Raw genomic sequence first — 288,358 nt, 5'->3', positions numbered from 1 at the left:
GCCAGGTGTTCGATTTAGATGTAGGTGAGCACTTTGGCGATAGTGATCACAATTCGGTTAGGTTTACCTTAGCGATGGGCAGGGACAGGTATATACCGCAGGGCAAGAATTATAGCTGGGGGAAAGGAAATTATGACGCGATTAGGCAAGATTTAGGATGTGTAGGATGTGGAAGGAAACTGCAGGGGATGGGCACAAACGAAATGTGGAGCTTATTCAAGGAGCAGCTAATGCGTGTCCTTGATAAGTATGTACCTGTCAGGCAGGGAGGAAGTTGTCGAGCGAGGGAGCCGTGGTTTACTCAAGAAGTTGAAGCGCTTGTCAAGAGGAAGAGGGCGGCTTATGTTAGGATGAGACATGAAGGCTCAGTTAGGGCGCTTGAGAGTTACAAGCTAGCCAGGAAGGATCTAAAGGGAGGGCTAAGAAGAGCAAGGAGAGGACACGAGAAGTCATTGGCGGATAGGATCAAAGAAAACCCTAAGGCTTTCTATAGGTATATCAGGAATAAAAGAATGATAAGAGTTAGAACAGGGCCAATCAAGGATAGTAGTGGGAAGTTGTGTGCGAAATCTGAGGAGATAGGGGAAGCGTTAAATGAATATTTTTCGTCAGTATTTACAGTAGAGAAAGAAAATGTTGTCGAGGAGATTACTGAGATACAGCCTACTAGGCTAGATGGGATTGAGATTCACAAGGAGGAGGTGTTAGCAATTTTGGAAAGAGTGAAAATAGATAAGTCCCCTGGGCCAGATGGGATTTAACCTAGGATTCTCTGGGAAGCCAGGGAGGAGATTGCAGAGCCGTTGTTGTTGATCTTTATGTCGTCATTGTCGACAGGAGTAGTGCCGGAAGACTGGAGGATAGCAAATGTTGTCCACTTGTTCAAGAAGGGGAGTAGAGACAGCCCTGGTAATTATAGACCTGTGAGCCTTACTTCGGTTGTGGGTAAAATGTTGGAAAAGGTTATAAGAGATAGGATTTATAATCATCTTGAAAAGAATAAGTTCATTTGCGATAGTCAGCACGGTTTTGTGAAAGGTAGGTCGTGCCTCACAAACCTTATTGAGTTTTTCGAGAAGGTGACCAAACAGGTGGATGAGGGTAAAGCCGTGGATGTGGTGTATATGGATTTCAGTAAGGCGTTTGATAAGGTTCCCCACGGTAGGCTATTGCAGAAAATACGGAAGTATGGGGTTGAAGGTGATTTAGAGCTTTGGATCAGAAATTGGCTAGCTGAAAGAAGACAGAGGGTGGTGGTTGATGGCAAATGTTCATCCTGGAGTTTAGTTACTAGTGGTGTACCACAAGGTTCTGTTTTGGGGCCACTGCTGTTTGTCATTTTATAAATGACCTGGATGAGGGTGTAGAAGGGTGGGTTAGTAAATTTGCGGATGACACGAAGGTCGGTGGAGTTGTGGATAGTGTCGAAGGGTGTTAGGGTACAGAGGGACATAGATAGGCTGCAGAGCTGGGCTGAGAGATGGCAAATGGAGTTTAATGCGGAGAAGTGTGAGGTGATTCACTTTGGAAGGAGTAACAGCAATGCAGAGTACTGGGCTAATGGGAAGATTCTTGGTAGTGTAGATGAGCAGAGAGATCTTGGTGTCCAGGTACATAAATCCCTGAAAGTTGCTACCCAGGTTAATAGGGCTGTTAAGAAGGCATATGGTGTGTTAGCTTTTATTAGTAGGGGGATCGAGTTTCGGAGCCACGAGGTCATGATGCAGCTGTACAAAACTCTGGTGAGGCCGCACCTTGAGTATTGCGTGCAGTTCTGGTCACCGCATTATAGGAAGGATGTGGAAGCTTTGGAAAGGGTGCAGAGGAGATTTACTAGGATGTTGCCTGGTATGGAGGGAAGGTCTTACGAGGAAAGGCTGAGGGACTTGGGGTTGTTTTCGTTAGAGAGAAGGAGGAGGAGAGGTGACTTAATAGAGACATACAAGATAATCAGAGGGTTAGATAGGGTGGATAGTGAGAGTCTTTTTCCTCGGATGATGATGGCAAACACGAGGGGACATAGCTTTAAGTTGAGGGGTGAAAGATATAGGACAGATGTCAGAGGTAGTTTCTTTAGGCAGAGAGTAGTAGGGGCGTGGAACGCCCTGCCTGCAACAGTAGTAGACTCGCCAACTTTAAGGGCATTTAAGTGGTCATTTGATAGACATATGGATGAAAATGGAATAGTGTAGGTCAGATGGTCGGCGCAACATCGAGGGCCGAAGGGCCTGTACTGCGCTGTAATGTTCTTAAAAAAAAAGTCCAAACCGGCCAATTACCGCCCCATCTGCCTACTCTCAATCATCAGCAAAGTGATGGAAGGTGTCATCAACAGTGCCATCAAGCGGCACTTGCTTAGCAATAAACTGCTCAGTGACACTCAGTTTGGGTTCTGCCAGAGCCACTCAGCTCCTGACCTCTTTACAGCCTTGGTTCAAACATGGACAAAAGAGCTGAACTCAAGAGGTGAGGTGAGAGTGACTGCCCTTGACATCAAGGCAGCATTTAACCGAGCTTTTGAGGAGTTCCGAAGAAGGGTCACTGACCCGAAACGTTAATTCTGCTTCTCTTTCCACAGATGCTGCCAGAAATGCTGGAAATACTCAGCAGGTCTGGCAGCATCTGTGGAGAGAGAGGCAGAGTTAATGTTTCAGGTCAGTGACCCTTCTTCAGAACTGGCAATTATTAGAAATGTAAAAGGTTATAAGCAAGTAAAGCGGGGGTGGGGCAAGAGATAACAAAGGAGAAGGTGTAGATAGGACAAGGTCACAGAATAGCTGACCAGAAGGTCGTGGAGCAAAAGCAAACAATATGTTAATGGTGTGTTGAAAGACAAAGCATTTGTACAGATAGGGTGTTAACGGACTGAAAATTGAAAAGCCGCAAGTACAAACATGAAAAAAAAACAGTGAGTAAGAAAACTGAACAAACTAAGATGAAATAAAATAAACACAAAAAAAAATTTAAAAAAGAAAAAATAACTAAAAATAATAGTAAAATGGGGGGCCCATCATGCTCTGAAATTATTGAACTCAATGTTCAGTCCGGCAGGCTATAGTGTGCCTAATCGGTAAATGAGATGCTGTTCCTTGAGCTTGCGTTGATGTTCACTGGAACACTGCAGCAATCCCAGGACAGAGATGTGAGCATGAGAGCAGGGGGGAGTGTTGAAATGGCAAGCAACCGGAAGCTCGGGGTCCTGCTTGTGGACTGAGCGGAGATGTTCCGCAAAACGGTCACCCAGTCTGCGTTTGGTCTCCCCAATGTAGAGGAGACCACAATACATGGATGAATCAGGCATTGGAACAAACAACATAAAGAATAAAGGAAGAGTTCCACCTCTTTGATGATATTAATAGGGGCGGCACAGTGGCGCAGTGGTTAGCACCGCAGCCTCACAGCGCCAGCGATCTGGGTTCGATTCTGGGTACTGCCTGTGCGGAGTTTGCAAGTTCTCCCTGTGACTGCGTGGGTTTTCTCCAGGTGCTCCGGTTTCCTCCCACAGCCAAAGACTTGCAGGTTGATAGGTAAATTGGCCATTATAAATTGCCCCTAGTATAGGTAGGTGGTAGGGGAATTGTGGGGATGTGGTAGTAATAGGGGATTAATGTAGGATTAGTATAAATGGGTGGTTGATGGTCGGCACAGATTCAGTGGGCCGAAGGGCCTGTTTCAGTGCTGTATCTCTAAATAAAATAATAATTGACTCATACTCGCTCAAACTGTGGTAAGACAATACCTGAAAGCAGTTTATGTAAAGATTCAAGAACTCTCAAATAGAAAATTCCTCTTCAAATTTATGTATAATTTTTAAATAAAAATTTGCAGGGCTATGGTGAAAAGACCAGGGAGTGGGACTAGTTGAGTTGCTCTTGCAGAGAGCCAGCACTATGATTCTATTTCTGAGGCCATGAGAGACTTTTCATCTGTGCTTCACTTATCTGGCCGACGGCAGAAAATACTTGCTTTCAGATGTAACTGCTTCATCAAGATGCAATTCTGGAGCAGTGCACTTTGGGTCTGTTGCTTCTGTCCGGTGTCAGGGCAGAGGTGAGACAGGAACAGTTGTAGTGTCAGCTGTGGCTCAATGATAACACTCTTGCTTCTTGTTCAAATCCCATTAAAGGATTTGAGCATTTAATCTCGGCTGATGTTTCAACGCAGCACTGCATTTGTGGAAATGCTGTCTTTCAAACAAAGGGAAAATCAGGTGAGGTATATAATGAGTAACTGGGTCTAATATTGCCAGTTCTTTATCCCCACTGAATTTAAAAGCTATTCCCATGGCCTGTTACTGAGAATGTGCAAACCTTGCAAAAATGCAGCCTGAAGATCATCATATGATTAGTTCACAATTATAAACAGTGAGGTAGAAATTGGATGCAACAAGGTACAGTTTTGGAGACTGACATCCTTCATGCCAAGGATGCCTCAAAGATGTTGAGTCTCAAATTAGGTTGGATGCATTTTTCAGACACCCCTGGTGGTCACCTAAAACAGGCATGAGGCCCTTTTCATTGTGTAAATGAGGTGCCTAACACATGTTTTAAGACCTCTCTGCCAAACTGAACATTACATTGTCGGGCCTAGGGTCACCTTTGCTGGGGATTCTTCATTGGCTACAGCGGCCTAAGCAATGACCACCACCAAAAGGCCAGTTTAAAGATATTTTTTTAAACTTCCTGTGACGCCAAGAGAAGGGGCAACAGTGCTCTCCTAACTCTACGATATCCAAATCAGTTCTAACCTCATCCCACTCCCTGAGCTATCTTTTAGGCCATTTCTGACAAGGCTAAAGGACCAAAACTCATCTATTTTAAATGGGCCAGCTGTCTGTGGAGGCACAACAACTGCCTGTAGCTTTGCCTAATAATATTAATGAGGCCCTTGGTTTAATATTCCTTGGGTCTCCCAATTTGGGAGCAGTTCCATACATGGTGCACATTTCAGACCTGAAAATGGGAAAAAGACAACTTCACCCGAGAATTTATTAAGAAATATTACAAACTTTTCATTGGATCTGCGTTGCATCAAGTTTACTGTGAGTGCTCTGTACTTCAAAGACTGCAATGTGTTTAGAAAGCTGTGATTAGTACAGTTTATGTTCTTTCTCTTTCCTCTGGCACTGGTGTTTTAAATAGGATGCTTCTAAATCATGTAGCTGCATTTAGAAAAATCTTCCTCATACCCATATTAGCCATTTGATCCAAGTGGACAAGTACAAAAGATATTTTAAAAGGCGTTGACCTTTATCTGAATGGAGCTACAATACATAGGGATGGTAGTTATGTTGCAGTTGTACAAAAGCTACAGCACTGCATTCAGTTCTGGGCACGGCACCATACCTACAACTTATATATAAAAAAGACTCTTTAACATTATAAAACGTCCCAAGGCTCTTCACAGGAGCATTATAAAACAAAATATGACACTGAGTCACATAAGGAGATGTGTCAGATAACCAAATGCTTGGTCAAAGAGGTAGGTTTCAAGGAGTATCTTACAGGAGAAAAGTGAGGTACAGAGTTTAAAGAGGTATAGGGAGGCAATTCCAGAACCTAGAGCCGAGGCAACTGAAAGCATGGCCAGCAGTGGTGGAGCAATTAAAATCGGGGAAGCTCAAGACCAGAATTGGATGAACGCAGATATCTCAGAGGGTTGTGGGGTTAGAGGAGATTATAGACATAGGGAGGGGCAAGGCCATGGAGGATGAGAATTTTAAAATCATGATTTTACTTGACTGGGAGTCAATGTAGGTCAGCAAGCATAGGGGTGATAGGGGAAGGAGACTTGTGCGAGTTAGGACACAGGCAGCCGAGTTTTGGATGACCTCATGTTTACAAAGGGTAGAATATGGGAGGCTGGCCAGGAGTGCATTGGAATAGTCAAGTCTCGAGGTAACAAATGTATGAATGAGGGTTTCAGCAGCACATGAGCTGAGGCGGGGCAAAGTCGGGCAATGTTACGGCACCTCAGGAAGGAAATATTGATCTTGCAATGCAGATTCACCAGAATAATACCAGGGCGAAAATGATTAAATTATGAGGACAGTTTGCATAGACTAAGCATGTATTCCCTTGTATGTAGAAGAGTAAGGGGTAATCTAACTGAGGTGTTTATGATGATTGAAGGATTTAATAGGGTAGAGAGAAATTATTTACACTGATGGGGGCATCAGAACAAGGGGGTAAAACCTAAAAATTAGAGCTAGGCAATTCAGGGGCAATGTCAGGAAGCACTTCTTCACACAAAAGGTAATGAAATCTTCAACTCTCTCCCCGAAAAAGCTGTTGAAGCTAGGCCAATTGAAAATTTCAATATTGGGATTGATGGATTTTTGTTAAGCAAGGGTATAAAGGGTTATGGAACAAAGGTGGGTAGATGAAGTTAAGATACCGATCGGTCATGATCTAACTGAATAGTGGAACAAGCTGGAGGGGCTGAATGGACTACTCCTGTTCCTATGTAGATCGCAGATTCCTTGATTACATGGTCAGTGAATGCATACATGTATTCTGTGAACTCACTGCAGAATTGGGTAAATAAGCCCAAGCACCTGATTCACTAGGTGAATTCCCCAGTTAAAACGTTACAGAATTATTTGGAAGCCAGGAAAATAGTGCAAGCAGGTCTCATTATTCCCCCTTAAGATCAGTCATTCTTATTTAAATAAATCCCTTGATATATTCCACAATGATTCTTGTCCCATCATTCCTATAGCTCTGCTCACCTGACTAAAGCAGGTGCTCTGCCCTTTCATGCTCTGGCCTTGAGACCTTACAGGGTGAATTTCTGTGGAAATTCTCCCACATCCACCCTAACAACATGTATCAAGGGTTTACAGCAGACGAGCAGGAGAATCCTTATTGAAATTGACCCCATGGATTTGTCACGGTATGATTCACAGATTGGGATAATGTTGCAAGTTTGGTTGTAACCCTTTTTGCTGCTGTAGGGTCCCTAGTCATAGTCCTGGCTTAACTGTCAGGATTGCGCACTAGAAGTTTTGCTGCCAAACCCATCAGTTTATCTAGGGACAAGGGGATGTTTATTCAGCTGTGTTAAACTGGTAGCTGACTGTGCCACTATTGGCACATCCTCAGTGCCTGCCAGGGTGAGGGGATGAAAGATCAGCAGTGGCCTGCTGCTCATTAATTCTGCAGCAGCCCACCCAGAAATGTTATTTTTAAGTGGTCTATTAAGACCTTTATAAAGGTCCAGGACATGTCCAAAATCTGGACTCCCCAGTTGTTCCTATATATAGTGGCCAGGCTGGTACCCCTGATTTCTCCTATCATTTCTGTCATATAGTGGAACCGAGGCAAAGTCCAAGGAAACTCCCTCTCCCCTTTTTCTAGATCAATCAGAAGATTCAATCACTGCTGCCAGACAGATTGATGATGAAAATCTTGATTATAATTCATCATTACTTAATTGTACCCTGTTAAGCACAGTCACAGAAATTAGCACCCTGTATGACTTAGTAAGTTTGAAAGGATTGCACTAGGGGATTCAGTGTGCACAAGTGAGCAGGAGCCGGTGGAGTTGCCAGGGCAAGAGCCATCTGAGGGTCTGCTCACATCCTAGTTCTGCTGAGCAGAAGAAAGATGCAGACTTCATGACCTACCTTTCTTTTAAAGGATGAATTCTGTTCATAATTGCTAAAGTTATTGAACTTATTGAAGTCTGTAGTGTTTGATCGATCAGGGTTTGATTGTATCAGTCTGTCCACTATCTGTGTTCACTGTGTATGATTGCTTAAGCCTCTGGGTAGAGCTGCAGAGTGAAAGTGAAACTAAGACAGACACAGCTAGACGCTTCCATAGAACACACTGCTCTGATTGTACTGAAATCCTGTAAGAATCTTTATAGCTAAAGTCTTGTGAATAAACCTGTTGGTTATTTAACACAAGTATGGTACCTGCATTGCTCTGACTTACCCAGTAACCCACCGTAAACTTAACAAAGTCTTCCCAGAACCAAGCTCCTTTTTGCCAACCACAAGCAACTGGAGAGTTCCCGAAGAGCCACAGCAGTATCTTTCCTCTCATGTTGCAGCACCAGCCTAGATTACGACCATACGAATTAGGAGCAGAAGTAGGCCATTCAGCCCATTGAGCCTGTTCCACCATTTAATAAGATCATGGCTGATCTGTTTCTGTCTCGAATTCCACATTCCCATCTACCCCTGAAAATCTTCGATTCCCTTGCCTAACAAGAATCTAACTACCTCCGCCTTAAAATATTCAATGACCCCGCCTCCACCGCCTTCTGAGGCAGAGAATTCCAAAGTCACACAACCCTCTGAGAGAAAAAATGTCTCCTCGTCTCTGTCCTAAAAGGGCGACCCCTAATTTTCAAACACTGCAAGCTGGCATTAGGAACTGACTATCGTGAGAAGTAAAGTGAACACCCTTCTGTAAGTCAGTAAAACCTCAAAGCTATTTGAAATCTCTTTAATGTGCAGAGACTGTTTGTGTAGTGACTGGTGATCTTGCAATGTTAGGTGACATAACAATAGTTTGATATTTGGTCAGATGCTGTTGATTGTAGGATGGAAGGACTGTGACATTACCGTTGATACAAAGAAGCAGAGATTATTCAGCTTAAGTTCTTTTCAGAATGAGCTACTTCTAAACAGCTCTGGCTCCAGGTAACTGTTGGACTCCTCCTGCTTCTTCACCATCCTCCATGTCATCAACGTCCTCTCCCTCATCATGCTGATGACCCTCTGCCAAGGGGGACCAAGTATTATCTCTATCATATAGCAAAGTCATGCAGCATATAGCAAACTACAATCACAGGAGACTCTCCTGAGCTGTATTGCAGGAATCTGCCAGACTTGTCCAGGTATATGAATCATTGTTTGAGATGTGCGATGGTCTGCATGATGAGGACTTTGGTTGACCCATGGATCTGATTGTAGTGGAGTTCAACAGCCAAGCATGTCTTCCGAAAATAGCAAAGAAAGCCTTTGTCTCCATCTCACTGTGCAGAGGCGAATGCTCGGGAGACGGAGAATTAATGCAATATAACAGCAGCTGCCAAAAGAGTGGGGACTGACGTGCATGATGCACTGCTGGTCATCACACACCAGATTCACATGAATAGAGTGGAACCCTTTGAGATTGATGAAGGCAGTCGCATTGCCTGAAGGTTACGTGGGTGCAGCCGATGATGATGTGGACTTGGGTGAATCTTGCAATCTGTGCAAACCCCAGAGCCCTATCTTGCTGCTCTGGATGTTCATGTGATGAATGTCTTTGCTGTAGTAAAAAAAAGGCATCAGTTCACAGCTTAATAGATGCATGATCTGAAGAATGATTGGTGTTGCTGATATCCTCTGTGGCAACCTGGAAGACACCTCAGGGAAAGATGTTCAAGGTTGCAGTGAAATTTACTGCAACAGGCAATATTGTAGCAGTTGGATGCAGGTCTTCTTGCAGGATGTCACACAACTCAATTACTAACACCATGGGGAATGGGATGTTCCTTAAACAATGTTCCTCAAGGGACTGCAGGTACATTGTTCTGGGCCTATAAATTCCTTCAAGCATACATCTTTCTATCTGTTCTTCCTCCAACTGCAGCTTTGTTAGCTTCTGCTTCTGCTTCACTTCTTCCCCCTCCTTCTCCCAGAGTGGGATTCCTAGAGGATCCCCATCAAGAAACAACTGCAATGTCAGAAGCCCCTTAACAATTTAGAACTCAAAATAGCAACTACACATACTTTAAATCCTTTAAGATCAGAAAACCTACAAGTTACTGCAAGAAAAATGTCTTCAACAGCTCTATACAGTTTTACCTGACAACAGCTGAAGATCCCTTTAATCATTACTTGAAATAGCCACCTAAATAGCTATAATACACGATGGCCGGAATTTTATGCCCCCCAAAGAACGGGAAGGTGGTGGGGTGGGGGGGGGGGGGGTCCATAAAATGGAGCAGGAGGCTAGGGCAGCCCTTCCGGTCCCACTTCTGCCTCTGCTGCCACTTTACACAGGGCAGCGGAAAACCACCCGCCCCAGGTCAATCAAGGCCCTTAAGTGGTCACTTAATAGTCGGGCGGCCCATGCCCAAGAGAAGCTGCCTAACAAAAGCAGGTGGCTCTCTGATAGCCTGGGGGGAGAGGACCCTCATGATCAGGCACCCTGTGCCCGACGGAGGGCCGCCCCCGCTACCCCAGTCACCCCCAGCGCCCAACACACCTCCCGTCCTCCCAATCGACCACACTTGCCTCACCGGGGCCCAACCGATCACCTTCAGCGAGGCACCAAAAACTTACCTTGGTTTCAGGGCTCCCCGACATCTTCTTTGCGATGGCTGGGTTGTAGTCCCAGCAGTGGCCACTGATCCTGGTGGCACTGCTGGGACAGAGAGCAGCCGGCCCTCTGTTTGGCTGGCAGCTCCATTGGGCGAGACTTCCTGCCTTAGACCAATTAAAGGCCTGTGGAATGCAAAATGCAGATCAGATCCCCAGGCCAGGCAGAGGCAGGTTCGCCACCGACTTTTCAGTCGGTGGATGGCTCCTGTCCGCCAAGGGTAAAATTCCGTCTGATGTGTGGGAGCAGAAAAAGGCATTAGTCAAAGGTAGGGGCAGAAAATAGCATCACATGGCATCACTTCACTCTGATTTCAGACAGGAGGTCCGGAGCCAGAAATGATCCCTTCAACAGAAAATCAGGCGAGATACAAAATCAGCGGTAACAAAGCAGTATGAATGAGCACATTGGGGGGGAAATTTTAGCATCAAAATGGGCAGGTTTGGGTTGGGTGGGAAATTAAAATGTTAAAAATTTGAATCCCCACCCCAACTTGAATGCAACCCAGCCACTTCTGAATTTGCAGAATCACAGAACTGTTACAGTGCAGAAGGAGGCCATTCAGCCCACCGTGTCCACACCAGCTCTCTTAACAGAAGTGGGATGAGTGACCGACCCGCTCCCAGGAGGTGGGCTGGCAATTTAAATATCTTAATGAGGCTGCATGCCTCATATTTATCAACCATTTCGAGTTTAACTCTGGCTGGCCTGGTTTCCTGGGTCTCTGGAAATCCAGCAGCTAATGGAAGGCTGGATCAGGAGATAAGCGCTTTTCCACTTACCTGCTAGAACTAGTGTACCTGCCTTACCAAACCCCTGCGATCGGATAACCACCCTAACACTTCCGATCTCCCCACCGACTTCATCCCACCCCAGGTCTCCGATCTCCCCTCCTCCCACCACCATGGCCTCCGACCTCCCACATGAGGACTCCAACTTCCGTCACCTCCTGCAGCCTCCAATCCCTCAAGCCTCTGATATCCAATTTTCACACCCCTGCACTGGGATTAGACGCCCCATCCTGGGATTAGAGCCCCCAGCTCAGGATCAGGCCCCCCCCAACCCCCTACCGTGTTGACACTTAGACCTCTGTGGTCCTGCGGGCTTTTTCCCAGCATTCGCCATCTGACTGTAAGCTATGCCTGTCAATTAGGCTGACTTCCAGGCAGGAAAGCTTTCAGTAACATCACGCGCATGCTGTGGAGTTAAAACTCACAGTATGCAGGAAAACCCCAACTTCCAGGTATCCCTTGTGGTACCGGCGCCCCGTCCCCACAGTCTCGGCAGGTCAAAAGTTTAAATTCCCCCCTTTATTTCCGACCCACTACTGCTTTGTCTTTGAGCTCAAACAGGCTGATAAAGGAAACTAAAATCATACTAATTATGTTCTATTATCTGCTGTACAATAAAAATAGTAATTTAACAACTAAAAGAAAATGCCTTTGCTTTGATCTGTTAATCTTATGACCTAGTATTCCACTGAACTTTAGCTTTAATGTCTTTTATAGCTTGCTATTCTTATCTTTCATCGGCAAGCAATCTTGGTGAATTCCTATCTTATTTTTCTTGGCTTTTTCTTATCCATGTCATCATGAGAAGTGACAAAAAATTTTTTTAACCAACAGAGAGTTACTGTGAAATTCCAGTAATGTTAGAATTGCACACAGTGGCCTGCACCATTATTAATGTGGCTAGAAGTTTCCGATATGCACGTGATCTTTGTGTTACAGCTGAAAGCCGAGCTTTTGATGGCATTGAAGTAACCCTGAGCGACGCCCTACCACACCTCCAATCAACTAAGGTCCAATCTGCTTTAAGAGTAAAGAACCTAAATGGTAATTATGTAATGGCCCAAATCTTGCTGGAACATTGCATTAGTTAGAATTTTTATGCACCTTTCAACTTGAAAATCTTTTGGCCCTTAATTGGATCTGTGCATTGATAATAGTGTGGTGAGGGCAATGAGACATCTAAGACCTCAATGAGACTTAAAGATTGAGAAAGAAACAGAGGAATGGTGAAGAAGAAAATAGGATGAATTAGAATCAAATCAGATATATGGAAAGAGAAATAAAGAGAGGGAAAGAAAGATTTGATAAAAAGAGAGAAAAACGAGACTGAAAGGAAAAGTAGGAATAAAGTTAAAGCATTTAAAATCAACAGTTTTAAAAATTTTTATGCAGAATTTACTTTGTGCAGAAATGAGACTGAACAATTTCCTACACTATAACAGTGACTACACTTCAAAAATACTTAGCTGGCTTTAAAGCACTTTGGGACGTCCTGAGGTTGTGAAAGGCGCTATATAAATGCAAATCCTTCTTTTAAATTGTTATCTTTCTGGACCAGAGAGATTGATTGGCATTGCATTAATAATTATCACATGGCTAAAAGGGTACTTACTCTCTCAATTACTAGCCATAACATTTTGTGGCAACCTTAATGGTCAATTCATGCGAAAATCCAGAAATTTCTTTAAAATAATGGAGAAGCTAAGGGTGAGATGCTGTTTGTGTGAAGCAAATAGAAGAGTAGTGTAGATTGACTAATAAGTTCTGGAGATTCGTAACTCAGTATATCTCTTAATCCACTGAAATTGTTGACCGATTTGTACAATACTAACAGCATGCCTTGTTAATATGCCATTATTTCTCCTACAAGATTTTGTCCATTGAGTAGTACAGGAAAAGACTTGATCATTGTTTCTACGCCTTGATACAACACTGGATTTTACTTTCAGTTACAAGGAACACATCATCAAGATCAAAGCTAAAGCTAGAGCTAGGAATAATATCCTACAAAATCTGGCTAACTCAAGGTGGGGCACTGATTCAAACACTATTAAGTCTAAAGCTCTGACACTGTTTTTCTGCTGCTGATTATGGTTGCCTAGTATGAGGTTATACTGTCCATGCAACGAAATTGAACTCCGTCCATAAAGTCATAGTCATGGAGAGATACAGCACTGAAACAGGCCCTTCAGCCCACCGAGTCTGTGCCGACCATCAACCACCCACTTATACTAATCCTACATTAATCCCTTTTTCCCTACCACATCCCCTCCTACATTAATCCCATATTCCCTACCATTCTCCTACCTACACTAAGGGCAATTTACAATGGCCAATTTACCTATCAACCTGCAAGTCTTTGGTGATGGGAGGAAACTGGAGCACCCAGCGGAAACCAGAGCACCCGGTGGAAACCCATGCGGTCACAGGGAGAACTTGCAAACTCCACACAGGCAGTACCCAGAACCGAGCCCAGGTCGCTGGAGCTGTGAGGCTGCGATGCCACCCACTGCGCCAAGTCTTCAGCTGTTGCATTGTTGGCTGCCTTAAACCTGCCAAGGTAGTTGAATTTTACTTCTGTCAGAAGTCGTAGTTGAAACCAAAAGAAATAGACAGTTTAATGATCCTTGCCATCCACTGTTCCAGCATCAACTCACTCAGAGTAGAATGAAGTCAAGATATAGCTTACTGCAATAAAAACAAGAAATGCTGGAAATACTCAGCAGGTCTGGCAGCATCTGTACAGAGAGAAGCAGAGTTAACGTTTCAGGGCAGACAGCCTTCTTCAGAACTGGCAAATATGAGAAATGTAAAAGGTTTTAAGCAAGTAAAGCGGGGGTGGGGCAAGAGATAACAAAGGTGAAGGTGTTGATAGGACAAGGTCACAGAGAATAACTGACCAGTAGGTCATGGAACAAAGGCAAATGGTATGTTAATGGTGTGCTGAAAGACAAAACGTTAGTACAGATAGGGTGTGAATGATTGTAAAGCACAGAGCACTCCAATCACAAACATTAAAAAACACATTAAAATAACCAAAATAGTGGTTAAGCACAGTGGAAACAAACTAAACAAACTGGAAAACCTAAAATAAAATAACCAAATAAAAAAGGAAAACGAGAAAAAGAAAAAAAAAAACAAAAAAAGTAAAATGGGGGGCCCGTCATGCTCTGAAATTATTGAACTCAATGTTCAGTCCGGCAGGCTGTAGTGTGCCTAATCGGTAAATGAGATGCTGTTCCTCGAGCTTGCGTTGATGTTCACTGGAACACTGCAGCAATCCCAGGACAGAGATGTGAGTATGAGAGCGGGGGGAATGTTGAAATGGCCAGCAACCGGAAGTTCAGGGTCATGCTTACGGACTGAGCGGAGGTGTTCCGCAAAGCAGTCACCCAGTCTGCATTTGGTCTCCCCAATGTAAAGGAGACCACATTATGAGCAGCGAATACAGTATACTACATTGAAAGAAGTACAACTAAATCACTGCTTCATCTGAAAGGAGTGTTTGGGGCCTGGGATAGTGAGGAGAGAGGAAGTAAATGGGCAGGTATTACACCTCCTGCGATTGCAGGGGAAGGTGCCGTGGGAAGGGGATGAGGTGGTGGGGGTAATGGAGGAGTGGACAAGGGTGTCGCAGAGGGAATGATCCCTTTGGAATACTGACAGGGGAAGGGAGGGGAAGATGCGTTTGGTAGTGGCATCCCGCTGGATGTGGCGGAAGTGACGGAGGATGATCCTTTGGATCTGGAGGCTGATGGGGTGGAAAGTGTGGACAAGGGGAACCCTGTCGCAGTTCTGGGAGGGAAGGGAAGGGGTGAGGGTAGAGGTGCGGAAATGGGCTGGACACGGTTGAGGGCCCTGTCAACCACAGTGGGGGGGAATCCTTGGTTGAGGAATAAGGAAGACATATCGGAAGCACTGTCGTGGAAGGTATCATCATCAGAGCAGATGCGTCGGAGATGGAGAAACTGGGAGAATGGAATGCAGTCCTTACAGGAGGCAGGGTGTGAAGAAGTGTAGTTGAGGTAGCTGTGGGAGTTGGTGGGCTTGTAATGAATATTCATAGACAGCCTAACCCCAGAGATGGAGACAGAGAAGTTGAGGAAATGAAGGGAAGTGTCGGAGATGGGCCATGTAAAGGTGAGAGAAGGGTGGAAATTAGAAGCAAAGTTAATAAAGTTTTCCAGTTCGGGGCAGGAGCAGGAAATGGCACCGATACAGTCATCAATGAAAACAGTTGGGGGAGGGGGCCTGAGTAGGACTGGAACAAGGAATGTTCGACATATCCACAAAAAGACAGGCATAACTGGGACCCATGCGGGTTCTCATTGCAACACCTTTTACTTGAAGGAAGTGAGTGGAGTTGAAGGAGAAGTTGTTTAATGTGAGAACAAGTTCAGCCAGGCGGAGGAGGGTGGTGGTGGATGGGGACTGGTTGGGTCTCTGTATAAGGAAGAAGCAGAGAGCCATCAAACTGTCCTGGTGGGGGATGGAGGTGTAGAGAGATTGGATGTCCATAGTGAAGAGGAGGTGGTTAGGGCCAGGAAACTGGAAATTGTCAAAATGACGTAGGGCATCAGCAGAGTCACGGATGTTGATGGGAAGAGACTGGACCAGGGGAGAAAAGATAGAGTCAAGATAAAAAGAAATAAGTTCAGTGGGGCAGGAACAGGCTGAAACAATGGGTCTGCCAGGTACAGTCCTGTTCGTGGATTTTGGGAAGGAGGTAGAAGCGGGCTGTCCGGGGTTGTGGGACTATGAGGTTGGAAGCTGTGGAGGGAAGATCTCCAGAGGAGATGAGATCAGTGACAGTCCTGTGGACAGTAGCTTGATGTTCGGTGGTGGGGTCATGGTCCAGAGGGAGGTAGGAAGAAGTGTCTGAGAGTTGGCACTGAGCCTCTGCAAGTAGAGGCCGATATGCCAGACAACAACAGCACCACCCTTATCGGCAGGTTTGATGACAATGTCGGGGTTAGACCTGAGAGAACGGAGTGCGGCAAGTTCAGAGGGGGGCAGGTTAGAGTGAGTGAGGGGGACAGAGAAATTGAGATGGCTGATGTCACGCCGACAGTTTTCAATAAAAAGATCAAGATCCCCTTATAGCTTACTGCACTCTGTCAATCCACTCGATTCCAGTGTGAAACACTAGAGAATAAATACCTGGAGAGCACATCTACAGAATAAGCCATATCAAACTAGATATTGAATCCAATGAACATCTCCCAGCTTAACATCAACGCAAGCTTGAGGAACAGCATCTAATTTATCGAAAAGGCACACTACAGCCTGCCAGACTGAACATTGAGTTCAATAATTTCAGAGCATGACAGGCCCCCCATTTAACTTTTTTTGGGGTTTTTTTCTTTTTCCTTTTTTAAATATTTTTTTTGTGTTTATTTTATTTTATTTCATCTTAGTTTGTTCAGTTTGCTTACCCACTGTTTTTTTCATGTTTGTACTTGTGGCTGTTCAATTTTCAGTCCGTTAACACCCTTTCTGTACTAATGCTTTGTCTTTCAAAACACCATGAACATATCTTTGCTCCACGACCTTCTGGTCAGCTATTATGTGACCTCGTCCTATCTACACCTTCTCCTTTGTTATCTCTTGCCCCACCCCCGCTTTACTTGCTTATAACCTTTTACATTTCTAATATTTGCCAGTTCTGATGAAGGGTCACTGACCTGAAACGTTAACTCTGCTTCTCTCTCCACAGATGCTGTCAGACATGCTGAGTATTTCCAGCATTTCTTGTTTTTATTCCAGCTTAAGTCTGTGAACCGTGGCCAATTTGCCAATGCCTCAATCACTTGCGCACCAGTACTGGCTGTTCAAAATTCATGATGCGGAAATGGGGTTACAATGACAGTCAGTCAATGATGTGTAGTTGTGGTGATGAGCCACAAATGATGGACCATCTGCTCCCGCTGCCAACTTCTGGCTCAATCCTGTAATGCTACTGACCTTGCTAAAGGCAATGATAATGGCAAGGTATGCGTAGTCTTGTGGCAGTGAAGAATGTGAAGATATAATGCAATCTCTACTATTACTGAAAATTGTTATCAAAGTTAAAGAGCACAATTTCCTCTTGACTTGAATGGACTTGAGGTTTTATGTGTCGAGGTTTTTTGAGGCGGTAGCCTTTAAGAATGTATTTTCCTCTGTTTACTACTCCAAATCCACCCCAAAATGTGTCGTAATTCAGAGAAGTAAGCAGGCCCTTATGACACAAGTCTTATATTTAAGTTGTTTAACATACCGAAGGGCCTGTTTCTGTGCTGTATAACTCTATGACTCTGTGGCTCTAAGTTGTCAGTTTTTTCAAATTGTGTCATCTTTTTGAAGTTATTGGTCAGCTATTTTCTATGTGGTATGTATAATTTAAACAGCTTGATATTTATACAAGTACATGCTTTCCAGTAAAGGCCATGGATAGTGATCAACAGCAGGAATGTATGTCAGAATTAATTGCACAAGGAAGTGAACCATCTATTTATTCCACATCTAGTGAAGCTATGAGACACTCTGACGTCCAGTACAGTCCATCAAACGCTGTCCTGGTGTTTCCTAGGCAACATGACTCAGTTCCAAATTCAGAAGGATCTCTCTCAGTTTGCTAGTGTTCGCATTTCCATTCTTAGTCTTTCTTTTCATAGGTTCAAACTGGCATTGCTGTTAAATTCCAGGACAAATATTTTGTTGTTGGCTCATGTTCATTGGCTCGAGACTGGGCTAAGATGTATTTTTCCTAGGATTCTTAACTACTACAAGGGAAAATCATTAGTACATCTGCATTTATCTACAATGGTGAAAAAATGTCAAGAGCACTAAGTTGTGGCTTTCATGGAAAATGTCTGGAATCACAAAACAAAATGCTAGTAAAAATCTTGGAATCTCATGTGATGAAATTAAAAATTGATTTATTCAGTAACCATTATGCAGAGGTTCTATTTTTAAACTTGGAGGAAGAAAATCACATCAGCAACGTTCCGAAATAGATAAAATAGTAGAAAGACAACATGAGTAACATTGCCAAGAAAACATACGGGCAGCTTTGCTTAGGTCTAATACTTTCATAAAATACACATTCTATTCCTTTGACTTATACATTTTGAAGACTTTGTTACTTTTGTAACTGAGATGAAAGTATTCTATTTTCTTAGTTACAAATGGAACTAAAATTTTGGGCTAACATTTTCAATCAGTAGGAATGTCCCCAGCAGCATGGACCAGATGTGCAATCACCTGGAAATGAGTCTTCATGGAATTCGCTGACACTCCATTGATTGTGTTTCATGCACTAGTTTAGAGTTGGTCACAAGCGAAAATTGTTGTTGAAATTCTAAGTCCTGCAATCTGCCACTTTAAAAATGTAATAAGGCAGAATCTCTGTGGCACTCTGGTGTAGGAGTTCCTTGAGAGAGGGTCACCTCCATTCAAAGAGGTTCATAGTCATGTACAAGTCCAAGGAAGTTCCCAGCCATGAAGTTGTATTGAAAGTGAGGTTGATGTTGGTGGCCTTGGGAGTGATGGGTGTGGCTCGCAAGAGTTCTGTTTTCAATGATAAATGGGATGTTCTCAAGAGTTATTCATGGAAATTATATGGAGCATGCTTGTTATTACTGATTCTGTTTAACAATAATTTGATTACAGAACACTGAAAATCTGTCCAATAAGTTTACCTTGCAACTTTTTCTCAGCAGTTCATCTCATGTGTGATTCCCTCTATCACTGGGGGATAGCAGTGGTGGTGGTGGTGGGGGCTTCAGTTTCTGATTCAGTCTCCACATTAGTAATGTCAATCTCCAGGTCTTTCTGCAAAACTGAAATAGTTAAGCACAATTTAATTTTTTTTTGTGGGACCAGGAAGTGCAATGTGATCTTCTTGGCTCTACAAAAATCTTATGTTCTGATGACTGCCAGCCCATCCACACACACCCCCATGGTTGCCTCTCTCCTTCTGCAGCTCATTATTTGCGGCTTGGCTCTGCAGCGGAGGTGCTGTATTTTCTATCCACCCCAATCAGCAGACTGCCTGTGAATGCTGGTTCAGTGCTCGCAGCTCTCAAAATTCAAAATGGCTCGGGCCTCAAGTGAAGGACATTGGCTGGGTGACTCAATGGTAACAATCATTGCCCAGCTAATGCCCACCCAGGGTTAAAATAAACCCCCATCACTGCCTGAGAGTGTGGTGGAGGCAGTTTCAATTGAGGACATCAGAAGAGAATTGGATAATTATCTGAAGAGAAAAAACTTACAGGGCTACAGGGAAAAGGCTTGGGAGTGGGACTAGGTGAGTTGCTCTTGCATAGATCTGGAACAGACATGACAGGCTGAATGGCCTCATTTTGTGCTGTAACCATTCTATAATTCAATGAAGACTATCATGCTCAGACAGCAGCCCTTTGAATAGCTGGCAACAATGGAAATTCTGCTCCACTGCCCCTGCAGGCTCCAGGCAGCAGGTGGATTGAATACTGGGAACTTGCACAGAATATGATAATAGCCTGGAGTTGAAAGTCCCAGCAAATACGGCCATGCTGTACATGAATAACAAATAGCCCAGTGCATACTGTTCCTGCATTTGAGTGCCCACATCAGGAAATGCATCCTTAGATTATTTAGCACTGCAAACCTCCTTTTTCCTGTTTAATGTTAACCATTTCTATTGCTACCACAAGTATTCTACTTTTTCCATCTTCAAGTACCAGCAATGGTGGAACACAGCAACTCTTCGGGAAATGTGGTTTGGTCAAATCAGAAGCTGTGGTCATTAACACAGGCAATATAGTTAAATAGACATTATCCCCATTAATTACTTCTGTTTGCCTGTTTATTAATCCATTAAAGCTAACAATCAGCCATAAGTAAAGAGAAATGAGTTTGCTCCCTTCTGAGTAACCTACCAAACATTACCACTGTAAAGCTACAGTCCCATGCTAATCCAGCACAGCAACACTTATATCAAGCAGTTACCAGATTAGCTTTGAAACAAGTATTAGCTACAGCACAATACAATCAGCCCTGCCTGGCTTTCTCACTGCACAATTCATTCTTTGTCCTCCTGTGATTAATCTTGGCTGAGGTTGGTTTAGCTATTAGGTTTCAGTTCCTAGCTCTGCCAATCTTATGCAATAGTGCTGGTTGCTCTGACAGGGAGAGAGAGCACTCAATAGTCAGCCACTTCTTATACCCCTATTATAGTCATTTTCTGCTGGGGTATGAGGCAAAGAACAAAGATAATTACAGCACAGGAACAGGCCCTTCGGCCCTCCAAGCCTGCGCCGATCCAGATCCTCTCTCTAAACATGTCGCCTATTTTCTAAGCTTCTGTATCTCTTTTCTTCCTGCCCATTCATGTATCTGTCTAGATACATCTTAAAAGACTCCATCGTGCCCGCATCTACCACCTCCGCTGGCAATGCGTTCCAGGTGCCCACCACCCTCTGCGTAAAGAACTTTCCACGCATATCCCCCCTAAACTTTTCCCCTTTCACTTTGAACTCGTGTCCTCTAGTAATTGAAACCCCCACTCTGGGAAAAAGCTTCTTGCTATCCACCCTGTCTATACCTCTCATGATTTTGTACACCTCAATCAGGTCCCCCCTCAACCTCCGTCTTTCTAATGAAAATAATCCTAATCTACTCAACCTCTCTTCATAGCTAGCGCCCTCCATACCAGGCAACATCCTGGTGAACCTCCTCTGCACCCTTTCCAAAGCATCCACATCCTTTTGATAATGTGGCGACCAGAACTGTACGCAGTATTCCAAATGTGGCCGAACCAAAGTCCTATACAACTGTAACATGACCTGCCAACTCTTGTACTCAATGCCCCGTCCGATGAAGGAAAGCATGCCGTATGCCTTCTTGACCACTCTATTTACCTGCGTTGCCACCTTCAGGGAACAGTGGACCTGAACACCCAAATCTCTCTGGACATCAATTTTCCCCAGGACTTTTCCATTTACTGTATAGTTCACTCTTGAATTGGATCTTCCAAAATGCATCACCTCGCATTTGCCCTGATTGAACTCCATCTGCCATTTCTCTGCCCAACTCTCCAATCTATCTATATTCTGCTGTATTCTCTGACAGTCCCCTTCACTATCTGCTACTCCACCAATCTTAGTGTCGTCTGCAAATTTGCTAATCAGTCCACCTATACTTTCCTCCAAATCATTAATGTATATCACAAACAACAGTGGTCCCAGCACGGATCCCTGTGGAACACCACTGGTCACACGTCTCCATTTTGAGAAACTCCCTTCCACTGCTACTCTCTGTCTCCTGTTGCCCAGCCAGTTCTTTATCCATCTAGCTAGTACACCTTGGACCCCAAGCGCCTTCACTTTCTCCATCAGCCTGCCATGGGGAACCTTATCAAACGCCTTACTGAAGTCCATGTATATGACATCGACAGCCCTTCCGTCATCAATCAACTTTGTCACTTCCTCCAAGAATTCTATTAAGTTGGTTAGACATGACCTTCCCTGCACAAAACCATGTTGCCTATCACTGATGAGCCCATTTTCTTCCAAATGGGAATAGATCCTATCCCTCAGTATCTTCTCCAGCAGCTTCCCTACCACTGACGTCAGGCTCACCGGTCTATAATTTCCTGGATTATCCCTGCTACCCTTCTTAAACAAGGGGACAACATTAGCAATTCTCCAGTCCTCCGGGACCTCACCCGTGTTTAAGGATGCTGCAAAGATATCTGTTAAGGCCCCAGCTATTTCCTCTCTCGCTTCCTTCAGTAACCTGGGATAGATCCCATCCGGACCTGGGGACTTGTCCACCTTAATGCCCTTTAGAATACCCAACACTTCCTCCCTCCTTATGCCGACTTGACCTAGAGTAATCAAACATCTGTTCCTAACCTCAACATCCGTCATGTCCCTCTCCTCGGTGAATACCGATGCAAAGTACTCGTTTAGAATCTCACCCATTTTCTCTGAGTCCAAGCTTAACATTCCTCCTTTGTCCTTTAGTGGGCCAATCCTTTCTCTAGTTACCCTCTTTCTCCTTATATATGAATAAAAGGCTTTGGGATTTTCCTTAACCCTGTTTGCTAAAGATATTTCATGACCCCTTTTAGCCCTCTTAATTCCTCGTTTCAGATTGGTCCTACATTCCCGATATTCTTTCAAAGCTTCGTCTTTCATCAGCCGCCTAGACCTTATGTATGCTTCCTTTTTCCTCTTAGCTAGTCTCACAATTTCACCTGTCATCCATGGTTCCCTAATCTTGCCATTTCTATCCCTCATTTTCACAGGAACATGTCTCTCCTGCACGCTAATCAACCTCTCTTTAAAAGCCTCCCACATATCACATGTGGATTTACCTTCAAACAGCTGCTCCCAATCTACATTTCCCAGCTCCTGCCGAATTTTGGTATAGTTGGCCTTCCCCCAATTTAGCACTCTTCCTTTAGGACCACTCTCGTCTTTGTCCATGAGTATTTTAAAGCTTACGGAATTGTGATCACTATTCCCAAAGTAGTCCCCTACTGAAACTTCAACAACCTGGCCGGGCTCATTCCCCAACACCAGGTCCAGTATGGCCCCTTCCCGAGTTGGACTATTTACATACTGCTCTAGAAAACCCTCCTGGATGCTCCTTACAAATTCTGCTCCATCTGGACCTCTAACATTAAGCGAATCCCAGTCAATGTTGGGAAAATTAAAATCTCCTATCACCACCACCCTGTTGCTCCTACATCTTTCCATAATCTGTTTACATATTTGTACCTCTATCTCACGCTCGCTGTTGGGAGGCCTGTAGTACAGCCCCAACATTGTTACCGCACCCTTCCTATTTCTGAGTTCTGTCCATATTGCCTCACTGCTCGAGTCCTCCATAGTGCCCTCCTTCAGCACAGCTGTGATATCCTCTTTGACCAGTAATGCAACTCCTCCACCCCTTTTACCTCCCTCTCTATCCCGCCTGAAGCATCGATATCCTGGGATATTTAGTTGCCAATCATGCCCTTCCCTCAACCAAGTCTCAGTAATAGCAATAACATCATACTCCCAGGTACTAATCCAAGCCCTAAGTTCATCTGCCTTACCAACTACACTTCTTGCATTAAAGCAAATGCACCTCAGACCACCAGTCCCTTTATATTCATCATCTGCTCCCTGCCTGCTCTTCCCCTTAGTCACACTGACTTCATTATCTAGTTTCTTACAGGCTTTTGTTACTACCTCCTCACTGTCAACTGACCTCAATTGGTTCCCATCCCCCTGCCACATTAGTTTAAACCCTCCCCAACAGCGTTAGCAAAAGCACCTCCAAGGACATTGGTTCCAGTCCGGCCCAGGTGTAGACCGTCCAATTTGTAATAGTCCCACCTCCCCCAGAACCGGTCCCAATGTCCCAAAAATCTGAACCCCTCCTTCCTGCACCATCTCTCAAGCCACGCATTCATCCTGACTATTCTTTCATTTTTACTCTGACTATCACGTGGCACTGGTAGTAATCCTGAGATTACTACCTCTGAGGTCCTACTTTTTAACTTGGCTCCTAACTCCCTAAACTCTGCTTGTAGGACCTCATCCCGTTTTTTACCTATATCATTGGTGCCTATGTGCACAATGACAACTGGCTGTTCACCCTCCCCCTTTAGAATGTTCTGCAGCCGATCTGAGACATCCCTGACCCGTGCACCTGGGAGGCAACATACCATTCGGGAGCCTCGTTTTCGACCACAGAACCGCCTGTCTACTCCCCTTACAATCGAATCCCATACGACTATAGCCCTTCCACTCTTTTTCCCGCCCTTCTGAGCAGCAGAGCCAGCCACGGTGCCATGGACCTGGCTACTGCTGCCTTCCCCTGGTGAGCCATCTCCCTCAACAGTATCCAAAACGGTATACTTGTTTTGGAGGGAGATGACCGCAGGGGACTCCTGCGCTGCCTTCCTGCTCTTTCTCTGCCTTTTGGTCACCCATTCCCTTTCTCCCTCAGCAATCCTAATCTGCGGTGTGACCAATTCACTAAACGTGCTATCCACGACCTCCTCAGCATCGCGCATGCTCCAAAGTGAGTCCATCCACAGCTCGAGAGCCGTCATGCGGTCTAACAAGAGCTGCAGCTGGACACACTTCCTGCACGTGAAGGAGACAGGGTCATCAGCCATGTCCCTGAGCTCCCACATTGAGCAAGAGGAGCATGATACGGGTCTGAGATCTCCTGCCATTTTTAATCTTAAGTTTAAACTTAGTTAAATGAAAAAGGAACGAAAAGTTTTTACCAATCACAATAAAACCAGAGAAATCGAAAAAGCCTTACCTTATAAACACCCCACCGAGTCCTTTTTTTTTTGGTTAGAGGAGGAGGGCGGGTGGGAGACACTACAAGTGTGGTGTCTCGGGTTCAGAAACCGCCCAAATATATAGTGTTTTACTTACCCAGCAGCCCCCTGGCCTCCGCCGAAAAACAAAAGGAAATTAAATTTACTTTCAAACTGACTTTCCCAGCTGCTCACTCGCTCACACGCTGCTCCCGAAAAAGCTGCTGCACTGAAAGGAAAGTTATTTTAAACCGCCCAAATATATAGTGTTTTACTTACCCAGCAGCCCCCTGGCCTCCGCCGAAAAACAAAAGGAAATTAAATTTACTTTCAAACTGACTTTCCCAGCTGCTCACTCGCTCACACGCTGCTCCCGAAAAAGCTGCTGCACTGAAAGGAAAGTTATTTTAAACCGCCCAAATATATAGTGTTTTACTTACCCAGCAGCCCCCTGGCCTCCGCCGAAAAACAAAAGGAAATTAAATTTACTTTCAAACTGACTTTCCCAGCTGCTCACTCGCTCACACGCTGCTCCCGAAAAAGCTGCTGCACTGAAAGGAAAGTTATTTTAAACCGCCCAAATATATAGTGTTTTACTTACCCAGCAGCCCCCTGGCCTCCGCCGAAAAACAAAAGGAAATTAAATTTACTTTCAAACTGACTTTCCCAGCTGCTCACTCGCTCACACGCTGCTCCCGAAAAAGCTGCTGCACTGAAAGGAAAGTTATTTTAAACCGCCCAAATATATAGTGTTTTACTTACCCAGCAGCCCCCTGGCCTCCGCCGAAAAACAAAAGGAAATTAAATTTACTTTCAAACTGACTTTCCCAGCTGCTCACTCGCTCACACGCTGCTCCCGAAAAAGCTGCTGCACTGAAAGGAAAGTTATTTTAAACCGCCCAAATATATAGTGTTTTACTTACCCAGCAGCCCCCTGGCCTCCGCCGAAAAACAAAAGGAAATTAAATTTACTTTCAAACTGACTTTCCCAGCTGCTCACTCGCTCACACGCTGCTCCCGAAAAAGCTGCTGCACTGAAAGGAAAGTTATTTTAAACCGCCCAAATATATAGTGTTTTACTTACCCAGCAGCCCCCTGGCCTCCGCCGAAAAACAAAAGGAAATTAAATTTACTTTCAAACTGACTTTCCCAGCTGCTCACTCGCTCACACGCTGCTCCCGAAAAAGCTGCTGCACTGAAAGGAAAGTTATTTTAAACCGCCCAAATATATAGTGTTTTACTTACCCAGCAGCCCCCTGGCCTCCGCCGAAAAACAAAAGGAAATTAAATTTACTTTCAAACTGACTTTCCCAGCTGCTCACTCGCTCACACGCTGCTCCCGAAAAAGCTGCTGCACTGAAAGGAAAGTTATTTTAAACCGCCCAAATATATAGTGTTTTACTTACCCAGCAGCCCCCTGGCCTCCGCCGAAAAACAAAAGGAAATTAAATTTACTTTCAAACTGACTTTCCCAGCTGCTCACTCGCTCACACGCTGCTCCCGAAAAAGCTGCTGCACTGAAAGGAAAGTTATTTTAAACCGCCCAAATATATAGTGTTTTACTTACCCAGCAGCCCCCTGGCCTCCGCCGAAAAACAAAAGGAAATTAAATTTACTTTCAAACTGACTTTCCCAGCTGCTCACTCGCTCACACGCTGCTCCCGAAAAAGCTGCTGCACTGAAAGGAAAGTTATTTTAAACCGCCCAAATATATAGTGTTTTACTTACCCAGCAGCCCCCTGGCCTCCGCCGAAAAACAAAAGGAAATTAAATTTACTTTCAAACTGACTTTCCCAGCTGCTCACTCGCTCACACGCTGCTCCCGAAAAAGCTGCTGCACTGAAAGGAAAGTTATTTTAAACCGCCCAAATATATAGTGTTTTACTTACCCAGCAGCCCCCTGGCCTCCGCCGAAAAACAAAAGGAAATTAAATTTACTTTCAAACTGACTTTCCCAGCTGCTCACTCGCTCACACGCTGCTCCCGAAAAAGCTGCTGCACTGAAAGGAAAGTTATTTTAAACCGCCCAAATATATAGTGTTTTACTTACCCAGCAGCCCCCTGGCCTCCGCCGAAAAACAAAAGGAAATTAAATTTACTTTCAAACTGACTTTCCCAGCTGCTCACTCGCTCACACGCTGCTCCCGAAAAAGCTGCTGCACTGAAAGGAAAGTTATTTTAAACCGCCCAAATATATAGTGTTTTACTTACCCAGCAGCCCCCTGGCCTCCGCCGAAAAACAAAAGGAAATTAAATTTACTTTCAAACTGACTTTCCCAGCTGCTCACTCGCTCACACGCTGCTCCCGAAAAAGCTGCTGCACTGAAAGGAAAGTTATTTTAAACCGCCCAAATATATAGTGTTTTACTTACCCAGCAGCCCCCTGGCCTCCGCCGAAAAACAAAAGGAAATTAAATTTACTTTCAAACTGACTTTCCCAGCTGCTCACTCGCTCACACGCTGCTCCCGAAAAAGCTGCTGCACTGAAAGGAAAGTTATTTTAAACCGCCCAAATATATAGTGTTTTACTTACCCAGCAGCCCCCTGGCCTCCGCCGAAAAACAAAAGGAAATTAAATTTACTTTCAAACTGACTTTCCCAGCTGCTCACTCGCTCACACGCTGCTCCCGAAAAAGCTGCTGCACTGAAAGGAAAGTTATTTTAAACCGCCCAAATATATAGTGTTTTACTTACCCAGCAGCCCCCTGGCCTCCGCCGAAAAACAAAAGGAAATTAAATTTACTTTCAAACTGACTTTCCCAGCTGCTCACTCGCTCACACGCTGCTCCCGAAAAAGCTGCTGCACTGAAAGGAAAGTTATTTTAAACCGCCCAAATATATAGTGTTTTACTTACCCAGCAGCCCCCTGGCCTCCGCCGAAAAACAAAAGAAAATTAAATTTACTTTCAAACTGACTTTCCCAGCTGCTCACTCGCTCACACGCTGCTCCCGAAAAAGCTGCTGCACTGAAAGGAAAGTTATTTTAAACCGCCCAAATATATAGTGTTTTACTTACCCAGCAGCCCCCTGGCCTCCGCCGAAAAACAAAAGGAAATTAAATTTACTTTCAAACTGACTTTCCCAGCTGCTCACTCGCTCACACGCTGCTCCCGAAAAAGCTGCTGCACTGAAAGGAAAGTTATTTTAAACCGCCCAAATATATAGTGTTTTACTTACCCAGCAGCCCCCTGGCCTCCGCCGAAAAACAAAAGGAAATTAAATTTACTTTCAAACTGACTTTCCCAGCTGCTCACTCGCTCACACGCTGCTCCCGAAAAAGCTGCTGCACTGAAAGGAAAGTTATTTTAAACCGCCCAAATATATAGTGTTTTACTTACCCAGCAGCCCCCTGGCCTCCGCCGAAAAACAAAAGGAAATTAAATTTACTTTCAAACTGACTTTCCCAGCTGCTCACTCGCTCACACGCTGCTCCCGAAAAAGCTGCTGCACTGAAAGGAAAGTTATTTTAAACCGCCCAAATATATAGTGTTTTACTTACCCAGCAGCCCCCTGGCCTCCGCCGAAAAACAAAAGGAAATTAAATTTACTTTCAAACTGACTTTCCCAGCTGCTCACTCGCTCACACGCTGCTCCCGAAAAAGCTGCTGCACTGAAAGGAAAGTTATTTTAAACCGCCCAAATATATAGTGTTTTACTTACCCAGCAGCCCCCTGGCCTCCGCCGAAAAACAAAAGGAAATTAAATTTACTTTCAAACTGACTTTCCCAGCTGCTCACTCGCTCACACGCTGCTCCCGAAAAAGCTGCTGCACTGAAAGGAAAGTTATTTTAAACCGCCCAAATATATAGTGTTTTACTTACCCAGCAGCCCCCTGGCCTCCGCCGAAAAACAAAAGGAAATTAAATTTACTTTCAAACTGACTTTCCCAGCTGCTCACTCGCTCACACGCTGCTCCCGAAAAAGCTGCTGCACTGAAAGGAAAGTTATTTTAAACCGCCCAAATATATAGTGTTTTACTTACCCAGCAGCCCCCTGGCCTCCGCCGAAAAACAAAAGGAAATTAAATTTACTTTCAAACTGACTTTCCCAGCTGCTCACTCGCTCACACGCTGCTCCCGAAAAAGCTGCTGCACTGAAAGGAAAGTTATTTTAAACCGCCCAAATATATAGTGTTTTACTTACCCAGCAGCCCCCTGGCCTCCGCCGAAAAACAAAAGAAAATTAAATTTACTTTCAAACTGACTTTCCCAGCTGCTCACTCGCTCACACGCTGCTCCCGAAAAAGCTGCTGCACTGAAAGGAAAGTTATTTTAAACCGCCCAAATATATAGTGTTTTACTTACCCAGCAGCCCCCTGGCCTCCGCCGAAAAACAAAAGGAAATTAAATTTACTTTCAAACTGACTTTCCCAGCTGCTCACTCGCTCACAGGCATTCCCTTTATTCCCAAATCGTCACTTGATTCTAATATGTGATCACATTTTGTTTTTCATTTATTTTTGAATTATTTGAGGAAGCTCATTAGACAACAACCATCTGCCATCTACCTTTTATGAAGAGAAGCACCATTGACCGACTCATTCCAGGGAACTTCCTACTATCTCACTAATGACCCATTCAGGACTTATTTGACCCGGGGCTAAGAATCCTGGAAGTTGATTTCAAACTCAATGCAATACTGTTGATTTAAATATCGTTTGTAAAAATAGAAGTATGATGCCACAAAATAGTAAGATACACACTCGTGTTTGTGATTTCCTAAATGAACTAAGAGGAATCTGTACTTTTATAAAAATGTAAGCAGGAATGCTTATATAATTCTGGTTTCTATTGGCACTTGAACTGAAATTATATAACTCGAAGGACTTCTCCCTCCATGCTCAGCTGGTCAAAAATAATTGCCTAATAAATCCTCAAGAACTTGACATAAATTGGTTACAGGTAAAATAAAGAACTTCTCATAAAGAGGCATTGTAATTAGCATTTCATAAATATTTATGGCCTGAAAATGAACCAGTGACTAATAGCAGATGAGTAGAGTACAGAGCATCACTTCATTCCTTGGAGTATATCTCTCTGATTGTTAATTATCACTCACTGAAGTCAGATGTTAACTGATATTTTGGTGGATGCCTTTGCCATGGCACAACAGTAACTTGTTCTCTCCCAGTGATTGGGAAGGTGTGCCACACCACAATGCCACATTATTGGGAACAGAATAGAAATTCTACTGCAAAAAAAGGCAATTTTCTGTCAAAAACGTTACGGGGAAAAGTTGGATTAGGCTGGTGGACACGGGAATCATGATGCATGATTAGCCCCTGCCCGTTTGTCGTGCTGCACGCAGCACAAAAAATTTGCGCAGCCTGTTGATATAAATGAGAGTGGTGTACAGCCCAGTGCAAGTGCACAGCTGAGTGGCTGCACGCCTTACCAGGGTGGCCAAGTTCATCCAAGACCTGCATTACTTAAAGCCAGCCCTATCAAAGGCGAGATGCAGTTAGGCTGGAACTGGTTCAAGAAGAGTCCCTGAGCAGAAAGAGGAGTGGAAGTGGTGTAATAGGCCAGATAGTGTGCATCTAGATTCTCTGATGCAGCATTAGAGATCTTGGTGCAAGAGGTGGACAGGAGCATAAAGGTCCTCTATCCATAGAGGGCCAGAAGGCCCTCCAGACAGGCATTACAAAGGCAATAGGAGCAGATAGTTGTCGCAGTCAATGTCAGCAGCCTAACTCTGAGATGCAGTGCTGAAAAAAGTTCAGTGGCCTCACACGAGTAGTCATAGTGAGTGAATGCATCATCAAATGCCATATCATTACATCTGAACCGCTAGCCTCACACACTGCTCCATTTACCACACCCTCTTCGCTCACCTACCAACAATCTCTATCAAGTATGTCTCATACCCAACATTCATTGCCTCACCACAACCTCACACACTTAACACTGCTGCAAGCTGCACACTCACATCTCATGGCTTGCACATACTGCAAGTTATTCAACTGTGGTAGACACATCACCCAAACACATTGCACCACACTCACTGGCACAGTTCTCTTTCTCTGGTGGACAAATTGGCCCATAGGCATCAGCGCCTAACCAGCGGGGGATGGATACAACTGTAAACCTTCATCCTTATGGAACTTTAGAGGGTATCAGAGAGGCAGGATTGACACATGGTGGCCTGAATTTTAAAAGCTCACTGCTAATCTCAGCGATGTGCAACTTGTGTGCCTCTTAGCTGTCGCAATATTTCATAAGGCGGCTCATTTACATGGAGGGAGCGGAACACCTGCCCACAATGATGTAGAGGGGGCAGTCACTCCATCCCTGGCAACAGTTGATAGGTAAATTGGCCATTGTAAATTGCCCCTAGTGTAGGTAGGTGGTAGGGAATATGAGATTAATGTAGGATTAGTATAAATGGGTGGTTAATGATCGGCACAGACTTGGTGGGCCGAAGGGCCTGTTTCAGTGCTGTATCTCCAAATAAAATAATAATTGACTCATACTCGCTCAAACTGTGGTAAGACAATACCTGAAAGCAGTTTATGTAAAGATTCAAGAACTGCCAGTAAAATGGGCGGGGGACCTTTCCGGATTTTTTGGGTTCCCCCCATCGGGGGGGGCCAGTAAAATTCAGCCCAGTGAGTCACCGGGCATGAGTGGGTTGCAGCCAGGGAAAGGGGAAAGGATAATGCAGGTGCCAGCTCATCAAAGAGTGAGGTTGCACACGAGTTCTGCTGCAGAGAACTTAGATGAGGACTTCAATGGGGCAGGCTACAGCAGAAGGTTGATGGGCATGCACACAGAACTGTTTGATGGCAGGCTTTCTGGCAGGCCTGTCAATGCACCAATGTCAAGGAGCATGGAGAAGTCCAGCACCAATTTGGAACAGGGATTTGCACACTGCTTGGAACCCATCCTTTCCAGTGTGGTAGTGGTGACCAACTCCATTTGTACGCTTGCGGACCCAACCATGATGCAGCATCCAATAGCCGATAGTTTGGCTTCTATTGCAGCACAAGCAGAAACCACCAAATGTCTGAGCGCTGCAGTAGAAGCTCAGACCGAGGTCATGAAATCTCAGCTTGTTGCCATGCAGGCTCAGACTGGATACCGGTGTTCAAAGGCGCTTTCGGGGTCCCACATCAGTCAAGCAATCTGTCTTCCAACAGATTACAAGGATTGCTGAGGCACTGGCCTGGGGAAATGGCAGTGGTTCCATGGAGCACAAATCTGCTGTCGTCTCTCAGGATGACAGCTTTCGTGCTCCCACCCTGCCACTCCACCAATGTCTCTGCTACTGCCTGTCAGCCAGCCAGCCCAGACTGCTGCAGCCCATGCTCAGGTGGTACAGTCCAAAGCTGGGCTTTCTATGCCCAGAACTATTCAAGGGCATTTCGCAAGGCCATCTGTAGAATCACCCACTGTTGATCAGCAGTCTTCCACCAGCCATGCTGCAAACATTGGGGTAGCATTGCATACCAGGCAAAGGCATCCTCAAGACAGGCACAAGGGTGATTGCTTGACTTTTATATGGAATATTGGATGGTTTCGATTGGTTTTATCTGGCTGGCTTTTATCTCAAAAATGTGGTGAAGAGGATGCCGTGATGATCCGTTAACAGAGGGATGCTAAGATGTGGGACTGTTGTACAATAGAGATTTGCCATTGTGTTCACGGGATCTGCAGTCAAATGAGGCAATCATGAATGGTCCGACCAGAACATGAATGAGTCGGCTGCATTCGCTCTTGCTCATCTGAAAGGTAAGGTGAAAAGTAAGGGAACCAAAGCCAGGGCTCATTGAATGACAAGGGAGATGGAGAATATAATGAAACAAAGAAAGATGCTGTATGATGCATGTCAGGTGAATTCTTCAAGCGAGACCCAGGCCAAATACAATAAGTTGAGAGGGGAAATGAAGAGGAAAATACAACTGGCAAAGAGAATATGAGAATTAAGTAGCAGTTAATATAAAAGGGAACCCAAAAGTCTTCTACCGGCATATGAGTAGTAAATGGGTAGTAAGAAGGGCAGTGGGATCTGTTGTACATTTGTTTGGTACACTTCCACCTTAATATGCTTAGTTAATCTATCTTAGAGAGATTCCTTAGTCTGGAGTAATTAAAACATGAACCTTTATTACATTATAACTATTTATAGCTTCACACCAGTCTGTGTGACTCCTCGAAAGCCATACTGCATCTACCTTCAAGTCTCTCTCACATGTGATCTCTAACATCATCATCATAGGAGGTATTCTTTACCCTCTCTCAAGATTAACCCTTTCAGATCCTTATACTACAGGAACTATTAGGGATAAAGAGTGTGATATTTCTTAGAGGCGCAGGGAAAGGCTAGAATACTGAATAAATATCTTATATTGGTATTTACTAAGGAAGAGGATGCTGGAAAAATATCAGTAGAAGTGGAAATGGTGGAGGTAATGGATGAGGTGAAAGTTGATAGGCAGGATGTACTGGAAAGGCTGGCTGTGCTTAGAGGGGATAAGCCACCTAGTCTGGATGGCTTGCATTCCAGGTTGTCAAAGGAAGTGCGAGTGGAGACAGCAGAAGGGCTTGCCACAATCTTCCATATATACGGGGGAGGTGTCAGAGGGTTGCAGAGTGGCAAATGTAACACCCTTATTCAAGAAAGGTGTGAGGACATTACTAGTAACTACATGCCAATCAGTTTAACATTTTTTGAAATTCTTTCTTGGGATGTGGGCATCACTGGCAAGGCCAGCATTTGTTGCCTATCCCTAATTGCCCTTGCCAACTGAGTGGCTTGCTAGGCCATTTCAGAGGGCAGTTAAGAGACAACCGCATTGCCGAGTCAGCTTGGATAATAAATTTGGCATAAGGACAGAAAACAGTGAGTCATGGTAAATGGTTGTTTTTCAGACTGTAGGATGATAAGCAGCAGTGTTCCCAAGAGTCAGTGCTAGGACCACTGCTTTTTTGATATACATAAATGACTTGGATATTGGACTACAGAGTCTCTTTGGCCTCCTTATCTCGAGAGACAATGGGTAAGCACCTGGAAGTGGTCAGTGGTGTGTGGAGCAGTGCCTGGAGTGGCTATAAAGGCCAATTCTAGAGTGACAGGCTCTTCCACAGGTGCTGCAGAAAAATTTGATTGTCGGGGCTGTTACACAGTTGGCTCTCCCCTTGCGCCTCTGTCTTTTTTCCTGCCAACTGCTAAGTCTCTTCGACTCGCCACACTTTAGCCCCGCCTTTATGGCTGTCCGCCAGCTCTGGCGAACGCTGGCAACTGACTCCCACGACTTGTGATCAATGTCACAGGATTTCATGTCGCGTTTGCAGATGTCTTTAAAGCGGAGACATGGACGGCCGATGGGTCTGATACCAGTGGCGTGCTTGCTGTATGTGTCTTTGGGGATCCTGCCATCTTCCATGCGGCTCACATGGCCAAGCCATCTCAAGCGCCGCTGACTCAGTAGTGTGTATAAGCTGGGGATGTTGGCCGCCTCGAGGACTTCTGTGTTGGAGATACGGTCCTGCCACCTGATGCCAAGTATTCTCCGGAGGCAGCGAAGATGGAATGAATTGAGACGTCGCTCTTGGCTGACATACGTTGTCCAGGCCTCACTGCCATAGAGCAAGGTACTGAGGACACAGGCTTGATACACTCGGACTTTTGTGTTCCGTGTCAGTGTGCCATTTTCCCACACTCTCTTGGCCAGTCTGGACATAGCAGTGGAAGCCTTTCCCATGCGCTTGTTGATTTCTGCATCTAGAGACAGGTTACTGGTGATAGTTGAGCCTAGGTAGGTGAACTCTTGAACCACTTCCAGAGCGTGGTCGCCAATATTGATGGATGGAGCATTTCTGATGTTTTGCCCCATGATGTTCATTTTCTTGAGGCTGATGGTTAGGCCAAATTCATTGCAGGCAGCTGCAAACCTGTCGATGAGACTCTGCAGGCACACTTCAGTGTGAGATGTTAAAGCAGCATCGTCAGCAAAGAGGAGTTCCCTGATGAGGACTTTCTGTACTTTGGACTTCGCTCTTAGACGGGCAAGGTTGAACAACCTGCCCCCTGATCTTGTGTGGAGGAAAATTCCTACTTCAGAAGACATGAACGCATGTGAAAGCAGCAGGGAGATGAAAATCCCAAAAAGTGTGGGTGCGAGAACACAGTCCTGTTTCACACCACTCAGGATAGGAAAGGGGTCTGATGAGGAGCCACCATCTTGAATTGTGCCTTTCATATTGTCATGGAATGAGGTGATGATACTTAGTAGCTTTGGTGGGCATCCAATCTTTTCTAGTAGTCTGAAGAGACCACGTCTGCTGACGAGGTCAAAGGCTTTGGTGAGATCAATGAAAGCAATGTAGAGGGGCATCTGTTGTTCGCGGCATTTCTCCTGTACCTGACGGAGGGAGAACAGCATGTCAACGGTCGATCTCTCTGCACGAAAGCCACACTGTGCCTCAGGGTAGACGCACTCGGCCAGCTTCTGGTGCCTGTTTAGAGCGAATCGAGCAAAGACTTTCCCCACTATGCTGAGCAGGGAGATTCCACGGTAGTTGTTGCAGTCACCTCGTTCACCTTTGTTTTTATAGAGGGTGATGATATTGGCATCGCACATGTCCTGAGGTACTGCTCCCTCGTCCCAGCACAGGCATAGCAGTTCATGTAGTGCTGAGAGTATAGCAGGCTTGGCACTCTTGATTATTTCAGGGGTAATGCTGTCCTTCCCAGGGGCTTTTCCGCTGGCTAGGGAATCAATGGCATCACTGAGTTCCGATTTGGTTGGCTGTATGTCCAGCTCATCCATGACTGGTAGAGGCTGGGCTGCCTTGAGGGCAGTCTCAGGGACAACATTCTCCCTGGAGTACAGTTCTAGGTAGTGCTCAACCCAGCGGTCCATTTGTTTGCGTTGGTCAGTGATTATGTCCCCTGATTTAGATTTGAGGGGGGCGATCTTCTTGATGGTTGGCCCAAGAGCTCTCTTAATGCCATCATACATTCCTCTGATGTTTCCGGTGTCTGAGGCCAGCTGAATATGACTGCATAGGTGTTGCCAGTAGTCGTTTGCGCAGCACCTGGCTGTTCTTTGTGCAGTGCTTCTGGCTGCTTTAAGTGCTACGGATGTTAACTCGCTGGGGGCTTTCTTGTAGTTCAACAGTGCAATGCACTTAGCGGCTATGACAGGTTCCAGCTCTTCATTATGAGATTGAAACCAGTCTGCATTTCTCCTCGCACTTTTGCCGTACGTGGTCAAAGCTGACTCATAGATGGCGTCTCTGATGTGGGCCCACTTGGTCTCAGCATCCCCTGTGGGAGTGTTTTGAAGGGCTGACACAAGTGAATTTAGAAATTTTTGTAACAGCTGTGGGTGAGAAATTCTGCTTGTGTTGATGCGCGGGTGACCCTTCTGCTTGGAATGATGCAACTGCTTTGGTCTGAGTCTAACCTTGCTGCACACCAGGGAGTGGTCGGTGTCGCAGTCCGCACTGTGGAAGCTGCGTGTGATTTGAACACTGTTTAAGGCAGCTCGCCTTGTGACAATGAGGTCTAGCTGGTGCCAACGACGCAATCATGGGTGCCTCCATGAAACCTGGTGACAGGGTTTAGTGTGAAAGAACGAGTTGGTGATGCAGAGGTTATGATAGGTACACAACTCAAGCAGTCTCTGCCCGTTCTCATTCATCCTTCCAACGCCATAGCGCCCAAGGCAGGAGGGCCATGTGTCATGGTCGGCCCCAACCCTGGCATTAAAGTCCCCCAGCAGGAATAGGTGTTCGGTGTTGGGGATGCTGCTAATGATGTTATGGAGTTCCTCGTAGAACTGATCTTTAGCTTCAGGTGGGGAGCAGAGTGTTGGGGCATAGATGCTGAGTAGGTGTACTGGGCCAGAGGTGGTGAGCAGTCGGATGGACAGTATGTGTTCTGAGCCATTTTAGGGAGTCTCTATCATGCTGAGCAAGGAGTTTCTGATGGCGAAGTCCACTCCATGCTGTCTTGGTTCTCAGGATCCCTGCCCTGCCAGAAGAAGGTGTAGTCTTGCTTTGCTAGAGATCCACTCGTGGCGAGGCGTGTCTCCTGAAGTGCTGCAATGTCTACATTGAGTCTACTGAGCTCGTTGTTAATGATGGCGGTCTTCCGAGAATCGTTGATTTGTGTAAGGTCTTCCGACAGGCCAGGACACATAGTTCTGACGTTCCAGCTTGCAAAGCGAAGGGCTGGTACCTTCTTTCCTTTTTTCGTGTTGTTTGGTGCAGAGTAGAATTTCAAAATTTGTAGATGATACCAAACTTGAAGGTGTGGCAGACAGTGAGGATAATACCAATTAACTGCAACAGGATGTAAGCTTGCAGAATGGGCAGACAAGTGGCAGATGAAATTTAATAAAGAGAAGTGTGAGGTGATGCATTTTGGCAAAAGGGATAGGGAGAGGCAATATAGACTAAATGGTACAGTTCTAAAGTGTGTACAGGGACAGAGGGACTTGGGGGTTCATGTGCCTAGATCTTTAAAAGTGGCAGGACATATTGAGAGAGTAGTTAGCAAAGCATATGGGATCTTGGGCTACATAAGTAGAGGTATTGAGTACAAAAGCAGGGAAGTTATTCTGAACCTTTATGAAGCTCTGGTTAAGCCCCAACTGGAGTTTTGCATCCAGTTCTGGTCACCACACTTTAGGAAGGATGTGAGGGTCCTTGAGAGGATGCAGAGCAGTTTTACCAGAATGGTTCCAGGGATGGGGGATTTTACTACAAGGCAAAGTTAGGTTGGAGAAGCTGTGGTTATTCTCCCGGGAGCAAAGGAGAGTGAGGGGAGATTTTATAGAGGTGTGCAAGATTATGACAGGTTTGGATAGATAGATAAAGAAAAGATATTCCCATTAACTGATGGTACAAGGACTAGGGGACACAGAATTAAGGTTTTGGTTAAGAGATACAGGAGGGATGTGAGGAAAAACTTTTTTATGCAGCGAGTGGTAATGATCTGGAACTCATTGCCTATGAGGTTGGTGGAAGCGGGGATGGTGAATGATGTTAAAAGGAAATTGGATGGACACTTGAGGGAAATAAACGTACAGGGCTACAGGGATAGAGCTGGGGATGGGACTGAGTAGACTGCTGTGCACGGAGCTGGCATGGGCTTGATGGGACAAATGGCCTCCTTGTGTGCCATTATAACTCAATGACTCCTTCTAGTCCTTCACCTCTTCTTCCTCCTCCTTTTCTTCCTCCTCCTCTACCTCCTCCTCCTCTTTCTCTTCTTGATCTGTTCCCTGTATCCCTAGTGGTAAGGGTTATGTCTTCATGATGGCTTGGTTGTGAAGGATACAATAGAGCACCATAAATCGGGATGCACACTCGGTGAGTACTGAAGGGTTCCTCCAGAGCGATTCAGGCAGTGAAACCATTACTGACCACCCAAATGATCTGCCCTATGATGTTTATGTGGTAGCATGGCTCTCATTGTATACTTGCTGGTCACATGTGGCAGGGTTGCCGAGTAGAGTCATGAGCCAAGTGTAAAACGGATAACCTTTGTCACCAACTGCCACCCTCTGGTTTGGCATGGCTGTAAGACTGAGGGACCAAGGTCTGCCGCAGAATGAATGCATCATGACTACTGCCAGGATATCAGACATATATGGACATATATCAGACATGGATGGTCGCACACCAACTGCATATTCAGTGAGTGGTAGTCTTTGTGGTTACAGTACATCTCACCATTGAGATGCAGTGCCTGCAAGGTCATGTGCATGCATTCGATGGCACTCTGCACCAAGGGGAAGCCCACTGTCCTGGCAAAGCCACATGTGCACGCCACCTGCTTCTATCTGTTTACAGAGAACAAAATTAACTCCCCTCTCCTGGCAGAAAGAGCATCTGTTACCTTTCTGCTGCAGCAGTGAGTGGCAAACAGGGAGATGTTACATATGTTGCCTGCTCCGGCCTGGAAGGAGACCAAAGTGAAGAAATTCGCTTTGTGAAAGGGAAATCATGTTTAACCAATTTATTGGCATTCTTTGAAGAAAAAGCATGTGCTGTTGATAAAGGGGAACCGGTGGATGTACTGTACTTAGATTTCCAGAAGGCATTTGATAAGGTGCCACATCAAAGGTTATTGCGGAAAATAAAAGCTCATGGTGTAGGGGTCACATTTTGGCATGGATAGAAGATTGGCTAGCTAACAGGAAACAGAGAGTAGGCATAAATGGGTCATTTTCTGCTTTGCAAGATGTAATGAGTGGTGTCATCAGTGCTGGGGCCTCAACCTTTTACAATTTGTATAAATGACTTAGATGAAGGGATCGAAGGTATGGTTGCTAAATTTGTTGAGGACACAAAGATAGGTAGGAAAGTAAGTTGTGAAGAGGACATAAGGAGGCTACAAAGGGATACAGATAGGTAAGTGAGTGGGCAAAGATCTAGCAAATGGAGTATAATGTGGGAAAATGTGAAATTGTCCATTTTGGCAGGAAGAATAAAAAAGAAGCATATTATCTAAATGGTGAGAGATTGCAGAGCTCTGAGATGCAAAGGGATCTGGATGTCCTAGTGCATGAATCACAAAAAGTTAGCATGCAGGTACAGCAAGTAATTAGGAAAGCTGATAAAATGTTATCATTTATTGTGAGGGGAATTGAATACAAAAGTAGGGAGGTTATGCTTCAATTATACAGGGCATTGTTGAGACCACATCTGGAGTACTGTGTACAGTATTGGTCTTCTTATTTAAGGAAGGATGTAAATGCGTTGGGAGCAGTTCAGAGAAGGATTACTAGAATAAGGATCTGGAATGGGTGGGTTGTCTTATGAGGAAAGGTTGGACAGGCTAGTCTTGTATCCATTGGAGTTTAGGAGAGTAAGAGGCGACCTGATTGAAACATAATAAGGTCCTGAGGGGTCTTGACAGGGAGGATGTGAAAAGGATGTTTCCTCTTGTGGGAAAATCTAGAACTCGGGGTCACTGTTTAAAAATAAGGGGCCACCCATTTAAAACAGAGATAAGGAGAAATTTTTTCTCTCAGAGGGTCATGAGACTTTGGAACTCTTCTCTTCGAAAGGCGGTGGAAGCAGAGTCTTTGAATACTTTTAAGGCAGAGGTAGGTAGATTTTTAGATTCTTGATAAGCAAGGCGGTGAAAGGTTATTGGGGGTAGGCGGAAATGTGGAGTTGAGGTTACAATCAGATCTTATTGAATGGTGGAGCAGGCTCGAGGGGCCGAGTGGCCTACTCTTGCTTCTAATTCGTTTATTCGTATGTTCATATGTTCATATGGCCATGGTACAAGCGGACTGCGGGAGTGTGCATGTGACTTTACCAGGACAGTGGGCTTCCCCGTGGTTCAGGGTGCCTTTGCCTTCACGCACGTGGCTTTTCAGTCACCACATTTCAATGGTAAGATCTACCACAACCGCAAAGAATACCACTCCCCGAATGTGCAGATGGTGTGTAACCACACTCAGCAAATCATGCCGGTAAATGTCTGCTGTCCTGGCACCAGTCATGATGCTTTCCTTCTGCTGCAGTCTGCTGTTCCCTCATTCTTTTAGTCACCATGTCAAACCAAACGATGGCAGCTGGGTGACAAGGGCTATTTACTTTACACCTGGCTCATGACTCCACTCAGCAACCTAACCCAACCACGGGCACCTTCACCGTCACTGGCAGTGCCACTCTTGCCCTGCAGTGAAGCTGTAGGTCTGATTGCAAGAGGTGGCAGAGTTCTGTGAGCATCTCCTTCATAAAGCGTAGACAGTGCATCCACTGCTCGTGGCTTAGGTGGAGGTAAGAGGAGTGCTTCCAGAAGACCCTGGGTGGAAAAGGCTTCCTGCTGAGAGCCTTTCTCCCCCTCTTCTTCGTCCCTCTGTGAGCAGCTTGTCTTCTTCTTTATTACCTCTGCTCCATCTCCCTCTCATGCTAGAGCCCAAGGGGAATTGCAACTATTGCACCCATGACTGCGAACAAGTGGTCTGACCAGAACCCTTGCAGTCACAGCCAAGGCCTTTTCCATGTGCAGCACCACTCCCTTTAGACTTCATCAATTTTAACCAACTCTTCAAAGCACCAAATGCTTCCACAAACTTAAACAGAGCCACTAGAGCTAAATCAGCAACTAACCTAAAAGTAGTTGATGATTCCTTAAATAGCACTGCTGGGGGTCCTTCCTGCTGCTGAATGCATGTTCAGCTATGCATGTTTAAGAGAGGGCGCTAGCGAGAGCAGCGAGGTCGAAATGGTAGCACTAGAGTCAAATCAGTATTAGATGCTAACTGAAGTCACACTCTGCCTACTCCGTACACTGGCCACGTATGCTCTTAATGCCCGTGCTAATACCATCAAGAGTAGGCATTTGCTGCAGCCCGTGCTGCAAGTGTGTGCACATGGCATGGACACCATTTTGGTACCAAAACGGCACCCATACGCTACAGAGCCCAATCTTGTAGCTTAAAATCTCTATCTTTTATAAACAAAAAGCAACGGCAACTGTGAGGGTTATGCTGAAATCTCAGCCAAGGCCATCATCTTTGATCAGTGCAAACAAAGGACACTCTTAGAGTTCATCTATTCCCCCAGATTCCAGCCAAATCCTATCTCCATGACAACATATTGCGCAGGGACAGAAGCAATAAAGTAGTTTTGTTTAAAGCCATCTATTGTATTTGTTTCAAGCAAATAACACAAAATGTAGCAAAGAGGCTTTCTCGTTTCACTGCTGCTGTTATTTTCCTTTCAATCGCGTCTTTGTCTTAATGTGTAACACGTGTAGCTGTAGTTAACTCTTGTAACAAAGGAAAACAATTACAGTACACAGTTTCGTTCTTAAAATTTTTAACATGTAGATTACCTAAAAAACTTATCATGGATTTACAAAGGCTATTCTTCAGTAGATTTATTGATTGAGATTGTACAGGAAATGTAAAGTGCATTAATTTATTATTGTTCCAGCTAACAGTTCATGTAATTTTTTGTGCTTTTTTTGTAACAGACCATGATGAGAATACTTGCATAATAACAAAAGGAGCAGAATCAATATAGCAAAGAAACTGCAAAAACTAGACCTGAATTGCAGCATAGGCAATATCTGAACTGTCCTCAATTGAAGCACGAGCACAGCAGTGCTGACAATGAGGAGGGCTGCTCTTGCCAGTTATTTGAAGCGGCCAACTCCTGGAAAATGCTTGCTGGAACACATCCAGAAGTATGTTTGACTGGAGGGTGGAGGGAGGGACTTTTCAGTGAGGCAGCAGCTCTTTCTACATTCAGAATATACATTTTGATTGAAGCTGCAGTGTAACTCAGGTACAGTTGGGGAGAACTGTCCCTTTTCAGGAAGAGACATTGGAGATGTTAATACAGCAATGGAGGTAGGTTTGTTAAGCGCAGAAGATCACTTTCTAGTGAAAGCTGAGGTGCAAGCTGTATTGATAGAAGAAGCAGGCATGGGGGAATGGAGTCCTTGATTGGTAGGAATAAAAAATAAAAAACTGCAAGCTCTAATGAAGGATTTGCAACTGAGGTCAACTTCTCTGTTTCTCTCCACACATGCTGCCTGACCTGTTGAGCCTTTCCAGCATTTGCTGCTTTTGTTCCTAGGTCTGAACAGCCTGGATACAATTAAGGAAAATATTTAATGCACTCAGGAGGAGTGCCAGAGTAAGTGCAAGCCCCTTTCCTACTAGGATTGAGGCACAGCACACATGGCACAAATGAAAAGTGTGAGTTGCTGGTCTCTTAGAGAGGTACCGTACAAAATATCCAAACAAGCCTTACCCTTTTCTATAGAATTGCAGAGAATCTGCAAAGCCTGTTTTTTTTGTAAAGAACACAATTCACTGGTGTGAAATCCAAAAGTTGAAAGGTCTGCTCTGAACCTGCCCTGCCCTTGGAACCCACATCCTGGCTGCATTAGATTCTGTTCACACAAGGTCACATTGCCATCTGTCTGGGCGCTCTGCCAATTTTGAACATTTGGATGTCTTATCTATGCATCCACAGAAAGGCTGCTCACAACCACTGTGAACAAATGCACAAAAGCAGGAGAACCAGCACAACTGACCCAGTATGAGGAGATGGCCCCAGGAATATTAGACCCCGAGTCAGCGAAAAGAGTAGTGAAGGGAGAGCTCAGAGGAGTACGGACCCCACCCAACAAATATTCTTAGCCTTCTTTCATTGGGGCGTCCTATCGGCACCATTTTTGTCTCCCATTGTAGTATAAGGATGTAAAGGGTTAATACTGAAGACAGTGCGAGAGACCCCTCCCACTGTACAAGTGATGATGTAACAGTCACGTGAGATAGGCTTGGGAAGAAGAAGGTGTAGCAGCATGAAGGATGCTAGCTTAGGTGGCATGTGGAGAGTGTATACAGTAATTGTAAATAATAGAGTTGTCAGTTAATCTTTACCAGAGTCTAAGACTTTCTCTAGAACACCCTACAATGCACCTAATCCAAATACAACTTAACCAAATATGGTGGCAGCAGTAAAACAACGGTAAAACAACAGTAAAACAGCGGTGAATGCGACCAGGAGAATTTGAAAATCTTCTTACCTTTGGAAGAAACACCAGGTGAACAACAGAGAAATTTAAAGATAAATACTGGGACAGTACAGTAAGGAAACTACTTAACTGTAGAAGAGGCTGTTAAAAGTTCCACAGCTGTGGTGAGTCAGAGCACAGAAATACAGGCAGCATCACTGAAGTGAGTTGGCCTACAAGTAGAATCCAGCAAGCGTTGAGCAACAATACCAACGCTCGCCATTCAAATTGTTAGGCAGGCTGAAGTTCGCAAACAGAATAGGGACATCCTACAAGCTGAAGACAAGCCATGGATGAGAAGGAGTCCAATGCCCATTCATTTGGGAAGGCGGAGGGGGAGTGCCTGTTGTCCTCCCACCACCATGACATTTTGACAGTGGCAGGGAAGGTGGAGGACAGCCCTCCCGCCCAGAGGCCAATTGAGCCACTTAAGTGGCCAATTAAGGGTCTCTTCCTGCTTGCACTGGCATATTGCCAGCAGCAGGTGGGTCCTGTGCTGTGTGGAGAGACTGACTGGTGAACTCTGGTGGTCCCCTTGCAGGCTCAGAAGGTGGCCCTCCTATTTGGGCACTCTGTGGAGGGGTCCATAAGCGGCAATGGCCACCCCCTTGACAACCCAACCTCCACCCTCACCAACAACCCCCCTCCCCTCACCAGGGCCTGTCGGACTAGCCCCAGAGTCCCCTGACCGCACTTACCTGGATGGGAGGGCAGCCTGCTCCTGTGGCGTTATCTTTTCTAGCTCCAGTCCCCACACTGGTCACCATTTTCTTTAAAGGAACAGGAATCCTGACGGCAACTAATTAGTTGGTGGACAGCCAAAAAATGCGGTAGGGGGTCCCACAAACAGCTGATGTGGGGTTTCCCTGGCTTTCGGGCCCATCATAAGGGCCCCCATCACACCAACAAAATTCCAGCCATGAAGTGCAGTGTCTGTTGGTAAGACATTGTTATCTTAATACTGGGGTTTGCTTTGAAAGTACCCCAATGACAGTAATCAATACTTTCATTGGGACTATTGAAAGCAGGCATGCCAAGGAAATTAGCAGCCACCAGAGACAAATTGTTAAGCACCTCCCATTGTGCCATCAACTAGATCTCATGGCCCTGGCATAGCTAATTGGTAAAGACCATAGAAATTGGTTTGGCAGATTCTGAATCAATATAAAATCACATGCAAATTAGTTTCTGCTGCTGCAAGAACTCTTGCAGTCAACCTGCATAACAGGGACAGCACTGTCAGTGGCAGGTAAGGTTAACAGCCAATGTACTCAACATTTTTGTCTTCTGTCTCCTTTCAGTATGGATTAGGGGTCATCTGGAATACCTGTTAACGTGCTGATCACCGCTTATTTTATGTTTTCTTCCTACTGACTAAGCACCAGGATCATAATAGCACTGCTCAGTGTTATCTCATTGTTGCATTTGCCAAAGTCCAGGGGGGTCTTGATGACATCCATAAGGTTTCTGTTCCTCCTCCACCATGACCAGTTACTTCTCCATATCTGTGCCCTGTCTCGCACCTAGTGCTACCTGCTCAAGCTTAATCAGTACATCCTTCAGCACATGGGTCAGTGTGTTGGTGTTGTAAACGTTGGTGAGAGTTGCAGAGTACTATCAGAAGCATTCTCTTCCATGCCTACCAGCGGTCTTGACAGATCACTGTTCCAGGCCTGCGTGATAATTGAATGATGATTGTTACAATGCTGAGAGACACCTTCCAACAGAGCTTGCATTGCAGTATAATAAATGTATGTGATGCTTGTGAGGTTGTGTGTATGCCCGTGTGAAAAGGAGCCAGTACTTAAGAAACAGATAGTACAAGCCCACAGGGAGAGAGGTCTCTGACTTCACCATTCCTCACTTCCTTGTGGGCCGTTGATCTCCAGTCAATTCAATAGAGAATCATAGAATGATACAGCACAGAAGGAGGCCATTAGGCCCATCCTGTCTGTGCTGGATGTTATGGAGCCTTCCCTTCGGCTACTCCTCGTTATTATATGCATGCTTGTCCTGCAGAGAAGAACAGGTGAACTTCAACATACTGTCAAAGACAAGTGCAATCATGGAAATCATAGTGAATGTCATTGCCTATATATGCAACCTGCATCTACATTCAGATTTTTAAAAAATGGTTTAGAGTGAATCCGTGTAAGGATGTGAGTTAAGGAAGAGTTGCAGGTGAAAGTTGCTGATTTGAAGTGTATTCTAATGTTCTATGACGTGCATGGGTATCATTCAAAATACTGAATGATAATATGAGGGTGAGGGGATGCTATAATGTGCCATACCATGGCCACCTACTAAGTATAAGGTGGTGATGGCTAGTCCTAACTGCTGAAGTTTCAAGTGTTTTTTCTTGATTTTGAATAAGGTCCTCTGGAATTTGATCTCATTGACATACAGAATCTCCGCTTGCCAAGTTTTGCACTCCATTTTGAGCAGTGTCCCAGGGCATCAAGGAGGGCCACCTTCCTCGGTCTCACATGCAGTTAATAGCACTTCCATAGAGCACTGCCATCTCTCTCGTCCACGAGTAAACAACTTGGGTGCATTTGTAAAACGTTTTCTAAACTATTACCTCTTTAAGGAGTTGCTGCAGATTCTTGTACCAGCACTGGATATCACACCCTACAGACATTGAGCTACAATGTGAGGTATTGTTGATGCCAGGAGCTTACCAGCAATATAAATATTGAGCTGACTCTAGATGTTTCTGTGGCGTCAGTGCTCATTGGATCTGACAGCTGTGAGACCTGCTGTGTACAGACCGGAAAATCTTCAATCACAAACCCTAGCCGTCACAGTTTCTCCTCTGCCAGTTCCCACAGCTGTCACACTTTTATTCAAACTTTCACATAAACAGTTTACCAATTCAGCTTCGGCCTTCCAGGTCAGCTTTTCCTTGCTGACACCTAATTTTAACTCATCAGCTTCCGGGGTTCAGATCCTTAACTATACTGGATCTACTTTTCCATTGCATTCGCCTATCACAATACTTTTGCTTTCTTCTATTTTTCCACCCCTTCTCTCCTAAGTCATTGAATCTTATCAAAATTCTTCATCCATCATCCTAGACAATGGCAAGTATCAAAGTCAGGTAGGGTTCCCAGTCCTCCTGAATGGCCGGGACCTGCCCGGAATTGGGAGCTTCCAGCAGCTCAGGAGATCAGTGATTTAGATTCCCTGCCGCAGTGTGAACGATTCCATCCCAACTCCGTGCCATCACCCGCTGCTGTTACAATAACCTCTGACTCGGTGGCATCAACTACAAAGCCATGAAAATGCAGCTGGGAAGAGGTTGGTGCATCTGGAATTGGAGAGTTGGCATTCGGGTGGGGGAATGTTGCTCATAAAGAGTGTGGGAAGGGGTGGCTTCTGAAATCAAAGGTGCTGTGAAATTGAGGGGGGGGTGCTCTGAAATAGCTTGGTGGGGGGGAGATTTCTGGAATGGGGGGCCATGGAATAGAACACAACTTTGAAGTCGAAATATGGAATTGGGGGGGGGCATTGAAACTAGAGAGTGGGATCTTGGGGACCAAGGGAGTGTAAGGAATTGGGAATCAGAGGATGGGTCAGGGTTGAAATGAGGGCTGGAGGTCAGGGCATTGGGCTCCAGTGACATAGGAGTGGCACTGAGAGCAGTGCAGCCAGTAAAGGAGTGCGTGAAACCTCAGGACCTTACTGTTGGTAAGCAGTGAAAGGTTATTTCCAATGGGGTGGCAAATGGGGAACAAGGGATCATAGAATCATAGAATCATAGAAATGTTTGCAGCATAGAAGGAGGCCATTCGATTCGTAGTGTCTGTGCCAGCTCTCTGCAACAGCAACTCATTTAGTCCCACTCCCCAGCCTTTTCCCCATAGCCCTGCAATTTTTTTCTCTTCAGATAATTATCCAATTCTCTTTTGAAGGCCTTGATTGAATCTGCCTCCACCACAGTCTCAGGCAGAGCATTCCAGATCCTAACCACTCGCTGCGTAAAAACGTTTTTCCTCATGTCACCTCTAGTTCTTTTGCCAATCACCTTAAATTGGTGTCCTCTGGTTCTGGATCCTTCAGCTAATAGGAACAATTTTTTTTTATTTGTTCATGGGATGTGGGCGTCACTGGCCGGGACAGCACTTATTGCCCATCCCTAATTGCCTTTGAGAAGGTGATGGTGAGCCACCTTCTTGAACCGCTATTGACTTTGTAGCGGTTTGATACAACTGTGTGGCTTGCTAGGCCATTTCAGAGGGCATTTAAGAGTCAACCACATTGCTGTGGGTCTGGAGTCACATTGTAGGCCAGACCAGGCAAGGGCAACAGATTTCGTTCCATAAAGGACATCAGTGAACCAGATGGGGTTTTACAACAATCGACAATGGTTTCCTGGCCATCATTAGACTAGCTTTTAATTCCAGATTTATTAATTGAATTAAAATTTCTCCTCCTGATGTGATGGGATTCAAACCCATGTCCCCAGAGCAACACCCTGGGTCTCTGGGTTACTAGTCCAGTGACAATACCACTACACCACCGCCTCCCTGTTTTTCCCTATTTACTCTGTCCAGACCGCTCATGATTTTGAGCACCGCTATCAAATCTCCTCTTAATCTTCTCTTCTCCAAGGAGAACAGACCCAGCTTCACCAACCTATCCATGTAACTGAAGTTCTCATTGGAAGAACCAAAGGGGAAAGAGGTAGGTTCTTGAACTGAGGTCTATTAAACTGTGAGATAAGTTACCCATAAGTGGCTATTGAGGTAGAGGCTAAAACATCATTTCAAAGGAAAAATGCAAAACCATGAATGAAAATACTCAACTTCAGGGTACACAACCTTTTATAATTGGGAAATGCGATAACATTTGTCAATGCCATGTGATCTGGCATCACACGGTCAGAATGTCACATGGTCAAAACTCTAGGGATGTATCCAACCAGAATTGACAACTCTACAGTCAAGCTTGACCCTGTCCTCAGTCGGACATGCACACACACACTTTCTAGCAGCGATTACTGAAAAGCAGGGGTCAAGCCTGAATTCTTCCACTCCCCTAGTTCAGGGGCAATAAGACCATTTATAGTTTCTGAACTGCTGCCTCAACTAACTCAATACACCTGGAATTTTCTGGCATTGTATGGCTTTGTGCTTCAATGAGGACTGTAGTGCTATAGACAAAAATAAGTACATAAAAAGAATAAATATGTCAATGCCCACCATTGGAAACAAATACTAGGACAATTCAAAAGATTTTATTTATCTTATTCCTTGCCAAAGGTTTGAAAGCTTTCTGTATTGAGATTAATGGATGAGTTAAATGGATTGGCAAAGCAGCAGTTCTGGCATATATCTGCCTAAGCTAAGCTTGGCTTCCACTGCTTGATATTTTGAGCCTTGTATTTTCACCTGGAACCTAAATGGAACAAAGAATGCTGATGAAATGTCTTTCCAAGAATTGTTATTTGCAGTGGATTCCTTTCATATGAACTAGGTCAGGCAGACAATAACAAAATAGCTTACAGCCAAATTCACGCAAAATTGAAATGATAAATGCAGACTTCTGAAAAAAAATAGCCTTTAGACTTCAGAAGGATTTATTTGTGAGGTTTGCATGTGTATAAATTTGACAGTTTTTAATTGTTTTTTTAGTCTTACAGAACACAAACCAAAGAAGGTCTCTGTATTGCTCAGGGACATGAGAGCTGATTTGTAGAGACGCATATTAAATGCTGATAATCTCAGTTTACCAACAGGTTCAGGGAGAGTGGGCAAAGTTACTTATGGAGGGTAGTGGTTCTGGAGATTTGCTTAATTATCTTCGCAAATCAGGGAATTTCCCTCAAGAGTTTAGATGGTGAGTCCGTGTTCTAAAATCGGATGTATGTTCTGTGCAAAAAGTAGACTTAGGGTTGCTAACCGTCCGATTAATCCCCCTGACAATGCAATGAACAACTCAGGAGAAAGGTCAGAAGGAAGTGGAGTTCACACTTCAGTATTTGCAGTTCACACCTGTGGACTTTCTTTTACTGACTGCTTTGTCCCTGCTTGTGATGTCCCTGTATATTCCATGAGGCTCTGCTCTCTCCTTATTTTGAAGGCCACATATGTTAACACCTCATGTCCTGGTCAGAATGGAAATGCTTGGGCAATTCCCCTATAAATCACCCGTGGAGATCCTGCTGTAAGTGACTGGAATTGATTTTACACACATAATTTATATTCTGTAATAATCCTCCACTCACTGCACCTTGCTGCAGAAATAACACTGCTGTATTCAAGATACTCTGCTGTAGTTTCAGTCATAGAGTCATAGAGTTATACAGCACAGAAACAGGCCCTACGGCCCACCGTGCCCACGCCAGCCGTCAAGCAGATCTATTCTAATCCCATTTTCCGGCACTTGACCCGTAGCCTTGTATGCTACGGTGTTTCAAATGCTCATCTAAATACTTCTTAAATGTTGTGAGGGTTCCTGCCTCTACCACTTCTTCAGGCAGTGTGTTCCAGATTCCAACCACTCTGTGGGTGAAAAATGTTTTCCACAAATCCCCTCTAAACCTCCTGCCCCATACCTTAAATTTATGCCCCTTGGTTATTGACCCCTTCACTAAGGGAAAAAGTTTCTTCCTATCTAACCTATGAATGCCCCTCATAATCTTGTATACCTCAATCAGATCCCCCCTCAGCCTTCTCTGCTCTAAGGAAAACAACCCTAGCCTATCCAGTCTCTCTTCATAGCTGAAATGCTCCAGCCCAGGCAGCATTCTGGTGAATCTCCTCTGCATCCTCTCCAGTGCAATCACATCCTTCCTATAGTGTGGCAACCAGAACTGTACACAGTACTCCACCTGTGGCCTAACTATTGTTTTATACAGCTCCATCATAACCTCCCTGCTCTTATGTTCTATGCCTCAGCTAATAAAGGCAAGTATCCTATATGCCTTCCTAACCACCTTGTCTACCTGTGCTGTTGTCTCCTATGATCTATGGACAAGTACAACAAGGTCCCTCTGACCCTCTGTACTTCCTAGGGTCCTACCACCCATTGTATATTCCCTTGCCTTGTTAGTCCTCCCAAAATGCACAACCTCACACTTCTCAGGATTAAATTCCATTTGCCACTGCTCTGCCCATCTTACCAGCCCATCTACACTGTCCTGTAGTCTAAGGCTTTCCTCCTCATTATTTACGACCCCACCAATTTTCATGTTATCTGCGAACTTACTGATCATACCTCCTATATTTACATCTAAATCATTAATGTACACTACAAACAGCAATGGTCATAGCCCCAATCCCTGCAGTGCATCACTGGTCATAGGCTTCCAATCGCAAAAACAACCCTCCATGTGTTTGGAGACTCTAAAGTCCCATCCCAACTCATTGGCTGACACAGTGGTGCCATTATTCATTCTGGATTTTGAAATGAATGAGTCGGTCACTTTCAGTGGCCACAGTGATAAGTGGAGACTCCAGATTTGCAGATTGCTGCTGCTGCTCCTTTCCTCAGACCATGGTATATACAATGGACAAGGCAAAGTAATGGGTGAAGTGAAATAAAATGCATTTGCTGAAGAGTTCTGAAAGGAGAAAAATTGTACCTTAGAGAACATGGTCCAATCAACAGAAATGATTGGTTTCAGAAATGTTAAAAGTAAATCAATTAATCAAATGGCTTTGATTCATAACACCACAAATAACACAATCTCAATCCAATTTATATGGAATTTCACACAGTTTATAGACATAGTTTTATGTGTCTATAGGATTATTGATTTGCAGCTTCACTTACATTGAAGCCAAACCAGAGTTCAGCTTTTGTTGAACAAAACCACAATAATAATTAAGCATTAAACATATTTTCAAAATATTACTTACCCACTATACAATTTGAGTGAAAAACCAAAGATGGGCCTTTGAGATGCTGAACTTCATTCAAACATGGATAATTTAGGGCATTAAACAATGGCAGAAAGGCAGCCACTGCTGGAGTGATGACATGAATAATGTCACTTTCTTGTCTTTCAGGCTGCAGCTGTTCTGCCTGATTCCTTCATTCTAATGCAGGAAGTACTGTAACAAGGAGTTGCTTTATGGCATAACACAGGCAATACCACATTCAGCTCTATAAATTATTTGCATTGGCATATATGCGGCAGATAAATAGGAAGCATGGGACAGAGGAAAAACATCCAATAAACGTCTAGAAACAGAGACGGTGACATAAATATTACAGATCAAAGATCGAATTTTTTTTTTTACAGAAGAGTCTCTGTCAAGACAATAGCTGACAAAAAAGGAAAAAATGGCAGGAAAACAGAAGTGGTAAATAATTGGAGATATGGCATTATTTTATCGAGAGGTGCCTAATCCCAATGTATCATATTCAGATGAACTCAACGTATTGCATTTAGGATTCTTTATTGAAACTTACAAAAATACTTATATTGCAGTAAATTAACAATCTTAATAATTATTTTCATTAACACTTTCCTGCCTGTACGCTTCTATTGTTGCATTGACACTATTGATCAAAACTAAATATGCAGATTGAATATATATATATTTATTGTGTTACGTCATTTATCTTGGGGGTTTCACAGACGTACATATAGAAAAACTTGTGGAAATATTTTTAAACTATATATATATATATATATAGTTTGAAATATTTCTACAGGTTTTTCTGTATATACGTTTGTGAAACTCCCAAGATAAATGACATATCAGAAGAACCAGAAAATTGCACAAATTATACAGCTTTTAGTCCATTTTATTGTCTTACTGGTAACAATAAAGAGATTCCATATACAGCAATAATCTTGAATTTCTTTATTCAATGCAAACTTGTTATGAATATATAAATAAAATTGTGTCATTATTTTGAGGTTTCGTAATTATCAACCGATTATTTTTGGAAAAATAAGTGAAAACATAGTTTAAAAAATCCTCCCTTTGGACAGAATTCTCTCATTGAAACATAATCAAAATCTGCATGTATTGTACAGGTGTTGCATAACTGCCTTTATTATACATTTAAAAAAGGCTGCATTTGCTGACAACGGAACCACTAGGTGGCGCTATATTGGGCACATGCGCAAATGCAGCCTGTTCCACTTAAACGTCACAGTCTGCGACGTTAAGGCAGCTGCCAGGACTAAAGATGGCGCTGCTCAAATAATCACAGAATGACAAAGTAAACCTATGGCAGCACGCAATGGAAATCTAAAGTACACCCTGACAGTGCTGCACAATTCTAATTGTTTTCAGTGCCCTTCCACTCTGGTTGCTGGCTCCCTGCCCCCGCTTCCTTCCCGCACCGCGCCGCCCAAAGAAGCAAGGCGATGTATGAGCAAGTGGCAGAGAGGAGGGAAGCGACGCCGCCTCAAGCTAGCGTGTGGAGGGATAGGGGGGAGAGCGGGTGGCGGGGGGAGAGAGGCGGGGTAGGGGATGGAGCGGAGCAGCAGCAGGAGATAGCAGTGGGGTAGGGGGTGGGGGAGAGACCGGCGGGGTGGGGGCGAGAAAGAGAGCAGCGGGGTAGGGGGTAGCGGAGCGGCCGGAGAGTACGGCGGGGTGGGGGGGGTTAGCGGAGCAGCCGGAGAGTGCGACGGGGTTGGGGGGGGGCTGGGTAGCGGAGCAGCCGGGGAGAGGGGGGAAGCGGAGCTGCGTGGTGGGGTGGGGGAGCGGAGTGGCCAGTGAGAGTGGCGGGATTGGGGGGGTGGTGGGAACTGAACCAACCAGGCGCATTGCACGAAGATGTACATGTTACATCATGACATTGTCGGCGCATGCACTAACCAGACCTGGCAAGTCGGAACGCCGCGCACATGCAGAGAGCAGGAGCCCGTCTGCGCATGTACGCATCTTGGCGCAGCCTGATGACATCAGCGGCTGGCTACATTGTCAGGAATCACTTTGTTAAAAAAAGACAAGAATCCTGTCGGAAGTGCCCAGAGTATTATCAGATAAAAAAACTACACATTCTTTGCGTTTGTGTTCCTGTTCTCTTTTCTTCACCCTCGAGGTCACTGAGTAGAGGTTTGTCCGTGTCTCATTGCAAACCAGGAGGATCGTTGCTGGCCCCAAATTAAGCCTTGGGCCTCATTAATATTAATTGTATTGCTGGTGCCTATCATGCCCCCACAGGCAGCTGGCTCATTTGAGCAAAATGAAATGAATATTGGGCCACTTAGCTTCAGGCCTCTGCTGGCAAGTTAAGTCCTGGGAGAGCTGGTCGGGGCGAATGGCAATTGGGCTATTGTGCAGTCGGGAAAGCTCTCTTGCTCATTCTGGCTCCACAGCAACAAAAGCTTATCTGTTGGTGGTGGCCACTGCTCATGCCGTAACGACTGCTGAAGGAGCCTAAATGGATCAGTCCTGGCTTCTGCTTTACGCATCAAAAACAATTTCCCAGTAGGATCCTTAAATAGTCCAAAGGCCCCCTCTTTTAACATATCCTAGGGGCCTACCCCTTGTTTTAGACACCTGCCCAGGACACCTAAAAATGCACCAGATGAAAATAGCAGTGGCCCAAACGTACATGCAGGTTTCGACGCAGGCTGCCCCATTGTTAAATCTGTCATTGTTGTACGCGTTTTACACTTGAATAATGAGTTTAACATATTCCAATTTAACCCCATTAGCTGTTGTGGGGTATCGGGAGGCGGAGGGGGTTATTGAGAGGAGTTATGGGATGGTAGTCACACCTCAGGTAAAAGAAGTAGGTAGATGGGTTACCGTCAGGGGAAGGAGAGGGAACCAGCAGGCAGTGCAGGGATCCCCTGTGACCGTTTCCCTCAACAACAGGTATACCGTTTTGGATACTGTTGCAGGGGACGACTTACCAGGGGTAAGCAATGGGGTACAGATATCTGGCACAGAGTCTGTCCCTGTTGCTCAGAAGGGAAGGGGGAAGAGGAGCAGAGCATTAGTCATTGGGGACTCCATAGTTAGGGGAACAGATAGGAGGTTCTGTGGGAACGAGAGAGACTCACGGTTGGTGTATTGCCTCCCAGGTGCCAGGGTTCGTGATGTCTCGGATCGTGTCTTTGGGATCCTTAAGGGGGAGGGGGAGCAGCCCCAAGTCGTGGTCCACATAGGCACCAACGACATAGGTAGGAAGAGAGATGGGGATTTAAGGCAGAAATTCAGGGCGCTAGGGTGGAAGCTTAGAGCGCGAACAAACAGAGTTGTTATCTCTGGGTTGTTGCCCGTGCCATGTGCTAGCGAAGTGAGGAATAGGGAGAGAGAGGAGTTGAACACGTGGCTGCAGGGATGGTGTAGGAGGGAGGGTTTTGGTTTCCTGGATAATTGGGGCTCTTTCTGGGGTAGGTGGGACCTCTACAAACAGGATGGTCTTCACCTGAACCAGAGGGGTACCAATATCCTGGGGGGGAGATTTGCTAGTGCTCTTCGGGGGGGGTTTAAACTAATTCAGCAGGGGAATGGGAACCTAAATTGTAGTTCCAGTGAACAAGATGTTGAGAGTAGTGAGGTCAGGGATAAAGTTACAAGGACGCAAGAGGGCACTGGCAAGCAAGAACTTGGTTTAAAGTGTGTCTACTTCAATGCCAGGAGCATCCAGAATAAGGTGGGTGAGCTTGCAGCATGGGTTGGTACCTGGGATCTCGATGTTGTGGCCATTTCGGAGACATGGGTAGAGCAGGGGCAGGAATGGATGTTGCAGTTTCCGGGATTTAGATGTTTCAGTAAGAACAGAGAAGATGGTAAAAGAGGGGGGGGGTGTGGCATTGTTAATCAAGGAGAATATAACGGCGGAAGAAAGGAAGTTTGAGGACTCGTCTACTGAGGTAGTATGGGCCGAGGTTAGAAACAGGAGAGGAGAGGTCACCCTGTTGGGAGTTTTCTATAGACCTCCGAATAGTTCCAGAGATGTAGAGGAAAGGATAGCAAAGATGATTCTCGACAGGGGCAAGAGTAACAGGGTAGTTGTTATGGGGGACTTTAACTTTCCAAATATTGACTGGAAATACTATAGTTCGAGTACTTTAGATGGATCAGTTTTTGTCCAGTGTGTGCAGGAGGGTTTTCTGACACAGTATGTAAACAGGCCAACCAGGGGCGATGCCACATTGGATTTGGTACTGGGTAATGAACCCGGCCAGGTGTTAGATTTAGATGTAGGTGAGCACTTTGGTGATAGTGATCACAATTCGGTTAGGTTTACCTTAGCGATGGGCAGGGACAGGTATATACCGCAGGGCAAGAATTATAGCTGGGGGAAAGGAAATTATGATGCGATTAGGCAAGGTTTAGGATGCGTAGGATGGGGAAGGAAACTGCAGGGGATGGGCACAATCGAAATGTGGAGCTTATTCAAGGAGCAGCTACTGCGTGTCCTTGATAAGTATGTACCTGTCAGGCAGGGAGGAAGTTGTCGAGCGAGGGAGCCGTGGTTTACTAAAGAAGTTGAAGCGCTTGTCAAGAGGAAGAAGAAGGCTTATGTTAGGATGAGACGTGAAGGCTCAGTTAGGGCGCTTGAGAGTTACAAGCTAGCCAGGAAGGATCTAAAGGGAGAGCTAAGAAGAGCAAGGAGAGGACACGAGAAGTCATTGGCGGATAGGATCAAGGAAAACCCTAAGGCTTTCTATAGGTATATCAGGAATAAAAGAATGACTAGAGTTAGATTAGGGCCAATCAAGGATAGTAGTGGGAAGTTGTGTGTGGAATCAGGGGAGATAGGGGAAGCGTTAAATGAATATTTTTCGTCAGTATTTACAGTGGAGAAAGAAAATGTTGTCGAGGAGAATACTGAGATTCAGACTACTAGGTTAGATGGGATTGAGGTTCACAAGGAGGAGGTGTTAGCAATTTTGGAAAGTGTGAAAATAGATAAGTCCCCTGGGCCAGATGGGATTTATCCTAGGATTCTCTGGGAAGCAAGGGAGGAGATTGCAGAGCCTTTGTCCTTGATCTTTATGTCGTCATTGTCGACAGGAATAGTGCCGGAAGACTGGAGGATAGCAAATGTTGTCCCCTTGTTCAAGAAGGGGAGTAGAGACAGCCCTGGTAATTATAGACCTGTGAGCCTTACTTCGGTTGTGGGTAAAATGTTGGAAAAGGTTATAAGAGATCGGATTTATAATCATCTTGAAAAGAATAAGTTCATTAGCGATAGTCAGCACGGTTTTGTGAAGGGTAGGTCGTGCCTCACAAACCTTATTGAGTTTTTCGAGAAGGTGACCAAACAGGTGGATGAGGGTAAAGCAGTGGATGTGGTGTATATGGATTTCAGTAAGGCGTTTGATAAGGTTCCCCACGGTAGGCTATTGCAGAAAATACGGAAGTATGGGGTTGAAGGTGATTTAGAGCTTTGGATCAGAAATTGGCTAGCTGCAAGAAGACAGAGGGTGGTGGTTGATGGCAAATGTTCATCCTGGAGTTTAGTTACTAGTGGTGTACCGCAAGGATCTGTTTTGGGGCCACTGCTGTTTATCATTTTTATAAATGACCTTGATGAGGGTGTAGAAGGGTGGGTTAGTAAATTTGCGGATGACACGAAGGTCGGTGGAGTTGTGGATAGTGCCAAAGGATGTTGTAGGGTACAGAGGGACATAGATAGTCTGCAGAGCTGGGCTGAGAGATGGCAAATGGAGTTTAATGCGGAAAAGTGTGAGGTGATTCACTTTGGAAGGAGTAACAGGAATGCAGAGTACTGGGCTAATGGGAAGATTCTTGGTAGTGTAGATGAGAAGAGGGATCTTGGTGTCCAGGTACATAAATCCCTGAAAGTTGCTACCCAGGTTAATAGGGCTGTTAAGAAGGCATATGGTGTGTTAGCTTTTATTAGTAGGGGGATCGAGTTTCGGAGCCACGAGGTCATGCTGCAGCTGTACAAAACTCTGGTGAGGCCGCACCTGAAGTATTGCGTGCAGTTCTGGTCACCGCATTATAGGAAGGATGTGGAAGCTTTGGAAAGGGTGCAGAGGAGATTTACTAGGATGTTGCCTGGTCTGGAGGGAAGGTCTTACGAGGAAAGGCTGAGGGACTTGAGGTTGTTTTCGTTGGAGAGAAGGAGGAGGAGAGGTGACTTAATAGAGACATATAAGATAATCAGAGGGTTAGATAGGGTGGATAGTGAGAGTCTTTTTCCTCGGATGATGATGGCAAACACGAGGGGACATAGCTTTATGTTGAGGGGTGATAGATATAGGACAGATGTTAGAGGTAGTTTCTTTACTCAGAGAGTAGTAGGGGCGTGGAACGCCCTGCCTGCAACAGTAGTAGACTCGCCAACTTTAAGGGCATTTAAGTGGTCATTGGATAGACATATGGATGAAAATGGAATAGTGTAGGTCAGATGGTTTCACAGGTCGGCGCAACATCAAGGGCCGAAGGGCCTGTACTGCGCTGTAATGTTGTAATTATCTAATTATTGTTCTGTGCGCAAAAACACTCAAATACAGAGGACCCAACTTTCGTAAAGGTAATGCAAAAACATTTGCAAACTGGAAATTTATGTGATCAATCATAACATGATCAAACTTCCTGGAATAAGTTCAGTTATAGCTGGCAACCTTAAATGGATCTGATGGGCTAAATGGTATTGCATACTCCCTTCTGCGATTGAAATACTCTAATTTTGGTGTTTTGAAACTAAACAGTTCCTTCTAGCTAAGACAGTAATCATGTGAACTGTAAGTTATTTCAGTGAATTCAGCCACCCTCATCACGAGAAGTTCTAGTGGCTCAGGTCATGCCTGCGGATATCTGAACATGTGAACTTACATATTGCTGTACGCATGAACTACGGGATGACAGGAAGCGGAAGCCATCTGCAGCCTGGTGGCTTAATAAAATGAACTGGAGGTCTGGCAGCTTGCCAGCAATTTACAAGCACAACATAGTAACAATTTCAGGCAGGAGAAGACCTTTGGTCCAGGTAGCTCACCGATCCAGAGTGTTCCTTTGATGCATTTCTAATAAGCCTGAATCTAATTTGTTGATAAAAAACCTATTATTACGACAGGTGTAGGTGGCTCGTAATTTTCACCTCCCAACTGACTGCAGATAGTGTTTTGTTCAAAATGGTATGTTGGTCCCTAAGTGTTTTTAGCATCAAATAAAAAGATAAAAGGATAGATTTTCTCCATAGGTTAAAAAAAGAAAGGCAGCTATTTTTAAACAATTCCGGAAATGGTCGCAACGGTCGCAACCTCACCCAAACATGCATTCACACACAAGAATAGATAGAGAGAAAAGTTTAAGATGCAGTTAAAGTCCAAATTACTATACAAGAGTCTGTTGCTTAAAGAACCTTCAGAGTTTCTTTCAGGAAGAATTCCTTTTGAAAAGGTGTTGCAGGCCTGCATGTTCCTTATCTTGGAGTTGCTGAAGTGTTGTAGTCTTCTGTGATTAAAACTCAGCCCAAAGTTGGTGATGTGAATCTGATTTACTTTCACAGATGGACAGTCTCAAAGTCACCTTGCAATTTCTCTTCTGCAGTGTTTGTTCAAGTTGTTATTCAGCAGAGTTCTTCTGCTTAGCTGGACCATATCTCTCAGCTTCTGGCTGGAACTGGCTTTCTATGGTCTCTTGTTGATCTTCCCTCTCTCTCCAGAGAGCTATCTTTTCAGGTAAAAATCTATTACATTTGAATCTGTCAGGTGACAAAGGGCCCTCTCCCCTGATGTGACCACACAATGGTCCAGGATATGGAAACCATTGCTATCTGTTGGAATCTGGATGGGGACCATTCTGTTACAATGGTGCTACTTCACACCTATTAATCATGGTTTGGGCTGTGGAGTCAGTCTGTCGACAGAACCTTTTTTAGTTCATCCTGTAGATCGGAGTTATCAATATGTAATGGGGTCCTTTCAATTTCAATGGGTTCTCCCCAGAGCCAATTCAGATGACATTAATGAATTTCATCCTCAACAGATGGATGTGTTTATTGACAGTACGGGAGGGGTCACCTGGCCTCTACTCCATTTTGTCTGTGGTACCAATGTGCCCATTGTTTTGTTGTTCAGTTCAACAGTTGACTTTTATTTCATAATTCCTCCAGTTCATTGTTTATTTCATCACAGTTCCTTCTGAGCATGACACTGTATAGATTCTTCTTGAAATTATTTAAGGTTGCCCTTTTCGTTGTGCAGCTTTTCCAGGAGCACAGGCATTGCGAGCGAGGAGTGAACAGCTGGGAAGTCAATTTCATCGGGAGTTTCGGTGGAGCAGGGACTGCTGGGTAAGTAGAAACCTATATATTTGGGCTGTTTCTGAACCCGAGACACTACTCTTGTAGTGTCTCCCACCCGCCCTCCTCCTCTTACCAAAAAAAAGGACTCGGTTGTGTGTAGGTAAGGTAAGGCTTTTTCTATTTCTCTTCTTGTTTTATCGTGTGATTGGTTAAAAACTTGGGAATTTAGAATAGTGGGAATGGAGGTTAAGGCAGTTGAATGTTCCTCCTGCAGAATGTGGGAGGTAAGGGTCGCCAAGGGTGTCCCTGCTGACTGCATCTGCGGGAAGTGCACCCAGCTCCAGCTCCTCGAGGACCGCGTTAGGGAACTGGAGCTGGAGCTGGAGGAACTTCGGATCATTCGGGAGGCGGAGGGGATTATTGAGAGGAGTTATCGGGAGGCAGTCACACCTCAGGTAAAAGAAGAAGGTAGGTGGGTTACAGTCAGGGGAAGGAGAGGGAACCAGCAGGCAGTGCAGGGATCCCCTGTGGCCGTTTCCCTCAACAACAGGTATACCGTTTTGGATACTGTTGGGGGAGACGACTTACCAGGGGTAGGCAATGGGATACAGGTCTCTGGCGCAGAGTCTGTCCCTGTTGCTCAGAAGGGAAGGGGTAAGAGGAGCAGAGCATTAGTCATTGGGGACTCCATAGTTAGGGGAACAGATAGGAGGTTTTGTGGGAACGAGAGAGACTCACGGTTGGTGTGTTGTCTCCCAGGTGCCAGGGTACGTGATGTCTCGGATCGTGTTTTTGGGATCCTTAAGGGGGAGGGGGAGCAGCCCCAAGTCGTGGTACACATAGGCACCAACGACATAGGTAGGAAGACAGATGGGGATTTAAGGCAGAAATTCAGGGAGCTAGGGTGGAAGCTTAGAGCGAGAACAAACAGAGTTGTTATCTCTGGGTTGTTGCCCGTGCCACGTGCTAGCGAAGTGAGGAATAGGGAGAGAGAGGAGTTGAACACGTGGCTGCAGGGATGGTGTAGGAGGGAGGGTTTTGGTTTCCTGGATAATTGGGGCTCTTTCTGGGGTAGGTGGGACCTTTACAAACAGGATGGCCTTCACCTGAACCAGAGGGGTACCAATATCCTGGGGGGGGAGATTTGCTAGTGCTCTTCGGGGGGGTTTAAACTAATTCAGCAGGGGGATGGGAACCTAAATTGTAGTTCCAGTGTGCAGGATGTTGAGAGTAGTGAGGGCAGAGATAAGGTTATAAGGACACAAGAGGGCACTGGCAAGCAAGAGCTTGGTTTAAAATGTGTCTACTTCAATGCCAGGAGCATCCGGAATAAGGTGGGTGAGCTTGCAGCATGGGTTGGTACCTGGGATCTCGATGTTGTGGCCATTTCAGAGACATGGGTAGAGCAGGGACAGGAATGGATGTTGCGGATTCCGGGATTTAGATGTTTCACTAAGAACAGAGAAGAGGGTAAAAGAGGGGGGGGGGGGGGGGTGGCATTGTTAATCAAGGAAAGTATTACAGCGGCAGAAAGGACGTTTGAGGACTCGTCTACTGAGGTAGTCTGGGCCGAGGTTAGAAACAGGAGAGGAGAGGTCACCCTGTTGGGAGTTTTCTATAGACCTCCAAATAGTTCCAGAGATGTAGAGGAAAGGATAGCAAAGATGATTCTTGACAGGAGCGAGAGTACAGGGTAGTGGTTATGGGGGACTTTAACTTTCCAAATATTGACTGGAAATACTATAGTTCGAGTACTTTAGATGGGTCTGTTTTTGTCCAGTGTGTGCAGGAGGGTTTTCTGACACAGTATGTAGACAGGCCAACCAGGGGCGATGCCACATTGGATTTGGTACTGGGTAATGAACCCGGCCAGGTGTTAGATTTAGAAGTTGGTGAGCACTTTGGTGATAGTGATCACAATTCGGTTAGGTTTACCTTAGCGATGGGCAGGGACAGGCATATACAGCAGGGCAAGAATTATAGCTGGGGGAAAGGAAATTATGATGCGATTAGGCAAGATTTAGGATGCATAGGATGGGGAAGGAAACTGCAGGGGATGGGCACAATCGAAATGTGGAGCTTATTCAAGGAGCAGCTACTGCGTGTCCTTGATAAGTATGTACCTGTCAGGCAGGGAGGAAGTTGTCGAGCGAGGGAGCCGTGGTTTCCTAAAGAAGTTGAAGAGCTTGTCAAGAGGAAGAAGAAGGCTTATGTTAGGATGAGACGTGAAGGCTCAGTTAGGGCGCTTGAGAGTTACAAGCTAGCCAGGAAGGATCTAAAGGGAGAGATAAGAAGAGCAAGGAGAGGACACGAGAAGTCATTGGCAGATAGGAACAAAGAAAACCCTAAGGCTTTCTATAGGTATATCAGGAATAAAAGAATGACTAGAGATAGGTTAGGGCCAATCAAGGATAGTAGTGGGAAGTTGTGTGTGGAATCGGAGGAGATAGGGGAAGTGTTAAATGAATATTTTTCGTCAGTATTTACAGTGGAGAAAGAAAATGTTGTCGAGGAGAATACTGAGATACAGACTACTAGGCTAGATGGGATTGAGGTTCACAAGGAGGAGGTGTTAGCAATTTTGGAAAGTGTGAAAATAGATAAGTCCCCTGGGCCAGATGGGATTTATCCTAGGATTCTCTGGGAAGCCAGGGAGGAGATTGCAGAGCCTTTGTCCTTGATTTTTATGTCGTCATTGTCGACAGGAATAGTGCCGGAAGACTGGAGGATAGCAAATGTTGTCCCCTTGTTCAAGAAGGGGAGTAGAGACAGCCCTGGTAATTATAGACCTGTGAGCCTTACTTCGGTTGTGGGTAAAATGTTGGAAAAGGTTATAAGAGATAGGATTTATAATCATCTTGAAAAGAATAAGTTCATTAGAGATAGTCAGCACGGTTTTGTGAAGGGTAGGTCGTGCCTCACAAACCTTATTGAGTTTTTTGACAAGGTGACCAAACAGGTGGATGAGGGTAAAGCCGTGGATGTGGTCTATATGGATTTCAGTAAGGCGTTTGATAAAGTTCCCCACGGTAGGCTATTGCAGAAAATACAGAAGTATGGGATTGAAGGTGAATTAGTGCTTTGGATCAGAAATTGGCTAGCTGAAAGAAGACAGAGGGTGGTGGTTGATGGTAAATGTTCATCCTGGAGTTTAGTTACTAGTGGTGTACCGCAAGGATCTGTTTTGGGGCCACTGCTGTTTGTCATTTTTATAAATGACCTGGATGAGGGTGTAGAAGGGTGGGTTAGTAAATCTGCGGATGACACGAAGGTCGTGGAGTTGTGGATAGTGCCGAAGGATGTTGTAGGTTACAGAGGGACATAGATAGGCTGCAGAGCTGGGCTGAGAGATGGCAAATGGAGTTTAATGCGGAAAAGTGTGAGGTGATTCACTTCGGAAGGAGGAACAGGATTGCAGAATACTGGGCTAATGGGAAGATTCTTGGTAGTGTAGATGAGCAGAGAGATCTTGGTGTCCAGGTACATAAATCCCTGAAAGTTGCCACCCAGGTTAATAGAGCTGTTAAGAAGGCATATGGTGTGTTAGCTTTTATTAGTAGGGGGATCGAGTTTAGGAGCCACGAGGTCATGCTGCAGCTGTACAGAACTCTGGTGCGGCCGCACCTGGAGTATTGCGTGCAGTTCTGGTCACCGCATTATAGGAAGGATGTGGAAGCTTTGGAAAAGGTGCAGAGGAGATTTACTAGGATGTTGCCTGGTATGGAGGGAAGGTCTTACGAGGAAAGGCTGAGGGACTTGAGGTTGTTTTCGTTAGAGAGAAGGAGAAGAGGTGACTTAATAGAGACATATAAGATAATCACAGGGTTGGACAGGGTGGATAGTGATAGCCTTTTTCCTCGGATGGTGATGGCAAACACGAGGGGACATAGCTTTAAGTTGAGGGGTGATAGATATAGGACAGATGTCAGAGGTAGTTTCTTTACACAGAGAGTAGTCGGGGTGTGGAACGCCCTGCCTGCAACAGTAGTAGACTCGCCAACTTTAAGGGCATTTAAGTGGTCATTGGATAGACATATGGATGAAAATGGAATAGTGTAGGTCAGATGGTCGGCGCAACATCGAGGGCTGAAGGGCCTGTACTGCGCTGTAATGTTCTATATTCTATGTTCTATGTTCTATGTTGTTGTTCCACTACCCATGCTGATAATTTAGTCCCAATTATTTATTATTCCTTTGTATTATTCACTGAGAAAGAGAGCACATGAAATATTTAAATATATGAACATACAAGATTACTTGGCTTACAACTTCCTTGAAGGCCAGACCTATTCTCCTATCAGTTGGCTTGACTTTTGTGTGCAAATATTCTTGGCTTGCTGACTATAAGTAGAAATTCTGTATCTACACTGCCAACACATGCTGCAAGTGTATTTCATGTAATTGCAAAACCAAAACCCACCCTTTTCCTGGGTTTTAAAAAATACTGGACATGAAATCATTGTGAGGGGTGCAATTCCATAATTTATGCTTTCAGCATGCACTGAGAGTACATAGATGAAATTTTTACCTGCAGGTTGTCAAACTTAAATATGTACAAGTCAGTTAGGAGTAAAAATTTATAGTCAGCATGTATCAGGAGCGCAGAAAGTCTCTGACAGACAATTCATTTTAATTTAGTTTAGGGGGACAGTAGCAGAGTGGTAATGTTACTGAACTAGCAATTCAGAGGCATGGACTTGTGCTGTAGAAACAAGAGTTCAAATCCCACCACAACACCTGGGGGAATTTAAATTGAGTTAATTGCATAACTAAAGCTAGTCTCAGCAATGGTGGCAATGAAATTACTGGATTGTTGTAAAAATCCTCTGGTTCATTAATGTCCTTGAGGGAAGGAAATCTGGCGTCTTTACCCAGTCTGGTCTGCATGTGACTCCAAACCCTCAGCAATGCACTTGATTCTTAACTGCCCGCTGAAGTAGCCTAGCAAACCACTCAGTTGTATCAAAACTGCTGCAGAAGAGTTAAGTGAGAATAAAATTGGACCGACCACTTGGCATGGACCTAGGCATCAGATATGACAAAGACACACCCTGCCCAGTCGACCCGCAATTCCTCCTCACTAGGGTCTTGTGCCAAAATTAGGAGAGCTGTCCCACAGGCTAGTCAAGCAACAGTCTGACATAGTCATACTCACCAAATCATACCTTACAACCAATATCCTAGACTCCTCCATCACCATCCCTGGGTATGTCCTATCCCACTGGCAGGATAGACCCACCAGGGTTGGTGGCACAGTGGTATACAGTTGGGAGGGAGTGGCTCTGGGAGTCCTGAAGGTTGACTCCAGACTCCATGAAGTCCCACGGAATCAGGTCAAATATGGGCAAAGAAACCTCCTGCTCATTACTGCCTGCCGCCACCCCTCCCCCCACCCCCCACAACCCCTTCAGCTGATGAATCAGTACTCCTTCATGTTGAACATCACTTGGAAGAAGCACTGAGGGTAGCAAGGGCACAGAATGTACTCTGGGTGGGGACTTCAATGTTCATCACCAAGAGTAGCTCGGAAGCACCACTACTGACTGACCTGGCCAAGTCCTGAAGGACATAGCTGCTAGATGGGTCTGTGGCAGGTGGTGAGAGAACCATCACGAGAGAGAAATTTACTTGACCTCGTCCTCACCAATCTACTTGTCGCAGATGCGACATGAGAGTATTGGTAGGAGTGACCACTGCACAGTTATGTGGAGACAAAGTCCTGTCTTCACACTGAGGGCACCCTCCATTGTGTTGTATGACACAACCACCATTCTAAATGGGATAGATTCAGATCAGGTCTAGCAACATAAAACTCAGCATCCATGACCAAATGCTGGAAGGTGGGATTAGAATAGGTGGATCGTTTCTCAGCCGGCACAGACATGATGGGCCAAGTGGCCTCTTTCTGTGCCTTAAACTTTATGATTCAATGATTCTATGAGGCGCTATGATCCATCAGCAGCAGCAGAACTGTATTTAACCAAAATTTGTAACCTTATGGCCCGGGATATCCCTCACTCAACCATAACCATCAAGTCAGGGTATCAACCATGATTCAATGAGGACTATAAGAGAGCCTGCCAGGAACAGCACGAGGCATACCTGAAAATGTGGCACCAACCTAGTGAAGCTACAACACAGAACTACATGCATGCGAAACAGTGGAAGCAGCATGCGATAGAGCTAAATGATTTTACAGCCAATGGATCAGATCAAAGTTCTGTGGTCCTGCCATATCCAGTCATGAATGGTGGTCGACAATTAAACAACTAACCAGAGGAGGAGGCTTCACAAACATCCTCATCCTCAATGACGGGGGAGCCCAATAAGTCAGTGCAAAAGACAAGGCCAAAGCATTTGCAACCATTTTCAGCCAGAAGTGCCGAGTGAATGATCCATCTTGGCCTCCTCCTGAGGTCCCTAGCATCACAGATTCCAGTCTTCAGCCAATTTGGATTCACTCCACGTGATATCAAGAAACAGCTGACTGCACTAGACACAAAGGCCATGGGCCCTGACAACATTCTGATTGTAATGCTGAAGGTTTGTTATCCAGAACTAGCTGCGCCCCTAACCAAGCTGTTCCAGTACAGCTACAACACTGGCATCTACCCGACAATGTGGAAAATTGCCCAGGTATGTCCTGTCCACAAAAAACAGGACAAATACAACCCAGCCAATTACCACCCTATCAGTCTACTCTTGATCATCAGCAAAGTGATGCAAGGTGCTGTCAACAGCGCTGTCAAGCAGCAGTTACTCAGCATAATAAATAAATATATAAATTTTGGGCGGCACAGTGGCGCAGTGGTTAGCACCGCAGCCTCACAGCTCCAGCAACCTGGGTTCAATTCTGGGTACTGCCTGTGCAGAGTTTGCAAGTTCTCCCTGTGACCGCGTGGGTTTTTGCCGGGTGCTCCGGTTTCGTCCCACAGCCAAAGACTTGCAGGTTGATAGGTAAATTGGCCATTATAAATAGCCCCTAGTACAGGTAGGTCTAGGGGAGTTGTGGGGATGTGGTAGGAATATGGGATTAATGTAGGATTAGTATAAATCGGTGGTTGATGGTCAGCACAGACTCGGTGGGCCGAAGGGCCTGTTTCGGTGCTGTATCTCTAAATAACTAAATAACCTGCTCACCGATGCTCAGTTTTGGTTCTGCTAGGCCCACTTGGCTCCAGTCGTTGTTACAGTCTTGGTCCATACATGGACAAAAGAGCTGAATTCCAGAAGCAAGGAGAGAGTGACTGCCCTTACCACCAAGGCAGCATTTGGCTGTTTGTGGCATCGAGGCATCCTGGCAAAATTGAAGTTAATGGGAATCAGGGAGAAAACCCTCCACTGGTTGGAGTCATATTTAGTGCAAAGAAAGATGGTTGTGGTTGTTGGAGGCCAATCAGTCCCAGAACATTACTGCAGAAGTTCCTCAGGGCAGCGTCCTAGACCCAACCACCTTCAGCTGTTTCATCAATGACCTTCCCCCTATCAGGAGGTCAGAAGTGTGGATGTCACTGATGATTGTACAGTGTTCGGTCCCATTTGTAACTCCTCTGATAATGAAGCAGTCTGTCCCTGCATGCAGCAAGACCTGGACAAGATTCAGGCTTGGACTGAGAAGTGATAACTAACATTCATGTCACTCAAGTGCCAGGCAATGACCATCTCCAACAAGGGAGAGTCTAACCATCTCCCTTGACATTCAACGGTAATATCATTACTGAATCCCCCATCAACATCCTGGGGGTTACCATTGACCAGAAACTGAACTTGACCAGCCACATAGAATCATAGCATGGTGATAACAGAACGAAGCCATTTGTCCCGTCTCACTGCAAGAACAACTCAACTAATCCCATACCCCCACCCTTTCTGTGTAGCCCTGCAATTTTTGTTCTCTTCAGTTGGTTATCCCATCCTCTTTGGAAAGCCCCGATTAAATTGGCCTCCATCACGCTCTCAGGCAGTGCATTCCTGATCTGATCCACTCGCTGCAAAAAAAGTTTTCCCTCGTCGCCATTGATTCATTTGCCAATCACTTTAAATTGATGTCCTCTGGTTTGTGAGCCTTCCACCAATGGGAACAGTTTCTGTCTATTTACTCTGTTTAAATCCCTCATGGTTTTGAATACCCCTATCAATTCTCCTCTCAACCTTCTCTTCTTTAAGGAGAACAGCCCCAGCTTCTCCAGTCTATCCATGTAAATGTAAAAGTCCCTCATCTCCGGAACCATCCTCATAAATCTTTTCTGCACTGTCTCTAAAGAATTCATATCCTTCCTAAAGTGCAGTGCCTATTACTGGACACAATACTCCAGTTGAGGCCAAACCAGTGTTTTATAAATGTTCATCATTTAAAAAACTAACTGTGGTATGTCAATTACTTTTGGAAAGAAATATTTTACAGTTTTATTAATACTGCCCTTACAGTTCTCAAAAGAAACAATCACTTTTTATAGATTGATTTTGCTCCTTATAAGTCAGAGCTAATTCTTTTTGTGTGAAAGCTTTGCCTAGAGTGTAAGAAAATAAACATTGAAAGAGGCCTAGAAATATTATAAAAGCAAAATACTGTGGATGCTGGAAATCTGAAATAAAAACAGAAAATGCTGGAAATGCTCAGCAGGTCAGGCAGCATCTGTGCAGAGAGAAACGGAGTTATAGTTTCAGGTCTGTGACCCTTCATAAAAATTATAATTATGTGTGAACAAACAAATGGCCAGAGACCACCTGTCACTACTTAACCATTTCTGTATTACAGACAGTTGCTATCTCAACTGGCTGATCTTTCAGAAGAAGCCATTTCATTTTCAAATGAACAATTAAGAAAATCAGCAAATTGGGAAATCTGAAATAAAACAGAAAATGCTGGAAATACACAGCAAGTCAGTCAGTACCTTTAAAGTAAATACATTTTTACCACCATTCATCAGAACAGGAGACCGAAAGACAAAATAGAATTTCAGTAAGGTTGCCCTTTTTCCCTATGTGTCACTATGGGCTGAATTTTATATCAGCGACAGACCAGAAGGTGGAGGGGTGATCCTGTCTTGGAACTCTATCAGACCCCCGGTCGAATTCAACAGCGGGCAGGCAATTAACTGCCCACCGTCGGATATGCCGTCCCCTTAAGGAAAAAGGTCCCACCCCATGATCTGCCAGCCAGAGGGCAGTGGCCACTGCTGGTACTGCAGGAGGCCCAGTGCAGTGAAGACGGAGGAGGCTCCGGGACCAAGTGAAGTGTGATTGGGGTTGCTGCGGCCAGTCAGGCAGGCCCCGGTGAGGGGGTTGTGGGGCAGTTGGTGAGAGCCGGGTTGGGTGGGGGGGTGGGCGGTGGTGGTGGTGGTAGGTGTCGCACCAAAGGGATGGCCAGTGCCACCTGGGGTGCCCTCCATGGGTCATGGATTACCCTAGAGGAGGGCTCCCCCCTAGCCCGCTTGGAGCCTGCCAGGTGTCACTTGCCGGTGCCTCCACACAGTGGCGGGTCCCTCCGACATTGGCTAAATGCCAGTGGGGGGGGGGGGCAGCCCTTAAGTGGTCCTTAATGGGCCATGTACATAGCTTAATTGGCCTCCCAGCAACTTCCTATCCAACACGGACAAAATAGCATGGGGACAGGACAACATCAGGCACGCTACCCAATGCCATCCCACACCAACCACCCCCCCCAAACACCCCACCCCCACCTCCCAGCCTGTCTCAAGAGCCAGATAAAATGCAGCTACATGTTTCCCATTTTTCTTTGTGTGAGCCTCTCCTTTAACATTTTATTCACGGAACCATCATAGTTTACAGAACAGAAGGAATTGATACAGCACATTTTGTCTATGTTGCCTTTTTGCAAAAGCAATATAAACTTATCACATTGGCCTACTCTGTGCCTTCCTTTACTTCAAATATTTATCTACTCCTTCCTTAGAAGTTGCAATAGCCTCTGCCTCAACCATTCTCTGTGGCAAAGTATTCAATACTCCGACGTTGTGGCGAGTAAAACAAATTCTCCATATTCTCTCCTTACTCATATCATGAAAATGTCATATTGATAATCCCGAATTCCCGACTGCCCAAGCAGAAGAAATAGTTTTTCCCAATTCATCCTATTGGAAGCTTTCAGTCTTAATAACCTATTAAATCTGCTCTCATTCATCGCTGCTGCTGTGGAAATAGTCCCAGTATTTCAAGTATCATAACCTGCCCTATTAAACTAATGGGCAAAAAGGTTCTTTTTAATTTCTTTATTTACAAATGGTGCAGCTCAGCCCAATTGTTTAATTTGAGTTGACCACTCCAATCATGTTGTTAATGTTTAGCACCCACCTAAGACATAAACATCCTCAATCTTTAAATATGTGAAGGGATTAGGGCCACACAGATCACAGGCAATCAGGAGCTGTATTCCATTATAGATATGGTTGTGAATCTAGCTTTGAGGAAATTCAAGGCCAGGGTGCCTAAAGTTGTACTCAATGAGATAAAAGTTCGTCTCAATGCTTTCATGCAAACGTTGGGAATTCTGGCTCACACCCTCCATGAATTTCTCAAAACTAAACTGGGTCCAAAGCACTGAAACATTGGTCCGAAATATATTCAGCTCTTCCAACAAATTCCTGCCACACCTCCAACAGGATTCTGGCAGAGTGGCTTGAAACTCCAGCAAGACCAAGATATACCAGGTCCTAGTCTTACACAAGAGATTCCAGTGACGTTGTTTTGGTAAAAGCCAATGGCAGAGTCGGCAGGACCACTTGGGGCACCCAAATTCCACATCCGGCAGAGAACCCAGCATCCCTTTGGGCAAGATGTCTTATACCAGAACTTGAGGTCTTCAGCGGGGAGAGGATGCCACAGATGCACTGCCACACTACTGAAGACCTGCTGGAGTGGGTCTTTCTCTGACTCAATGAACATCAGCAAACTCAGCTGTAGAATTCTGCATTGAGAGCAATCTCAGCATAGCTGTCAGGAACGTGCCACCATGGATTTTGGAGGTCATTCATTTTAAATGGACTACATGGACCACCTGTCAAAATTCCAGTGTGAGAAGCTTTGCATTAGGAATGCTGGAGGAAAATTTTACGTGAATATTCCAAATGTGGCCTCAGGATCAATCTGTGTAAAGTTAGGATAATTTATTTCAATTTCTAATCAAATGACCTTGAGATATATTCCAGCATAATTGTTCTTGTTGATAACTGCTCTGCCTATTTTCATTTCTGCGTAGGTACAGTCACTGAAGATGCAAAATTATTTTTCTCTTGTAGCATTTGTTTGGAAATTGATGCTGTTGCAAAGATCATAAATGATTATCAGTGACTTATTCTTTTCAATATTGGCCACAGCATAGACAGTGAATGGGAACATTGCCACAAATGATGTAATATAATTGCAAAAGAATTTAGAAGCTTGGAAAATATCACATGGTGCAGATTCTTTTCTAAGATAAATTGTGCAAAATATAAGAAACTGTTATAAAAGAATTATAAATAATGTTGTATGTATCAATGAGGCCAGAATATGAGAACAACTTGCTTTAGGTTGTTAGATTCTTTATAGAACCATTTTCTAGCTCAACAGTTTAACATTGATTCCTGTAAGAAAACCTTACAGTCTGGGAGTTGCAGCTTTCCAGTAGCCGACCTGTAACAGAGGTGGACATCTATGTATATTGTACTTGCTATCTCCTTTGACTGCAAACAAAACTCCCACATCCTTCATTCTTGAATCTGCCTCCAAGATGCCCTTTTCTTTTATGCCTAAAATTTCCTTTCAACAACTCAAGCTGCTAGACTGTTCCTATATCTGGAAAGTTGGTTGGGATCACAGTCTCCCATTTGTACTGTTAGTGTTTTAAATTTCAATTACATTGTGCATTGTATATTCTAGAGGCTGCTGTAGAACACATAATCTAGCAAAGCGAAAGTGAAATTAAGACAGAATAAAGAGAGAAGTCTTTATAATCAGCTGCTGCAGATGCAGTCTCTCTGTCGTTGCTTCATATTCTATATTAAACTCGGCTAAACCTCGCTCAAGTCCCGAGGACATCGTAATGGCGATGTGGTAAACAGAAAAAGGATTTTAAAAAACGGAAACGTTGCTTTCAGGTATGAAAATTTTGGAAGGTTTTTGTCTACTTTTACAGACAACATTTTAACTTGGAGACTCTGTTAGGCACACAGGAAGCTTGTACAATGTATACTCACACACTGATCTCTCCAAAATAACTATCCAATCAAAAAAAAACTCAGATCACTGCAGAGAAGTTTCCTTTGAAAGGCACACAATCCCAAATCCTTTATTGTTGCACTGATAATAAATATGGCATTGCCTATGCCCAATCTACCACATTCAGAGCCATCATCCATATCCACACATAGGCAAGAGTGGCTGTGACATTTTGAATGCAAAACTTGCCATCGCTCTATCACAGACGACACAAGACAAATGCCTTAGTTCTACATCATGGAGGTGAAGAATTAGAAGATATCTTTGAGACACTTCTGCCTGAGTGAAATGACTACAACTCACCAAAAAAAAGTAGTGACAAACTACCTCACGCCCAAGAAAAACACCACATACAAAATCATTGCCTTCCAACGCACTAAGCAAGAAGCAAAAAAGAGACAATTGACCAATATTGCATGCGGTTGAGGGACCTAACAACCAGATGTGATTTTGGTGATGCTGAACATGTCAAATGGGAAATCAAAACACAAATAGTCGAAGGCTGTCTCTCTAGTCGACTATGCTGAAAAGCACTTAAGAAAGATAGAAAGCTGTCAGAGCTGCTGGAGTTAGCAAGAACACTGTCGCTCTCAGAGTCCAGAACTACTCAATTTGAGGCTAGCAGTAACTACCACACTCCAAGTTCAACTCTGTGGACACTATTCACCACTCATGTGCCTATAAACCACCTGCAAAGCAACAACAGCCATCTCACAAACAGAGTTGTGACTTATCCAAAGAATGTTTCCACTGTGGACGGAGTGTCCTGCTACTGGTAAACAGTGCAAAGCTTGTGGAAAACCTAATCACTTTGCTCATATTTGTTGCTCATCAGCAAAATTAACTAAGAGCAATACCACCAGAACAGTGCCACGTATGTGAGCCACAGCAAAGAGGCGAGAGAATGTAACTTATGTAGAGGCAAATTACCCTGAACATACTTTCATCCCTCTCTCAGACAAAGCAAACAGCCATGTGTAACAGTGATCATTGATTTCTTGGACAAAGATGCTCTCATAGACACAGGAGCGTCTGTTAATGTCATGGGAGACAAAAAATTCAAAAAACTTTAGGATTGCCCCACTATCTGCAAACCAGGGAATATGAAAATTTTCCCTTACAACAGTGACAAACCGCTGAAAATTCTCAGGACTTTTGAAATGTCAGTCTCATTCAAAGACACTAGAACGAATGCTCTATGTCACGTCTGGAGAATGTGACACGCTTATCAGTTTCCACACAGCAACAAATCTGCACATGATTGCAGTCACATACGTGACTCCCTCGCAGAAAAAAACATTCTCGACCTGTATGCTGACAGCTTCACTGGTATTGGCAAACTGGAAGGTGTTACTTGCAAGCTACATGTTGACCCTAATGTGCTCCCATCAATGGCAATGAATACCATTTCATGTCAGGAAACAGACAGAGAAGGAACTTCAATGCTTACTTGACCTTAACATTGAGAGTTTGGGATGAGCCTACCCCTTCGCTCTCACCCATACAAGTCATCAAGAAACCCAAGAGCGAGAACCAATTTAGAATTTGCATTGATATGCGATCACCAAACCCCAAGCCATACAATGAGAAAGACATTTTACACCGACAATCGATGATGTCATTGAGAAAGTGAATGGTGCTAAACACTTTGCTAAACTTGACCTCAATGTAGGCTACCATCAAACTGAACTTGCAGAAGAATCAATATATCTTACTGTATTCTCTACTCACATTGGAATTTTCCAATACAAGAAGCTCAACATTGGAGTCAGCTCAGCAGCTGAGGTATTTTAGCACTTGATTCAATCTGCACTTCAAGGACTTGAAGGCAAACTGAACATCAGTGATCACATTGGCCATACTGTAATGGCCACACTGTAAAGGAACTCGAGACATGTCTACATGCATGCCTACAACATCTCAGAGAATGTAACCTCACCTTGAACAAAGACAAGTGCTTGTTTAATGAAAGCAGAATCATATTTTTCAATCATGTGTTCAGTGGTGAAGGAGTATCACCTGATCCACGGAAAGTTGAAACCATTGCAAATTCTGCAGATCCTTCAAACGTGCAACAAGTCTGGAGTCTGCGAGGACTTGTCACATACTACAGTTGCATCATTCCTAACCTTGCTACGCTATCTGCCCCCCTATGTGATCTGATGAAAGACACCCCCAGTTGGGAGTGGACTAAAGCACACAAACAGGGTGGTACACCAGATCAAACAACATTTGTCAGCAAGTGGCACAAATGCCTATTTTGACCTTGAGACGACCACCCAGCTAGTTGTGGATGCAAGCCTGGTTAGCTTAAATGCATTTCTTGTGCAGAAAGATAAGACAGGTAACCCATCAATCATTGCAAAGGCAAGCAGATCACTAACACCTGTAGAGCAACGTTATTCACAAACAGAAAGAGAAGTGCTCTCAATCACATGGGATATCTTATACTTACATCTCTACTTATATGGAGCCGAATTTAAAGTAATAACCGATCATAGACCACTAGTGAGCTTGTTTAAACAAGCCACATAGCAAACCACCGACTCGAATAGAACGTTGGATAGTCAAACTACAAGAGTACGAGTTCCAGGTTGAGTATCAGCCAGGCAAGTTCAAACTAGAGGATGAACTTTTGTGACATCTGCTGCTGATAGTCAGTCCTACTAGTCGTGAGGAAAAGGTTGCTGAAGAACATCTTAACTATGTAAGCACAAATGTGGTGTCAAAATCTAAATTAAAACTAGCCGACATCAAAGCAGCGACAAAACCAGATGAGGCTTTGCAACGATGTATGAAGGCTATAAAATCACAAAACTTGGAAAGATGCGATCAAGAAAGTGTCTACAAACAAAATCACTCCCACGCTACAAGGTCTTCATGATATAAAAATAAGAAATGCTGGAAATACTCAGCAGGTCTGGCAGCATCTGTGGAGAGAGAAACAGAGTTAACGTTTCAGGACAGTGACCCTTCTTCAGAACTGAAACTGAGTTCTGAAGAAGGGTCACTGACCTGAAATGTTAACTCTGCCTCTCTCTCCACAGATGCTGCCAGACCTGCTGAGTATTTCCAGCATTTCTTGTTTTTATTTCAGATTTCCAGCATCCGCAGTATTTTGCTTTTATTTAAGGGCTTCATGATGTTTGAAATCTAGCACTAGGGACCATATAGTTATAACAATTTAGTAAGGATTTTATAAGTATTTATTTATCTTAAATTAATTTATTAATTAATGTGACTAATGTCAGTTAGAGGGGTGTAGTGCTTCACCTGTGAGATGTGGGAGGTCCGTGACGCTTCCAGCGTTCCGGGCGACTACATCTGCAGGAAGTGTACCCAGTTGCAGCTCCTCACAGACCGCATGGATCAGTTGGAGCGGCAACTGGATGCACTTAGGAGCATGCAGGTGGCAGAGAGCGCCATAGACAGGAGTTTTAGAGAAGTGGTTACACCCAAGGTGCAGGCAGATAGATGGGTGACTGCTAGAAGGGGCAGGAAGTCAGTGCAGGAATCCCCTGTGGCTATCCCCCTCTCTAACAAGTATACCGTTTTGGATACTGTTGGGGCGGATGGCCTAGGAGGACAAAACAGCAGCAGCCAGAGAATTGGCACCACGGCTGGCACTGTTGTTCAGCAGGGAGGGACAAAGCGCAGAAGAACAATAGCTATGGTGGACTGTATAGTCAGGGGCACAGATAGGCGCTTCTGTGGACATGAAAGAGACTCCAGGATGGTATGTTGGCTCTCTGGTGCCAGGGTCAAGGATGTCTCTGAACGGACAGGGGGCATTCTGAAGGGGGAGGGTGAACAGCCAGAGGTTGTGGTACACATCGGCAGGAAACAACATAGGCAGGAAGAGTGACGAGGTCCTGCAGGGGGAGTCTAGGGAGTTAGGTAGAAAGTTAAAAGATAGGACCTCTAGGGTTGTAATTTTGGGATTACTCCCTGTGCCACGTGCCAGTGAGGCTAGAAATAGGAAGATAGTGCAGCTAAACACGTGGCTGAACAGCTGGTGTAGAAGGGAGGGTTACAGATATCTGGAACATTGGGATCTCTTCAGGGACAGATGGGACCTGAACAAGAAGGACGGGTTGCATCTAAACTGGAGGAGCACAAATATCCTGGCTGCGAGGTTTGCTAGCGTCACTCGGGAGGGTTTAAACTCGTGTGGCAGGGGGGTGGGAACCAGAGCAGTAGGACAGCAAGTGAAATAAATGAGGGGGAACTAGTAAATAAGGCCAGTAAGACTAAGAGGAAGAGCAGGCAGGGAGATGTTGCTCAGCACAGCGGGACTGGTGGTCTGAAGTGCATTTGTTTCAATGCGAGAAGTAGAACAGGTAAGGCAGATGAACTTAGAGCTTGGATTAGTATTTGGAACTATGATGTTGTTGCTATTACAGAGACTTGGTTGAGGGAAGGAGAGGATTGGCAGCTAAATGTTCCAGGATTTAGAAGCTTCAGGCGGGATAGAGGGGGATGTAAAAGGGGTGGGGGAGTTGCATTACTGGTTAAGGAGAATATCACAGCTGTACTGCGGGACGATACCTTGGACGGTCGTGCAGCGAGGCAATATGGGTGGAGCTCAGGAATAGGAAGGGTGCAGTCACGATGTTAGGGGTTTTCTACAGGCCTCCCAACAGCCAGCGGGAGGTAGAGGAGCAGATATGTAGACAGATTTTGGAAAGATGTAAAGGTAACAGGGTTGTAGTGGTGGGTGATTTTAACTTCCCCTATATTGACTGGGACTCACTCAGTGCTAAGGGCTTGGATGGGGCAGAATTTGTAAGGACAATCCAGGAGGGCTTCTTGAAACAATATGTAGATAGTCCAACTAGGGATGGGGCCGTACTGGATCTGGTATTGGGGAATGAGCCCAGCCAGGTGGTCGAAGTCTCAGTAGGGGAGCATTTTGGGAACAGTGACCAAAATTCCATAAGTTTTAAGGTACTTGTGGATAAGGATAAGAGTAGTAATTGGGTGAAGGTGCTAAATTGGGGGAAGGCTAATTATAACAATATTAGGCAGGAACTGAAGAATTTAGACTGGGGGCGGCTGTTTGAGGGTAAATCAGCATCTGACATGTGGGAGTCTTTCAAACGTCAGTTGATTAGAATCCAGGACCGGCATGTTCCTGTGAGGAAGAAGGATAAGTTTGGCAAGTTTCGGGAACCTTGGATAATACGGGATATTATGAGCCTAGTCAAAAAGAAAAAGGAAGCATTCGTAAGGGCTGGAAGGTAAGGAACAGACGAATCCCTTGAGGAATATAAAGACAGTAGAAAGGAACTTAAGCAAGGAGTCAGGAGGGCTAAAAGGAGTCATGAAAAGTCATTGGCAAACAGGATTAAGGATAATCCCAAGGCTTTTTATACGTATATAAAGAGCAAGAGGGTAACCAGGGAAAGGATTGGCTCGCTCAAGGACAGAGAAGGGAATCTATGTGTGGAGTGAGGAAATGGGCGAGGTACTAAATGAGTACTTTGCATCAGTATTCACCAAAGAGAAGGACTTGGTGGATGATGAGCCTAGGGAAGGGAGTGTAGATAGTCTCAGTCATCTCATTATCAAAAAGGAGGTGGTGTTGGGTGTCTTGCAAAGCATTAAGGTAGATAAGTCCCCAGGGCCTGATGGAATCGAACCCAGAATACTAAGGGAGGCAAGGGAAGAAATTGCTGGGGCCTTGACAGAAATCTTTGCATCCTCATTGGCTACAGGTGAGGTCCCAGAGGACTGGAGAATAGCCAATGTTGTTCCTTTGTTTAAGAAGGGTAGCAAGGATAATCCAGGAAATTATAGGCCGGTGAGCCTTACGTCAGTGATAGGGAAATTATTAGAGAGGATTCTTCGGGACAGGATTTACTCCCATTAGGAAACAAACCAACTTATTAGTGAGGGGCAGCATGGTTTTGTGAAGGGGAGGTCGTGTCTCACTAATTTGATTGAGTTTTTTGAGGAAGTGACAAAGATGATTGATGAAGGAAGGGCAGTGGATGTTATCTATATGGACTTCAGTAAAGCCTTTGACAATGTCCCTCATGGTAGACTGGTACAAAAGGTGAAGTCACACGGGATCAGAGGTGAGCTGGCAAGATGGATACAGAACTGGCTCAGTCATAGAAGACTTTTCTGAATAGAGGGAAGTGACTAGTGGTGTTCCGCAGGGATCTGTGCTGGGACCTTTGCTGTTTGTAGTATATATAAATGATTTGGAAGAAAATGTAGCTGGTCTGATTAGTAAGTTTGCGGACAACACAAAGGTTGGTGGAGTTGCGGATAGTGATGAAGATTGTCAAAGCATACAGCAGGATATAGATCGGTTGGAGACTAGGGCGGAGAAATGACAGATGGAGTTTAATCCGGACAAATGTGACGTAATGCATTTTGGAAGATGTAATGCAGGTGGGAAGTATACAGGAAATGGCAGAACCCTTAGGAGTATTGACAGGCAGAGAGATCTGGGCGTACAGGTCCACAGGTCACTGAAAGTGGCAACGCAGGTGGATAAGGTAGTCAAGAAGGCACACGGCATTCTTGCCTTCATCGGTCAGGGCATAGAGTATAAAAATAGGCAAGTCATGCTGCAGCTGTACAGAACTTTAGTTAGGCCACACTTAGAATATTGCGTGCAATTCTGGTCGCCACACTATCAGAAGGACGTGGAGGCTTTGGAGAGGGTACAGAAGAGGTTTACCAGGATGTTGCCTGGTCTGGAGGGCATTAGCTATGAGGAGAGGTTGGATAAACCCGGATTGTTTTCACTGGAACGACGGAGGTGGAGGGGCGACATGATAGAGGTTTACAAAGTTATGAGCGGCATGGACAGAGTGGATAGTCAGAACCTTTTTCCCAGGGTGGAAGAGTCAGTTACGAGGGGACATAGGTTTAAGGTGAAAGGGGCAAAGTTTAGAGGGGATGAGCGAGGAAAGTTTTTTACACAGAGGGTGGTGAGTACCTGGAACTTGCTGCCGGGGGGAGGTGGTGGAAGCAGGTACAATAGTGACGTTTAAGAGGCACCTTGACAAATACATGAATAGGATGGGGATAGAGGGATACGGTCCCTGGAAGTGCAGAAGGTTTTAGTTTAGGCAGGCATCAAGATCGGCGCAGGCATGGAGGGCCGAATGGCCTGTTCCTGTGCTGTATTGTTCTTTGTTCTTTGAAATGAACTCACCGTTACAACCACATCTGATCTTGTATTATGCAACAACTCTATTGTAATACCACACCATGTTGTTGATATAGCACAGGAAGGACACCAGGGAATAGTCAAAACCAAACAACTCCTTAGGGAAAAGATATGGTTCCCAGGTATTGACTGTATAGTAGAGCACAAAATCCATCAGTGTTTGCCATGTCAAGCAACCACAATGTCAAATCTTCATGATCTTCTCAAGATGTCCGAAATACCTCCAGGATTGAAGTTTGTGTTCATTTGTAGATTTTCCCACTGGTGAACACCTGCTTGTTGTCACTGGCAACTACAGCAGATTCCCAATCTTGAATTAGTTATGTCAACTTCAACAAAAGCAGCCATCCCAAAGCTTGACCAGATCTTTTCTTACCATTTGAGGCATTCCAAACAAAGCAGTGACAATGGACCCCCATTCAACAGTGATAAGTTCAGTAAATTCAGAAAATTGCATTCCATTGGCCAAAGGCTAATGGTGAAGTTGAGAGATTTATGCAAGCCTTGAGAAAAGTGATAAGTACAACTGCAGCTGAGAATAAGTCATGGAAGCAAGAGCTATATCACTTTCTTTGTAATTACAGAGTGACTCCTCACTCAACTTCTGAAAAACCTCCAGCTACACTCATCTTTGAACATCCCATGTGCACACATCTACCTGAGCTACCCTGCAGAGCTAATCAACGTGAACAGAAAGATCGAATGAAAGCACATGCGGAGCGAAGCATGAAACTTAGAGGAATGCCATTTAAATCAGATCAAGTACTTGTGAAACATGATGGTCATATTGGAAAGCAAACAACTCCTGATGGCATCCAACCATTTGTTGTGACCAACACAAAAGAATCAATGATCATTGAAAAGCACGGTTCAAAAATTATCGAGAAATGCACCATTCTTCAAAGCACTGAAAACACCACCCCAAGCATTGAATCCGATTCGAACATCAACATCTCAGATGAAGAACGTGGGTCAAATGAGACTACACCTGATGGCAGACAATATCCTATTTGTGAGAAAATGCCCACTATACTTAAATGACTATGTTACAAGATGAACTATTTATGTTTAAGTTTATTATAAGTTTTGGGAACAAACCATTGAACCATGCTATGTCTCTCATTTACCAAAAAGGGGAGGGATACAGTGTTTTGAAATTGCAATTATATTGTGCATTGTGTACTCTAGAGGCTACTGTAGAACACATGCTAGCAAAGTGAAAGTGAAAGTGAAACAAGACAGAATAAATGGAGAAGCCTTTATGTTTAGCTGCTGTTGTCTTTGTCTCTCTGTCTTTGCTTCATATCCTCTACTGAACTCAACTAAACCTCACGCAAGTCCCAAGGACATCATACAACTCTGACTCATTCTTTCAAAGAGTCTTACCTCCTGAAACCTACAGAATTTCAAAAACTAAGCTTGCTATTAGTCTATTCACAATTTCTTTATTTTCCCCATCTCTTGCTGTTTTCTACATTGGTGGTGTCCTGTACCAGGGATTTTGTCTGCTGCTTAAGTTTTGTCACTTTTAAAAAACAAAAGTAAGAAAAAGAGTCTTTTGCATGAGCACAATAGAATCCCAAAGGAGGCCTTGATTGTGTTAAAATGTCATCTAATTGAAGCATCTAAACTGGTGAATCTAAAAAAGTGTCCCAGTCTGTTGTGTGGGAATCAAACTATTTGCAACTATACTGTTTACAATCTTAGGGGGAAAAGATCTAAAATACCTGTGCTTTCCTAAGTGTGACACAATAGTGAGTCAGACGAAAGCAAATTAGTAACAATACATAAATACCAACATGGCTAATCAGGATATTTGTGCTGACCTGACTTGGAATCACTTTTCTTGTTTGTACATTAAATCATCTTTTGTACTTGTGGGTTAGTAGCTGTCCTTTAATGTATTTTCATAGGGTGAAAGGCACAAAAAACTTTTTCTCTTGAGTCTACAGGAATGTAACAGGGGGAGAGTGGGACTGACTGTATAGCTCCGTAGAAAGCTGGCATGGACTCGATGGGCCAAATGGCCTCCTTCTGCACTGTACGTGACTCTGCAGCTGGAATTTTATGCTGGGTGGCACCTCACCGGGCAAAATGACAAGGGCACACCAGGATTTTTCGCTCCGCAGGCCCTTAAATGGCCTTGGGCGGGTCTTCCGCCCCTCTGGGCCAGGAATTCTTGCCAAATGGAGCTGCCGACCAATCAGTGGGTGGCAGCTCCCAGTCTCAGCAGCGCCACCGGGAGTAGTGGCCACTGTTGGGATAGCACCCAGCCAATGGCAGCAAGAGGGATGATGGCCCCGGAAAGAAGGTAAGTTTTTTGGGGGCTTGCCAGGGACAACCAGCCAGGTCCTGGCGAGGCAATGGGGTGTCGGTTGTCGGGGGGATGCAGCAGTGTTGTGCAATGGGGGCGGTTGGACCATGGGGGGAGGCCCTCCGTGGAGCACAAGGTGTTCGATCAGATGGGCCACACCCCAGCCCGCAAGAGGGCTGCCAAATTTTACCTAGCAGTGTTCTGGCAGCCTTTGCTGCCCAGCCATGGTGGTTAAAATACCAGCGAGGCGTGAGGAGGCCCTTAAGTGGCACTTAATTGGCCACTTAACGGCCTTGATTGGCCTGGGGCAGGCAGCCCGTTACTCTATGCCACTGCCCCCGTGTAAAATTGCAGTGGGGGCGGGAAGGCATCGAGAAATGCACTGCCTGCCTCCCACTCAATTTTATTCACCCTGCCAGCAGCCTGTTCCTTTGGGGAGTCATAAAATTCTGGCCTATGGGCTGAATTTTATTCTCAGCCTAACATCAGGTTCCGTGGTGGGGCAGGGAGGGGTGGGGGCAAAACGTTGGAGCGGCAGCGGTCGCCACGGAACCCAATGCCAAGATTGCCAGGCCCAATCAGCCCGGCGGTGGGGAAACTCCATGGCCACTCCTCCGCCACTTTGCGACAGGACCTGCTTTAGCCATACTTAAATAACATATTTGTACGAATTAAAACATAAACCACAGTGTTCTTATCTTCAGTTCCTGATCCTCAGTGTGATGTGTGGCACCCACGCACCTTCACTTTCCCGTCCAGGGAAAGCTGGTGCCACCGAGGTAAGAACTCTGCACTCTGATGGGTATTGGGAGGGGCGGTGGGTGAACTCTGCACTCTATTGGGTGGGGGGGGGGGAAGGGGTGAACTCTGCATTATGGTGTGCTGTTTGCAGGGCTAGCAGCCTTTTAAAATTGGCACCAGCACCTGCTCCTTCAACATATGAAGCTATAAACGGCATTGCCAAGGCCACACCCGCCAAGTGATTGGGTGGGGTTGCTGATCACCCACCGCGTCGGCGCGGTGGCACGGGTCCCATGGGGGACAGCCGTCATGTTCTGCGGCCGCTGCCGGGAGTGGTTTCGGGAATACAAAATCCAGCCCAATATTTAAAATGGCCGCCTGCCGCATAATCACATCAGCGCAAGCCCCATGGGGGACGGCCGTCATGTTCCACACCCACCGCCAGGATACAAAATCCAGCTCTATGACTACACGTATAATGCAAGTTTCATCAAGCAAGGTTTTTCCACCAGGTTTACAGTGACAAATAATTCAAACTTTTTCTTAAAGTGATAGCTTTCCTATTTACTGCGATAAAGGAAGTAAGAAACTCCCAATAAAAGATTCAATACCAGTTTGACTGAGAAATCAGGCAGGTGGAAGCAGTCTGATGTTTTGTGAGGTCTTGTAATTGTCTCACAATATATGTGCCTAATAAATTTAGCATTGTTGCCATTTCCATTTTGCACAATTAATGGACTTGATTCATGATATTATCTATCAGAGTCAAACTGATCTGCTGACTGTTTTTACAGTCCAAAAGACATTCTTTGGAAGATTTGAGATTACCGAGCATTATTAAAATCAAACGAACCCTACTTACAAGGCTTTAATCAATTTTCATATGGCTTTCAACCATTATGCTTTCTCATGAAAAGACTGGAAGCTATGGGAGTACATTGCAAAGTTTGGGTTTGAACCAGGATGTGTATTCTAGTTTTGAGATCTGTGTAGGGGTTGATGGGAGTTTAATGAACCTATCAGCATCAAAAAAAGATTTAATTTAAGGTTGTCCTCTGTCACTCAACCTATTTAATGGGTTTATCAATGGAAATGTAATGGCCTCAGAAGTAAGGATAGGCATTTCTGAAATATGTTTGTTTTTGCAGATGATATTGGCCCGGATCTTGCTATAGAAATAATGGTCAGGCTATCAGCCGTCACTCTTATTTTGGAATAAATCGGACACGACATCTGACATCTGCACATGCGCAGTTAAATATGGACATCTGAAAGTTGCCAACTAATCTGCCCTGCTCCTGCAAAAGCTTCACTACACCAAAACCTTGTTGAGAGATTAAAACACATGAAGGGTTGAATTTTATTGGGGCACCGTGCTCTATGGCGGTGCCTTTTGAACTCGGCAGCACGCCCGCATTCGCCAGCTGCCACCGAGCCCCCACGATATTAATTGCGGGGACTCATTTCCATAGAAGCCACGCACCGCCCCCCCTCCCCCCATATTACGTGGGGAGAGGTGGGACATTCTGCGCAGCGAGAGTTTTGACAGCTGTGCAGCAGGTGCTGGGGCCCTATTTTAAGCACCCCAGCACCTGCTTCCTGACAGCTGTCAAAGAATACTTACCTCACTGCTGAAGAGTGGGGCTGCTGTCAATCTGGCAGCAAAGCAGAAAGTGCTGCAGAAACCCAGCAGGTCAGGCAGCATCTGTGGAGAGAGAAGCAGAGTTAACTTGACCAAGTTCACAGACCTGAAAGTTAACTCTGCTTCTCTCTCCACAGTGCTGCCTGACCTGCTGAGTTACCCCAGCACTTTCTGCTTTGCTGCCACATACTTACCCTGCTGTGTCCCAGTGTCCTGTGAAGTTGCGATCCCCTTCTTCCACTCAAGTGTAACATTCCTTCTTGTAGGCATGCTGCACCTGGGTGAATAATCGTACATTTGCACATTCCAGGACGTGAGACTTAAATGTACCATAAAAGGGATTACAGAGGTTTACAGAGAACACACTGACACAAATGGGAATGCACGGGTGTCACAGCAATGTAAATACTTCTTTCAGTAAATGTTCCTCACCAACCTGTGTGTCCTTTTCTTTGTGCGAATGATGTGTGTCTGCATGTAGCGCCAATGTCCCATCCCTTTGCACTGTTGGCCCTTCAGGAGAGCCAACATATGCAATAACATCATTGCCATACCACCATTACTCATGAGCGTCTCCACGGATGCAGTGACATGGACATTGGCTCAGTCAGCTGCTGCCTCTAATGGTTTACACAGGGATGCTGCAGATGTGGACTGGTGCACAGCAGGTGAGCGAGGGTGATGTGTGGCTTGCAGAGTTTATGTCGGTTCCTATGGAGCAGAGAGCCTTTGTCTGATAAGCCACTTCTGTACATCCCTACCTCACTGCTAGCCCTGCGTGCAGAGCCTGGGTGCCATCTGCCCTCCCATGCAACTTTCATGTTGTAGGCCCTCAGCATCCTCGTAGTCCAAGGAGGAATCCTGTTGACGTCTCTTCATCATGCCAAGCCTGGCCCCTATTGGCTGCGTAGTTGTGCAGAGCAGAAAAGAAAGGAGCTGGCCTTTTCGGCCCGTGGTGCAGGGTATCACCCTATCCATACAGCCATTGGAGGCGCTCTTTAAGCATGCCGATCTCCTGCTCAATGGTGGCTCATGTAGCTCAGTGGCTGGCGTTGTATCTCTCCTCTGCAGCAGTGGTGGAGTCTCTCACTGATGTTGTGGGCCATGTCTGCAAAGGATAGCCCTTATCTCCAAGAAGCCACCCCTCCATCTGAGCCAGTTCAGAGAACAGCAGTGGCAACGGAGACTAGCGCAAGACCCAGGTGTCATGGCAGCTGCCTGAGAAGCAGTCACACATTCACAGCAAGCATCTGCGGTGTTCACATACCAGCTTCACCTAGATTGAGAGGATTCCTTTAATGGTGATGTTTGCAGGTGGTAGCCTGGTGGGAGGCCTGATGGCCACATGAGTGCAGTCTATAAACATTACAACCTATGGTTCTCCGGCAATGGTGCCGAAACCAATGGCCCTCTGGGCCTGGGTGTAAGAGTCCATCCTGAAGCGGTCATACTCACTGGTCCTCCGGTGCAGGGCATTGCTGACCTCCCTGATGTAGTGGTGCACTGTTGACTGTGTGACCCCACAAAGGTCTCTGGTAGGCCCCTAAAAAGGTGCAGAGGCGTCAGGCTTGAGAACCGCTGCCACTATGAGGAACAAAGGCATGGGATGTCCACTGGAGCCCATGGGCTGCCGGTCATCCTTGAGCAGGGCACAGAGACATGTCACCACACTCTCTAAATGCGCAATCGCCTCCGACACTGGTGCTCTGATGTCCGGTGGCATGTCATGTGCGGCCTGTAGATGCACGGCAAACATAATGGTGAGCTCCCCTTGGGGGCTGCTGCTCATGACCGGGGGTCTCTACGTGGATCACACCTGCCTGTTGATATCGCCTCTGGTGCATACTGATGCTCACGAGCAGAGCATCACACAATGTAGGATGAGCCATACCTATTTCCATGTGATAAAGTTGAATCCTTCAAGTATTCAAAGGTTCCTAACAGGGCAGGGATTGGTGTTGATGGGCACATCAGGTGCTTTCCTGGATCAACTATGTGGCGTGCCATGGCTTTGCCCATCTTGGCCAACACTCAGTGGCACAGCATGACCACGTCAAGATCCAACCAGCTGAATCGATTGCCCCCACCATCCATACAACCTTAATGCTCCTGCCCTTTCTGGCACCCTCCCCACACACACAGTGCCATTGCTCCCTCACAAACATGAACAAACACAAAGTGTACACTGTTTAACGAAGCAATAGTACATAGTACCTTGCTTCATGCCATCAGAGCTTTCCCTCCAGTAATCCCAGATCCCTTCCATTTAAGAATGCAGAGTGAGACCCCTGTGTATCCCCTCTTCCCTCCTCCCTTCCAGTATGCAGACTGAGACCCCTGAAAAGAAACTTACATTCTGCCACGAAACTTTCTGCCTCTGTGGACCCACCAGCTTTTCCAGTTGTGAACAGGACGGCATGTGACAGCAACCCGTTCATCGAAAAATCTGGAAGTGTCACTGGAGAGGCGGCGGGCTGCATAATTAGCAAAGGTAAGTACCGTTTACCATATGCTAATTGTGGTGCCGCTGCCATGCGGCGGGGGGCCACACCGAGGTTCCACTGCCACCGGTAATATGCGGCAGGCCAATCCTGATGTCACAGGTCGAGACGGGCCTCTCCCCGCAGCATTTTACCGGTCCCCACGCCGCGACCCACGGTGTCGAGGGGCCGGTAAAATTCAGCCCAAGAGTGTGAAGTTAATTTACCCACTAAACGTGCCATAAAAGTTAGGGCTGGTGCATTCAGGTGTAAGGTAATTTTTAAACAACATGGTAAATCTTAATTACTGCCAACTCTCTGGCTGTAAAAATGTAATTTTATTAGTGTGGAGTCTCATTCCTTCAGAACTTAATTATTTTTGCAGATTAAAAAAAAAACTTTTTAAACTTTTTCTTTGTCTTTTTTATCTCTATCTTTCTTCCTCCCATCTTTCTTTTCTTCTCTTTATTTTGCTTTCTGCACATGATTTTACATTGAATTAAATATTTTAATTTATACCTACTGGTTTAGGCTCTGCGTGGCTCAGTGAGCATCCTTCAATCTGATTGGTTGAAGAGACACACTGTTGCTTGCCCTGTTCAGATATTCTGTCGAGGGTGCCATGCTGAAAAGGATCTCTGAATAATGTAAGTTTCCTCTCAAAAGCCCACGGAAAGTCTGTGGGAAGCTGTAAGTATAATGAATGACGAACGCATTTCCTTCACTGCTGACCGCAAAATCCGGCCCATAGTGTTTCTGGCAGACTCATCTGGGGATCTAATGAAACTCATTCACCAACATTTTTGGCTTCAAAAACACAATTAAACAAAATACTGCAAAAGGCACCAAAAGGGTAAAAAAAAATAATTCCAAGTACTTGTACAAGATACTTCCTCAAAAAAATTAAATAGAATGTTTTCAGTATTTTGTGATGTTTTATTAGGACAATGACCTCCCATGGGTAGTTGTGGCTGTAGTTGTACCATGGGTCTGGTGTCCTCAGCTTGAGATACTTTTTGCATTTTATGCCTTCAAGTGTTTTGAAAGGAAAGCAATATAAAATAATTTAGATTTCTATCATTTCAGTGTGAAAATAATTTTTGATTGTTCTGGCATTAGTTTCTTGCCATCAAGCCAGGCATCAATGGAGCTGTCCATAGATACCATTAGTATCAGTTGCGATGACAAGAAAGCATTGAGGAATACATTTGCAAGGCTCTGCTCCCAACATGGAGCCTCACTAGATGCGAGTGCAGGTCACAGAAACAGCCCTATCATGATGTACCTCAACATCCAACCATGTTTACATCCAGCAAAACTCTACACCATTAGGTGCAATTGACTTTGACTGAAACCAAATATATGTATATTAAACCAAGCTAAAATGATTCAATTTGTGCCCTTTCAAATTCAACTTGGTTGAATAAAAACTGCAATCTAATAAGGCTATATAGCATCAAAGAATCTTCTGAATAAGTGACATTGAGTTGATTTTATGGTGACTGCCTCCATCAGTTAGGAGGCGGGTGGAGTGAGCCCATCGCCTTCCTGATGAAAGTGGTCAGAGACTCAAGCAATTTTCATGATTGGACCTCATTCGCATTCCATTGCAAGTAGCTCACCAATCAGAGAGTCCACCGAAGAGCCCAGCCAATTAAGGGTTGTGGGGCTGGGGAAGTAATCCTGAAGGAGGGTACAGAGGTTCAGGTATTGGAGGTGCCAGTTTTTGTCAGGGAAGGAGAAGCTCCTCCAGGCTCCAAAGAAAGGTAAGCAAAAATACTTTTTTGTTGGCGGCCACTTGTTATGCTACAGCAATTCCAATCCAAACTTGCTCCAATCAGCGCTGACAGATTTTGTTGACAGGCCCCTCATTAGCATATATGCAAGAGGTCTAATGCCTGTTTAAGGTGGCTGTCTATGATGCCAATTCCATGTATTTTAGCCTCCTTGGGGCACAAGGCATATCTCTGCAATATCTTTGTCCCTGTTTTTCAGCCGGAGAAATAGTACAACATGGATTAATTTCTATCCCTCTGGTTTACCCTCAACTTATCTAGCAAAAGAAAACCTCATATCACAATTTTCTTCCGTTCTCAAAACTCTCAAAGCTTTTCCTTATTTGTGCATCTTCTATCAGCAGAGCCACTCACTGATTATGATCAAACTGTTTCTATAACATCACCAATGAAGTTTATAAAACATGGATGGCTTTTAAAAGGCACTCAAGGTGAAGTGTTGATTGAAAGGCACAAAATCAGAGCAAGCTGGTAATGTTTGCTGGATCCATTATGAAGTCAAGAATGTGACCTGCAAATGTTATTGATGTTTCTAAAGAATGCATGTCACTGTAAAACCTTATAAAAATGTAAATCCACGGTCTGACAGCAGACACAAACAGACCTTCTAACCACATGCATGCAATCACTCATCGCCTGTTCACCTTCTTATAAAATAAACCAGTTACAAAGAATCTTAGTAATTTGGATAACTTACAACAAAAGTAATTCACTAAATTCAACTTTTTATATACATAGCCCAAAACCTATAAACTGTAATGGGGTAAGTTTCAATTAACAGTCTATCTGATTCAGAATCTGGCTAAGGAGTCAATTATTTATATAATGTCAGGTCATAAAAGAGTCCACTTTGTACTTTCAATTGTCAATTTATATAAAAGCTCTGGGTTTGACTTGTGCAGATTACAATGACCATATACAATGAGTAACACTAACCAATGTGATCTGTTGGTCTGAACACATTCCTGTTTTAAGAATAAGATGACATTCAAATGCAATTGAATGTACCAAAATATCTTAATCTTAATGGCAGAGGTAATTGCATTCCCCAGACATGACAGCAACATCCATCAATATGTCAGACTTTATCCAGATTTGACAAAGTGCTCACTGTGGAAAGTATAGTTAATTTAAATGAAAGAGGTTTATTGTTATCTGATATCAATTTCACATCATTTATCATTGTAAAAGGTATCTACCCACAAAATGTTTATCAGCCCATGGAGAACAGAATTTTTACACTTAAATTCCTTGTAATTCAGTGTTCCAATGTATGTGTAGAGGTTGGTAGATGTGGGATTCTAACCCTCCCCCATCCATTAGCTCTTGGTCTAACATTTTAACAAGAAACACATAAAACTATGGATAATTAAATTAGGTGAAATGGAATCAGATCATCATGAATTACAAGTGATCTAACAAACTAGTTAAATGTCCTATGGAAAGTAATGTTATTACTGACCAATCTGTAATGGCAAAATAAACCACTTTCTGCAATTGACTACAGGTGCATTAGCTTGAAATTATTCTGTGTGTTAGTAACATATGAATGCTCAAAGCATTTAAAATCGAAGAGGAAGGAATTAAAATGGCAATGATTAAGCACTTGTATCTCATGATTTCAAAACCATATACTGTGAGCCAAATCTCACTGGTTAAGCAAAGATGGCAGCCAATTTGCAGGCAGCAGGGTTCTACAACCAGCGATTAAATGAATGACCAGTTACACACTTTTGGTGGTGTTGGTTAAAAGAGGAGTGTTGACCAAGACACCATCTACTTCAGGGAGAGGGTTCATACCTATGCTGATTCTGATACAACTCATTAAATCAGGATAAGGACTTTATAAATAATTCCCATGTAGCAGTTTTGCTGCTGAATATAAACGAGGTGAAATTCATCATGGATGGGAGAAAATTAAACAGTGTCAAAAGGGCTGCCACAGAATTTCACCCCCATTGTTGCCATACAGCACACATCTTTCATTCACCCTAGGCAGTGGGGTAGTGGTATTATCACTGGACTAGTAACCCAGAGACCCAGGGTATTTCTCTGGGGACATGGGTTCTAATCCCACCACAGCAGAAGGTGGAATTTAAATTGAATTAATAAATCTGGTATTAAAAGCTAGTCTAATGATGGCCATGAAACCATTGTCGATTGTTGTAAAAACCCATCTGGTTCACTAATGTCCTTCAGGGAAGGAAATCTGCTGTCCTTAACTGGTCTGGCCTACATGTGACTCCAGACCCACAGCAATGTGGTTAACTCTTACATGCCCTCTAAAATGGCCCAGCAAGCCACTCAGTTGTACCTAACCGCTACGAAATTAATAAAAAGGAATGAAACCGGACAGACCACCCGGCATCGACCTAGGCACCGGAAACAACGGCAAACCCAGCCCTGTCGACCCTGCAAAGTCCTCCTTACTAACATCTGGGGGCTTGTGCCAAAGTTGGGAGAGCTGTCCCACAGACTAGTCAAGCAACAGCCTGACATAGTCATACTCACGGAATCATAACTTACAGACAATGTCCCAGACACTGCAATCACTATCCCTGGGTATGTCCTGTCCCACCGGCAGGACAGACCCAGCAGAGGTGGTGGCACAGTGATATACAGTAGGGAGGGAGTTGCCCTGGGAGTCCTCAACATCGACTCCGGACCCCACGAAGTCTCATGGCATCAGGTCAAACATGGGCAAGGCAACCTCCTACTGATTACCACCTACCGCCCTCCCTCAGCTGATGACTCAGTACTCCACCATGTTGAACACCACTTGGAGGAAGCACTGAGGGTGGCAAGGGCACAAAATGTACTCTGGGTGAGGGACTTCAATGTCCATCACCAAGAGTGGCTTGGTAGCACCACCACTGACCGAGCTGGCCGAGTCCTAAAGGACATAGCTGCTAGACTGGGTCTGCAGCAGGTGGTGGGGGAACCAACACGAGGGAAAAACATCCTTGACCTCGTCCTCACCAATCTGCCTGCTGCAGATGCTTCTGCCCATGACTGTATTGGTAGGAGTGTCCACCGCACAGTCCTTGTGGAGACGAAGTCCTGCCTTCACGTTGAGGATACCGTCCATTGTGTTGTGTTGCACTATCACCGTGCTAAATGCGATAGATTTCAAACAGATCTAGCAATGCAAAACTGAGCATCCATGAGGCGCTGTGGGCCATCAACAGCAGCAGAATTGTACTCAACCACAATCTGTAACCTCATGGCCCGGCATATCCCCCACTCTACCATTACCATCAAGCCAGGAGACTAACCCTGGTTCAAAGAGGAGTGCAGGAGGGCATGCCAGGAGCAGCACCAGGCATATCTCAAAATGAGGTGTCAACCTGGTGAAGCTACAACACAGGACTATCTGCGAGCCAAACTGCGTAAGCAGCATGCGATAGATAGAGCTAAGCGATCCCATAACCAACGGATCAGATCTAAGCTCTGCAGTCCTGCCACATCCAGCCGTGAATGGTGGTGGACAATTAAACAACTAACTGGAGGAGGTGGCTCCACAAATATCCCCATCCTCAATGATGGGGGAGCCCAGCACATCAGTGCGAAAGATAAGGCTGCAGCATTTGCAACAATCTTCAGCCAGAAGTGCCGAGTTGATGATCCATCTCGGCATCCTCCTGAAGTCCCCAGCATCACAGATGCCAGACTTCAGCCAATTCGATCCACTCTGCGTGATATCAAGAAACGACTGAAGGCACTGGATACTGAAAAAGCTATGGGCCCTGACAATATTCCGGCAATAATACTGAAGACCTGTGCTCCAGAACTTGCCGCACCCCTAGCCAAGCTGTTCCAGTACAGCTACAACACTGGCATCTACCCTGCAATGTGGAAAATTGCCCAGGTATGTCCTGTACACAAAAAGCAGGACAAATCCAACCCGGCCAATTACCGCCCCATCAACCTACTCTCTATCATCAGTAAAGTGATGGAAGGTGTCATCAATAGTGCCATCAAGCAGCACTTGCTTAGCAATAACCTGCTCAGTGACGCTCCGTTTGGGTTCTGCCAGGGCCACTCAGCTCCTGACCTCATTACTGTCTTGGTTCAAACATGGACAAAAGGGCTAAACTCAAGAGGTGAGGTGAGAGTGACTGCCCTTGACATCAAGGCAGCATTTGACAGAGTATGGCATCAAGGAGCCCTAGCAAAACTGAGGTCAATGGGAATCAGGGGGAAAACCCTCCGCTGGTTGGAGTCATACCTATTGCAAAGGAAGATGGTTGTGGTTGTTGGAGGTCAATCATCTGAGCTCCAGGACGTCACTGTAGGAGTTCCTCAGGGTAGTGTCCTAGGCCCAACCATCTTCAGCTGTTTCATCAATTACCTTCCTTCAATCATGAGGTCAGAAGTGGAGATGTTCGCGGATGATTGCACAATGTTCAGCACCATTCGTGACTCCTCAGATACTGAAGCAGTCCGTGAAGAAATGCAGCAAGACCTGGTCAATATACAGGCTTGGCTGATAAGTGGCAAGTAACATTCGCGCCACACAAGTGCCAGGCAATGACCATCTCCAATAAGAAAGAATCTAACCATCTCCCCTTGACATTCAACAGCATTACCATCGCTGAATCCCCCACTATCAACATCCTAGGGGTTACCATTGACCAGAAACTGAACTGGAGTAGCCATATAAATACTGTGGCTACAAGAGCAGGTCAGAAGCTAGGAATCCTGAGGCGAGTAACTCACCTCCTGACTCCCCAAAGTCTGTCCACCATCTACAAGGCACAAGTCAGGAGTGTGATGGAATACTCTGCACTTCCCTGGATGGGTGCAGCTTCAACAACACTCAAGAAGCTCGACACCATCCAGGACAAAGCAGCCCGCTTGATTGGCACCCCATCTACAAACATTCTCTCCCTCCACCAGCGATGCACAGTGGCAGCAGTGTGTACCATCTACAAGATGCACTGCAAAAGGTGCTCCTTAGACAGCACCTTCCAAACCCGCGACCTCTACCACCTAGAAGGACAAGGGCAGAAAATACATGGGAACACCACCACCTGCAAGTTACCCTCCAAGTCACACACCATCCTGACTTGGAACTATATTGCCATTCCTTCACTGTCGCTGGGTCAAAATCCTGGAACTCCCTTCCGAAGAGCACTGTGGGTATACCTACCCCAAATGGACTGCAGTGGTTCAAGAAGGCAGCTCACCACCACCTTCTCAAGGGCAATAAATGCTGGCCTGGCCAGTGTCGCCCACATCCCATGAATGAATGAAAAAAAATTCTTTGCTGGCCATTTTAAAATCAATCCATATTCTGCAGAAGACCAGAGATACTGACTTATCCTGCTGCAATTTCAATGAATATTGATCCAATTATCCAATCAAGGTAGACATGTAGTTGAGGGTTGATTAATGTTTTTGTGGTTTATTTGTCAAGCTACTGGTGTTGGCATTGCAGTAGATTATGACACTGCACCTTGGAATTGTGGAGTGTGAGTTTGTATTTACAATTCCCACAAGTTCCCTTAGGAAATACTTGGCAAACGACAGGAGTTTTCCAACAAGACCAGAGGGAAAAATATATAACTACCTCATAACTCCCTTAGGAGTGGTATTACATCAAATCTGGAAAATCTGCACCACCTTGTCTTGAGGACCACAGTTTAAAAAAGATCAGACAACATAGTAGCTTTCCTTCTATTTCCATTTTAAACTATTGGAGATTAAGGGGAGATTAAAATGGCTCACTTCAGAAAATGAGCATGAGGACGACAGTACACAACAAATCTGCTCCCATTCAATGTACTAAATTTGTGCTGCTTGCTGTCCAGCTCTATTCATGCTGTTCATTGACTGAACACATCAACAGGGGGCCCAATATCATGAGTGTCTCATGCTACTTAAAACCAGCCTGCATCTCTTAAAGGGGAAGTGCATCATGGTAGCAAGAAGTGGCGGTTTTCTGAAAAGTAAACATGGGCTGTGATACTTTAAGGAATGGCTGAACATGAGAGAGGTGCAGCAAGGTTTTCTGACAATGCATTGGAGGCCTTGGTGCAAGATACAGAGAGAAGAAGAGACAACTTGTATCCAAAGGGGTCAGCAGACCCATGTGGGAGGTCAATGCCAGGATCGTTGCTTCAAGAACATGGATGCAGTGCAGGTAGAAGTTTAACGATTTCACGTGAGTTGTCAAGGTCAACTTAAAATGGCATATCTTACCAACTGTGTCACTAGCCTCATCAACTGCTCAATTCACTACATTCCCATTACCACCTACCAACAATCTTATCAATCAGTACGCAATCCTTCAATTCATATGCTTTATTTCATAATCATACACTTAGCACTGTTGCAAGCCTCACCCACCCACAACTCACAGCTCAGACACACTAGCTGCTATTCAACCACAACAGCCACATCACCCAAACATATTGCAGGACACTTACTGAAACACTTGCCTCTTCCTTTCAGGAGAAGGTGGTGCATAACAGCAGGCAGCAAACAACTGGAGGAGGACAAGCATGACTGCATGTTTTATCTCCCATAGAGGAGATACTGCTGGCCATCGTGTGAAGGGGTATTGCTGAAGCCCTGGCCACTGACAGGCTGAAGCAATCAAAGATGAGATTATCTGCATATCTAATCCTCCTTCTCTCATCCCATTTTTCACTCATCTCACAATTTCCTCTGACTCACAAGTTACAGATGGTATAAACACACACTCCTTATTTTCTCCTGTTCCCTCACCACAATCCAACCTTCGTCTATTTTTCATTTCAGATCTCTAAGAACTGGAATCTTCCCAGTCAGAGGAGGAAGAGGAAGAAGACAGTGAAGATGGAGACACCGTCACTTGCAGATACCAGCTCAGAGACTGACACTGCATGTATTTTATAAGCTAGGATAGAGGAGGGATTTGCACATGGAGAGACATTAGGCACAAGTGTGCAAGAGCCAGAGCAAGGTGAAAGGATAGCTCAGGTGCCAGCTTGCCAGAGGGAATGGTCGCACGCTAGTCTTGCTGCAGAGGAGTCAGATGAGAATTTCAATGGACCAGGCTACAGAAGAGGGCTGATGGGTATACACACCCAAATACTTGGTACATCGGAAAGCCTTGCAGAAAGACTGTACACAATGCCAAGGAGCATGGAAGAGTCCAGCACCAACTTGGCACTATACTTTATGCAGAGCTTGGAGCCCATCTTTCCAGCATGGAACAGGTGGTCACCTCCATCAGCACACCTGTGGAACCCACCATGATACAGCATCTGATGGCCAATGTCACAACTTTCATTGCAGCACCAGCAGCTTCTATCATAGGTCTGAGTGCTGCCTTGGAAGCTCAGACTGCTTCCATTCTGGCTCTGGATACCACTGTTCAAAAGGGCTTCCAGGGCATCACAGCAGTCCATCAATCTGTTCTTCAATATATCAGTGGGATTGCTAAGGCTCTGCCCCAGGAGAGTAACAGAGATTTCATGGAACATTAACCTGCTGTCCTCTCTCATGATGCCAGCATTCTTCCCCCAACCCCTGTCGCTCCACCAGTGCCCTTGCTGATGCCTGTTAGCCAGTCAGCCCAGGCTGCTGCCACCCATACCAAAGTGGTACAGTCTGAAGCTGGGCCTTCCATGCCCAGAGTTGCTCGAGGTCATCTTCCAATGTCATCTGTAGTCTCCTCCACTGAAAGGCAGCAGTCTTCCCCAGCCATGCTGCAGCCACTGGGAAAGCACCTTTTAGGAGCACTGGGATAGGCAAAGGCATATGGAAGACAGGGACTAAGGGAATGCACAAGGGTGATTAGTTTATTTTTGTATACATTATGTCATGATTGAATTAATAAATTTGGATTGGATTGTGCATTTGCTGGTGGTATTTTTCTCTTGGAAAGAGGACAACATGATGGGAGTGAGAAAGGACAGGAGGATGAGATTATTGGTGAATGGAGAATTGTTGTTGAGGTTACTGGTATCTCGCATGAGTTATTTGATCACAGAGGCCAGCAGAAAGGGGCTGTCAATGTTGTAGCCTCCTTTCTTTTCCTGCTGCACTCCCTCCTCCTCCTCCTTTTTCCCAAAACCCCTCAGCCTGTTGCCTGAAAGGTGCTGGCCAGGGCTGTTCCCTCACAATGGCCAGATTGTGCAACATGTAGCATACTACCACAAATCTTGATACCCACTCAGCTAACTACTGCATGTCTCCTCCAGAGCTGTCCAGGCAGTGGAAGCGTTGCTTGAGGATGCTGATGTTGTGCTCTATAATGTTCCTGTGGCAACATGGCTCTCCGTAGATCTTTTTTTTTTATTCATTCATGGGATGTGGGCGACGCTGGCCAGGCCAGCATTTATTGCCCATCCCTAATTGCCCTTGAGAAGGTGGTGGTGAGCTGCCTTCTTGAACCGCTGCAGTCCATTTGGGGTAGGTATACCCACAGTGCTGTTAGGAAGGGAGTTCCAGAATTTAGACCCAGCGACAGTGAAGGAACAGAGATATAGTTCCAAGTCAGGATGGTGTGTGACTTGGAGGGGAACTTGGTGGTGGTGTTCCCATGTATTTTCTGCCCTTGTCCTTCTAGTTGGTAGAGATCGCGGGTCTGGAAGGTGTGCACGTGTGCATGTGTTCTGGACCAGAGTCATGAGCCATGTCATGAGCAGATAGCCCTTGTCACCCAGTAGCCAGTCTTTGATTTGCCATAGTGGGACAAATACAGCTGGCCCATCGAGTCTGCATGGCTGCATTAAAACACCTGACCTGTCTACCTAATCCCATTTGCCAGCACTTGGCCCATAGCCTTGACTGTTATGACGTGCCAAGTGCTCATCCAGGTACTTTTTAAAGGATGTGAGGCAACCTGCCTCTACCACCCACCCAGGCAGGGCATTCCAGACCGTCACCACCCTCTGGGTAAAAAAGTTCTTCCTCAAGTGCATGTGTTCTGGACCAGAGTCATGAGTCATGTCATGAGCGGATAGCCCTTGTCACCCAGTAGCCAGTCTTTGATTTGCCATAGTGGGACAAATACAGCAGGCACAGAGGACTGCTGCAGAATGAAGGAAGCATGACTGATGCTAAGATAATGGGCATTCACCTGCATGTTGAACTACCTGTGGCCGCACACCAACTGCCATTGAAGGAGTGGAATCCCTTTCAGGTCATGAAAATCACAGAATCACAATCACAGAATAATACAGTGCAGAAGAGGCCCTTCGGCCCATCGAGTCTGCATGGCTGCATTAAAACACCTGACCTGTCTACCTAATCCCATTTGCCAGCACTTGGCCCATAGCCTTGACCGTTATGATGTGCCAAGTGCTCATCCAGGTACTTTTTAAAGGATGTGAGGCAACCTGCATCTACCACCCTCCCAGGCAGGGCATTCCAGACCGTCACCACCCTCTGGGTAAAAAAGTTCTTCCTCAAATCCCCCTTATACCTCCCGCCCCTCACCTTAAACTTGTGTCCCCTCGTAACTGACCCTTCAACTAAGGGGAACAGCTGCTCCCTATCCACCAGTTCATGCCCCTCATAATCCTGTACACCTCGATCAGGTCACCCCTCAGTCTTCTCTGCTCCAGTGAAAAAACCCAAGCCTATCCAACCTCTCTTCATAGCTTAAATGTTCCATCCCAGGCAACATCCTGGTGAATCGCCTCTGCACCCCCTCCAATGCAATCACATCCTTCCTATAATGTGGCGACCAGAATTGCACACAGTACTCCAGCTGTGGCCTTACCAAAGTTCTGTACAACTCCAACAAGACCTCCCTGCTTTTGTAATCTATGCTTCGATTGATAAAGGCAAGTGTCCCATATGCCTTTTTCACCACCCTATTAACCTGCCCTTCTGCCTTCAGAGATCTATGGACAAACACACCAAGGTCCCTTTGTTCCTCGGAACTTCCCAGTGTCAGGCCATTCATTGAATACTTCCGTGTCACATTACTCCTTCCAAAGTGTATCACCTCACACTTTTCAGTTTAAAATTCCATCTGCCACTTTTCTGCCCATTTGACCATCCCGTCTATATCTTCCTGTAACCTAAGACACTCCACCTCACTGTTAACCACTCGGCCAATTTTTGTGTCGTCCGCAAACTTACTGATCCTACTCCCCACAAAGTCATCTATGTCGTTTATATAAATAACAAACAATAGGGGACCCAGCACAGATCCCTATGGTACACCACTGGACACTGGCTTCCAGTCACTAAAACAGCTGTCTGTCATCACTCTCTGTCTCCTACAGCTAAGCTAATTTTGAATCCATCTTATCAAGTTACCTTGTATCCCATGTACATTTGCTTTCTTGATAAGTCTCCCATGTGGGACCTTGTCAAAGGCTTTGCTGAAATTCATGTAAACTACATCAACTGCACTACCCTCATCTACACATCTGGTCACATGCTCAAAAAATTCAATCCAATTTGTGAGGCATGACCTCCCTCTGACAAAGCCATGCTGACCATTCCTAATCAAATTTTGCCTCTCCAAGTGGTGATCGATTCTCTCCTTCAGAATTTTCTCCAATAGTTTCCATACCACTGACGTGAGACTCACTGGTCTGTACTTCCCTGGCTTATCTCTACAACCTTTCTTAAATAGTGGGACCACATTAGCTGTTCTCCAGTCCTCTGGCACCTCCCCCGTGGCCAGAGAGGAATTAAAAATTAGGGTCAGAGCCCCTGCAATCTCCACCCTGACCTCCCACAACATCCTGGGATACAAATCGTCCGGACCTGGAGATCTGTCCACTTTTAAGCCTTCCAAAACCTCTGATACCTTGTCACCCCCTATGCCAATTTGCTCAAGAACCTCACAGTCTCTCTCTCTAAGTCCCATATCTACATCCTCTTTCTCTTGGGTGAAGACAGATGTGAAGTATTCGTTCAACATCCTACCAATGTCCTTTGGCTCCACCCACAAATTTCCCCCTTGGTCCCTAATGGGTCCTACTCTTTCCCTGGTTATCCTCTTCCCATTGATATACTTATAGAATATCTTGGGATTTTCCTTACTTTTACCAGCCAGAGCTTTCTCATATCCCCTCTTTGCTTTCTTGAGCTCCATCCTACACTTTCTGTACTCCACTAATGCTTCCATTGATTCGCTCTTCTTGTATTTGCTAAAAGCCTCTCTTTGCCTTCTCATCAACCCAGAATGTTTCTGGTCATCCATGGGCTTGTTGCTCTTACCTATTACCCTAGAGGGAACATGTTGGGCCTGTACCCTCCCCATTTCCTTTTTGAATGCCCCCCACTGCTCTTCTGTAGATTTCCCGACAAGTAACTCTTTCCAGTCTATCTTGGACAGATCCTGCCTTATTTTACGAAAATTCGCTCTCCCCCAATCCAAAACCTTTTTTTGCAACTTGTCTATTTCTTTCTCCAGAACAAGCTTAAATTGTACCATGTTATGGTCACTATCACCAAAATGCTCCCCCACCAACACATCAACCACCTGTCCGGCTTCATTCCCCAGAATTAGGTCCAGCACTGCACCCTCCCTTGTTGGATCCTCTACATATTGAGCTAAAAAGTTCTCCTGTATACATTTTAAGAACTCCACTCCATCTGAGCCCTTAACACGATGACTATCCCAATTAATGTTGGGAAAGTTGAAATCACCTAACATAATTACCCTATTATTTTTACACACCTCTGCAAATTGCGCACATATTTGCTCCTCAATTTCCCGCTGACTATCTGGGGATTTATAATAAACACCTAGCAATGTGGCTGTCCCTTTTTTATTCCTAAACTCTACCCATAAAGCTTCATTTGATGCCCCCTCCAAGAAATCATCTCTCCTTACTGCAGTAAATGACTCCTTAACTAATATTGCAATGCCCCCTCCTCTTTTACCCCCTCCTCTGTCTCGCCTGAAAATTCTATATCCCGGGATATTGAGCTGCCAATCCTGCCCCTCCCTCAACCATGTCTCCGTGATGGCTACTATATCACAATTCCACATGTCAATCATTGCCCTTAACTCGTCCGTTTTACCTGCAATACTCCTGGCATTAAAGTAGAGGCCTTCCATCCTGGTCTTACTCCTTTGAAACTTACTTCCGCTGTATTCCCTCTGACTTGTTTGCTTTCCTGTGTTTAGCTTTGTCCCTATTCTGTTAGTTGTTTAAACTCCTCCCAACAGCACTAGCAAACCCACCAGCAAGGATGTTAGCCCCCCTCTGGTTCAGATGTAGACCGTCCCGCTTGTACAGGTCCCACCTTCCCCAGAAACGGTCCCAGTGGTCCAGGAATCTAAAACACTCCCTCCTGCACCAACTCTTAAGCCACGCATTCATCTGTGCTATTCTCCTATTTCTATACTCGCTAGCACGTGGCACTGGGAGTAATCCAGAGATTACAACCCGTGAGGTCCTGCTTTTTAGTCTACTGCCTAACTCTGAATTCTTGATGCAAGACCTCATCCCTCTTTCTACCTATGTCATTGGTACCAACATGTAACATGACCTCTGCCTTATCACCCTCCCCCTTCAGGATGCCCTGCAGCCGATCAGTGACATCCCGGACCCTGGCACCAGGGAGGCAACACACCATCCTGGAGTCACGTTGATGGCCACAGTAGCGTCTATCTGTTCCCCTGACTATAGAATCCCCTATTACTATTGCTCTTCCTCTCTTTCCCCCTTCCTGTGCAGACAGGCTGCTTGTGGTGCCAGAAGCTTGGCTCTGTCCGCACTCCCTGGAGGAACCAGCCTCATCAGTCTCCAAAATGGAATACTGATTTGCAAGCGGGACCCCAGGGGACTCCTGAACTACCTGCCTGATTCTCTTGGACTGCCTGGTGGTCACCCATTCCCTTCCTTCCTCAAGTCCCTTCAGCTGCGGTGTGACCACCTCTCTAAACGTGCTATCCACGATGCTCTCAGACTCGCGGATGCTCCACAGTGTTTCCAGCCGCCGTTCCAGCTCTGAAACCCGAGCTTCCAGGAGCTGCAGCTGGACACACTTCCTGCACACATGCTGGTCCCGGGGACTGGAAATGTTCCCGGATTCCCACATGCAGCAAGAGGAGCAAACCATGGCTTCAAGCTCTCCTGCTATGACTAAACCCTTTAAATTTAAAACTTTAGAAGATTATAATTTTGAAAAACAACTAAGTCTTGCTAAAGCAATGACTTCAATTCAATCCACTTTGAAAAATGCCCACCAGGACTTACTCACCAGTCAGCTGTGCTCTTTGGAAACTCTCGGCTCCCCTCACTCTGAGGACAGGTAGGAAATGAAAGGAGCTCCTCGCTCCCTCCTCACCGAACTTCCTCAGTCGCCAAAGTTCCACTTTAACACTCTAATGCAACCCAAGTCAGCACTCCAGTGCAAACAAATTGCTGGGTTCACATGAGGCGCATGCAAGGCAATGTGCATGCAGGCAATGCCACCCTGCACCATAGAGAAGCCTACAATCTGTGTAAATCCTCCTGCTCACTCCACCTACTTGTCTCTGGCAAGAGGGAATAAGATGAAGCCAACTATCTGTATAGAGAGCCTCAGTGACCTTCCTTAAGCAGCAGTGAACTGCAAACTGCGAGATGTTGCTAATATCTCCAACAACAGCCTGAAAGGAGCCCCAGGCATAAAAGTTAAGAGCCTTGTCACCATGACAGCCAAATTAAATGTGATCCTTGGCCTGCTTTGAGGTTGCAGTTGTGACAGCAGAAGTTGGCAGATTTCAATCATGGCATCTTTAGTGAAGCAAAGACATGTCAGGCACTGGTTGTTGTCAAAGTTAAGAGAAGAGAATTGCTCCCTGAAGATCCTCAGCTGAGTGTGCCCTGTTCCTCCTCCTCCTCCTCCCTCTTCCAGCAGCTTGTTCAGCTCTGAATGACCTCTCTTCACTCTCCCAGTCATGCTCAATTCCAAGAGGAAGGTCTACCAGGCCACCCATGTCTGGAAACAACTTGTTCCAGTACAATACTTTATATGACAGAAAAATGCTTCAACAGTAGCCTGACCACTCCCTGTAGACTATTCAAACTTTTGCCAATTACAGGAAAGGCCCAAAATCACATACAATTACACCTGCAGCCAGAAGAAATAATCCATCAACTAACCTGTAAATATTTCATAATCCCTTTAAACAGCACTGGTGAGAGGTCCTTCATTCTATTTAACATTGCATTCAGTTGTGTCAGTTTAAGATAGTGCATTGGCTGGAATGGGCAGTTAGAAAATGGCAGCGCTGGTGTCAAATCAGTGTTGCGCACTGATTTGCATCATGATGTACCTGCTCTGCAGGCTGCTGGTGGTCATTGGATGTGGGCACATTGGCAAACCCTTTCCCAAGATGGCGTTCTGTGCACATCATGTTGGAGGTGTGTGCATGCAACCCCATATCCTATTTTCCAGCATTAGGAGGCCATGTGGCATTGAAGAACAGGTGCTACACAGACAACTTATCCCCTATCGTCTTTATTATGGATGGAGAATCAAAGAGGAGGCTCATGAACTTTTATCATGATATCACAAACAAGTAGCACATTGCCATCTTTTTTATTTAATTTATTGCCAATTGTGCTGTTATATCAAAATGTATAGAAAACACTTTTCAATCAAAGGACTGCTCCTTTAAAAGCTGATGTGTGCAGGCCAGCTGTTCTTCTGCAAAGAACTCCAATGAATCTGTGCATTTAACACGTTACTGATAGCTTGTCAGGCTCTAGATTTTGTTATATGTTACAATTAAATCACCATTACATTTCAATTTGCTCATGTTGTTGCACTTTTGCAGAAAGGAATAGAGCCAACTCATTGTATTTCGATTACTTTGTGTACACTTAATAAACAGTCATTAAAATACCAATTACATGTGCACAAGTATCCATTAAGAGCAAACCACCACCACCAGAGGGTACACTGGGTCTCCAAGTAGATGAGTCATTATGGCACACCATTATTGTCCAAAGTTACACTTGAGAACAATGTATACACAGTACAGCTCCAATTCTAACCCAGCCCACTTGTCCTCTGCTCCAAACCCTCAAGTTATAATCGGAGTTCTTATTTTTGATGCTTCCCAATTCTCTTTTTTTTTATTTTCTTAAATTTCTCCTCCTCTCTCCTTGAGGTACTGACTGCCTACTGGAGTTTGTTTCTGTGGGTAACGATTGCATTCTCAAACCTAGGCCATTTGGGTATTATTCATGAGCCTCACCATTGTTTGTTAGGAGACTAAAATAGAAGCAAAATACTGCAGATGCTGAAAATCTGAAATAAAAACAAGAAATGCTGGAAATACTCATCTGTGGAGAGAGAAGCAGAGTTAACGTTTCTTGTCAGTGACCCTTCTTCAGGACTGATGCTCCACAGATGCTGCCAGACCTGCTGAGTATTTCCAGCATTTCTTGTTTTTATTTGTTAAGAGACTATTTGACTGTGGAGAGATCACTATTGAGCCTATTCCTTTTCTTGTCCAATATCCACACTTCCACTAGGAGATAGGAGAAGAAAGCTTAACTGATTATTCCTCCCCTTAACCTGGGGCACTGAGACGAGCTGAGATCAGGCAAATGACTACAGACCAGGGATTGAACATGAACCCCTCTAGTCTATGTGACTTAGATATTCCCTGGATAAACTCACTGAGCTATTAGGGCAGCTTCTGCTATATAGACGATACTGTGGGAAATGCTTCAGTAAAAGTCCATAATTCATAAATGCCTGAATGTTTCTAATGAACTAAAATGGCCTTTGTACCAATGCAAAGGTCACATTAGCTACCAAATTAGAACATGCTGCTTTGCAATGAACATCTCATACCATGCCATTATGTTGTTTTTTAATTAGACATGCATCTTCAGGTATTATCAAGACAACGCTAAATGGTCCATCGGCTTGTGCCGATTGTGGATTTGAGCTCCGAGCTGAGATCAGCCCTGGCTCTCAATATAAAGACAGTACAAAATCAACACCCCTACTGCTCCCCTTTCCACTGGTAAATTAATTTTGGACAGTCTCTTCATTTTCCAGCTGTAACTCACCCAAAGGCTATTTTAATCTTTTATCTCCTCTGCCACAAATACTGATTGAGTAGAGCAGGAGAGCAGAGCGTGGAAATCCCCCTAAGCCTGTCTGAAAATTGACGAGGCTCATGAAGCAGAGGGTCATGCTTAGTATCTGACATTTCCTTGGTTAAAATTGCTTATGTTAACAAGGAACAAGCTCAGCAGTGCCTTTCTCATGAGGAACTAGGCATATTTCCAGGTCCGTAAATAAGACCCAAGGATGTTAACATAAACTTTGTTTCAAAAGGCGAAAAATAATTACAATTAATAAATTGGTTAAAAACATTGGCTGGTTCATCTTCCGATCATTGAAATAAATTCTCCCTTGCCCTTCGAGGGTGCCCCAACAAGAAGTCATCTCTCCTCCCTGCAGCCTCTGCAGCGGCCACCTCAATCCGTGGTGCTGCCAAGGCCAACAGCTTGGAGAGGCAGGCTGCCACTGGTAAAATCCTCTCCATGGTCCCATCATTCACCTGCACTGGCTTTGGGACCCCCATTTGATTCTGGTGGCAGGATCCATGGCGTGTCAGTAAAATTCTGGCCATTGTGTTGTGTTTACCAGATGGATGTTACGTAGGGATGAAAAAATAAATTAATAATCTCAGCATTCAGCAAAGAACAATTATTGTGATGTTAAATTTTAGGCTTTACAATTTAAAATTTAGGTAAAGATGAGAGGAGTTTGGTGTGGAGCATAAACAAAGGCACAGACCAGTTGGGATGACTGCCCTGTTTTTGTGCTAGAAATTCCATGTCAAAATCTAATAGGCAGTCGTGTTAAAAAGAGTCTCTTACATGAGATTCTAAAGGCCTTGGAAGAAATACCAGCAGCGATATACCTCTAGGAAAATGTGTCTCCATTTCCACCCAACCACCACCCCAACTTCCTTTAATTTTTCTCTCCACTCAAGCCATCGACATTTACTGGAATAACATTCTACCAGCCTCACTGGCCTTCAATAACTTGGCCAAGTGACTGGGGTTCATGAGGGAGACAAGACAGGGAACGCCAGCAGTTGTTTGCTCATGGCTTGCGCTGGAGCTGAGCTCGATGTTTCTTCAATGTTCACACAGGCACATGCACACATTCCAGCAGGAGTCATTGGATAACCATCAGAAACTTGAACCCTGACTTATTAGAAACCCCGCTCCCCCAACCCCTACACCGCCCCCACCCTGGGGCCTCACAACCCTCACTTAGAGCCTCTGCAATATCAAGCCCATTATGTCACCCAGTTCCCTAAGGATATGCAGTTGTAGCACATTATTGTTTAAAAAGTAAAGCAACAGTTAAACCAACTCAAGGCAGAGTTTGTTTATGCTGTAACAAATCTCTCTCCAAAACATTGCCACTGACTAAGTCATTGCTTTGAATGTCACAGTAACCAGAATATACAAAATAGCACCAAGTTCATTATTTCAGATGTTCAATTTATACAACACAGATGGGCTGCTGCCACAAGCTATACAGCATTTCTCTTCAATGGATTAATTCCAGGGTTGCCTGTTGTTGAAGTTCACCAGCTACTATCTCAGAAAGTTTCATCAGGTCTTGGCCAGTTAGCAGGCCTCATGCAGCAGAACACTTTATAAAGGAGGATAGAAAAAAAATGACATAGTTGCCTCATTCTTTGAGTGTATTTCCTATTAATCATTAAATTATTAAGTAAAGAGCTCTGAAAGAGTTCTCAATGATTGTTATTTGTACATGGCAGTAAGCAGAGCTGAATGGTGGAAATATGGGGGTTAAGTGAACATTCTGGTCAGTTATTTTTGGACTGCAGGAATTCCCTCAGTAGAATCTATGGTGGAATGTACATGGGTGTGTGGGAGGAATTGACCTGACAATTTGAATAGATTTTCCTTGATTCTTGCTTTTTAATATGAGGACCAAATCCATGCTCCAATAGGGAGTGGCTGCAAGTGGCATGAGGAGGGGGAACTCACAGGAACTGCCTTGTGGAAAATCGTGCATGTCCAGCCCATTAAAATGAATAAGTAGCTGTAATGTCCTGCGATTTGTTGCAAGGAATGAGGAAGATTAGAAACCATTCCTATGATCTCACCTTAAAATCTTTTTATTTTCTTGCATACAACAGTGATGACACTTCTAAATTATTTCATTGACAAGAAAAACTGGGACGTTTTCCCCAATCCAGCAATGCCTTTTGAGGTCAACAGCAAAGGTTCTCAGTGGCTGTAATCCCCACATAATTTCTGGGATTGCATGGCCCACACATTTCTAGGTCCAAGATCCTGGAGCTTTTATTTAAATTTGAAACAGATTTCTCTTTTTCTTGCCTCTCCCCAGAGATTGTATGACAAAGTGGATCAATGGTGCGTGAGGCTATAAGCTATGTTTTCTTTGGGCTCGGGGTATCGTTATCCAGGACACCAACTGCAACAATTGTTTTTGCAAATGTGTGCAATAACGGTGCAGTGATTTTTTTTTATTGTTCAATTCTTTATCTTTGACTGCACTTGAACCAAACTGACTCCTGGACCAAGACAGTACTGAAGGGAAACATTTCCTTTATTTTTAATTACTAAACATAGCAAAGAGCACCACCCACATATAATATCCTCAGCAGAGGGTTATACCACAGAGCAACGTGTTGAAGAATTTAAGCAGGGCTTCTATGCATTTCTGTCTTGAGTATTGTGCACCAGGAGCAATTTGAATCTGCACCCCTCCCCCACCAATTTCCTATCCATTACAAATCACTGGGGAGTGCAGTCAAAAATTCCCAGTATGTGCTTCTGGCTCAGAATGGGTTGGGAGTGCAGGGTCTACAACTGACCTCCACATGTTTTGTTTACAGATTTGGTGGCAGAGGACCTGGGAATGAAATATTTTGTGCTAAAGCAGTGATCATTTTCACCACACAACAAAAAAGGACTCCACTGGAATTTTTTTTTATTAAAGAAAATTTCTATTGAGTTTATACAAATTAAGAAATACATTAAATATATGGTCATACAGGACTCAGATTCATCCAAGAAAGGGCATAGACAGTTATGTACAGTTAGGTAGCACCACACAAAAATGAGATGTCAATTCCCAGCAGGTAGTTACAGGTTGGACAGGAAGCAGTCAGGATTAGGGTATGTTATCATTAACCAGTGAGGAATACGAAAACATGTATTCATACTCAGTAATCTGATACCTCTGTTTCATAAAACTAGTGGGTTGGTATTTGCCTATGTACCCTACACCCAAGGGGCTTATTCACACTGACGGCAAAACTGACCAAAAGCTTTTCTCAGCCTTACCGGATCTCTTTATATCTAGTCAGGAACATCAATTGAAGGGGTCAGATGAAGAGGGATGGGAGGAGTCTTGTGTGGAACATAAATGGCAGCATAGGCCAATTGGGCTGAATGGCCTGTTTCTGTATTATTTACTCTATGTAATTATGCAATCTGCAGATACTGCAGTTTTTGCTAGTGAACAGTATAGTTTAAATTTTTGTACACTCAATTCTGGAGAAATTAGGCTATTTTATACTAAAAAAAATACCATGGGCTGGATATTGTCCGATGGCGGGGCAAGAAAATGGGGGCCGCCCCAGACGGGAGCCGCGCCAACGCAATTACGTGGCGGGCGGCCACTTTACATATTGACGGCAGCCTTCCCTCCCCAATCACATGGCGGGGGCAGCATTGGCGCCGCTGTTCACCGCATCACCTGATGCCAGAGCAGGTGTTGCCGCCATTTTTAAAAGGCTGCCAGCCCTGCAAACAGTTCAAAATAATGCAGAATTCACCCCTTCTCCCACCCCCATACACTAAATAATGTAGAGTTGATCCCTGCCCCCCATATCCACAAAATATTGCAGAGTTGTCCCTTCCCCCACTTATCCTTACACACAATGCAGAGTTGACCCTTTTTCCAACACCCATCCACCCATCTATACTCAGGATACAGCGATGATCCCTTCCCCTTCTCAGTGGCGCCAGTTTCTCCTGAACGGAAAAGCAAAGTTGCGAATGTCGCATGTCATGCTGAAGATCAGGAACGGATGGGAAGATCACGGCGGATGGCATGGTAATATGTGCAGATAGGTATTTTAAACATTTAAACCAGGATCCCATCGCAGAGCGATGGAGGGGCTGCCATGGAGCTTCACCACCCCCGGGAAGATCAAGCCCGGCAATCCTGGCGTTGGGTTCTGTGGCGGTCGTTGCCACTCCGATTCTCCGGCCCCTATCACTACCGCCCCAGCCATGAAACCCGACGTTGAGCTGGGAACAAAATCTGGCCCCAAAGCTTCCTTTGAGATAGAGGTAAATAATTTCAAATGTGCTTTATACAGGAATTTCAATAGAGCTTGAAGAAATTATCCATTACATAGATGTCTTCCTCCTGAAAGAGCAAACAGACAGGATATGTAATGTTGCCTTTTTCACAAGCCTGAACTGGAGTTTTATGTGACTGATGATTTCTCACAAAGCCATTCCTTGTTATTTGTCTGTGTAATTACCTGATGTTTGCAAAGACTACTCAGCACTGTGGTTAATTAGTTGTTCACTTTCATTAGAAGTCAGTGTTTGAGTCAAGTACATTCCTGCCTCCATTTAAGTTGGGTAAGAGCAGGCCTGCATATCAAGAATGAATAGCTTTATGCAAGTTATATAGTGACAGCTCAACAGCTGCTTGCACAGTCTTTTCAAGGGAAGATTAGGCTCGGAAAATTACAGAGCCCTCTAAAATACTGCTCGCAGTCTCGAAATCATCTCAACTTTTCCAAAACATCGGCATGGTCCATTTTGACATATTTTGAGGCAAATATTTGTAAGCGACCAATTTGAGACATTGAGATACACTTTTTTTCAGCTGCCTGGGCAGTAACCTGAGGAGACAGATCATCCACTCTTTATAGAATCCGCCCAGATATAATTCCATTAATTTCAATGGAATAAAAATTGAATAGGTTCTATCAGGCGCGTATGATATGCCCCATTGGATTCCACCTAAGGTAGCGAAGACCAAAATCTACCACACTGGGATTCTTTGGGAACAGAACATTTTTTTAATTATTTGCATGGGGGTCAATTTTCGAGGGACTGCTTCCATTGGACAGGTAACTGTTGGAGCATGCCTACTCTCTGCCTGGTGGAGGTGGTCAGATTTCATCTGTTGGTTGAACCGATGCCTTCATCACGTTGCCCGGCCGGTGCACACAAGTGTAGAAGGTCGGGGAGGAGGGGACGGGGGAGGGGGGATTTAATTTTGTGTGTCTGGGGGAGCACTGATGGCAGCATACTGCAGTAAGGGCACCCATGGTAAGCATTCAAATAGTTATATGAGACATTTCTGTGTCACTCACAGGGAGCACAATGCTGGAAATCACTGATGTGCACCTGTGATTTTCAAAGATGCAGTCCTTGTGAATGCTGCTATCTACCGAATCATAGTCTGTGCTTCTCACTGTATAACAGGGTAAAATGAATGCTGATGCATGCTAATATAAAAGCTAAATAGTGCAGATGCTGGAAGCCTGAAATAAAAACAGAAAGTGCTGGAAATACTCAGCAGGTCTGGCAGCATCTGTGGAGAGAGAAGCAGAGTTAACCTTTCAGGTCGGTGACCCTTCATCAGAACTGGCAAAGGTTAGAAATGTAATAGGCCAGACACGTGGTTCCTGCACTTCTGTGCTCACCCCTTTCCCTCCCTCCCAGAACCGTGACAGGGTTCCCCTTGTCCTCATTTTCCACCCCACCAGCCTTCACATCCAAAGGATCATCTGCCGCCATTTCCACCATCTCCAACGTGATATCACCACCAAACACATCTTCCCCTCCCCTCCTCTGCCAGCATTCTGAAGGGATTGTTCCCTCTGCGACACCCTGGTCCACTCTTCCATCACCCCCCACACCTCGTCCCCTTCCCATGGCACCTTCCCATGCAATCGCAGGAGGTAATGCCTGCCAGTTTACCTCCTCTTTCCTCATCACCCAAGGCCCCAAACATTTCTTCCAGGTGAAGCAGCAATTTACTTGTACTTCTTTCAATTTAGTATACTGTATTCGCTGCTCACAATGCGGTCGCCTCTACATTGGGGAGACCAAATTTAAATTGGGTGACTGCTTTGCGGAACACCTCCGCTCAGTCGACAGGAATGACCCCGAGTTTCCGGTTGCTTGCCATTTTAATTCACCAACCTGCCTGCATGCCAACATTTCTGTCTTTGACCTGTTGCAGTGTTCCAGTGAACATCAACGCAAGCTCGAGGAACAGCACGTCATCTTCCGATTAGGCAATCTACAGCCTTCTGGACTCAACATTGAGTTCAACAATTTCAGAGCATGACTGCCTTTTTTATTTTTCTTTTTATTTTATTATATTTTTTAACCGTGGACCTGTCTTTCACGTTTTTGCTTTTATTCTGTTATTAACACTCTCTCTGGACTAATGCTTTGTCTTTTCATATTACTATTAGCATTCCCTTTGCCTTTGTTCCATGACATCTTTGCCATTGAATCTCTCCTGCCCTCCGCCCTAACACACTTTGTGGTGGTAAAGGTGGCAAAACTGTCAGTGTTTGCTGTCATTTCTCCATTAAAGCTGCCAGCAACTACTGGAGTTGGCACATGAACAGTTAAATGCAGATATCCAGAATTTGTGTCAGTGATTCCACACTTCTCCACAGGGTACATTGTTGAGGTACCCCAAGTCTGCAATCAATTGTAAATCTGTGAATTGATGAAAATTTCCACTCTTAGATTTTTAGTCTTGCTGTAAACATCCTAGAAAAAGTTGCATCTTGTTGAATGTGGTGTTACTGGGTCTTTAAACTGTTCATAAGTTCATAATTACTCATGAACAACGTCTCTGGCTCTGAAAAACTAAATTATGTTTGTGGAATGTCAAATTTCTCCATTATGATAAAAAAAAATCCAAATTTTTGAATATTAAAAAAAATTATATTGATATTTTAGCTTCTGTCTTAATTCAATCAACCATCAATTTCTCTACCTGAAAATTTAAGTTAAAAGTGAAGGAAAAAGTGCTTTTAACTTCCTGGTTTGCTCTCTGCGAGAATACTTCAATGTGACTTGCTGCGTCTCTGTTTGCTGACTCCAGATTTAAACATCTGCTGGGAAAGTTGAAAACCAGGCTACAGAGAACGCTAGATTTTTATGGCCAGCTTTCTTCGAGGTCAGCAGTGCCACTAACCATAAAATGCAGCCCACTGTTCCCATGGTCCCAGCAACACTGAAGCATCACTTTCTATATATTAATCTATATTTATCGTGGGTGATTTTACAACTATAGTTTGAAAATTGTGCACAAAGTACTCCCAACTTTCTGATGTGTTCCAGACAGTAGAGGCTTCCTACCAGAAGAACTAAGTCAGAACATGATCCTGCCATTCCTTTTGTAACATTTCCCATCCTCTCTTCACTTTCTAAAATTGAACTTTATGAGAACGTTATTGGGCCAAAATCACATTACTGAGGACAAGTCAATATGTCTATCTTTTTGGCACAGGTAAATAGAATTCGAAAACAATTCATAACTTGGCACATGCATTTGAGAAAAACACATCCCCATGTAAATAACATTTCACAATATGAAGTACAAGAACAGCTACACAATGTGAAAGCCAAGTAAAATGTGAGCAATACGTTGCATGTTTTGATTTATAGCACATACTGTAGAAAATGGAAAATTCCAGTTCAGGGTTTTTTGTGACATGTTAAAGCTATTAGACCCTGCAATTGTACTTGATTCAAAAGCACTTCCAAAAATGATCCTCACTTAAAAAAAATACAACAGACTGTAATTTAACTACTGAAAGTCACTTTAAAGTTTGTTGTATTTATTTACATTTAAATGTTTCACTCAGCAATGTGGTGTAGAGTGACCTAGATTCTGAGGGGCTATTTCCAGCCAGCGGAAACTTCCTCCTAACATCTGCCATGTCAAGCCCTCTAAGAATTTTATATGTTTCAATGAGATCATCTCTCATTCTTCTAAGCTCCAGAGAATGTAGGCCCATTCTACATAACCTTTCCTCATAGGCCAATCCTCTCATCCCAGGAATCATTCTAGTGAACTTTTATTGCACTCCCTCCATGGCAAGTATATTCTTCCTTAGGTAAGGAGACCAGAACTGTAGATGTGATCTCACCAAAGCCCTATGTAATTGTAGCAAGACTTGCTTATTCTTTTACTCCAACCCCCTTGTAATAAAAGCTAATGTATCTTTGTCTTCCTAAGTTCAAGTTATCTTCAGGATGTTATTAAGAAGATTTTAAAATTGTTCTCTCCCACTTCTGAATTCTACTGTGCAGTAGAAGATCACAGGCACTGAAATTCTCCTCAATCAGGGAGGGAAAATAGATGAGGCAGGCACAATGGGCTGGATTTTTGACCCCTGATGGGGCCAGGTTCAAAGGTGGGCAGGACTGAAAATTAGCCCCGCTAGCTGGCATGCTGGTTTCCCAGCTCCATCCCACCTCCAGGCCATTTTTTCAGAGATGGGATCGAGGCCAGCATGGCTAGCCTCCTGCACGTGGTGGGTAGCTGATTAGACACATTAAGAGTCTTATTAAGTCCAATTAAAGGACACTGACTGGAATTTTCCAATCAGCCTCCAGTTCCCTCACAATGGTGGTTGGTTGCAAGAGCAGCCACATGCTGCCCTGTAGAGGGGCTCTCTTTCCTCCCCCACAACCCCCACAGTGGTGGCTGGCTGCAAGAACCATCTTTTAATTGAAGTTTGAAAGAAGTTGGTAACAGGGCACTTCCATGTTGAAGCACCCTCTCTGTTACTTACCAGCCATCACAGCCTGCTGCTGCTCTCAAGCTGGAATATCTCTGATTGGCCCTCCAGCCACCCTCATTTGGACAGAGAACCTGCCTCCATGGCAATTAAGGGGACGCCCCTGTGAAAATTCCAATAGTTGACTGTTTACTAACCCCCCCTTCCCCGCCCCCCTGGGGTGGGTTCAGGACCCGGACACAGTCCCGAATTCTGTTTCCCACCCTTGGAGGGAAAATCCAATCCAATGTGTCTTTTCCTCAAAAGCAGGATTGCAGAGGTCCGAGAGCTGATCACTGGCCCATGGTCTCAGCTGGAACTCCTTGGGAGAAACATACATATCTTGGAAGACCTAAAAGGGAGAAAGAATATTTTAAAAACAGAGACAACGTATAAATTATACAGAAAGATGAGGACACAATCAAGCTCCCTATGTTTCCTTCCTTACTAATGTAATCTGCCAACACTGACGGATCAGGCTTACACCTAAATATTGGCTACTTGGGTAAATCATAGAATAGTACAGAAGGAGGCCATTTGGTCCAACGAGTCTGCGCCAGCTCCTTTGAACAGCAATCCAGTTAGTCCCATTATCCCCCTCTTTCTCCACATCCCTGTAATTTTTTCCCCAAGTATTTATCCAATTCCCTTTTGAAAGTTACTATTGAAATCTATAACTATCATCCTATCAAGCACTACATTCCAAATCCTAGCCACTCATGCATAAAAAGGTTTTTCCTCATGTCACCTCTAGTTCTTTTGTCAATCACCTTAAATCTGTGCCGTCTTACTATTGATTCTCCAGCCATTGGAAACATTTTCTCTATTTAGTCTATCCACACCATTTATGATTTTAAGCACCTCTATCAAATCTCCTCTTAGCCTTCTCTGCTTTAAGGGATGCAATCCCAAATTTGCTAGTTTATCCACGTAATTGTATCCTTTGACCCTGAAAGCATTCTAGTAATTCTTTTCTGTACCTGTCCAAAAATATCAGGCACAGAATTGTACACAATATACCAGTACCAATATTTTATAAAGGTTTAATATAACTTCCTGGCTTTTGCACTCAATGTCCTATTAGTAAAGCCAAAAGCATCCCATATGCCTTGTTAACAACTTTGTTAACTCGTCCTGCCACCTTTTAAGATTTGTGCACAAGCACCTCAGGTCTCTCTTTAAAACTGTACCATTTATTATGTATGATCTGTCCTCATTCTTCCGACCAAAATGTACCACCTCACACATCTTTACTTTGAATTTCATCTGATATGTGTCTGCTCATTCCACCAGCCTGTCCATGTCTTCTTGGAGTCTATTACTAGCTTCCTCACTGTTAACTACATTTCCAAGTTTAGTGTCATCCGTTAATTTCAAAATTGGGCCTTGTACCCCACCCCTCCCCACCCCGCCCCCACCAAGTCCAAATCATTAATGCATATCAAAACAGCAGTGATCCTCGTACTGAACCTTGGGGAATGCCACTGTACACCTCCCTCCAGTCTGAAAAACAGCCATCCACCGCAACTCTGTTTCTTATCCCTTTGCCAATTTTGGATACATTCTGTTACTGCCCCTTTTATCCCATGGGCTTCAATTTTGCTAACAAGTCTAATATGTGGTACTTTAATAAATGCCTTTCGAAGGTCCATTTACACACTATCAACTGCACTGCTCTCCAAACACTCGGTTACCTAATTTAAAAAAACTCCAATTAAGTGAGTCAATTCTGATTTGCCCTTAACAAATCCATGCTTATCAAAGTGGCTGTTAATTTTCTTCTGGATTATTGTTTCTAAAAGCTTTCCCACCATCTATCTTCTGTTGTGTTTTCCTCTCCTTGCGTTAGTGTTGACTATACACAAGTACCAACCTTACACAAGGGATCCATTAACACATAATGAAGGCTCTTTAGCGATGACTATGCTACATGCGTACAACTAGAAACAATCTTACAGAGGTCTGGTCTGGACAACTACCACACCTTCTTAAAGGTGTACCACAACATCCCCCTTTTTTCTAAATAAAAGTTATCCCCTTTAAATAAATAAACCAGAACTATATACATTTCAGCAAACAGTGGTAAATTACAAATATACATCGTACAAGGCTGTAAACACAAAGCTCAGACTCAACAGTCTCAATAACACAGTGGTGGTTTAATTGTATGCCCTAACTTGGTAACTGTAGATCTGCTCTCAGATTGCTGAACAGTTTCACACAGATTCTTCTCTTTGGAAGTAGTGTGCATAGACTTTGCTTGAGACTTGGTTTTTGATCTTTTCCTGTTAGCGATGAAATCATGCAGTGATCCAGGATCATGAACTTCTCTGATCTGACATCTGTTTCGTCTCACTGTTGTACCATTGGGTGTAATAACTTCACATGAACGCAGTTCTGAACATATCTTGGAAACTTCTGCTGGACTCCACGTTCCATTTGTAGGATGTTGAATTCTGACTTGCTGTCCTATGATAGACTGGGTAACTCTCCACCTGCATGGCTGTCATGTATGTCCTTCATCCTCCTCTGTTTGTCCAAAAAGTGCTTCTCGGACTTCCGGATTGGTAGCATGATGGTAGCTAGGTAGATCTGTGCATACCTGTCTTCTGAACATCAATCCTGACGGAGATGGAATGGTAGAATTTAGAGGAGTTGCTCTAAGATGCAGCATAGCTGTATGTAGATCTTGATTAGTCTGCCTGCACTCAAGAATGAAAGACTTTACTGTGTGGGTCATACGTTTGGCTACGTGTTTGATCATGGGTAATGAGATGAAGAAGTAGTGAGGTCTATGCCCCATTTCTGACACATATCACGGAATAGCATTCTGGTATATTGAGACCCGTTATCGGAGATTATCTCTTTGGGTTCTCCAAACGGACTGAAGATTGGAATTAATGTGTGTGTCACAGTAGATCTAGACATGTCATGCAATTGAGGAATAATGGGAAATTTGAAAAAATCAAAGTTGGTTACAACCAGAAAATCATCACCATGATGTGGAAGAGGTCAATGGGTACTATGGCCCATGGATACGTAGGAACTTTTTGTGGTAGAAGTGGTTCCCTATGCTGACGAGGCATGTTGGATTGGCATGCCTGACATTACTTGACAATGGATTTGATGTCATCATTCATTCCAGGACAATAGACTTTTCCCCTGGCTAGTCTTCTGGTCTTTGTCAATTCCCATATGCGACTGGTGCAATTACTGTAATATGTCAGCTCGCAACAATTCTGGAATAAGAACTTGCCTGCCTTGAAGATGACTTTTTGGGAAATCCCAAGCTCATCCCTATAAGCCCAGAATGGTCTGACATTCACATTCATGTCATGGACAGAGTCTGGCCGTCCTTCTATAATGGTCAGTCCTCCACAGTTCTTGAAAAGTAGAATCTTGCTGTTTCAGCTTTAATTCTATCAAGCTCTATCTTGAGTTTGCTCTGTATGTGCACGCTGCACTTGCGGGGTGGATCAATTGACGGTGCGGCATCATCACATCGATGCAATGTGGTGTCCTCTTTGAAACTACCAATCCTATTGAAGCAGTCAGGATACTGTGAAATAAGATCACCGATCGAATTGATTGGTCTGTCTTCGACAATCAGTCTGCCTCCCTGTTGATAGCTAATCCCATGTAATGTAACTAAGGTTAAGTCTCTACATGTCTGAAAGCCTGAAATTGCTGATCGGGTAGTTTGAATGATGTAGAATCATTGGGATGTCCACACCGACTGATTATATCAACAGTCTAGCATGATGGAACCCAAACATGGAATTACTGACCCATTACAAGCTGTAATCTGGGTGCTCGTAAGTGTCATCATGGCTTGCCACATCTTCCGATACATATTCTTGAGAATTTACAGAGGGAATATATTCACACCCACCCCTGTATCAACTTTTCCTCAAAGTATATGTTTGCCTTCTTTCCTAGGACAAATATTCTCTATGGATGCAAATGCTTCTAATCATGTAATGGAATCAATACATTCAATGACCTTCACTATGTGAAAAATTTGTTCCTCACATCCCCTGGAACTCTGATCACCATCATCATCATCTCTATGGTCATTTCCATTTGCTACCTCACGGATTTGACTGTGTTTGTATCCCGAACAGCCCCTGTGCTTATTTGGGTGTGGTATCTTCTTGTCAGCTTGACTCTGGTCATGATTCTTGTTCACCCCATCAGGTTTGGCTCTCCTGCACTGTCACTTCCAGTGACCCTTTGTGCCACATGCTTTGCATACATCATAGAATGTTGGACAGCTCCTTGGTGCATGCAGGAGTCCGCATCTCTTACACATTTTTCCAGACATAGAACCTTTGACCAATGTACCAATCGTTGGGCTGGAACGCAGAGATTGCAAACTTTATTGTCCTGCAACAATCGCTTTGTACTTGCCTCCACCCTTGACTAGTGAATCAATGGTGTAACCTTTAGGTTTCTCCACGAGATTCTTCTGGTATGCCTCGATCAGCACTGACGCAATGACTAATTCAGTGATTCGGTCTGCAAGTTCTGCTTCTGAGAAGTCGCAGTCACTCCCCTTGTATCGACACCTGCTCACAAAATGATTAATGGATTCATGTGGTTGCTGATGAAAAGACATGAACTCAAGACAGTGAATATGGAAATTAAGCTTGATCCCCAGGATCTTTTAGTCCCTCCTCTGTGAGCCCAGATGTATTCAGCTGATGCAAACCTTTGTTGTCTATAGAGATGCAAATTTTCACAGCTTGCTTGTCTGGCTCAGATAATGTCAAGTCAATGAAGCACAACTCGATTCACATTTCAAACAATTTGAATTTGGATACAAGATCCAATTGACGGATGGAAACTTGGTATTCATCCTTGCAATGTTTCTGATGATATAAGCTTAATGATATAGTTAAAAGCAACTTCTTTGCTGTTCAGGAAAAAAATTACCTCAGCAGTGACTGCCTGGATGCCTGCAGTTCCAAACGTTGCCACAGCCCAGTAGCATGACATTGTAAGGCTTGGAGTGCTTGGCGCTGTCTCAAGGTTCGCACGCTTTCTGCTGGCCCTGCTCATGAAGGGTGGTTATGGCGTGGAAAAGCTTGATGATCAAAAAGACTGTAATGGCGCTATATTTTCTTATAGCCCTTGGAGCTCGCCTGATTCCTTCGTTAAAATGCCCAATCTTGGCACAAGCAATCCTATGGCTTGCTCTTCCCACTGCTGATCAGGTGACCTGATACAGCTACCCGGTGTCTGTGCCCAAATACCATTTTGGCACTACACCTCTCGATATGATGTATTGAGAGCCTGCCCTAACTTACAGATACCCTCTGCAGGTCCAGAATTCACCCAACATACTCCTATATGCAAATTCTTTCTGAGAACTCGTAACCCTGATGGAACTGAGCACTCTATGTAAGTCTGTGGCAATCCGATTTCAGAGCTAGAGTGCAAACAATCTTACTCTACACAAATGCAAAGCTGCCTACACAGGCTGCCATGGTGTTCCAAACAATACAGTCAAACGTCAGGTCCCTTGAGTCTTCGAGGATCTTCTGATGTCTGTGAACTGGCACCACGTTGGAGATGGTGGAGTTTAAAATCGGAAAATCTCCACCTTTGCCACCAAATTGTGTTTTCTTCTCACTTTAGTATTGACTATACACAAGTACCAACCGCACATAAGGGATCGGTCAACACATATGTTCTTTATTTATGACTATGCTGCATGTATACAACTAGGAGTAATCTTACATAGGTCTGGTCTGGATGACTACTCTCTACAGACTCACACACAGAGTAGAAGTCACATTGTATGTTGCATCATTTCCCTTACACTGTTGTACATCAAAAACATAACCATACCTTCTTAAAGGCGGACCACAACAACTTCTCCCCTTTTTTGAACAAGAGTGTAACATTTACAATCCTCCAGTCCCTTTGCACCACCCTGTTATCTATGGAGGATTGAAATATTGTGGCCAACACCTTCTAATCTCCCTCAGAAATCTAGGGTGCAACCCATCCAAACCGGGCAACTTACCAACTTTAAGTACCACCAGCTTTTCTAGTACCTCCTCTTTATTTATTTTTATCTCATCCAGTATCCTAGAAACCCCTTTGTTTACCATAGCTTTGGCAAAGTCCTCTTCCTTGGTAACAATGATTCAAAGTGCTCCTTTAGTACCTCAGCCATGCCTTCTGTCTCCACCACTCCACTTCTGACCCCACCGCTCCTCTGAAATACAGAAGAGTTGCCAGAACTTGTCAAACTGCATCCCAGCATGAGTCAGCTTTTCCAGGAAAGAATGAGAGAAAACGTGGGTAAGAAAAATACATTTTCTCAAGAACATAAAAAGAGAATGAATTAGACTTAATCCATACATTTGGATATAAAGTGGAAAGCTCAATATACAGAATTATAATGCAGATAAATGATATTGTAATGGCAACCCATTTAAATATAGGGGTTGCACAGTCTGTTCAGACAAACCATTTAATGTTCTAGAGCAGTGCAGCCAGCTGAAACCTCGACAAACATTGACTGAAGCATTGGAAGGCCATTCCACCTGAAGGATGAATATGAATAAAATCAGTTAAGCACCCTGGAGACAGACCAATTGGTGATGTTTTATGACAATGCATCACTTCTGACAATCAAAGCCCTTTGCCAGATTTTAAAAAAAAACTGTTCAACAAACAGTAAAATCTTTACATAAAAAGACAGCTTAACAATTTCAGATATGGAATAAATCTTACTTTTATTCGTTCATGGGATGTGGGTGTCGCTGGCAAGGCCAGCATTATTGCCCATCCCTAATTGCCCTTGAGAAGGTGGTGGTGAGCCGCCTTCTTGAACCACTGCCGTCCATGAGAGGTCCCACAGTGCTGTTAGGAAGGGAGTTCCAGGATTTTGACCCAGCGACAGTGAAGAATGGCGATATAGTTCCAAGTCAGGATGGTGTGTGGCTTGGAGGGGAACTTGCATCTGCTGCCCTTGTTCTTCTAGGTGATAGAGGTTGTGGGTTTGGAAGGTGCTGTCTAAGGAGCCGTGGTGTGTTGCTGCAGTGCATCCTGTAGATGGTACACACTGCTGCCACTGTGTGTCGGTGGTGGAGGGAGTGAATGTTTGTAGATGGGGTGCCAATCAAGTGGGCTGCTTTGTCCTGGATGGTGTCGAACCTCTTGAGTGTCGTTGGAGCTGCACTCATCAGGCAAGTGGAGAATATTCCATCACACTCCTGACTTGTGCCTTGTAGATGGTGGACAGTGTCTGGGGAGTCAGGAGGTGAGTTACTTGCCGCAGGATTCCTCGTCTCTGACCTGCTCTTGTAACCATGGTATTTATATGGCTACTCCAGTTCAGTTTCTGGTCGATGGTAACTCCCAGGATGTTGATTGTGGGGGAATTCAGCGATTGTAACGCCATTGAATATCAAGGGGAGATGGTTAGATTCTCTCTTATTTGAGATAGTCATTGCCTGGCACTTGTGTGGCACAAATGTTCCTTGTCACTTATCAACCCAAGCCTGGATATTGTCCAGGTCTCGCTGCATTTCTACACGGACTGCTTCAGAATCTGAGGAGTCACGAATGGTGCTGAACATTGTGCAAACATCAGCGAACATCCACACTTCAGACCTTATGAATGAAAGAAGGTCATTGATGAAGCAGCTTAAAGATGGTTGTGCCTAGGATACTACCTTGAGGAACTCCTGCAGTGATGTCCTGGAGCTGAGATGATTGACCTCTAACAACCACAAACATTTTCTTTTGTGCTAGGTATGACTCCAACCGGAGGAGAGTTTTCCCCGATTCCCATTGACTCTAGTTTTGCTAGGGCTCCTTGATGCCATACTCGGTCAAATGCTGCCTTGATGTCAAGGGCAGTCACTCTCACCTCACGAGTTCAGCTCTTTTGTTCATATTTGAACCCAGGCTGTAATAAGGTCAGGAGCTGAGTGGCCTGGGAGGAACCCAAACTGATCGTCACTGAGCAGTCTATTGCTAAGCAAGTGCCATTTGATAGCACAGTCGACAACACCTTCCATGACTTTACTAGTGATCGAGAGTAGACTGATGGGAGCGGTAATTGGCCATGTTGGATTTGTCTGGCTTTTTGTGTACAGGACATACCTGGGCAATTTTCCACATTGCAGGGTAGATGCCAGTGTTCTAGCTGTACTGGAACAGCTTGGCTAGGAGCACGGCTAGTTCTGGAGCACAAGTCTTCAGTACTATTGCTGGAATGTTGTCAGGGCCCATAGCCTTTGCAATATCCAGTGCCATCAGTCATTTCTTGATATCACGTGGAATGAATCTAATTGGCTGAAGAATGGCATCTGTGATGTTGGGGCCAGGATGGATCATCCACTTGGCACTTCTGGCTGAAGACTGTTGCAAATGCTTGAACCTTATCTTTTACACTGATGTGCTGGGCTCCCCGATCAATGAAGATGGGGATATTTGTTCCATATTGTTGTTTAATTGTCCACCACCATTCATGACTGGATAAGGCAGGACTTAGATCTGATCCACTGGTTGTGGGATTGCTTAGCTCTGTCCATCGCATGTTGCTTCAGCTGTTTGGCCCACAAGTAGTCCTGTGATGTAGCTTCACCAGGTTGACATCTCATTTTGAGGTATGCCTGGTGCTGCTCCTGGCACACCCTCCTGCACTTTTCATTGAACCAGGGTTGATCCCCCGGCTTGACAGTAATGATAGAGTGGGGGATATGCCAGGCTACAGATTATGGTTGAGTACGATTCTGCTGCTGCTGATGGCCCACAGTGTCTCATGGATGCCCAGATAGGCATTGTAGTTCCCCACCCAGAGTACATTCTGCACCCTTGCCACCCTCAGTGCTTCCTCCAAGTGGTGTTCAACATGTAGGAGTAATGACTCATCAGCTGAGAGTGGGCAGTAGGTGGTAATCAGCAGGAGGTTTCCTTGCCCATGTTTGGCCTGATGCCATGAGACTTCATGGGGTCCGGAGTCACTGTTGAGGACACCCAGGGCAACTCCCTCCTGACTATACACTACTGTGCCACCACCTCTATTGGGTCTGTCCTGCTGGTGGGAAAGGACATACCTGGGGATGGTGATGGCAGTGTTTTTGTAAGGTATGATTCTGTGAGTATGACTATGTCAGGCAGTTTCTTGACTAGTATGTGGGACAGTTCTCCCAACTTTGGCACAAGCCCCCAGATGTTAGTAAGGAGAACTTCACAGGGTCAACAGGGCTGGGTTTGCCATTGTCAGTCCCTAGGTCAATGCCAGGTGGTCCATCTGGTTTCATTCCTTATTCCTTGTGGTGGTTTGATACAACTCAGTGGCTTACTAGGCCATTTCAGAGGGCATTTTAAGAGTCAACCACACTGCTGTGGGTCTGGATTCACATGTTGGCCAGACCAGATAAGGACAGCAGATTTCCTTCCCTCAACGACATTACTGAACCAGATGGATTTTTACAACAAGCGACAATGGTTTTATGGTTATCATTAGATGAGCTTTTAATTCCAGATTTTTTTTATTAATTGAATTCAAATTCCACCATCTGCCATGGTGGGATTTGAACACTCTCCCCAAAGAAATACCCTGGGTCTGTGGGTTACTGATCCACTGACAATACCACTATGCCACCGCCTCTCCCCTGTCTCACTTTTCAAGAAAACTCTATATGCCAAATGAGACATATTAATTTCATCAACTGGGGGACCCTCTAAGCCTGCAGACTGCTACAGCCAGCGACCAGGGGAAGAGAAAGCGTGAGCAAAGCAAACCAACTGAAGTACACCTTGACCAGTGGGGACTTCAAGAATACAGCTTCAGCCGAGGGCTACCGGATCATCCACTACACAGACTGTATTTAAATTCCATTTATTCTGGGCTTTAATCCAACCACCAAATCTATTTTTCCCTCTGTAATCTGTGTGTGATTCTTGTGTGAATATGCATGTGAATGTGTGCCTTTTTTTTTGTATTTTTAAATCGGGGTTAGAGTGTTAAGTATAATAAACTTACCTCTTTCTTGTCTGAACTCAAGAATACCTGCCCAATTGGTTCACGATCACAATAAAGGTAAAAGGTAAAATACTCACAAAGGTGGTGAGCATAACCACGGTTTACAAAATTAACCGTTTTGCAGTCAAATAAGAGGAAGGGCAAGAGGGGGCAACTGTGACTCCCTCCTCATTTGGCCATAACACACTCAACAGAATGGCTCTAGCAGAATCCCAGGGCTGAAGATGACAATCTTGGCTCATATAATTGGTGAGCTGCTGAACCATTTTTATTTCCAGAACTTTCCAGGCCTCAGGGAATACAGATATTAGAGAATTTTTATTAACTGCCCAGTTATCTCTAAATCCTTTATAGAGCATCTTAACTTTGCCCATTTCCTATTTCTTGGGGAGATTAGTGTTTCAGATTAATTCAATGAGTGAGTTTACTGTTTCTGTTTCAGATCAGCAAACCTTCAATATTCAACAGATTCTGGGCTTATTCAGTCCCCATCACTTGGCCCATGATATACAACACAGTAAGAGTATATTTAAAAAGATGATCCTCATAAGGATTTTGCAATTCAATTTAAATGGAACAGATTCCTTCAGGCAGTTAGATTTGTAGCAAAGGAAGTAAACTCAGCTGGCTGAGTTCAGGGCAGCCCAAAATTGCAGAAGAAGTCTCAAACAGGCATTAGGCCCCTTATTTGAACATGTATAGGGACTGTAACCTGTTTCAGCCATTGACCCTAGATGCCTATTCTTTTGCCTACTCCAATATAGTTGGCGGTGCACTTTTGGATCATAATGGGCATGCATTTCCTGCTCGTCATAGGAGGTCATTAAGCATTCAAAAAATAGTTGCTGTGCAGTTTAAATTCTAGAATGTGCAACCTGTAAGTGTTGATGTTCAAAGAGACTTTGGTGTGCTTGTACAAGGAATGCAGAAAGTTAACATGCGGGTACGCAAGCAATTAGGAAGGCAAATGGCATGTTGGTCTTTATTGCAAGGGAATTGGAGTACAGGAATAAGGATGTATTGCTACAATTGTACAGGGTTTTGGTGAGACCACATCTGGAATACTGTGTGCAGTTTTGGTCTCCAGATTTAAGAAAGGATATACTTGCATTGGAGACAGTGCAGCGAAGGTTCACTAGATTGGGTCCTGGGATGAGGGGGTTGCCCTATGATGAGAGGCAAAGTAAATTGAGCCTGTATTCTAAGGCATTTAGAAGTGAATAATGTAAGGCTGGATTGCATCTATTTTGATGCAAGGATTGTTACTAGTAAGGCAGATGAATTGAGGGTGTTGATTAACACATGGGAATATGATATTATTGCTATCACAGAGACACGGTTGAGGGAGGGGCAGGACTGGCAGTTTAATATTCCAAGGTATAGAATCTTCAGGCGTGACAGGAGAGGGGTAAAAGAGGAGGTGGCATTGCACTGTTAATCAAGGAGTCAATTACTGCAGTAAGGAGGGATGATATCTTAGAAGGTTCCTCAAATGAGGCCATATGGGTAACACTTAAAAACAAAAAGGGGGCAATCACTTGGCTGGGAGTGTACTACAGGCCTCCAAACAGCCAGGGAGAGATAAAGGATCAGATATGTAGGCAAATCTCAGAGAGGTGGGAATCCTGGGGAATGAAGCTGGACAAGTGGTAGAAGTGTCAGTGGGGGAGCATTTCGGGGTAGTGACCATAACTCTGTAAGATTTAAGGTAATTATGGAAAAGGACAAAGATGGACCGGAAATAAAGGTACTGAATTGGGGGAAGGCAGATTTCAATATGATAAAACAGGATCTGACCAAAGTGGACTAGGAGCAGCTACTTGTAGGAAAGTCTACATCTGACCAGTGGGAGCCATTCATAGAGGAAATAGTGACAGTTCAGGGCCAACATGTTCCCATTAAGGTGAAGGGTAGGAACAACAAGTCCAGGGAACCCTGGATGTCAAGGGATATAGAGGATTGGATAAGGGGAAAAAAAGGAGGCTTATGGCAGATTCAGAGTGCTGAAAACAGCGGAGGCCCAAGAGGGCTATAGAAAGTGTAGGGGGTTACCTAAAAAAGTAATTAGGAGAATGAAGAGGGGACATGAAAAAACCACTAGCGGGTAAGATAAAGGAAAATCCCAAGATGTTTTATAAGTATATTACGGGCAAGAGGATAACCAGGGAAAGAGTAGGGCCCATTAGGGACCAAAGTGGCAATCTGTGTGTGGAGCTGGAGGACATAGGTGAGGTTTTAAATGATTACTTTTCATTTGTGCTCACTATGGAGAAGGACGATGTAGGTGTAGAGATCAGGGAGGGGGATTGTGATATTCTTGAACACATTAGCATTGAAAGGGAGGAAGTATAAGCTGTTTTAGCAGGCTTAAAAGTGGATAAATCCCTAGGCCCAGATGAGATGTATCCCAGGCTGCTATGTGAGGCAAGGGAGGAGATAGCAAGGGCTCTGACGCAAATTTTCAAATCCTCTCTGGCCACAGGAGAGGTATCAGAGGACTGGAGGACAGTGAATGTGGTACCATTATTCAAGAAGGGTAACAGGGATAAACCAGGTAATTACAGGCCAGTGAGTCTAACATCAGTGGTAGGGAAATGATTGGAAAAAATTCTGAGGGACAGAATTAATCTCCACTTGGAGAGGCAGGGATTAATCAGGGATATTAGCACAGCTTTGTCAGGGGGAGATCGTGTCCAACAAACATGATTGAATTTTTCAAGGAGGTGACTAGATGTGTAGATGAGGGTAAAGCAGTTGATGTAGTCTACATGGAGTTCAGTAAGGCTTTTGATAAGGTCCTGCATGGGAGATTGGTTAAGAAGGTAAGAGCCCATGGGATCCAGGGCAATTTGGCAAATTGGATCCAAAATTGGCTTCGTGGCAGGAGGCAGAGGGTGATGGTCGAGGGTTGTTTTTACGAGTGGAAGCCTGTGACCAGTGGTGTACCACAGGGATCGGTGCTGTGACTCTTGCTGTTTGTAGTGTACATTAATGATTTAGATGTGAATATAGGAGGTATGATCAGTAATTTTGCAGATGACACGAAAATTGGTGGTGTCGTAAATAGTGAGGAGGAAAGCCTTAGATTACAGGACAATATAGATGGTCTGGTAAGATGGGCAGAGCAGTGGCAAATGGAATTTAATCCTGTGAAGTGTGAGGTGATGCATTTTGGAAGGACTAACAAGGCAAGGGAATATACAATGGGTGGTAGGACCCTAGGAAGTACAGAGGGACCTTGGTGTACTTGTTCATAGTTCACTGAAGGCGCAGCACATGTAGATAAGGTGGTTAGGAAGGCATATGGGATACTTGCCTTTATTAGATGAAGCACAGAATATGAGAGCAGGGAGGTTATGATGGATCTGTATAAAACGTGAGTTAGGTCACAGTTGGAATACTGTGTACAGTTCTGGTTGCCACACTATAGGAAGGATGTGATTGCACTGGAGAAGGTGCAGAGGAGATTCACCAGGATGTTGCCTGGGCTGGAACAGTTCAGCTATGAAGAGAGACTGAATAGGCTGGGGTTGTTTTCCTTAGAATAGAGAAGGCTGAGGGGGGAACCTGATTGAGGTATACAAAATTATGAGGGGCATTGATAGATTAGATGGGAAGAAACTTTTTCCCTGAGCGGAGGGGTCAATAACCAAGGGACATAGATTTAAGGTAAGGGGCTGAAGGTTTAGAGGGGATTTGAGGAAACATTTTTTTCACCCAGAGGGTGGTTGGAATCTGGAACGCACTGCCTGAAGGGGTGGTAGAGGCAGCAACCCTCACAACATTTAAGAAGTATTGATATGAGCACTTGAAACGCCACAGCATACAAGGCTATGGGCCAAGTGCTGGAAAATGGGATTAGAATAAATAGGTGTTTGATGGCTGGCATAGACACAATGGGCTGAAGGGCCTGTTTCTGTGCTGTATAACTCTATGACTCTACGACTCTGATGAGAGGTGATCTTATTGACACATATAAGATTCTAAAAGGACTGGATAGGATAGACACTGAGATTATTGCTGCTGGTTGAGGAATCTAAAACAATGGGGCACTGTCTCAGGATAAGGGGCCAATCATTTAGGACTGAGATGAGGAGAAATTACTTCACTCAAAGGGTTGTGAATCTTTGGAATTCTCTACCCCAAAGGGTTGTGGATGCTCCATCGTTGAATTCATTAAAGGCTGGGATAGATAGATTTTTGGTCTCTCAGGGAATCAAGGGATACGGGGGGCAGGAAAATGGAGTTGAATCCTAAGATCAGCCATGATCGTATTAAATGGTGGAGCAGGTTCAATGGGCCATATGGTCTACTTCTGTTCCTATTTCTTGTGTTCTTGTGTTGTGTTGTGTAGACCAACTTTAAATCAAAATTCAATATTTACCCCTTGCAATGGTTGATAAATGGTTTATTACAGAATAATAGGACTTATTCGTTTATTGTTCTTGAGCTGAAATAAAAGCCTCACCAAAGTTGCAGATATCAATGCTTGTGGCATTTACAGTTGTAAATTGCAATAATCTCCCTCTAGGAGTGAATTTATGGCTCAGGTTTCTGTTCAAACTTATTTGCATAATCACAAACTTAAAATCCTCCATGAGCAAGCACAATCAGGCAACGTTTCAGAAAAAAATGTTTCTTTTTCCTTGCATTAAATAAATTGATTTTTTTAAAGAGTGGTAACTTGGTACAGTTTTATTAATACAGCTGAAAATGGCTAAATCACAAAAACATAAGCATTTATAGCAAGAATGCCTAGTCCACCACTTGTGAATAACTTGATTTTAAATAGCTGAAAATGATTTTTTTTAAAACTACAGAACCATTTACTAGTTTGATTGGTGTACAAAAGTCAGTTTCTCAGTAAATTAAGTATGTTTAAATATTTAAAAGCTTTTACCCGGCACCTATTGGATCGCTGTGCCAAAAAATGCTTAATTTTAAGATCTTCCTTGAAGGTCTGCAAATGGGCATAATTAGCGGAAACTCGTCATGGTGAGTAATTCAATCTGGGGTTGTGCCCATTTTATGGGCGGTGCTGAGTTCCAACATATCGTTTATCAAACTAGCGTAAACTTTCCATTTGCACTGGTTGTAACTTATGCTTGAAATTCCTCAATCTTTTGCATGCATTTAGCTGATTTCAGGTCAATTGCTTTGGAAGGAACAACGCAACCTAGCAGAAACTCTATGCATAGAGGCCGAGTGCAGACAGTTTTGACTGAGAGGATTAAGTGAAAATATGGGAAATTACTATGGGGGTAAGAAGATTGGCCTTACAGATTGATGCTGGGCTACAATTCCATGGGTGCCTGCCAACTACACTACTGGTGGTATTCTATAATAAAAGCAAAATACTGTGGATGCTGGAAATCTGAAATAAAAACAAGAAATGCTGGAACCACTCAGCAGGTCTGGCAGCAACTGTGGAAAGAGAAGCAGAGTTAACGTTTCGGGTCAGTGACCCTTCTTCGGAACTAGCAAATATTAGAAATGTCAAAGGTTATAAGCAAGTGAGCCGGGGGTGGGGCAAGAGATAACAAAGGAGAAGGTGGACTAGGCCACATAGCTGTCCAAATGATCATGGAGCAAAGGCAAACAATATGTTAATTGTGTGTTGAAAGACAAAGCATTAGTACAGATAGGGTGTTAACGAACTGAAGATTGAGCAGCAGCAAGTACAAACATGAAAAAAAACAGTGGGTAAGCAAACTGAACAAACTACAATGAAATGAAATAAACAAAAGAAAAAAATTGTAAAAATTGTAAAAAAGAAAAAATAACTAAAAATAAAAGTAAAATGGGGGGCCTGTCATGCTCTGAAATTATTGAACTCAATGTTCAGTCCGGCAGGCTGTAGTGTGCCTAATTGGAAAATGAGATGCTGTTCCTCGAGCTTGCGTTGATGTTCAGTGGAACACTGCAGCAAGCCCAGGATAGAGATGTGAGCAGGGGGGAGTGTTGAAATGGCAAGCAACCGGAAGCTCAGGGTCCTGCTTGCGACTGAGCGGAGGTGTTCCACAAAGCGGTCACCCAGTCTGCATTTGATCTCCCCAGTGTAGAGGAGACCACATTGTGAGCAGCGAATACAGTATACTACATTGAAAGAAGTACAAGTAAATCGCTGCTTCACCTGAAAGGAGTGATTGGGGCCTGGGTTAATGAGGAGAGAGGAGGTAAATGGGCAGGTATTACACCTCCTGCGATTGCAGGGGAAGGTGCCATGGGACGGGGACGAGGTGGTGGGGGTAATGGAGGAGTGGACCAGGGTGTCGCAGAGGGAACGATCCCTTCGGAATGCTGACAGGGGAAGGGAGGGGAAGATGCGTTTGGTAGTGGCATCACGCTGGAGGTGGCGGAAATGGCGGAGGATGATCCTTTGGATATGGAGGCTGATGGGGTGGAAAGTGAGGACAAGGGGAACCCTGTCACGGTTCTCGGAGGGAGGAGAAGGGGTGAGGGTAGAGGTGCGGGAAATGGGCCGGACACGGTTGAGGGCCCTGTCAACAACAGTGGGGGGAAATCCTCGGTTGAGGAAAAAGGAGGTCATATCAGAAGCACCGTCATGGAAGGTGGCATCATCAGAGCAGATGCGTCGGAGACGGAGAAACTGGGAGAATGCAATGGAGTCCTTACAGGAGGTAGGGTGTGAAGAAGTGTAGTCCAGGTAGCTGTGGGAGTCGGTGGGCTTATAATGGATATTAGTAGACAACCTATCCCCAGAGATGGAGACAGAGAAGTCGAGGAAGCGAAGGGAAGTGTCAGAGATGGACCATGTAAAGGTGAGAGAAGGGTGGAAATTGGAAGCAAAGTTGATAAAGTTTTCCAGTTCAAGGTGGAAGCAGGAAACGGCACTGATACAGTCATCAATGTACCAGAAAAAGAGTTGGGGAGGGGGCCTGAGTAGGACTGGAACAAAGAATGCTCGACATATCCCACAAAAAGACATGCATAACTAGGACCCATGCGGGTACCCATAGCAACACCTTTTACTTGAAGGAAGTGAGCGGAGTTGAAGGAGAAGTTGTTCAATGTGAGAACAAGTTCAGCCAGGCGGAGGAGGGTGGTGGTGGATGGGGACTGGTTGGGCCTCCGTTCCAGGAAGAAGCGGAGAACCCTTAAACCATCCTGGTGGGGGATGGAGGTGTAGAGCGATTGAACGTCTATAGTGAAGAGGAGGCGGTTGGGACCAGGAAACTGGAAATTGTCAAAATAACGTAGGGCATCAGAAGAGTCACGGATGTAGGTGGGAAGAGACTGGACCAGCGGAGAAAAGATAGAGTCAAGATAGGAAGAAATAAGTTCAGTGGGGCAGGAGCAGGCTGACACAATGGGTCTGACGGGACAGTCCCATTTGTGGATTTTGGGAAGCAGGTAGAAGCGGGTTGTCCGGGGTTGCGGGACTATGAGGTTGGAAGCTGTAGACGGAAGATCTCCAGAGGAGATGAGGTCAGTGACAGTCCTTTGGACAGTGGCTTGATGTTCGGTGGTGGGGTCATGGTCCAGAGGGAGGTAGGAAGAAGTGTCTGTGAGTTGGCGATGAGCTTCTGCAAGGTAGAGGTCGGTACGCCATACAACAACAGCACCACCCTTGTCTGCAGGTTTGATGACCATGTAGGGGTTAGACCTGAGAGGACGGAGTGCCTCAAGTTCAGAGGGGGACAGGGTAGAGTGAATGAGGGGGGCAGAGAAATTGAGATGACCAATGTCTCGCCGACAGTTTTCAATGAAGAGATCAAGAGCGGGTAAGAGGCCAAGGGGAGGGGTCCAGGTAGAGGGAGAATGCTGGAGGCGGGTGAATGGGTCTGCTGGTCGGGGGGAGGACCTGGTCAAAGAAGTGAGCCCGGAGACAGAGGCGACGGAAGAAGAGCTCAACGTCATGGTATTCTATAGTTCTTCAAATAATGAGAGAGAGATAGAGGAGCAAATCTGCAGGGAAATCAGAGATGTGTAAGAACTATAGAGTGGTGATATCGAAGGACTTTAATTACCCAAATATCAATTAGGATAATGTTAGAGTAAAGGGTAAGGAGGGGAAGGAATTTCTAAAACGTGCTCAGGAGAACTTCCTTGATCAGTATGGTCTCAGAAAGGAGGCATTGCTGGATCTGGTGCTGGGAAATGAGGTGGGCCAAGTGGACCAAATGTCTGTGGGGGTGCACTTGGGTAAGCATGATCATTGTATCATAAGATTTAGACTAGTAATGCAGAAAAGCAAGGAACAAAATAAGGTAGATTGTCTAGATTGGAAGAGGGCTAATTTCAACGCAATGAGAAGTGATCTACCCAGGGTAAAATGGAATCAAAGGCTGACAGGAAGAGCTGTATCAGAACAATGGGTTATCTTTAAGGAAGCGATGTTTCAGGTATCAGCTAGGTACATTCCAACAAGGGCGATAGGTCAGGGCTCCTTGGATGACAAGGGAGATAGAAATTATGATGAAACAAAAAGAGGGTGTATGATGCATGTCAGGTGAATTCTTCAAGTGAGAACCAGGTCATATACAATAAGTTGAGAGGGGAGGTGAAGAGGAAAAGAAGACTGGCAAAGAGAGAATGAGAATAGAATGTCAGTGAATGGCACTGAACCCAAAATCTTCTACTGGTGTGTAAATAGTAAGCGGGTAGTAAGAGGTGGAGTGGGGCCTATTAGGGACAAAGAGGGTAATGTATGCTTAGATGCATAGGGCAAAGCTAATATACTTCTTGAGTACTTTGTATTAGTGTCACTAAGGAAGTGGAATCTGACAAAATATCGGTAGAAGCAGAGAGAGTAGAGGCAATTGACGGAGTAAAAATTGAGAGGGAGGTTGTACTGGAAAGGCTGGCTATGCTTAGGGTAGATAGGTCACCTGATCCAGATGGCCTGCATCCCAGGTTGCTAAAGGAAGTGGGAGTGGAGATAGTAGAAGGGCTTGCCACAATCTTCCAATCTTCCCTTGATATGGGGAAGGTGCCAGAGGATTGGAGTGTGCAAATGTAACACCCTTATTCAGGAAAGGGTGTAAGAACAGTCCTAGCCACTACAGGACAGTTAGTTTAACATCAGTGGTGGGTAAGGTTTTAGAAACAATAATCAGGGGGAAAAATCAACAGGCACTTGGAGAAGTTTGAGTTAATTAAGGAGACCCAGTACAGATTTGTAAAAGACAGATCATGTTTCATTAATCCAACTGAATTTTTTGATGAAGTAACAGAAAAGATTGATGAAGGGAAAATGGTGGATATTGTCTAGATGGATTTTAAGAAAGTGTTTGACAAAGTACCACATAAAAGGCTGGTTGACAAAATTGAGGCTCATGGAATAGGAGGGTCAGTGTCCAATTAGATTTTAAAAATTGGCTTAAGGACAGAAAAAAGCGAGTTGTAGTAAATGGTTTGTTACGGTCAAGTGAGGAGGCGTTGAAGGGCTTCCCTCTTTTCTCTATCCTTGTTTGACCACAACAGGTTAATTATTTCTTAAAGTAGATGTGCTGGCAAATTCAGTGGGTGTTTGATTACTAACTTGACATGATCATAACAAGAACCAATCGGACAGGTTTTCTTGAGTTAACAAAGAAAGCGGTTAACTTTACTGTACTTAAACGGAACTAATAAGATAATAAACAACGCACTAACTTACACTGTCACACACGCACTAGAGGTTTACACACACACAAATAGGTTACAGTGTGGGGAAAGGTAGATTGGCGCGTTAGAGTCCATAAAAAAGGTATATGGTCTGAGAAGCTTGGGATTTGGCTGGCTTCTAGCTGAATTCAGGGGTCTTGAGGCTTTTAGTTTGAAGAGGTAGATGACTGGTTCGGTGAGTCTCTTGGAGATAGCGATGCAGATGATTTCCCCAACCGGGTTTCTGATTGTAGCCAGAGTATGCAAAGGTGGTCAGTCAGCAGGCAGGATTTGAAAGCTTTCAAGCTGGAATGGAGGGAGTGAGAGAGAGAGAAGGACCCCTACTTAGGGTCTGCTCATGTCAGAGTCCAGTTGCTTCTGCTCTGCTGCAAAGAAAACACCAGCTTAAAACCACAGATGGGGAGGGGCTTGTCACATGAAAGTCACTCAGTGATTCAAACATAGCATTTAGCGGTACTTTTTCTTCTTTGCTAAAAGAAAAGGAACAAACATTTCCCTTAGACTTCCTCAGTCTTGGTTCTTGCTGGGGAATTAACAGACATTTTGTCTCCCTCCTCATAGTCCTTTGCAATGGAGGATACAGTATAGCAAACTAGGTGATCATCTTAAGCTGCTAGAAGTCATCCTGTTTTAAATGTCTTTTAAAAATGTCTTTTCAAAAAAATATAAATTCAGATCTCCAGGCAGTGGTTAAAGAAAATTATCATTCAACAAAGCACATTGGCATAACAGGTTGTTTTTCAGACCGGAGAATGGTAGACAGTGGTGTTCCCCAAGAGTCAATGCTGGGACGACCCCTTTTTTGCTATATATAAATGACTTGGATCTTGGAATGCAAAGTAGAATCTCAAAATTTGCCGATGATCCCAAATTTGGAGGTTTCGCAAACAGTGAGGATGATATGAACTGCCTACAACAGGACATAGATAGGCTAGCAGAAAGGTCAGATGGAATATAATAACGACAAGCGTGAGGTGATGCAATTTGACAGAAGGAATAGGGAGAGGCAATATAGATTTTGTAAGGGTGAGGGCTTGCCCCGATATTCAAAAATGCCTCGAGAGTTGGATGTCTTATACAAACAAGCGATCTTTATTTACGAGCATGCAAGGAGAAGTCCTACTCTCAAGAGTGATTGTAGAGGTTCTGCTATTACATTGTTCCAGTAGTCATTTTATAGTTTTACAGGAGGTTTACTTTATAAACTGTTTCTTAATTACATCATCTCCCATCTATTGCCTTCCCTGATCTCATCCTGCCTTGGTTATATTATTCACCTTCTCAACCTCTTGATTACTCTATTCATAGAATTCTTAGGCTATTCATAGGATTTGGGAGTCTCCCTCCTGAACTCGTTACCTTCTGATTAGGTATTCATATAATTCGTGTGTCGAGCAGGCTAGCTTTCTCAAGTTACAGAAACCAAAGTTACGCCAAGTATCCCATGATTCTCTATGCCAGTATCCCCAACAACTTAATCGAACAGTTCCAAAGAGTGAAATATAAACAAGAAATGCTGGAAATACTCAGCATGTCTGGCAGCATCTGTGGAGAGAGAAGCAGAGTGAACGTTTCAGTCAGTGATCCTTCTTCAGAACTGACAAATACTAGAAATGTAAAAGATTTTAAGCAAGTAAAGCGAGGGGTGGGGCAAGAGATAACAAAAGAGAAGGTGTTGATAGGACAAGGTCACAGAGAATGAGCTTGCAGCATGGGTTGGTACCTGGGATCTCGATGTAGTGGCCATTTCGGAGACATGGGTAGAGCAGGGGCAGGAATGGATGCTGCAGGTTCCGGGATTTAGATGTTTCAGTAAGAACAGAGAAGATGGTAAAAGAGTGGGGGGTGTGGCATTGTTAATCAAGGAGAGTATTACAGCGGCAGAAAGGACGTTTGAGGACTCGTCTACTGAGGTAGTATGGGCCGAGGTTAGAAACAGGAGAGGAGAGGTCACCCTGTTGGGAGTTTTCTATAGACCTCCGAATAGTTCCAGAGATGGAGAGGAAAGGATAGTGAAGATGATTCTCGACAGGAGCGAGAGTAACAGGGTAGTTGTTATGGGGGACTTTAACTTTCCAAATATTGACTGGAAATACTATAGTTCGAGTACTTTAGATGGGTCAGTTTTTGTCCAGTGTGTGCAGGAGGGTTTTCTGACACAGTATGTAGACAGGCCAACCAGGGGCGATGCCACATTGGATTTGGTACTGGGTAATGAACCCGGCCAGATGTTAGATTTAGATGTAGGTGAGCACTTTGGTGATAGTGATCACAATTCGGTTAGGTTTACCTTAGCGATGGGCAGGGACAGGTATATACCGCAGGGCAAGAATTATAGCTGGGGGAAAGGAAATTATGATGCGATTAAGCAAGATTTAGGATGCATAGGATGGGGAAGGAAACTGCAGGGGATGGGCACAATCGAAATGTGGAGCTTATTCAAGGAGCAGCTACTGCGTGTCCTTGATAAGTATGTACCTGTCAGGCAGGGAGGAAGTTGTCGAGCGAGGGAGCCGTGGTTTACTAAAGAAGTTGAAGCGTTTGTCAAGAGGAAGAAGAAGGCTTATGTTAGGATGAGACGTGAAGGCTCAGTTAGAGCACTTGAGAGTTACAAGCTAGCCAGGAAGGATCTAAAGGGAGAGCTAAGAAGAGCAAGGAGAGGACACGAGAAGTCATTGGCGGATAGGATCAGGGAAAACCCTAAGGCTTTCTATAGGTATATCAGGAATAAAAGGAGGACTAGAGTTAGATTAGGGCCAATCAAGGATAGTAGTGGGAAGTTGTGTGTGGAATCAGAGGAGATAGGGGAAGCGTTAAATGAATATGTTTCGTCAGTATTTACAGTAGAGAAAGAAAATGTTGTCGAGGAGAATACTGAGATTCAGGCTACTAGGCTAGATGGGATTGAGGTTCACAAGGAGGAGGTGTTAGCAATTTTGGAAAGTGTGAAAATAGATAAGTCCCCTGGGCCAGATGGGATTTATCCTAGGATTCTCTGGGAAGCTAGGGAGGAGATTGCAGAGCCTTTGTCCTTGATCTTTATGTCGTCATTGTCGACAGGAATAGTGCCGGAAAACTGGAGGATAGCAAATGTTGTCCCCTTGTTCAAGAAGGGGAGTAGAGACAGCCCTGGTAATTATAGACCTGTGAGCCTTACCTCGGTTGTGGGTAAAATGTTGGAAAAGGTTATAAGAGATAGGATTTATAATCATCTTGAAAAGAATAAGTTCATTAGAGATAGTCAGCACGGTTTTGTGAAGGGTAGGTCGTGCTTCACAAACCTTATTGAGTTTTTCGAGAAGGTGACCAAACAGGTGGATGAGGGTAAAGCAGTGGATGTGGTGTATATGGATTTCAGTAAGGCGTTTGATAAGGTTCCCCACGGTAGGCTATTGCAGAAAATACGGAAGTATGGGGTTGAAGGTGATTTAGAGCTTTGGATCAGAAATTGGCTAGCTGAAAGAAGACAGAGGGTGGTGGTTGATGGCAAATGTTCATCCTGGAGTTTAGTTACTAGTGGTGTACCGCAAGGATCTGTTTTGGGGCCACTGCTGTTTGTCATTTTTATAAATGGCCTGGAAGAGGGTGTAGAAGGGTGGGTTAGTAAATTTGCGGATGACACTAAGGTCGGTGGAGTTGTGGATAGTGCCGAAGGATGTTGTAGGGTACAGAGGGACATAGATAGGCTACAGAGCTGGGCTGAGAGATGGCAAATGGAGTTTAATGCGGAAAAGTGTGAGGTGATTCACTTTGGAAGGAGTAACAGGAATGCAGAGTACTGGGCTAATGGGAAGATTCTTGGTAGTGTAGATGAACAGAGAGATCTTGGTGTCCAGGTACATAAATCCTTGAAGGTTGCTACCCAGGTTAATAGGGCTGTTAAGAAGGCATATGGTGTGTTAGCTTTTATTAGTAGGGGGATCGAGTTTCGGAGCCACGAGGTCATGCTGCAGCTGTACAAAACTCTGGTGAGACCGCACCTGGAGTATTGCGTGCAGTTCTGGTCACCGCATTATAGGAAGGATGTGGAAGCTTTGGAAAGGGTGCAGAGGAAATTTACTCGGATGTTGCCTGGTATGCAGGGAAGGTCTTACGAGGAACGGCTGAGGGACTTGAGGTTGTTTTCGTTGGAGAGAAGGAGGAGGAGAGGTGACTTAATAGAGACATATAAGATAATCAGAGGGTTAGATAGGGTGGATAGTGAGAGTCTTTTTCCTCGGATGGTGATGGCAAACACGAGGGGACATAGCTTTAAGTTGAGGGGTGATAGATATAGGACAGGTGTCAGAGGTAGTTTCTTTACTCAGAGAGTAGTAGGGGCGTGGAACGCCCTGCCTGCAGCAGTAGTAGACTCGCCAACTTTAAGGACATTTAAGTGGTCATTGGATAGACATATGGATGAAAATGGAATAGTGTAGGTCAGATGGTTTCACAGGTCGGCGCAACATCGAGGGCCGAAGGGCCTGTACTGCGCTGTAATGTTCTAATTCTAATTCTAATTCTAATAACTGACCAGAAGGTCATGGAGCAAAGGCAAGTGGTATGTTAATGGTGTGCTGAAAGACAAAGCGTTAGGACAGAGAGGGTGTCAATAGACTGCAATGCACAAAGCATTCCAAGCACTAACATTAAAAAAATTTTAAAACACAGAAACAGTGGGTAGGCATAGTAGAAACAAACTAAACACATTAAAAAACCTAAAATAAAATAACCAAAGAAAAAAGAAAAAAGACAAAAATAACTAAACATAAAAAGAGGGGGGCCCGTCATGCTCTGAAATTATTGAATTCAATGTTCAGTCCGGCAGGCTGTCGTGTGCCTAATCAGTAAATGAGATGCTGTTCCTCGAGCTTGCGTTGATGTTCGCTGGAACACTGCAGCAATACCAGGATAGAGATGTGAGCATGAGAGCAGGGAGAGGGGGTCGGGTGGTGAAATGGCCAGCAACCAGAAGCTCAGGATCAAGCTGAGTCCATAATGAGAGTGTCAGTAAAGCATATGGGATCTTGGGCTTCATAAATAGAGGCATTGAGTACAAAAGCGGGGAAGTTATGCTGAACCTTTATAAAGCTCTGGTTAGGCCCTAACTGGAGTATTCTTTCCAATTCTGGTCACTACACTTTAGGAAGGATGTGAGGGTCTTTGAGAGGTGCAGAGGAGATTTATCAGAATGGTCCAGGGATGGGGAATTTTAGTTACAAGGTTAGGTTGCGGTTGTTCTCTTTAGAACAAAGGAGGTAGAGAGGAGGTTTAATAGAAGTGTACAAGATTATAACAGGCTTAGATATGTTAGACAAGGAAAATCTGTTCCCATTAACTAATGGTACAAGGACTAGGGGACACAAAGAACAAGGAACAAACAAAGAACAGTACAACACAGGAACAGGCCATTCAGCCCTCCAAGCCTGCGCCGATCTTGATGCCTGCCTAAACTAAAACCTTCTGCACTTCCAGGGACCGAATCCCTCTATTCCCATCCTATTCATGTATTTGTCAAGATGCCTCTTAAACGTCGCTATCGTACCTGCTTCCACCACCTCCCCCGGCAGCAAGTTCCAAGCACTCACCACCCTCTGTGTATTTATTTTTTTTACTTATTTTATTAGAGATACAGCACTGAAACAGGCCCTTCGGCCCACCGAGTCTGTGCCGACTAACAACCACCCATTTATACTAACCCTACAGTAATCCCATATTCCCTACCACCTACCTACATTAGGGGCAATTTACATGGCCAATTTACCTATCACCTGCAAGTCTTTGGCTGTGGGAGGAAACCGGAGCACCCGGCGAAAACCCACGCGGTCACAGGGAGAACTTGCAAACTCCGCACAGGCAGTACCCAGAATCGAACCCGGGTCCCTGGAGCTGTGAGGCTGCGGTGCTAACCACTGCACCACTGTGCCGCCCATTGTGCAAAGAACTTGCCTCGCACATCCCCTCTAAACTTTGCCCCTCGCACCTTAAACCTATGACCCCTCGTAACTGACTCTTCCACTCTGGGAAAAAGCTTCTGACTATCCACTCTGTCCAATCCGCTCATAACTTTGTAAACCTCTATCATGTCGCCCCTCCACCTCAGTCATTCCAGCGAAAACAATCCGCGTTTATCCAACCTCTCCTCATAGCTAATGCCCTACAGACCAGGCAACATCCTGGTAAACCTCTTCTGTACCCTCTCCAAAGCCTCCACGTCCTTCTGGGTAGTGTGGCGACCAGAATTGCACGCAATATTCTAAGTGTGGCCTAACTAAAGTTCTGTACAGCTGCAGCATGACTTGCCAATTTTTATACTCTATGCCCCGACCGATGAAGGCAAGCATGCCGTATGCCTTCTTGACTACCTTATCCACCTGCGTTGCCACTTTCAGTGACCCGTGGACCTGTACGCCCAGATCTCTCTGCCTGTCAATACTCCTAAGGGTTCTGCCATTTACTGTATACTTCCCACCTGCATTAGATCTTCCAAAATGCATTACCTCACATTTGTCCGGATTAAACTCCATCTGCCATTTCTCCGCCCAAGTCTCCAACCGATCTATATCCTGCTGTATCCTCTGACAATCCTCATCACTATCCGCAACTCCACCAACCTTTGTGTCGTCCGCAAACCTACTAATCAGACCAGCTACATTTTCCTCCAAATCATTTATATATACTACAAACAGCAAAGGTCCCAGCACTGATCCCTGCGGAACACCACTAGTCATAGCCCTCCATTCAGAGAACCCCCCCCTCCACTGCTACCCTCTGTCTTCTATGACTGAGCCAGTTCTGTATCCATCTTGCCAGCTCACCTCTGATCCCGTGTGACTTCACCTTTTGTACCAGTCTGCCATGAGGGACCTTGTCAAAGGCTTTACTGAAATCCATATAGATAACATCCACTGCTCTTCCTTCATCAATCATTATCGTCACTTCCTTAAAAAACTTAATCAAGTTAGTGAGACACAACCTCCCTTTCACAAAACCATGCTGCCCCTCGCTAATAAGATCGTTTGTTTCCAAATGGGAGTAAATCCTATCCCGAAGAATCCTCTCCAATAATTTCCCTACCACTGACGTAAGGCTCACCGGCCTATAATTTCCTGGATTATCCTTGCTACCCTTCTTAAACAAAGGAACAGCATTGGCTATTCTCCAGTCCTCTGGGACCTCACCTGTAGCCAATGAGGATGCAAATATTTCTGTCAAGGCCCCAGCAATTTCTTCCCTTGCCTCCCTCAGTATTCTGGGGTAGATCCCATCAGGCCCTGGGGACTTATCTACCTTAATGCTTTGCAAGACACCCAGCACCTCCTCCTTTTTGATAACAACATGACCGAGACTATCTACACTCCCTTCCCTGGACTCATCATCCACCAAGTCCTTCTCTTTGGTGAATACTGATGCAAAGTACTCATTTAGTACCTCACCCATTTCCTCTGGCTCCACGCATAGATTCCCTCCTGTGTCCTTGAGTGGGCCAACCCTTTCCCTGGTTACCCTCTTGCTCTTTATATACGTATAAAAAGCCTTGGGATTTTCCTTAATCCTGTTTGCTGATGACTTTTCATGACCCCTTTTAGCCCTCCTGACTCCTTGCTTAAGTTCCTTCCTACTGTCTTTCTATTCCTCAAGGGCTTCATCTGTTCCCAGCCTTTCAGCCCTTACGAATGCTTCCTTTTTCTTTTTGACTAGGCTTCCAATATCCCGTGTTATTCAAGGTTCCCGAAACTTGCCAAACTTATCCTTCTTCCTCACAGGAACATGCTGGTCCTGGATTCTAATCAACTGACGTTTGAAAGACTCCCACATGTCAGATGTTGATTTACCCTCAAACAGCCGCCCCCAATCTAAATTCCTGCCTAATATTGTTATAATTAGCCTTCCCCCAATTTAGCACTTTCACCAGAGGACTACTCTTATCCTTATCCACATATTGAAGAGATGCAGGGGGAATATGAGGCAGAACTTTATGCAGTGTGTGCTCATGACCTGGAATTCACTGTCCATAAGGGTAGTGGAAATGGAGATAATCAATGACTTCAAAAGGAAATTGGATGGGCACTTGAAGGAAATAAACTTGCAGGGCTACAGGGATCAAGCAGGGGAATGGAACTGACTGGATTGCTCCGTGGAGAGCTATCATGGACCGGATGGGCCAAATGGCATCCCTCTGTGCCAGAGATGACTCCAACTCATAGATGCCTCAAACTACCCATACCTTAATCCATTGTTGGTATGCAAATATGAACAATGAGCTTTTCCACACCAGTGCCTTTGCATTCACTGAAACAAAGTTTCCAGGATAGAACATTTTCCAGTTCAATCCACTGACATCGGAGGGTAGAGGATTGGAATGGCGGCAGGCGGACCCGGGAGGAGGCAGATCTGGAGCAAAACCTGTAAAAGAGAGCACGGGGCTCGAGGCACTTGCATACCTGAGGACCGGAACGGCAGCAGGCTCTCTCTCTCTCTCTCTGTGCCGGCGCAAGCTGAGATTCAAAAGAGGAGAAAAAGACTTAGTGACATCACGGGAAATCTGTAAGCTGATTGGTTGGGTAAGTAACAGCTATTCGTGCCTGTAAATAGCTTATAAAAATAATGGGAAATTTCTTTTTTTTTAAAAAACCTCAAAACCTACTGTATAAGTGATAAGATTAGTACTACTAAAGTGTGTTTTATTTAACTATTGTAATTTATTAAGGACTTTAGATTGGAGTGGGTAGTGTTTGGAGTAGAACAAGACCCTTAGTGTAATTAGTATTTTTTAATTAAAGGAAGTAATTAAGTAATCTAAAGGTAAGTCATGGCAGGAGAGCTGGCACCCATGATATGCTCCTCCTGTGCTATGTGGGAAATCAGGGATGCTTCCAGTGTCCCTGAAGACCATGTGTGCAGGAAGTGTATCCATCAGCAGCTACTGGCTATCTGCATTATGGAGCTGGAGCTGTGGGTGAATTCACTGGGAGTATCTGCGATGCTGAGATTGTCGTGGATAGCACATTTAGCGAGGTGGTCAAACCGCAGGCAAATGCTGCAAAGGCAGGAAGGAAATGGGTGACCACCAGGCAGAGTAGAGGAAGGCAGGTAGTGCAGGAGTCCCCTGTGACCACCCCCCTCCCTAACAGATATACCACTTTGAATATTGTTGGGGGAGATGATTCAGGGGAAAGCAGCAAGAGCCAAGTTCATGGCACCATGGGTGGCTCTGCTGCACAGGAGGGGAAGAAGAAGAGTGGCAGGGCTATAGTGATAGGGGATTCAATCGTAAAAGGAACAGACTGGTGTTTCTGCAGCTGCAAAAGAGACTCTAGGATGGTATGTTGCCTCCCTGGTACTAGGGTCAAGGATGTCTCTGAGCGGCTGCAGGGCATTCTGAGGGGGAGGGCGAGCAGCCAGTTGTCATGGTACAAATTGGTACCAACGACATAGGTAAAAAAAGGGATGATGTCCGACAAGCTGAATATAGGGAGTTAGGATGAAAATTAAAAAGTAGGACCTCAAAGGTAGTAATCTCAGGATTACTACCAGTGCCATGTGCTAGCGAGAGCAGAAATAGCAGGAGATATCAGATGAATACGTGGCTGGAGAAATGGTATCGGGGGGAGGGATTCAGATTCCTGGGACAGTGGGACCAGTTCTGGGGAAGGTGGGACCAGTACAAGCTGGACGGGTTGCATCTGGGCAGGACCGGGACCAATTTCCTTGGGGGGTGTTTGCTAGTGCTGTCGGGGAGGGTTTAAACTAGAATGGCAGGGAGATGGGAATCTGAGCAGGGAGACAGAGGAGAGGGAAACAAGGATAGAAATGAAAGACAGAAATGTAAGAAGCAAAAGTGGAAGGCAGAGAAAACAAGGGTGAGAAACAAATGGGGCCGTAGTGCAAAATAAAGCTCAGATGACTAACAATGTTTAAAAGACAAGTCTAAAGGCATTGTGTCTTAATGCATGGAGCATTCGCAAAAAGGTAGATGAATTAACAGCGCAAATAGATATAAACGGTTATGATATAGTAACGATTACGGAGACATGGCTGCAAAGTGACCAATGGTGGGAAATGAACATCCAGGGGTATTCAATGTTTAGGAATGACAGGCAAAAAGGGAAAGGAGGAGGGGCAGCATTGTTAGTAAAGGAGGAAATCAATGCAATAGCGATGAGGGATATTAGCTCGGAAAATCATGATGTTGAATCTGTCTGGGTGGAGCTAAGAAACACCAAGGACACAGAAAACATTGGTAGGGGTTGTCTATCGGCCCCCAAGAAGTAGTGGAGATGTAAGGGGTGGCATTAAACAGGAAATTAGAGGTGCATGCAATAAGGGTATAAGTATAATCATGGGTGAGTTTAATCTACATATATTGGTCAAACCAAATTAGCAATAATACTGTGGAGGAGGATTTCCTGGAGTGTATACATGACGGTTATTTAGACCAATACGCTGAGGAACCAACTAAAGAACAGACTATCCTAGACTGGGTATTGTGCAATGAGAAAGGATTAATTAACAATCTTGTTGTGCAGGGTCCCTTGGGGATGAGCGACCATAACATGATAGAATTCTTCATTAAGATGAAGAGTGAAGTAGTTGAATCCGAAACTAGGGTCCTGAATCTAAATAAAGGAAACTACGAAGGTATGAGGCGCAAGTTGCTATGGTGGATAGGGGAACTTTACGAAAAGGATTGACGGTGGATAGGCAATGGATAATATTTCAAGACCGTGTGCATGAATTACAACAATTATTCATTCCTGTCTGTACCAGAAATAAAACCAGAAAGGTGGCTCAACCATGGCTTACAAAAGAAAAGAGGAGGCATATAAAATTGCCAGAAAAAGCAGCAAATCTGAGGATTTGGAGCAGTTTAGAATTCAGCAAAGGAGGACAAAGAGGTTGATTAAGCAGGGGAAAATAGAGTAAGAGAGTAAACTTGTGGGGAACATAAAAACTGACTGTAAAAGCTTCTACAATTATGTGAAGAGAAAAAGATTACTGAAGACAAATGTAGGTCTCTTACAGTCAGAAACAGGAGAAATTATAATGGGGAACAAAGAAATGGCAGAACAATTAAACACATACTTTGGTTCTGTCTTCACAAAGAAGGACACAAATAACCTCCCAGAAATGTTAGGGAACCAAGGGTCTAATGAGTGGGAGGAACTGAAGGAAATCAGTATTAGTAAAAAAAATAGTGCTAGGGAAATTAATGGGGTTAAAGGCTGACAAATGCCCAGGGCCCGATAATCTACATCCCAGAGTACTAAAAGAAGTTGCCCTGGAAATAGTGGATGCATTGGTGGTAATCTTCCAAACTTCTATCGACTCTGGAGCAGTTCCTACAGATTGGGGGGTGGCAAATGTAACCCCACTATTTAAAAAAGGAGGGAGAGAAAAAATAGGAAATTACAAACCAGTTAGCCTTACATCAGTAATGGTGAAAATGCTAGAGTCCATTATAAAGGATGTGATAGCAGAACACCTGGAGAGCATAAATGGGATTGGGCAAAGTCAGCATGGGTTTACAAAAGGGAAATAATGCTTAACAAATCTATTGGAGTTTTTTGAGGATGTAATTAGTAGAATAGATAAGGGAGAACCAGTGGATGTGGTGTATTTTGATTTTCAGAAGGCTTTTGATAAGGTCCCACATAAGAGGTTAGTGTGCAAAATTAAAGCACATGGGATTGGGGATAATATACTGGCATGGATTGAGAATTGGTTGACAGACAGGAAACAGAGAGTAGGAATAAACAGGTCTTTTTCCGGGTGGCAGACAGTGACTAGTGGGGTACCGCTTGAGCCCCAGCTATTCACAATATATATTAATGACTTGGGTGAGGGAACTAAATGTAACATTTCCAAGTTTGCAGATGACATAAAGCTGGGAGGGAATGTGACCTGTGAGGAGGATGCAAAGAGGCTCCAATGTGATTTGGACAAGTTGGGTGAGTGGGCAAATGCATGGCAGATGCAGTATAATGTGGATAAATGTGAGTTTATCCACTTTGGTTGTAAAAACAGAAAGGCTGATTATTATCTGAATGGTGATAGATTGGGAAAGGGGGAGGTGCAACGAGACCTGGGTGTCCTTGTACACCAGTTGTTGATAGCAAGCATTCAGATGCAGCAAGCAATTAGGAAGGCGAATGGTACGTTGGCCTTCATTGCAACAGGATTTAAGTACAGGAGCCAGGATGTCTTACTGCAGTTATACAGGGCCTTGATGAGACCACATCTGGAGTATTGTGTGCAGTTTTGGTCTCCTTATCTGAGGAAGGATGTTCTTGCCATTGGAGGGAGTGCAAAGAAGATTTACTAGGCTAATTCCTGGAACGGCAGGATTGGTGTAAGAGAAGAGATTAGGTCGACTCGGCCTATATTCACTAGAGTTTAGAAGAATGAGAGGGGATCTCATAGAAATCTATAAAATTCTAACAGAACTAGACAGGCTAGATGCAGGGAGGATGTTCCCGATGGCTGGGGAGTCCAGAACCAGGGGTCACAGTCTCAAGATACAGGTATGCCATTTAGAACCAAGATGAGGAGAATTTCTTCACTCAGAGGGTGGTGAACCTGTGGAATTCTCTACCGCAGAAGACAGTGGAGGCCAAGTCATGAAATATATTCAAGAAGGAGATAGATATATTTCTTAATGCCAAAGGGATCAAGGGATATGGGGAGAAAGCGGGAACAGGGTACTGAATTAGACGATCAGCCATGATCTTTTTTGAATGGCAGAGCAGGCCCGAAGGGCCGAATGGCCTACTCCTGCTCCTATTTTCTATGTTTCTATGAAGTCCGCATGGAGTTACCAGGCGCACAACTGCATACTCGGAATTTGGGTCTAGGTGGTCAATGGACCTCGCAGGATTTTCCATTCATTGGTAAAGCCTCCCCTTATGATGGTTTAAAACTCTTATCAGCAGATTGTGGATTCAAATTCCCCTCCAAGGCTTCACACATAAATCTATTACCAAAGGAGCACAGTAATGTGTTGTTAGAGAAGTCATCTTTTCAATGAGACCTTAAACGAAGGCCCTGCTTACTTGTCAAGTAGATATGAAAGATCCTGTGATATTATTTGAAGGAGGAGCAGTTTGCCTGGTTCCTACAACAAACTCCAAAAACCAGGTTAACTGGTCATCTGTTGTTCATGGAACCTTACTGTGTGCTAATAGGCTGCTGTGTTTAAAGACACTGTGTAAATGCAAGTTGTTGTTATAACAGCAACTGCACTTTAAAATGTATCTCATTGGCTGCGACATGCTTTGGGGATGTACTGTGTATATGAAATGTGCAATATAAATCTAAGATCTGGCCAGTAAATACGAGCACATTATTTGGCTGCAGAAGGCATCACAGGCAAGACTAATCCTGTCCTTACCTGACATCTGTACAAAAACACCTTGAACATGAGTCACTGGCTCACAATCATGAGTGGGAATCATCGTTAATTTTTATTCTCTCCCTATTTCTAATGTTACCTCCGTTGAAAGTTATCGACTCAGTACGGACCAAGCATCTTCCTGATCATTAGGTCTTCATACAACAATAACTTCCAGTTATATAGCACCTTTAATCCAGTAAAATGTCCCAAGGTGCTCCACAAGAGCATTCTCAAGCAAAATTAGACAACGAGCCATATAAGGAGATATTAGGGCAGATAACCAAAAGCTTGGTTTAAGGTTTTAAGGAGTATGCTAAATGAGCAGAGAGGTAGAAAGGTGACGAGGTTTAGGAAAGCAATTCCAGAGCTTAGGACATTGGCATGGCTGCCAATGGTGGAGTGACTAAAATCAGGGATGCTCAAGAGGTCAGAATTTGAGGAGTGCAAATATCTCAGAGGGTTGTAGGGCTGGAGGAGATTACAGAGATGGAGAAGGGGTGATGACATTGAGGGATTTGAAAGTATAGATGAGTGTTTTAAAATCAAGGCATTGCATAACCAGGAACCAATGTAAGTTAGCAAGCACAGAGATGATGGTTGAACAGGGCTTGGTGCAAGTTAGGACACAAGCAGCAGAGATTTGGATGATCTCAAGTTTACAGAGGGTAGAAAGTGAAAGGTCGGCCAGAAGCATATTGGAATAGTCAAGTCCAGAGGTGACAAAGGCATGGATGAGGGTTTCAACAGCAGATGAGTTGAGGTGGGGTAGAGTCGGGCAATGTCGCAGGAATGGCACTCTTTGAGGATATGTGGTCAAAAGCTCATCTCAGGCTCAAGTATGACACCAAAGTTGCCAACAGTCTGTAGGCGATGCATTTATCAACTGCATCACAGGATCAGTTCAACTTTCATTTTTCAAATGCAGTTGCTGTCTCATAGGTTTTCCATGTAGTATTGGCACAAAAATTTTTTTGGACTATTAAAACATTTGCTATCTGGGGGTAAACTGTTAAAACTCCAAACAGCCTCAAAACAAATAACAGAAAATATTAAAATTTGCACGCAGGATAATCTTTTGGAAGGTAAATGGAAAAACAGATTTCCCAGAAAGTGAAACACAATAAAATAATCAACACCTTCTGGACATAATGGGCTGGATTTTACCTTAGGCAGGAATTCGCTACCGACGTAAAAGTTGGTGGCAAACCCGCTTCTGCTTAGCCCGGGGATCCTTCCCATATTTTACAGGTCCCCGGGCTTTAATTGTCCCAAGGTGGGACTTCCACCCACTTGAGGGAGGAGGTCCTGCCTCAGTGAGCTGCCGGCCAATCAGCGGGCCAGCAGCTCTTAGTCCCAGCAGCGCCACCGGGAGCGGTGGCCATTGCTGGGACTGCAGTCCAGCCGACGCCATGGAGCCAGGAGACAAGGTAAGTTGGGCTTACCTGACCAGGAGGATTGGTCCTTCCCTGTGCTGGAGTGGTTGTTTGGGGGGAGGGGGAGCGTCTTGGGTCCTGTGGGTGGGTTGGGAGGTGGGAATGACCCTCAATCGGGCACCCTGTGCCCGACTGCCATGCCCACCCCCTACAGCTATCACTGGGCAGCCTTTCACGTCCCCAGCACGCCCGCTTGCCATGGGTAAAATACCCGTGGAGGCAGGTGAGGTCCCTTAAGTGGCCACTTAAGGACCTTGATTGGCCTCAGGCTACGGGCAGTTCCACCACCCTCCTCCAACCTGCCATAAAGTTGACCGGAGGCGGGAGCGGGTATGGCTCCTGGAGCCTCCCGCTCAATTTTACGCCGCCCCCCACACCACCAACAGACCCGCTGGGCTGGCGTAAATTTCAGCCCAATGTATCACTGTAAAATAAATGAGACTTTCAGTTGTTCCTGATCAAAGGGACACTGCCAAAGAACAGAAAGCTTAATATTAGTTCTATCTTACAGGTTGGACATGGGATATTAAACATTACCTAATGTTAGATTGAAAACCATATTGAATCCAAGGAAGGTCAAACAGCAAAATCAGAATGCAGCACAGAAAGCACTCACAAACTATAAATGATATAACAAAAGGTGATCTGTCCAGATGCTGGCGTAGTCAACTGAACCATACAGACAAGATGGCCCTGGCTGCACATCTGTTTGTGCTGAGTTATTTGATCTTAATCTCAGTGCTCATAGGTTCTTGAAGGACAAATCAGCTGGGGTCACTGCTCCATACTATCAGCATCGTTAATTTAGTTTGTAGTTTTAGTTTTTAGTTTTAGAGATACAGCACTGAAACAGGCCCTTCGGCCCACCGAGTCTGTGCCGACCATCAACCACCCATTTATACTAATCCTACACTAATTCCATATTCCTACCACATCCCCACCTGTCCCTATATTTCCCTACCACCTACCTATACTCGGGGCAATTTTTAATGGCCAATTTACCTATCAACCTGCAAGTCTTTGGCATGTGGGAGGAAACCTGAGCACCCGGAGAAAACCCACGCAGACACAGGGAGAACTTGCAAACTCCACACAGGCAGTACCCAGAATTGAACCCGGGTCGCTGGAGCTGTGAGGCTGCGGTGCTAACCACTGCGCCACTGTAAAAATTAGATGAAGTATCCAAGGTCCATGGAACTGTACCCAGCAAGACTCAGCATGCTCAGGAACAACAAAATGAAGGGACAGGAAAAAATAGGAGCAATGAGCCAACTGAGTTGGTCTATTCAGTAATGCAAATCACCCCTTTTTTCAACAAGATAATTTGATCAATCCCACCCACTGCACCTTAGCACTAATCAGTGTTAAGATTAATAATTTTTCAATAATAGTTATAATGGTAAGTGTGTTTGAAGATTACCATCTTTTCTACAGAAACAAAAAGGACATTAAGCCTACAGCCCCATTGATAACGACACATTTTTCAAAATGTAACTGATGCTAAGGATTGCAAAAAAAAATCATTTTTTGGGCAATTTATTTTAAACGTAACGCTTATTTCAGTCTGTGCTTCAAGAAGAATTTTGAATTTTATCTTTAGACTTGAATTGCAAGTGTAACCCTGTGTAAATATTTAATGCTATATAACATTTTTACAGTTGCATGTGATCACAGTAACAACATATTTTTTGTCAAATGTTCATCTCGTTTTTTTATTTAAAAAATCATGGGTAAAGACAAGTAGTTACCAAACAAAATGCAAAAAATAATTTATATATTCATACACTTGTGTATGAACTACTGTAATTAAAGAAAATGTAAATTTTCCTTTTATAATTTCTTTGAAACATCCAAAAAGCAATTCATAGACCATTAATGACTAACTTTTATGTAAGGAGGCAGTAGCATAGTGGTGTTGTCACTGGACTAGTAATCCAGAGACCCAGTGTATTTCTCTGGGGACATGGGTTTGAATCCCACCACAGCAGAAGGTGAAATTTGAGTTCAGTTAATAAATCTGGAATCTAAAGCTAGTCTAATGATGGCCATGAAACCATTGTCAATTGTTGTAAAAGTCCATCTGGTTCACTAACATCCTCGAAGGAAATCTGCTGTCCTTACCTGATCTGGCCTACATGTGACTCCACAACAATGTGGTTGCCTCTTAAATGCCCTCTGAAATGGCTTCACAAGCTACTCAGTTGTATTTAACTGCTATGAAGTCAATAAAAAATGAAACTAGATGGACCACTGGCATCGGCCTAGGCACCGGAAACGACAACGGCAAACCCTGCCCTGTCGACCCTACAAAGTCCTCATAACTAACATCTGGCAGCTTGTGCCAAAGTTGCGAGAGCTGTTCCACAGACTAGTCAAGCAACAGCCTGATATAGTCATACTCACAGAATGATACCTTACAGACAAAGTCCCAGACACTGCCATCACCATCCCCGGGTGTGTCCTGTCCCACCAGCAGGGCAGAGATGGCAGCACAGTGGTATACAGTCGGGAGGGAGTTGCCTTTGGACATCGACATCAACTGCGAACCCCAGTCAATTTGATTCACTCCACGTGATATTAAGAAACGACTGAAGGCACTGGATACTGCAAAAGCATGGACCCTGACAATATTCCGGCAATAGTACTGAAGACCTGGGCTCTAGAACTTGCCGCGTCCCTAGCCAAGTTGTTCCAGTACAGCTACAACACTGGCATCCACCCGGCAATGTGGAAAATTGCCCAGGTATGTCCTGTACACAAAAAACAAGGACAAGTCCAACCCGGCCAATTACCGCCCCATCAGCCTACTCTCAATCATCAGTAAAGTGATGGACAGTGCCATTAAGCGGCACTTGCTTAGCAATAACCTGCTCAGTTTGGGTTCCGCCAGGGCCAATCAGCTCCTGACCTCATTACAGCCTTGGTTCAAACATGGGCAAAAGAGCTGAACTCAAGAGGTGAGGTGAGAGTGACTGCCCTTGACATCAAGGCAGCATTTGACCGGGTATGGCAACAAGGAGCCCTAGCAAAACAATGGGAATCAGGGGGAAAACTCTCCACTGGTTAGAGTTATACCTCGTGCAAAGGAAGATGGTTGTGGTTGTTGGAGGTCAATCATCTGAGCTCCAGGACATCACTGCAGGAGTTCTTCAGGGTAGTGTCCTAGGCCCAACCATCTTCAGCTGCTTCATCAATGGCCTTCCTTCACTCAGAAGTGGGGATGTTCGTTGATTGCACAATGTTCAGCACTATTCGCGACTTCTCAGGTTCTGAAGCAGTCCGTGTAGAAATGCAACAAGATCTGGACAATATCCAGGCTTGGGCTGATAAGTGCCAAGTAACATTCGTGCCTCACAAGTGCCAGGCAATGACCATCTCCAACAAGAGAGAATCTAACCATCTCGCTTTGACACTCAATGGCATTACCATCGCTGAATCCCCCACAATCAACATTCTAGGGGCTACCATTGACCAGAAACTGAACGGGAGTAGCAATATAAATATCATGGCTACAAGAGCAGGTCAGAGGTTAGGAATCCTACGGTGAGTAACTCACCTCCTGACTCCTCAAAGCCTGTCCACCATCTACAAGGCACAAGCCAGCAGTGTGATGGAATACTCTCCACTTGCCTGGATGGGTGCACCTCCAACAACACTCAAGAAGTTCGGCACCATCCAGGACAAAGCTGCCCGCTTGATTGGTGCACCATCCACAAACATTCACTCCCTCCACCACCGATGCACAGTGGCAACAGTGTGTACCATCTACAAGATGAACTGCAGCAACGCACCAAGGCTCCTTCGACAGCACCTTCCAAACCTGCGAACCTCTACCAACTAGGCAGCAAATGCATGGAAACACCACCACCTGCAAGTTCCCCTCCAAGTCACACACCATCCTGACTTGGAACTATATCACCGTTCCTTCACTGTCGCTGGGTCAAAATCCTGGAACTCCCTTCCTAACAGCACTGTGGGTGTACCTACCTCACATGGACTGCAGCAGTTCAAGAAAGCAGATCACCATCACCTTCTCAAGGGCAATTAGGGATGGGCAATAAATGCTGGACTAGCCAGCGATACCCACATCCCATGAATGAATAAATAAAGTAAATATGGAAGCCATTTTGAATACAGCAATGTCCCACAAATAACAACAAAATTGATGGCCAGTTAATTGGTATATGGTGTTTTCGTTTCAGGGCAAATAATGCCATGGAGCCTCAGTCCTTATTTACAAAACAATTTTTTCTTGGCCAGAAATGTTTGTTTGCAAAAAGAAATAAAATTTATTAAAGAACTATACGGACACAATTGAAATGCTGTTGAAGAAATAGAGACAAGTAGGCATGTCAAAAATATGAATTCATAACCTTGCTTCAGTCTTCAGAGATTCTACTTTATTTTCCCCTCTTAGCTTCCAAAATTCACGATAGTTGAAATGTTGTTTGTGAACAGACCAGATATTTTGACCAAACCCCAGCTCAAATTTGCCTGGAGCTTTATCTACCCCTGCTGGTGAACTTCTTGCAAATTCATGGGTTACTGAAAAATAACAATAGATGAGCAGAAGCACTGGGAGCAGAGACTGGGGAACAAGTAAGATATTTTTTCCCTTGTTTTAGGGGAGACACAGGAATTAGACAAGATTGTAGGTGTGACCATTCTTTTTGGAGTCAGGATAAAATTGCATTAGGGGATTAGACATCCAGAAGCAGGAATAATAAAGGTTCCAAATAAAAACACAATAGCTTATTTTTGTCAGATAAATTCAATTTTGTTGACGAACACTACCATGACAAAATGGAACAGTGGTTCAGAGCTGGAAAGATGCTTTAATGATTAGCTTGGTAAGTAAACTTTTTAACAAGTTCATTGAGTTAATGTCATTTTTATCTTTAAAGTACAGTATTTCTTATTGAGTATCACACTATATCTGATCTCTTTAAAATGGTGCACTTAATGCAAAATAAACGATCTTCAAATTTTTTTTATCCTAAATGCATCTCCAATTCAGTTAATCCTCCCTCCCTCTCTTCAAACCAATTGGAGGTGCAGATTTAATAGTGAGCTGACTAGGTTTATCACTGCCCTGTATGCAACCTGTAAAATGTGGTCAGGCTATATGTTGGTGCAACAGTATTGCTGATGGAAAGCTGATTGCAGCTATGTAATTTAAAGGATTTTAATTTAAATTATATGGGCTAAATTTAATGAGGCCTCTGGCATTGGGGGTTGTAGAGAGGGAGCCCGGAAAACTCTTCCGGGAGAGGCCGCCACGACCTCTGACACCGAAGAGGACCTGCCACATTTTACCGGTGGTGACGAGGCCCAGTGAGGCCCACCCGCCGCTCAGCGGAAGGGCCTTCATGTAAATATTAAAATTAATGAAAAAAAATTGCAAATCAACTTACCACGCCGATATTACGGCCACCAGCCAGACATCCTGTGCCTTCGGAACTCCATTTGGAGTTCCAAGGTGTGACACTGGTAGGGAGGGAGGAGCAGTGAAATCTTCAGGTCGGGAGGGGTGTGAGAGCAGGGAAAACTGCTCCGATTGGTTGTGGGGATAGTGGGAAGGGGTTGAGGGTCAAATGTTCTGAAGGTGGGGGGGGGGTTAAAGGTCGTTATTTTAAAATTGGTTTTCCCTGGGTATATGTAATTTTATTTATTGTGAACTCATTGGGGGTGGGGGGTGGGAGAGGGGATGCAAAGTTAAAATAAAATTTTATTTCCAATATAAGTGCGGCAGGACCTTTAAACATGTAAATTTACATGAAAGGCTTGAAGCCCTTTACAAATGGCACTGGCGCCTGTGCAGTGGCGTTTAAATGAACCCCTGCACGAAATATCATGAAGGCACATCAGCGCAAGTGGACCACCGCGGTGAGAGCGCGCCACCGCGATTTGCGGCACGCTCATAAATTTCTGGCCTCTGCTTTTAATTGGCAGTTTGTGGTCAGTAGAACCACAATATTTTCAACTCTACCATCAGCACCACCGGCCTTCAGTTTCCATTGACGCATTGACAATGGCACTGCCTTTCCTACCACTGAATCAAAAATAAGGGGCTGCAGTTTTGCATGGGCTTTGGGACCCTTATGTTGGGACCAAATGGAGAAGACCAACTCAGTACTGCTCTGGGAGGTAGCCTCCTAACTGGCTGCCTCCACGTTCGCTGTCCTATTAAGGATGGCAGCCAAGCTCTTGATGCAGTGGCCCAAAGGGCCAGCAGCTGTGGAAACTCGGCAGTCCCGCCGGAAGAGGTGGGCACAGCTGAGGCAAATTGGGGATGGCGAGGGCACCTCTTGGTGGCCTCCACGCAGTGAAGAAATAAAGATGATCTAGGCTGGCAGGTCATCAGATGGAGGGGAAACCCTGTCGCAATGAGGCTCCCTCCATTGAGCTGGCAGCCTCCACACGTGGCGGGGGCCCCTCTGCAAAATTTCCCCCAATTGGGGCCTTAATCAATGTAATTGGATGCCTGTCTCCGTGGAGTGAGCAGCCGATCCAATTCCCAGTCCACCCTGGGAAAGATCCCTGGCGGCAGGAACGTGTCGGGGAGCCGTCCTGCTGTAGCTCCCCCAACCCCTCCAAGTCCACCACCATGGGACAGGGAGAATTCAGCCCAAGGTTTCAGGATTGATTTCATGGGCTGGAATTTAATGCATGCCCCCCCCCCCCCTCCCCACCGAGAGCGGGCTAGGAGGCAGGGAGTTCCATGCCCATCGCCTACCCTCTCCCATTTTACCAGCGGCGGGGCAGGTGGCAAATGGCCCGCCCAACCTTAGGTCAATTGAGGGCCTTAAGTGGCCAGTTAATTGTCACTTAAGGGCCTCCTCCCGCTGCCTCTGGTATTTTACCAGCAAGAGACAGGCACTTCAGCACCTGAGGAGTCATACGAACATACGAATTAAGAGCAGGAGTAGGCCACTCGACCCCTCGAGCTTACTCCACCATTCAATAAATTCATGGCTGAACTGATTACTCCACATTTCCACTTCCCCCGATAACTTTCCATCCCCTTGCTTATCAAGAATCTATCTACCTCTGCCTTAAAAAATATTCAGAAATGCTGCTTTTTGAGGAAGAGAATTCCAAAGACTCACGACCCTCCGAGAGAAAAGGTTTCTCCTCATCTCTGTCTTAAATGGGCGACCATTTATTTTTAAACAGTGACCCCTAGTTTGAGATTCTCCCACAAGGGGAAACTTCCTTTCCACATCCATCCTGTCAAGACCCCTCAGGAGCTTATATGTTTCAATCAAGTCGCCTTTTACTCTTCTAAATTCCAGCAGATACACGCCTAGCCTGTCCAATCTTTCCTCATAATACAGCCCACCCATTCCAGGAATTAGTCTGTTAAACCTTCTCTGTACTGCCTCCAATGTATTTACATCTTTCTTTAAATAAGGAGACCAATACTGTATACAGTACTCCAGATGTGGTCTCACCAATGTCCTGTATAGCTGAAGCATAACTTCCCTATTTTTGTATTCAATTCCCCTCGCGATAAATGATAACATTCTATTAGCTTTCCTGATTACGTGCTGTACCTGCATACTAACCTTTTGTGATTCATGCACTAGGACACCCAGATCCCTCTACATCTCAGGGCTCTGCAATCTCCCACCATTTAGATAATATGCTTTTTTATTCTTCCTGCCAAAATGGGCAATTTCCCACTTTCCCACATTATACTCCATTTGCCAGGTCTTTGCCCACTCACTTAACTATCTATATCCCTTTGTAGCCTCCTTATGTCCTCTTCACAAGCTTTTTTCCGACCTATCTTTGTGTCATCAGCAAATTTAGCAACCATACCTTCGGTCCCTTCTTCTAAGTCATTTATATAAATTGTACAAAGTTGAGGCCCCAGCACAGATCCCTGTGGCACACCACTCGTTACATCTTGCCAACCAGAAAATGACCCATTTATGCCTACTCTCTGTTTCCTGTTAGCTAACCAATCTTCTTTCCATGCCAATATGTTACCCCCTATACCATGAGCTTTTATTTTCTGCAATAACCTTTTATATGGCACCTTATCAAATGCCTTTTGAAAATCTAAGTACAATACATCCACCAGTTCCCCTTTATCCACAGCACATGTAACTCCCTCAAAGAATTCCAATAAATTGGTTAAACATGATTTCCCTTTTACAAAACCATATTGACTCTGGCTGATTACCTTGATTTTTTCTAAATGCCCTGCAAGAACACCTTTAATAATAGCTTTTAACATTTTCCCTAAGACAGATGTTAAGGTAACTGGCCTGTAGTTTCCTGCTTTCTGTCTCCCTCCCTTTTTGAATAAAGGAGTTACATTCGCTATTTTCCAATCTAACGGAACCTTCCCCGAATCTAGGGAATATTGGAAAATTAAAACTAACGCATCAACTATCTCATTAGCCCCTTCTTCTAACACCCCAGGATGAAGTCCATCAGGGCTCAGGGACTTATCAGCCCACAGCTCCAACAATTTGTTCAGTACCACTTCCCTGGTGATTGTAATTTTCTTGAGTTGTCCCTCTCTTCCATTTCCTGATTTACAGCTAATTCTGGGATGTAACTTGTATCCTCCATGGTGAAGACCAATGCAAAATATCTGTTCAATTCATCTGCCATCTCCTTATTACCAATTATTAATTCCCCAGACTCACTTTTTATAGGACCAATGCTCACTTTGTTAACTTTTCTTTTAAAAATATCTATAGAAACTCTTAATATCTGTCTTTATATTTCTAGCTAGCTTTCCCTCATACTCAAATTTTATCTTCCTTGTCAATCTTTGTCATTCTTTACTGTTTTTTATATTCTGTCCAATCTTCTGACCTGCCTCCTATCTTTGCACAACTATAGGCTTTTTCTTTAAGTTTGATGCTCTATTTAACTGTTTTAGTTAACCATGGATGACAGGTCCCACCCTTGGAAGTTTTCTTTCTCGTTGGAATGTATCTATTCTGTGTATTCTGAAATATCCCCTTAAATGTCTGCCACTGCATCTCTAGTGACCTATCCCTTAACCAGATTTGCCAGTTCACTTTAGCTAGCTCCATTTTCATGTTCTCATTATTGCCCTTATTTAAGTTTAAAATACTCGTCTTGGAACCACTCTTCTCTCCCTCAAACTGAATGTAAAATTCAATCATATTATGATTGCTGCTACCTAGGGGTGCCTTAACTATGGGGTCATTAATTAATACTATCTCATTGCACAATACCAGGTCTAGTATAGCCTGCTCCCTGGTTGGCTCCAGAACGTATTGTTCCAAGAAATTATCCCAAAAACATTCTATGTACTCCTCATCTAGGCTACCTCTGCCCATCTGATTTTTCCAGTCTATATGTAGATTAAAATCCCCCATAATTATCGCTCCACATTTCTGGCAAGCTACCATTATTTCTTCCTTTATACCCTGCCCCACAGTGTGGTTAATGTTAGATGGCCTGTAGTGACTTCTTGCCTTTATGATTTCTCATCTCTACCCAAGCTATTTCTACATCCTGGTTTCCTGAACTTAGGTCATCCCTTTCTATTGTGCTAATACCATCATTAATTAACAGAGCTATCCCTCCACCTTTTCCTAACTTCCTGTCCTTCCTAAATGCCATGTGTCCTTCAATATTCAGGTCCCAATCTATGTCGTCCTGCAGCCATGTCTCTGTAATGGCTATCAGATCGTATTTATTTATTTCTATTTGCGCTCTCAATTCATCCGTTTTGTTTTGAATGCTACGTGCATTCAGATACAGTGCCTTTAGTTGTGTCCTTTTATTATTTTTGTAACCTCTAGCGTTATCTGTTGATTTACTCTTTGATTTGAATGCTCTGTCTCTTCCTGTCACAATCGGTTTATCATTTCCCATATAAATACCTTTCTCTCTTGCCTTGGCTCTACTCCTTGATTTACCATATATCCCAAATTTGATCCCTTGCCCTCACTATTCAGTTTAAAATCCTCACTACTTCCCGAGTTAAGCGGCTCACTAGAACACCGGCCCCAGCACGGTTCAGGTGTATACCATCCCAACAGTACACCACCACTTTCCCCAGTACTGGTGCTAGTGCCCCACGAACCAGAACTCACTTCTACCACATCAGTCTTTGAGCCACGCATTCATTTCTCTAATCTTATTTGCCCTATGCCAATTTGCACGTGGCTCAGGTAATAATCCAGAGATTATTACCTTTGAGGTTCTGCTTCTTAATTTGGCGCATAGTTCCTCATACTGACTATGCAGAACCTCTTTCCTTGTCCTGCCTATTTTGTTGGTACTTACATGGACCACGACGACTGGATCCTCCCCCTCCCTCTGTAAGTTCCTCTCAAACCCTGGCACCAGACAGGCAACACAGCTGTCTGGACTCTCACTCTTTGCTGCAGAGAACAACGTCAATCCCTTAACTATACCGTCCCCTACTACATTCCTTTTTTCTCCCTCCACTTGAATGGCTTCCTGTACCTGGTGCCATGGCCAGGTTGCTCATCCACCCTGCAGCCCTCACTCTCATCCAAACAAGCTGAAAGAACCTCAAACCTGTTGGGCAATCACAAAGCTGAGGCTCCTGCACTCCTGCCATCTGGGTCCCCTTTCCTGCCTCAGCTGCAGCCACACTCTCCAGTCCCTGACCACTGACCTAATCAGAAGATCCTATCCTAAGGGGTGTGACTGCCTCCTGGTACAAAAGGTCCAGGTAACTTTCCCCCTCCCTGGTGTGTCGCAGTGTCTGCAGTTCGGACTCCAGCCCAATGACTCCGAGCCAAAGCTCTTCAAGCCGCAAACATTTACTGCAGACGTGCTTGCTTGCCCTGGATCACACTGGCATCCAGGAGCTCCTACATGCTGCCTAGTGATGCATGGTGGCCTCCTTGCGAGCTAAGGGGGCCCTCCTGATCAGGCCCCCCAGCAGCACGGGCAACCCCATGAAAACAATCCCCCTACCCTACATTCCAACCGCAACCCCCACCCCCCAAACACCTCCCCGACCCCTGCCCAGGGCCTAACCAATTGTCCCTGGTGAGGCTCAATCCCTTTTGAACTTTGAACTTACCTTTGTCTCTTCTTGCTGGGTGCAGTCCCAGCAATGGCCACCGCTCCTGGTTGTGCTTCTGGGACTGATGAGCTGTGTCCCTCTGATTGGCTGACAGCTCTTGGAGGCAGGACTTCCTTTCTTAGACGTGTGGAAGCCCCAACTGAAGGCAATTCAGGGCCTGATCTACACAAAACAGCAGCATGGCTTTCAGGCCTGGTGGAAAGGGGCTTGTCCCCTGCTTTCCGGCTGGTGGGCAGGGTCCTCGCCTCACTGTTACATTCCTGCCATGGTCTAGATAGCCAATCTCAGCTCGAGAAGGTTAAAGAGGAAATGGAATATAATTTTTTTAATATTGAGATTTTAAGAGGGTAGTGACATTTTACATTGGTTGGTTATAAGAACAAAGGGAGAGGTTAGAGATTTTTTTGCCCCCGCAAAGGGTTATTTGAACATAGATTTTTTTTTTACAAATTGTAAGACAGAAACCAGACTGTTAGGGTAAAGGGTAGTTATTGAATGGCAGAAGGTGGAAAGTGGGGTCCAACATGAATCAGTGCTGGGCCCACTGTTGTTGACGCTTTATATTAATAGTTTAGAGATTGGAATCAAAAATGCAATTTGTAAATTTGTGAATGACACCAAATTGGGGAGATAGTCAATACTTAGGAGGACTGCAAGAAATTACAAAACATTAATAAACTGCAGAATGGGAATATAATTGGCAGATACGTGTGAGGTATTGTATTTTGGCAAGAAACAGGTCACATTTTTTGGAAAATAAGAATCTAAATAAGGTAAAACAAAGGGATCTGGGCATATAAACACACAAGTCACAAAGTAGCAACATAGGTTAATAAGACCATTAAAAAATAAACGAAGCATTAAAGTTTATTTCTAGAATAGAAGAATTGAAAAGTGGAGAAATTATGCCAAACTTGCATCATACCTTGGTTAGACCACACTTGGAGTGCTGTATACAGTTCTAATAACCATATTATAAAAGAGACAGAGGCACTGTAGAGAGTACAAAAAAGATTTGCAAAGATCATACCAGAACTGCGAGGTTATACCCATCAGGAAAGGATGAACAGGCTGGGTCGTCTTTCTCTTGAATAGAGAATGCCGAGGGGTGATCAAAAAGGTCTTTAAAATTATGTAAGATTTTGATAAGTGTAGACAGGGAGAGAGTGTTTCCATTTGTGTGGAAGAGCAAAACTACAGATCATCAATACAAGATTGTCACCAAGAAATCAAATAGGAAATTTGGGAGAAACCTCTTTACCTAGGGCTGAATTTTACTGGCCCCTTGAAGCCACGGGTTGTAGCACAGGGGCCGGTAAAAATCTGCGGGCAGAGGCTTGCCTTGACCCACGACATCGAGAAGGGCCCGCCGCGAATTACCGGAGGGCCGGTGACTATATCCGCCTCACGACGGACCCTGAAAGACAAGCCCAGAGGGCCATCGGTTTCGGCTCCATCGCGGGATTCGCACAGGTGCAAGAGGTCATAGACTGCACCCATGTGGCCATCAAAACTCCTGTGGGGCGACCAGCTGAATACGTAAACTGTAAGGGCTTCCACTCAATCAATATGCAGCTCGTATGTGATCACCGGAAGCAATTCATGCAAATCTGTGCCCGCTTTCCAGGCAGCTGCCATGACACTTTCATTCTGCGCCAGTCGCAGTTGCTGTTCACAGAAATGGCTCAGATGGAGGGGTGGCTTCTTGGAGACGAGGGCTACCCCTTGCATACAAGGCTCCTGACACCGGTGAGACACCCCAATACTGCGGCAGAAGAGCGATACAGCGCCAGCCACGGAGCTACAAGAGCCATCATTGAGCAGGTGATCGGCATGTTGAAAATGCAATTCCGCTGCCTGGATAGATCGGGTGGTGCCCTGCAGTATGAGCCGGAAAGGGTATCACGCATCGTTGCTGTCTGCTGCGCTCTGCACAACTACACATTCAATAGGGGAGGACACACATGAGCGGGACTCATTCTCGGACAAGGCGGATGCTGAGGACTTACAGCAGGGAAGACACATGGGAGGAGAGAGAGCATCCAGGCACCGTCTGCAGGGCAAGCAGCGAGCTAGGGATGCATAACAGCAGCTTATTGATCAAAGGTTCTCCACGCCACAGGAACTACCGTAGACTCTGCACGCCACACAGCAACACAGCATCCTCATTCACCTGTTGTGCAGCAGTCCGCATCTGCAACATGTTTGCGTCCACCATTACTGGCAGCAGAATACTGAGCCATTGTCCAGGTTACTGCATCCATGGCGATGCACATGAGTGATACTGGCATGGCAATGATGTTATTCCATACATTGGCAGTTCTGAAAGGCCAATGATGTAATGGAAGGAGCCACGATCGCTACATGCTGGCACACTTCATTCACACAGTAAATGCAACACACGTTAGTGAAGACAATTTTGTTTTCGGCCTTTCCACAGTGTTGTGTCACCAATGCAGACTCATTTGTCACAATGCTTTATGGAAATGCTTGCAGATTCTCCTACGCGATGCCACTTCTGCCCTAGCAGCCTAACTGTAGGAAGGCTGCTGCTATGATATCCCTTTGGCTGTGGATGACCTTGGCAGTCGTACCCTGTGCACGAGGCCTAGAGGGCCCTGGCTGGCAGGGAGAGTGATTGTTCATCCCCTTCCGACATTGGACCCTTTGACACCGGATGACCCCACGGCTACTCACCTCAAGCCAGGCTGCCTTGTTCAGGTGGGAAGGCCTCTTCTTGCTGGTAAAAAGGACCTCTCGCCTCGCCTGCACAGCCTGGAGAAGAGTGAACAGGGAAGCTTCGCTGCACTATGGGGCCACTCTAGAGCACCCCTCTGGCATCCTCGGCTTTTGGTGTGGTCCTTTAAATGCAATAGGGACTCCACCGTGTAACAGCTCTAATGTCTGGCTGCAAGGTTTGTCCTGCACATGTTTGAAAACCAATGCAGGACTAGTGAGGAAATATGTGCTGTTGTCATGGTTTTTCAACTATTACACAGCAACAGATGTTCATGGACACTTTGCTTCTTCAGCAGCTGATCATATTTATTGGTGTAATATTTCTAGTTGGCATTGCAGCTGGAATATGAACATATTTTCCTGCTTTCTTACAAAGATTGTTTAATTGCAGTTACATGTCTTTTCATAGAACAGCTAGCAGAGAAATGAATACAGATTCCAAATGCGTATTAGTCTGCGGCTTTTCACAGTCAGATGATTAGAAGCCCCTAGTATGTAAATATTCTTCAATTATGGATTTTTTTCTGTTGTGTATTTGCCTTTTATGGTACATTTAAATCTCACGTCCTGGAATGTGCGAAATTAAGATTATTCACCCAGGTGTGGCATGCCTACAAGAAGGAATGTTACACTTGAGTGGAAGAGGATCGCAACTTCACAGGACACTGGGACACAACGGGGTAAGTATGTGGCAGCAAAGCAGAAAGTGCTGGGGTAACTCAGCAGGTCTGGCAGCATCTGTGGAGAGAGAAGTAGAGTTAACTTTCAGGTCTGGGAACTTGGTCAAGTTTCTGCTTCCCTCCCCACAGATGGTGCCTGACCTGCTGAGTTTCTCCAGCACTTTTTGCTTTGCTGCCCAATTGACAGCAGCCCCACTCTTCAGCAGTGAGGTAAGTATTTCTTTGACAGTCAGGAAGCAGGTGCTGAGGTGCTTTAAGTCGGGCCCCAGCACCTGCTACACAGCTGTAAAATGTTTCCTCCCTGCGCCAGATGTCCTGCCTCTCCCCATGTAATATGTGGGGTGGCAGCTCAATGCAGTGATGCTAATGAGCCCCTGCGCATAATAATGCAGGGGCTCAGCGGCTGCTGAATGTGGACACGCCGCCAAGTTCAAAGGGTGTCGCCATAGAGCACGGAACCCAAATAAAATTCAGCTCCCAGAGTGTGATGCGAATGTGGAACTTAACTACCACAGGGAGTAGTTGAGGTGAACAGATCGATGCATTTATGAAGAATCTAGATAAGCTTATGAGGGCGAAGGGAGCTGAGGGTTATGCTGATAGAGTTAGATGAGGAAGGATGGGAGGAGGCTCAAATGGAGCATAAATTTCAGCATGGACTGCTTGGGTCGAATGACCTGTTTTTGTGCTGTATATTCTATGTAATATATATAATTCTATGTAAGGTGGCACAGACTCAATTATGATGAGGAGATTCTTTTCCTCTGTAACAAAGGCTTATTAGAACATGGAATGCTTTACCTCATGTAGCTATTAAGGCAGTTACCATAAGTTTTGAAAATAAGTAATCTAAAAGTATTCAGGGAAAGGGCAGGGAAAAGGATTAGTGCAGACTGCTCCAATTTAAGAGCTAGTGCTGGCATAGACACAAATAGACCTGCAGAACTTACATTATGAAGAACAGAAGTGAATTAAAATATATTTATGAATTAGGAATGCACTGAAGTGGAATTAAATCAATTATGGATGATCTCTAGCTGCAAGGGGGAACAAATTTGTTCTCCATTCAGCCACTTGCTGTAATAAAAAGGATTTATTATTCTGAAACTCGTTTTTACCAAGTTTAGCCATCATTACAGATTACTTCATTTCGCAATGCATACTTGAGCAAGTGTCAAGATCTGCTGCTAATTTATTGCATATGTGCTCAATGAGGCAAAAAGAGGAGAAAAAAGCCTAAAGTAGAAGATTGGGGTCAAATATGATGCAAGGATCATACCACATTGCATTAGTGAAGCATTTGGAAACTTTCTCAAGAATAGGACTTCTACGACTCAGTTTTCATTGCCTCTATATTGAACATATGACCACTATAACTTAAATTGTTTGAAGTGGTTCTAACTCTGCTGAAAGGAACTACAGTGCAGACATGGCGTGCTTGAGATGGCTTGGCCATGTGAGCCGCATGGAAGATGGCAGGATCTCCAAAGACACATTGTACAGCGAGCTCGCCACTGGTACCAGACCCACCGGCCGTCCATGTCTCCGCTTTAAAGACGTCTGCAAACGCGACATGAAATCCTGTGACATTGATCACAAGTCGTGGGAGTCAGTTGCCAGCGTTCGCCAGAGCTGGCGGGCAGCCATAAAGACGGGGCTAAACTGTGGTGAGTTGAAGAGACTTAGTAGTTGGCAGGAAAAAAGAGAGGCGCAAGGGGAGAGCCAACTGTGCAACAGCCCCGACAAACAAATTTCTCTGCAGCACCTGTGGAAGAGCCTGTCACTCTAGAATTGGCCTTTATAGCCACTCCAGGCGCTGCTTCACAAACCACTGACCACCTCCAGGCGCTTACCCATTGTCTCTCGAGATAAGGAGGCCAAAGAAGTGAATATAAGCTAGCATTTATGTTCTTATTTAAGTTGTATTTTTCTAATGCATCTGGTTCAATTCAGAATTTTAACTTAAAAAAAATCAAATTAATGCAGAATAGGAATAAAGCATACTAGCAAGATGGACACTGTAAGGACATAGTACTTTATGTTTACTGTCACTATCAGCAAAGTCCATCTCAGAATGTGTAAAATGTGAGTTTATCTTTTGCTATCATCAGTAATTTTAGATGGTATGGTTTATGGTGTACCATTATTTTACAAGGTTGACTTGGAAATTATTATAACACTGAGAGGGCAGTGAAGATGAGTGTTTACTGTAAAGTGCAACACTGATGACACAATTTGTCCTCAGGTTAAATTGCAAGCCTGAAAATGTAGTGTGCTTTAAGGGAGAGCAAGAGAAATTTGCAGGAAATGAACAGCAAAAAGCCTCTGTAAAAATTATGGTACGGTTGACTGCACCAAAAAGCTCCTTTCTCTTTCAGTTGTTAAGTTATGCTATTGATCTGAAGCCTCATTACTGGTGTGCTTGCATCCCAGTGGCCTGATTCTCAATAGGGTGCAGCAGCTGGGCCATTTTTGTGCCTGGCAACATTTTCCTTTCATGAAATCCATGCAAGTACAGATTGAAATGCACGACACATAATGTATTCTCTAGCATAACGAAAGGGATATGCTCACAGTGGTGGATTGTAATACAATTCAAAGCAGGGCCTCCCCTGTGAAATCAGAGACTCTGCAGGATTAAAACTTCAAAAGTAGAATAGAAAAAAAATGCTCACTCAAAAATTCCATCTCAGAAGTGTAATCAAGGAAACCCAATCTTGTGCAAAAAGTTTTGTACCCTGAATAAATACTCACATTTTCACAAAATTGGATTTAATTTTTGATTAGAAATGCTGGAGGTAATTTTCCTTTTCACCATCTGGGAGAGCAGATCACCCGTCCCTTGTAGAATCTATCCGATTTTCATCACATTGATCTTGATTTTTGATTCAGTATGAAGAGCCACAATTTTGCTTAAAATAACCAAATCTGGTCAGAAATAAATGCAAATAAGGGGAGAAAAAGCAAACTAAGTCCCCAAACAATCAAAAAGGTATCATGTTACCTTTTTCATTTATCTAATGCAAGCATAGTGTCCATTAGATCCAATAATTTACAGTATTCCAGTAAAGATTCACAAATTTATATTTATTTACATATTCAGCTTCCCATATTTAATTGGACCATGTTGGGTTTGAAGAGCAATTTTGTCCAGGTGGCACTCACACCACACTATGGTTCATAGACGCCGAATTTCCTGAGCAGAACAATGACTTGTTACTGCTCATTGCAGTCTGGAAGGCTGTGGAGACAGCTCTATCCTGTTATTGACTGATGTGTGACGCCAGAGACCAAGAATCATGCTCCGAGCTACCAGCACCATTTTATCTCTATACTATAGAATTACTGAGAGTTGCATTGTTGAGAGGGGAGAATTTCTAGACAGTCAAGTGCTATATTTCTTAGAAATAGACATGTACACTGTAAGCTATGTATACTTTTACTAAATTGTGTTTTTCTAACAAACAGAGACTCTATTGCTTTTTATTTAAAATAACCTTTATTAGGTGTGTGCTTACATCTCCTCAGAACTGAGCAGGAACAAGACTTTTTAAACCAGTAGCTAGAAATTTATGAACAGACACCAAAATTTCACACATGAAGCAAAAGTCTGCCAATCAATGACAGAAAAATTGTACTTTGTTCTTTCAGGGCCCAATTAGAACATTGCTGTAGCACTGTCGGAATACAAGGGAAAATAGCAAGGACCCATCTTTCCCAGCCTGCCTTGTAAGGGTCATAAAGTCTGCCCACACTTTACCAAGTAAGTGTTGTATTTCTTGTTTTCTAGTCTCATTCAGGACCCACTGTAATGCAAGGGGCTGGTACACTCAGTGAAAGGAGGCATACGAGCTTCCAGATGGGCAACAGTGGCTCTACCAGTGAGCAGGAGGTGTAGGTGGGGCAGGCCTCTTCCTTAAAGTAGGCAGGTGCCAGATTGGGCAGATGGGCACTAATGATGCTCTTGTTGTGGTGTGAGTACCTTCTAAGCGTGAACCAATTTAGTGTTAGCCATCGGCAAAGCTGACCCAGTCTTCATTTAACCACCAGATAGCTGTGTTTTCCAGCCAGTTAGTCAGTCAATCAGTGATTAGTAGTGGCTGATCTGTGTTTCCATCCTACTACATGAGCAGGGAAGTAAACTGGCCCAGCTGAGAGGAGAAAAGCAAATGTTCTTCTACAGTCTATAGCATTATTGGAATATCTCAAACGTGCTTATAGCTTTATAACAAACTTCCCATCCACCAAACAACAAACAATGCTTCCAGTCACTTTGAAACGAAGTGGTGTTAGAGAGAGATCTCTTAACTATAAAATTTATTTTGGACTTGTCTCGCTTTAACACATCTTAAGTTTTATGTACTAAAAACAAAGTGCTGGAAGTACTCAGCAGGTCCGGCAGCATCTGTGGAGAGAGAAACAAAGTTAACGTTTCAGGTCTGTGACCTTTCATCAGAACTGGCAAAGGTTAGAAATGAAATAGGCTTTGAGCAAGTGAAAGGGGTGGTGGTGGGGGGGGGTGGGGGGGGGGGGGGGTGCTGGAAGAACAACAAAAGGGAAGGTGTGTGATGGGGTGGAGGGCAGGAGAGATTAAATGACAGAGATGTCATGGAACATAAGGCAAAGGGAGTAGTAATAGCTGTAATAAAAGACTAAACATTTGTCCAGAGAGCATTAATGGCAGAATAAATGAATAGCTCTGTTCGAAAGCAAAAACATGAAAAACAAGTTGAAGATTAGTACACGGTAAAGAAAATAAATCAAAATGGCAGTTGTGGTCTGAAGTTGTTGAATTCAATGTTGAGTCCAGAGCGCTATAGAGTGCCTAACTGAAAGATAAGGTACTTTTGTTCCCCCAAAGCAAAGTTAACAGACATTAAACGATATACACAGGAAAGCCTACTTCACTCCAGACATTAGAGCAGGGTGACAAAATTGGGATATGCACAATAGCTGAAAAATGAAAAGTTATTTAAAAAACTCCAGTAGTAATTCCTGTTATTTTCCCTGCAGATTGTGGAAAACTCTCCCACAATACCACCAGTTTAGGAAGGGTACCCTTCTGATGGAACATAAAGTGTACATCCCCAAAACACATTTAATGGTACATAGAAAAGTCCAAGTCCTTCAGATTTTATTAATATTCATTTATGGGATGTGGGCATCGTTGGCTAGGCCAGCATTTCTTGCCCATCCCCAATTGCTCTTGAGAAGGTGATGGTGAGCTGCCTTCTTGAACTGCTGCAGTCCATGTGGGGTAGGTACATCCACAGTGCTGTTAGGAAGGGAGTTCAGATAGTTTTGTATGAATTGATATTTGACTACAATCCTTGTTAAAAAATGTTCCCATCACTAAATACAGTGAACACATTGGGCTGGATTTTACCTTAGGCGGAAAGGAATTCGGCGACGTGAAAGGAGAGATTCATTAAATTTGAGAATAGCTTTTTTCTTCCATGGTATGTTTTCCTTCTTTTCTGAAGGAATGGAGTCTTTGTTCAGATATAATCCTAATCTTCTCCTCACCCTACATTCATGCATGAGACATTTGCAACAGTCCATAGAGAAAAAGGTGCAAGGGATAGGAGCGAGAGATAGGATGTGAGGGCGCGGCCTAATTTCCCCCTCAGCTCAGGTGGCGAGAGCAGTTGCAATGCCCTTGCTGTCATCTGGTTGACGTCAGTTGACTCAGCAGAGACCTGGAACAAAACAAGGTCCTTTTCTGCTCTGCAAAGCTGATTAAACCATCAGGAAACATGCAATACTCCAATTTACATTTGTAGACAGAAGATGCTTTGTTAGGACTTCTGAACAGCCTTCATACTACCACACTAAACAAGTTAATTGCCAAATTCTAATACAATGTTTAAATCACAGCTCTATATCATATACAAAAGTTTTTCAAAAAATACTGTACACTTAGCAGTTCAGCAGAATGCAAACACTGCTCCTATACTATATTATATGTATATACTATTTATTAACACATACTCTCTTTGGCCTCCTTGTCTCGAGAGACAATGGGTAAGTGCCTAGAGGTGGTCAGTGGTTTGTGAAGCAACACCTGGAGTGGCTATAAAGGCTAATTCTAGAGTGACAGACTCTTCCACAGGTGCTGCAGATAAAATTGGTTGTCAGGGCTGTTACACAGTTGGCTCTCTCCTTGCACCTGTCTTTTTTCCTGCCAAATGCTAAGTCTCTTCGACTCGCCACTCTTTAGCCCCGCCTTTATGGCTGCCCGCCAGCTCTGGCGATCACTGGCAACTGATTCCCATGACTTGTGGTCAATGTCACAGGACTTCATGTCACGTTTGCAGACGTATTTAAAGTGGAAACATGGATGGCTGATGGGTCTGATACCAGTGACGAGCTTGCTGTACAATGCGTCCTTGGAGATCCTGCCATCTTCCATGTGGCAGACATGGCCAAGCCATCTCAAGCACCGCTGGCTCAGTAGGGTGTATATGCTGAGGATGTTGGCCGCCTTGAGGACTTCTGCATTGGAGATACGGTCCTGCACATACACTGCCTAGAATTTCCCTGTAGCTGTAATGAATACTCAGATGAAGCTATATTACAATAAACATCACAGTTGGTCAGAAATAATTTATAATGATTTATGACAGGGGTACTAGTATCTAACCCAGAGGCCAACCACAGCTTTAGCAAACCTTTTCCAGTTTTTGATCTGATCCCAGCCTGTTTTCACCCCCAATGCTGCTGCCAGATTTTAATATATCTGCTACTTATTTCACCATGCACCATCCCTCCCTATTGCACAAAGAGTTGGCATAAAACACTGGTTAGCAGGACATATTCAACTGATTCAGCAACTGAATCCTCGAAAGTTAAATTTATTGAAATATCTGCAGAGGACAATATTTACTCTCAAGTAAAGCTAAATGTTCAGACATTTCAAACATGAGGGCAAATAAAGTGGGAAAATACGCATAAGGACTCAAAGGAGACAAAGGAAACTGAAGAGATAAGAAAATTGCAAAAAAAAAAATGAGATGGAGGCAAGAAGTATACATGTTATCCTCATGTTAGTTTCCTGTAGTCTTGCTGTATAACATAGCTTCTCCACCCAAGAGATTGGGCTGGAGACCCAGGTTCAGAGCAATGTCTTAGCTACAGGCTCTGGTCAGCAAACAGATGTACACGTTTCCATGCTGCTAAGCTACCATATCTGGCCTCGACCCCAAACTGCAAACTATCCCAGACTGGGAAATTCAGTGCCCGACTGCTACTGAATACTCTAGATTGGCACTCAGAACTGAAAATGATACCAAGCAGCATGGAGATTTATGGAGACCTCCTGATGTATAGCTCTGTGCACAACTGCCTCTAGTCTCAACACTTGAGGGAATATGCATGGTATGAGGCTGGTGTAATATCTGATCTACAATCACACTTTAGGCAAATAGCTTGTAGAAACAATACATTAATAATGTGATTCAGAATAGTAGTTGCACGTACTGTATCCAATGCCAAGTGAAATCACCGCATTACTTTCAAATTCTGGTCAGTACTTTAAGTACATTTGTATGGTACATAAGGTATTGGTTTTAAAAAAGATGGTGTTGCTTTCTGGTGGGTCTGTAACAACAACCACCTATAAGTGAAGCATTTAGCCAAAAGAAAAACCCCGGTTTATCACTTGAATGAATTTCTGAAAGGAGATCAGGCACCAGGAATTTCTAACTTCCAAGACTGAATACAGAAATGCACTGATTTGATACATTAAATGTTGCACTCATGACATCACCTATATAAACCACAGTTTCCTTGCTTTTGATTTACAATCCAGTTCAGCCTTTTTTCTATATCCCAGCTACATATATAGTCCATTTAAATGTGTTAGATTTTCCAAATACTCACCCAGGGCAATGTACCTGCTCACCATGACCATGAATTGAGGGAAAAAGAAAAGTAAGAAGTGTGCTGCCTCCAATTTTCTGATCCACGCACCCAGTGGATCAGATACCTAACTGCAGGCAGGGACTCAGAATCTACCCCCTTATTTTCTGCTTCAGAAACTTCAGCATCTTGAATGACTTTTGCCTCAAAAAGAAACACAAAAATAGCACTTTCAATTAAATCTTAATGAATGAAATCAAACATTACTGAAAATTGTTTTGCTATATTTGGAGTTTATGATAAGCTCGGTTATCTGCCAGCTAATACTTAAAGCAGTTGTTACAGTGCTGCTGGAGAATCGGTTTAAAACAGATCAAGTGTGTCACTACTCAATGTCTCATTCTCTTCAATGTATTTCAGAATATCTAGTTCATCCATGTCAGCCACTGTACTTTTAAAGGAACCAGGTTCTGCCGTGGGACTACTCCTCCTTTCAGATGGCAAGGCTGGCTTTTTAGGCACAGCTGGCTTAGTTGGCACCTTTGGTTTTGTTTTATTGCTGGCACTCAGCTTCAGTAATTTATCCAAGTCATCTTCAACTCTGAAAATATTAAGAGGACAAAGTACACTAGTGATATTACCAATTTGACAAGCTTATTTTTTTTTTTAAAACATGGTATGCATCACTTTCAATTGTTAATTTTGTGATCAGAAACAGTGAAGAATATACAAGTCATTCAAATCATGTGTCAAGTTAGGTGTCCAGGTTGTATCAACAGCATTTTAACAAAAAAAAACCTCTTTGCTCAAAACATGCATCAGTGACAGTGATTAGGGCTCCACAGGCCAGTAACATGGGGCTGGATTTTACGTCGGGCGGACGGGAGCTGGCCACCAACATAAAAGTCAGTGGTGAACCTGCATCCGACCAGCCTGGGGATCTGACCCGCATTTTACAGGACCATGGGCTTTAATTGTTCAGAGGCAGGACATCCACCCATTTGAGGGAGGATGTCCCACCTCATTGAGTTGCCAGCCAATCATCGAGCCAGCAGATCTTAGTCCCAGCAGTGCCACCGGGAGCTGTGGCCACTGCTGGGACTGCAACCCAGTCGAGGACATGAAGCCAGGACCGAAGGTGAGTAAGGGTTGCCGTGGGAAATCGGTCGCGACCCAGCGAGGCAAGGCAGCCGTCTCAGGTCATGGGGATGGTTGGGAAAGTGGGGGCGACCTTCAGTCGGGCACCCTGTGCCTGACTGTAAGGGCCCGCCCCACCCGGTGCACTGAGGGGCCACCAGGTATCACTGGGCAGCCTTTCACATCTACTGGACATCCGCTTGCCATGGGTAAAATACCCGTGGAGGTGGGCAAAGGCCCTTATGTGGCCATTAAGTGGGCACTTAAGGGACTCAATTGGCCTGGGGTGGGCAGCCTGTTTCTCGCCCCCTGCGGCCCACGTAAAGTGGGGCGGAGGCAGAAGCTGGCCGGGAAGGCCTCCCGCTCAATTTTCCGCCACCCCCCGGCTCGCTGGAGTGGCGTAAAATTCCGGCCATTGTTTTTAAATGGGTGATTAGTAAGAGGAACTGGTGGCTTATACAAATCAAACCTAGTAGCAACTCCAGTTCAGTTAATTATAGTGGCTGAGATGAATTTTATTCTTTTTTGCAAAAACCACTGGCCTCCAAACTGTATTCCAATATGATTACAAAATTGTCCTCGAGAGAATGTCTGGGAAATTGATAATGGAAAACAAGGAAATGGCAGAGGCATTGAACAGGTATTTTGTGTCTGTTTTCACTGTAGAAGACTTAGAAAACCTCCCAAAGATACTTGAAAATCAAGAGGTAAAAGGGAGGGAGGAATGTAAAACAATCACCACCACCAGGAAAACTATTAGACCTAAAGGCTGACAAGTCCCCAGGACCAGATGGCCTGCATCCTAGGGTCTTAGTTGCTGCAGAGACTTTGATTATAATCTTCCAAAATTCCTTAGATTCTGGAAGGGTCCTAGCAGATTAGAAAATAACAAATGTAACAACTTTATTCAAGAAAGGAGGGAGACAGAAAGCAGGAAACTATAGGCCAGTTAGCTTAACATCTGTCATAGGGAAATTGCTGAAGTCCATTATTAAGGATGTTATAGGCAGGATACTTAGAAAATCATAATGGGATCAGACAGAGTCAACATGGTTTTGTGAACGGGAAATCGTATTTAACTAATTTATTAGAGTTCTTTGAGGAAGTAACAAGCAGGATGGATTAAGGGGAACCTGGAGATGTGGTGTCCTTGGATTTCCAAAAGGCATTTGATAAGGTGTCACATCAAAAGTTACAACGCAAGATAAGAGCTTATGGTCTAGGGGGTACATATTAGCATGGATAAAAGACTGGTTAACTAACAGGAAGCAGAGAGTAAGGCTAAATGGGTTGTTTTTAGGTTGGCAAGCTGTAACTAGTAGAGTGCCACAGGGTATCAGCGCTGGGGCCTCAAATATTTACAATTTATATCAATGACTTGGATGAAGGAACCAAATGTACGGTAGCTAAATTTGCCAATGACACCAAGAATAGGAAGGAAAGTAAGTTGTCAAGAGGAGGTAAAGAGTCTACAAAGGGATATAGATAGGTTAAGTGAGTGGACAAAAATTTGGCAGATGGGGTAAAAAGATAATGGGAAAATGTGAACTTGTCCACTTTGGAAAGAATAATAGAAAAGCTGTATACTATTTAAATGGAGAGAGATTGCAGAACTTGGTGGTACAGAGGGATCTGGGTGTCCTAGTACATGAATCACAAAAGGTTAGTATGCAGGTACAGCAAGTGATTAGGAAGGCAAATGGAATGTTGACGTTTATTGCAAGGGGAAAAGAGAGTATAAAAGTAGGGAAGTTTCAATGTAGTTGTACAGGACCTTGGTAAGACCACAGCTGGAGTACTGGTTACAGTTTTGGTCTCCTTATTTGAAAAAGGATATTATTGCAGTAGAAGCAGTCCAGAGAAAGTTCACAACTAATTCCAGAGATGACGGGCTTATCTTATAAATAAACGTTGAATAGGCTGGGCCAATACCCATTGGAGTTTAAAAGAATGAGAGGCGATCTGAATGAAACATATGAAATCCTGAGGGGGACTTAATAGATTGGATACCAAGAGGATGTTTCCTCTTGTGGGAGAGATGAGAACTAGGGGACACAGTTTAAGAAAAAGAGGTTGCCATTTTAAGATGGAGATGAGGAGAATTTTTTTTTCTCAAAGAGGGTCATTAGTCTGTGGAATTCTCTTCCTCAGAATGCAGTGAAGGCTGGATCATTGAATTTATTCAAGGCTGAGTTAGATAGATTTTTAAATAGACAAGGGAGTCAACAGCTATGGGGCCAGACAGGAAAGTGAAGTTGAGACCACAATCAGATCAGCCATGATCTTATCAAATGGCAGAGCAGGCTCGAAGGGCCGAATGGCCTCCTCCTAAGTTCTATATTTCTACATTCCTATTGTTTACCGGGTTTTTCAATTAATTTGGGCAAACTCAAAAAGCACAGATTTAGTAAGACACTGCAGAGTGACATGCATGGTGACATAATGGGATGTGGTCCTAAACTGATGCAAACAATAATATAAAAGCAAAATACTGTGGATGCTGGAAATCCAAAATAAAAAACAAAGTGCTGGAAATACTCAGCAGGTCAGGCAACATCTACGGAGAGAGAAGTAGAGTTAATATTTCAGGTCTGTGACCTTTCATCAGAACTGGCAAAGGTTAAAATGTAATAGGTTTTAAGTAAGTGAAGGGGGAGGGGGGGAACAGAACAAAAGGAAAGGTGTGTGATAGGGCAGAGGGCAGGAGAGATTAAATGACAAATATATCATGGGACAAAGGCAAAGGGAATGCCAACAGTAATATTGAAAGACAAAGCATTAATCCAGACAGTGTGTTAATGGAAGAATAATAAACAGCTCTGTCAAAAAGCACAAACATGAAAAACCAAGTTTAAGGCAGGCACATGGTTAAAAATTTTTTTGAAAAGGCCAATCATGCTCTGAAATTGTTGAACTCAATGTTGACTCCAGTAAGCTGTAGAATTCCTAATCAGGAGATGAGGTGCTGTTCCTCGATCTTGCATTGATATTCACTGGAGCACTACAGCAGGCCAAGGAGAGAAATGTGGGCTTGAGAGCAGGGTGCTGAGTTGAAATAGCAAGCAACCAGAAGCTGAGGGTCATGCTTGTGGACTGAGTGGAGGTGTTCCACAAAGCGGATACTTAATCTGTGTTTGATTCCCCCCAATGTGAGCAGTGAATACAGTATACTAAACTGAAAGAAGTACAAGTAAATCGCTGCTTCACCTGGAAGGAGTGTTTGGGGCCGTAGATGGTGAGGAGAGAGGTATTACACCTCCTGTGAATGCATGGGAAGGCACCGTGGGAAGGGCATAAGGTTTTGGATGTAATGGAGGAGTGGACCAGGGTGTCGTGGACAGAACAATCCCTTTGAAGTGCAGACAGGAGAAGGGAGGGGAAGATGTGTTTAGTGGTGGCATCACGCTGGAGGTGGCAGAAATGGCGGCAGATGATCCTTTGGATGTGGAGGCTGGTGGGGTGGAAAGTGAGGACAAGGGGAACCCTGTCACAGTTCTGGAAGGGAGGGAAGGGAAGGGGTAAGGGCAGAAGTGCAGGAAATGGGTCGGACACAGTTGAGGGCAGGGGTGGGGCAGTCCTTGGTTGAGGAAAAAGGAAGACATATCAGAAGCACTGTTGTGGAAGGTAGCATCATCAGAACAGATGTGTCAGAGATAGAGAAACTGGGAGAATGGAATGGAGCCCTTACAGGAAGCTGGGTTTGAGGAAGTGTAGTCAAGGTGGGAGTCAGTGGGCTTATAGCACCAATACACTCATCAATATACCGGAAAGAGTGTTGCTGGGGGGGCCTAAGTAGGAACGGAACAAGGAATGTTCGACATATCCCACAAAAAGACAGGCATAACTAGGACCTATGGGGGTACCCATAGCAACACCTTTTATTTGAAGGAAGTGAGTGGAGTTGAAGGAGAAGTTGTTCAATGTGAGAACAAGTTCAGCCAGGCAGAGGAGGGTGGTGGTGGATGGGGACTGGTTGGGTCTCTCTTCAAGGAAGAAGTGGAGAGCCCTCTGACTGTCCTAGTGGGGAATGGAGGTGTAGAGAGTTTGGACGTCCATAGTGAAGAGGAGACAGGTCGGGCCTGGAAACCGGAAATGGTTGAAATGACATAAGGCATCAGAAGAGTCACGGATGTAGGTGGGAAGAGACTGGACTGGGGAGAAAATATAGGAAGATAGGAAGAAATAAGTTCAGTGGGGCAGGAACATGCTGAAATGATGAATCTACCAGGACAGTCCTTTTTGTGGATTTTGGGAAGGAGGTAGAAGCAACTGTCTGGAGTTGCGGGATGAGGAGATTGAAAGCTGTAGAGGGAAGGTCACCAGAGGAAATGAGGTCAGTGACAGTCCTGGAGACAGTGGCTTGATGTTCAGTAGCGAGTTCATGGTCCAGGGGGAAGTAGGAAGAAGTGTTTGAGAGTTGGCGCTCAGCCTCTGCAAGGTAGAGGTCGGCGCGCCAGACAACAACAGCACCACCCTTGTCATCAGGTTTGATCACAATGTCAGGGTTAGACCTGATAGAATGGAGAATAGAGAGATGCAGACAGTTCTTGTTCTTTTTTGGAAAAAAAACTTGTAAAAGAATGTGTGCAAGTGACATTAGCAGTGAGTGGTTTAACAAAATAATGAAATCATTCCTATTTTGAAAGACATAAAACAAAATCTGTGTGGCTCAGTAAATGTGTAAATTGCTGAGCGAACAAGCTATGAAAAAGCCAGTGTTTTGTTTGCAATAGAATGTTTTGGTTTCATACCTGTGCACAATGTACTTGACATATTGAGAGTTCCAACTCGTGTAGGAAGCAGATTTCTTGTACAAAACAGCTTGCCACATCCAGTATTTCTTTTTTTAAATTACTGCTTCCATTTTTATAGTTACTCTGACCCCAGATGTATAACTGAAGTTATACATAGGCAGTGCATTCTCGGTAGAAAGTGAAACCAAAAAAAATGTGAAATGCGATTTAGCAAATCAGTTCTGACGTACTGTAGAAGTAGAACAGAAGAATGTAAGAGCCATTTTGGACCCAACACTGGCTGCTAAAATGCAGGTTAGAAGTTGTTTAGAAAGAAAGTAACTGCCCAAATGAAGCAAGCCAGCCCATAAAAACAACAGGGCACATGTTGAGGAGAGAAATGAAAGAAAACAGAATGAGGTTTGTTTACAGTGGTTACAGTATGTTTATTTGCTGTCTAAAATAAAGAAACTTTAACAAATTGGTTTTATCTCACCAATTCAGTCTGCTTACTGCCAAATTGCTATTGGATCCAACCCGGATCACAAAGGGATCCTAATGTATCATCCCTAGGTTACAGGATCATAGAATTAGATAGTGAGCAGTATAACCAGTGGCAGACACTAACTTCTTAAGGGAGTGATCACAACTTCAGTACCTGGGAATATCCAAGAACGACCCAAAATTTGTAACACTGACCATCAGCAAAGCATTTATAATGAATCCTACTTGCCTTCAAGTGAACTGACTATACTGTAACTAATAAATACCTGAATAATTCTTCAGTGTCCTCATCAAGGTTAACATTTATGGCACCATCTTTAAGATTGTAGGCAGCTGGAAGGAATAAAGGGTCACCTGTTCGGACAGTTTCACCCAAGTCTGGGTCCTCAAATAATCTGAAAGCATCTATAGAAAGAGAGAATTCATGTCAACGGACAAGTTATCACTTCATAATATACATTTTTCATATTACAATTTCTGCCAGTGGTCCATGTGATAGATAGCTTCGATAGGCAAGCATGTACTTCCTATGAACCAAAACTTGATCCTATATGCAAAGTGCCTTTGGTGAATTATGAAGTTGTTTGCATTACAACATGCACTGGAAATGGTAAGACCTACTCCTGTAACTAGTGACCTTTCCATAACTGTTACAAAATAATTTTATCAAACCATATGATTTAAGCCATTGTTACAACCAGGTGAGAAAGCGGTCCAGGGTTCCCTTTCAGCCTTCACCTGGTCTTACTGTAACAGGGTTTAATTTTAAACACACCATGTTTTTAGCTCCCCCTTGGTGAATCCTTGTTCACTGCTTTCCAATTATAAGGTAAAGAAACCACCACAAACAGGCTTTCTTAGGTTTAAAGAAAAGTTGAAATTTATTAAAGTTAAACTCTAATTGGTTAATGCCTACGGATACACGCCATGCCCCACGCTAGCATGCATACGTGATACACATATGCAAATTGAGACAGAAAAGAGAAGAAAAATAAAGTGGAAAGGTATGAGGCAATATCTGAAGAGTTGTTATGATTCTTCAAGCTCACTGTAGAGTCCTTGATTGTAGGTAGATCTTGCTTTTTGTTGGGGCCCAATATTCTTTTTAAACCTTGTTCGCTGTAGGAGACTTTTCTCTCTTGGGGTTCATGTGTCTTCAGAGGCTTGTGAGAAAGAGATGAGAGCAGACAGTAGAGAGATCTTCTCAGTCCAGGAGCAAACAGCTTTCTGCCCAAACTGTTTGTACAAATTCAAAAAACTCAAGTTGCCCAGTACGTTCGTCATGTGACTAGCTGGTTTGACCATGTCAGTTTGTGTATTTGGCCATCTTAGCAGTCAACCTGGAATGCAAGCTCCCCCATAGTCAACATCTGGTGATCAAAAGTCCATTGTGGGTTGAATGCGTCAGGGACTGGTTGCTTTGTCCTTCCAAACACTCTGTGTTCACTTTGGCAGGAAGAATAAAAAAGGCACAGCATTCCTTAAATGGGGAACAATTGCAGAATTTCAAGGTGCAGACGGATCTATGAGTTCTACTGCATGAGTCACAACAAGTTAATATGCAGGTACAGCAAGTAATAAAGAAGGCTAATGGAATGCTATCCTTTGTTACGAGAGGAATTGAAAATAAAAGGATGTTATGCTTCAGTTATACAGAACATTGGTGAGACCACATCTCGAATGCAGTTTTGATCTCCCTATTTAAGGAAGGATGTGAATGTTTTGGAGGCGGTTCAGAGGTGGTTTACTAGATTGATATGTGGAATAAGCGGGTTGCCTTATGAGGAAAGTTTGGACAGACTGGGCTGGTTTTCACTGGAGTTTAGAAGAATGAGGGGAGACTTGATTGAAGTATATAAAATCCTGAACAGTCTTGACACTGTTACGACCAGGTGAGAATGGTGTCATGGGGTATTTTACTGTATTCACCTGGTTTTATTGTAACAGGGTTTAATTTTAAACACACTGCATTTTGAGCTCCCCTTTTGTGAATCCTTGGTCACAGTTTTCCAATTAGAAGACAAAGAAATGAGCACACCAGGTTTTCTTTAGGTTGAAAGAAAAGTGAAATTTATTAAACCTTAAACTTAAAATCCAAAACGATTAATGCCTACGGCTATATGACGTGCCCACTCTAGCATGCGTATGCGATTCACACATGCAAATAGGGACAGAAAAGAGAAGAAAAATAAAATGGAGGGGTTTGAGGCAGTCTCTGAAAGGGGGTTTCTTGTTACTGTTTGTGTTTCCAGCACACCGTAGAGTCCTTGATTGTAGACAGCTCTCACTTTTCGTTGGGGCCCAGTATTCTTCTTAAACCTTGTTCACTGTAGGAGACTTTTCTCTCTTGGTGTTCATATGTCTTCAATGGTTTCCGAAAATGGTGAGAGCGAGATGAGAGCAAACAGGAGAGAGATGTTCTCAGTCCAGGAAAAAACAGCCTTCTGATTTCAAATTCCTTGATGGAAAGTCAAATTCAAAAAATTCCAACAGTCAGCCAGCCATGTGACCAACCACATCTGTTTGTGTATTTGGCCATCTCAGCAGTTAACTTGGAATGCTAGCCTTTCCACCTTCAACGTCTGGTAATCAGAAGTCCACTATGGATTAAATTGGAGCAGGGAATAGCTCCTTTGTACTTTGAAGTACTTGTCTATTGATATGCTAATGTCTCTCTCCAGTCAGGGGCTTGCAATTTTAAGTTTTAATGTTCATGTGGCTAAATTAATTTTCCTCATTCTTGGCAGGTGGGGAGGCTTGCCTGACAGCAGGATGAATGTGGAGGAGATATTTACTCTTGTGGGCGAGTCCAGAACTAGGCGGCACTCTTTGAAAATTACGGGTCGCCCTTTTAGGACAGAGACGAGGAGAAATTTTTTCTCTGAGGGTTGTGCGACTTTGGAATTCTCTGCCACAGAAGGTGGTGGAGGCAGGGTCATTGAATATTTTTAAGGTGGCGGTAGATTGATTCCCTTGCCTAACAAGAATCTAAGATTATCAGGGGTAGATGGGAATGTGGAACTTGAGACAGAAGCAGATCAGCCATGATCTTATTAAATGGTGGAGTAGGCTCGACAGGCTGAATGGTTTACTTCTGCTACTAATTCGTATGGTAGTATGATCAGTTGGCAGAATGAATACAGTGTTATGACCAGGTGAGAAAGGGGTCTAGGGTTCCCTCAACCTTCACCTTGTCTTAGCATAACAGAGATTAATTTTAAACACACTGTATTTTGAGCTCCCCCTTAGTGAATCCTTGTTCACTAACTTCCAATTATAAGGCAAAGAAACTAACCAAGCATGTTTTCATAGGTTTAAAGAAAAAAGGTTGAACTTTATTAAACTTCAACTCTAATTCACCTACGGATACATGATGTGCCCATGCGAGCATGCATACGTGATACACACATGCAGATGGTGACAGAAAACAGCAGAAGAAATGAAGTGGAAAAGTTTGAGGCAATATCTGAAGATGGTTTTGGTTACTGTTCTTTGAGCTTGCTGTAAAGTCCTTGATTGTAGGTAGGTCTTGCTTTTCGTTGGGACCCAGTATTTTTCTTAAACCTTGTTCGATGTAGGAGACTTTTCACTCTTGAAGTTCATGTGTCTTCAGTGGGTCCAGAGGCTTGAGAGAGAGATGGGAGAAGACAGGAGAGGTCTTCTCACTCCAGGAGCAGAGAGTCTTTTTCAGAGTTCAAAAACTTTGTGGCTAATTCAAAAAACCCTGGACCAGCCAGTTAGTTATGTGACCAGCTGGTTTAACCAGTCCTGATTTTTGTGGATTGTATCACCTTAGCAGTCTCTGGAATGCTCTTCCTTACACCTTCAATGTTTGGTGATCAAAACCCATTGTGGGTTGAATGTGTCAGGGAATGGTACTTTTGTCTCCACAAGCACTGTCTGTTAGTATGCAAATGTTTTTCAGCTAAGTGTCTGGCAGCCCTTGTAACAGGCCTTCTCTTCTTCCCAGCAAGTTCAAAATCAATGCTCATATGACAAAATTAATATGCCTCACTCTTGGCAGGTGGGGCCTGCATGACAATAGTAATAGTTGATTTATCATCAGTACTGAACAGTTCCAAATTATTAATAGCTTGAAGTTGCAGTAATTCTCATAATCTTGGATAAATATCTGTTAAAAACAGGTTTTAATGTCAAAGACATGGCATACAGGCCACCATTTGCCTTAAACCTATAAGGTGCCAGAGAAAGAAGGGAACTAAAGAATATAGGCACACAGCTAGTTTTAAAACTTTTCTTTCCTCTTAATGTCAAACTGAAAAATAACGTAAGATGAAAAATAGAATTCAATCACAATTCAAATCATAAGTTTAAAAAAAAATTCTATTCACAAGTTGGGGGTGGGCACCTTCAACCTGATTACAAGAAGCTTGAAGAGATCTTGGTGGCGAGCTTCAAAAAAGGCACGGCACATGCGCTAGTTGTGCGCCCATGAGTCGCCGAGATATTTTGCGTGGCAGCTCGTTAACATGGAAGGGGCGGACTGCCTGTCCCCGATGACAGAGGGGGTGAGCGCTCCATCCACACCACACAGGTGCCGGCGCCATTTTTAAAGGGCTTCATGCCCTTCCATTTCATTTTAATGTTTAAACGAACAGATTTTCCAAAAAATAATAAAATTTTATTCACACTTACATTCCCATCTCCCACCTCCCCCCCCCCCCCAAGTGAATAATCAGTTTATTATTTGTCCTCTCCCCCATAAAAAAGTAGATTTTCGATCATGACCTTTCCCCCCAAACTTCCTCTACTCTAACCTTCAACCTCTTCCCACCATCCCTTCAACCAATCGCGCTTGTTTTTGCCACTCTTCTCCACCCAGCCCCCCCCCACCCTGAAAAATTCACTTCTCCCCCTTCAACCACCAGCGTCCCGCCTTGGATCTTCAAATGGAGATCCGAAGGCATGGGACTTCCGGCAAGCGACCAAAATATTGGTGCGGGACAGCCTTCGTGCAAAGGTAGGTAATTATTCATTCATTACAATTTATTAACAAATTTAAATTAAGTTTATTTTTCCAAGCAGCTGGGGTGCCGCCCCAAGACCTCACCTCCGCCAGTAAAATGGGGCAGGGCCTTCCCGGCATCAAGGCCCATGGCAGGTCTCTCCCGGAGGTATTTTCCGGGCATCCCTGCCACAACCCCAACGTCGGGGGGCTGTAAAATTCAGTCCTTTGTGTCTCTCTGCTAATTTGCTTTACACATGTTGAGAAGGATACACATTGCTGCCTAACGTGCAAAATGTCTCTTCAAAATGTACTATTCCTGTGCAGACGTGTTTTGATTTCAGAGCAAAAAAAATCCACTTCACAGACTGCTGGCTTTGTTCTGGAAATAAAGAATTGAAGGTAAATGCCATGGTAACATACACAAATGGGTTTTGGTCAAGCCTATGGGTGAAGCTCAGGATACTTTCCAGTGCCAGTTTGACTCAGTGGTCGCACTCAAATCCAATTTTAGGGATTCAAGCACAACCTAGGTTTATATTCCAGTGCAGTACAGAGGAAATACTGCACTGTTGAAGGTTAATGAATGAGAAGTTAAACAGAAGCTCTATCTACCTGTTCAGATGAATAGAAAAGATCCCACGGTATTATTCAAAGGAGCAGAAGCGTTTTCCTAGTCAACATTTATCCCTCAACTAATGCCAAAACAGAGATTCTGGCTGTGGATCTTTGCTCTGTACAAATTTGGCTGCTGCATTTGCCTATGCTACAGTAACTACACATCAAAAGTAATTTAAATGAGCTGTGAAGTGCTTTTGGATGTCCAGAAGACACGAGGAAGAATCTGGTCCTTGTTTTGCCCATTTTCCAGACAGAAAACGGGTACAACTAGAGCAATTTCAGGGTGCAACGACACAGGCATCGATCTGCACCTGTGTTACAGGTGCTGCCATATTTGCAAAGGTATATTTACAGATATCTCGAGTGGTCACCTAAAATGGGGATCAACATATGCAAGATGTCTAATGCCTCTCTTAGGACCTCTCTGCTAAATTGGAGTGCCTTGAGGGCAGTGTGCGAGAGGTCTGCTCCACTCAGGGTTTCCTGTCATGGATGCAGTCTAGCACGCGGCCACCACCAAACAGCAAGTTACTTGTTAGGTTTGTTGTGGATCAAGAACCTCTTTCCAGCTCCACACCACTTCCAACGGCTGCTGCTGATCCATGAATGCATCTCTTCCCATTGCCCTCCCCTCATCCCACACCACTGCTGCCACCTCCCCCAACCCCCATTAACTCCCTTCCACAACAGGACTTACTTGAGGCTCACTGCTGGTGAGGCAAATAGCCCAAAGTTGATGTTGTGAAATGGGTGAGCTGCTTCTTGAGGCATAACAGATACTGGTGTTCATTCATATTAACAAAATAAGATCTGAGGCCCCAATCTTAGATGAGCCTCAGGCCTCTCAATTGAGGCGTGTGCTGTCTGCATGTAGTTGCTCATGCACCCTAAAAAGGGCCATAGCCAGTTTCTATCCCAAAGTATCCCAAGCAATATGTTCCCAGCTCCCATCAAGTTAAAAGCTGAAAACTTTGTTGGTGGATAAAACCTCCTGAATAAGTAATGTTACAGCTACCTGTCCAGGTATAGTATCACTAATACAGTTAGCAAATTGGCAAGTTATTTCTTATTTTTGTACCCAAGAAATTATAAGATGAAAGTTCTGTAGTCAGGTGAAAACTGCTGTATATATAACCTTGCAGTATAAGTTATAAAAGCAAAGAAAACATCTTAAAAAAGAGATGTTAATGCTGCAGCAAATATAATGTCTGCTATCCCAGAAAACTTGGCAACGTAGCAACCTGGCTTCTGGATGAGCTGGTCCGACAACACAATCATCCAGTGCAGTCTTAATTAAAGGTGACAAATACCTCTATGCAGTCATTATACAAATTATTGGTGGTGATATCAGTGGATAAATATTACTGAAACAAATTCAAAACAAGACAGGTTAATACCTGCATTAAAATAGCAGACAGATGAATATTGTACATTGGCAGCTCACCACCACCTTCTCAAGGGCAATTAGGGATGGGTAAGAAATGCTGGCCTAGCCAGTGATGCCTACATCCCATGAATGAATTTAAAAAAAAAACATATCCACTTCCACTCCACCAGGATGGCCTGCAGGCCCTCCATTTCTTTCTTGAATGGATGCCCAACCAGTCCCCATCCACCATCATCCCCCTCCACCCAGTAGAACTTATTTTTTAAAAAGCACTAAACAACTTCTCCTTTAACTCTACTCGCTTCCTTCAAATATATAAAGTATCTCTACAGGAACCTGCCTTTTCATGGGGTATTTGTAACATTCTTTGTTCCAGTCCCCTCCCTCACCTCTTCTTCCAGGACATGGATGACTGTAGCATTGCTGCTCTGGACTTACGCCTGAACTGAAAAATTTCTTGAACTTTGCTTCCAATTTTCACCCTTCCCTCACCTTCATCTGACCAAGTTCTACTATAAGCCCACTGACTCTCACAGTTAGTTTGATTACACTTCCCTCCACCCTGCTTCCTGAAAGAACACTATTCCTTTTCCCCCAGGTTTCTCGGTCCCATCTGTTCTGATGTTACCTTCCACACCAGTACTTCAGATATGTCTTCCCTTTTTCTCAACCAAGGATTCCACTTCACCATTCCAGAACTTCTGACCTTATCCCTTCCCCTTCCTCCCAAAACCTGGTTCCCCTTGTCCTCATCTTCCACCCCACCAACTTTCACATTCCTCCTTGAGATGTGAGCAAGGAGAGAAAAAAAAAAGTAATCTTATTGGAGTAAATGCAACTGGTCATTAGCTTCTAACTTACCAAATACTTACCATCTTTGAAAGAGGATTTCATGGTAAGTGGCGTGGAGAAACCTTTCACTGGTTCAAAAAAGCAAACATCAGCATCCACTTCCTCATCAAAAAGTGTCAACTTCAGTTTAGTCTCCTGGTTAGAAGACTCCGTATTCTTCAATCTATAGCTGAAAACAAATTTGCGGAATGTTAGGGAATCAGGTCATTAAGGGCAAATACCCCAAACAATTTAAACATTTTAATGTCTTTACAAAGTTTAATTTTATTGATGTACTTCTTGTTTTTAAAAAAGCAGTCTGATAATTGAAACATCACCAAAGGAGTTCCAGCTGAATGAGGTGCACTGGATAACTAGCTTTTTCAAAAAAGATGCTGCTTGACCTGCTGAGTATTTCCAGCACTTTGTTTTTATTACAGTCCAGATCTCCCAGCGACCCTTGTAAACAAACAAAATCCATGGACTCCTTTTCAGTTTTAAAACACAAATCTTCAAAACTTAACATAAAAAAATGGAAGCACTCATCAGACTATGTAAGAGAAGAAACAAAGTGCCTTTGCGCTTGGTAAACGCTGTAGTCACAATTTCCCAAGCCTCTGCTGCTATTTAGTTTTATTTGGGGGGGGCGGGGAAGTGAAGTAGGAGAGCTTTGTTTCCTCTGAGTAAGAACAAATCCAGAGAGAGAACAAATTGTTTGCAAATGCCATACACTGCTTCCTGAGGTCAATGTCAGACTTGGAGTGCCTTGCCTCTGCAGAGACTGCAGTGACTGAGGAGCAGTCTGGATTTAATGAGTGATTGCTGAGGGAACAGTTCATAGAGATAGATCAGAAAGCAGGGCGATGAGGGGTGTGTCTCACATCATTAATCATACGGCTGAATAAAAGAACAGCATCAATGTGCCGTTTAGAAGTGCTGCTGGTTTATATTGTAACTTAAAGGGGCAGTGTACTAAAAAGGGGGCAGTGTACTAAAAAGTATCAGATCGGATCATAGAGCACAAAAAGTGGCCATTTGGCCAATCTGGCCTCTGCTGACTCAGTTACCAATTAGTCCCATTCCCCTGCTCTTTCCCCATAGCCCAGCAAATCTTTGCCCCTTCAAGTACTGATCCAATTCACGGTTATGATTGAATCGTCTTATGACGGTGCAATGGACCTGTCCTACTGCCTTATTTTAAGGAATGGGATTCATCAACACAGGAGAATGAGCGAGATCCATGAAGTCTGAAGCATTCCAATTTTCCTATTTTAGGTACTTAAATCTGCTCAGACACCAGAGTTTTTGAAGTGCTAGAGGTGGAGACCTGGGATGTACAACTGATTAAGTATTTGTCATTTATCTTTGGAACCCAGGCTTTAAATTCAGCTTAGGTACAATTGCCTCGGTTCCTAGTAAGGCTGGATTCGCATTGTAAGACTGGCAGAAATTGGCAATTTTCCTCTGTTGGCTGGTGTGGGAAATAGTGAGGAACATGGCGGTGATAACAGGTAGGTTTTTTAAAAATTCTTTGCAAAGCATTTTCAGATGAATATAATCCAGTTATTAAATAAGACACTAATGAAGTTTATAAACTTTCAATTTATACTTAGGAAAAATAGCAACTCATGATTTTTTTTTGACCAAGTCTCTCAATTTTTAAGGGTTTGTCTTTTGATTTACGACATGGTGGGCTTGGCATATCTGAGCTCGCACTTTCAGCAAATTAACAGGCAAAAGCTTTCTTTGAGCTAGAGGGGGCAGGGGCGAGTCTATAATGGCGGACAAAGTCAAGCCAGCTCGAGGAAATTCTGGCCTATTACCTACCAAGTTGTAGTTTCACCATTTTAGGTTTCCTTTCAGTGTTATCTGCACCTGATTTTCACCCATTCTGGAACTACATCATTACCTTCCCTTGCAGTTAAAATGGGAAAAAAAAACTGTGACCATATTAGATAATTGCTCACATTCCACCTTTTACCAGACCAGATTTCAGTTTGTGGTCTACTATGGAGAAGGACAATGTGAGTGTAGAGATCAGGAGGGGGATTGTGATATACTTGAACAAATTAGAATTGAAAGGGAGGAGTATTAGCAGTTTTAGCAGGCTTAAAAGTGGATAAATCCCCAGGCAGTTGTGTGAGGGAAGGGAGGAGATTGCAGGGGCTCTGACACAAATTTTCGTGTCATCTTCGTGGCCACAGGACTGGAGGACAGCGAATGTGGTACCATTATTCAAGAAGGGTAGTAGGGATAAACCAGGTAATTACAGGACAGTGAGTCTAACATCAGTGGTAGGGAATCTATTGAAAGAAATTCTGAGGAACAGGATTAATCTCCATTTGGAGAGGCAGGGATTAATCAGGGATAGTCAGCATGGCTTTGTCAGGGGGAGATCATGTCTAACAAATTTGATTGAATTTTTCGAAGCGGTGACTAGATGTGTAGATGAGGGTAACATAGTTGATGTAGTCTACATGGACTTCAGTAAGGCTTTTGATAAAGTTCCGCATGGGAGATTGGTTAAGAAGGTAAGAGCCCATGGGATCCAGGGCAATTTGGCAAATTGGATCCAAAATTGGTTTAGCGGCAGGAGGCAGAGGGTGATGGTCAAGGGTTGTTTTTGCGAGTGGAAGCCTGTGACCAGTGGTGTACCGCAGGGATCGGTGCTGGGACCCTTGCTCTTTGTAGTGTACATTAACGTTTTAGACAGTGAGTATAGGAGGTTTGATCAGTAAGTTCACAGATGACACGAAAATTGGTGGCGTCATAAATAGTAGGAGGAAAGCCTTAGATTATAGGACGATATAGATGGGCTGGTAAGATGGGCAGTGCAGTGGCAAATGGAATTTAATCCTGAGAAGTGTGAGGTGATGCATTTTGGGAGGACTAACAAGGCAAGGGAATATACAATGGATGGTAGGACCCTAGGAAATACAGAGGGTCAGAGGGACCTTGGTGTACTTGTCCATAGATCATTGAAGGCAGCAGCACAGGTAGATAAGGTGGTTAGGAAGGCATATGGGATACTTGCTTTCATTAGTCGAGGCATAGAATGTAACAGCAGGGAAGTTATGATGGAGCTGTATAAAATGCTAGTTAGGCCACAGCTGGAGTACTGTGTATAGTTCTGGTCACCACACTCTAGGAAGGATGTGATTGCACTGGAGAGGGTGCAGAGGAGATTCACCAGAATGTTGCCTGGACTGGAGCATTTCCGTTATGAAGAGAGACTGGATAGGCTAGGGTTGTTTTCCTAAGAGCAGAGAAGGCAGAGGGGGGACATGATTGAAGTATACAAAATTATGGGGCGTAGATAGGAAAAAACTTTTTCGCTTAGCGGAGGGGTCAATAACCAGGTGCATAGATTTAAAGTAAGGGGCAGAGGGTTTAGAGGGGATTTGAGGAAAAAAAAATTTCACCCAGAGGGTGATTGGAATCTGGAACGCATTGCCTGAAGGGGTGGTAGAGGCAGGAACCCTCACAACATTTAAGAAGTACTTAGATGAGCACTTGAATCAACGTAACATACAAGGCTACAGGCCAAGTGCTGGAAAATGGGATTAGAATAGATAGGTTTGATGGCCGGCACAGACACGGTGGGCCGAAAGGCGTGTTTCTGTGCCATACAACTCCATGACTCTAACAAAATACGATTGGAAAATTGCTTCAAGAAATGCAAAACAATGTAATATTGATGATCCCCACCCAAATAAAGCTATCAGTTACTACTTTTGTATAATGGGAACAGCTTATAATGGGATGTGTAGTTTGATTATCCATTGGATAGTTTCCAGAGATGCTGAGTGGAGAAATAAGGTGCCTCCCAGAACAGATCTTAGTGGGCAAGGTGACGTGATGGGTTTCATGGTCTGCGGCTATGGCCACAATCACACCACATCATCCCTCACCTTCCCCTTGTGGAGTAGGTGGCCGCCTGCCCAGTGCAGATTCGGTTGAGCACTGACCCCGAGGGAGGTTGAAGCCTCTGCTATTGGGTCACTGATGAGGGGCTGGTTTTTTATGCTGCATGTGTCCCATGATACCGTCCACCTGGATAGTGGGTGGATATCAGCTGCACGAATATTAACTGCTGTTTCACAGATTGACAGACACGATTTTGTGTGTTTTCTTGGTAGATTTTTCCAAGTCTTCATGAATGGGAAGGTCAGTATCAGTCATGACTTTTTCCATCTTGCATGGGTCTTTTTCAACATCTATATGGCGTAACTTGCACTTCATATGTCAGTACAGGTGGAACACTTCTCTCTGCAACAGTGGTCCTAGTCTACTCTGCTGCACAACACTGCTCTGTCTCATGGTCCTGCAGCCACCACACAAAGATCAAGGACATGCAGCTAAATGCCACTGTGTCAGGAACACTCAAATCCACTCCAACTAAGTGGCTCCCAGTGCTGTTCCCCATTGTCTGGCCTGCTATTCGCTGCAACGTCATTGTGTTTTGAGATGGAAAAAAAAAGCCACCAACTTGTAAATTTCTACCCTTTTTAGATTCACCCACCACCCTTTTATCCACAAAGTCTTGAAGACATTTTGTTTCACATCTTTACTTCAATAATTATGGGTGGCACAGTGGCGAGCACCGCAGCCTCACAGCTCCAGGGACCCAGGTTCAATTCTGGGTACTGCCTATGGGTGGCACAGTGGTTAGCACCGCAGCCTCACAGCTCCAGGGACCCAGGTTCAATTCTGGGTACTGCCTGTGCGGAGTTTGCAAGTTCTCCCTGTGACCGCGTGGGTTTTCACCGGGTGCTCTGGTTTCCTCCCACTGCCAAAGCCTTGCAGGTAATAGGTAAATTGGCCATTGTAAATTGCCCCTAGTGTAGGTAGGTGGTAGGGAATATGGGATTACTGTAGGGTTAGTATAAATGGGTGGCTCTTGGTCGGCACAGACTCGGTGTGCCGAAGGGCCTGTTTCAGTGCTGTATCTCTAAATAGTTATGCCTGTTTAATTGGATATACCACTGTAATCTTATGATTGTCATTTTAAACACTATTATAATGATCAACAGCCATTTTCCTTGAGGGTAAATTCCTCTCAAATCTACATATGGCAGCAAAAATAAATGTATTGCACAATTGTCTTGTCTTTGGCTTCCTTGTCTCGAGAGACAATGGCTAAATGTATAAATAAATGTATTGCACAATTATCCCATAAAGATTAAAGCTAGTTACTTTTGCTTTCACTCAACCTTTCCATGGTAAAGTGTTGAATCATTTTATTAAAAAAGGTTTGTCAGTTACCTTTGTTTTACAAGATGAGGTGGGACCTCAAAGTTGCCTTATTCTAGCTTCCAGCATCATGCAACAATAGGACCTTCCCTCTCCTTCCTGCCATTGGTTTCAACATGAAAACGGAAACAGTCGGCACAGAATGCATGGGTTTAAAATACAGCTGGCACCTTCAACCAGGAAACATCTTACTCTGCCCTCCCACTAACACTGTGTACCTTAACAGGGGAAGAGTTTAGGGTGAGAAGTTTTTAAGAAAAACACAGAATTACACTGATGCCTATTTTGGTACAAAGTAGAACTACTAAAAGCAGCAGAAAAGGCAACTATGGAAAATAGACAAAATGAAATAGAATTATTTCACTTTATCCCACTTTAGTTCAGTTATACAGGAACAAGCAAGTTGATCAAACTGACATTCTGACTCTAGCTGTTATTATGGTTTTGAAAAAGTATTTATAGCCATCAGATAAGTTCATCCGGTAAATTATGACTAAAGTCTCGGATTCATTAACAATCGCTCCTAAAGCATAAAAGAAGCAATTATTTCATTACCATAAATCTTGCAGCTGTAATAGTAAGTTGATGAAATATTAGAACAAATTTTTGTTCCGCCTCATCCTGACTCATGCTGGAGTATGGTTACACAAGCAGCAGTAATTTCCATGATCATCCAGGCAGCTATATTTAAGCCAAGACAACTGGCAGACACTGCCTGACCTTTAGCACCAGGAATGCCCATTTCCTGGGCACAAAAACCAAGGAGAGAGGCAGAGATCCAGTACGCTGCCTTAGGATATCTGGGATGTCTCGAGGGGGCACGGGGGCTGGATGGTGGTGGTGGGCAGCAGCGGAGGACTATTGCTCACTTAATGAGGTGGGATAGGTATTTAATCCATTGTCCAGAATGGTCAACCCATATGTGAGATTTCAATTCCTTCAGTTTCCTCCTGTTGCTAGCATGTTACATTTGTCAGTAATGAAGGGCTGTCACATCTGCCTCATTGCCGCAAATAAAAAAACACCCAGAGCTGTTACTGTGGTCCTTGCCATTGGTTGCATAATCAATGCTAACTTCTTGGTCCTTATTCTTTCTCCACTATAAGAATACTGGCACCATGGAGCGTGAAGAGGGTAAAAGAGAGGAGGCCCAACACAAGTCTATCAAGCATTCCAGGCCTCGAGCATCAGCCTAGTAAAATCCACGTCAGCGAATCAGAAAGAGGGAGTCAAGGGGAGAATTGGGTGAAGCACTGAATGCCTGCGGAGGAGAAGCAAGTGAAGGTGGCGTCAGATGAACTACGACAGGGAGGAAGAGAGGGGCCAGATAGGCAGCGGTTGCAAGGCTTACCAATTCATACTTCACTAGGCTGCATACTGAACTGCAGTCAGATCAGATGTTCTTCTTGCAGCCTTTTAAGAATCTGAAAAAGCTCCCTGCATAGAAATGCAGCAGCATTGCTACAACTTCTATGTAAGCAAGAAGGTTTGGGGAAATGAAGAGCACCACAGAATGACTAGCACCTTCAGGGCATCCTGTGGAAGGCGCTTCCTAAAAAGAACTGATGCCTCTTTTCTCAATTACAGTGGCACCACTACAGAGATCTTATGTTTTTACAGAAGGCTCTTACTGTTGATCAGCAGAGGTTAGGTGATTAGCTTGAGCATACCTTAATAGCAAAGCTTCAGTTCTGCCCAAGGGTCTGGCTCCACACAGATACCCGGTAATCAAAAGCAGCAGCCAGCAGCTGAGAATATGGTAGAATCATCACTACTGACCCAAAATTACCCCTCCTTGGCCTAGTGCTCAGTAACAGTTTATGGTGCTCTCTCCTGGTGTTGCCTTGCCGACCGTCAAGACTGTCGTAATCTGAAGATTACATTGAATACTATCTGTTCATGAAACACCCTGAAGACCCTCCCATTGTAGGGTGGCAGGGCAGGTTGAGAAAGTGGTTAATAAAGCATGCGGGATCCTGGGTTTTATAGGTAGGCAGAGTGCAAAAGCAAGGAAGCAAGAAACCTGGATAAAACATTGGTTTGGCCTCAACTGGAGTATTGTGTCCAGTTCTGGGCACCACACTTTAGGAAGGATGTGAAAGCTTTAGAGAGGATGCAGCAAAGATTCACATGAGTGGTTCCAGGGATGAGTAACTTCAGATACATGGATAGATTGGAGAAGCTGAGTTTGTTCTCCTTAGAAACGAGAAGGTTGAGAGGAAATTTGATAGAGGTGTTTAAAATCATGAGAGGTTTGGACAGAGTAGATAGAAAGAAACTGTTCCCATTGGCAGAAAGGTCGAGAACCAGAGGCCACTGAATAAGGTGGTTGGCAAAAGAAGCAACAGTGACATGAGGAAATTTTTTCATGCAGGTACTGGTTAGGATCAGGAATGCACTGCCTGAGTGTGTGAAGGAGGCACATTCAATTGTGGGAAGGGAATTCAACAATTATCTGAACAGAAAAGATTTGCAGGGCTACAGGGAAAAAGTGGGGGAGTGGAACTAGGTGAGTTGCTCTTGCAGAGAGCTGGCACAGACACGACGGGCCAAATGGCCTCCTTCTGTGCTATAAGCATTCTACGATTCCATGATTCAAATGGGTCTTAAAGAGTGCCAGATTTCACCTCCTCTACTCCATCTAGAAAAGCATTTTATATATTGATCACTCTCTGTGGAGAACTTCATTATCAATCCCAAGTCTGTCTTTTACTAGTTTGAACTCATGTCTCCATATCCTACTTTTACATGTTCATTTATCGTCAATTATCCTATATTCTATAGATTAAACTATATAGTTTAATATTCTCTAGGCTTGGTTGATTGCTACTCTGCATTGGTTGGGCACAATAAGCTGAATTAAACTTAAAAATAATGGGCGGTTTGGATCAGGTCAGAGGCTAAAGTCGCAGAAATCTGTTTCTTGACCCAAACCTGCATCCTACCCACCCATTTCCAGCTTTAACCGAGGCCGGAAGGTGGGTGGGCAACCAACCTGCTTCAATGAGGTGGGTTGGAACTTTAAATATGATAATGGAGTTGTGGACCTAATTGTCATTCTACTTTTCAACTTTAACTGCTATCAGCTGGGTTTCTCCAGGCTCATGAAATCCAGCAGCTTCTTCCAGGTAAGTACTTGGTGCCTTCACACCTACCATCCGAATCCAGCTGCTTGCCTGAGGTGTCTCCATGATCGCACCCACACCACCCACCCTGTCCCCACCCACCCAACCACCGAGGCAAACCTCTCCCCACCACTACTTTGGTATAAGGGTGTAAAGCGTTAATATAGAAGCCAGAGAGAGAGAGACCCCTCCCACTGTAGGAGTGATGATGCAAGTCACATGACAGGCTGGAGAAGGAGCAGCAGCACACAGGATGCCAGCATAGGTGGCTTGAGGAGTGTATGTATAGTAGAATGTAAATAATAAACAGTTCTGAGTTAACCTTTACCTGATCCTTTCTCCAGTTGTGTTTCAGGGATGATCTGAAGATGATACTAATAACAAAACAACACGCAACATGGTGGCCATAGTAAAACCGTTCTGAACAGAGAAATTTAAAGATAAATACAGGCTCGGTAGAGTAAGAAAACTACTTACCTGCAGAAGAGGCTGTGAAAAGCTCCAGAGCTGCAATGAGTCAGAGCACTGAAGTACAGGCTGTACCACAGAAGTGTGGTGGCCTGCAAGTAGAATCCAGTGACCGGGGTGAGTCACAGTGCCAATGGTCAGGGATCAAGGTAGAAGCCCTTTGAAAAGCTTGAAATAATTTTCTAAAGGCATTGTGCTCAGTAAGTGAAAAAAAGGGGAAAACCCAATCTTTCACTTGGGCTGAACATGAAGGGGGAAGAGTGGAAAATCCCTGAAAAGCGCAGAAACTCCTGAAAACAGCAGGGACATCTTCATTAAAGCAAGCAAGGCTGACTAAAAACAATCTGAATTTCTTAAAGAAAGGGGGACATGCTTAAAATTCTATTAAATAAAAGGAAGCAATATGGATCCAAAATTGGGAATGCCCGTGTTTCCAGAACCAAAAAGGACCCAATCAAACTCAAAATTGGCTATTATGGAGAAAAAGGTTCCTAAGGTTTAGAAGTGCTTCGCAACTCCACACAAAATCTGAAGTGGAACAAGTGAACAACCTTCCATATTCAGTAGGTACGATTGCAGATGATGCAATTGTCTGACAAGGGGTCATCGAGGCTTCCAATAAACTTGAAGAGGTACTTCAAGCCTTGGACAAATATTTTAATCTTTGCAGCAACAAAATCTTGGAAAGGGGCACATTTAATAACCGGGCGCAAAAGATTGGTGAATCTGTAGATTTCTATATTAATGATCTGCATAGATTGGCAGAAGGTTGCGAATACAGTGAATTAAAGGCAGAACTAATCAGAGACAGGATCGTGATCTACATAGCAGAAGAATCCTGGTCAGACCTGTTACAAGCCAAGGAAGACCTTATACTGGAAAAGGCCATTCAAATTGTGAAAGACAGGCTAAAGTTTGCAAAAATAGGGACATCCTCTTATCTGAAGACAAGCCGTGGACGAGGAGGAGTCCAATACCTATGCAATTTGTTAAGGAAAAGCCAGGAAAACACTTTGTGGAACAGAAAAAACATGAAAGTAAGAAGGCACATGACACAGGAAAACCTTGTCAACGTTTGAGTCTGGAAGGCCCACAGGTGAGAGCAGTGCCCAGCAAGTAAAGCTGACTGTTTTAATTGTGAAAAACTGGACATTATGGGAAGATGTGCCACAGCAAAATTTCTTCGCTTAAGGGTACAAAGCAGAAGACCTACATGCAAAGAGCAGTGAATCAAGTACAGCAATATCAAAGAGATAAAGAACCAGGAGAGTTCTTGGGAGAAATCAGTAAAACAGAACAAGATTTCTGGACAGCAGATATCTACATGAATGGACACCTCATGAATTTTAAGCTTGATACAGGGGTTAGCGTCACAGTATTGTCTGACCAAAAGCCATGGGTGATGAGATATTACCTGTAACCGACATATACAGTTACATGGTCCAGGGGTGACAAAACTGAGGGTAAAAGGCAAACGCCAAGCAACTCTTCAGCATCGAGGAAGATCTTATATGTTTTACATAATCAAGCATTTTCCTTACCAAGCAGAAATGCATGCTTAGAACTGCAGTTGATTAAGAAGGTAGCCAAGGTCAAGAAAACAAAAGGTAAACCGTTCCTTCCAGCTGTCAGCCGATGAGTTAGAGAGAAACGGTAGATCATCCAACACAGGAAGACACAACGTTCCTATGTGACATAGCATCATACAACACACAGCACAAAATTGGCCTGCAATCACACAGAAGTTGCAAGAATTTTCTTTTTTATTCTTTCATGGGATGTGGGTGTCTCTGGCAAGGTCAGCATTTGCTGCCCACCCATAATTGCCCTTGATAACGGAGTGGCTTGTTAGGCCATTTCAGAGGGCAGTTAAGAGTCAACCACATTGCTGTGGATCTGGAGTCACATGTAGGCCAGACCCGGTAAGGACGGCAGATTTCCTTCCTTAAAGGGCATTAGTGAACTAGATGGGTTTTTATGACAATCGACGATAGTTTCATAGCACATTTACTAAGACTAGCTTTGCATTCCAGATTTTCATTAATTGAATTTATTAATTAAATTTAAATTCCACCAGCTGACATGGTGAGATTTGAACCCAGGTCCCCAGGGCATTAGCTTGGGCCTCTGAATTACTAGTTCAGTGGCATTACCACTACGCCAACATCTCCCCAGTAATATGACAAGCACAGAAGAATGATGAAGAGTGCAAATGCATTAGGCAATATTACACACATGGGCGGCCACAAGAAAAGTTCAGGAGGAAGAACAATGAAGACGTTCCACGAGTATAGGAAATACTTTACCGTAATTGATGACGTATTAACTTACAACAACAGAATTGTTATTCATACTTCAACGAGATCAGCTATCTTAGATTGATTACACCAAGGCAATTTGGGTATAACCATGTACAGAACGAAGGCACAATTTTTGGTATGATGGCCTGGGATATCTAAGGATATAGAGGCCATGATCAACAACTGTAAGACACACGTTAACCTTTACCTGAACCCGAGATGTTCTCCAGATTGCCCCTGAAACACTACTGAACACTCCAATAACAATACAACAACGCACAACTACCAGGCCTCGATCAACCCCCTCCTGTGTAGGGGAATTCTGAATGGCAGGTTCTCCCACTACACACCCCCCCCAAGTTACTGACCAACCCGTTCCCTGCAGGTAAGGTCAGTAAAAATTCTGCCCATTGAGTCTACTCCCAGGTCACACTCACCACCTTTAGCTATATCATTTGCCCATTCATCTATTAGCATCTCATGATATCCAGTAACAATGATAGTCACTGGCTTTTAAAATAGTCTCACTAATCTTTTAGCCTTTTGGGATAAATACCATCTAACCCTAGGATTTTAGCTTTAAGCCCCTTTAATCTGCCTAGAACTTCCATTTCATTTGTACTGAAGTCAGTAATTTGCTGAGGTTATCTTTGGTGCGTGCAGGTTACTCTTGGATTCTTGTGAATATTTGGAGAGTACCAGAATATTTCTTATTGTGTTCGTCTTCAGTTTTGGGTTGTTTGCACCTTTCCTGGTTCTTGCCTCCACTTTGACTGCCGAAGTACTATTCTATTATTGTTATGCATTGCATCTGCAACTGCGATTCCTCTCTGGATCTCTTTGTCTCTATTATCCTTTTAACTGGTTTCTGCATGTTCTTGTAATTATCCAAGTGAAACCTTTCTCCCTGCATAATTTCAAGGGGTTATTTTACCACTTCTATTTTGCTCTTTAATCCATTTAGGCTCACATTGGTTTAGTCTGAGCTTGGCAATTTTAGGTATGTACTTACTCGACGTGCTCAACATTATGCCTTTCATGGTATTCTACCTGCCCTCTATGACACCTTAGTCCACACCTCAATCACCCCCAACACCTTCCCGCTTTCCTAAAGCACTTTTCCATGTAAATGTAGGAGTTGTAACACCTGCCCTTTTATCTCCTCCCTTCTCACTGTCCAGGGCCCCAAACACTCCTTCCAAGTGGAACAGTGATTTACACCTACTTCTTTCAATTTAGTATACTGTATTCACTGCTCACAATGTGATCTCCTCTACACTGAGGAGACTAAACACAGACTGGGTGACCACTTTGCTGAACATCTCTGTTCAGTCCACAAGTGTGACCCCAAGCTTCTTGTTGCTTGTCATTTCAATTCTCCACCTTGTTATCCTTGGTCTGCTACAGTGTTCTAATGAAGTTCAATTTAAGTTCGAGGAACAGCAGCTCATCGTTCGAATGGGCACTTTACAGCCTTCTGGACTCAACATTGATTTTAGATCATAACCTATGCTCCTATTTTTCTCTTTTTTCATTTTCTTTTCCGCAGGTTCATTTTTCACCCCTCCCCCCCATTTTTCTTTCTTAATCCCTTTCCTCTGTGTTCAGATGGCTGCTATCCTTCCATTTTCCAGGTCCTCTGTTCAAGTAACTGATTCTGTATACAAACATACATATTATGAAATAAAAACAAGAAATGCTGGAAATACTCAGCAGGTCTGACAGCATCTGTGGAGAGAGAAGCAGAGTTAACGTTTCAGGTCAGTGACCCTTCTTCAGAACTGGCAAATATTAGAAATGTAAAAGGTTATAAGCAAGTAAAGCGGGGGTGGGGCAAGAGATAACAAAGGAGAAGGTGTAGATAGGACAAGGTCATAGAATAGCTGACCAGACGGTCGTGGAGCAAAGGCAAACAATATGTTAATGGTGTGTTGAAAGACAAATCATTAGTACAGATAGGGTGTTAATGGACTGAAAACTGAACAGCCGCAAGTACAAACATGAAAAAAGTGGGTAAGCAAACTGAACAAACTAAGATGAAATAAAATAAAAACTAAAAAATATATATATAAAAGAAAAAAAATAACAGCAAAATGAGGGGCCCGTCATGCTCTGAAATTATTGAACTCAATGTTCAGTCCGGCAGGCTGTAGTGTGCCTAATCGGTAAATGAGATGCTGTTCCTCGAACTTGCATTGACGTTCACTGGAACACTGCAGCAATCCCAGGATAGAGATGTGAGCCTGAGAGCAGGGGGGAGTGTTGAATTGGCAAGCAACCGGAAGCTCGGGGTCCTGCTTGCGGACTGAGCGGAGATGTTCCGCAAAGCGGTCACCCAGTCTGCGTTTGGTCTCCCCAGTGTAGAGGAGACCACATTGTGAGCAGCGAATACAGTATACTACATTGAAAGAAGTACAAGTAAATCGCTGCTTCACCTGAAAGGAGTGTTTGGGGCCTGGAATAGTGAGGAGAGGGGAGGTAAATGGGCAGGTATTACACCTCCTGCGATTGCAGGGGAAGGTGCCATGGGAAGGGGACGAGGTGGTGGGAGTAATGGAGAGTGCACCAAGGTGTCACGGAGGGAACAATCCCTTCGGAATGCTGACAGGGGAAGGGAGGGGAAGATGCGTTTGGTAGTGGCATCATGCTGGAGGTGGCAGAAATGGCGGAGAATGATCCTTTGGATGTGGAGGCTGATGGGATGGAAAGCGAGGACAAGGGGAACCCTGTCACGGTTCTGGGAGGGAGGGGAAGGGGTGAGGGTAGAGGTGCGGGAAATGGGCCAAATAATACATATTATGACCAATGTTATCTGAAAGTCAACGTTCCTTCTCAACGTAATCCCAGGAAAGAAGGATTGTTATTTACACACCAAGTTACCAGCTACTCAGTTGCATTCCCAATGCTGTTAGTGAACTCTCTTCCTTTCCCAAATTGGAACATACCATACTAGAACATTACTTTGCATCTCCAATCTGAGTGCAACTGGTTCTTCTGGCCCCTACACTATTTTTCATTATGTTGCTCATCCTTGTGTGGACGACGATACTCGGGTTCTTCATATCGTCTTCAGCAACCCTTCTATCTTTTCCTCAATGTTTACTGTTCTAGTTCTGGACAGACAGCTCACCATCCTGTAATACTGTCCTCATTACTTTCCCTCATGATTACAATCTCTGACTTACAGATCAAATATTTGTTCAAGTCACCCTCTCCGATTTTCCACTACTTCTTCTGTGGCTTTTTTTCCCCTTCTAGATTTTGGACAGTGCCTGGAATATGTTAATAAAATCTTGTGTAGTTTCATACATTCCTTACAATTTTGCTACTCATACCAACCTTCACCTATTCAATATCTAATCTAAACATGAACCTTTAAACGAAATTCCACTTAATGCAAACTCATTAACCCACATGCTGTTGAGTTTCTTCCCATTTCTGGGGATAGGACAAATCCTGGCCTTCACAGCAGCATCTCCAGCCATATTCCTTCTCTCGCCAGCCATCCTGAAATTTTCACAGTTTCCCTGTAGCTACTCACACTGTATTTCCCTAAAGTGAATCCTGTTTCTCTTTCAGAGGTGCATTCTGGCTTTAAATACTGACTGGGACTCCCACTGGAAATTGTGTGACGTGGGCACGTGGCCTGAAGCTGACACAATGGGCTGGCCACCTGCCAATTTTATGGAAATGAGGCCTCCACATCACAGTCGTTTCTGGGTGTATTACTTGCTTTGGGGCTTGTGCACACTGTTCCCGGGTTGATTTACCAATTTAGTCAGCAGACCATCATTGCATGGGTCACAACAAACTTACACCTTGAAAAGAATTCCAGCAATCTGTCTGCCTTGGGTTGATGACTCAGTTGAAAAGCATACTTTGTTTATTGCCTTAAGAGTTAACCCCATACATGCAAAAGTTAAACAAAATCCATCTTGCCACAATATTATACCACAAACGTCATAGCAAGATGAAGAACATAAATGGCTATGAATTTCTGTCCCTAGACAGACACTGGAATTTATAGCATAAGTAAAGGTTGTTGCTCTGTAAATCTCCAGTATTTATGTAACATTTTATATGCAAGTCACAATACACTACTTTCAGCCATCAGCTTACTGCACAATTTCAAAAAGAACGAACCAGTGTTAAGAAAACATTGCTCCTGGTTTTGGGGCACTGCCATGATATGTGAGCAAGGAGAATCTGGAAATTTTGGCTGACTCTAAAGACAGGACAATGAGTTTGTTAGTGTAATTTCCAGACTGCTAGCAGATTTTTAATTTAGATGCTGAAGAGACCCTGACAGTTGAAAGTCTCTGCAAATTTCTTAGCTTTGAGAGTCGTGGCACCTGCAGTCCATGTGAAAAACCAGTAAACTCGTAGCAATTGACTACACCAATTCTAGCAACAGTGATAACGAGATTCTGTTACTCAATGATACTGAAGTTGGTGTAGAGGTTTTCACTCATAGTCCAACAGCATACATAATTTAATCTGCATTAAATTGCAGCATTAGCAAAGCACAAAATGAATCCTCTGGCCATTTGAAAGTGCCAAGCACATTCTGGCAACAATTATGCAAGGATTCTTTAGAATTAAGTCCCCTTTGTTGCCATAAATATTTAATGCTATTAAAGAAAGTGTTTGTACAATGGTCATTGTTTCATTCAAACCCATAAATAACTTTCAACTCCCACTCTCCAGGGGATTCAGTTACAAACTTAAAACAGAATGTCATTCTTGGATCACCATAAAAGGATGACTCAAATCTCTATTTTAGAATTACTGCATTATCTTTGACAATCCAGTGCAACATGGGGTTGAAATTCATGAGTCTTACATTTGCAATTATATTTTTGAGCAAGATTCCCACATGCAGTATTTAAGCAATGATTTTATTTTAAATAAGACTTGAAATGTAAAACTGATTTGCAACTCGTACTTCTTTTGAATTCATTGCATAGAGGTGGTACCAGCATAAAACACCAGTGAAGTATTTCTGCTTATGCCTTCAAAGAATAAGTGATGTTTGAAAAAAATAGGCCTCAAAATAATACAAATTAAGAAGAGTTACACTTGCAAAAAAAAATCTTATTTTTTTGTTAGTCCTATACCAACTGCCCTTTGTTTGGTCTGAATGCAAAGGAGTGCCATTGAACAACAGTTGTATGTGCAACTAGCCTATGGTCTGAGCACAGTTAGTTTATGTGTTGTACCTGCGTACAGTTTTAAAAAATACAGCACTAGAAATTGGGATTCAGGATGCCCATTTTTATTTTCAATGAATCAATCTTTCTTTAACTGGACAGTCTGATTTAAAAGCAGACAGTGGTCATCCTACTCATCGGACACTGGATTCTCAAGTACTCAAAGCCTTATGCTGTTTTTTCCCTCTATGATTTGGTCTTTTGCACCAAACAGACACTAAATCCATAGTGCAATGCTGCCAATACACAAGTAATTTCAAAAATGGCTCTGCCCCAGCAAAACCACTTGGACGCTATAGCTGTATGATGTTAATATTATGTGACCCCTGCAAATGTAACTGCAACCAACTCCCAACTCCGGCAATTTTAACCCCAAAATGTCAAACAGCACGAGTGAGAGAGTGCGAGTGTGAGCAAGAGCACGAGAGAACTATGCTTTCCACTCCAGTCATTGTAAACACAGTACATACATTGTGCCATATCCAATGTTTTCAAAGGCATCATCAAAGGCTTCCCAAATCGCCAAAAGCATCAAAAACATTTTGGCTATATATTAATGAACAAGCAGATTAATAACTGTACTATGTTTCTGAGCCACAGGAATTGATGGCTAAACCACAAAACTTCATTTGAGAAACACTAAATCAGTATCAAAAGCATACATACAATCTAATTCATCTTCAAACTATAGTTTGGCTATAGTACAGCGCTTTTATCTGGCTGCTTTTTCCACTATGCTAACACTGCATTTGTATTGCAAAGTTCCAGTAACTGGTTCAATTGGAGTTATTTAACTGAGTTTCAAAGTACACAATTTAAGTATTACCCTCAGATCTATCTGAAGCACAACGGATTCTCAGCAACCTAACATTAACAGCCAAACCAAACGTCCGGACGATTTCAACTGGAAACAAAATTTAATGGCAGTCTAGACCAAATAATTAAGATTTGCCAGCACATTGGCAGCCTTCACTTAGAAGTCCTGAGCTATCAAAAAGCACCTTATAAAGTTTGATATCTTAAATGGGACATTTTACTGGGCTTAATTTCTTGGATCAGAGCTGGTGCAACACATTGCCAAACTACACAAAAACTCGACTATGCAAGGCAACTTAAAAGAGGAGAATATTTCCTAAAGCACTGAGAAAACTAAGTCATCAATTCAGTTTTAATTTTAAAATCCAAGATTTGCCTTGGCAAAACTTACCACTTCAGTACACGCTGCACTATACAATAACTGGCACAAGATTCTTGCTATGTTAACCTTCAAGGCATTCAAGTATTTTTCATAACTTCTGTCTCACTGCTTCAGACCTTGGTGCATTTACAGGTAATCATTTTGAAATGAGTAAGTCAGCAGACAAGGCTGATATTACAAAAATAATTTAAAAAAGGACAAAACGAAAGACTCTATATCTGACTGCACACAGCAGTCGAAACAAAACGGATGAACTGATAGCGCAAATAGAAATAAATAAGTACGATCTGATAGCCATTCCAGAGACATGACTACAGGATGGCACAGATTGGGACCTGAATATTGAAGGGTACATGACATTTAGGAAGGACAGGAAGCTAGGAAAAGGTGGAGGGGTGGCTCTGTTAATTAATGATGGTATTAGCACAATAGAGAGGGATAACCCAAGTTTAGGAAACCAGGATATAGAAGTTGTTTGGGTCGAGATGAGAAATCATAAAGGCAATAAGTCACTTGTGGGAGTGGCGTACAGGCCCCCTAAGAGCAACCACACAGTAGGACGGGTTATAAAGGAAGAAATAATGGGTGCTTGTTAGAAAGATATGGCGATAATCATAGGGGGTTTTAATCTACATATAGATTGGAAAAATCAGATGGACAAAGGTAGCCTAGATAAGGGGTTCACAGAACCTTTTCGGGATAGTTTCTTAGAACAGCACACTCTGGAGCCAGAGAGCAGGCTATACTCGACTTGGTATTGTGCAACGAGATAGGAGTAATTAATGAACTCATAATGAAATCATACCTCGGCAGCAGCCATCATATGACTGAATTTTACATTCAGTTTGAGGGAGAGAAGAGTCGGTCTAAGAACAGTATTTTAAACAGTATTATAAGGGCAATTATGAGAGCATGAAACCAGAGCAAGCAAAAGTGAACTCGCAAAGCAGGTTAAAGGGATAGGTCAATACAGATGCAGTGGCAGACATTTAAGGGGATATTTCAGAATATACAATAGATACATTCCAACGAGAAAGAAAAATCCCAAGGGGAGGACCCACCATCCATGAAGTAAAAAAAGTTAAAGATAGTGTTACGAGTCCATATGTTTTTGCTAAAAACTTGAGAAGCTATATTTAAAAAAAAACTGAAAAGGATTTCAGTGGACATTGAGACATCCGGAGATAGCAAAACGTTATGGATGCTTTTGGAAGGAAGGCAGGGTCAATGAGAGGTTCCTGGTTTTGAACAGTAAACAAATACCGGAAACCAGGTAATTTCAAGGAAACTAGCAGGGGATTTGACCTAAGAGCTACCCTTTGTGTGACGAGAGAACTTATGACTTAGCATGCGATTTGTTTCTGGAAAATATTAGTTTCATTTTTGAACTTTAAAAGCCAGCAGGTTTGGACTAAAGCAGGCTACTGGAATTTGATTTGGACCTGCCAGGAGATAAGGAAAAACAGACAAATGTTACCTCTCTGTAAAGAATACTTGTTCTTGAAAAGCAAAAGCTTGAATGAATTGTTACTGTTGCCTCCTGCATTTTTGAAAAACCCTGAATTTGCAGAAATCTTCCATCTTTAAAAGGGCTTTTGCATCAAATGTGAGAACTGACACCAGTTGCTACACCCCTTCCGGAAAGCCTATGTGAAGCATTCTACATCTGAATTTCTTTGAATGCCTATATAACACAGACGCTTCATCAACCTCATCTGGAAAGTTTTCGAGTGGCATCCAACTATCTGACTTTGGAACACCTCGCCAAACCAAAATAACTTCCTTCCAGATCAGTGCAGTCTAGGTTTTTTTAAGTTCTTTTCATTCCTTTGAAACGGCTCTAAACCAAAATCCCTTTTTCCCCAGTTAACTGGTTTTTAGATGTATGTGCGTGTGCATGAGGGCTCGGTTAATTTTGTTGTTTATTAAAGAAACCTACATGATGTGCTTTATTCTGGGGACAATTAGAGTATCTAATTGGCTATTTCGGTTTCTGGAGAAAATTTATTGATATGCTGTGATGGGTGGAGAAGTGGGACTGAATTAACAGTGCACTCCTCCCGCCTCGGTCGTAACAATAGTTTCAAATGTAAAGAAAAAGCATATAATTGCGCAAAGATGGGCAGCAGGTCAGAAGATTGGACAGAATATAAAAAGCAAAGAACAGAAAGATTAATAAGGAGGGAAAAATTAGAGTACGAGAGAAAGCTAGTGAGAAATATAAAGACAGATAGAAAGAGTTTCTATAGATATTTACAAAAGAAAAAGTTAACAAAGTGAGCATTGGTCCTATAGAAAGTGAGTCTGGGGAATCAATAAGGGAAAATAAGGAGATGGCAGATGAATGGAACAGGTATTTTGCATCAGTCTTCACCATGGAGGATGCAAGTAATATGCCAGAAATAGCTTTAAATCAGGAAATGGAAGGAAGGGAGGAACTCAAGAAAATTACAAATCAACAGGGAAGTGGTACTGAGCATAATTGTTGGAGCTGTGGGCTGACAAGTCCCCGAGTCCTGATGGACTTCATCCTAGGGTCTTAAAAGAAGTGGCCAGTGAGATAGTTGATGCATTGGTTTTAATTTTCCAAAGTTCCCTAGATTTGGGAAGATTCCATTAGATTGGAAAATAGCCAATGTAACTCCTTTGTTCAAAAAGGGAGGGAGACAGAAAGCAGGAAACTACAGGCCAGTTAGCTTAACATCTGTCATTGGGAAAATGTTGGAAGCTATTATTAAAGATGTTATAGCAGGGCACTTAGAAAAATTCAAGGTAATCAGGCAGAGTCAATATGGTTTTGTGAAAGGGAAATCATGTTTAACCAATTTATTGGAGTTCTTTGAATTAGTTTAGTTTAGTTTAGAGATACAGCACTGAAACAGGCCCTTCGGCCCGAGTCTGTGCTGACCATCAACCACCCATTTATACTAATCCTACACTAATTCCATAATTCCTACCACATCCCCACCTGTCCCTACCACCTACCTATACTAGGGGCAATTTATAATGGCCAATTAACCTATCAACCTGCAAGTCTTTGGCATGTGGGAGGAAACCGGAGCACCCGGAGGAAACCCACGCAGACACAGGGAGAACTTGCAAACTCCACACAGGCAGTACCCAGAATTGAACCTGGGTCGCTGGAGCTGTGAGGCTGCGGTGCTAACCACTGCGCCACTGTAATATGTGCTGTGCATAAAGGGGAACCAGTGGACATTTTGTACTTCGATTTCCAAAAGGCATTTGATAAGGTGCCACGAGAAGTTATTGCGGAAAATAAAAGCTCATGGCGTAGGGGGTGACATATTAGCATGGATAGAAGATTGGTTAGCTAATTGCGCAAAGATGGGCAGCAGGTCAGAAGATTGGACAGAATATAAAAAGCAGCAAAGAACGACAGAAAGATTAATAAGGAGGGAAAAATTAGAGTACGAGAGGAAGCGTAGGCATAAATGGGTCATTTTCTGGTTGACAAGATGTTATGAGTGGTATGCCGCAGGGATCAGTGCTGGGGTCTCAACCTTTTACAATTTATATAAATGACTTGGATGAAAGGACCGAAGGTATGGTTGCTAAATTTGCTGATGACACTAAGATAGGTAGGAAAGTAAGTTATGAAAAGGACATAAGGGGCTACAAAGGGATAGAGATAGGTCAAGTGAGTGGGCAAAGATCTGGCAAATGGTGTGTAATGTGGGAAAATGTGAAATTGTCCATTTTGGCAGGAAGAATAAAAAAAGCATTTATCTAAATGGTGAGAAATTGCAAAGCTCTGAGATGCAGAGGGATCTGGGTGTCCTAGTGCATGAATCACAAAAGGTTAGTATGCAGGTACAACAGTTAATTAGGAAAGCTAATAGAATGTTATCATTTATTGCAAGGTGAATTGAATACAAAAGTAGGGAGGTTAGGCTTCAGCTATAGAGAGCATTGGTGAGACCACATATGGAGTACATGTACAGTATTGGTCTTCTTATTTAAGGAAGGATGTAAATGCATTGGAAGCAGTTCAGAGAAGGTTTACTAGACTAAGATCTGGAATGGTGGGTTGACCTATGAGGAAAGGTTGGACAGGCTAGCCTTGTATCCGCTGGAGTTTAAAATAGGTGACCTGATTGAAGCATATAGGATTCTGAGGGGTCTTGACAGGGTGGATGAGGAAAGGATGTTTCCTCTTGTGGGGTCACTGTTTGAAAATAAGGGGTCGCCCATTTAAGACAGAGACGAGGAGAAATTTTTTCTCAGAGGGTCGTGAGTCTTTGGCACTCTCTTCCTCAAAAGGCGGTGGAGGCAGTGTCCTTGAATATTTTTAAGGCAGAGGTAGATAGATTCTTGATAAGCAAGGGGGTGAAAGGTTATTGGAGGGTAGGTGGGAATGTGGAGATGAGGTTGACGGAACAGGCTCAAGGGGCCGAGTGGCCTACTCCTGCTCCTCATTCGTATGTTCGTATAAGATTAGATATGGAACAGAAACTATGGCCAGGGAGGACAGGCTTGCCACGGGGTTGAACGCCACCACTGGGTGGCAATTCCCCCCCTCGCCCCGGACAAAATGATAGGGGGCCAGGACAACACAGTGGGCACACCGCCCCCTGCCTCTGTTCCACCTCCAAGGGCAGGATAAGATCCTGTCCTACTTCTCAATATATTTTATTTTTTGCCACATGCTATTGAGCAATGACATCAAATCTATGTGAAATGCATCACTGAATCTCAATATATATGAAAGTTAAGTGAACAATAGACAGTTATGGGATGCTTCACTGATTTGGTCATTTTAACAATAACCAGTTCAGTCTAACCAGTGTTTAATGTAAGCTTCACAAAGTTTAAAAGTAGACAACAGTAAAACTGCAAAGAGTAGGTGCTGTAGAGAAGAGCACAGCCAGTTATAGGTTTACACGCAAAACCTCTGATATTTATAATGCTATTTGTGGGTACCCAGTGCAGATTAGATGCATTCCCACAGAGGGAGAAGTAAAGACCAGCTATTTATCCTCAGCAACTCTTCTGCATTTTCTAGCAGTCAGCTTTACAGCTGCCTTGGCAGAGAACTTAGAGTGAGGACTTCACTCACTGCATTACCTGGTGGTAGTATTTATTGTGGAGAGAAAGGAAAAAAAGGGGAGAAAAATAAACTTAGAAAAAATTTATTAGAACCACAATTAAAACAACTGAAAAGTTTACTTACAAATCTTTACACTTTAAACAGAACTGTACAATGTTTTTATAAAGCTGATTTCAACATACCATTTTGACAGAGATAGAAAAATAATAAGACAATGATAGATCGTTGTACAGATGCTGTCAAAAAACATCACAGTTTGTTTAGGTACTTTACAGCCTTCCAGATTCACCGAGTTCAACAATTTCAGATCGTAACTTCTGCCCCCAATTTCTTTTGCACAGCAGTTATTGATAATACTGCTATTCCCATTTGCAACTTTCTTTCCTTGCCCCATTACCATCTCCTTTTGTCTTGCACCATCATCCCTTTAGTTATTTAATCTGTTCTGCCTTCCATCCTATCACAGATCTTCCCCTTTTGGTCTTTCCTCCCCTCCCCCCTTTCCCTGCATCTGTACTTACTCTTATCTAGTTACATCTCTTAACTTTTTCCAGTTCTTTTGAAGCATTAACTCTGTTCCTCCCTCCATAGATGCTGCCATAATAAAGCCATATTGACTCTGCCCAATTGTATGAAAGGGAAAGCATGTTTGACAAATTTATTAGAGTTCTGAGGATGTAACAAGCAGGGTGAATAAAGAGGAACCAGTAGATGTTGTGTATTTGCATTTGCAAATAAGGTGCCACATAAAAGGTTACTACACAAGATAAGAGCTCATGGTGTTGGGGGTGATAATATCATGGATAGAGGATTGACTAACTAACAGGAAAAAGGGAGTTGGGATAAATGGTGCATTTTCAGGTTGGCAAACTAATCAGTGGAGTACCACAGTGCTGGGGCCTCAACTATTTACGATCTATAGTAATAACTTAGATCAAGGGTCTGAGCTATTGTAGCCAAATTTGCGGACAATGCAAAGATAGGTAGGAAAGTTAGTTGTGAGGAGGACACACAGTCTGCAAAGGAATATAGATAGTTAAGTGTGTGGGCAAAATTTAGCAGATGGAGTATAATGTGGGAAAATGTGAGGCTGTCCACTTTGGCAGGAAGAATAGAAAAGCAGATTATTTAAATGAAGAGACTGCCGGATGCTGCAGTACAGAGGGATCTGGGTGTCCTCGTACATGAATCACAAAAACATAGCATGGAGGTACAGCAAGTAATGCGGAAGGCAAATGGAATGTTGGCATTTATTGCAAGGGGGATGGAGTATAAACGTAGGAAAGTCATACGACCGCTGCACTGGGCATTGGTGAGATCACACCTAGAGGACTGCGTACAGTTTTGGTCTCCTTAATTAAGGAGTGATTTATTTGCATTGGAAGCAGTTCAGAGAAGGTTCACTAGGCTAATTCCTGGAATGAGGAAAGGTTGAGCAGGTTGGACCCATATTCATTGGAGTTTAGAAGAATGGGAGGAGATCTTATTGAGTCTGGGGAATTAATAATGGGTAACAAGGAAATAGCAGAAGTGTTGAACAGTTATTTTGTGTCCATCTTCACTATGGAAGACACAAAAATAGCCCAAAGATACTTTAAAAATAACACTTGATAGGGAGGAAAGAACTTAAAACAATCTCAATTACAATCACCCAGGAAAAAGATACTGGGAAAACTATTAGAAGTGAAGGCTAACAAGTCACCAGGACCTGATGGCCTGCATCCTAGGATCTTAAAAGAAGTGGTTGCAGAGATAGTGGATGCATTAGCTGTAATAATCTTCCAAAATTCCCTAGATTCAGGAAAGGTCCCAGTAGATTGGAAAATAGCAAATGTGACACATTAATTCAAGAAAGAAGGGAGACAGAAAGCAGGAAACTACAGGCCAGTTAGCCTAACATCTGTCATAGGGAAAATGCTAGAATCCATTATTAAGGAGATTATAGCAGGACATTTAGAAAATCATGTGATAAGGCAGAACCAACATGGTTTTATGAAAAAGAAATAATGTTTAAATAATTTATTAGAATTCCTTGAGGAAGTAACAAGCAACGTGGTTAAAAGGGGAACCGGGAGATGTGGTGTACTTGGATTTTCAAAAGGCATCAGACAGGTGCCAAATCAAAAGGTTACACAAGGGTTCATGGTGTAGGGGAGTAAACATATTAGCATGAATAGAGGATCGGTTGGTGAATAGGAAGTAAAGTAGGGAATAAATGGGTCATTTTTGGGTTGGCAGGATGTGACTAGGAGTGTCACAGGGATCAGCGCTGGGGCCTCAACTATTTACAATCTACATCAATAACTTCAATAAAGGGACTGAATATATGGTAGCTAGATTTGCAAATGATACAAAGATAGGTAGGAAGGTAAGTTGTCAAGAAGACAAAGAGAGAGTCTACAAAGGGATATAGATAGGTCACGTGAGTGGGCAAAAATTTGGCAGATGGAATATAATGTGGGAAAATGTGAACTTGTCCACTCTGGCAGGAATAGAAAATCTGTAATAGAAACAAAGTGCTGGAAATACTCAGCAGGTCTGGCAGCAAGTGTGGAGAAAGAAGCAGAGTTTACATTTCAAGTCTGTGACCTTTCATCCAGTCCTGATGCAGAGTTTTCCCCGATTCCCATTAACTCCAGTTTTGCTAGGGCTCCTTGATGCCTCACTCAGTCAAATGCTGCCTTGACATCAAGGGTTGTCACTCTCACCTCACTTCTGGAATTCAGCTCTTTTGTCCTTGTTTGGGCCAAGGCTCTAAGGTCTGGAGCCGAGTGGTCCTGCCGGAATCAAAACTGAGCAGGCTACTGTTGAGTAAGAGTCCCTTGATAGCACTATTGACGACACCTTCCATTACATTTCTGATGATTGAAAAAAAGACTGATAGCCTGGTAATTGGCCGGATTGGATTTTTCCGGCTTTATGTGGAAAGGACATACCTTTTTGGGGTAGATGGCAGTGTTGTAGCTTTACAAGAACAGCTTGGCTAGAGGCATGTCTCGGTCTGGAGCACAGGTCTTCAGCACTACAGCTGGGATGGTGTCTAAGTCCATAACCTTTGTTCTATGCAGTGCATTCAGCCATTTCTTGATATCACGTGGAGTGAATTGAATTGCCTGAAGACCAGCATCTGTGACAGTGGGGACCTCAAGAGGTGGCTGAGATGGATCATCCACTCAGAACTTCTGGCTGAAGATGCGGGAAGCAGTCTTGAATGCTTTCTAAAAACCATTCCCACTTTGACTACATACATTTATTCCATGTAACAGTGTAAAGGTTTGTGAATTTAATATTCCCAGCATAAAGTTATTAGATGACAAACCAAACAACACATAGCTTTGACACCAGCATCATGCAAGTCTCCTGATATTCTCTCTGCTTCCCCATCTCCAAACTCATTAAAACATTTTGAAAATATTATGCATGAATTTATGAAATATGTTTGGAAAGTTCTGGATGATTGTGTTACAATTCAGAAATCAACTCAATAATTTTAATTATTGTTAAAGTTCTATTGCAAAATAAACTAGAAGCGAAAAAAAATCTAACCTTGGTAGAGTAGACAAAAATTAAAAGTAGCTGCTAAATAATCAGTGTTAACATTAACACTGTACTAGGATGTGGTTAATGTTGGAATTTAGACAGAGCAGAGTTCTGGCTTCTGTCAAATATATAAACTATAAATATTTTTCTTCATCCTGAAGTTTGATGACACGGTATTGGTTCAGCTTTCCTAGTACACATGGCACTGTGGGCAGTTACTGAAAACATTAAAGTCTATATAATGCTTCTGATTTAGTCATCTAGTCTGAAAACCCATCGGAAGAAAGATTTTAAATCTGAACAATTACATCACTCAAATCCTTTTAGAAATGAAATGCATAGCCTGTTTTCCTTTAATAGCTCTACTTATTCATCTCTGATCCCACTTAACATTACAGTTTTCAAATTCTGCAGAAAAATGTCAGGCAAGTAATCAGCTCTTTGGCCTTCACCCATGAACTGAAGCATTACTCATTCTTGGGCTCACATGGCTTTAAACCAGCTGGGTCCTGTTATTTTTCCTAAAATGGCACACAGAGTTTACAGCACAGGAACAGGTGGACACGGTGGCATAGTGGTAATGTGACTGGACTAGTAATCCAGAGGCCCAGGCTAATGCCCTGGGGACATAGGTTCAAATCCCACCACGGCAGCTGGTGGAATTTAAATTCAATTAATTAATAAAAATATGGAATGCAAAGCTATTCATAATGGTGCCATGATGCCATTGATTGTCATAAAAATCCATCTGGTTCATTAATGTCCTTTAGGGAAGGAAATCTGCTGTCCTTACCTGGTCTGGTCTACATGCAACTCCAGACCCACAGCAACGTGGCTGACTCTCAACTACCCTCTGAAATGGCCTAGCAAGCCACTCCGTTATCAAGGGCAATTAGGGATGGGCAACAAATGCCAGCCTTGCCAGTGACACCCACATCCCATGAAAGAATTTTTAAAATGGCTATTCGGCCCAACAAGTCCATGCTGTTATTTATCTTTAGCCTCCTTCCTCACTCTAGCCTCGCCTTAAATGCATCTACGCTATTCACCTCAACCACTCCTTATGGTAGTGTGTTCCACATTCTCACCACTCAGTGAAGAGGTTTCTCACAAATTCCTTATTGAATTTATTGGGAATATTTTGTATATATGCCCTCTAAGTTTTTGACTCCCCCACAAGTGGAAACATTCTCTCTGTCTACCTTATCAAATCTCCTCATAACTTTGAAGATCTCTATCAGGTCTCCTTTCAGTCTTCTCTTTTCCAGAGAAAAGAGCCCTAAGCTTATTGAGTCTTTTCTGATACTTGTACCCTCTAAGTTCTGGTATCATCGCTGTAAATCTTTTTGCACAATTCTCCAATGCTTCTATCTCCTTTTCGTAATAATGGAGACCAGAATTCTACACCGTGCTCTGTGATCTAAACAAGGTTCTGTACAGGTTTAACATAACACCTCTAATTTTCAATTCTATTGCTCTAGAAATGCTTTTTTTGCACTTTATGACTTTGTTAACCTCCGTTGCTACTTTTAGTAATTTATGAGTGTGTACACCTGGATTACTTTGTGCTTCTATCCCATTTAGCCTTTTATTTTCCAAGCTGTAGGTAGCCTCCTTATTCCTCCTACCAAAATGCAACACTTCAACTTATCTATACTGAAATTCATTTGTCATTTACCCATCTGTTCTCCAATTTTGTTCATGTCTCTCACATTTTCTTGAAGTCTTCCTCAATATTAACTATATCCCACAATTTGGTGCCATCTGCAACTTTTGATATTGCACTTCTGATTCCAGAGTCAAAATCATTTATTGCCCCCAACTCCACATGCTCTGACTTTTGTTACAAGTCGGTTATCAGATATAACAACAAAGGCCTTTTGAAAATACATGTTTATTACACTATATTACCCTTGTCTACTGTTTGTTACTTCTTTAAAGAATTCAATAAGGTTGGTTAAGCATGACCTTTTTTGAAATTTGTGACTATTCTCTTGTTTGGCTTCTATATGTTTGTGACATCTTCGAGTAAATATTCCAATAGCTTTCCTACCACTGATATTAAGGATTGGTCCAATATTCTTTCTTTAATATAGGAATAAGATTAGCTGTTCACCAGTCCTATGACAATATTCCCTTCTCCATTCAATATAAATAGGGAATATTGCCATTGGGCTGGTGAACCACCCCACCCCCTCCCCCACCACTCCGACACACACACACACACACCCCACAACAATTATCTTTTCTAAGTTTGACTAGTTTGGAAGGGGAACAGTTAATTAGTAACTTATCATTGTTATATATATATTATATATATATGCTGGTAATAATGGTCATCATTTGGCGCTTAATTCATATGAAAGCCATCAGCTCGAATTTTGCAGTCAGCATCAAAGCGATGGTGCTCACTGCTGACCTCAAAAAAACAACTGCTCACAAACACCTGGTAATTGTTATGACTTATGTCTCAGCCATCAGCTTAAACCTTACGTGAGTGAGCTTAAACTTTAAACATTTATTTGCAGAAGTTAATATTTTTGACAACTCAATTATTGATACTGGTGTCTCATTTTTGTCTGAGAAAATAGACCAAAGATTCCTGGCTTGAATATATATCATGTGATAAAAACTACGTTATATAGCATTATAACATACAGGACTGGTATCGAGTTGTTGTGAGCTTCTACCCGCCCCTAAACACAATCTACATGTTGCATTCATGATTTATAGGAGTGGAACAAAGGCTGTGCATAAGCAGCACATCTGATTTCAAATGTCACGAAAATGTATGTTGTAGATCTAATGTGTGCAGATATATTTTCCTTATTAGTTCTTTTATTCCCCCAAATTCTATCATAAAACTAGATATATAATCCTCGAAGGAATTATATGTTCCATTCAAGAGGTGCACAAAACACAGTTCTACATTGCATGACCTTTAAAAATATAGGCAACTAAAATGCAAAACTACAGTTCTAATTTATAATGATTTTAGTCTCAAGATTTTGGCAATTGTTTGTTCCTAATCTGAACTTGCATGTTAGTTTAAAAATCACGAGGTTACAGTCTTTCAAATTTTTCGAGGTCCAGGGTTACTAGCAATTATGCTCCAGAAGTTCTCAACGAAGCTTTTAATTACTTACCTGGAGAATTAAAGCAGAGTTATAATTAACTGGGGCATTCAGAAATGTTAAATATACAAGGTTTTACCCAGAACAGTTAACACTTCCCCCAAAGGTAAACCACTTTGCAATATTAAAATACTTCCTTGCATCTCATCCTTAACATCTCAAAGGCAGTAATTTTCATACAAATTTTCTAAGTAACTCCTACAAACTTTAGTCTATTTTACAGCAAAAGAAAGACAATTAAATTTAAAAGAAAAACTCCCTCCAAGCCAAATGTTCAAAACATTATTATACCTAAAAATGGATAGATTCTGTACAGAGGGTTCAATGCAACAGTTAAATCAGCAGTCAAGTTAAATCACTGAAAATGACAGAGATAATGCAAGTGTACAGATAATCCAAGAGATTTACAGATCAATGTTGGATTAAATAAAAACTGGGTCAAGTTTTTCCCCCTCAAACTCTCATGTGATCAGAAATAAGTTACATTTTGATTTTTTCTTATGTAATAAATCACCGCAAAAGTGACATCATGTCACATGGCCAGTAAGTTGTGGGCGTAGCCGAGTGAGATGTGTTTACATATGGCTTCTCCAGTAACATACACACCACAAATGTGTTCTAGTTTAAAATATAATAAAAACCCATGTTTTCTTTGACTATTACTTGGAGTACATATCAAAGAAAAACAAAATACTATATGGTGGCAACGCTTGGGATATATTTTTTTATGAAGACACCAAAAATTACATCGTGGCAATGTTTGATTTTTTTCTGAAGAACATACCGAAAACAAAGAACAGCAGTTTGTTTACCTGGAGTGACTGAGGATCCCAGAGAGCAGCTGGCAGGAGACCCCACAACAGTACAGCAAGCTAGGCTCCAGACGTGGCCCCAAGTTGTGTTGAAACTAAGCACAGTAGGCAATTTGCCAGGGGATCAAAGCTTTCAACTGGCCTGGCAATGGGTCAAAAAAAAATTGAAAAGCAGTAGTTGAAGCCATTACTGTTTTAGTTTTCCCAGTTTTTTTTGTTACTTGGGTGGGCATAAGATAAAAAGAGAGGGAAGAACTCAACAGCACCACTGGAGGTCCACAGCACAGTGAGAAAGCTTGGTTGTGGCAACTGCCAGTACTGCAAGCCACAGCTGACTAGAAAAAAGAATTTAGTTTTAAAAAAAGCTCACAAAGAAAACCAAACTAGCCTGTGTAAACAATGCTATCTCAGTTAAAAAAAAACACGAGCTGTGTAAACAGAACGTAGCTGTGGTGCCTCTCTTAAAAGGGGCAGTCCTGCAGAAAACAAAAACACAAGAAATAGGAGCAGGAGTAGACCATATGGTTTGTCACGGCTTCAACTCCACTTTACCACCCGCTCACCATATCCTCAATTCCTTGAGACACCAAAAATCTGTCTTTCCCAGCCTTAAATGAAGTCAACGATGGAGCAACCACAACACTCTGGGGTAGAGGATTCCAAAGATTCACAACTCTTCGAGTGAAGTAATTTCTCGACTGGCCCCTTTCAGATTCCCTGACCAGTGGAAACAATCTCTCAGCATCTACCATATCCAGTCCCTTCAGAATCTGATGCAGGGTCACTAACCTGAAAGGTTAGATCTGCTTCTCTCTCCACAGATGCTGCCGGACCGGAGTATTTTCAGCATTTCTTGTTTTTGTTTCAGGTTTCCAGCAACTGCCGTACTTTGTTTCTATTTATCCCTTCAGAATCTTGTATGTTTGTTTCAATGAGATGGCCTCTCATTCTTCTAAACTCTAGAGAATATAGTCCCAATTTACTCAGCTTCTCATCATCAGACAACCCTCTCATCTCAGGGATGAATTTCGTGAACCTTCGCTGTCCTGCCTCCAATCCTTTCTTAAATGTGGAGACCAAAACTACACATGGTACTCCAGACGTGGTCTCACCAAAGCTCTGTATAATTGTAGCAGGATTTCTTTATTCCTGTACTCCAATCCCCGTGGAATAAAAGCCAACATGCCATTTGCCTTCCTAATTGCTTGCTGTACCTGCATGCTAACTTTTTGCATTTCTTGTATGAGGACACCCAAGTCTCTTAACAAAGCTTTCAAGTTGTACATCTTTTCACAGCTTTTCCATTTTTACAACCAAAATGAATAACTTCACACTTCCCCACGTTATGTTCCATCTGCCATATTGTTGCCCACTCAATCTGTCTATATCTCTTTGCAGCCTCTTTGTATCCTCCCAACAGCTCACGTTTCCACCTAGCTTTGTATCATCAGCAAACCTAGAGATACATTACTTCTGTCTCTTCATCGAAGTCATTGATATAGATTGTAAATAGCTGAGGCTCCAGTACTGACCCATGCAGTACTCCACTATTCACTGCCTGCCAACTTGAAACTGCTCCATTTATGCTCTTTAATTAACGGACAGGAATCGTCCATCCATGTTAATATATTACCCCCAACTCCATGAGACCTTATCTGGTCTATTAACCTTTTGTGTGGAACCTTATTGAATGCCTTTAGGAAATCCTGGTAGACTATATCTACTGGTTCCCCTTTATCTACCCTACTAGTTACATCCTCAAAAACCTCTAATGAGTTTGTCAAACAAGATTTCACTTTTGTAAAAACACGTTGACTTGTTCTAATCATACTATGCTTTTCTAAGTGCATTGTTAAGACTTCTTTAATAGTTTCCAGTATTTTCCCAACAACTGATGTACGGTTAGCTGGCCTATAGTTCAGTGTTCTCTCTCTCTCCTCTCTTGAAAAGCGGTGAAACATTTGCCAAATTTTAATTTGATGGGACCATTCCCAAATCTAAGGGATTTTGGAAAATCATAGCTAGCGCATCCACCATCTCTGCAGCTGTCTCTTAGAAGCCTAGGGTGCAGGCCATCAGGTCTCAGGAATGTCAGATTTTAGTCCTTTAAGTTTCTCTAATAATTTTACTCTGCTGATATTAATTTCCTCACTCTTTTTAGCCCCTTGGTTACCGTCCATTTCTAGTATGAAACTTGTGTCTTCTATTGTGAAGACAGACACAAAATATTTGTTCAATGCCTCTACCATTTCCTCATTCCCCATGATAATTTCTCATGTCTCTGCTTCCAAGGCGTTTACTTTAGCCACTTGTTACGACCGAGGTGGGAGGAGTGCACTGTCTTTTCTAATTCCATTTCTCCACAGGTCACAACCTATATTTAAATGTTCATCCAGTTACCAATACGGTCACTCATATATTCTACTCTTTATCCCAGAGCAAAATATACCAACCAGGTTTCTTTAATAAACAATAAAATTATCAGATTATAAAAACAAGACTTATCCAGTAAAGAAGCAAAGCATTAACACACAGATTGAAATATGAAAGTTCCCTTTTTAAATACCGCCCAAACACACACACACACTGGTTAAAGAAAAATAAAGAAACTTTCTCTGTAGAGCTCCTTTACAAAAAAAAAGACAAAAAGGAATAGTCTGGCAAAATACTTGTAATTCTTGAAGAAAAAGATTATATGGAAGGATGTCAGTTGTCCCTTTTTCCCAGCATCAGGGTATGTGGAGATGGGTCACCGGGATCTTTTCAGAAGCAGTTCGTTCTGGAGAGGTCAAGAAATAGGCTTTCCAGGAGAAATGTGGCATCAGGGGTTTCAGTTATCACACTCTGGATTCACAGGGTTTTTTTCCTGAAGAAGTAGAGAAAGAGGAGCTGGGGGATTCTTTTTCAGCAGGCTACAAAACGAACTGCATTTCAACACTGTCCACATCCCAAATGAACCAAAACAATATCGCAAGAGCGAAACCATTTCCTGACCCTCATAAACCTCGACATATCACTTCACTGTAAACATCTCACCAAGTTACCAAGGTTTCTGTACTTTATTTTTCGTAAGGCAAGTGATATTCAGTGAATGATGTTTTCAAACACATCTCAAGTGTCCTTTCTGTGAACTTTCAACAACAAAACAAAGTCCAGCCTTCAATGAAATATTCAGCCTTCCAAGTGAATCTATTTCCACAATTTAAATATGAGTCCTCAAAAAATATTTAACAAAAAATGGGAGCACTTTCATAACATACTCCCTTCCTTTTTATATACCTCAAGACTCTTATAATTTGTTTTTATATTACCAGCTAGTTTACTCTCATTCTATTTTTTTTACTTTGTCAACAACTTTTTGGTGGCCCTTTACTGGTTTCTAAAACACTCCCAATCCTCAGACTTGCTACTCTTTTTTGCAACATTGTAAACCACTTCTTTTAATCTAATATGATCCTTAACTTCCTGAGTGAACCACAGATGGGTCTTTCTGGCTGAGTTTTTGTTTTTCCAATGGTATATATTTTTGTTGAACATTTTGAATTGCTTGTTTAAAGATTTCCCACTGTTCATTTACTGCCATACCTTTTAGTCTATTTACCTTAGCCAGTTCTCCCATCATACCTACAAAATTGGTTTTGTTTAAGATTCTTGTTTGTGATTGGAGCATATCACTTTCAGACTTAACATGGAATTCAATTGTATTATGATCACTATTTCCCAGTGGAGCTTTTACTACGACATTACTAATTAACCCTGCTTCATTACACAATGCATCCAAGATAGTTTTATCCCTAGTCTGTTCCACAAAGTATAGCTCCAAGAAACTGTCACAAAAACATTCTACAAACTAATCTTCTAGACGACTCTTGCCAATTTCATTGTTCCAGTCTATAAAATTAAAGTCCCTCACAATTGCATTGCCTTTGTTACAAACTCCAATAATTTCTTGTTTAATGCTCTAACAGTTAAATTACTGTTACGGTGCCTATAACTACTCTCACCAGTGTTTTCTGATTCTTGCTATCCCTAATTTCCACCCATAGTGATTCTACTTCATGATCTTCTGAGGCCAGATCCTTTCTCACTAATGCCCTTATGTCATCCTTTACTACCAGGGCTACCCCTCCTCCTTTGATATTCTGTCTTTCAGAAAATTGTGTACCCCGAAATATTTATTTTCCAACCTTGATCACCTTGTAACCATGTCTCTGTAATGGTGATTAGATCTAAATCATATACCTCTATTTGTGTCACTAGTTCATCAATCTCATTACATATGTTTCGTGCATTCAGATAAAGAACTTTTAATTTCATTTTTCACTTCTATTCCCTGCAATCACCCTATTTGCTGATGTACAATCTTTGATAAACTCTGTCCCTTTCTGTCCCATTCTGCTTGCCTTTACCACAACGTGATACTATTCCAATGCCTTGAACTTTCTCTTTGGATTTCTAAATCTCCTTCACCTAAACCCTCCCCCATTATTTTAAATGAAATGAATCTGTCTAAACAAGAAAAAAAGGTGTGCCTGTGAAAAAGAAAACCTGTAAAAAGTCCTATATTTATATTTTTAAAAAGCAGGATCATTAAGACAATGGCTTTCATATATTTCAGTTCTTGATTGGAATGGGTCAGACATAGTGTGTGAATTTGAACTGTTTCAACAGTGAATAGAATTGTGTTTTCTGGATCAAGAAGTTAACGAACCAGAGAAACAAGCTGTGAAAATTTTGATCGCTCTGGGCAATGAGAGCCTGCAATGGATCAATCCATTAGGAGTGTCAGATGAGGAGCAGAAGGACCCGAAGCAAGCTATGGACATTGCTGGAACAGCAACTCAAGGTGAAGGTAAATTTCCCGAGTACACAGGCTTCAGCTTATGACCTACTGACAAAGACAAGATAAGTCTGTTAACCAGTTTGTTGCAAGGTACAGAGACAAAGATCAACATTGTGACTTCGCAAATATCGAATTATCAGAACAGGTTCTACAGTTTGGAATCGCATCTACGCCACTAGAGGCCTTTCAAAAAGCAAAGTAATTCCTGACAACGCAGTGGCCTGCTAACGTCATCAGAGTGCACCAAACTGCGCACAGGCGCAGTTACATCTTGCCAGGACTTAGTGGCGCACGCGTGGGATGGCGTCATCACACAGCATTAACGTCGTGTATCCGCGCAAAGCCCATCTTCGCACATGCACGCTAAAGCATCATCAGGTATCCAGCCCCTCACTCGGCTGCAGGAAGCAGCTGAATGGGAGACTGAGGTTGGAGCCCTTCCCCCTTGCTCCAGGCCTCGACATTTCCTCCCCTCAGCCGCTCGCTCCAGACCCCGGCCGATTGTTCCTCCTTTTCAATGCTAATTTGATCAAGTATATCACAATCCCCTTCCCTGATCACTACACCTACATCGTCCCTCTCCATAGTGAACGCAGATAAAAAGCAATTGTTCAAAACTTCGCCTATGTCCTCTGGCTCCAAACACAGATTGCCTCTTTGATCCCTAATAGGCCCCACTTTTTCTCTGGTTATCTTCTTGCTCCTAACTTACTTATAAAACACCTTGGGATTTTCCTCTATCTTGTCAGCCAGTGATTATTCATGCCCCCTCTCCTAATTACATTTTTTTTTTTTTTAATAGTACTCCCCTACACTTTCTACACTCCTCCAAAGCCTCTGCTGTTTTCAGCACTCTGAATCTGCCATGCGCCTCCTTTTTTATCCTCTATATACTTTGACATCCAGGGTTCCCTTGACCTGTTGGTCCTACTCTTCACCTTTACAGGAAAATGCTGCACCTGAACCCTCACAATTTCCCTTCTAAATGACTCCCACTGGTCTGATGTAGACTTTCCTATAAGAAGCTGGTCCCAGTTCACTTTGGCCAGATCCTGTTTTATCATATTGAAATCTGCCTTCCTCCAATTCAGTACTCTTATTTCCAGTCCCTTTATGTCCTTTTCCATAACAGACTTAAATCTTAGAGTTATGGTCACTATCCCCGAAATGCTCCCCCACTGACACTTCTACCACTTGTCCGGCTTCATTGCCTTGGATTAAGTCCAGTACTGCCCCTCCTCTTGTTGGACTCTCTACGTGCTGGCTCTAAAAGCTCTCCTGAATGCACTTGAAGAATTTTGCCCCCTTTAAGCTTTTTGCACTAATACTATCCCAATATAGGGGAAGTTGAAATCCCCTATTATTATTGCACCTCTGAGATTTACGTACATATCTGCTCCTCCATACAGAATAATACAGTGCAGAAGAGGCACTTCGGCCCATCGAGTCTGCACCGATGCATTAAAGACACCTGACCTGTCTACTTAATCCCATTTGCCAGCACTTGGCCCATAGTCTTGAACGTGCCAAGTGCTCATCCAGGTACTTTTTAAAGGATGTGAGGCAACCCACCTCTACCACCCTCCCAGGCAGTGCATTCCAGACCGTCACCACCCTCTGGGTAAAAAAAGTTCTTCCTCCAATCCCCCTTAAACCTCCTGCCCTTCACCTTAAACTTGTGTCCCCTTGTAACTGACCCTTCAACTAAGGGGAACAGCTGCTCCCTGTCCACGCCCCTCATAATCTTGTACACCTCGATCAGGTCACCCCTCAGTCTTCTCTGCTCCAGTGAAAACAACCCAGGCCTATCCAACCTCTCTTCACAGCTTAAATGTTCCATCCCAGGCAACATCCTGGTGAATTGTCTCTGCACCCCCTCCAATGCAATCATATCCTTCCTATAATGTGGCGACCAGAATTGCACACAGTACTCCAGCTGTGACCTTACCAAAGTTCTGTACAACTCCAACATGACCTCCTTGCTTTTGTATTCTATGCCTCGATTGATAAAGGCAAGTGTCCCATATGCCTTTTTCACCACCCTATTAACCTGCCCTTCTGCCTTCAGAGATCTATGGACAAACACGCCAAGGTCCCTTTGTTCCTCGGAACTTCCCAGTGTCAGGCCATTCATTGAATACTTCCGTGTCACATTACTCCTTCCAAAGTGTATCACCTCAGACCTTTCAGGGTTAAGTTCCATCTGCCACTTTTCTGCCTATTTGACTATCCCGTCTATATCTTCCTGTAACCCAAGACACTCAACCTCACTGTTAACCACTCAGCCAATCTTGGTGTCATCCGCGAACTTACTGATCCTACCCCCCACATAGTCATCTATGTCGTTTATATAAATGACAAACAATAGGGGACCCAGCACAGATCCCTATGGTACACCACTGGGCACTGGCTTCCAGTCACTAAAACAGCTGTCTGTCATCACTCTCCGTCTCCTACAGCTAAGCCTCTGTTGAGATTGGTCAGCCCTTATAGGTCAGATCATGGCAAACAATGTGGTATGGCACTATGGAAATCAAGTTACAGTTCACTGAGGTGGCTCTAAAACTACTTGCAAGGTCAATAGAAACAAATGCTTCTTTATTTGCAGAAGTGCTTCCTGATGCAGTTTTGAGAAACTAGCTGCCAATGCTGTTGAAACTGCCTCATTTTGTATTACAGTACTGTCATTACTGAATGGTGGCATTTGCTGGAACCAGAATCAATGACAAGAGAAGGTCTGCATAGTCCAGTGATAACGAAACTATTTGAAATGGACTGTCCATTGCACAGTTTGCTGGTGACCTAAAAAACATGGCCACTTTTAATGACAACACACTTGATACTTATTTTACAGTTACATGTGGCACAGTGGTCAAAAGCACAGACTGCTCATATCTTTAAATACCAGTTACTGAAAGAAGTGAAATAAGAAAACACGATGATCAACAACATGCATTTGTATAGTGCCTTTAACATAAGCCCATGGAGGGATCTGTAAAGAAGGATGAGAATTTGAAAATAAAGGTATCGCTTAAAATTGAGAGTAAACGTAGGTCACCAAGGTGATGGGTGAATGAGACTTGTTGCAAATTAGGGTACAAGCTGCAAGGATTTTGGCTGAGTTCAAGTTTATGAGGGTGGAAGATGGAATGTCAGTCAGGAGAGCATTGCAATAGTCAAGTCTCGGGGTAGCAAAGGCTTGGTTGAGGGTTTTAACAGATGAGCAAAGTGGCATGCAATCAAATCTGAAAGTGAAAAGATATTCTGATACCACATTTCCTTGGGAGACATTCCCGGAATGAAATGGCTGAGAGAGCAGCAAAGGGAACACTGGGTCTCCACCGAGAATGCACGCAGGGGAAATCCCACTGGGGGTTGGAGTGGGCAGAAGTTCTATCCATCCAGACAGAAAGTCATGACATCAGGAAGGAGATGGTCAGAATGAAGAAAATTCAACAAGTTGGGTAATGCCAGCTTGCTGTGCATTACTTCTTTGCTTTACCCGATGCAAGTCTGGCTTAGATACACATTTTATTTTTGCTTTAAATCTGATCTTTAGTTATACAATTGAACATGTTGATTATTTTTGTTTTAATGTGCTGAGCAACAATTCTGTCAAGATGCATAGGTATCTTCAACAAAAATGAGTAAACAGTGGGGAAATGATTAAGCAAAACCACATGAAACTACCTGCAGAGACCAAGTCCAAAATGGGAAATGGTTTACCAAAAAGTGGAGAAATGATGAACCAAAACATGAAAAAAATTAGTAAAAACAGAAAAATGGTTAATCAAAAACAATTTGCAAACATTAAGTTCGAGTGAGAAATGGGTAACAAAGTGCCTTCCTGAAAGAGTGCTGCCCTCTGCAGACAGCGGCCTGGAATGACCTTGGTTCCGAGCTTCCATTTGAATTGTATGAAAAGCCCATACAGTGTTTTGCTCTGAATTCCAAATCCGACTTCCTCCTGGAATGGCTCGTTGGAAAACACTGGCCCTGAAATATAGGATACGTAGACCCCAATTGAGGAAGGGAAGGTGTTGAAATGGTGACTCCACTGCTCGGCCATGGGTACCGGGGTCAGTTTTCCTTTAATAGCTTTGGGGCAGAATATTGGGTTTTCTGCAGACTAGCGACAGGTGAGAGGGCTTGCTGAGCTGGGGAGGGCAGTACCCAGCCTGCATGGCTGCAACTTTGCCAGGCATCATGTTAGTAGCAAAGCGGAAAACTGCTTTCCAAATGATAAACCCCGCAGACCCTCGACTGACCATCTTGGGTGCATCACTTGGGATGACCAGAGTGAAGGGACATCCAATGATACCAGAACTAACCTGATCAGACACCAGGAAACTGGGTGCCAGCCCCCGAAATCTAATCGAGGTTGACCGGTTTAAAAAAAAATGCAGGGATTGAGGACCAGTCACCTTGCCTCAGTGATACATTTTCAGTTCACAAGTTGACACTTCTGCATCTCTCCAGGTGGAGACGTTTTACACTGGAGTTGAGTCTGATTTGTCGGACCTCTCAAAACCTCCTCGCAGACACCCAAGTGAGCCGCGGACCCCCCTCCCCCTAACTGAGAAGACCTCATCTCGAGGATGAGCAAATGGCCTGCTCCCAAGCCAACATCCACTCTTATCCTAGCCAATGCGACAACATATCTAGCATGGATGTCCTATTGTTTTCATTACCCCTGCAGGAAAAGGCCCCAAAGTTACTCGACACTTGTGCATAGCAGAGGCTAGGGAGAAGGGGGTATAGAAATCAAAGCTGCATCATCTCACTCCAACATACAATGTGATGGTACTTCAAAGCACACAGTGTCACAACATGCCCACATTTTTATTTGAAAGTCTGACAAGTCTTGAATTTCTTTTCTCTGCATTTTCTCATTTATTTTCGTCACTGTCTTTCATCTCCCAGCTTTCTTTGCTGTCGGCCTGTTTAGCTCACCATCACAGAAGCTTGCACTACAATCATACCACAAGACCAGTTGATGCTACGGCACTATTTCAAAAACGTCCAAGTTTCACCAGTTCAAAAATGACTGAACCACCAAAATTCATCAAATGTTATTTGAACTTATCCACACAAAAGGCAGGTTCTCATGCCAATTTTTAAATTAATATGCAAGTTATCTGTACAATTACAGATACCGAATAGACAGGATGCAGAGAATCCTTTGAAGTTGTACTGAAATTTATAGTGGTAGAAAGCTACAACAAATTAAGAGTATGGAGATAATAATGAATTTCTTACTTATGCAGTCTAATTGAAAGAATGATGTTTTAGCAGATTTTACAAGTGAGCATTGCTGTGATGCTTGTATTTCCATTGTTCAGTCATATGCATTGCTGCAAGAGATTTTTAACCAACCGTAAATTAATTTACAAAATTTGACCATTACAAGAGGATTTGAGTACAGGAGTAAAGAAGAGTTGCTGCAATTGTATGGAACCTTGGTGAGACCGCACCTGGAGTATTATGTACAGTTTTGGTCTCCTTGCCTAAGGAAGCATATACTTGCCATTGAGGGAGTATAACGAAGGTTCACCAGACTGATCCCTGGGATGGCAGGATGTCCCATGAGGAGATACTGAGGACACTGGGCCTATATTCTTTAGAGTTTAGTATAATGAGAGGTGATGTCATTGAAGCATACAAAATGTTTACAGGGCTTGACAGGGTAGTTGCAGGAAGGATGTCTCCCCTGGCTTTGGGGCGGGGGGGGGGGGGCACTTGACAAGAGGCAACAGTCTCAGAATAAGAGGTAGGCCATTTAGGACTGAGATGAGGAGGAATTTTTTTTCAATCGGAGGGTGGTGAATCTTTGAAATTCTCTACCCGAGGGCTGTGGAGGCTCAGTCATTGAGTAGATTTAAGAGAACGATTGATAGATTTCTAGACAGTAAAGATATCAAGGGATATGGGGATCATGTGGGAAAATGGTGTTGAGGTAGATGATCAGCCATGATCTAGTTCAATGGCGGAGCAGACTCGAGGGGCCGAATGGCCAACTCCTGCTCCTATTTCCGGCGTACATGCCTATGAATGTTCCGATGCATGAAATAAACTTTTAAGAATAATGTAAATGTGAGTGACTTCAGTTAGTACTCCAGTATTGTACTTAGAAAAGAAACACGATTGATTGTGTCTGGAGTGTTCAGTCTGAGGGAAATTAGACAGGGTATACAATTTTTGAAATGGGACTTCTTGTTTCCTCCACACTGACTCCCACCACCTCCCCCCACAACAAAAAGTTAACCAGACAACCAACCAATCCACCAGGCCAAAACTTGGTTTTCAAACCAGTTTGCTAAGTTACTATTGTGTTACACTAAATATTAATGATTGGGAGTTACAGTGGGGAATGGTCATTTTGTATAGGGAGACTGTGCTCTGTACACATATTCAAATTTGGAAAAAAAAGAGCCAGAGATGCCAGCAGTTCAATCACATATGCATTTTAAAGTAAAATATTTAGATAATATTGTATAATATTTATGCAAATGCTTATGGAACAAGAGTGCAGAGTACAAGAAATATGTACTTGAAAGCACTGCGATAAAAGGTTTCTATACCTAACTCACGATTGCATGGGAAATTAAGTGTACTAAGCAGATTCTTCATCTGAACCGCAATCATGAGATGAGCTGAATAGCCCCTTTCCATTCTTAAATTCTTGTGTGATTTGGACCACAGTTACAGGAGCACACTCCTTCAAATACTTTAAAGTGAAGTACTTTGTGCACATTTGATATGACCTTCTCATTTAAAGAGTAGCTTACATTGGCAATTCTCACTATTTTTTTTTTAAAATCCATTCAGGTCGGGATTTCCAGCTGCTCAGCTGGGCCTCATGTCAGGGTCGGATTTCAACTCATCATTGGAGATGTATCAAATTTTTGATCCTCAGGATCATTTATATACTGAAGCACCCCTCTGACACCCAAGCATCTGTTGGGGTACCATCAAAATCGGGGTAGAAAATTCCAGAGGTGATGATGCTAGCCGTCTCCAAGCTGCCAATAAAATGGTAATGATAATAAAGTCACCTTCCTTTTCAGTGTGTGCAGAGCCACATTATGAGCACTCGCTTAGGCATCAGCTACTAAAAAAACATTTCTGTGGTTCCCTCCTTTTGCTGACTTGGGAACACTGGACACCTCCTGGGCCTAACTGGCAGCCCTGATGGCCACATTTCCTTCAATTGCATTCAGATTTCACATAGATGCACAGATGCTCTGCCGTTGGATCTAGAAGCAGGAAATAAAAGGGCACAGAGGAAAGTATATGGAGAAGGTCAAGCAATTTTCCATCCTATTTACCAAAGTTGAAAAAAAATGCCAAATGGCACAGGGGTCAAAAAGTATAGTATTAACACCCTCTCTGAACTAACGCTCTGGCTTTCACCAAACAATTAACATACCGCTTGTCTTTGCTCCATGACCTTCTGGTCAGTTATTCTCTGTGACCTTGTCCTAATAACACCTTCTCTTTTGTTATCTCTTGCCCCACCCCCACTTTACTTGCTTATAACCTATTATATTTCTGGCTCTGCCAAGTTCTGATGAAGGGTCACTGACCTGAAACGTTAACTCTGTTTCTGTCTCCACAGATGTTGCCAGACCTGCTGAGTATTTCCAGCATTTCTTGTTTTTATTTCAGAAAGTATAGGCTCATGTCTCCAATAAATTTGAAGGAAACAAGGGAGTGAATGGTTGCCCAGTTTATAAAAGAGTATTAAAGGCTGCCGTGCCTTAAACAAAAGTTTAGGAAGGAGAGGATTTTTAAATCATAGTGAAACAATTGAAGTACTTGAATCAAAAAAGAAGCATATTTTCTCCTTTCCTAAAGGCACTTCATAGCTAAGCCTGAACCTATCCTCTCGGACATTCAGACATGCACAGCTGCAGCAGGGAGCAATGCCAAAGAGTAGAAGCCAGATTTACTTTCCCCCTGAAGAGAGGGAGGGGATGGGACGGAACTGCACCATCCACATGACCAGACAAGCTAATCCAGCTCAGAATTCTGTAGTCTGAATAGCTCAGCACATCAGTGGAAAAGACAAGGCTGAAGCATTTGCATCCATCTACAGCCAGAAATACATTAATGATTTAGTGTGTACATTAATGATTTGGGCGCGAACATAGGAGGTATGATCAGTAAGTTCGCAGATGACATGAAAATTAGTGGTGTCGTCAATAGTGAGGAGGAAAGCCTTAGACTACAGAATGATATAGATGGGTTGGTAAGATGGGCAGAGCAGTGGCAAATGGAATTTAATCCTGAGAAGTGTGAGGCGATGCATTTTGGGAGGACTAACAAGGCAAGGGAATATACAATGGATGGTAGGACCCTAGGAAGTACAGAGGGTCAGAGGGACCTTGGTGTACTTGTCCATAGATCACTGAAGGCAGCAGCACAGATAGATAAGGTGGTTAGGAATGCATATGAGATACTTGCCTTTATTAGCTGAGGCTTAGAATATAAGAGCAGAGAGGTTATGATGGAGCTCTATAAAACACAAGTTAGGCCACAGCTGGAGTACTGTGTACAGTGCTGGGCACCACACTACAGGAAGGATGTGATTGTACTGGAGAGTGTGCAGAGGAGATTCACCAGGATGTTGCCTGGGCTGGAGCATTTCAGCTATGAAGAGAGACTGAAAAGGCTAGGGTTGTTTTCCTTAGAGCAGAGAAGGCTGAGGGAAGATATGATTGAGGTATATAAAATTATGAGGGGCATTGATAGGTTAGATAGGAAGAAACATTTTCCCTTAGTGGAGGGGTCAATAACCAGGGGGCATAGATTTAAGGTAAGGGGCAGGAGGTTTAGAGGGGATTTGAGAATAACTTTTTTCATCCAGAGGGTGGTTGGAATCTGGAACACACTGCCTGAAGAGGTGGTAGAGGCAGGAACCCTCACCACATTTAAGAAGTATTTAGATGAGCACTTGAAACGCCATAGTATACAAGGCAACGTGCCAAGTGCTGAAAAATGGAATTAGAATAGTTAGGTACTTGATGGCCGGTACAGACACGGTGGGACGAAGGGCCTGTTTCTGTGCTATATAACTATGACCCTATGAGAAGTGCCAAGTACATGATTCATCTTGGCCTTCTCCTGAGGTCCCCAGCATCACAGTGTTCAGTCAATCCAATTCATTCCATATGACATCAAGAAATGGCTGATGACATTGGATACTGCAAAGGCTATGGGCCCTGACAACATTCCGACAAAAGTACTGAAGACTTGTGCTCCAGAACATTGCCATCACTGAATCCCCTACTAACATCATCCTAGTGGTTATCACTGACCAGCCACATAAATACTGTGGCTACAAGAGCAGGTCAGAGGCTAGGAATTCTGCGGTGACTAATTCACCTTCTGACTCCCCAAAGCCGGTCCACCAACTACAAGGCACAAGTCAGGAGTGTGATGGAAACTCTCCACTTGCCTGGATGGGTGCAGCTCCAACAACACTCAAGAAGCTCGACACCATCCAGGATAAAGCAGGCTGCTTGATTGGCACCTTATCCACCAGAGTCAACATTCACTCCCTTCACTGACACACCGTGGCAGCAGTGTGTACCATCTACAAGATGCAGTGCAGCAACTCACCAAGGCTCCTTCGACAACATCTTCCAAACCCATGACTCTACCAGTTAGAAGGACAAGGGCAACAGATGCACGGGAACACCACCACCACCTGCAAGTTCCCTTCCAAGCCACACACCATCCTGACTTGGAACTATATTGCTGTTCCTTCACTGTCGCTGGGTCAAAATCCTACAACTCCTTTCCTCACAGCACTGTAGGTGTACCTACAACCCCAAGGACTGCAGCAGTTCAAGAAGGTAGTAAATTTTATATTCAGAAGCTGCGAGACACCAAGGTTAGGCTCAATAATGGGCCATAATTTGTTCCAGCAAGGCATCTGCCATTAAATAGACTTGCCCTTGCAATTTTTTTTTTAATTAATTATTTTTCCTGTGGCAATTTGCTGAAAGTGCGAGCTGATAATGAAACCGGACATTTGAGACCCGAGTGAACAGGGCACAGCTCCTTAATCAATCCGATTGAAGGATTGCAAAAACGACGACGCCAGGACAGAGATGGAACTGTAAATTACTGTGGGTGAATTCAATGTCAAATCAGATACAGAAAGGGAAAGAAAAAATACAAAAAAGAATAAGTTAAAATTTAAATTTTACGTTTTTAAAATCTCATCAAAAAACAAGAGAGATTTCACACTTCTAGTAGTTAATTTTCAGTGGTAGTAATTAATGCTCAACACATCATTTAAGAGGGTACTTCGACTACAATGGATTAGACTTGCCTTTCTGTGGCGAATTTAGTTTGTATCTGTGCACAAATATAGCAGCTTCATGACATTCAAAGGTGAGCCAGTCAGTGAGATGCTGTTTCTGCAGTTATTTCTGCAGCAATGCAACATGGCAGCACTTTTTGGATTTTTGAATTCAACTTCACATTTGCCCCTTGCCTGATATTGCTGTACCATCAGTGCATAAATAACAGGGAGTTCCAGAAGCCTCACTGCTATTTTGAAAGAAAATTATGGCCCAATGAATTTGACCTTTTGTTGGGGTGAATAGATTTAGCATGGCAACTCAAAACTGCTTGCAATAATGTAGGTCAGTAGAATGGATTCTGGGTCTTCAATACTGTCATTAACAACCACCTCTCATCACTACAATATTTGCGTAGCGATCATTTACATGCTTGGCCTAAATAAAAGTGGTACACACGGACTGTTTTTGTGCATATAAGAAGTCACATGAAGCACTTTTTTTGGATTTCATCTTAGTAACATGTTTCAGCTCAATCTGTAGCTACTTGGTCCAACATGATTTCACCCTTCCTTGCGAAAGATTTACTAACCTTTCCCTTATTTTAAGATTACTGAAATGCTTCAGGTGTTTGTGTTCCAATTCTCTTGTCTAGACACATTAACAAGAAGCATATTATATTTGCATAAATGAGAAAACATAGGACACACTTGTGAAAATGCACAGAGCATTTAGGATTAAAATCGTTAAAAAGAGAAAGTCTTTCAGGCTAGAAAATACAAGGTGGTGAATATTTTTGTTCAAAGATGCTTTAGGCTTACTCTATATAAAAACACCATCCTGGCTTATAATGCTAACCAGATCTTTATTAACAATTTGCTACCAATGTTCCATTTCAATGAAATTTGCCATTTATTATATTCCTTCCTGTGCAGCAATAAAAAAAATTGAATGATTGGAAGAAAGAAACTTATAATTAAAAAGGCATCTACTTAATGGTCTTGTGCCAGCTGGAATAGATACAAGACATGCTACGTTTTTCTTGGCCTGACAAAGCACACTACAACTGATCAAGGCAAAAGGCAAGAGACAGAACAGGTTAAAAGAAAGACAATGTGTCTTCTTTAAAAGGAAACTACATAATTAGTTCAGGACACTGAATAGCTAAAGTGTACATTAACATACACACTTTAGCTATTACAGTCAACAGTTAATTGTAATTCAGTTCAGGCCTCATTTCACTTATGACAGAGCACAGATGTTCACAAAGCCAAGAAGCAAATACTTATAAAACCCAGCCAATCCAAAACAGCTCCATCCGAGTATCTTCACAAGATTTTTCACACCACCACCAAATGGAGAAATAAACACTGATTAACACGGAAATCAGCTAACTGACAAAAAACCCTTGGCAACAATACAATAATCTCTACACAATACTGACGTTAAAACATATCATGCTGCAGTGCCTCTAAGATGCACTACAAGGTAACTAGGTAATGCTATCATGGAGTTGCTGTTCTCAGAAGGCGCAATTCAATGACCATCAAGCTTCAAGGTCGCAGCCAGACAACTTAACATTTTTGCTCATTTAAGTCATAATTCCACTGCAGAGTCTACAATTTAAGGAATTACTTTCCTTTTGAATGTCTGGATGAAGAGATCAGTCCAGTTCTGCACAAATAGTTGTGTGCCATCTTCCAGATTTTCCACTTATAATGCTTATTTTTCTTTCCCATGCTTCGAGATTACTCCTCAAACAACTTTTCTTTAAATTAAAATTGCTGTCTTTACCAAACTAGTTAACATCAGTTTTTTTTCTTGTAGTGTCAACTGTTGGCCCATTGATTCTTGCCTATTTGCTCTCCCTTGTATTTTGGTTACCAATACTTCAGCTGTTCAGACAATGCGAGGTCATCCCCAATTTTCCCCAAAGGAAGATGCTGCCAAGTTTCTCCTCATCTCTTTTTTCCTTCCTCTTCCCCAGGATATAATTCAGCAAAACTCTAACACCTACTTCAATAATCTACATTATTCATCTGCGGTCAGCTTTCCATGGTCCCAGCAATTTAAGAACGAAGTGTTCCACAAAACAGTTGTGTACCTCTAACCACACTTAACCCTTTATCCAATTTCTAAATATTCTACAATTTACTGAAACTGTACAACCCTTTATTAGCATTTTGAATATAATTGCTTATTACCACACTGCCCCTTCTTCTAGTTTATCCTTTTCTCTATTTTGTTTTAAAGTCATATCATACAATTCTTCCATTCACCTGCAATATTTTTGAAAGTTGCAGTATGGTTACTTATGACTTTCAGAAATTTCCAGTTCTGCAGTAAAGAGATAACATGTCGTAGTGATTTATTTATTGCTTTAACCACAGTGCCAGTGTGTGAGGAGATAACATGCTCTATGTCATCATTTCCCTACTGCTTCCTATTTTCTGGACCAAAAGTAAAACGGGATTGGTAAATATGCAAATCTTCATTTCCTTTTGAGTGCATGGAGTTTCATAAACAGTTATTTGAAGAGTTCAAGTTTATTATCTTTTATTTACCCTTACCTACAATCACTCCCATTTCAGGTCGCCATGATCAATTAACATATAACCCCTGCGCTATGTCAGCTTCACCTTTTCTGTGAAGCACTTTATGATGTTTCATAGAGTCATACAGCACAGAACGTTAAAATGCAGTGTACAAGTCTAAGTTGTTGGGTTTGGTAAACAAAATGAAAATTGATTAAACCAATTACTGGTCACAGCTTAATAGCTCTCTAAACTAATACTCCACAAAAATAGGTTTATTGAACAACATGATTGTATTGAATGGTGGAGCTGGCTTCAAGGGTCAAATGGCTTACTTCTGCTCCTGTTTCTTATATTCTTATTTGGCTAAAGATTTCAGCAAGATGGACATTATTACAATGGGAAGATAGGTGGAAGACGCAATTTAATGTTAGGTAATACATTTTGGGAAGAAAAACAAGGAATGGGAATGTGTGATCAAAAGAAAAGATGCTTAGGGAAATGGATGAACAGAAAGGGCGGCACAGTGGCGCGCACCGCAGCCTCACAGCTCCAGCACCCCGGGTTCAATTCTGGGTACTGCCTGTGTGGAGTTTGCAAGTTCTCCCTGTGTCTGCGTGGGTTTTCTCCGGGTGCTCCGGTTTCCTCCCACAAGCCAAAAGACTTGCAGGTTGGTAGGTAAATTGGCCGTTGTAAATTGCCCCTAGTAGGTAGGTGGTAGGGAAATATAGGGACAGGTGGGGATGTGGTAGGAATATGGGATTAGTGTAGGATTAGTATATATGGGTGGTTGATGGTCGGCACAGACTCGGTGGGCCGAAGGGCCCGTTTCAGTGCTGTATCTCTAAACTAAACTAAAGACCGATCGATTCACTAAAAGTGAGGAGAGGAATGAAGAGAAATTTCTTTTTAGGGTTATTGGAGCCTGGAATGTTTTGCCACAAAAAGTGATAGCACCAAAGACCACTGCATCCTTCAAGAGATCATTGGACAAATATTTGAAACAGAGGAGATCATGGATGGAAACATAGAAAATAGGAGCAGGAGTAGGCCATTCGACCCTTCGTGCCTGCTCCGCCATTCATTATCATGGCTGATCATCCAACTCAGTAACCTGTTCCCACGTTCTCCCCATATCCTTCAATCTTTTTGCCTCAAGAGCTATATCTAACTCCTTCCTGAAAACATACAATGTTTTGGCCTCAACTGCTTTCTGTGATATTGAATTCCACAGGCTCATCACTCTCTGGGTGAAGAAATTTCTCCTCATCTCAGTCCTGAAAGGTTTACCCTGTATCCTTAGACTATGACCCCTGGCTCTGGACTCCCCCACCATCGGGAACATCCTTCCTGCATCTACCCTGTCAAGTCCTGTTAGAATTTTATATGTTTCTATGAGATCCCCCCTCACTCTTCTGAACTCCAGCGAATATAATCCTGACTCAATCTCTCCTCATACATCAGTCCTGCCATCCCAGGAATCAGTCTGGTAAACCTTCGCTGCACTCCCTCTATAGCAAGAGCATCCTTCCTCAGATAAGGAGGCCAAAACTGCACACAATATTCCAGGTGTGACCGCACCAAGGCCCTGTATAATTGCAGCAAGACATCCCTGCTCCTGTACTCGAATCCTCTCGCTATGAAGGCCAACATACCATTTGCCTTTTTTACTGCCTGTTGCACCTGCATGCTTACCTTCAGCGACTGGTGTACGAGAACACCCAGGTCTCTCTGCATATTCCCCTCTCTCAGTTTACAGCTGTTCAGATAATAATCCGCCTTCCTGCTTTTGCTACCTAAGTGGATAACCTCACATTTATCCACATTATACTGCATCTGCCATACATTTGCCCACTCACTCAACTTGTCCAAATCACCCTGAAGCCTCTCTGCATCCTCCTCACAACTCACCCTCCCACCCAGTTTTGTGTCATCTGCAAATCTGGAGATATTGCATTTAGTTCCCTCATCTAAATCATTAATGTATATTGTGAATAGCTGGGGTCCTAGCACCGATCCCTGCAGCACCCCACTAGTCACTGCCTGCCAATCGAAAAAAAGACCTGTTTATTCCTACTTTTTGTTTCCTGTCTGCCAACTAATTTTCTATCCATCGCAATACACTACCCCCAATTCAATGCACTTTAAGTTTACACGCTAATCTCTCAGGTGGGACTTTGTCGAAAGCCTTCTGAAAGTCCAAATAAACCACATCCACTGGCTGTCCCTCATCAACTCTACTAGTTACATCCTCGAAGAATTCTAGTAGATTTGTCAAGCATGATTTCCCTTTCATAAATCCATGCTGACACTGTCCAATTCTACCACTGTTCTCTAAGTGCTCTGCTACCGACGTCAAGCTGACTGGTCTATAATTCCCTGCTTTCTCTCTACCTCCCTTTTTAAATAGTGGGGTTACATTAGCTACCCTCCAATCTGTAGGAACTGTTCCAGAGTCTATTGAATCTTGAAAGATGACAACCAATGCATCCACTATTTCTAGGGCCACTTCCTTAAGTACTCTGGGATGTAGATCATCAGGCCCTGGGGATTTATCGGCCTTCAATCCCATCAATTTCCCCAACACCATTTCTCTACAAATATGGATTTCCTTCAGTTCCTCCCTCAGTAAGCCCTGTGTTCCCCAACATTTCTAGTACGATATTTGTGTCCTCCTTTGTGAAGACAGAACCAAAGTATGCATTTAGTTGGTCAGCCATTTCTTTGTTCCCCATAATAAAGTCCCCTGTTTCTGACTGTAAGAGACCTATACTTGTCTTCACCAATCTTTTTCTCTTCACATACCTATCGAAACTTTTACAGTCAGCTTTTATATTCCCTGCAAGCTTACTCTCGTACTCTATTTTCCCCTTCTTAATCAATCCCTTGGTCCTCCTATGCTGAATTCTAAACTGCTCCCAATCCTCAGGTCTGTTGTTTTTCTGGCAGATTTGTATGCCGCTTCCTTGGATCTAATGCTATCTCTAATTTCCCATGTAAGCCATGGTTTGGTTATCTTTCCCGTTTTACTTTTGCGCCAGACAGGAATAAACAATTGTTGCACTTCATCCATGCGCTCTTTAAATGTTTGCCATTGCATATCCACCATCCACCATCAAATGTTACCTTTAAGTAACATTTCCCAATCCATCATAGCCAACTCGCGCCTCATACCTTCGTGGTTTCCTTTATTAAGATTCAGAACCCTACTCTCAGAATCAACTACGTCACTCTCCAGCTTGATGAAGAATTCTATCATATTATGGTCGCTCATCCCCAAGGAGTCTCGCACAACTAGACTGTCAATTATTCCCCTCTCATTACACAATACCCAGTCTAGGATGACCTGTTCTCTAGTTGGTTCCTCAACGTATTGGTGCAGAAAACCATCTCGTATACACTCCATGAATTCCTCCCCTATGGAACTGTGACTAATTTGATTTGCTCAATCTATATGCAGATTAAAATCACCCATAATTACAGATGTTCCTTTATCGCAATCGGCTCTAATTTCCTGTTTAATGCCATTCCCAACATCACCACTACAGTTTGGGGGTCTATATACAACCCCCACTAACGTTTTTTGTCCCTTAGGGCTTCTCAGCTCTACCCATACAGATTCCACATCATCAGAGCCAATAGCCTTCCTCACTATTGTGTTAATTTCCTCTTTAACCAGCAATGCAACTCCACCGCCTTTTGCTTTTTGTCCGTCCTTCCTAAATACTGAATATCCCTGGATGTTCACTTCCCATCCCTGGTCACCCTGCAGCCATGTCTCCATAATCCCGACTATATCATATCTGTTTGCATCAATTTGCACGATTAATTCATCCACTTTATTGCGAATGCTCCACGCGTTAAGGCACAAAACCTTAAGGCTTGTCTTTTTAACATTACTTGTCCTCTTCCCACTATTTTTCACTGTGTCCCTGTTTGATTCTGGCCCTTGATTTCTCTGCCTATCACTTTTCTTATTCCCCTTACTGTCTTTTGTTCTTGTCTTTGATTCCCCCCTCCTCTGACTCCTTGCAAAGGTTCCCATCCCCCTGCCATTTTAGTTTAAACCCTCCCCAACCACTCTAGCAAATACTCCCCCTCGGACATCAGTCCCAGTCCTGCCCAGGTGTAACCAGTCCAGTTTGTACTGGTCCCACCTCCCCCAGAATCGGTCCCAATGTCCGGATGATGGGGAGGGCAGGACATTGAGAATTTTGGGTTGCTCTAGCACAGAGCCAGCACGAATATCATGAACTGAATAAGCTCCTCCGAGCTGCAAACTCTAATGGTTCACAAATGTAGCTTTCAGCTAAATCCCACTGAAAGGGAACACTTGCTGAAAATACTTCCATAACTTGGACATTACCCAAAAAATAGGGAAAAATGGGAAGAAACAGAGGTAAAAGTTGAATTTACACTATTCTACTCTGTCCAGGAGCTATTTTAACCACTGCATGTGAACTTAGTGCGATGCCTTGCAATATAGCTGAAGATGTGTATTACTTTTGAGGATTTCTCAATAATCTAGCAAGAAACACATCCCCTGCTTGAGGATCAATTTCTCATCATGGCCGAACAAAACCATTTCACGACCAAGGTTTAATTTCTGATCTTAGAATTCAAACTTGGCTTTAAAAAAAAAAGCATAACTGGTGACAAAAATGTCAAAACAAGTGTAATGATAGTCCAGACCCAACTGGATTCAAGTAGAGCATTTTTAAATACATCTGAATAGCTCCACAATTACTCAATTTGGGTACAGAATGGAGCAGAAATCTTCTGTGTGACAGAAAAAAAAATAGAAAATTGTTTTTTTTAAAAATCAGATATAGTTTGCCCAATAATGGAGCAGAGAGTCCCTGATGCTGACAGTGGGTGGCAAAATTGAAAACATTCCATTCACAAACACAGACTTGCCTTTTTTTTTTAAATTTTATTTCTTGACTTATAAAGTCATAGGCTTTGAAATTCAAATCATCTTGACATGACACATGCCTAGGATATCTGATAATACTTCTCATCAACAAAAACCATACATTTCAAAATGGAGAAAGGAAGGTAGAAAGAGGTGCTAGTTTTAGTTCGGGCACACATTTCATGGCTTCTATTGCTGGGCAATACAATTGGTGATCTTTCATTTTAATGAAGCAAAATGGAAACAACTAATAGAACTTCAGGACTAGTTCAGTCATTTTAAAACAAATGAAGTTACAGTTCATTTGCTCCAAGTCCCTGTATTCTGTGATGCTACAAAGTCTTGAAATTCTACATTGGAAGTAAATCAATCTTTAGTGCCAGATAACACACTGATGGTCTTCTCTAGCGTGTTTCATTCTAGATAGAGTCCTTGTATTCTATCTTCACTTTGTGACTTATGGCATCCTCCTTTCCCTTTTCATCTTAGGTACTCCAGATTTTGCAGTTAATTAAAAAGGGATGCACTATTTGTGCACATCAGCTGACAGAAATCTTTAAAATAATCCATCCATAAAATATACTAATAGTCAAAATCCTATCCAGTTATTGAAATAAAAAAAATTGGAGCTGGGTTTATGTACAAATTCAGAAATGGAAACTGTTACTTTGATAGTTGTAGCCTTCGGACCATCTCAGTGCTAGTTCCCTTGTTACTTCCAGGGCCTCACCAGGCTCAAGGTCTGGAGGTCCCTCTGGAGGGCCATATTATGGAGTGCCCAGTAGACCACCACAATGAGCGAGACCCTTGCTGGACGGTACTGCAGGGCACCATCCGACTGGTTCAAGCACTGGAAGCGCATCTTCAGAAGCCGGATGGCCTGCTCAATGGTGTTCCTAGTTAACAGATGGCTCCGGTTGTATCGCTCTGCTTCTGTCTTGAGGTCCCACAGAGGGATGAGTAGCCAGTGCAGTGAAGAATTACGGTAACCTGGATTGCTGGAGGATGAAGGAGTGATGGCAGCTGCCAGGAAAGCAAGTGCACACATGGAGGAAGCTCTTGTTATGGTCACAGACCAGCTGAACATTGAGGGAGTGGAAGCCCTTCTAGTTGATTAATCTGAGTAACCGGTCAGTGGTTGCCTTGTTGGCCACAACAGATGATGCCTTACACCTGGGGGAATCCAGCAATGGCAGTGAAATCTACTGCCTTCTGTGCTTGCTAGATTACATCTCCCTGCTATTGAATACACTGTCCAACTCTGGCAAAGAGTGCAAAAAGTGCATCAGTGACCTGCAAGATACAGTGGCATGTTGCCGTTTGCAAGATGCCACCAAGGTCCGCAGCTGATCTTTGGAAGGTTCCAGAAGCAAAGAGGTTCAAGGCCACAGTTGCTTTGACGGCTACCGACAGGGCATAGCGACCAGTGCTAGAAGGCATGAAGTCTCCCACAACAAGAGCACAGATATCTGTGACCATTTGCCTGGAGAGTCACAGTCTCCTGCGGCACTGGTTCTTGGTTGTTGCCAGGTAGCTGACTCCCACAGTAGATCCTATGCTGAGGGTATGGCCTCCAGGTCCTTCCTGCCACTTGTCCCTCTTCCTCTACCCTCCTGATGCCCAAGATTCTGCCCTTCCTTTGAAGAGTGTTGCTCCTCATCGCCACTGGGCCCAACATTTGAGAGTCATGCCCCCATTGACAGCTGCTGCCTTTCTTGTGCTCAGGTGCCCTGCCTCACCAATTGTGTCTGGCAGCCTTGCCCCTTCCTTTTATGCCCCAGCGATATTAGAAGGCAATGACCCCCCACATTGCCCACTCTCTCTACCACCTGCAATGAGCCAAAGGCACTTGTCCCCAATGGCCGAGTTCCCCTTTTGCATCATTCACCCTTTCGTGGGCCCCAGCTAATTCCCTGGGGTGTCCATGACTGGCTCTCCACACTGTGTCTACCTCCATTCACCCGGTTTGCACCAGTCAGTGCCTGCAGTCCATATGCTCCAGTGAAAATCAGAACATTCCCCTTAAAGAGCTCTTGAACCATCTAAATTGGCTTTTATAATGGATCGGGCGGGATCTTGCAGCTGCCCTTCTCCCGCCCTGGTGAAACGGGCTACCGCTGGGAATAACATCGGGAAACTGACACACACCAGATTCCCATACATTTTTGGTGGGACCCAAAAATTCAGCTCCAAGTATCAAAGTTAAATTTACTCTGCACTTCCTCCAAGGCCATTATCTCCTCCCTAAGGTGTGGTGCTCAGAACTACTCTCAGTACTCGAGGTGTGGTCTAACCAGGGCTTTGTATAACTAAAGCACAACTTCAACCCCCATGTATTCTAGTCCTCTTGATACAAAGGCCAGCCTTCCATTAACCTTTCTGATTATTTTCTGTATCTGTTCATGACAGTTTAATGACCTGTATACAAGAACCCTCAAGTTTCCTGGGACCTCCACTGTTTCAAGCTTTTCACTATTTAGAAAGTAGCCTATCCTGTTCCTTTCCACTCCAAAGTGGATGACCTCGTATTTGCCTACACTGAAATCTATTTGCCACAGTTTTGCCCATTTATTTAATCTATCAATATCTCTTTGGAATTTCATGCTTCTATCTGCACTGTTTACAATGCTGCCCACCCTTGTGCCATCAGCAAATTGTGGTTTTCTGTCCCATCACATAAGTCGTTAATAAATACGGCAAATATGAAACAGATCCTTGCAGGACACCACTAGTCACAACCTGCCAATTAGAGTTATCCCTACTCTCTGCTGCTGCTTAGCCAATTTCCTAACCAGGTCAATAATTTGCCTTCAATTCCATGAGCTTCAACTTTAGCTAACATTCTATTATGAGCGACCTTTATCAAGTGCTTTCTGGAAGTCCATATAAACAACATCCATAGACATTCCCCTGTCCACGACTTCAGTCGCCTCTTCAAAAAATTCAAGCAGGTTCGTCAGGCTGACCTATCCTTTACAAATGCATGTGGTTCCCTCTGATCAGCTGAGAAGTTTCAAGCTGTTCAGTCACCCTATGTTTAATTATAGAATCTAAATTTCCCAATAGATCTTAGGCTAACTGGTCTATAATTCCCCGATTTCCTTCTCTCATCTTTCTTGAATAGTGGAATGACATGCTATTTTCCAATCTAAAGGAATGGTTCCCAAATCAAGAACTTTGGAAAATTTTAGTTAGGGCATCAGCAATGTTCTCACCTACTTCCTTTAAAACCCGGTGATGGAAACCATCTGGATCTGCCACTCTTTAGTGCCATTATTTTCTTCATTACTGTTATTTTGCTTATGTTAATGAGAAAAGACCTGAAAATTAAAAGGTTTAGAACATTGATAATTATTTCATCTCTACTGAGTCAGTTGGCAGCAAAATATTTAAGTATATCTCCTGTGCAAAGAAGAACTTACCTAGATAATAATATGTAGTGTGACATTACACATTAGAAGACAGCTATTATAATTGAAGTTCTGGTGCTATATTTTTCTTTCAGTTGTCAATGCTGGGTGCTAAGTAGTCACAGCAAAGGCATGGACAGATCATTTTATGCTGGAAAATAAAATGATTTAAATTACTTGAAAATAAATGGGAGTAGACTGCATATATTTGTCAGCCTTGACAGCACCTCAGCTTGCAGTAAGCATTTCAACACTTTTTGGTGCTAAAGCTATGAACAGTTCTTCAAAAAAAAAACTTAGACGGCTGCATTTGGAAAATAACCTGGACCCAAGCCCATTAATTCTGTTCGGACTGAACACTCAAAGAGAGACACTGGTAGAGTATTCTATGTATTAAGAGTAAGCGTTTTCTTTTAATTCAAAGACAAAATTCTATAGGTATCCATGTTTTTGGGATGTGCAAATTGAGTCACAGTGAGAACAAAACATGGCGTGTCTCTGGTCAATTCAAAGTAACCTCCTCCCCGCCCCCAACCCAGGTCAGGTAAATATCATTAACATGATGGTGGGAACTACAAAACCTCAAACTGCATGTTGTTTTTAAATATCAAGAGACAACTTTGAAATGTTGTGAGAGCAGACATTTTTCAAAGATCAGCAGTAACTACAACAATGAGTCAACTAATAAAGGCTTTACTCAATCAGCTCATTTTCTTTAACCATTTCTTTTGACTTTTAAAGTCTACATAAGCCATTTTAAATGAAGTCAACAACAGATGTTCTAGGTTTCACAGAATTTCTATGCACCCATTTTCATAAAGGATACTGAAGTCGGGTGGTGGCGGGAGGTGCAGTGGGGAAAAGCAGGGTCACAAGTCTACAATCATTCCAAAGCAATGGCTGGACTTCCCCTAGACTGGCCATTTACATATCCAACTCTGTAGGAGCTCCCAGGTATGGGTAAATGTATTTATATTGGGCTAGTGCCTTTGCCAATAGTGGCACAACTGGGACATCTGCTAAGTAGGACAGGGGTAGATGTGGCTGCATTGGTCAGCCACTGGAGAGGTGTGCTGCCAGGTTTGGTCAGAGATGAAGATTTTTTCTGACCAGCAACTGAGAGGAAACAGGCCTTTACACATTAAGTGGGCTCCAATTCTCTATCCTTAAAAATGTTTCATGCTGGCACACAACATTGGAGGCATCAGAGGTGAGAATTGCAGGTAAAGTCATCCACTAGTTCCTACTCCTTGGAAAGCATTCGTTTTAACTGATTACATACAGAAAGTACTTGCCATATTCAAGATTTTTTTTAAATATATAGATGTATACTTACAGTGGAAATCCTCAGTCTAGGTCCTCTAAAAAGGAAAAAAGATCACACCCTAACTGTTTATTGTTTTGTAAATAACAATTACATAGGTGCTCTTTTTCTTACCACTACAGTTCTACCAATTGGAATAATATATTTACAAAGTTCCAATCTGACTCAAAGATTCAGACAGTTTTTTTGTCGCCTCCAGACTTGACTATTCCATGCTCCCTGCCAGCCATCCATCCTCCATTCTCTATAGCCTTGAGCTCATCCAAATCGGAGTTGCTGTTATCCTAACCAACACCAAGTCCTTCTCAGTCAACAACACTGTGGTCCCCAAATTTAAAATTCTTATCCTAGTGTTCAAATCCCTTCATAACCTCAGCCCTCCCCATCTCTGTAACCTCTTCCAGCCTACAATCTTCCAAGAATTCAGCACTCTTCAAAATTTGGCACATCATGCAATCTCAACTCCTTCTGCCCAATTATTATGGCTATAGCTACAGCCATCTAGGCCCTAATCTCTGAAATTCCCTCCCTAAACCTCTCAACCTCTCTCTTCGTCAGGCTCTCCTTAAAACCTCTTTGTCCAAGCCTTTTAGTCACCTCTTAATCTCTTCTTCTTTGGCTCAATGTCAATTTTTAGCATTACGCTTCGGTGAAGTGCCTTGGGACAACATTTCCCACATTAAAGGCGCAATATAAATGCAATTTGTAAATATCCCCAAAACAGTTGCCAGCATTTTGTGGCTGTTATAGATCTAATTTACTGAATCAGAGTTGTTTGTTTGGTTCCTCCCTCAAGCTTTCTAAACAAAACATTTATATAAAAGAGTTCACACATGCAAACATTAAGAACCCCTAAGTAATAAATCCTATATATTCAATATAGTATACTCACTTTTAGGATCATTAAACCAGGTGTACAGCTTATTGCACACACTGTAAAAGTTTAGATTCAGCACTTTGTAATGTGCTAATAGAAACATCAAACAAGGACAGGCATCAAAAATAATCTGCTGCTTTGATAAATGAGACACTCCCAGCTTGAGTGAACACAGACATTTAAAAAAGATAACATACTGACTTGTTGCACTCAGTGGGGAACTAAAACTTAGTGGTTGCCCAGACACCTTTCAATCAGAATGAAAAACACATTTTTCGTTCATTTGTTTTTTAAATTATGAATTTGGAAAACAGTAAAGTTATTTATTCAGTTACCACTGTTGCTAAAGTAGAACTGCACTCACACTGGTTTACTGGAACAATAGTGTTCAGACTGAGAGCGTGATCATAAGATCAGATCGCACAACAAATGATTTCCACACACACTGAATTATGGAAAAGAAGCCACAACATTCCAGGTACAGACTGTGGCATCACACAAATGAAATAAAAGATGTGCCGACTCTGGCAAACATTATTCAGTGCATACCAAAGGCTTACATTGCTGCTGTGTCATAAGACTTAACAAGTCCTTTTTTTGCCCCAGGGTTTGTGCATCCTTTTGGGCAAGTTCTCGTAATTGTGTTTACCAGCAGCTGTTAAAGCTTCTGCTTGGAGAAAATTCTTGTCTCCCAAGCCAAGCTAGTTAGATTTCAATAGCGCACAATAAATCTTTGGGGACGGGGGTGGGAAGAAAATTTAATTCAAAACAGGATAAAATACATTAAAATGCAATTTCTTTTGGAAGGAAAAGAAAAGTACTCTTCCATTTTGAATAGTAGACCTAGTAGAATTTTTAAAAAAGTTTTTTTTTTAAAAAGGCTTCCATTTTCAAACCACCGTGGAGACTACAAGTCGTTTCCCTTTGTGTTGCTGCCAATGGGGAGACTACATGTCCCAAAGCAGCTTTGCAAGAACAATGGTGGTCACATCTCCAAATTAGCCAGAGAGCTGCTCTTGAGCTATTAAACACTATTGACTGGTTTGCAGAATTCCCAGTCGATAATGGTTTTCTAGGTTTCAGAGGCTTTCAGTTTGAAGTTATGGCTCTTGCTATTTCCGATAGAACAAGTCCAAGATCCAAGTGCATGCTCCCCTTCAGGGACGCCACCAAAGCTGCCAAGTGACATGGAGAGCAGACATGTTGGCCTTCACAGCAGACAGAAAATTTCCAGCTTTGCTAAAGCATGAAGTATTTTCCTCCTATATAAAATAGACATGTACTTTGAAGCAAAACTACTCCCTTTTTTCTCTAAAATCTTCTAACTCTAAAGTACTTAAATTTTTCCTTCTCTACTCCTCCCTGGCCTCTAATATCCATTTCAGAAATAAGAGTAACTTTGCAATAAAAAAAAACATACATTTGGTTGGCTGAGAACCAACCTGTGGAGATGGTTTCAACCAATGGCATAACAATGAAATAGAAACTACTTGGGCTCAATGACTGACCGACCACACAACGCATGCTCTTATGAAGCTGATATTCCTTAAAATGGTGAATTTTAATTGAACTTAAACTGTCAATGGATATTGAGACTTCAAATTTACTCTAAAAATAGTATCCAAGGATTATTCCGTACAGCTATAGGCTTCTGCTTCATGATGATACGGACAATGCAATTCCACATGATACCATCTCGGACAACGCAGCTCACTTGATTGGCACCCCATCCACCAGCTTGAACATTCACTCTCCTCACTACCAGCACACCTAGGCTGCAGTGTGCACCATCTAAAAGATGCATTGCAGCAATTTACCAATGCTTCAACAGCATCTCCCAAACCAGCAACCTCTACCACCTAGACGAACAAGGGCAGAAGGCACAACCTGCAAGTTCTCCTCCAAGCCACACACCATCCTGACCTGGAAGTATACCACTATTCCTTCACTGTCGCTGGGTCAAAATACCGAACCTCCCGCCCCAGCAGCACTGTGGATGTAAAGGCCTACTATCCGACCCGAACCCGATGACGTGTTGGGGTCAGGTCGGGCCCCTCTTCTGGGTCCGGCTTTCAGGCTTGGGTTGGGTCGGGCCGGACCGGGGACACACAGTAAGTGCTCTGCTGGTTAGTATTTTAAAAAAGCCAAACTTACATGAGCTGGGAGTCCGGGACGAAACTGAGTCTGCGCAGTGAGCAAGTGAAGTCACTATTATGTCATCACGCATGCGCTGCAGCTTCGTGGAGCTTCCCAGTCAGAAGGTAAGTAAAAGGGATAGTCGGGTTAGGCTCGGGGCGAAATTGGAGGGACTCAGGCCGGGTCGGATCGGGTCCGCTGTGGATTGTTCAGGCCGGGTTTGTTTTCCTGACCTAAGTAGGCCTTTATGTGGGCGTACCTACATCACATGGCCTGCAGCAGTTCAAGGCGGTGGCTCACCACCACCTTAAAGGGAAATTAGGGATGAGTAATTTACTGCTGGCCTTGCCAGTGACACCCGCATCACACCCTCAAGAATCACCGCGTTAACATTTTAGTGAGGAATTGTAAGACTTGATGGCATGATTAACCTGCACCCATTCAATTGTTATGTTGGTGTGCTGTCAGCCAATTTGAATGATTGCTGCACACAGCCAGTGCTAACCCCATGGGTGATTCACCACATGCATCAGCCAGCAGGGGGCCCAAAATTGCACTGCTTAAAGAGGAGATGCATTGCAGCTGATGGCAGTTGCGCAGGAAGTGCATCTGACCTGGGATACAGCAGGGAATGGCACAACATGGGACAGCGCGGGCACCAGGGTTTTCAGGCACTATACTGAAGGCCTTGGTGGAGGAGGTGCAAAGGAGGAGAGATGTCCTGTATCCTCAAGTGGCCTGGAGGGCCTCCAGACACATGTTGAAAAGGCAGTGGGAGCAGATAGCCATGAAGCTCAATGCCAGGAATCAAGCCCCAAGAATCCGGGTACAGAGCCGCAAGAAGTTCAATGACCTTACACAAATGGCCTAGGACAGCGAATGCATCTTCAAATCCCATATCCTACGAATGCACCGCTAGCCCCAGACACTACTCCCCTATCATCAATCTCTAGCAACGAGGATTCATACTTACCATTCAGAGCTTCGCCTCACCCGCACACACTAAGCACTGCAGAAAGGCAGAAGAATCTAGTTTGTTTGATTTTAAATGAGGTACAGGAATAGAGGGAACTGGGAATGCACATTCACAAATCTTTGACAGTCATTGGGTGCATACTTAGCTTTGTAAATATAGACATTAAATATAAAGACAAGTCATGCTAAATCTTGACAAATCATTAGTTAGGCCTCAACTGGACTATTGTGCATAATTCAGGGCAACGCACTTTAAGAAAGATGTCAAGGCCCTGGAGAGAGCGTGCAGGAGATTTACCAGGATGATACCTGGGATGAGGAAGAGGAAAAAGTTCAGTTACGTGGAGAGATTGGAAAAGCCTCAGAACAAAGAAGGCTAACAGAGGCACTCAAAATTGCGTGAGGTTTTGATAGAGCAAGTAGAGAGAAACTGTTTCCTCCAGCAAGTAGGCTGGTAATCACAGGTCATAGATTTAAAATAAATTAACAAAAAGAATTAGAGGGAAAATAAAGGAGAAGTTTCATCACACAAGAGGGTTGTTAACATTTGGAGTACACTAACTGAATGAGGGGTGAAATCGAATTCCAGAGAAACTTCCAGAAAGCAATTAAACATGTACTTGAAGTGGACTAATTTGCAAGGGAAAAGCTGGGAGAGCTCTTTCAAAGAGCTAGCAAAGGTATAGTCACTATATGTGCTGTAAGAGACTATGAAACATCAGACCAAAAAAAAATAAATTGGAACCCCGACAGAGCAAAAAGCAGCAAGTTCATCACGGGAATCCATACTGTACAATTATCCACGGCTAATAGGTTTCCGAGTTCAGCTGTATTGGAATCAAGATAAGGAAATAACACACATTGCCAACAAGTAAAAGATTCGGGAAATTCCAGCTCTGGAATAGGGAATTCTTCACTTGGTGTATGATCAAAGGAGTCTAATTTTACGCTGTAACTAGCATGTGGACAATACTTAGAACGAATTCCCCTTTTAAAAAAATGTTCAAACTTTAATCATTCTGATGTTATATGCAATGTAGTTGGGGGGGGGGAAAAAAAATGATTCTGTAATCCCAAAAGCAACATTTTCTAAATTTCCAATTTTCTTTTGCTAACACTGCTGTGAAGCATCTTGGAACATTTTACCATGTTCAAAAAGGTGCTATATAAATGCAAGTTGTTGTTATTGTCGTCTTCTGAAATTATTGAAAGTGTGCGTCATTTTCACTATAGCATTGGAATGATTGGGAAAAGAACATAATCCATTGCATGATTAGGGTTGTTTCAACAGTGCAAATGTCCCATTGAAGGATAAAAGAGGGACAACGTGCATCACCTGTTTCTAAAAAAGGTGTGTATATCTGTTTTAATTAACTCTCAAAAGATCTTGGGCTGCATTTTCATTATGGATGCAGGAAACAGGAGCCTGGTCCGGTTTTGGGACTGAAACCTGCCTCCTCTGGAAAGCTGATTGAGATTGCAATTTTCAAATGCTCTTAATTGGTATGGACAAATTTCCTGTCCTCTTGGAGCCAGTGGGATTGAAAATGGCAGTGGATCAGATCAAGTGTGGGGCTCACGGAGACTCCCATGGCAGACATCACTGAGGCTGCTGGTTGTCCCGAGGGAGAGATCTGCCTTCCACAGTACCAGGGGAAGCAAGATGTCACAGGGGAGCTGGAGGCCTTGCACTGGGGACAGGGCAGACCCTGGCTTTATCGACGCCCAGCTGGACTTAATGCTGCAGGCTATGAGGGAGAGGAGGGAGGTCATCTAGTCATGCAGCAGGGGCACCTCTCTGTTTAGTGTTATTCCTCCTCTGCCCCCTCTTACCTCCTGCTCCTCCCCCGATGAGCTGTCACCTTCCAGGACCTCACGGTCTTCAAGGTCCACACCTCTTTGGAGGGCCATGTTATGGAGAGTGCAGCAGATCACCATAATGATCGAGACTCTTACAGGAGGGTATTGGAGGGTGCCACCCAACCGATCCAGGCACCAGAATCACATTTTCAGAAACCCAATGGCCTGCTCAATGGTTGGCCTGCTGAGCGGATGTAATTGATTTTTAACTCGGTGCTTCTGTAGAGGTGTTAGTAGGTCAGGGGTCTTCAAGAGATTTCCCTTGTCGTCCCCTGCTGTGCTCCTCTGGTCTCCTGCTGTCCAGGAGGTTGCATCTGCCACAGCTCATCCTGGCTGCTCTGTCCAGTGTCAGAGTAGCCTCTTCCCATCTGAACGCCCTCAGCTGGGCTTTGTACATTCACCAGGCCTTCCCCTGCCAACCCCAACTGCCCCTGTAATGCTGGCAGGCTCATATCCCTCTCCAGTTTCCTGCCACTCTCCACTGTGACAGCAATATCCATACAGAGACACATCTGAAGCAGCTGAGCTTTATTTGCTGCCTCTGAATTAATTTAACCATCCCTTCCCATAGCCCCTATGGCCCTCCACACTGCTCATGTCTTCACACCCTGTTGTGCATTTTCCCCATTCCGAGCCTTTAAAATTGCTCCCTGATACGGACGAGCCTCTTCTTAATGACCTCTTTAATGAGCTCAACGGGCAATTGAATAGAAGTGTGCACCCGACCCATTCCCTCACTGCCTGTGTCCCTTTAAAAACAGCATCTCATTCCAGAGGCAGCGGGTCCCAATGCCGATCTCAGAGAATACCATCTTCGAATCGTGCTGGTCTCTGTACCCACACTCGGCAAGCTTTGAAAATCCAGCCCCTTGAGTTTGGTGTTGCTGCATATGTATAGATTTTAATTTATATTAGATTGGAGTATAGTTCAAGGACCACAAAGTTCTATACACATTGATTAGGGCAAAGAGAGAAGTAAAATTATCCAGTTGAAGAAAAAGAGTAAACATCCCTTATTCCACAATTGTGCTGCAAAGACAGCTGAAAAAAAAACTTACCAAGATTCATTTTACTTTTGAGACAGTCATCCATGTAATATTTCAAATTTCAACATAGCAAAACACAATGGATTTAGTCATTTCTCATTAACAAAATAACCTTACCTCATAATACCCAATGGATCAGAAGTTTCTTCAGACTTTTCTACTGTAGGGACGACTGTTTTTGATGATCTCAACATTCCCGCGCCTTTAGAAGTATCTTGGTTGAAGAAATCTCCAGACTCTCCTTCATCTTCTTGCAAATCCTCATCTGAAGCATTTCTAACTTTGAATTTCAAATTGCCGAGGTCTTTGGTTTTTGCTCCTGTTGAGAAAGTTAAATAATTTTTCACAATTGACAAGTTGATAAACTAAATATAAAATTCCAGCAACAGAAGAGAAATAGTCTGATTTTATTTCTGGCATACACAGGACAGAGCGGCTTGCAGAATAGGCAGACAAGTAGCAGATGGAATTGAATAGAGAAGTGTGAGTGGTTGTATTTTGGCAGATTGGATAGGGTGAGGCAATATAGATTTAATGGCACAGTTCTAAACAGTGTTCAGGAAGAGTGGGGCCTGGGGGTGCATGTACATCGATCTTTGAATTTGACAGGATATGTTGAGAGAGTGGGGAGCAAAGCATATGGGATCTTGGGCTTCATAAATAGAGACATTGCGTATGAAAGCAGGGAAGTTACGCTGAACCTTTATAAAGCTCTGGTTAGGGCCCAACTAGAATATTGCTTCCAGTTCTAGTCACCACACTTTAGGAAGGGTGTGAGGGTCCTTGAGAGGGTGCAGAGGAGATTTATCAGCATGGTTCCCTGGATGGGGGATTTTGTTACAAGATTAGGTTGGAAAAGCTGGGTTGTTCTCCCTGGAGCAAAGGAAATTGTGGGGAGATTTGAAAGAGGTGTACAAGATTATGACAGGCTTAGATAAGTCAGACAAGGAAAAACTGTTCCCATTAACTGATAGTATAAGGACGAGGGGACACAGATTTAAAGGTTTGAACAAGAGATGCAGGGGGAGTGTGAGGATTTTTTTAAAATATATGTAGCAGGTTGTAATGACCTAGAACTCTCTGCCCACGAGGGTGGTGGAAGCAGAGACAATGATTTCAAAAGGAAATTGGATAAGCACTTAAAAGGAAATAAACTTGCAGGACTACAGGGATTGAGGAAAGAGTGGCAATGACTGGACTGCTCCACTGAGGGCCAACATGGACTCACAGGGCTGAATGGCCTCCTTCTATGCCATAAATGATTGGATGTAGTGAAGACTTCTAGCTGCACTTGGCTATGTACAACACTGTCATCTACCTAACAATGTGGAAAACGGCCCAGGTATGTCCTGTCCACAAAAAGCAGGAGAAATCCAATCCAGCCAATTACCACCCCATCAGTCTACTATCACTCATCAGCAAAGTGATGGAAGGTGTTGCCAGTGCTATCAAGTGGCACTTAACAACAAGTTGCTCACAAATGCTCAGGTTGAGTTCCACAAGGCTACTTGGTTCCTGACATCATTACAGCCTTGGTCCAAACATGGACTAAAGTGCTGAACTCCAGAAGCAAGGAGAGAGAGAGAGTGACTGCCCTTGACATCAAAGCAGCACTTGACCGAGTATGGCATGAAGGAGCCCTAGTAAAACTGAAGTCAATGGGAATCAAGGGCAAAACTCTCTGCTGGTTCAAGTCATACCTAACACAAAAGGAAGACGGCTGTGGCTGTTGGAGGCCAATCATCTCAACCATAAGACACTGCTGCAGGAGTTCCTCAGGTCAGTGTCCTAGCCCCAATCATCTTCTGCTGCTTCATCAATACCTTCCCTCCAACTTAAGATCAGGCGTGGGGAGGTTTGCTGATGATTGCATGATGTTCAGTACCATTCGCAACTCCTCAGATACTGAAGCAGTCTGTGTCTATATGCAGCAAGACCTGGACAACATTCAGGCTTGGGCTAATAAGCGTCAAGTAATATTCGCACCACACAAGTGCCGGGCAAGGACGATCTCCAACGAGAGAATCTAACCATCTCCCTTTGACATTCAATGGCATTACCATCACTGAATCTCCCACTAACAACATTCTAAGGGGTTATCATTGACTAGAAACTGAACTGCAGCAGCCACATAAATACCGTGGCTACAACAACAGGTCAGAGGCTGGGAATCCTGTGGCGAGTAACTCACCTCAACTCCCCAAAGCCTGTCCAAGGCACAAGTCAGGAGTGTGATGGAATACTCTCCACTTGCCTGGATGGGTGCAGCTCCAACACCACTCAGGAAGCTTGACACCATCCCGGACAAAGCAGCTTGCTTGATTGGCACCCCATCCACCAACTTCAACATTCACTCCCTCCACCACCGAAGCACATTGGCAATAGTATGTACCATCCATAAGATGCACTGCAGCAACTCACCATGCCTCCTTCAACAGCACCTTCCAAACCAGCGACTCTTCCACCTAGAAGGACAAGGGCAGTAGACATGTGGGAACACCACCATCTGCAAGTTCCCCTCCAAGTTTCACACCATCCTTACTTGGAAATATAATCGCTGTTCCTTCACTGTTGCAGGAGCAAAATCCAGGAACTCCCTCCCCAACAGCACTGTGGGAGTGCCCACACCAGATGCAATGACTGCAGCGGTTCAAAAAGGCAGCTCACCGCCACCCATCACCTTCTCAAGGGCGATTAACGATGGGCAGCAAATGCAACAAATTTGCAGGTGGTGGTATTCCCATGTGTTTGCTGTCCTCATTTTTATAGGTCGCAGATTTGGAAGGTACTGTGGAAGGAGGCGGCGTGGTTATTTTGCTGCAGTGCATCTTGTATATGGTACACACTGCTGCCACTGTGCATCAGTAGTGGAAGAATTTAATGCCAATCAAGTAGGCTCTTTTGTGACGGATGGTGTCAAGCTTCCTGAGTGTTGTCGGAGCTGCACGTATCCAGGCAAGTGGAGAATATTCCATCACACTCCTGACTGTACCTTGTAGATGGTGGACAGGCTTTGGGGAGTTAGGAGATGGGCTACTTGCTGCAGAATCCCCAGCTTCTGACCTGCTCTTGTAGCTACAGTATTTATGTGACTGTTCCAGTTCAGTTACAGGTCAATGGTAACCGTTTACGATGATAAATGGAGGATTCAGTGATGGTAATGCCATTGAATGTCAAGGGGAGATGGTTAGATTCTCTGTTGTTTGAGATGGTCATTGCCTGGCAATTGTGTGGCACAAATCTTACTTGCCATTTATTAGCCCAAGCCTGAATGTTGTCCAGGTGTTGCTGCATATGGATACAGACTGCTTCAGTATCTGAGGAGTTGCAAATGGTACTGAGCATCATACAGTGAACATCCCCACTTCTGACATTATGATGGTGGGAGGTCATTGATGAAGCAGCTGAAGATGTTTGGACCAGAACACCACCCTGAGGAACTCCTGCAACAATGTCCTGGCGCTGAGATGGTTGGCCTCCAACAACCACAACCATCTTCCTTTGTGCTAGGTATGACTCCAACCAGGAGAGTTTTCCTCTCGATTCCCATTGACTCCAGCTTTGCTAGGGCTCTGACATACCACACTCGGTCAAATGCTGCCTTGATGTCAAGAGCAGTCACTCTCACCTCACCTCTTGAATTCAGTTCTTTTGTCCATGTTTGGACCAAGGCTGTAATGACGTCAGGAGCTGAGTGGCCCTGGTGGAACCCAACTGAGCATCAAATGACCAGGTTATTACTGTGCAAGTGCTGCTTCACAGCATTGTCGACAACACCTTCCAACACTTTGCTGATGATCAAGAGGAGACTGATGGAGTGGTAATTGGCCGGATTGGGGATTTGTACCGCTTTTTGTGTACAGGACATACCTAGGCAATTTTCCACATTGTCGGGTAAATGCCAGTGTTGTAGCTGCACTGGAAAGCTTGGCTAGGGACACGGCTAATTCTGCAGCACGTCTTCAGTACTACAATCGGGATGTTGTCAGGATGTTGTCCAGAAATGGCTGAAGGCACTGGACATCACGTGGAGTGAATCAGATTGGATAAAGACTGGTGTCTGAGATGCTGGGGACCTCGGGAGGAGGTCAAGATGGATTGTCCATTCGGCACTTCTGGCTGAAGATGGTTGCGAATGCTTCAGCCTTTTCTTTTGCTGGGTTCCCCCATCATTGAGGGCGGGGATATTTCTGGAGCTTCCTCCTCCTGTTATTTGTTTAACTATCCACCACCATTCACGACTGGATATGGCAGGACTGCAGAGCTCTCAAAACTCCCAAATTTGAATTATCTTCATCCCCAGCCCGAGGCACAGTTTGCCAATTTATCTTTCTGTTGATTCACAGATCTGGTCTCAGCCTAGCTACCAAAACACATCAATGAAATCTCCTTTTGGATTGTCCAAATTTGCCCGCATTACTTACACCATGTGACCAGACAGTTAAAACCAATTCACATCACTTAATCCCCAAAAATATTGAAGGAAATGAACGATTTTGTTGAGAATATAAAGCCAGATGTATAAATTGTCTTCATGATGACGACTGAAAATGAACTATATATTACATTGAGAATTTGACCCTTGTAAAATAATGAATTTCTCTGTAAATATTCATCTCTTGCTGGCTAATCCACAACATTTGCATAATTGCCAAAGAAACCAACCTCTGCTTGGCTGTCCCAGGTATTAGAATGGCATATTAAAAATCTTGTTTACAAGATCTTGAAGTTAACGTTGCACATAAAATATTTACACACCAAAATTTTTATGTCCCCCATTGTCATTGTATGCTTTTTAAAAGGAGTTCCCATCAAAAGCATATATATTCATCAACCCTTCTACCTCTCTGCTCCTCCCTGCCCCTGAACAAAAAAGAAATCAAACTTACATACAATGTATTTCAAGTGACAGACAGTCTTGAAGTTCTAACCACAGACAATAATCTAACAACTGTCTATTTAACTGATGCTCTGGTGTACCTTTGGCATCATTCCAGAATATTCTTCAAGTTCTTACAGTGCCTCAGACAACTGTAATGCCTGTGGTCTATCTTCTCAAATTATGTGAGAAGGGAGACTGGAAATATGAAGAGTTTTCCAGGAGAAATACATACATGAGCTTCAAGTGCTCATTTGTTCCCTCCCCTCCCCCACACAAGCTACTTGGGGCAAACACAAAATCAGTTAGTAAGGTACAGTAAGGAGACTCTGGCATTGAGAGCAGCTAGAAAAAGTCTTTCTGCAACAAGCCCCAAACCAGGCTTTTCCAGTATCTCCAGTTGGATGTTCTTAAAGCTCAGCTATATGGCCAGAACAGTAAAGTACAAGTCAGGGGAAACTGCTAAATCTCTTATAAAAATAGTGCTCATTCTCTTCCCTGCCCCACCAACATTGCTAGATTTCTACAAAATACCTAGTAAGTTTCTACCAAAGTCCGGAATAATTACCTAAAAAGTCCATCAACTCAGGACTTGATGCTAGGATTGCGTCCTTGGCAATAAATCTGAAGATTTCATCAAAAACCACTCTTCTTTCTTTTATATCAGTCTCCCCTACAAACAAAACTTTTCTCGGCATGGAGGGCAGATTTGCCTTTGGATATTGGGTGCTCAGCTTTTGACACAAATCTTCAATCTCACTGTACTTCTTGGATACCTGAAAAAAAGAAAACGTTGTAACTTATTTTAGGGCTTTACTTACCGAGCATCAACATGTTATACCAGTGAGCAATTAACTGACACATAACTTAATTCTTTTATGTATACAGCACATTTCATATAGACAGATGTTATTGTATATAGAATTGAAAGTAAGTACAAAGAATTGGGCTAACACCAGATTTCTGATTTTCCCCACATATCTACATGTTAAATGTAGAAAGGGGAACTGGTTCTTGGCGAGGGGATAGACAAGTTAGCAGAACAACCAAACCGCTGCTGATATTTCTACAGTTTCATGCCAGAATGAGAGAAGTTGCCTCATCTGCACGACTATCCAAATCACTCTAGATTCCTTAGAAAATACTTCATCCGGAACCAGTTGGAGTGCAGAAATATGCACAGGATTTTTAAAAATGTATTATTTTATGAAATGCTAGCTAACCAAATATCATCTGTACAGAACGATTATGCTTTCTAGACTACAAAAATAATCATGCTAACGTGGAGGCCTGCTCGTTGGATTTAAAAAAAATTCAGAGGGACAAAAATTTTTTTTTGCATTGTGGCTGTAAAGTTAGTGAAGTGGAAAAATACATCTATCACTTGATTAACAAAAATGCTGTAAAAATAACTACTTTAAATCTCACGGATTATGCAGATTAACTGTACTTTTACAGACTGATCGCAGATCCAAGCCAATCAGAGATTGTAATTAGGGAGAAGGTGCAAGAATAAAATGAATATAAAATCAAAGGAGTGGGAAATAAAAACAGAAAATGCTCAGCAGGTCTGGCAGCATCTGTGGAGAGAGAAACAGGGTTAATGTTTCAGGTCTGTGACCTTTTCATCAGAATTGGGAAAAATTAGAAAAATGTAACAGGTGTTGGGCAAGTGAAAGGGGAAAGGTGGGAAGAAGAACAAAAGGGAAGGTCTGTGATAGGGTGGAGGGCAGAAGAGATTAAATGACAAAAGCGGTTTCATGGTGCAAGGTCAAAAGGAGTGGTCATGGGTAAGTAAAAAAACAAAAGATGTGTCTAAAGAAGGAGTGAATGGCAGAATCCTGAATAGCTGCCATCTGAAAGCTAAGGAAAGGAGAAAAGAAAAGAGAAAATAGAACCCAAATCAGTAAAAGATAAATAAAACAAAACTGGGAAATTAAATGTTTTTAAACTCCAGATTAGACAAGATAAAAGTGTCTGCGAATTTTAAGCCCTGAACCTATCTGGAAAAACATGAAAACAACCCAATGGCAAGTCATTGCAGTAGATTGTCAACTCGCTCCCCAATCATATCTGACTCCCGGTTTAGAGACCTTTCAATCGCCATTGACTTCAATACACCAGCTTCATGTCGGGTATCAAACTGCAAGTTGAAAAGAGAAACAGCAGAAGACCTTTCAACCCCCCAAGCCTATTCTGCTATTCAATTAGATTGTGGCCGATCTGTACCTCAACTCCATTTACCCGCCATTGACCCATGCTCGAGATCCTTACCCGATTTTTAAAAAGCCATCAATCTCATTCTTGGCAATTTCAATTGACTCAGCATCCACACACTGTTGTGGGAACAGAATTCTATTTACCTTGAATCATAGAATGATCACAGCACAGAAGGAAGGCGGCCATTCGGCCCATCATGCCTATGCTGGTTCTATAATAGTAACTCAGTTAGTTCACGCCCTGCCTTTTCCCCCCCCCACAGTACTGCAATTTTTTTTCCTCTTCAGATAATTATCCAATTCACTTGTGAAAGCCTTGATTGACTCTGCTACCACTGCACTCTCAGGCAGTGCATTCCAGATCCTAACCACTCACTTCCTCACGTCACCTTTGGTTCTTTTGCCAATCACCTTACATCAGTGTCCATTGGTTCTCGACCCTACCACCAATGGAAACAGTTTCTCCCCATCTGCTCTGACAGACCCTTCATAATTTTTAACACCTCTATCAATCTCCACTCAACATTCTCTTCTCTAAAGAGAACAATCTGAGCTTTGCCGATCTATCATCCTAACTGAAAACTCTCATCCCTGGCACCATTCTCGTAAATCTTTTCTGCACCCTCTCCAATGCCTTCACATCCTTCTTAAAGTGTGGTGCCCAGAACTGGACACAATAATCCAGTTGAGGCCAAACCACTGTTTTATACAGGTTCACCTAAGCTTTTAAATTTTAGATCATAATCTCTGCCCCCACTTTTCTTTTTTTTTTGCTGGTTTGCTCCCCCCACACCCCCAGCCTTGTTTTCTTTTGTGTTAGAACGGCTACTATTTGGCCAGTTACACCTCATCCAGATACATCTTTTGTTTCTTCACTTGGCTTTGTACCATGAAACCTTTTGTCATTTAATCTTTCCTGTCCTCCAACTGATCACAGATCTTCCCTTTTGTTTTTCTTCACCCCCCCCCCCCCCTTTCATTTACTTAAAACTTATTACATTTCTAACTTTTCCCAGTTTTGATGAAAAGTCACAACCTGAAATGTTAACTCTTTCTCTCTCCACAGATGCTGCCAGACCTGCTGAGTATTTCCAGCATTGTCTGTTTTTGTTTCACTATAAGTTCTTTGCTTTTGTACTCTATCCCTCTTTTTATAAAGCCCATGATCCTGCAGCCCTTATTAACCACTTTATCAACCTGCCCTGCCACCTTTAGAATTGTATCTTTTATTTTATAATGCCTTTCCTCATTCACACCAAAGTGAATTACTTCACACTTCTTTGCATTACATTTCATCTGCCACACGCCCGCCCATTCCACCAGCCTATCTATGTCCTCTTGAAGTCTATCACTATCCTCCTCACAGTTCACAATACTTCCAAGTTTTGTGTCATCTGCAAATTTTGAAATTGTGCCCTACACACCCAGATCTAGGTCATTAATATTGATCAAGAAAAGCAGGGATCCAATTACCGACCACTGAGGAGCCCCACTATATACCTTCCTCTAGTCCGAAAAGCAACTCTTCATCACTACTCTGTTTCCTCTCACTCAGCCAATTTTGTTTCCAATTTATGTCCCTTTTATTCCATGGGCTTTAATTTTGCCAACAAGCCTGCTTATGTGGCACTTTACCAAATGCCTTTTGGAAGTTAATGAACACCAAATCAATTGCATTACCCTCATCAACCCTCTGTCACCTCAGGAAAAAAACTCAATCAAATTAGTGAAACACAAATTGCCCTCAACAAACCCATGCTGGCATACTTTAATTAACCCACATCTGTCTAAGTGACTGTTAATTAATCAACAAACAGAAGATTGCTTTCCCACAACAGAGGCTAAACTGACTGACTTGTAGTTGCTGGATTTATCCTTACACCCATTTCTGAACAAGGATTATAACATTTGCAATTCTCTAGAACTCTGGCACCATCCATGTATTTAAACAAGGATTGAAAGATTATGGCAATGTCTGCAATTTCCTCCCTTGTCTCAGCATCCTCAGATACATCTAATCCAATCCTGGGGACTTATCAACTAAGTACAGCCAGCCTAATATCTCCTCTTTAGCAATTTTTAGCCCACCCAGTGTGTCAACTACCTTCTCTTTCACTATGATTTTGGCAGCATCTTCTTCCTTGGTAAACACAGATGCAAAACAGTCATTGAGTACCTCAGCCATGTCCTCTACTTCCATACATAAATCCCTTTTTTTGGCCATAATTGGCCCCGTGCCTCCTTTTACTGTTTATATCCCTGCAGAAGACTTCTGTATTCCCTTTAATGGTGCCTGCCAGTCTCCTCTTGTACTCTCTTATGCTCATGCTTCTCTTTTCTCACTTCACCTCTGAACTTTTTGTATTCAGTCTGTTTCTCACTTGTATTATCAATATAACATCTGTCATGCGCACCCTTTTTCTACTTCATTTGACTCTCTTTTTCATCATCCAGGGAGCTCTGGCTTTGTTTTCCCTATCTTCCCTCCCATTGTGGGAATATTTCTCGACTGCCCCCAAACACTCTCCTCTTTAAAGACAGCCCATTGTTCGGTTAAGTTTTGCCTGCCAATCTTTGATTCCAATTTACCTGGACCAGAACTGTTCTCACCACAGTGATATTGGCCCTCTACCAATTAATTACTTTTACTCTGGATTGCTTTGTCCTTTTCCACAACTAACCTAAATGTTGATACTATGATCACTGTCCCCTAAATGTTCCTCTACTGACACTTGATCCACTTGTCCCACCTTATTCCCTAGAACCAGATCCAGCAATGCTTCCTTCCTCACTGGACTGGAAGGATACTGATGTAGGAAGGATACTGATGTCGAAAACTTTCCTGAACACATCTAGAAACTCTTGCCCCTCTCGGCCCTTTACACTATTACTATCCCAATCTATACAGGACAATTAAAGTCCATTATAAACTACTCTATAGTTTTTGCGCCTCTCTAACTTCCTTGCAAATTTGTTCCTCTATCTATCCCACTAGTTGAAGGCCTATAGAATACGCCTAGCAATGTAATGATACTTCTACTGTTTCTTAGCTCTAAGTACATAGATTCTGTCCTTGGCCCCTCTCTCTCCAGCACTGTAATGATCTCCTTAAATCGATATCGCTACTCTTCCTCCTCCTCCTTTCCTAAACACCTTATATCCAGGAATATTTAGTACCCAGTCCTGTCCTTTTGATTGATAACATTCCTGTGAAGTGCTCTGGAACACTTTACTATGTTAAAAGGTTTTGTATAAATAAAAGTTGTTGTTGGTAGATCAGGAGAGCTCTGCCCCATGGGCCAGAATTTTAAGTCTCCCAGGAGTGGACTGGAGGCCTGTGGGGGTGGGGGGAGGGGGGGTTGGGAGAGGTGTAAAATCGAGTCTGGGGGAGGGGTGGGGGGTGCCATTCCCACCGCCTACCCACCCTTGCTGCCATTTTACAAGCAGTGAGGGAGGTTGACAAGGGACCACCCACCCCAGGCCAATTGAGGCCTTTAAGTGGCCAATTAATTGCCACTCAAGGGCTTACTCCTGCCCGCGCTCGTATTTTACCAGCGGCGGCCCAGCACCTCATCAGCTGAGGAAGCCACCCGATAATACTAGGCAGCCTCCTTGTGGAGTTGGTTGGGGGGGGGGGGGCGGGGGGGATACCCTACTCTGTGGGGCACAGGGTGCTCAGAGGGCCCCCCAGCAGCACCTCCCCCTGCCCTCCTGATCGACCCTCACCCCCCTCGCCAGGGGCCCAGCCAATTGTCTCTGGTGAGGCCGGAAACCCAACTTACCTTTCTCAGGCCAGGGTCCCTCTTGCTCCTCATGCTGGGTGCAGTCCCAGCAGTGGCTGCCGCTCCTGGTGGTGCTGCTGGGACTGAAGAGCTGCCAGCCTGTTGAAAGGCAGGCAGCTCTTGGCGGGACTTCCTGCCTCAGAGGGGCGGAAGTCCTGCCCGAGGCCAAATAAGGGCCTGAGCCACGTAAAAGTACAGCATGGCTTCCAGGCCTGGAGACGGGGTCGCTCCCGACTTTTAAGCTGGTGGGCGCGGCCTCCACCACCACATAAAATTATGGCCCAGGTCTCCGTTACCGCCACAACTTCATACTCCCACATCGCTACCTGTGCCTGCAGCTCATTAACCTGATTTACCATACTCAGTGCATTCACTTACATGCACTATAAACCTAATTTAGATCTTATTGTAATCCCTCTTACTTTGGCCCACCTAATATCTTACTATTTCTTACTCTAGTGCTATCTGTCTCTATAGACAAACAATATCCCTACAGGAAGATGGAGGAAATTTAAGAACCAATCACCCTGTTGCTCACACTTCCTGGCAGCTGACTTCACAGCAGTTAGTAATACTTTTATCTGTGCTTGATGAACAGAACACCGACACAAGAATGGGGAATAGGAGAGGCAGAAATTATGATACCAGCGTGATACTCTGAATCAGCTACTGATAAATCGAGCAAAACTAAAGCCAGCATTTAATAATTGCTATTGTTCAATTTAAGTGCAGTTAAAGTAAACTGCATTCATACGCAGATATTTTGCCAATATAGTTTAGTTGCATCATATAATTTTAAACAGTCCAGGAGCTAAATGCATTTCCACAAGAAATCAAGTACATGATATAAAAGGAACAAAAAAGATAAATAAATTAGTTTAATTTATAATGACTAAAAACCCCACAAAAAAAAAAAATCTGATATTTTCTCCAGGTATCTGTTGTAAAACTCATTAGCTGTTTGTCAACTGATTTAAGGGGGCAAGAACGATCTTAACAGTTTACAAAAGAAAAACATATTAAAAATATGCATCTACAAAAGAACCAAGTACATTTGTTTTGCTCGGAATACTTGGTTGCTTACTGCAAATCATGGCTGTGATTAGTGAACTGAGTCAAGAACTAGGAGAGATGGAGAAAGATGTCTCCCTTCCACAACAATTCATTTCTCAAAGTCTGAATCATTGATTAACTAATATTCAGACAGACAGTCTCATACTATAACCTAATCTTTAGCAAACTGGAATGGGATTAAGTACACAATGGTCAAGTAGAGTCCATTAATCAAGTAAAACGATAAAATCTCAAATCAAAATGACCCTGATGTATCTTTTAATATTCAAACCCGACTGCACTGCCAAATTTCATCTCCTGAAAGAACACATTTTTTGGCGAAAACATTTTTTGTGCTAATCCAAGGTTAGAATGAATTTTTAAAAAAATATCAGGAACTACCATCCTGCACACATTATATTGCTCTTGGATTCTTCAATGCTGTAATAGTTTATTTTTTATTTTTTTAAGCATTTTACTTCCATGGGATCCAATAGGAAGATGAGCTTAAGAGCAACAAAGGAAAATGGTGCCGTCAATTTAACATGTTTAGATAATCACTGTACATTCCATTTCAAAATGCACTGAAAAATTCCCTCAGCCGGGCTCAGAGATTATTATAAAACTTGCGTAGTTGGCTGCAATGCCAGAAAATGCTCAGCAGTCCTGGCAGCATCTGTGGAGAGAGAAACAGAGTTAATGCTCCATGCCGATGACCCTTCATCGGAACTGGGAAAAGTGAGAGATGGAATAGCATTTAACTAAATGAAAAAGGGAAGGGTGGGAAAAAGAACAAAAGGGAAGGTGTGTGATAGGGTGGAAGGCAGAAGAGATTACATTTTTCCAATTTAAATCTATCCAAATCTTCATTTTGTTCGTTAAAAAATAGTTTTCTTATTAAAACAGTCAAATTATATCCATCACTGAGAGAATAATTTCCTCCCAAAAAAATGTTGATGGTGGAAGGCCAAAGGAAATGGTAATGATGAAAGAAATTAAAGATCTGTCTAGAGGAGATGTGAATGGCAAGTTAATGAAAAGCTGCCATCCAAAAGCAAAACAAGAGAAAACGAAGGGGAAAAAAAAAAAAACAGCAAGAAAAAACAAAACGAGGTAAGAGGTTATGATCTGAAATTGTTAAACTCAATGCTTAGTTTGGAAGGTTGTAAAGTGTCTAAACAAAAGAGGAGGTGTGTTCCTCAAACATTATTGAAAAAATGTAGGAGGTTGAGGACAGAAAAGTCAGAGTGGGAGAACAGTGGAGAATTAAAATAACAGGTGACCAGAAGTTCAGGGTCATACTTGTGGACTGAACAGGAGGTGTTCTGTGAAGTGGTCACCCAAACTTTTGTTTCTTTACTTGTCCCATTACCACTCCTTTTGGCCTTGCATTATCAATCCTTTTGTCATTTAATCTCTCCCATCTTCCACCCTATCACAGGCCTTCCCTTTTGTTCTTTTTCCCACCCTCCCCCTTTTCACTTGCTTAAAACCTACATCATCTCTAAACTTTTCCCAGTGCTGATGAAAGGTCATTGACCTGAAATATTGGCCCCCATCTTTCAGACCCAATTGATGCGAACACTGAGATATTCACTGCTGTTGAGGGCTGCAATGGCATCGCAACCTCCGGCGAAGACACCTGTGCTAAAAACTGGAAGTTGCGGCGTGCCTCTAATATGCTCCAGAGGAGCGCATGCTGATGGCCCTGCTGGACCAGGCACTGACCTGTAAGGTGGGCTGATTGCCCAGAAGTTACAGTAATTTACACAGAGCTTTTTTTTTTTTAAAAAGGGCTGATTCTAGCAGGCGCAGAGCCTGCTCAGGGGTGCATCCATTAGAAAGGCACCAGCAGCATGAATCTGAGATTTCTGCAGCTTCGTTCATTTTAAAAGATCCTGCCCCAGTGCCTCTTGTAAGGAGCAATGCAGAATGTAACTTTTCCCCAAACAGTTTTAAAAAGTACATTTTGTAGAAAGAGACAAACTCAGTGGGCACAGATATGGAGCTGACTGCAGTAGTGTTGGGGTACATTTTAATAGCTAGTTATAACTTCTAGTTAAGTTCAGTATTGACACAACAGTTTCATTCCGACTTCATTTAAGAGACAAATTCTATTTGCTATCAAGCGACCAGCATGCCCTGTATTGATTAAAATGTGGGAACTGTGTATTGCAAGGACACTGTAGACAAATAGAAATTACTGATACTATGGTAAAGAAATGGGTATGGGAAATAAATATGGCATTAAGTCAAGTGAAGGTTATTTGCATTTTTTACTGCGAAGTTGCAATATATCGTGCTGTCCTTTTCAAATCTTATAGAAAAATTAAATATACTTTGAAACAAGAGTCAGTTTTCAGTGGGTGAGTTCTTTGTCAGTTAAAGATGCTCCTACTGCAGCAAGAAAGGCCTGGGGCATTTTAACTCCCAGGTCTCATTTAAATGCTCCTGGATGACATCCCCCACATTCTGGCAAGCGCACAAGATCTCGGCAGGTGAAGCCTATAATTTCAGGGATCTGGAGGAGCACGCCTGTTTTTCCTGGCCATGCAAGGCAAATTTAAAAAAAAAACAAAAACGTACTTTTTCAGTTCTATTGGAATCCTGATCCTACCTCTGCACGGAGTATGCCTAGCAGGAAACTCACTGCCTTTTTCCACCTTGGCCTCCAAGTAAAAGTGGGAATGTCGACATAGACATGTTAAAAAAGGAACCTGTTGGCTTTGGACAACTGTCCTCGCTGCCTGGTCAGGACAGCAGGATAAAATACAAACCTATCAGCTCCCAACAGGGCCAGGATGGGTAAGTAATTTGAGTGATTTTAACTACTCAGTAATGCTTATACTGACTTATCACTATCCAGTGACGAGCTGTCCAGGTGTAAAGTGCGTTTGAATGGTTTACATTGATTTGCATTTTCCAACATAGAGCTTTATAAAGCTCTAACTCTTCCATACTGGTGGGCTAAAATCATAGGCAGAAAAACCATGATAATAGTTCTTGAGGGAGGGTGATGGAAATGGAAAGGATCACTTCAAGAAGGCAATGTGCATATGTTTTAGTTACGCTCTTGCCCTGTTAACGAGCCCTCATTTGGATATATGTTGCACCACTGATACCCACCAAGGTTGGTGCTAAAAGGGGCGGAAAATTAGGAAAAGGCAGCAATAAGCTGGGTGGCCTTAGTGCTTTTCAGAATTTTCAGCTTTGTGTAAAAGAACAACATATTCATTCAAATGCTCTAATGATCATTTTAATGGCAATGGCGATGTCAACTAAAGAACTGTAATGAGCGGTTAATGCTAATTTTTCCTATTTTCTATACATTCTACATCAATGCCCATTTCTCCCAAATGGAGTTGGGATGCCGCTCCCCTTCAATTTATATACTTATTTCATTCATTTCTAAACTTCTTAGGTTCTTTACGTTAAATGAAAGGTTACGTAAACTTTTAAAAGCAATTAGAAGTGTTTAAAAAAGTTAAGAGTTTAAAAACCACTTATTATAAAGCACCTACCTGAACACAAACACTGCTGGACCTCAAGGGCTGTGACTTTTTCCAATAACATCAAGGGGGCGTGGCTTTGACAATACGCCTCAGCACGGACTTCACCATTGGACACATGCTGCAGCGGGGAGAGCAAGCTCCCACTGCAGCGTACGACCAAGATAGTGTTGTATTTCTTCACAGAGTCAGCGAACGCCACAGCTTCGCAGCTAACAGAAAGATCTGGGCCAATAACTCTGCCTCTCTCTCCATAGATGCTGATAGACCTACTGAGCATTTCCAGCATTTCCTATTTTTATTGTAGGTGACACAACAGTTGATTACTAACAGAGCAATTTGAGCCTCCTGTGAAGCAGCCATTTTGGTAGAAGCAAGCATAGCAGATAGATTTAAATGTAGAACTTTGACCTATTTATTTGAAAATGTTGCTCCCTTATAAAAAGGTTCCTGGAGCACCTATTCAGGCATTTTTGCTCTAAGCTCCATGCAGTACCAAAGGTCAAGTTTCAGCTTTGAGCCTCTGTCCCAGCTCCAAACTTCCCATTTTCTTCTATGACCATATCAATCCAGCCAGCCTGCTCCATTGTCTGACATTTCTCAGTATTTCTTCTCCATTTGAGCTTTTATTTTCTGCCATCACCCTGTGCACACACCCTCACTCCTCCAAAACCGTGCTGCATCTGCCAATCATCCATCAACACTGCCTAAAGCTGCAATTTTGACGTGCCTGTTCGTTTGAAGCTGTTTGGGGCCCCAAGGCCAGGGACCCTGCCCAAGTTGAGCTCAGAGCCCAGGGAATAAGGATTACAGATCAGGGTGCAAAGGGCAGTAAACCATACTTTGCTCGCCTCCTTTCCTGCCATCCTATCTCCACCCCCAGTTCCACATAGGTCAGACAATCCATACCGTGAACCCACTTACTCTGTGTTTCAACCCCACTGCTATGTCCTCTGACAATCTTTATAATGCTCCTTCCCACCTGCCCACCACCACACCTGAGCTCAAATCATGCCTTAACTCCACCTTTTTTCTCACAACCCCACTCCTCTGTCTGTCTTCCCTAATAGCCTCTTGAATCTGCAACACAAACAAGCCATTTGGCCCAACTGGTCAATGCCATGTTTATTCTCCACGCAATCCTCATCCCACTCTGACCCCATGTCCATCTATTTCCGATGAACCGTGCCTTCCCTTAAATACATCACTGCTATCTGCTTCAACCACACCCATGTGGTAATGAGTTCCACATTCTCATCACTCAAATAATTACTGACAAATTCTTTATTTGATCCGCCATATGCATGCCCCCCCCACCCCCCGCCCTTGTTCTGGACTCCAGTTTCTCCAAATTCATCCGATCAAACTCTTTCTTCATAATTTTTTTTTTTTAAATCTCCATCATAATCTCTTTCGAGACAAAAAAGCCAGAGACAAATCAAATTTTTCCTGGTAGGTGCATCCTCATTTCTGGTAAAAAAAAACCTTCTAAATCTTTGCTGTGCTTCCCCTAGTACTGCAATAGCTTTTTTGTAGCATGGAGACCAGAAATGCACAGACTATGTCAAGTCTCCAGCCTGCCCTGTGGCCAATGATCCCCATCCTGCAAATCACACTTCTCCTGAAAAGAACTCTTCACCTGTTAGAACATTCAACTTCTAACAATTTTGGTGCCATTCAAATTGGCTTCTTCAAATCATTACATCTGCTGGATCGATGCAGACAAAGCAAATAAATCTAAATGTCTAAATATCTGAATACAATACCAGAGCATTTTACCTTTGATTCGACATGTACTAGATCTAATGTGTCAGATACACTCCCAGCAAGGTTTAGACAGAAACATTACAGTTCAGCATCAACAGAACATTTCACAAATACACAGCTGCACTACATCAAAAAGGAAAGAAAGGGAGAAGTTCGCAGATGACCCTAAGTTAGGGGCGCAGTAAGTTGTATGGATGGGAGCAGAAAGTTACAAAGTGACAGAGACAGACAGATTAAGTGAGTGGGCAAAACTGTGGCAGATGGAATTTAATGTGGGGAAGTAGGAGGTCACCCAGTTTGGGTTCAAGAAAGAATATTTTCTTAATGATGAGTTACTAGGAGGAGCAAAAAGATTTAGCTGCTGGTATATTATGAAAATCTAGTGCACAGGTACAATGAGTGTTCAAAGGGACTTATGGAAGGTCGTCATTCATATGAAGGGGGCTAAAATACAAAAAAAAGGTGAAAAAGTTATATATATTTCAATTGAACTTAGCCAAAGCCTATCCGGAGTACTCCACACCTCTGGAAAGACAGAATGGCCTTGAAGGGGATATACTGCAAGTTCAGCAGAACTACATCAAGGATTAAATTAAAAGGAGGCAGACATTTGCTTTGTATGCCCTGGAGTTTAGAAGGTTGAGGGGCAATCTAATCAAGATGGTTAAAATTGTACAGGGCTTTGATGAGAAACTATTTCCTTTGGTGGGAGAATCCAGAACAAAGAGGAATGATCTTCGAATTAGAACTAGACTATTTAAGAGTGAAATCATGAAAGAGTCTTTCACACAAAGGGCAGTGGAAATCTTGAGCTCTCTATCGCAAAGGGCAGTGGAGTCTGTGTCGATTAAATTTTACAAGATAAACAGAAAATTTTGTTAGGGAAGGAAAATAAAGCTTATAGGGTCGAGGTACACATCAGCCATGAACTAACAATGGTAGAATATGTCGAAGGGACTGAACGACCAGCTCCTGAAGCTATTTTCAACTTGCTGCCAAGTCTAAAACATGGAAATGAAAATCGGGAGGTTTCTGTAACTGACAGCTAGCAGCGATATCAGTAATATGTTGGCTGTCAGCAGGGTGGTACAGCCAAGAAGAGTGTTGGCAATCTACTCCAATAACTTGCAGTTGGGTTACATTTCATATTTTAGTAGAAGATTTACATAGTTGTTTGGAGATTTACTAAATACAAGGAAAACTTTGGGAATTCTCCAAATCATTTCGTAATATTACTGGACTAGTAATCCAGAGGCCTGGACGAACACTCTCGAGATACAAGTTCAAATCCCACCATGGCAGCAGCTGGAATTTATATCAAGTCTGGAATAAAAAGCTAGCTTCCGTAACGGCGACCATGAAACTACCGGATTGTTGTAATGATCCCTCTGGTTCACTAATATCCTTTTAGGGAAGGTAATCTACCATTCTTACCCAGCCTACATGTGACTCCAGACCCACAGCAATGTGGTTGACTTTTAACTGAAATGGCCTAGCCGGACTCCCCCATCACTGTCTCCAGATGTGGTAGCGCTGTGGTATACACACACTTGGGAGGCGGAGGCCTTGGGAGTTCTCACCATTGACTCCAGACCCCATGAAGTGCCAATGGTATCAGGTCAAACACGGGCAAGAAAACTTCCTGATTATCACCGACCGCCCTCCCTCAGCTGATGAATCAATACTCCTCCATGTTAAACACCACATGGAAGAAGCACTTAGCAAGGGCACAAAAATGTATTCTGGGTGGGAGACCTCAATGCCCAACAAGAGTGGCTCGGTACCACAACTGACTGAGCTGGCCGAGTCCTGAAGGACATATCTGCTAGACTGGGCCTGCGGCAGGTGCTGAGGAAATTGACATGAAGGAAAAAGCTGCCTGACCTCATCCTCACCAATCTATCTGTCACAGATGCATCTGTCCATGCCAGTATTGGTAGGAGGCGAAGTCCAGTCTTCACACCGAGGATACTCTCCCTCATGTTGCGTGGCACTACCACTGTGCTCAATGGGATAGATTCAGATCTGATCTCGCAGCTCAAAGCTGAGCTTCCATGAGGCATTGTGGACCATCAACAGAATTGTATTCAATCACAAACAGGGCCTGATATAGGGGATCAACCTGGTTTAATGAGGAGTGCAGGACAGCATGCCAGGAGCAGCACCAGGATTACTGCAAAATGAGGTGCCAACCTGGTGAAGCTACAGCACAGGACAACATCATGCTAAACAACAGAATCAGCATGCAATAGACACAGCTAAGCAATCAGATCAAAGCTCTGCAGTCCTGCCACATCCAGTCGTGAATGGTGGTGGACAATTAAACGATTAACCAGAGGAGGCGGCTCCACAAATAACACTATCCTCAACGATGGGGGAGCCCAACACATTAGTACAAAAAAGACAAGGCTGAAGCATTTGCAACCATTTTCAGCCAGAAGTGCCACGTGGATGATCCATCTCGGCCTCCGCCTGAGGTCCCCAGCATCACAGATGCCAGTTTTCAGCCAAATCGATTCACTCCACAGGATACCAAGAAATGGCTGATGGCACTGGATACAGCAAAGGCCCTGACAACATCCCGATTATAGTATTGAAGATGTGTGCTCCAGAACTAGCCGTCCCCTTAGCCAAGCTGTTCCAGTACAGCTACCACCCCATCAGTCTACTCTCAATCATCACTAAAGTGATGGAAGGTGTTGTCGACAGTGCTATTAAGCGGCACTTACTCAACAATTACCTGCTCACCGGTGCTCAGTTTGGGTTCTGTCAGAACCACTCAGCTCCTGATCTCATTACAGCCTTGGTCCAAACATGGACAAAAGAGCTGAATTCCAGAGGTGAGGTGAGAGTGACCGCCCTTGACTGAGTGCAGCATCAAGGAGATCAAGCAAAATTAAAGTTTATGGGCATCAGAGGGAAAACACTACACTGGTTGGTGTCACACCTAGCACAAAGGAAGATGGTTGTGGTTGTTGGAGGTCAATCATCGTAGTTCCAGGACATCACTGCGGGAGTTCTTCAGGGTAGTGTCCTAGGCCTAACCATCTGCTTCATCAATGACCTTCCCTCCATCATAATGTCAGAAGTGGGATGTTTGCTGATAATTAGTGTTCCAGACCATTCACAATTCCTCAGATACAGATAGAGTCTGTGCCCACATGCAGCAATACCTGGTCAACATTCAGACTCGGGCTAATAATTGGCAAGTAGCATTCGCGCCACACAAGTGCCGGGTAATGATCATCTTCAACGAGAGAGAAGCTAACCATCTCCCCTTGATGTTCAATGGCATTGCCATTGCTGAATTCCCTATCATCATCCTGGGGGTCACCATTGACCAGAAATAGAACTGGAGTAGCCATATAAATACAGTGACTACAAGAGCAGGTCAGATGCTAGGAATCCAGCGGCGAGTAACTCACCTCCTGACTCCTCAAAGCCTGTCCACCATCTACTTGGCACAAATCAGGAGTATGATGGAATACCCTCCACTTGCCTGGACGAGTGCAGCTCCAACAACACTCAAGAAGCTCAACACCATTCAGGGCAAAGCAGCCCATTTGATTGGCACCCCATCCACCACCGACAACATTGACGCACAGTGGCAGCAGTGTGTATCTACAAGATGCACTGCAGCAACTCGCCAAGGCTTCTTCGACAGCACCTTTCAAACCCGCAACCTCTACCACCTAGAAGAACTGGGGCAGCAGATGCATGGGAACACCAACACTGGAAAGTTCCCCTCCAAGCCACACATCTTCCCAACTTACTATAAATCGCCATTCCTTCACTGTCGCTGGATCAAAAACCTGGAACTCCCTCCCTAACAGCACTGTAGGTGCCCCTACACTGGACTGCAGTGGTTCAAGAAGGCAGCTCAAGGGTAATTAGGGATGGGCAACAAATGCCTTGCCAGATCTCTCACACTATGACTAACTTGCGATAAAAAGAAACTCCAGATATGTGCAGGCAGCACATCCATTTTTCAGGCATAACACACAGATGGCCAAGCCAGAAGTGCGTTACCCCCATTTGGTAAAGGCAGAAAGAGACATTTAGGTCACATACCATAAATAGGTGTTCGGCCCCTTATTTACATTTGAAAAAGGGCCCCCATTGAAAGATTGGTCTGCCTGAATGCAACCAGCACTAAGAAGCTGTGTTCAGGAAAACATGATTCATATGCAGTCTAACCCAAGGCCATTAAAAGGGCCAGCTGGAGGTCCTAGCCACCAAAAAGGTAAATTCGTTGAAACCACCTACCTGAATGTGGAGCTGAGAGATGCAGAAGTGTTCCTTTCAGTTCCACTGTAGTGAAGATCGTTGTTGACTTCCCATTGTCCTATCCTACACCACCCTACTCCTCCCAGAATCTAGTCGAGGGCCGCTGCCAGTGACATAGTGACCAGAAATCCAATGCCAATTCTCCAGGGAGCTGCCTGGGGCTGTTCACAGCTCATCTAAATAGGGGCCAGAGGCCCAATATCAGTGTGCCTTGGGCCTACCTGTTCTAGTACATGGATCATGGCCTATGCCCAGCTCGTGCCAGTACTAAACAATTTCAAGATCCAAGTTTTTCCTTGCAAGTTTCCACAATTTTTTAAAAATAATTTTAGGTTTCATTCTAAAAGTTACTCCTCCCACCCAGATATTACAGGCTATGTTCAATGGTGTGTACAAGCAGCAGGACTCTGGCAAGTAGCTGGCAAGAGTGATTTGTGGTACCCTTACTGATTGGTCCTCCTTTTCTCCCTGTGGTAATATGCTAAACCTCTATTCCGCATCTTCAACTAATGGCAGAAGATTGGGTACTTCCCATCTGCGTTAACCCATGGGTGTGAGCCCATCATTTAATGGAATAGCATGTAAATCCGTTTAACAGCAGGCAAATGGCCTCAAAATGGAGCCAGTAGCCTTACCACCCCATTCACACACACAGTTAATGCACCCACTTCCATTTTCAAAGGAGTAAGCCATTGGGTGTCCAAAACCCCTTCTTGTTTTGGTGATAGGCCCCTTTTAACATGGAAAATTAGGGTTTTATGACATAAATAGGACCCCAATTGACAATTTTAGCTGGAACTGATGGATCCATAGGCTATGGAAGCAAAGAGGCCCTCCAAAGACAACTGTTGCATTACTTTTTTGGCTCCAGTTCACAAAAACAATTGTGGCTACTGCAGCTGGAATTCCCTACTTTTTGTGATCACTACCTCACCTCACTGGCAGTCATCCAGGCCCTATCTTGAGATCTCAGTGCGGTGAGCTACATTGGGACACTTGTTTGGCACTTTGCAGCTTGCCTGCCGAAGTTAAATGAGGTCAGGGTCTCAAAATCCTGACATGGGGGTGAGAGTCTCTGCCAACAGAACAAGCGGTTGACCAGCACTCTCCGCCGGTCAATCACCCAACAGTCAAGATTGAACCCAACAGGTTGTAGCAAGATCTGGCAGTCTTCTAAAATTATCCACTCATTTCAAAAAATTTGGGCAGCACACTTCAACCTAGCAGCCAACTGCATTTCACTCCCAGATACAGTAAATCAATAATAGAGTGCCATAAATGTTAATTGAAATTTTTTTTGTTAAATAAATCAAAAATGCCCAGTATTTTGAATTAAGTCATTGAAATAATGCAGGAGACAATTCAAAAATAATATTGAATTGGGGCTTTGAATGAACAAGAGTAGATTGTTAACATATCACACTTGTTGCTCTAGATAGACAGCTTAGGCATCAGATCAAATCCAGCTGGGCAGCACAGATCAGATTGTAAGTCTCAATGACTACCCAAGTCACCAAACAATGGTTTTCCCTCATCTCTTTTGACTTCATTTAAGGTTAGTAGATCAAAGCAAGAACAGTAGACAGTAACAGCTTGAATATTTAATAGGTAACCTTAACCACTTTTACGTTCCTTTAATAAAAATGCTTGGGAGCACAAAATGAAATAATTTGGCAGATGGTGCATAATAGCATCGCATTCGCAAATCTACTGCTAGTAAACGCTAATGGATATCATCTTACATATCAAGAAGAGGTATATTTGTTGGGACTTTATTCCCTCTAGTGGTCAGACTACAAAAAATTCTGATGATTAGCATCCACTGAAAAAAAGTACTTGCTAAAAGCAATGCCACTCACTGGAGTAATTTTCAAGTAGTCTTGGTTCAGAGAACAGCAAAAAAACATCTTGCTGTCCCCTTCTTGTCTATATTATGAACTGTGGGCGTTAGCAAAATCTACTTGCCTTTCTCAGAATATTTCAGTTTCCCAACTCAGCCTGAATTAAAGGCTGATTCTCAGTTCATTCCCTTTTATATTACTTTCAAGGCTTGTTAGAAATTCCTAATTGCCAGTCTTGTTGGAGAAAAAAAATGGACATTAAGTTCATAAATGAACCAATTGTAAAGTTCATATACATTGGAATGTATATTTTACTCCCTCTCAAGGCTAGTATAGTGCCTTTCACGACCACCGATCATCCCAAAGCACTTTATAGCTAATGAAGTACTTTTGAAGTGTAGTCACTGTTGTAATGTGAGAAACGCAGCAGCCAATTTGCACACATCAAGCGCCTAATAGCAATATGATAACCAGATCATTGGTTTTTGTGACATTGATTGAGGGATAAATATTGGTCAGGACACCAGGGATAACTTCAGTGTTCTTCTTCAAACTAGTGCCATGAGAGTGCAGATGGAGCCTTGGTTTAACGGTGCATCAAAAAGACAGCACCTCTGACCAGTGCAGCACTGCCTCAGTACTGCACTGGAGTTCTAGGAAGATAATAATGACAAAATTCACAAACGTATGTAATAGTCATCCCGAAGGGGCAGAGATGTGTTTCTGAACTCTCATTTACTGTTCAGGGCACCTACCCGGCTAAAACGAAACTAGCATGCTTCATATTTGCCACAGTGCTCACTTTCGTTAGATTTTTCTTATTGGTCATAGCTTCTTGACAAGTATCTTCTACAATATTATTTACTTTCTTCCCCCCTCTACATTTTCTAAATACACACAGGTGAAATACACCAAATGAAATCCATACTTTCATTGGTGTTTATGTGCAGTTTTGATTTTTTTTTTTAAAGTAGTATTTTACACTCTCTATATTACAGCAGCGTATGCCAGCCAAGAGCGACGTCTCAATTCATTCCATCTTCGCTGCCTTCGGAGAATACTTGGCATCAGGTGGCAGGACTATATCTCCAACACAGAAGTCCTTGAAGCGGCCAACATCCCCAGCTTATACACACTACTGAGTCAGCGGCGCTTGAGATGGCTTGGCCATGTGAGCCGCATGGAAGATGGCAGGATCCCCAAAGACACATTGTACAGCGAGCTCGCCACTGGTATCAGACCCACCGGCCGTCCATGTCTCCGTTATAAAGACATCTGCAAACGCGACATGAAATCGTGTGACATTGATCACAAGTCGTGGGAGTCAGTTGCCAGCATTCGCCAGAGCTGGCGGGCAGCCATAAAGACAGGGCTAAATTGTGGCGAGTCGAAGAGACTTAGTAGTTGGCAGGAAAAAAGACAGAGGCGCAAGGGGAGAGCCAACTGTGCAACAGCCCCAACAAACAAATTTTTCTGCAGCACCTGTGGAAGAGCCTGTCACTCCAGAATTGGCCTTTATAGCCACTCCAGGCGCTGCTTCACAAACCACTGACCACCTCCAGGCGCGTATCCATTGTCTCTCGAGATAAGGAGGCCCAAAAGAATATTACAGCAGACCTCCAATAGTGTTCCTCATGATTGCTGAGAGTACACAATTTCAGAGAATATACAGTTTCAAAAGTAGGGTCTGTGGAAGGTGAGCATGTCTGCTGAAACAATTTTAGAAGGAAAAACGAGTTAAGTAACACACAAACAAAACAAGTTTCTCTACTAGTTCCTGGAACTCTACTAGTTCTTATCCACTGCCACAGAAAAATAAATTGTAACTGTGAATAATTATTTTTAACCTGAATACAATAAGCCTGACAGTGTGGTATTTGCTATTTTTGTGGAGTAGACATGTGAGCATCGTGGGTGCAATGGACCATAATGAAGGGGAAATGGTTAGTCCACTGCTCACTGATGGTAAGCATTAATGTACAGGTTTTAATTCATAGGGAACTACCTACTTTTCTGTCATGAGTCAAGTTAAAGGAATTAGGAAAAAGCAGCAGTGGGTAATTGACTCAAGACACCATTTTCCACTTGAGCATATGCAGGAAGAGTTGATAAACTATTCAACCACTGAAGGCATCACAGTTGTGTCCGAACCTGTGTTTACCCAACATCCACATCTGTGCTTTCCAGCCCAGGTCACTGATAACTAATCAGCAGTGATAAATGTAGCCAACTTCCCTCCTCCCCCAGATCAGGGAGGCCAAGAAAACGAGTTGCACTCTATCACTTTAAATCAAGATCAGGTAACTTTGATCAGATCAAATTTGGAATCTTTTTGATCCGAATGTGACATCGTCATACTAGGGGCACATTTACCATTAACTTAGCCAGACAGCCTACTAATCACCTAAAACTGGTGTACATTTAGTTTTTCAAGTCAGTCACCTTGGTGAAGATGTACAGACAAGGATTAAATGTTTCATTTTATCTGATCAAAACGGAGGCTAATGCCTTAAGAAGGCACAGAACCAACTTGAGGCATGTCAGCTGTTGTCACATGGCAAGATTACAGCTATGTTGCTGCCAGTTACTGTGCATCAAGTGATCCCACAGTCCTCAGTTTCAAGACCTGCACCTTGTGGAAGTGAAACTTCCTAAATAAACTTTAAATCTACAAAATCGAGTTCTGTAATAAATACTGATGCCCTAGTAAAGTACTCTTGTGCCCATGACAGAAGATTAAGAAAAATAATTGACTCAGCTGCTTAAACGAATGAGCAAAAATTGCCTTGGTTCCTTTTGTGAATTGAACCAGATAAAACAGTTCCAGGATAGTGACCATCATAAAATATAGCACAGTTCCGGGTAAAGGATGAACAATGGATCTCCATTTTCCATACCAACGTTGCAGCAATAAATCATGCTGCTGCCAGACCACCACTGTCATTATTTTTAATTCTAAGTGGCATCAGTATGAAAAGTGGCTTAAAATGTAGGAAAATTATAATTACCATTGATTTTAGTGGAAGCAAAGGTATGACAACTACCAAACTGCTACTGGCGAGGGCAAAAGCAACAGTCTCAGGAAAATATAGGGTGGCATAATTAAAAGGCACAAGTCACTTACTCTGCAATTTCATTTTTATTTTGCACCGTTCAAGGGTTCCTATGATGTAGAGCCCCAGGAAAGTATGGGCGTATATCAATTGTTTGCTTGTTTTCCCACGCACTGTTGCTGTCAATCTTAAGCACACCTCATTTGCCATGTTCTATCCTGCCCAATTTGGAGTTTAGCTAAAGGAGATAACCCCAAACTACCTGAATAGTGGCATACACCATGCCCCAGTCAAAAGTTTTGCCCCCTCCTCTTGGCATCATTCACAGGCATAGGCTCAGTTTCCACTTATGTGCGGACAACACCCAGCTCTATTGCTCACCACCTCCCTTGACCCCTGCATTGTTTCTGTATTGCTGGACTACTTGTTAAACTTCCAGTCCTGGATACGTTGAAATTTCCTCCAATTAAACATTGGGAAGTCTGAAGTCAACATCTTTAGCCTCACCCTCCCCGTCGAGTCTGCCCCCCTCAATGGCTGCTGTCTCCAGTTGAACTAAAATGTTTGCAATGTTGATGCCTTATTTGACCCACAGCTGAGTTTTGGAACTCATATCTGCTCCAACACAAAGATAACATACTTCACCTCCCTAACATTGATGTCGCCAACCTGTCTTAGGCCATCTGCTGCCAACACCCTCATTCTTGCCTTTGTTACGACCAGACTCAAGTATTTCAATGACTAACTTCCAACCCTACAATGACTTCAAAACCTCTGCTGCCAGTGTCCCTTCCCTCACCAAGTCTGACTGACCCATTATTGACCCACATTGGCTCCTGGATCCTGGACCCTCAATACCTCAAATATAAAATGGGCATCCTCATGTTTAATTCCCTTCACGGTCTTGCCTCTGCTTATTTCTGTAATGATCTCCTACTTTACAAGTCTCTGAAAACTTTGTGTATTGCTAACTCTGATCTCTGTGCATTGCCCACTCCCTTTGCTCAAGATGACCAAACCTTCATCTGTCTAGGCAATACACTCGAGTTCCTTCCTTTAAACTTCTCTCCCGCTGATTTCTCTGACCAAACTTTTAATCACTCTCCTACTATCTCCTTTTGTCCGGCATTGATTTATGTCCGATTATACATTTGCAAAGTGGCAGGTAATAGTGAGTACATAATGCAACTTTTACAGAAAAGTTACTTCCTTGTGTCATCACATCAAAGATGATTCTGCTAGGAAATATTATGTGACATATATTACAATGCACAAGGAAAATTACTCCACATTAAAGTCACTATTACAATAATTACAAGCATCAGGAACCACCAAACAGTAGCCTAACACAGTGTTCACCCTGAACGAGGTAGATTGGCCCTCTGCACCACATATTAGTTTACTTCCATCACCACAGCTACTGCTGACAAACAATCTGATGGGGTCATATGTAGTAGCATCATACACCAGTTAAGTAGAACTAAACCAACACATTTACTGGCACTGATGTAGGCTCCTCCAAATGCTGTGGAAACTATACAACTGTAAAAACACAAACTAGTAGAAAGTTCTGGAAAACAAAGAAATGTTACATAAAAACACCTGGAATTTCTGTGAGGGCTCTCCTGATCTATTGCCATAACTTTGGAATAGCCACTTATCCAGGATTTCTGCAAATCGCCTACCAAAAATACCATGGGAACTAAATACTGGGAAAACCAAAGCCATTGTCTTCAGTCCGCAGCACAAACTCCATTCCCTAGCCACCAGCCCCATCCCTCTACCTGGCAAGCATAAGGCTGAACCAAGCTGATCTCAAATTTGATGTTCCACTTTACCGAGATGAGCTTCCGACCACATATCCGCACCAAGACTGCCTATTTCTATCTCCGGATCATCCAGCTGCACCTCAGCTCTTCTGCTGCTGAAACCCTCATCCATGCTTTTGTAGGCGATTTGCAGAAATCCTGGATAAGTGGCTATTCCAAAGTTATGGCAATAGATCAGGGCTTTTGTTACCTCTAAACTTGACTATTCCAATGCACTTCTGGCCGGCCTCCTATGTTCTACTCTCTGTGAACTCGGTCATCTAAAACCTTGCTGCCCATGTCCTAACTCACCAAGTCCCATGCACCCATCACCCCTGCACTCACTGACCTACATTGGCTTCCGATTAAGCAATGCCTCAACCTTAAAATTTGCATCCTTGATTTCAAATTGCGCCATGGCCTCGCCACCACCCCCTGCCCCCATCTCTAATTTCCTCCAGCCCTATAACCCTCCAAAATATCTGTGCTCCTCCAATTCTGGCCTTGAGCATCCCTGATTTTAATCTTGCCACCACTGGCAGCTGTGCTTTCAGCTGCGAAGGCCCTAAGCTGTGGAATTTCCTCCCCAAACCTCTCCACCTCATCCTCTCTTTCCCCCTTTACACCTTCCCCTTCAACCAAGCTTTTGGTCATCTGCCCATATAACTCCTTATGTGTCAAATTGATTGATAACGCTCCTGTGAAGCGTCTTGGAACACTTTACAACGTTAAAAGGTGCTGTATAAATACAAGTTGCTGTTGGAAGATCAGGAGAGCTGTGCTCCATGGTTTATAAGAGATATCCATGTTTATAGTGCATTTTAATGCTCAGACAAGAGTGGAGACTTAAATTATCTGGATTCCACATTATTCAGCTATCCACAAGTGTTTTTTTGTGAGAATTAGGGGGATTGCAGGAGTCAAAATTTCAACTTGACTATCAGTAGCAAAATTAGAAAGGAACATAGGTAAGGAAAATCATGATATTACATAGGCCTTCCTAAATAAAATGCTGTCGACTCCCATCCCATTTTAATGCTGCTGTGCAGTGCTAGAGTCAGACTTTAGCTCTAGGACACTAGAAAAAGTCCTCAATCCTGCTAAGAAGTTAGATCCTTTGCCAGCCTGCCACATACCATTGAGATACTTTATATAACACAATAGACACGTTCTCCGTCCCACCCAAAACCAAGCAATCTCTTGAAAGGCAAACATAAAACTCAGGCTAATTTAGGAACGAAAGGCTGGCAAATTCCTCTCTGACCCTTGTAGGCAATCAAAACTAGTCCAGGAAATTACTCTGGCCCAAATAATTCTGCGCAGTACCTACTGTTTGTAAGAGATGATCTTTGCCCCTGGCAGAAACAGATCTAACTCTTGCTTGAAGGAACTCATTGAATCACAGTCCAATACACAAGCTGGCAGCCTGTTGCATAGGTTCACCATGCTCTGGGTAAAGAACCACCTCTTAATAGCTAACTTAGACCCAGCCCTACACAAGTTAAAATTGTGACCACCTCATCCTCAATAACCTATTTAATTGGAACAGATAGTCAAGTGAAACACTATTTTCCAATCATCATCTTATAAACCTCGATCAGATCACCCCCAAGTCTACACTTCTCTAAAATATACAGTCCCAGCTCTGTAAGCCTATTTTGATAACCAAAATGCTTTCAACCATGCATTAGTCTAACTACAATCCTTTTGCCCGCTTTCCAAATCCTCAATATCACCCACCATGTGAGGAGACCAAAACTGGACAGAGTTTTCTAACTGAAGCCTAACTAAGGTCTTATACAAGAATTAAAAAAGTATGCTTTATCTGATCGTTAACGGTCCTATAAATGCATCCTCACACCTTATTCACTATCACTTCATGGCATTGCTCATGATTTAGAGATGTATGCACTAGAATGCCCAGCTGTGTTTCGTTCTTCATTTTCTTTAATGCTTTTCTCTGAAGGCTGTATACATGTTCAGCATTCACCCTGCCCACATACATAACACTGCACTTTTCCATTATTTGCCAGTCACGAGCCCAATCCCCCAAGCACAGCAAGATTCGCCTGAAGCAGTCAAGCACGGTCTACAGTTCTGACTCCTGCACAAATCGTACCCTCTGAAAATTTGCAGATTGTGTCTCAATGCCTACATCCAGATTATTAACAAAAAGTAAAGAGCAACAGTCCTATCACCAATCAATGCAAGACACCACTGGTGACCAGTTTCCAAATAGATCCAAATCATCGATAACTACTTTATGCCTAAGCCTACCAATCAGTTCTCAATGCAGCTAACAGCAGAGGCTTTGATCTTGTAGAGAGACTTTCGAAAAAGCTAAGTAGACAATGTCTAATGCGCTTCCCTCATCCACCATCATGGTGACTTTGTAAAATATTTTTAAAAATCTAATTTGTAAGGTATGACTTTTTTTTTAAGAAGCCAAGTCAGGTTTTTCTAATTTGCCCCTCACCAAATCATATATTGCAACAAAAAAAAAGGTACCCAACCCATGTGTCTTCTATTACCCCCACTTATTCCATTCCCCTGCAAAAAAGCAACATTTTGCATAAGAATTACTACTGATTTTTCCAAACTGCAACCACATAGCAGTATAAACCATGTAAAAGTCAGTAGCAGGTAGACGGGAGCTTTGGACATAATAAAAAAATCAGGCAAGTTCACAGAACAGAGTAAATCCAAAAAGGCTCCTTCCAGCAGCTTGCATAAGTACAATAAAAAGCCTGTTTATGTGAATCCTATTCATGTAGTCAATAAACTAAATGATGCACTTTTTCAGGGGATCTAGGAACAGACACACCTGGGGATGCACAATCACAAATCTTTGAAGGTGGCAGGAGAAGTTGATTAGGCTGTTTTAAAAAAAGCATATGGGATTCTGGGCTTTAAAAGTAATGACAGTAAAAAAAGCAAGGAAGTGATGCTAAACTTCTATAAAATCGCTGTCAAGGATTCAGCTGGTGTAGTGTGTTCAATTGTGGGCACCACACTTTAGGAAGAATGCCAAGGCCTCAAGAGAAGGTGCATAGAAAATTTACTAGAAATGGTACCAGGTATGAGGAACTTCAGTTGTGTGGAGAGACTCAAGAAGCTGGAATTGTTCTCCTTAGAGCAGAGAGGGTTAGAGGAACAGAGAAGATAAAGGGGGAGATTTAATAGGTATTCAAAATTACATACAGTAATTTCATACAATACATTAGGGAGAAACGGCTTCCACTGGCAGAAAGGTTGGTAACTAGAGGACACTGATTTAAGGCAATTGACAACAGAACCAAAGGGGAGAGGAGAATTTTTTTTTTTTAAATAAATGCAATGAGTTGTGATCTGGAATGCACTGCCTGAAAGAGTGGTGGAAGCAGATTCAATAACAACTTCCAACTGCAATTAGATAAATACTTGAAAATGAAACGTTTGCTATGAAAACAAAGCAGTTGAGTGGGATTAATTGATAGCTCTTTCCAAGAGCAAGCACATGCACAATGGGACAAATAGCCTCTTTCTGTGCTATATGACTCTATAATAAGCAATACAAAAAATGAGCTCCGATGAAGGGTCACTGACCCGAAACATTAACTCTGCTTCTCTTTCCACAGATGCTGCCAGACCTGCTGAGTATTTCCAGCATTTCTTGTTTTTATTTCAGATTTCCAGCATCCGCAGTATTTTGCTTTTATTATATAAAATGAATGCCTGCTGGTCAGCTCATTTTTGAACAGAGGAGCCACAATGTATCTATCAGGGTAATGCAGAGAGTTGAATTGCTCACTCCACATCCAGGTAGAGAGGATAGCTCAGTGACCTGCCTGCCCTACATGAAAGGACTTAGCTTTTACTCACCCCTTCATTTTCACAGCAGGTCTAAAATCGCAAGAGTCGTAATATTGCCAAAAAAATTCTTCCCCCTTTACTAATCTTGTAACCATTCTCACTATCAATTTTAGAAGTGATACAAACTAAGTAAACACTTACACCATAAAGAACAGTATTGCAATGAAGAGTTTATGACTATTTCTATGGAGAAAGCACTTAAGCACGACTTATAATATGTAATGTCATAGAATCTGTCAAGAAGTCTATCTTTGGACCTCAGGTGACTGAATCAATACAGTTTACCATGGCAATTATTGAATGGTCATTTGCACATTCCTGAGCATCTCAGCAGGTATCATGAGCACCACCATATTAAACTAATGTTATTAACATAATGGTACTTTTTTTTTTTTAAACGCGATCATTCAACAAATTAAAATTAAGTGCGTTGTGAATTATTATTCTTCACTCACCACAAACTGAACAACATCTTTGGCCTTGTGCTTTGCAGATTTGAAGGAGGCCAGTTGAGTGACAACAACAATCTGATACTCAACATGGCCAGACATCAGCTTGCCATGGATTTCCTGGTACTCTGGTACTGACAAGTCTATTCCAGTATTCACATTCTGGATTGTTCTGCAATGAAAACAAAATAACAAAGGGATTCATTATTGAAAGTATTTTAGAAACCTAAAAAAAGCCACTCAAATGCCATACTTTGCAGCAATGCAATAATCCTGCTCAGACAGTTTCAGCGGCAGTTTGCACTGCTTTAAGTAGTATGGAATGGAACTGTGCATAAGTGACAGAACTTTCTATATTGAATCATGCTATTTCCAATATTTCCCCAACAGATGGCGATGCTGTAGTGTTAAATGCAATTGCTATCAAAATATACTAATTCAATGCAACAGTTGCTTGGGTGAGGAAGCTACAGCCATAGCTCAATAATTTTTGCTTTTCCTGATATATATTAATGACCTAAACCTCGGTGTACAGGGCACAATTTCAAAGTTTGTGCATGATACGAAACTTGGAAGCATTGTGAATTGTGAGGAGGATAGTGTAGAACTCCAAAAGGACATAGACAAGTTGGTGGAATGGGCAAACAGGTGGCAGATGAAGTGCAATGCAGAGAAATGTGAAGTGATTAATTTGGTAGGAAGAACATGGAGACACAATATATAGTAAAGGGTACAATTCTAAAGGGGGTGCAGGAGCAGAGGGACCTGGGCGAAGATATGCAACAGTCATTGAAGGTAGCAGGACAGGTTGGGAGAGCGTTTAATAAAGCATACAGTATCCTGGTCTTTATTAATAGGGGCATAGATTATAAGAGCAAGGAAGTTATGTGGAACTTGTATAAGACACTAATTCGGCCTCAGCTGGAGCATTGCATCTAGTTTTGAGAGCCGTACTTTAGGAAAGACATAAGGGCATTGGAGAGTGCGCAGTAGAGATTCATGAGAATGGTTCCAGGGATGAGGAATTTCAGTTATGAAGATAGATTGGAGAAGTTAGAATTGTTTTCCTTGGAGAAGAGAAGGTTGAGAGGAGATTTAATAGAGGTATTCAAAATCAAGAGAGGTCTGGACAGAGTAGATAGAGAGAGAAACAGTTCCCACTTGTGAAAGTATTGAGAATGAGAGGGCACAGATTTGCAGTATTCGGTAAGAGAAGCAAAAGTGAGGAGGAAAAACTCTCTCACGCAGCAAGTGTTTAAGGTCTAGAATGCACTGCCTGAGAGTGTGGTGGAGGCAGGTTCAATTGAAGCATTCAAAAAGGGACTTAGATCTATTATATGAGAAGGAAGAATTTGCAGGGTTGTGGGGAGAAGGCAGGGGAAATGGAACTGAGTGAATTGCTCTTTTGGAGAGCCAGTACGGACACGATGGGCTGAACAGTTTCCTTCTGCACTGTAAACGATTCTGTGAAGTCACTCCAATTATCTGGGAAACATTATTGACCAAATGGCATATTTCAAGATTAATGGCCTCTTAATTGTTAAATGTGCAATCCTTCCTTTGATTTAGGAAGTTCTATACTGGAAGTTAATATTCTAATTTAAAACTGGATGATGATAGCTATGTCAAGTCTATGATACAAGCATGTGTCAAATCAATGTTAAAACCAATTTCAGAGCCAATCTATCTATGCACGTGAGGACAACCAGACCATTAATATACTTAAAAATCTATATCCATACTCATTGCTCCAAGTCATTTGCACCACAATCTTGGCAGGATGCAGTAGGAATAACCAACAACCCATATTCAGCACCTTCAGACTTCCACCTTCCTGTTGGCATTCTACTTAAATAGCAGAGAGTTATCTTTTCAAGCACCCAGCACCAAACGGCATAAAGTAGTTCAGGTCAGGGCATCAGGTACACACACATATTACCATGATAGGAGTTCCAGCCAAGAAATATCCCAATTTTCCTGAAACAACAAGCATTTATATCGCACCTTTAATGTAGTAAAAAGTCCCAAGTCACTTCACAGGAGCACACAGATAAAATTTGACAGTTATACAAGAAACATATTAGGACAAGTGACCAAAAGCTTGGTTAGAGGTAGGTTTTAAGGAGCATCTTAAAAAGGAGAGCAGTTATGAGGTTTAGAGTGGGAATTCCAGAGCTTATGGTATGGCTACCAATGGTGAAGCGACGAAAATCAGGGATGCGCAAGAGGCCAGAATAGGAGGAGTGTCGAGATCTGAGAGGATTGTAAGGCTGAAAGAGATTATAGGGTTAGGGAAGGGGTAGGCCATGGAGGGATTTGAAGAATGAGAATGTTAAAATCAAGGCGTTGCCAGAACAGGAGCCAATGGAGGTCAGCAAAAACAGGATTGAAGAGTGAAGAGGACTTGGTGCCAGTTAGGATACAGGCAGGAGAGTTTTGTATGAGCTCTTGTTTAGAGGACACAGGCTAGGAGGCCAGCCAGGGCAGAATGTTTTTCTTTTTATTCATTCATGGGATCTGGGCATCACTGGCCAGGCCAGCATTTATTGCCCATCCCTAACTGCCCTTGAGAAGGTGGTGGTGAGCTGCCTTCTTGAACCGCTGCAGTCCTTGGGGTGTAAGTACACCCAGAGTGCTGTTGGGAAGGGAGTTCCAGGATCTTGTCCCAGTAACAGTGAAAGAATGGCAATATAGTTCCAAGTCAGGCTGGTGTGTGGATAGGAGGGGAACTTGCAGGTGGTGGCATTCCCATGCATCTGCTGCCCTTGTCCTTCTAGGTGGTAGAGGACTGAATGTTGAAGATTGTGGATGGGGTGCAAATCGAGTGGGTTGTTTTATCCTGGATGGTGTTGAGCTTTGAGTGTTGTTGGAGCTGCATCCATCCACGCACGTGGAGAGTATTCCATCACACTGCTGACTTGTGCCTTGTAGATAGTGGACAGACATTGGCGAATCAGGAGGAGAGTTACTCGCCACAGAATTCCCAGCCTCTGGCCTGCTCTTGTAGTCACAGTATTTATATGGCTACTCCAGTTCAGTTTCTGGTCAATGGTAACCTTCAGGATGTTGATAGTAGGAGATTCAGTGATGGAAATGCAATTGAACATTAAGGGGAGATGGTTAGATTCAATCTTGTTTGAGATTGTCATTGCCTGGCACTAGTGTGGCACAAATGTTACTTGCCATTTAGCTGCCCAAGCCTGGATGTTGTCCAGGTCTTGCTGCATTTGGACACAGACTGCTTAATTATCTGAGGAGTCGCGAATGGTGTTGAACATTGTGTAATCATCAGTGAACATCCCCACTTCTGACCTTATCATGGAGGGAAGGTCATTGATGAAGCAGCTGAAGATGGTTGGGCCTTGGACACTACCTTGAGGAACTCCTGCAGTGATGTCCTGGAGCTGAGATAATTAACCTTCAACAACCATCTTCCTTTGCACGAGGTATGACTCCAACCAGCGGAGAGTTTTCCCTCCCATTCCCATTGACTCCAGTTTTGCTAGGGCTCCTTAATGCCATACTCGGTCAAATACTGCCTTGATGTCAAGGGCAGTCACACTCACCTTATTTCTGGAGTTCAGCTCTTTTGTCCATGTTTGCACCAAGGCTGTAATGAGGTCAGGAGCTGAGTGGCCCTGGTGGAACCCAAACTGAGCGTCACTGAGCATGATAGGTTGGGAATTGGCCAGGTTGGATTTGTCCTGCTTTTTGTGTACAGGGCATACTTGGGCAATTTTCCACATTACCAGGTAGATGCCAGTGTTGCAGTTTGGCTAAGGGCGTGGCCAGTTCTGGAGTACAAGTCTTCATTACTATTGCCGGAATGTTGTCACGGCCCAGAGCCTTTGCAATATCCAGTGCCTTCAGTTGTTTCTTGATATCATATGGAGTGAATTGGATTGGCTGAAGACTGGCATCTGTGATGCTGGGTACCTCAGGAGGAGGCCGAGATGGATCATCCACTCGGCACTTCTAGCTGAAGATGGTTCAAATGCCTTGTCTTTTACACTGATGTGCTGGGCTCCCCAGTCATTGAGGATGGGGATATTTGTGGAGCCTAGTTGAGTCTAGAAGCAACTAAATCTTGAATGAGGGTTTCAGCAGCAGATGGGCTGAGAGAGAGTCAGAGTAAGACAAAGTTACAGAGGTGGAAGTGGGTGGTTATGGGGGTTGGAAGCTCAGCTCAGGGTCAAATAGGATGCCAAGGTTGTGAACAGTCTGGTTTAGTCTCAGTGGTCAGGAAGAAGGATGGAGTCGGTGGCTAGGGAATAGAGTTTGTTGCACAGACCAAAGAAAATGACGTTAGTCTTCGCAATATTTAACTGGAAGAAGTTTCTGCTCATCCAATACTGGATTAGACGAGCAGCATGAAAAATTAAAGGCAGTGATGGGATCAAGAGAGGTGGTAATGAGCTGAAGTTGAGTGTCATCCACGTACATGTGAAAACCAATGTATTGCCAGATGATGTCACCGAGGGGCTGCATGCAGGTGAGAAATATAAAGAGGCCAAGGATAGATACTTGGGGAACTCCAGAGATAACTGTGTGCAAACAGGAAGAGAAGTTATTGCAGGTGATTGTCTCACTATGATTGGATATATAGGTATGGAACCAGGTAAGGGCAGTCCCACCCAGATGGACATTAGAGGAAAGACATAGGCAATGGAGGAATGGTCAATCATGTCAAAGGCTGCAGATAAGCCAAGGAAAGATTGTTTACCACAGTCACAGAAAGTATAATTTGTGATTTTGACAAGTGCTGTTTCTCTGCTGTGGCAGGCAGAAACCTGATTGGAGGTGTTCAAACGTGGAGTCATGGGAAATATGGACACTGATTTGGGAGGCAACAATATGTTCAAGGACTTGAGAGAAAAGGGAGATTGGAGATCAGGTGGTGATTTGCAAGGACAGTGGAGTCAATGGTTGGATTTTTTGAGGAAAGGGGATGATGACAGCAGATTGGAAGGGGAGGGGTGTAGTACTAGAGGAGAGGGAACTGTTAACAATTAGCTATCATGGAGGCCAGGGAAGTTAAGTGGTTAGCAGTATGGTGGGAATAGGCTCGTGGCAGCAGGAGGTACCTATCGTGGTTACATGCACAGAGAGCTCTGCCCCCAACAGTTTAAATATTTAGAGAACATAAATGAGATTCATTGTTCTGACTACTTAAATTAACATCAACTGTCCAGTGAGTCCAACAGACAACAGTTTATAAACATACAAACATAAGAATTAGGAGCAAGAGTAGACCATTTGGCTCCTTGAGCCTGCTCCACCATTTGTTAAGATAATGGCTGATCTGATTGTGGCCTCAACTCTACTTTCCTATCTATCCCCTCTACCTTTTGACTCCCTTGTCAATCAAGAATCTATCTAACAGTATTAAAAATATTCAATGACCCTGCCTCCACTGCTCTCTGGGGAATTCCACAGACTAATGAGCCTCAGAGAAAAAAATTCTCCTCATCTCTGTCTTAAATGGGAGACCCCTAATTTTTAAATGGTGTCCCCTCGTTCTAGACTCTTCCACAAGGGGAAACATCCCCTCAGCAGTCACCCTGCCAAGTCCCCTCAGGATCTTATATGTTTCAATAAGATCACCTCTCATTTTTCTAAATTCCAATGGATACAGGCCCAACCTTTCCTCATAAGATAACCCCTTCAGCCTAGGAATCAGTCGAGTGAACCTTCTCTGAACTGCTTCTAATACAATTATATCCTTTATTAAAGTAAGGAGACCAAAACTATACACAGTACTGCAGATGTGATTTTACCAACTGTACAGCTGCAGTAAAACTTCCTTACTTTTATACTTGACTCCCCTTGCAATAAACAACAACGTTCTATTTGTCTACCTAATCACTTGCTGTAGCTGCATACTAACCTTTTGAGATTCATATACCAGGAGACCCAGATCCCTCTGTACTGCAGAGTTCTGCAATCTCTCTCCGTTTAAATATACTGCTTTTCTATTCTTACTACCAAAGTGGACAATTTCACATTCTCTCACATTATACTCATCAGCCAAATTTTTGCTCATTCACTTAACCTATCTATATCCCTTTGCAGACTCCTTATGTCCTCCTCACAACTTATTCTCCTACCTTTCTTTGTGTCCTCAGCCAATTTAGCAACCATACATCTCAGTCTGAGTTCCGAAGAAGGGTCACTGACCCGAAACGTTAACTCTGCTTCTCTTTCCACAGATGCTGCCAGACCTGCTGAGTGAATCCAGCATTTCTTGTTTTTGTTTCAGATTTCCAGCATCCGCAGTATTTTGCTTTTATTATATACATCTCAGTCCCTTCAGCCAAGTCATTAATATAGATTGTAAATAGTTGCGGTCCCAGCACCGATCCCTGTGGCACTTCACTAGTTACAGCTTGCGAACCCCAAAATGACCCATTTATCTCGCTCCTCTGCTTCCTATTAGCTAACCAATCCATTATCGATACTAATATATTACCCCTAACACCATAAACTCGTATTTTGTGTAGTAACCTATGATGTACTACCTTGTCAAACGCCTTTTAGAAATCCAAGTACCCCACATCCACGAGTTTCCCATTATCCATGTTGCTTGTCACTATCTCAAAGAACTCGAAGAAATTAGTTAAACTAGGGTAAAACACCATGACCAGAATTACAAGTACACTCTGGTCCAGCAAATCTCTCACCCACTTCTGTCCAGTCATAAGTTGGGTCTGACTGAAATTACAAGTTTGATGTTGCACCATTTCTAAACTCTGTATAAATATATAGTAAACTCAGTATAAATGCATAGAGTAAAACTGTCTATTCAAACCCAGAAGATCACCCCCTACTGCACCAATGTGACATATTTCAGTTTCACACACCAGCCACCCCGAGGCCTTCGCGAAGTACAAGTGTCGTGCTAAAATAGTTGTTCGGACCCGCAGACCAAGTACTCTGCACTGGACTGGGCGTATCCAAAATTATAACAACACTACATGAATTAGTTTATTTCACAGACAAATGCCAACCCCCCTATTCCTAGGAGGTGAACTTCGACTTCTGTGCTCAGGTTGCATCATCGCTTCACTGTGTCTGCACATATCCTAAACTGAATAAGCAGTTAAAGGGACAAAACGGAAATGTTTCACAAAGTAACCGAAAGCTGAGCCCCGGCCAGGACTGCCGCAAAGCCGACTCCACAAGCTGAATGAGTGGAGGTCGGTGAAGTTGTGGCTGCAGCAACTTCGCTTCCTTCTCCCTACCTGGAAGTGATCAATGCCTCGGGCATGTTGCAGTTGTTGAAATTGAGCGAGTTAAAGCAAGCATAGACTGGGTTTTTAATCTCACTGTCAGGCGGCGCAGAGTTTCAGAGCAAAGCGCTGCTGCTGCTCCGCCTGTGAGTCACGGGATCCGGGGAGAGCAGTGGTGAGCGACCGCCCAGCACAGTCCAGGTGACAAGCTCGGCACTGACCGCACCCAGAACCACAATCAAAAACATTCAACAAATCGCAACCTAACCTCCGCCACACAGGCACATCTGCTGCACTGAACACAACGGACTGACACTCAGTTTAGCAAGTCCGCTTCCGATTTTAATCAAAATAATAAGTTTCATCGTAGTCGGCAGGATTCGAACCTGCGCGGGGAGACCCCAATGGATTTCTAGTCCATCGCCTTAACCACTCGGCCACGACTACTTGAAGAATATTTCTGCCACTGCCAACTCATCCACTGGCTGTGGCTTTGTGTCTATTTCATGATATCGAATCATGGATTCTGGCCATTCGGCCCATGGCGTCCGCACCGGCTTTCCCACTCAGGAATTCACTCCGTCCCATTCCCGCGCCTTCTCCCCATGACCCTGCACATTTTTCCTTTTCAGAAAACTCTCTAATTCCCTTTTGAAGGCCTTGATTAAACCTGCCTGCACTCTCTGGCAGTGCATTCCAGATCCTAACCACCCTCTGCGTGAAAAAGTTTTTCCTCATTGCTTCTTTTGTCAATTATTTTAAATCTGTGCCCTCTCAGGAGTGGGAACAGTTTACTATGTCCAGATGCATACTCTCTGTGTCCAGACCCCTCATGTTTTTGAATACCTCTAGCAAATCTCCTCTCAGCCTTCTCTTCTCCAAGAAAAACAGGCCCAACTTTCCCGCTCCATCTTTGCAAATGAAATTCCTCATCCCTGGAACTATTCTCATGAATCATTCCTGCAAGCTCTCCAATGCCTTCACATCTTTCCTAAAATGCAGTGCCCAGAATTGGACGCAATGCTTCAGTTGCGGCCAAACCAGGGTTTTATGCAAGTTTAGCATAACTTCCTTGCTCTTATACTCTATGTTCCTGTTAAAAA

At 43.5% G+C, this 288,358-nt stretch overlaps 1 protein-coding gene, 2 long non-coding RNA genes and 1 other non-coding gene across 4 annotated transcripts; 1 reads left to right on the top strand and 3 right to left on the bottom strand.

Moving 5' to 3' along the window:
• Positions 1 to 18,076: 18,076 nt before the first annotated feature.
• Positions 18,077 to 43,008, bottom strand: LOC137352363 (uncharacterized). Its single transcript, XR_010969689.1, has 3 exons — positions 42,927 to 43,008; positions 18,796 to 18,936; positions 18,077 to 18,664 (listed from the first exon to the last, which is right to left on the bottom strand). It is a non-coding gene; the product is annotated as an uncharacterized lncRNA (long non-coding RNA).
• Positions 43,009 to 164,808: 121,800 nt separating this feature from the next.
• Positions 164,809 to 188,355, top strand: LOC137357214 (uncharacterized). The gene is made up of 4 exons (XR_010971155.1): positions 164,809 to 164,910; positions 184,563 to 184,697; positions 187,326 to 187,353; positions 187,441 to 188,355. It is a non-coding gene; the product is annotated as an uncharacterized lncRNA (long non-coding RNA).
• hs1bp3 (HCLS1 binding protein 3) lies at positions 167,986 to 287,444 on the bottom strand. The gene is made up of 7 exons (XM_068023367.1): positions 287,268 to 287,444; positions 280,033 to 280,198; positions 252,975 to 253,182; positions 247,645 to 247,846; positions 183,228 to 183,376; positions 175,648 to 175,786; positions 167,986 to 169,608 (listed from the first exon to the last, which is right to left on the bottom strand). Exons 1-7 carry the CDS (start codon positions 287,291 to 287,293, stop codon positions 169,371 to 169,373), a joined length of 1,128 nt encoding a protein of 375 aa, XP_067879468.1. The 5' UTR covers positions 287,294 to 287,444; the 3' UTR covers positions 167,986 to 169,370.
• A 176-nt stretch (positions 287,445 to 287,620) lies between these two features.
• trnas-aga (transfer RNA serine (anticodon AGA)) lies at positions 287,621 to 287,702 on the bottom strand. The gene has a single exon. It is a non-coding gene; the product is annotated as a tRNA-Ser (tRNA).
• Between the last annotated feature and the right edge of the window lie 656 nt (positions 287,703 to 288,358).

This window comes from Heterodontus francisci, chromosome 3 (genome assembly GCF_036365525.1).
Source record: "Heterodontus francisci isolate sHetFra1 chromosome 3, sHetFra1.hap1, whole genome shotgun sequence".
Classification (NCBI taxonomy): Eukaryota; Metazoa; Chordata; class Chondrichthyes; order Heterodontiformes; family Heterodontidae; genus Heterodontus; species Heterodontus francisci.
Note: the sequence above shows the minus strand (reverse complement) of the source record. Positions and strands in the feature narration are given on the sequence as shown.

Coding starts and splice junctions, on each gene's coding strand:
- hs1bp3 (XM_068023367.1), bottom strand. CDS start 287,293: ATGCCCGAGGCATTGATCACTTCCAG. Junction 253,183..280,032: donor AAGATGTTGTTCAGTTTGTG/GTGAGTGAAGAA, acceptor TCTTTTTTTCAG/GTATCCAAGAAGTACAGTGA. Junction 169,609..175,647: donor GACACTGAAGAATTATTCAG/GTATTTATTAGT, acceptor TAATATTTTCAG/AGTTGAAGATGACTTGGATA.